This window comes from Thunnus albacares, chromosome 9 (assembly GCF_914725855.1).
Source record: "Thunnus albacares chromosome 9, fThuAlb1.1, whole genome shotgun sequence".
NCBI classification, from domain to species: Eukaryota; Metazoa; Chordata; class Actinopteri; order Scombriformes; family Scombridae; genus Thunnus; species Thunnus albacares.
The window spans coordinates 30,238,765-30,455,347 of record NC_058114.1 but is presented as its reverse complement, the minus strand read 5'-3'; the positions used below and the strand labels follow the sequence as shown (position 1 = coordinate 30,455,347).

The window sequence follows — 216,583 nt, the reverse complement described above, 5'->3', positions numbered from 1 at the left end:
TGCTCATATTTTATTAGTAAATAAGAGTTATAATTAAAATAGGAGATGCTGCAGTACCTCAGAATTCATTCTGTCATGTTGCTTTCCATCTTTTCATTTATTGTGTTTTATTAATAACTCAGTTATAGCATTATCTTTTTCCCTCATATCCAAGTCTTTAAAAGTACACCTGAAGCCCAATGGGAATTATGCACTGCAAGAAAAGGGGGAATTAAATTGACAAACTGAATCTGTGTGACCTGACCGCCGCACACATGGTCTCATCATGAGGACAGACTGTGAAGGACAAAGCGACCTGAATCACTCTGGCTTTGGGCAAACGAAAGATTAAAACTCCTCTCTGGGTGAAATAAATAAATAAAATAAAATCTGTGCAGCAGACAGGACAGTTCAGGCTAGACTTGTGCAAACACACAGCAGGAGTGTGTCTTCAAACTACACTCATGGTTTTTACCACCAAGACTGCACAGGGGCCTGAGATGCTTTTTAGCTGTTGTTCAACTTTTTTTAATTCAGTCATTACACATTTAACATCTCTGTTCATTTAAAATATTACAATATATATAATAAAGAAACTGACATTTAACTCTCTTTCTTGCTGAGAATTAGATGAGAAGATCGATCTCATGTCGCTAAATATGAAGCTAGGGCTGGGAGTTGATTAACCTAGCTTAGCATAAAGACTGTAAACAGAGGGAAATAGTTAGCCTAGCTCTATCCGATGGTAAATAATATACGTACAGCTTACATATGTACAGCTTATGTACAGCTTACTACATATGTACAGCTTACTATGCACCATGTTGTATCTTGTTTGTTTAATCCATATATATGTACAATGTAAAAACAACAAGTTGTGGTTTTCCAGAATGTTTGATAGTGTAACTATTTCTTGGTGAACAGGTAACCAGTGGACACACCAGTAAGTCATAGCACCTGGCCACTGGTCGCCAAGAAAAGTTGGCAACCAGCACGTAACTCCCTGTAAAACCACTACTTGTTGTTTTACATTTTGGTGTGTGGACATTAGCTCTAGACTTAACAGACATACGTGACAGTGGTATCTTCAGATACCACTGTCAAGAGAACAAATAAACATATTTCCCAAAATGTTGAGAAACTCCTGTGGCCAAATTTACAAAGTTGCAATTACAAAATAGGTATGAATTATCACCATAATAATGAGTGTTGAATGCTTGTTTAAAATTAAACAAAAATCCGAATGAAGTTTGGAAAACCCCTCTTCGAATATCATGTAAAATCAACAACATAGTATCTTGCTACAGATTAACATCCAAAAGTAGATGACAGCTGTGACAACAAATCATGAGAGAAATTGTTATGGATCTCACGTGATAAGCCAGGACTCCAGTATACTGACAGCTACTCTACAAATACATGCAAGTCTGCTCAAATGCATTTCTGCTAATCCCCTGGCTATTCTCATAAGGCATTTATACATACATTACTGAATGAAATCCATCTGAATTGTAAAGCCCTCATGCACACCACTTCCCTACCACACAGCAGAGGAAGGTATCCTTTAAATACAGCTTGTCATTGGAGACAGCTGTAGTACCTTCTGGATAAGCAGTGACACAATTTGAAGGTGGTAAAATTCCTCTCTACTGGACATCAGAATATATTTTTACAACAACTCCAACTTGTCACTTCACTGATTGGATGGAGATCAGGATAGGCACCCCTCCTCCTCCTCCTTTATTGAAACTAGTCAAGTCAGTTTTATTTATATAGCACCAAATCACAACAGAAGTTATCTCAGGGCACTTTTGCACAAAGAGCAGGTCTAGACTGTACTCTTTATTTTACAGAGACCCAACATTCCCCCACGAGCAAGAACTGACAGCAGCAAGGAAAAAAAACCCTTTAACAGGAAGAAACCTCAAGCAGGGTTCTAAGTGGGAGGCCATCTGCCTTGACTGGTTGGGTTGAGAGAGAAAGAGGGAAGGGGAGAGGGGAAAGAAAGGAACTGCAGGGATTTAAATTGACAAACTTAGTTGCTGTCAGTTCAGAAAAACAAACAAAGAAGCACTGTTGCCAATTTCCCTCCAAGAGAGACATGGATTAGAAAATAGCTGAAATGGTAGTTAATCCCCTCACATACTGTACAGTTAATATATTGAGGTCTGCAGAGATTGAGAGTTTTTTTCGGCTGGACCGCAACAGTATGGCCAGTCCAAGAAATGCAAATGTCTTTAACTGACTGAGTGATGAGGTTACATCACTGGTCAGCCAAAGGTGGACGAAGCTAAGTATCCCAGAATGCATTTTGTACCAACTGGCAGCGATGGCAGAGATTAAGCTGTTGTAATTTTTGCTGTAGGACTGTTAAAATGCCACTTTGTTAAGTTTGAATATTTTTTCAGGCGAGAAAGTAACTATTTACAAGCCCAATATGTGGTCAATTTATCCAAATAACACCTATTTGGGAAGTTGCTCTGACATTTTCAGAGATGTGAGGAGCCGCTGGTGGGGTGAGACTGGCCAATCATCTCACAGAAGCAGCCTGACTCCTGAGATGATCTGTTGTCATCCCAGTGAGAACATCTGATGAACTGACCTGCAGCTCTTTGGTGATCTAACGCTGGCTCTAATGTCTCTGTGGCATTTTGATATATGATATAATTCCTTTTAGAAGATAAATGTTGGTCTCACAGATGAAATCTAACAATTGTAGCTGCCACATTAGTTTGTCTGAATGTAAAGTGAAGCTTCATGTTTTTACTGGACAGAACAACAGCGCTGCCTCTGCCGATATCACCACATTTACACAAATTGAAATGTATTAAAATCAACAGATCATGCTATATTAAATTTTGTTTTATTTTATCAAGCTACAAAACTGTTTGGATTTTTATTATAGCTACATTACAGACTGAATAACATAATTTACTGCATCTCTCTGTCAATGAGGTTATTTTTTTGTGAGGAAAATAGTGTCAGTGGAGCTTTGAGTTGAGATTATTTTGTCACAGTTCAGTCATGTAGGTGTGTTGAAGCTGAGCTGCTGCTGTCAGCAAGAATGCTGCTGTTCCAAGTGCAGAATGATTGTACTGTGTCCTCCTGTCCTCAAAATTTTGCACTCCCGAATTGAACTTGCCAAGTCCTAACTTGGCATACTTGGTACTGAGAAAGGCCCTATGTCAAATTAGGCAAATTAGGCTCGTTTGAGAAGAACTGCACCTCACCTGGAAAGCAGATGGTATCAGGCAGCAGCAGCAGGAGGAGGTGACAAAAAGCTGCAGTCAAGTCGAACAGTTTCCAGCAGCCTTCAAAGATTATAGGCTACAGGAAGTCACAGAAATATTTACATTCTGTTAGATCTGATTCCCATAATAAAATATTATCAGATCAATCTACTCAAACTTGGCTACTCAATCACTAATATTGTTTTAATGATGTTCTGTATGGTAGAGTACAGCCTATCAAAATTACCTGGTAGTCTGTGATAATCAACACATATAACACACAGATATTCTGCTATCTCCAGTATGAGGCTATTTTAAATTATTTTACATCGAAATTAATCCACTACAGCAAGCAGACCACTACTTGCCAGTACCGACCATAACGAGCTAATCAAACTCATTGACATCTCATTCCTGAAATAAAGAAATTCAAAGAAAATGAAATGTTTATTTCCTTCTATGTAATTTATCTTGTCTTTAGTTTTTGGGAGAGGTCTTTGTATAACCTTTTAGCTTCCTATCTCTCCTGTGCAAAGGTTTATTTACTTTAAATGAATAACTAGCTAAGTATGTACAGGTAAAGGTTTGTTACCTATATGTGAATGTCTTCTTGTACATATCATTTTTTGATATTGTATAAAAATAGTACTTTGTTGTGCACAAATAAATAAATAAATAAATAAATAAAGTAAAACACAGATCAAACCTAAGCTACTCAAAATGCAAGAGGAAAGGAAAAGCAGAAATATTTAGACTGTTGGGGCTTCACATCTGTACAGATGAGAATCTGTACACTGACACTTGTTACAAAAAGTTTTATGTTATTTCAGTTCATAATGCTGAAGAATGAAATAATGATTTAATATATATGTACATACTGTGTCTGTAGTACTAATAAATGAAATCCCAATCTTTATACTTAAACAAATATGAAAAATTTCTATAAAACATCATGTTGTTGATCCAACACCTGAGCCAATCAGCTCTTTGATCAGGTGACAGCCAGGCATTTCCCATCATGCTCTGATCCTGGCAGTCGGTGGAGAGCAGCTGTGGCGCCTGGCTCCAACAACTGTGGCCACCTTGATCTTGTGAAGTTATTGTTGCCCACGTGTGCATATTGTCAGAGCAAGTTGGGAATTAAATTGGACACATGGATGTATTATAGGATCTTATTATACATGATAAATGCTAGGTTGGATAAGCTGGAAGGATGAACTCTCGCATGTACGGTTAGGGTTGAGGTTAGAGTTAGCGCTATGGTAATGTGCACAATAAAAACACAACGTATACAAATCTCGTGAGAGTTTTGCAAATCGTCTGGCCGATCCAATCTAGCACCAATCATTATACATCCATGGTCGGACACAAATCTAACCAGCATGCAATGTGCAGTGATCGCCATCAATTCTGCGCAGGCCTGGCTCATCTCGAATGAGCCTATTGGCTTAAGTCAAAGCCCAGTGCAATTCCTGCAGGCTTGGTCACCACATGTTGCCACTTCCTGTATCTGTTTGTTTCCTCTAGCGTTTCATACACGGTCTAGCCATATACTAGGTTTTGACCTAGTCTTGTTATCTATTTTGTTGAGGTAAGTTATTATTCAACTGATGTTCTCAGTGTTCCTTCTTGTCAGTTCTGTCTAGGTGAACTCTTTGTTCAAGTTTAAATGCAAGTTTCTTTTAGATCTTCTCTCAGATGTCTTTTTGCATTGAGATCATTTGTTAAGGATTGGTGGGTGACCATCCCAATCAGCTGAGGGTACTCATACAGAGATGGGTTAATGGATTTGAGGTGTTTATTATATCAGATGAATGTGGTATGACATTGGGTCCATTCTGTCTTGGATGCAATAAGGTCTGTGATGTTTGGGACATATCTGCAGGCTCTGTACGCCTTTGATTTTACTTCACTATCATTTCAGTTTGCTGCATGATATAAATTGCAAAAGTTTTTTTTTTTTTTCTTTTACCATCAAAAAGGTCTGTATTCCTGGACTAGACTTCTAGACTAGAAGAAGAGTCATGACTGATGGGATATAACATAAGCACCAATTAGATAAAAACTAAATCAGACAATTACAGTTCTATATTTTGGCAGCACCATAATGATGGGTTGTCAGAATCATCTCACAGCTGGGGATCACATTATGGATTGGTGCAGAGACAGCTCACTTTGCTGTCATTTTGTATCATTTTGAAGAAAACTGTATTTTTGTATACTAACTGACAGCGTCAATCTTTTAGCATGATATCATGTATGTATACCATCAAGAACATATTTAAGACCCTTGTACAGGCTTCTCCTTTTATTAATTACTAAAAAGTCAGCTGAGGCAGCATCTTCAACCACTTCATGGAGCTAGCATAGTTAGCCAGCTAGCTACAGCTGATAAAATCAGATAGCCACTGTTGTCAACAGCCAGAAATGAGAAGCCTGCTTTTGTCTACCTCTGTCTGAAATTCATGGTTTCAAGAAGTAAATCTGCCATGGTTATCATTAAAAACTGCACGTGTACTAGAATATGTTCCACATGACCATTAACCCAAGTATTCAGTTATTTTAGGATAAAGTTTATTTTTATTTTCGGAGTCAGGCTGGAGTGTTTTGGCTGTGGTGATTTATAAGCTTCATTTTAAAAAAAAAAAAATTATTTTGATGTCTAGTGATGTTGCTTATTATGGTCTGAAATTAGCAGCTGACGAGGACCATGTTCTTCAAGCTTTGAAGTACAGATGTCTGTGTGTTAGTATAATGTTGGAGGGCCCTCTCTCTCTCTCTCTTTCTCTCTCTTTCTCTCTCTCTTTTTCAGACAGGGCAGAGACGTACAAGAACAGCTCCACGTAGGAGATGGACTAGAGAAACTTCATCATTAAGAGGCACAGAAGGAGATCTAAAGGCATGTTTTGCCCTTGGTCCTGCTCCCTGTCAGACATGTTCACTAGTTTAATATTCATCATTGCAGCCCATGATTTCGACATTGTGTTTGGAATTTTAATAATGAGCAAAGAAGCAAGCCAAGAACCAAAACTCTAAAGATTACCATCTATCTCCAGGAAAGTCAGACAAGGCCAATGTCGATGCATTTAATTTGATTACATTTACATTAATATTGCATTTTTCTTTTATTTTACATATTCAGGAAGGGTTGTATGTAATACAAACTAAATTAGAAAAATAGAGGTCTGTAGAAATCAACTTACATCCTAAGCTTGTAAGAAGAAAACTTTTGCAATGGTGAAGATGACAGGGGGATTGTATGATCATAGATAAATAGAGCAGATGAAAATATTTAGTTGATTATCACCTCTGTATGAAACTAAATTACATACTTGATTTATCTGCTTTTTGAAAAATCAGTCTTGGGACAGACGTTGCTTAGCACAGCTTGTGAGAAGTTAAAAGATTCAGTGGTACTGTAGGTAATACTACGGAGTTTATTCATAATTTAAAATACAGCATTGACATATTACATTACAGATATTACATGAAGTGGATGGGTTTGGAAAGCTAAGGGACACATTTAAATGAAATAGTTTGTCCTTTATCAACACAAAGTTATTTTCATTTAGGGAAAGTTCAGCAGCCAAATCATAGCTGTCATCGTCAGGATTAAAGTTGATGAACTGCAGCGAACTGTCTTTCTTTGGGCTCCAACCAGAACCCAGTGGACTGTACTGCTTCTCTCCTCAGATAATTAATTGCTTTAATTTGACACATCAAGTTTGACAGCCTCTGATTGGATGGCTAGAATGAAAATAGCACTGATCTATCTTTATCAAGTGCATGAACCACTCCAATTTTATATGACTATCATATAATAATGATAATAATAGTATTGATGATGATTGTTATTCTATTTTTATTTAATATGATTATAATAATTAAGTAATTGTATAACTGATGGATAAGGGTGTCAATGTTTATTGTGTTTAATAATAATATTTTAATAACTAAAATTCTTCTTTCAGAGCTTGTCTGTGTGTGTTTTGTGGTGTTGCATCTTTTAGAATCCATATCATGTATGTCTTGTACTACCAATTTGCCACAACTGTTTGCTTGTAATGAGGAGTACTACTCAGCCTGTGACAACAGCTGTACTGTATAATGTCTGTTGTGGCTCTGGAGGAGCTTTGTCAAATTCGAGACAAGCACATGAGGTTTGGGCTTAAAGACTACAGATTTTTAACAGAAATCCAGCTTTACAACCTGGGTATGTGGAATTTACAGGATGTGGATCTTACAGGGCAGGGACAGTCCAAGGAAAGATGCCATTGAGCACTAAATATTAAACCTGCAGTGCAAAACTTTTACATATAAATGAACATCTGCTACATTCAAGCCCTTGTCAAACAACATCACACAATGCTGATTAAGCCTATCACCTCCAGATAAATCTCTCTGTATTTCACAGTATATCAGAGTTTTTAATCTGATGTCAGGGGCGACATTCATTTTCTTCAAAAATTCTACCTCCATTAGAAACACAGGAGTCTCCCAGATGATGTAATGATAGGTTTATATTATGGCCATCGGTCTGAAAATTTTCAACTTTAATGTTTTCTCTATCTGTTTGGCATGCTGGATGGTATTCAATTCTGCAATACTTATGAGCCTCTGTTGGTTTCGCTATGGACAAGAAGTTGGAGGTACAAATTAAAGGTGTAGCAATTTGAAAACTCTTTGTTGATGTAGTTGTAAATGAAACACAGTGCCGTAGTTGCTGGATTTATCCAGAATAGAATAGAATCTTACTCCAGAATCTGAAAGTGAATCGATTTAAGTGCTAAATTGTACAGTTTTCACAACAGTGTAATGTTTAACTTCTGCTCACTATTAGCAGCACACGCAATTTTAAATGGAACATGTTATAAGTCTATATTCAAATGCTCCCTGCAAGTCAAAAGCCCAGGTTTCAGCCTTCTCTGAGTGCTTCACTTGCAAATTTACCTCTACATCTTCTTGGTGATGACGTCTAATTGTTTTCACATTCCCACAAACAGCTTTCACAAACATGGTTGTTCCATGTGTTGTTTGCATTGTCTGCTCTCATATTTCGGATCAGATTCAGGTTTGAATATGTGCAGATGTATTTAAGAGGCTTCGATTTCGAGTAAAGAACGAAAAACAGACAAACAACCAGACGTTTACTGCGATGCAGTATCTGGAAGCTAACCAATCAGATCAGAGTGGGTTCACTGGGAGGGGGGCCTTAAAGAGACAGGAGCTAAAGCAGCTTTTTTCAGACAGAGGCTGAACTGACAGGCTGCATAAAGGGCCAGTACAAGGAAAATGTACATGATACGTACTCCTTAAGCTCTGGGATTGTTGGTGTTACTGAAATGCACCCTGGGCATTGTATTTAACTGGTGTATTTATGGTGAGTGGTGCTAACTTGTATTTTCTCTGTGTTAAATTCTTAAGTGGACCTGAGAAAGAGTAGCAGAAAAGCCAACAAAGATCCAAATAAACAAACAGCGGCAATTTCAAGGCTCAAGTATCCCTGCTTTACATGGAGTAACAATTATTACATATACACAGTCAGATGTCATGTTGATGTATAATGTAGATGATAGTCAAAGTCTCTTAGTGATTGAACCCCTTATAGTATAAAATGTTTGTATTTCAGAAAGCTGTCCATAAAACTGTAGATGTTTTTAGAAACCTCACACAGACCTCCTTCTGTTTTCTATCAGTGTACCAGGTTCAGAAAGCTTGTGAGGTTGCTCCGCTCTGCTAACCTTTGTCAAATTGTTCATGGATCTTTAATCCAGCCTCAGACCTGTTTAATACAGTAGCACTCTAACAGGATTGTTGATGTTAACCCCGAGGGTTACCAGCTGTTCCATCCCCCTGGCGGTGGTGGTGGATCACAGCACACACAGGCCCACTGATGGGTGGAGCAGGGTGGGAGGGGATGCCTGGAAAGTGAGAGGATCTTCCTAGCTTAGTGCAGATTGCTGCAGTGAGTGGACGAGAGGGATGCTGAGCCCAAAGGTGCTATAAAAACACTACGATTGGATATTTCACACAGCATCACATGTGATCCTGGAGTTTTTTTTTCTTTCATTTCTGTGTTTTCATCCTCACACCTGGATTTTAGGCTTTGGGGTTGGGTACATTTATGGGTTACTGATAGGACGAAAGGACAGGTGACTCACAATGGCCGTGGCTTTGGATGCAGTGTGGGTGAGAGTGAAGAATGTCTGCAAACAGAATGGACTCCTCATCATGTCGGTGCTGGCTGTGGTCATTGGGTGTCTTTTGGGATTCTTCCTGAGGACACGGCGCCTCACAGAGCAGGTCAGTCTGTCTCCTCCCCCTTAACCCACTGTGACGTCATGCAAGCAGAAGATGGTGTTTGGGAGAGAATATTTTCCCAAGGACTCTGATAGTCAACATGAAGTTCACTGTGACGCATGACTTCTTTCAAGTTTTAGATTTCTAAAATTAGATTCTCATACCATAATGACCTGCCTGGAAGATAGGAAAAGCACTTCAAAAATAAAAGACACAATGATAGGCATTCCAAAGTGATCAACAATAATGTAAAGTATGGATGAAATAGTCAAAAGATGCAGACACTGACTAAAAACCAGAGAGGTTATGCTGATACAAGGCATACTATCAATGTGAAATCATGGATAAAAATGCGGTAAAGCAAGAGAAGGCATGAGGACATGTGATCTATTTATATAGGTTACTGGTAAGTCATTGTTGCATTGTAAAACGGCAGACTTCCCACATCAACCTGCACTTGCAAGCAGCAGTAACACACCTTTGACTACAATAGAAGCAGAAATGATGTTCATTGTAATGAATTACCTGAATCAAATAAGCTTTGAGTTTCTGCTTGTTGACTTTCATACTGCAGTGACATATGTATATATTAAAAGCAATAGAGCTGCTTGAAAGCTTGGGAAAACACAGAAGTCTAAAACACTACAACAGTAATGGAAGTGTGATTGGTTGTAAATAGGTTAAACCCCTAACAGGCAACAATATGCTGGTGGGCCAGTCATCACAAACCCACACTGTGCCACCAAATATTGTTTAGACATTCATAACTTTATTTTAAATTCTAGTGGGGATCCCAAAGTTTCCAAAGATACCAAATATATGATACTGGCTACTGGGACAATGTATCTAAAGCAATGCATATGACATGTAGAATATTTTCATTTGACCTAATTATGCAACCATGAGAAACATGGATTATTAGGTTTGATTTTTTTTTAAAATTTAGTGTAAACATCATATAGTGTCAAAGAGTTGGAACAAGTGGATACAAAATGTGATAGTGTCAGATAGTGTTAAACAAGACTTTTTTCATACACAAGGGAAATTTTACTCACAGAATTAGCATTACACCCCTGTAACATTGTCAGACAAATGATGAACAATATGGTAAAAAATAAATAAATCAAAATTGAAGCAGCAGAACCATAGATAGCATCTTTTTAATCTATGTATTCTACTTCCTTGTCAAAACCTACACACCTACTTTAACCACAATGCCACTCAACCACTGACAGTTTGGTCAGAGATTCTGGTGTGTTATGCCAGTAGCAGCTAATGTAGCCTCCATCCGCTAGCCTCAAGCACAGATGAGGAGCAGGCTACAGACGACTAGTAACCTCATTTCTTTCTAACTCCACACCCCCTGATTCTTTTCATTTTCAAAATGTGTAGTCTTCACCCCAACTGACATTGCCTCCAGTGACATCACTTGAGGCAATTTATCTGACTTCACACCGCTTCCTGTGGAGACACAAGAGCCTCTATATCATTTTTTTCACATATGTGGTAGTACTCCCCAACACCTGTAAACCAACTTTTTTAATGTTTCTACTGGTGCTGTCTAATAAAGGTTAATAAAGCCCCAACATGTATTTTAAAGAGTTGAAACACTACCAACATTAATATTTCATAAATGTGTTGTTTTTTGCATACTTCAAAGTGTTAATTCCTCCATTTACATGTAAAATGTTTAAAATTTGAGTTATTTGACTTTTATCTGTTATCAGTTTCAAAAGAAAAATTCAAAGGATCAGATATTTCCTCTTGTTGGCTTATAGTAGCTACATTCAGGAGGCACAATTGCAACAGATGAGCAAAGAGGTCCATTCACCCTTGCACTTAACGCTCAGGAGCAGATCTACTGGGGTGGTGTGGGGTGGCACCTGCCACCCCTAAAAAATGCCTTGCCACTCCAGTTTTGGGCAATCTGGTTGTCCTAAACTGTTTTGACATTCAGTTAGTGTACCTCATAGTTGTGTATAGTGGAGTCACATTTTGATATACTGTAGCTGTGGAAGTAGGGAATAGACCCTGAATGTGAATGTCCCATTGTGAATTAACTGATTATTGCACTCAAGTTGGACTTATGATTGACAGCTAATAGGAATAACTCATATTATTTCTACAATTGCCTGACAATTACAAATGATACTTGCTTGTTATTTAACATACCTTTTGCAGCAGTCTTTGCATAGATTTGGTGGCCCCTGCTGGTCTAATAGTGCAAAAGACAGTATTTTGTGGCAAGGCAAGTAAGTAAGTACATTTCGTATACATCATTCAGTGGGTTTCAGCCATGCTTTGGCTTGTTTTGTAGGCTGTAGAGATTAAAGGTGGCCCTAAGTTTCAGTCTCTCAATTTTATTTGTTTTGTCCTTGTCCTTTTATCGATTTTAGTTTTGGAACATCCAAAATCATAAAGACAAATGAAATGATTTTGTGTATATATAGAAATATCTCTATCTATCTATCAATCTATCAATCTATCTATGTATGTACCTATGCTAAGTGATAGGCCTATGTGCAATGAAAAAAGACATGTATTTGGAAAAATGTCTTTAGATTTGGAAATAAAACAATTTATTGATTTCTAATACCACCATTAGATATTTCTATTCAATGCAAATATTGATATATGTGTGTCTCCATGCCACCCTCTTGCCACCCCATGTAAATTTCTCTAGATCCGCCCCTGTTAACACCCTCAACCTACAGAAGTATGCATGGCTTTGAATTGGTGTGACATGTGGTAAGATGTGGGGTGTTAGTGGTTGTTGGTACTTTTGATTGATAGGTAGAAAACATCCATACACAAATCCAGGCTAAAAACAAGCCCACAAGCTTACAGTAAATACACTAACGCAGCTTCAGCACATCACTCTAAATACAACCACCGAGCAGCTTTACGAAGGGGCCCCATAAACAAAATGCAGCCTTTTCTTTTCCATTACCCCTCTGACTAAAGCGCTGTCATATTCTTAAATAGGCCTAAAAATAGCCTGTGGCTCCTTTAGTCTCACAATGGAGGATTACAATCCAATCAAACAAATGCTTTATCTAATTGTACATCAAATAAGAGTGCATGTCAGTGTGACGCCTTACAAGGTACACAGGAGGTACAGACCTTTCAGTTTTCACACAATAGTAAGTAAGTAAATAAGTAAAATTTATTTATATAGCGCCTTTCACATACAATCGTCACAAAGTGCTTTACATGAGCATGATGCCACAAAGAAATACAAAGAAATACAGAATGTGTAATAAAGTACACAGTAAAAAACATAGAAAAAGTGAACAGAAATTGCACAATAAAGACGCAGAGTCCCTGGTGGTTTAGAGTCAAGACCTTGTAGTACAGGCAATCTGTCTGAGTGTGTGTGTGCTGGTGTGTGTAAGTGCATGTACAGCATTAGTAAGGTGAGATAAGATCAGACATGACTCCTCTCTGAGGAGAAATTAGACCACTGCAGTAGCAAAAAGTTAAAGGATTACCCTCTAATAAAAAAAGGAAATGTAATTTAAAATGGAAGTAATTCAAACTTACGTAAACACACAAGAACACACTGAGTAGAAATGTATGGATAAATCTATGACATAAGTCTGGATTATAGTATTAGGAAGATCTGCAGAATCACACCATCAGCAGCAAATTTCACAGTTAAAAGGACAAAGAATGTGACAGATGTGTGAAGTAAGTAAAACAATAACAAGATATCAATTCATGGCCATAATGAATAACTGAACTGTATGATTGAATACTAAGGGCACCTCAGTGGTAGTATTGAGACATGAGCAAGTGCTGATCTTCCTCCAGTCATAAGCTTGCTCCTCTAACCTTTAAGCCCAAAATACAGAAAGAGTCTGATTACAAGAGGAGAACAGTAATTTCTATATACACTACTGGATTTAGTAGACTGTGAGAGAACAAATGACATCAAATTCTTGGTGTAACAATCTGAGAAAAAGTAAAGTACATTAATTACAGCCTACCTGTTTGAGACTGAATGAAATCAGAGAGTAATTTACTGACTGTCACTGGTTTATTGTTCTTTTGTAAAGACAGAAGTGTGTGTGTGTTTGAATAAATGGAAAAAAAGTCTGTCTCCAGCTGCGTCTCTGCTGCATCTCTAGTACTGGGAAAAGCCATCCTTGTTTAAACACTGTATGGGGGTGCAGGGCTTTAGAAATGAAACAGACTGTGGATCGAGTTATTTTCATGTCGGTTGAAGTTTTTTAAAGTGTTGCAGTGTGTGTTGGTCATCCGGTTTCATTTGCTAGTGCTAGAGTTAAGTGCTACACTTTGCTAATGTTAGTCTCTAGTTGATGGAGTTCAAAGTATTGATAAAATACTTCACCTTTGTCTCGCAAAGCTTATTACTAAGCAATTAAATCCAATGTGCCCAGACACTTGCCTTTTGTGAAGATGAACTACAAGATAACTCTAGCGTGTACCTGCTGTGTACGCTATCCACGTGCTGCACTGCCCTTGTGGTTACAATTTTTGCCATTTGTGAATTCATTCAGAGCCACTGAAGATAGGAATTATGACCTCTACTGTGTGATTTGCTTTTTCACCCACTCTTACAATACACAGTAGATAGTGTAAAAAGATTTTTTTCCAGTGTTTCTAAGCAATATTAACATAATTTAACTTGTGAACATAGTAGTATTATTAGCATTTAAACTTCTAATACCTAAAAAAACAAAATGAAACATGAATGATGGTACCAAGAAAGGATTTCTTTACTCCATACAGTACAAAGATAGCTGCTTCTCTTCATAGACACCCTTTAACCTACAACGACAGAGGGATAATAAAAGATTGGGGAGACACTGGTGTTATTATGGCTTTCAGATAATTTAAACTTAAAGTAGCTGTATTTATATATGACACAATGAAAGCCTATTGCAGTCCTGCCATAGATACGTACGGTGTAGGTTTTGATTTACACTTATCATCAGATTTCACCTGTTGATAACGACACCACAACACATTTATCATATGTGATCATCAGTGTTTACATACTTTCATTTACTTTGTGATATAGAGCAACGCACATACTTAGAGAACTGAAGTAACATCCAAGTAATAGGAGACCAGTGCCATTCAGTTGGTGTGTTCGAGTTCTTTCATCCACTGTGACAGAGAGCTGCGATAACTGTGAGCACAAGGTTTACAGTGGAGATGGCTTTCCTAGATGTGTGTTACTAACAGGGAGAGGATAACTGAGCCTTTCTTAAAGTCCCCATCCACTCAAAAATGTTTTTTACTTATTGTTACTTCAGTTGGATGTTTGAGCTTTACTGTGCAGAATGATGTATGTGCAGAGTTTAACCAAGTCTGTTTCCACATTCATCTGCTGAAGAGGAAAGTTTTTCTGTTGTATCTATGTACCTTACATAGAACATTCCCACCATGCACAACAGCAGAGCTAACAAGAGAACAAGAGTGTCTAAATTATGAGATGTGTGATGTTTTCCATTGAAAACTGCATCTATTTTGTCCTTCAGCAACCATAATAGATTTGCTTGTGCTATGTTTGTACTATCATTTGAACTTAGGCTGCATGAGACTGGCAGGCATTAGCAAACCCATTCTACCTCCACTACGGTTTCTCTAAAAGCACTAATGGTGATGGAGATTCTCTGGGCTGAAGTTTTCTAATGGCAATATTTATAGTTGAATACATCTCATACGCATTTCAAAGAGAGCAATGAGGCAAACAAGTTGAATTAACTCAGTATTCTTATAAAATCCTTTGTAATTAATACATTTCTATCTTATCTTAAAGGTATGCTATGCAGGATTTGTCAGTTGGTGTTTGTAAATACAGAATTCAAAGTTGGCCCCTTCTCCCCGGCTCCATTAGACTGAGCTGAGGGCAGAGCAAGAGAGAGAGAGAAAGAAGGAGACAGAGAGAGAGAGAGAGCAGTGGTGGTCGAGCAAGCTCGAGAGTGAATGAAGAGAAAGTGGCACTGGCAAGAACAAAGTGTTGAATCGGATAAATAAAAGTTTTTTTTTAGTTTTATGGCGGTTACGTTAAACACGCTCACACCTCCACACAGCCCAGCAGGAAGGTGCAGCATTGCATTGCATTGTGTGAATGCAGAGCTTCATCCTATCTGCTGTGGCCTCTCTGATCTGCATGTGTGTAGCTTAGCCCCACTCTCAGTCAAGCAGACACACAGACCTGCAGCTCTTTATACATCCAAGACACAGAGACAGAGAGCAGAGCAGAGGAGAGAGATGGAGATAGTGATGTAACCTGGTCACTACGCTACGAGTCCTGACTTCACACACTGAATGCTGTTATTGGCTGGGGTCTACACACTCACTGCCCAAAGGTTGACGCCCAGAAGCATCCTGAACCCAGCAAAATAATAAGAAAATACAGGCAGAGGGCAAAGTCTCTGCACTGCCACACACTTTTAGTGGGTCATAAGTGATGATTGAGAGGGGTTACTTTGGTATGAGTCTATATATTGGGTTTTTTAAAGTAAAATCCTGCATAGTGTACCTTTCAATATAGGATAAATAATTGAAGGCTATGCTTTAATTTTGGCTCATGCTAGCAGTCAAGCTATGTGTAGCTGTGAGGCTTGTTTGCAGAATTTACACCTACACCAAGGGCACTTTGAATCAAAATTCTTATCAGTCTCAAAGGACAAAATCTTATGTGCTCAAGGTCAGAGCACAGTTATCAACAATGTATGAACAGGTGTCAGGTGAGCTTGAACTTTGGTGTTTTTGGTGTACAATGACATCCTGTCACCAACCAGCTGAGCCTTATTTGTCAACCAGGGACCCTGCTGTGTGCTGTGGAAGAACTTTAATGATTTTGACATATCAGTCATTGTAAACTGACTTAAAGGTTTGAGGCCGGAGAGAGAGACAGATCTGCAGTGAATGAATGAATGCTCAGCTAAACATGACCAGTCTACAGGCTGTCCATTGGTTGCATTTCGTATTTTAATGTTGAACTAGTCGCAGCTCTGAGGTGTGTTTAGTGTAAGCAGTGATCACAATTCTTCCCAATACTCATCATCGCCATTTTTCCCTGTCAAACATGGTCTACCTACTGGCTTTTTTCTAAACTTGTAACCATGTCTCAAAGTCTTTATCAGTGGATTGAGTTTGCGCCAAATCCAATGATTTCCTTTTTTTGGCTGCTACTGTATCTATCCCATTCTCCAGCTGGTCTGGTCCAAGAGCGCCAAACAACCTGATCAAGAGGAAGCAGAAACTAGTGAAAATGAGCAAACTGGTGGAAGACATCAACACAGAAAGAGTGGGGTGAGACCACCTGTGACAGACTACAGTTGCTCCTCTAGTGCTACTTACTCTTGGCACTGCTGTTTGCGGATTGAAAAGTCCCCACAAAACAACCAGCAAAGAAACTTAATTTAGGACTGCTACTCCTGGCTGGAATATTCTGTCACTAAAGATGCAATTTTTTGATTTTCAAGTACCATACTTTCAATCATAACCTTGTTTATTAATGTATTTATTTCATATTTCATAGCTCCACCAGTAAATAATTAAGCCCCCAACCAGCTACAGAGAGAAAAAAATCTCTGCAGCTCCAGATCTCTGGTTTGCTCAGTTGTCATGGAGCTAGAGAGCAATATTTTGTCAAATTTCTGGAAAGAAATTGGAAAGGCAAATTACACAATGGAGGACTGCAGTATTGTTGGTAGATGGAGTAGTTGTTTTCTTGTTGAGGTCAGAGGAAACTGATGTCAAACCACTATTGCATTGAAACCAGCTGTATGACGTCCTTCACCACCCTGCCTGCACTCTCTTCTTCACCTCTCTTCTGCACTCCTCGTTACTTTGAACAGTTGACCCTAAGTATTTAAAGGCCCCATGAAACGGAAATTAGAGCATCTTTAGCTTCTGTACTGTGATATATTTCCCAGTGAAACGGAAGATTTGAGCGGTGTACAGTTACAAGAGGGATTTAAATCAAATCCTTCGCGTTTAATTGGACTGCTAAAAAGTGGGCAGGGCTTAGAGTTTAGAGCAAAATGGAGCTGCAGAGAGAAACAGAGCTACAGAGGACTGTTGGCTCCACACGCACCTGTGGACAAGGGAGAGATGAATTAATTAGAAATTAAACCACAGCCACATTGCTATGGCAATGAAAACAAAGTCCACTTATATCCAAACCAAATCTCTTCCTATCTCTCTCCATATTGCTCTGTTAGCAACTATGACCCAAAAATGATGAAGTGTGCTTCTAAATGACGAGTGTGAGTAGCTACTTGCCCAAAGTCACATTTGATTAGATGAACTTTTGAAACTTTTGTTTGTGCAGGATGAGCCACTACAGGAAAAGAAAAGACAGGGATTTTGATGTATAAATACTCTGATACTGATTTTTTGACATAGATTTGGCATATATTTCATATAGATGAAAAAATATCAAAGGGACACAGGATTAAAACTGGGAAAATGTTTTTTTCATTTCATGGGACCTTTAAACTCATCCACCTTCGCCACCTCTACTCCTTGCATCCTCACTATTCCTCTGTCTTCCCTCCCATTCATGCACATGTATTCTGTCTTGCTCCTATTGACTTTCATTCCTCTTCTCTCCAGTGTATACCATCACCTCTCCAGGCACTCCTCAACCTGCTCCCTACTCTCACTACAGATCACAATGTCATCCGTGAACATCATAGTCCCAGAGACTCCTGTCTGATGTCGTCAGTCAACCTATCCATCACTATTGCAAACAAGAAAGGGCTCAGAGCTCATCCTTGATGTAATCCCACCTCCACCTTGAACCCATCCATCAATCCAACTGCATACCTCACTGCTGTCACACTGCCATCATACATGTCCTGCACCAATTTTACATACTTCTGCCACTCCCGAATTCCTAATACAACACCACACCTCCTCTCTCGGCACCCTGTCATGTGCTTTCTCTAAATCCACAAATACACAATGCAACAACCCACTCTATACTTCTGCCATCAACATTGTCAAAGAAAACATTACATCTGAAGTGCTCTTTCCTGGCATGAAACCATGCTGCTGCTCATAATCATCACCTCTCCTCTCAACCTAGCTTCCACTACTTTTTCCCATAATGTCATGCTGTGGTTGATCATCTTTATACCTCTGTAGACTGAATACCTGAAAAAGTCATCTCTGTTTATGGTGCTGCTAGGGATATATCAAGTCTGATGGAGATTTATAGCACAGATTACATAAGCAGCAGCATCAGTATCAGTGGTCTAACTTAAGCCAGCCCACCACTGCCTACAGAAGAGTCAACATCCATGCTAACGGCTCTGTGAGGCTGCACATATGCATAGTGGCTCTATGCCAGCTGAGGTTAGTGGAAATATCATTAATCAACATACATGTTGTGTCGGGCAAAATAAAAATTTCCCATGATGATGACGCTAAATGAAATGTCATGGGATCACCAAAGTAATTCAATTCATTGTGTGGAAACATGAATGTTTGTACCAAATTTCATGTTATCCATTCAGTACTGTAGTTGTTGGCCTTTTACCCTGAACCTGAACCAGTCAGGTGATGACCAAAGTCATGTGGAATTATCCTTTGGGGACCATTCATTTATGTTCAAAATTTTATAGAGCAAAGTGGTGGACAAACTGAATGACCAATATGACCATCCCTAAAGCAACCAAAAGAAATTCTTAAAAGCAAAGACTACGTAACTTTTACTTATTAACTTTAAAAAATCATTCATTCTTCCTTTTACAAATGAAAAGTTGATTTAAAAAGCAATAAAACACATTCTTGCTCAAGTCAAAAGTAGATATAATAAAGTAGCTTATGGTGACTAATGCTAGGTAATGTTAGAAAACCTAAGATACATATTGCTTTGTCACTAACATTACTGAGTCAGGTCACTAACTTGACTCTTTCCTAACTGTGCTGCTGTTACACTGCATTTACCTGTGGCTGTCACTTGTAGCCAAAGTGGTCACTGTTTAGCAAAAGTTACACAGTCTTGTTTTAAAGGGCATGTGTCACATTTTGTAATATGACACACATAACAAAAAGTTCTCTGTATCCATTCTACATAATCAGCTGTAGAAGCCAAACTCATGAGTATACTTAATTTAGAGAAGGTGCATTTTAATGCTTATATTTTTTCATTTGTAAGAGGGAGACTTATTATTTTTCCTTCTAAAGTTACACAGTCTCACTTTAAGTTGTACATGTAGAGTATTAGAGAGCATTAATATTCAGAGTATAAGTTGTATATCTTGTATCATTGATGCTGTTTTGTTATATTGTACTGCTTCATATTGTTTCACACTTGGTTGGTAAAACCTGTCAAACTGCAACTGCCCTGTTGACTGGTCCTTTAGAAACAGCTGCACTTGCCCCATGCACCACAAACACACTCACACATGCAGGCAAATACACACTGAGCCATTCACATGAGTGCAAGATGAGCAGAACAGAGACAAACCTCTAGTTTGCTGGCTGTATGTGAGTGCTGATCCTGCTCTTATACAGCAAACTAAGCTCTCTGCTTAATGCCCAACAGAAAAGCTCTTTAGCTGTCATTATGCACCCTCCTCACCCTGCAGCCCCTCAATACACCATCCTCCCATCTCCTCTGTCATCCCTACCCTCACACTCACTTTCATCATCTCCATACAATACCTAACTTTTATATGTTTGTTAATCATAAGATAGATAGCCTTGGTGCCATAGTGGTCAGCCATGGTGGTTACCTCTTGCTCTTCCCTCTTCAGGAGGAGCTCGATGAATTGATCAAAGAAGACTTGCAACTTGACTCTGACTCTAATACTAATGACTCATGATTTCACTTGGACTTTAGCCTTTTCACTTAGAATGACTTCATATCCTGTCCAAGCCCAAACATTAAAAATTATGTTTTTAAAAAGTGCACAGAGAATCACGCATATTTTAAATCAACCCGATAGCTGCCGATCATGCAAGAGCAGGAAGGAAAGACTTACAGTCTGATAAAAGATAATACCTAGGATTATCACATTCAAATATAAACATTCAACACAGTCAGCTAGGCAATAATGTGAGACATATCAAAGATTTGGTAGCCATAAATGTTGTCTTTTGTCATCAATAAAAAAGTAAGCAATGTCTAAAAATTAAAAAAAATAGCCTAACTGCTGCTGTTCCCAATTCCATGATGACTTAGTCCTCGAAACATAAAGTTTAAGACTTCACTGGGGAATTGTTAGTCTTGGCTCAGACTTCAAAGACTTGAGGCTACATCTACAATAAGCCGGCTAAAGTCTAAAACACCATTTTCGTACGAAGACAACACGCGTCCATGGCAAGCGTTTCAGCTTGTTTCTGCAAATACCTCCATCTACACTAAAACGCCAAAAACGGGCAATTCTTCTCCTACTGTGTATGTCCAGAGAGCAGACAAGCAAGTCAGCCATAGAAAACCTGCGAAGAAGAAACAGTATACTATTTCTATTCTCATGCCTGCTTCCTGACATTTTGTGTACTGCAAGCAGATTGCAACAGTTTCAGCGAGAGAAAGGTAGTAGATAGCTACAGATAGCTACATTTAAATCTAAACAAGCTATCAAAGTAGACAATGTTGTGTTGTGGTTCTTCTTTCTTTTCCAATGAAATGACAATGTAGCAACAATAAAATGCTGCACTACTGCCACCATTGGTTTTGTCACCAATATGACGCATTTCTACAAAGGTCCCTTTTCCCTGTACACACCACAACACCAAGCCAGTATTATCAGATTTATACACTCTGAAGGACATTTTGGAAAAATGTTGTTTTATTCTTAGAAAAAGATACATTTACGAATTTAGCCGGATTATAGTGGAAAAGGTCTTACTTGTGACTTGCAAAACTGTGATTGAATTCAGATGAATTTTCTAGCCCTTTCCCATGTCATGTCATGTCCAGTTCCTTGCATTATTTCATATTCATGTTGATGGAAGAGAAACAACTGTTTCCATAAGTGTGAGCAAGTAATTTGTGCAGGACTTTTTTGAGCCAGCTATATTTGAGGACACTGAAGTCTTCCCCTCTATAGTTCGGAGTATATGAGGGTTGTAGCAACCTGTTACAAAATGTCATGTTCAGTTCTGGTCACATTGAAGTTGTCTGTCAGGATCATGTCAGTGACTAATTTGATGTATTTTTTTAATGTATGATTTGATTCAGCATGTCAGATTGTGTGGCATCAATGGCCTTTTTTGTGGTGTACAGATGCCATGTTTGAAATTGGGTTGTTTTGCCATGTTTTTTCTAATCAAATCAGGCAGAACATATGCACAAAAATGTCAGGATTTGTTAAATCCTGGCTACAGAACTGCAACTTTTGAAACATTTACAGAAATCCATTTGTACAGGTGAAAATGTTCTAGATAATTTCTAAAACTAGTTTAACACTGTATTTTTCTCTTCCTTAACGATGTGGCCTTATATAAAATCCCAATACTTTTGTATTATTAAAAACATAAAGAGAGACACAGATCAAGCTACAGAAGCAGATCTGAGGGGAAAGCAATTCAGGCTGAATCAAATATGATTGCAAAAGTGGTTGAATTAAAATAATCTTTTCTCTGAAATCTACATTTAGAATATCATTTTGTCAAAATGAAGACCTATCAGGAATATCTTAATTTTTTTTAGTGTTTCGAATTTGATATTTTCTTATTATTCGAAACTTCTTCATAATACAGACACATTAGTCATTAAGTTATGAAACTTGATCTGAATCAGATTCTTGCACACGACATTAGGGATTTTAATTTTTTGAGGTCACAAAAACAGAAGAGTACAGCTGAGTGTAAGTGTAGGGAGACACTGAAATCATTAAGGATGATTTAACACAACATTGAAACACATTATTAGCTTGAAAGCTGTTTGTTTGATCTTTGTACTCGTGCTAATGAAAGTACTGAGTAATTCAATGAATAACATGGTTAAAGATGATTAAAAAAAAAAAGGATTTCAACCTTTTGAGCATTCTATAATTTTCAGTTATTGTTGATGAAAATATTAGAACACCCACATCTCCATCCACATCAATAGAGAGCAGAAAGAAATTAACATATTAACAAACAAACAAACATGAGCCCACACACCATATTGCTAATCTATTCACACCTTGGGAGAATAATAAAATGTGTACAAGTGTTTATATGGCACATTCAATCTCTCAATATGTAAATTGTCAAGCCATCTCCAGCTGTCCATGCTCTGTTGGCAAGTGTGTGAAGGACAATTACATTTTAAAGTCATAGATTTTCAAACACTGACTCCTGTTGCAGATCCCTTAAACCACACCGTGACCACAGCGATGACTTGGGAGTAAAGAAGCTTTTTAAAACTCTTGATATGCTGCCAAGTTCATTTTGACAGAGTAGAGATATGAAGTCTGGCTGCAGGAGATAGAGTGGCACAGCTGATAGACAACAGCTGTCCACTGCTGTTTTGGACAGAGACCAACGTTAAGCCCAGTGGACACTGAGACAAAAACACAAAAACCCTGTGAGATCCTCAGACATCTGCCAAACTGTCACCCAAAACTCTTCGGCTTTGGAAACATGTCACCGGTGTATTATCTGTGCAATTTCATATCTTTCCTCCTCTTTTTTTTCAAATTAGATTCAGTCCTCTATAATAAGCTGTTACCCTCTGACTCTCTTTTCTATCTATTTGTACCTTCTTCAACCTTCTTGTGAAGTGGTCATTTGTATCACTTGCCAAGAAACCATTGCCATTGCCAATCTACCAACGCTGGTCTCTGAGACAGCACACAGTCTGTTGAGTAACACAGGCATGTGATTGAAATAAACAAGTCAAATTTTTACAACTGAGACTTGTTTTCTTGCTTTGCGGGTGTATCAGAGTCATTGGAAAGGGATAAGAGAAACATAAAAAAATTCAACTTATCTACTGCCAGTGTTTTTGCAAAATCAAGAATCATTGTTTTTCTCTGACACATCATCTTTGAGATGTTGCTTGGGGAGTTGCACTGGTATGCACAAAAACAAACAAAACAGGATCCATATGTAAAACATGGCTCCATGTTGCTAATAGTGAAATTGTTACAAAATAATGATCTATCACACAATTTGAGTATTTTTCATTCGATGGCATGTGAAACAAGTACATTTGAACATTTTTTGGAAATAGCAATGTCTGTCCATCATCTTTGGTCTGAACTTACATATCTCACCAACTAATGGATGGATATACAGTACAGACATTTGTGGTTTTCAGAGGATTAATCCTAATGACTCTTGTGACTTTTCCTCTAGTGCCACCATCACTGACATTTTTTCTGTCTCAGCAACTATTGGATGGATCGTCATGAAATTTGGTACAAACATTCATTTTCCTCTCAGGATGAATGGTAATTTTTGTGAATTCCCAATACTTAAGATGATCCTCTATGCTCTTCCCTTACCCTATGCCCCACAGTATTCTCTCTATGACCTACTTAAGTGTCTTTCACTTCATGCTGTCTCTCCACTTGGGCTAAAAAATGTTCAACGTATGCATAACTGTGGCTTGTGAGTTTTGAAAGAAATTAGCATAGGTTGTGGGGGGTCATGAGAGATCTACTTGCATTATGGGAAATGTGGGATCCAGTATTTTTGAAGCTTAACCCATATAGACAAAAAACAACGATATCTTGTCCTCTTCTGCATCAAGTGTGACTATTCATTCAGGCAACAGATTGTGGTAGAATTAGCTAAACTGAACTCACTCATTTGATGTATAAATTGAAAGTCCTTTGGAACCTTTAGAATTGTTATATTGCACAAAATTAGAAGGCTCTGAAAGGTCTCACTGGATAAGGTTGTGCAAAATGCTCAACATTATGTTCAGGCATCACCATACAAATTGGGCAACAAGTCCTTCAAATGAAAAAAAATATGTTGTTGGTTCATACTGTCCAGAACAACAAAGCCGTTTCCAAAGAAAAGCTCTGTTAACCAACTGTACACCACCTGTTCAGCAACAAACAGGAGACACACAGTTAGTCACTAGCTGGTGAACATGTAGCATTTAACAGCTAATGTGAGAGACATTTCTCTCAGGAGTCAGTGGAAACCTAAACAGACATTGGACTTATATTTGTCAGGTGGATAGGAACATGATTCCAAATGAATGACGTTAAAAAAAAAAAATCTATTATCGCAGCTTTAAAAATCAAAGCAAATGTGTTTTTTCTTCCAACAGAGAGTGGCAATTTCAACAAGCTAAGGCAGTGGTTCTCAAAGTTGGGTCCAGGGACCCCCGGGGGTCCTTGAGGAGGTTCCAGGGGGTCCCCAGCAAAAAGGGGAATAATTTATTTTCACTATAATTCCATCCATAAGTAACACAATGACAGAGTGTATGACTATTTTGGGTTTCATACACTTTCTGTAATAAAACATCTTAAAGCAAAAATCTTATCAGGTGGGGGACCCTGGGACAAAATCTTATCAAATGGTGGCCCATGATCTAATTTGTGCAGTTTAAAGGTCCTTGATGTGAAAAAGTTTGAGAACCACTGAGCTAGGGGTTTACAGACTTTACTGATCCTTAAGGGGAAATTCATACGTTACAGTAGCACAGAGACAGACAAGAACAGATAAAGAACTCTTTGAATGAATGAAATAAAAAAAGTATATAATAAAAGATTAAAGAAATTAGAGAGGTGGCATCAAAAAGCCATATATATTAGAATACATTAGACTGTACAAATAAATTGTGCAAATATTTGTGCAAATGTAGTCCAGTAGTGCAACTGTTGAAGCCATGATGTGAATTATATATATACAGTATATAGTATAAGTTTATTGGTACAGATATAAATATTTACAATATACAATAATATAATAGTATATAATGTTATACACAGTATAGGTGCAATATATGTAATATACACACAGTATACAATACTATGAAGAGAATACTATGATACAGTATATGATATACAGAAGCACAATAATAATAAGACAATAGTTAAATGGTATTGTTATACAGTGATATAAGTTATATAATGTAACTTTAAGTAAAATAGAGTTATAAGTATGTACTACTTCTACTACTTTAATAGTTATTCAGCCATCTTCATTTTCTTACTAAGTAAGGGATCATTTTCTAATTATAAATTGTTGGTAGAGAAAAAAAACAAAACATTCTTCTCTGTTCATGATGCTGCAGTCAGAGTGCTCCTTTTCAGTGCTCCAGACATCCTAAAAATACCTTTTTCCTTGTTATTATTTTTTAAATAACATAAAGTTTGTTTTCACTAACTCTAATGCTCTCCCTCAAATTACCTGTGACCATCATTTCTTCTTCTTTCTTCATGACAGGAGGTGAAGTACTTCCAGTTTCCTGGAGAGCTGCTAATGAGGATGCTGAAGATGCTGATTCTCCCACTTGTTGTGTCCAGGTACTGATGTCTGTCCTCTGCACTCTTCATTACATGTCATTAACCCTCACAGCGTGAACCTGTTCACCTCTTGGATTAACAAATTAGGAGTTTTCAGTGAGACATATGCTATCTCACACAGGCTCCGCCCTCTACTGGAGTCTATGGGTAATACTGTCACATGCATGCAACCGCCCACTGAAATTTGCATATACGTACCCGGCCAATCAGGACGCACCTAAAGATTCCATGTATTGACACAGTATAAAAATCAGTACCTTGCTGCAATTCCCATCCTTCTCACTTCAGCAATGGTGAAATCAGCTCACTGATCTTACTTCTCTGCGGATGGAGTCACCGCTCCAAGCTTGTCTCTGTCTGTCATGCCAAAGTCTCATCACCGCCACCAACAGGCATCTCTTCTGCTTCAAGTGCCTCAAACAGGACCACGCAGATTGCGGCATGATGCACCACCTTGTTTGCACTGCCTTGTGTGCACTGCCGTGCACTTCCTTCAACTCAACGCTGGCAACAGTAGTTTCCATTTTTGGTTGTGTGACATCTCACACCGCTGCAATGAGAGCGAACTGGAGCTCGAGATTGATCTTTGTGGTGAAGATGAGTTCACTGCTTCATCTGGCCCTCTGCTGCCAACACCACCGCCACTGCCAGCTGTTTCCTCCTGTCATGAGGGCTTTGGCAAAAGGCCTGTCTTTGCCCACCCTTCGTGAAACATTTTCTACAGGGGGTTAGGAGACAATGGCCGGTGATGCATGTCTCCGCCCCCCAGTGGGAACTGCTGTTGCTGCCCGAGGCTGTAGTGAATGATCCAAATGAGCCTCTGGAGTGCTCCTCTCTGAAGATGTTGTCATTCAAGAGAGCTTTGCTGCTTGTGCTGACCTCGGCTAAGTGAGTGAGCTGTGTGCCCTATTGGTTCACCCAAGCTTTTGCTGCTTCATGGTGACCACAGTGATGCTACTCTCAGATCGAACCCCTCCTTTGTTCCTATGAACATAAGGAGTTCATTTAGGTTGAGAACTATTCAGCTAGAGGTGTTTTGTCCTCCACCCCATGGGGATGCCAGACAAAACAGCACCTCTTGTGCCCAGAACGTGTGTTGGCATGTTATGTTGAGAGCGTGGCCCCCTTTCGGCACACTGAACTGTCCGTGTGCTATAGAGAGGGAGTGGCCGGTAAAGCCCTATCCAAGAAGCACCTAGCTAGTTGGCTTTGTGATACATCTCCTTAGCTCACAGGCAGGTGTTAAAGGACCTCCCGACTGTGGTCCAAGCGCATTCCACATGTGGTGTAGCAGCATCTACAGCCTTGTTCAGTGGGGTGAGTCTTGGCCTACACTTTGTCCGTTCATTTGGTCCTATCTCTCGGACATGACCAGCTCCTTTTCAAGGTCCGTGCTCGTAGGTTGGTATGAGTGTCAGCTGTGGTTCACCTGACCCCCCCCCCCCGGGCAATTATATGCCTGCATTTTCCTGTAAATCCCACTGACTTGGGGACTGGGGTGTGCAGGGTGTGCGTTGTATGACCAGTGACAACTGTGAGGTTAGGCCATGGTTTCCCCCAGTTCATGTCCATGTTAACTGGGCTGGGTTAGGCTCCCTAATGCTCAGCTTAAGCGGCTGGGATTATAAAGTAGTGGGAAGGTCACACTGACTAACCGTTAGTTGGTTGGGCTCAGTGAGGCAGTCTGATGACATGTGGCGGTAGGCCAAACATTCATCGGGCTCCGCCTACTGTATCCATAGAGTCCAGCAGAGGGTGGAGCCTGATAGATAGAGATAAAATGGGGGTTACAATATTGTAACCCTAGTCCTATAAGCAGAGGTTGAGTCCTCTACCTATGGACCCTGCCACTCCCACACTGTCTGCTGAAGTGGTTTCGATATGGGAATTGCAGCGGCGAGGCACTGCCTTTTATACTGCGTGGGACACACGGTATCAGTAGGCGCATCCTGATTGGCTGTGTACGTACATGCATATTTCAGTGGGCAATTGCATGTGTGTGATTGGAGTATTACTCATTGAGTCCAGAGTCCAGTAGAGGGCTCCGCCTGTGCTTATAGAACTAGGGTTACAATATTGTAACTTTCAATACTGTCATAGGTGTATATTCATATTCTGTTGGTTCACAGCAGGGTGGAGTGGAAATAGTATGCTTAAGGACATTGAAAAGTATTAAAAGACAGTTTTCACAAGTCTGTCTTAAAACAACAGTCACGTGCCCAAATGAACATTGAAAGAGGTTTTCCTTACTGTAATCATTCCTCCTGTTCATACTAGCTATTAAAATATCCCTTTCAAATGAGCTTTCAATGTAAATGATTGGTGCCAAAATCCACAAGCCTCCTTCTGTGCAAAAATTTATTTAAAAGTTCATCTGAAGCTGATATGAAGCTCCAGCTGTCCAAGTTGGTCAAATTACATAGATATCTTTCAACAATACAGTCTTTTTACTGCCAAAGTCCCTCTTTTTGTTACCGTACTCCCACTGCAGTTCAACAGTCACACAAAGAGGGAATTTGATGCCAAAAAGACTGTAAATGTGGCTCAAACTCAAACTGCTAAAGCCTCATATAAACTTAAGATCATCTTTTAAATGCATTTTTGCACAAAATGACTGTGTGAATACACTGTGGATTTTGGCCCCCATCACTTACAATGAAAGCACATTTGAAGGGGATCTTTTAATACCCAGTATGAACAGGAAGAATGATTACATTGAGTAAAACCTCTTTCAGTGTTCATATAGGCACCTGACTGACAGACTTGTGAAGCTATCCTTTAAGTCAAACATGACAAGCCAGAACATGTAAAGTGCACTATACACATGTAAGTGAATGTTCATTTCCACTCTGTAATCAAATTGGGCCAAACGTATGCAAACAAATGTTAATTTAAATGGTTATATTCTTCACTTTTTGTCACTAAACTAATGTTTATTCAAACACAACCTATGTTACCTATCCTAAAATATGTCATGGCTGTGGTTAGACCAAATTTTGCTCCCTAATCGGACATTGACACCCCACCTTGTTCGCTTCAGTATTGTACTCTGATGTGCAAAATTATGACAGGGATAGATTGACAGTAAATAATGATTGTTTGTATCTTTCTTAACGTAGGTGCATGGCGAAATAATGCGAGCAGCAGAAAAGGAGGGATGCTGCATTAATTAAATTGTTATATGTTTGATAAAATGCAGTATAATGATTTAAATAATATAATCAACTTGTGTTATTGTTTGCCTATTAGCCATGCTAGTTCCTGCAGTTCATACCTACAATCCGCCCATGCTTTTTTACTCTCCCGCCTGCTGTTTGCTTCAGTACACGAAACATTTCATAACATGAAAGCCTGTCAGATTGTGTTCTGTTCATTCACAGCCCTCTGCTGCTTCACTTGAGTAACAAGCTAACATTACTTTAAAGGTGTGTTCAGACAGAAACTGTAACAAATTTTTGCCTTACACCATTCATGCAAATTTGAATGCTGAACCATCTGTGTTTATTCACCCCAAACCAATGTACCAACTGTACAGACGTTAAGTAAGCTAGCTAGCAATGTATGCTAGCAACACTCCCACTTCCCACTCTGTCTGAACCCACAGTAAGGCAGTTGCATTTTACAAAGTTGGCAAGCAGAGTGACAGGCCATGCTGCTATGCACTGAAAATATTGAAATCAAACATCTAATTACAGTTATTTGTCCATGTCCAAACATCAAATAAAAACTGACAACCCTAATGTCATCACACAACCTTCCAGACTTTGATATCTCAGTCTCCAGCAGCTAGATTACAACAGGTTAAAGAAAAATGGTTATACTGTATATAGCCTTACAAACAGCCCTCCTTTTTGTAATTTTTCATAATGTATATATATATATATATAAAATGAAAAACAAGTTACATAATGAGCGAATGAGTGCAATAAGTGGATTCTAATATCTATAATGATTTTAGCACTTTGAGGTAGTGCTGAAAAGCCACTTCATGCTTCACGCTAAAGTCACTGACTCAATTGTTTGAGTGTTTTCAGGAGGACTCTAGATCAGTTCCTCTCAGTATTTCAACAATATCTGACACAAAGTCCAAAAAACTCACTGGGCAATCCTTCATTAAAACTACAGTCAAATGATATGAAAAGAAACTTGTACTTAAAAACATATTTTTTACCATATGAAAACTTTTATGAAGCTGGTTGGAACAATCTCTAGACATTGTCACCAAGGACCATTATCATATTATTGGATTTACGGATTCAAAGGTTTATTTGTCAAATACAAAAGTGATATGTAATGGGATGTGGCACGCTCCTAAGGCTGTGTGAAAAGACTAGTGTGAAAAATAATGATTCTATAAAAAGAAATATAAAGGATAATCCCTGATAGGAAACTTTCCACAGCACCAGAGTAGGAGGTCTTTAAGAGCCCCAGAGAAACTCTTCAGCTATCTGAGGTGGTAAATGTGTTGCCTCGCCATACTCGCCAAAATGCCTGTGTGTGAACAATGTCAGATTCTCAGTGAAGTGGACCACCGATTTTTAGAGGAATAAATGCTTTGACAATTTGCAAAGTTGAAAAGGCGAGGTTTTTCTCAATGTGTGACAAATACTTGCCATTTAAGTAACGTTGCTTTAATAAAAGATTTTGTTAATATCCATGCACCTCTATCAGACTTTTGATTATGGCTTGTGTGAAGGCACTGAATCATTGTAATAAGGTAGGAGCAGTGCCACACCCATCTTCTCATAACGAAATTCAGCGTGTAGTTCCATGTGTGACAACAATGATTGTTTAAGTTGATTGCATGTCACACTGTGTGAGACAGCTCTAATAATATCTGTCAGACTGAACGAAATCAATTTGAGGCATGCCAGAATCTGACACATGTATTTGTAGAAAAAAGTATATGAGCATTATCAAAGTCACAAATTTTTTTTGTTGTGTCTTGATCATTTTGGTTTGTGTGCCATGTATATACTGGAGAAATTGTGTGCACTGTTTCTGATTGACAACCAAAGATTTTGATTGACAGACAATAATTTTACCATGTTTCTGTCACAATTGTCAATTTATGTCTCAGACAGCTCAAATTGCACATCATAAAGTAAAGGGGCCTTTACTAATGCTTATGACACTAAGGAACATGAATAAAAACTCCAAATTATAAAGACAGTAGTTTGTTCATACTCTGGCTGACTCATGAGCGTGTGGCAAAATGGGTCCATTTGTCCCTGTTACACTTTGATACATTTCTTTCCATACTTGTCATTTGTTTGTTTAGCCAGTATGATGTTGCCATTTGTAGCATTGCTCTCACATACTTCAAGAGGTTTGTTTTTTTTTGTTATATTTACATCTGTATTTCTGGTTTAATCAAGACAGACAAGTGTTTAAGTCACACACACACACACACACACACACACACACACACACACACACACACACACACACACACACACACACACACACGCACACACACATACATATACACACACACCCTTCGTATGGGGGATTTATAGAATTTAGTTAAATCTTTGGGTTAGTATTCATGTTATTTGTATTGTTATTTTGGCTTATACACTGGTCTGAATAAATCACTTTTTTTAAGTTATTGACCAAGTTTCTGAGTCTGCCTCCCATCACCTTCCTTGATGCTCTGGCCAAGCTCCCTCACAGAGTGATATAAAAGAGTGTCATGGCAAACTGTCGGGCATTTGTATACACTGAACTCCATTATCAGCACAACTTTTAATTAACTCATATGGTTCTCCGTTTTGTACACTGTAATTATGTATGTTGTGTCAGATACTGTCACTGATATACAGCTGCTTTGAGGATCATTGCAGTATTGTGTGTGTGTGTGTGTGTGTGTGTGTGTGTGTGTGTGTGTGTGTGTGTGTGTTGCCATTCTCTCCCTGAATGAAAGCAGTGGGGGATTAAGAGCATTGATCCTTACATTACAAGAGAAATCTAACAAACATCTCTAACCCTGATGTGATGCCAGCCTGGTTGTGATTAAAATGCTGTCTATATGCCAATAGTTACTGGTGGTTACAAAAATGCTACATGCAGACATGAGTTTAATGTTTCCCAAACATTCTGCTTGATCTCTAACACATTAAAAGGGAATTTAAAATAGATCATATGAATGAATGTACATTCTGTTGCTAAAGTTTCTTACTTTGAGAACAAACACACTGTGAGGTACAGACCAGTGTTAGCTTCAGTGCAAGTCCAGGGCAAGAGGGATAAAAATGTTTGGTGAGTAAAGCATGGAAAACAGTTGTGAGACATGTTTTGATTTTGATAGATTTACTGAAGTACACAGAATGTGACATCCTCTGCCTCCAAAGACCATGTGAAAACAGTCATCCATGGGGCAAAAAAACAGTACCCTGAAGAAGGTTACAGCTCTCTGAAACACACAGTAGCATTTATTGAGCAAATCAGTGGACTGATGAGGCATGCCATGTATAACTGAGGTGTCAAGGTTGTTTTAAAGTTGAATTGACCTCAATTTTCAACAGAAATCTGAATGACAGCAGACAGAGTGGAAATCATCTAGAGAGCTGCACTGAATTAGTTAAATTAATGGACGAAAAATAGATCTTGTGATGGACTTGAACATGTTTTCAGTGATGTTCCTTGAATCATTGGGTGTTTCAGGTCTTTCAACACCATACACCCTCCCACAGGCAACCCAACCATGGTTGATCAGGACATGGCTCATGTTCAAGTGGCATTCTGCCTTCCCCATAGTTCTCCTCTCCTTGGAGACTTTCTCAGCTGCCACTGTGATTTTGTGGATGGCTCTTCTTCTCCAGACTCCAATAATGCTTTGAGTGCTGAGGGTCTTGAAGAGAGATTGTCCTGCAAACCCCCTACAGCCAGCCTTGATAGGCATGCATATAGCTTTCCAGCCCCATCTCTGGCAACTACTGAACTACTGATAAAGGATTGCATACTCCAATATAGGTTAGCAATATTGTCCAAACTCTTAGTCTATTCAAACTCTCATCAAAATGCATTGGGATTTCTCCAAAACATATTGTTAGAAAGATGCAGAAAAGTTGACATGTTGGACAACATTTCATCTGACAGTGGTGGATTGTCAGAGTGGGGAGCATGAGAAAGAATGTAGTACTAAAAGATGGTTACAAAAGTAAGAACTGCTTACCTACAGCTTGCATTAACACATTTGCCATAACATCAAAGCACCACTTATAATTGAGTCTAACATGCATGTTTCCTCTTCCAGTTTGATGTCAGGACTGGCAGCCCTCGATGCCAAGTGCTCCAGCCGGCTCGGTCTGATCACAGTGTCTTATTACCTGTGGACCACCTTTGTGGCGGTGATAGTGGGGATCATCATGGTCTCCATCATTCACCCAGGCGGCGCAGCCCAGAAGGAGGACTCTGAGGACAGTGGCAAGCCTATCATGAGTTCTGCTGATGCTCTGCTTGACCTCATCCGGTAAGACACATATGTAAAGATTACTCACTTGATAACGAATAGTCCTCAGAGCCACATGTGGCTAGACTCACAGGTTAGTCTAAATGCTTTGCTCATAGGGACTGAGGACTGTCCCCTAGGTTTTGTTGTTAAAATTGAGTGGAAACGGTTAGAGCGTTTAAAAAAGTCCTGCATTGCAGAACCTATCTAAAGTCTTTAGGGCAGCCCTTCATATTGGTGACATGAAGTTCACTACAGAGGAGAATGGGGGAGGGGGAGAATCATTTCCGGTAAGATGTGTCCTTGACAAAATTTAAGGGGCGTAGGTTTGTTAGCGGCCATTCTCACCACCATTCAAGCAACTACCGTGCATTTAGAAATCCCCAGACGTTGGTAGGCGGAGATCTCCGACTGTCTGGTATCACAAGACTACATATGGCAGCAGAGAAAGTCTGTAACTGAAGATAGTTAGCAGAGAACAAACAGGGCTTAAGAGGGCTGCAGCAAGCCAAAGTCCTCAGAAAAACTGCACACTGCAGCCAGATTTATGCCTGTGCTGCAGAAGATTGATGTTTTCAAGGTTTATGGAATGTATGATGTATGGAAACTAGGTTGAATTCTGAAGAGAGGGACATACAGGTGGAGATATAAGGAGAGTGATCTATAGTGTGCTGCATAAAAACAGTCCATAACATATAAAAATGAATACATGTACTCTTTTTTTATTTATATCAACAAGGTTAGATTTAATATTATAAATACCTCTCAGTACAACACAAAACATCACAGTAGCACTACAAACTACAGAACAGGTGAGGGCAGTCTATCATACTTGAAGGAGTTTTATGAAGCCATAGGATAAAAAAAAGTCATGATTGAATGAGAAAGAGGTCACAAATGTATTTACATTCAGAGAAACATACTTGTATAACTTTGAGAGTAAGTGGTAATATGATGATCAGTTGTAATAAAAGCCTCTATTGATGTACTATTGCACTTCCGCATAGTTGGGGGACTTGTGAGAGACATATAAGAAAAGACTGGTCAAAATTTAAGCAGCAAGGCTGAGAGAGAGAGAGAGAGAGAGAGAGAGAGATCCTGACTTTAAGTTGCTAGTATGGGTCAAGCTCCAAAAAGGTTCAATCCTACATTTCCCATAACGCAACCCAGTAGCATCTTTAATCAAATCCTCTATGCCTGGTTAACATCATCATCTTTTAAACTGCACACCACTACTTTGTAACAGACTTTCTGTTATAAATTTGTAGTCTTCAATCCCAAGTTGAGATAAACCCGATTACCTCATCATGTGTAAACTGAATCTTGTGTGTAAAATCTGTTAAGACCCATTTAAGGACATTGAACATCTGGATTTGATCACTCCCAATATTTTTGCTTCCACAAATGAAAACAAGATGATGTTTAGTTTTGGATGGGTATGAGATTTGCATTACAATCAGTCCTAATAAACGAAACCAACTGCATGTTTCTGAGTGGCATAACTGGGTCTGAAGCGACAGCTGGATCACAACAGGGACATGGTTTCCTCAATACACAACTTAATGGTGTTGGAAATTGATTGATCACATACAACTTTTTGGTTTTTATATTCTCAAAAAAATCTCCAAATATTCTTACTTTATTCTCATAATATCATGATTTTGTTTTCTATGGGCCTGTCTCAAAAATACAAGCAGTATGTACATGATGGTAGTTCCTTTCTTCAATATTCACAACATATCCAACATGCTATTTCCAATGTATTACACCTGAGCATTTTTAAAAGATCAGTTTCACTGTATGTGGTGGCTAAATATGACAAGAAACAATGATTGGATATAAAACAGCCAGAGTTTGGCTGTCAGTACTGTTGCATTGTCCACCTCATTCTCATGGTCACATATATTCAATTCTTAGTGAGTAATAGTAGCCTTGTAGAGCAGACATCAGACATCCTCTCAGGATAATAGTTCTTCAGACTGTTTGGATTTGCCACAAATCCTCACACAGGATTAAAAACATTGGTCATCTTAAAATATTCAGTTCCCGTATTCCAGGATGACTTCATTGTAGACTAAAAAACATTTAATCTTCTTTAATAGGAGACGTTACCCAGTTTCTCATACCCGTAAACAGGGCTGTTAACAGTCACCTGACATACATTGTATCTGTGTGGTTGTTTAATCTGAGTATTTTATTTCATGCTGTTGCTGGGACTGTGGGAAGAGTCTCAGTCCAGGCCATTAATCACACAGCACAGAGCTATGTAGGCAGGCTGAATGGATCAGCAGGTGACCTTAAGAATGCAGCCAGTTTAAACTGTATGTTCACAAAAGTGTGTTTGCTAAGTGTCATTACAAAGCCATGCACACAAAACATGATATTAGTAGCATTTAATATTTGAATTTTTGGAATCTGTTTTACAATGTTGTGTTAAAATTGAGTCAGAAGGTGACAACTAGTCTGCATTTTAGCACTAACAGAGACTAGTAAACAGTGACTAGTAAAACTGAAACTGATTTAACTAACCCTGGCAATTATTTTTAAATATTCTTCTGGACATTGTAGGAAATGAAGGGAGAGAAATGAGGAATGATATTCAAAAAAGATTACTGGCTGGACTTGATGGTGGATGTTTCTTTTCTTTTCACTGCACATCCTTACAATAGGTTTCTTTGTATTTGTTTTTTTACATGGGAATTTTTAACCGTGACTTATACTGTATAATGTAATTTCAAAGCTTGTGACCAAAGCTTAATTTATTTTCCTTGTTTGCACTGCCACAAGGGTCCACATGATATAAATCTTGTCATCTGCGAATGTCCGGGAAGGTCCAAAATGTATGACTGAGCACATACACACTGACATGTGTACACATGTCAATGTATACAGACGCCCAGTGTAGTATAGCCAGAACAGCACACTGTCCATGTCCATTTTTGGACCATGTTCATGTCTTAATGTATGCATAACTTCTGGATTCATAATAGATTTTTTCGTGATTTGATTTTGTGTTCTTGACACTATAGACCGATGAAATGCAAGATGATCTGCTATTGTTAGCACTGTTTGATCTTCCCCATGTATTTCTTCTTCTGCTACTTTTCCTCCTCCTCCTCCTGGTCTTTTTTATTTACATAAGAAAATATTAATTGGCAGCACATAAAACTGCCATTGGTTTAAAATGAGGCTGTCCAGTAGGTTTTGGTGACTAATGTTAGCAAACCTTAAACAGATGTTGCTGTGTTACTGACATTAATGAGTCAGTTCGCTGACTCCTTTCTTCTTGTTTTACTGTAACACTAAATTTTAGCATTTACCATTAACTTGTTATTGCCACAAGACCTCTTTTGCTGCTATTCAGCAAAACGTACGTCAGAAGTTTAAGAAGAAGTCTGTGTTGGCATAGAGGGTTACATTTTTTCGTTCCTAGTTTAATCCTGCTTCAACAACAGTTTTGCACTTTATGGTTTGGTTGTATTTGACTAAGAAGTTATTTTACTGTATTACTGTTATTTACAGGAGGTTTATGCAGATAAACACCCAAGTTTAAGCTGTTCAGTTATACATGTAGGGTTATCCTGAGTCTGTAAGTGATTCATAATTCATTTTTTAGCTATCACGCCTTTGTGGGCAATTAGGTTTTTAGTTTGTACAGCTGTGCAGTTGTTGGTCACTTTAATAGACAGGGATACAGAGATAAAATGGTCTGTTTTTTATTATTATTGTCAGAACTGATCTGGCCTATCATATTTTACACATCCCTCTCTCCAATCAGCAGGGTGGCTGGTGGGTGGAGTGCAGTTGATGATTTTTAAAATGACATTTTGGAAAGCAACCCTGTAGTTTTGTGGGATAAAAGCTAAAGTTTAGATTGTGCAACTGAAGGTTTTTTGATAGGATTGGAGTGAAGTTTTGGTCATGGTTAAATAAACCAAATTTCACTGAAAATGAAACCTTTCAGCTATTTCATTCTCCCTCTAACCCTGTTTTCTTTAGCTGATTCAGCACTATGTTCATCAGCTAGTTGCTAACTTGTCTGTGTGCTGTTGTTTTGATTGATTTGATTTATTGATTGGGACAGTGTGCAGTTTTAAACATCAAAGATGCACTGCACCGGAGTAAGCTCGAAGCTCATACACAACAGCACATCACATACACCCACAATGTCAAATGTGTTGGGCAGGTAGTGTGCAGTGGATTAATCAGTGCAGGATTGTGGGATTTTACACACAGGGTATCCTGAACTGCAGCAGGCAGCTATAGAATCAATTGTGCCCAGTGATTTGTTTATGCTATCATTATTAGTTTTCTTTGGTTTTGTGTATGACAGAAGTTTTTGGTTTCTTCACGTTGTTTTGGCAGGTATGTTATCTCTCTTTCATCCTGAAAATCTGTTAAAATGTCACTAGGTCAATCAATCAATCAATCAATCAATTTTTATTTATATAGTGCCAAATTACAATAAAAGTAATCTCAGGGCACTTTTCACATAGAGCAGGTCTAGACCATACTCTTTAAGTGTGTGATCTTTCTTTGGTGAAGGTATAGCAAATTGAAAACCTGTCTAATTTGGGCTCATGGATAAATTTACATCTGTTGTGCTTTGTGCAGTGCTGACTCTGAGTCTCCAGAAGACTCTGCTTCTATTTAAAGTCAAGCTAGCTGAACTGTAAGCCCGTATAAATACTACATGTGAAACACAATTAGAATTTCAATCGGCCAAGATGACAGGTTTTCAAGGCCATAGAGCATCTTTAAAACAGCACATTTCAGTATGGAATGGACAGCCATCTTATGTGTTACCTTGTAGTGTGTGAGAGGCAAGGATTTCAAATTTGGAATCTCCCTACTGAGCATCACTGTGATCACACCCTTCACAATTATATCAAACATGTTTGATTTTTATCACTGGAATCTGGATAGATGTGAAAATGATCGCGTTTGCCAGCTCATGAGAGAAACAAAGACTCACACTGTTGCCTCGGTACAAGACCGGTGGAATGCAAGGAGACTGAGCTGTTTGGTTGTCCTGATGTTTTCAGTCATAGTTTCATCTAGAGTCTTTAATAAGGATACATCAGATGATACAAAACAACATGGGTTTGGGGTTTATTTTTCAAATGAGTTCCTATGTCCACAGTGTTGCAGATAAAAGTCAGAGATAGTATATTGGGCTGGAAGTCTTTATAAATAGGTTATATTTTGTTATTTTATTTGTCTACTTTTTAGAAATCTAATGCATTTGGTTTACACATGGATTAAGATCTGATTAAGATAAGAGTTAGTATTTTATGGTCTGGTTGTATTTCAGAGATAGGGTATTTCGTTGTATTTTAGTTTTGTACTGTACAATAAGTTCATGCAGTTAGAGTGGGTCTATGTAATGCTTGTTGCTTGTTGTTGCAGTGGCCACTGTGGCCAAAAGTGACAATTATGGGCTACTGGTAAATGCAAAGATGTAGTATAACAGAGCACCAGAGAGACATAGAAGAGTTATAAAGTCAGCAAACTGACTCACTGCACTTACTGCATTATATGCAGAGTTTGCTGACATTAGCTGTCGTATGCGAACTGGTCATACCAGACCATGTAAGGCTGCAGCAGCAAAACTTATGAGTGTATTCATTTGAGCAAGGGTGTGTTTTATTTCTTATAAATTTAACTTTCTATTTGTACAAGGAAAATTGTGTTATATCATCTTTCAAAATTTACATCCTATCCTTTAAGCACACCTACGTGTGCGATTAGCTTTTTAGCAGCTGTGCAGTTGTCGGTGATTTTAATAGTCAGGAGCCGAGATAAAATTATCTGTCTGGGCCATTATTTTCAGACCTGATCTGGCCTATCATATTTTACACATCCCTCTCTCCAAACAAAAGGGTGGCTGGTGGGTGGAGTGCAATGGATGGATGGATTAAAATGAGGATTTGGAAAGCAACCCCATAGTTGTGTGGGATAAAAGTTTAGATTTAGGTAGGGCAACTGAAGGTATTTGGAGTGAGGTTTTGGTCATGGTTAAATAAACCAAATTTCACTGATAATGAAAACTTTCAGCTATTTGTTTCAGTCAAATGAACCCTGCCACTTGTTTTTCTTGAACTGTAGAACTTCCTAAGAAATAGACAGTATTATTTTCCATAACTATGAAATTGATGTGAGGTCAAGCTGGTGGAATAAGCATTTCCAGCGTCTGTATTACACAACTTCCCCAAATGCAAACAGGCCAGCAAGCAAACTGTTTATTTCAGCATGATTTGGTTTGTTTAGACAGGAGGTACATGTCCCTGGATTGGATCAAATTATGGAGCAGGAGACCTGAAGGCACAATGTAATAATTCCATTTTGTTGTTTGTTTTCATTATGTTTGTTTGTTTGTTTGTTTGTTTGTTTTTACAAAATATGAATAATCATGTCCCCTACCACCACCTCTCCTGGAAATAGATTACAGATTGAGAGCTATATTGATCCTGTTCCAACCTCCTGGTCTGCATTATGTTAGCCAGTGCAAAATACTGGGATGTTATCTTTGGAAGTGGTGACTATGACTCACTGCCTTTTCATTTACACCAAAGCAAGAACCTTTAAAACATCTGAGTTCTCAGTGTTTTGCAATAAAGTAGGATGTGATTTGAGAGAATTCTGAATAAGTCTGAAAAAAACTGAAAAATAAATATGATCTAAAATAAATAAAGAAGTGTATGTATATTGATATGTAAGACAACACCTAGTATCCTAATATTAATACTGATTAATATTGATGGGGTGAGGTCTTTTTACTCCCTAAAAGCATACAGTATCCAATATTTTTCTTGCTTTTCTGAACCATACAGCAGTGTGTTTTAATAATTGTGTATCTCTGCCTTGCAGCAACATGTTCCCAGCTAACTTGGTCCAGGCCACATTTCAACAGGTGAGACCTTTGATATCACATACAGCCTTTTCAAACACAAAGGTTTAGCTTTTAGAACTTAAATGCAAGTCCTTTCTGCTTCTGTTTCTATTCCCTGGCAACAGTATCGAACAAGTAGCGAGTACATTGTGAAACCCAAGCCTACAGTAAGTCAGGCCCAATCAGAGTCCACCACACGGCGAGCGCTCATCTACGGTATCCAGGATGATAATGGAACGGACATCCAAAACTTCGCCCTTGACCTGACTCCACCACCTGATGTGCTCATACGCACTCGGGAAGGAACAAGTGATGGAATGAATGTCCTGGGAATTGTTATCTTTTCAGCCACCATGGGTATTTATCACCTCAATTTGTTGTGTACCTTTTGGCCTCAGATGTAGAATTTATCATTGCTAATTAAAAGAAGTTAGAGAATTTGGCTGGCGACTTTCTATATTTGGTTATTGTCAACAAATTTCATGTGCAGAGCTAAATCAATAATCAACTCATTCTACTTACAAGTACTGTGTGTGTATTTAAAGTCTGATATACCTTATTCTTCTGTGCAGTAGACCTCTGTTGTTGTCCAAAAACTATTAAAAATGTGTCAGTGAGCCACACTGTTGCACTGGGTGACATGTTTCTTCATCCCTGAAGACAGTGGTTACTGTAGCTTGTTTGGAAAATGGTTCCAAAGAGTAAAAACAGTGATGTGGTTCCATTTACAGAGCTTTACAGACTTTGTACTGAAATTCTTTGAGAAATGTATAATGTAGTACAAAGTCAAGAAGTTGTGATATATAACACAACAAGCTAGCGAAACAGTAAATAGAATCGCAGTGGCGTCTGCCATACTAGGTACCTCTCTCCTGAGGGTTACAATCTTATTGCTGTTGTTACTTTTTGGAATCGTTTCTAAACAAATTATGGTAACCACAGTCTTCATGGACGAAGGAACATGTCACCCACTGCAGCAGTGTGGCTTATTGACATGTTTTTAATGGTAATTAGACAACAATGGAGGTCTATGGCACAGAGGAATATGATAGATCAGAATTTGGATACATGCACATTGTTTTTCATCTTTAGGGGTTACAAACTGAGTTACAAATTGGGTCAAAACTGAGCCTTGCGGTCTCACTGTAATTCTTAATCTCTCCTCGAGACTTCAGCTGTCTGTGACGTTTTGGTGAAAGCAGAAACCTGAGAAAGAGTATATCAGCATTGCCATGGTAAACCAAGGCCAGAGAGGACCCTTCTAGACAACAAAGATAGGTGGAGATGTGTAACCAAAATGTGTTGACAATGACCTGAGGCTCAATGCTATATGACTTAAGATGTCATGGGTAAAGTGCAGTCCTTTGTTTAGAAACTAGTGAACCAACAAGACTAATTTTTCATATTGTAGGCTGATCTGCTTGGGTTAAAGACTAAGATTCAGACTTTCAGAAAGAGACAGCATCCGAGTTACAACAACTAGGATGTTCACTGTTTACGATTCTCCCTGATCAAGTATTGTCAATAAACATCTTCAGCCCTCAGACATCAAAGCCTCCTGTGTGCTTCTCTCCACTGAAGTGTTGACCATCGCTCAGAAATAGCCACAATACACAATACTTGTAGGATGAGTTCATTCTTGGTCTGGCTCTGCACATGAGATTTCTTGACAATAAGAAAATAACGAAAATCACCAGCCAAATCCTTTAATGCTTTATTTTAAAGATGTGCTTTATATTTTCACAGGTATTATGTTGGGAAGGATGGGGCCAAACGGCAGCGCCTTGGTGAACTTCTGCCAGAGCCTGAATGAGGCTGTCCTTAGAATCGTTGCCATTGTTATATGGTAATGATTTCTGTAAACATACAGTACATATATATATATATTACTTTTGGAAGCTATGGAAGGGCTTCTCAGTAACAAAGGGAATTTTCACATAGAATGGGGGTAAAAACATTGATTGCCACAATGTCATGATATATGGACATTTTCAGTATTTAAAAACAACAACTTTTTACTCTTTTCCGTTTAGAGGTACATGCCGCACTTATAGACATCAGTCAGCTCTAGTTAGCTGACATGACAGATGTAATTACAGTGAGAAATGGCAGCTAGGGATAATGCTAACCCACACTGCACAAATTTTGTTGTACAACTAGTGAGATGTCACCTGTGTCTGTCCCAGACCCACCATTGGTCAGATTAACAACCTCATTCTAGGTGTTGCATCTGCCGCAGGACGGGTGATGTCTCTTGCTACAGTAGGCTCACATCACATGTGGTTGGGACTCACTGCCCTACATAGGAAGGACAGTTAGGACCTCCTGGGAGCTCCCATAGTACTGGACAGTCTCTTCAGATCCCTCTCCTCTGTCACTCAGCACTTGAAGAGGCTCGAAGAAAAGAAGGTGCAACTGAGACATCATTTGCTACTTGCCTGTTCTTCAAATCAGAGAGGAGATGAGGTGTGATGCCATGGCGAGAAGGAGAGTGCGCAGGCAGGGTAGAGTGCCTACAGCCTCCACTGCTTCAACATCACCTCGACAGAGTCACCACAGCACTGGTCCTCCCATGACCGCGGAGTCGCCTATGCTGCAGTGAGAAGTTCAGACAAATCTCTTGGCCCTTTTGATGCCGGCCCCCATGGGCCAAACTTCCATTAATGGAAGGTTTGGCGGTGGTGAGGGCCAAAGCAGAGTATCACAGCTTCCTGGCTGCCACCCCACAGCTGACCATCTGTCCTCTTCCTCTTACAAGGAATGGCATCTCAGCTGTGTGTTATTGGAGTGGATGGACAAAACACTGAGACTGGGTTATTCTCTCCAGTTCTCACATATTTCTCCGTTCTTGGGCATCAAGGAGATAAATCCATTCTCCCAAGGGGAAATAGAGTTTCTCTCTGAAGAGATCTAGGACCTGTTATCAAAACAGGCTGTCTTTGTCGTTCCCACTCACAACAGACAGAAGGGGTTTTACACCGCGTACTTCCTGGTTCCCAAGAAGATGGGAGGTTTCAGACCCATTTTGGATCTACATTCTGAACCAATGCATCACCAGAAAGACGTTCTGCATGCTGACCATCAGGAGATTGCTGGAACTGATTTAACCAAGCGACTGGTTCACCACCATTAATCTGAAAGGTATATTCTCACATTGAGGCGGCGCCGTAACACAGGAAGTTCCTGTGTTTCGCCTTCCAGGGGATAGCCTACAAGTACAACAGGCTACCATTTGGCTACTCCCTGGCTTCCCACACATTAAACAAGTATGTGGACACGGTGCTGCAACCACTGCGCAACAGTGGCATGAGTGTCTTCTTCCACTTAGATGACCTCATTGTCATGGCCAGGTCCAGAGAATGGGCCATTTTCCAAACTGCCAGACTGGTGCTGCACTTTAGTCAGTTAGGCTTTGCCATAAACTGGAAGGATTCCAACTCTGGTCCTCTCCTTTCTACAATACCTGGTGGATAAGGGGCTGTCTCATGCCACTGCTAAGTATATGCAGCCATTTCCTCCTGTCATGAGGGGTTTGGCGACGGACTTGTCCTCACCCACTCCCTCATGAAGTGTTTCCTGCAAAGGGTCAGGAGACAACGGGTGGTGAGGCGTGTCTCCACCCCCCAGTGGAAAAAGCCAGTGGTGCTCGAGGCTGTATGAGTGATCCCTATGAGCCACTGGAGTGCTCCTCTATAAAGGAGTTGTCAATCAAGACAGCTTTGTGCTTGCGCTGACTTCAACCAAGAGAGTGAGCGAGTTGGGTGCCCTCTTGGTTCAACGCAGCTGTTTGCTGCTTCGTGGTGACCACAGTAGTGCTAGTCTCAGACCAAACCCCTCCTTTGTTCCTAAGAACATAAGGAGCTTGTTTAGGTTGAGAACTATTCAGATAGAGCCATTTTGTCCTCCACCCCACCTCCGAAGTGCCTAGCTAGTTGGCTTTGTGAGTGCATCTCTCAAGCCTACAGGCAGGTGAGTAAGGGCCCCCCACTGTGGTCTGAGTGCATTCCACACATGGCATGGCAGCATCTATGGCCTGTTTGGTGGGGTGAGTGTCGAGGACATATGTACAGTGGTGTCCTGTTCTACGCCTCTCTTGGACATGAGGGGCTCCTTTTCAAGGTCTGTGCTCACAGGTGCAATTATACACCAGCAGTCTCCTGTGATCCAAGATGACTTGGGAAATTGGGTGTGCAGGGTGTTTGGCATACGACCTATGACCCCAGTGAGGTTAGGCCATTTTTTTCAACCAGCTCTTGTCCGTGTTGACTGGACTGGGTTGGGCCCCCAACTGCTCTGCTGATCGGCTGGGTTTATAAAGTAGTAGGCAGGCCGCCTGTGGCTGGCTGGGCTCGGTGAGGCAGTCTGATGATATGACACGGCAGGGCGTACATTCATCGGGCTCCGCCTACTGTACCCATAGAGTCTAGTAGAGGGCGGAGCCTGTGTGAGATAGAACGAAGGTTACAAATTCTATAAGCACAGGCAGAGCCCTCTACTGATGAACCCTGCTGCTCCCACGCCGACTGCTGAAGTGGTTTTGGATGGTAAGTGGCAGTGAGACACTGCTAATATAGGGTTCAGGATGCACATAATCGGTAGGCGTGTCCTGATTGGCCAGCTACGTCCAATTGCGTGTGTGTGATTTGAGTGGAGTATTACCCATAGAGTCCAGTAGAGGGCTCTGTCTGTGCTTATGAAGCTAGGGTTACAACATTGCAACCTTTGTTTTTTCCTCACCAGTGTATGTGCAAAATCCACCACCTTAATAAAATCCAGGGCTCTGACCAGATTACTGGTAATAGCTATTTGTGTACACAGGGCGGTTTCTTAGAATATTGAACATATTTCAACCCCTTTGTGATTCTATATCCTTGCTTGATAGCGGAAACCCGTCCATAGGTCAACTAATCTCTTTTTTGTATAACTTTTATAAGGCTTCATAGCCACTGTTGCTGACTTCAAGCTCTGGCTTTCCTCATCCTGCCAGGTACTTCCCATTTGGCATCGTGTTCCTGGTGGCTGGTAAGATCCTGGAGATGAGCGATCCGTCAGCCATGGGGAAGAAACTGGGTTTCTATGCCGTCACTGTGGTGTTTGGTCTGGTGCTGCATGGCTTGTTCATTCTGCCTGCCATGTACTTCTTCATCACCAAAAAGAGCCCCATTGTTTACATTCGGGGAATCCTGCAAGCCCTGCTCATCGCCCTGGCAACCTCCTCCAGGTAAAGGAAACTAAGTGAAAAGTAAAATTCAATTCAAATTTCATTTGTATAGTAAAGAAATTTACTTTTTTATTTTCTCATTTTAGAATCAAAATTATATACTATACTATACTATACTATACTAGTTTGAAATAAAAACATCCCTGTGTCCTAATACCGCACATTGTTTCCCTCTCTTTCCTTTTACTGGAACACTACTGTGAAAAGCCTCAAAGGGACGTTGGGAGAGCAGAAAACATCTGGTGTGTGTGGGAAGAGATGGGAATGTAAAGGAGCATTCCACATATTTGATTGGTCTGGCAACTAGCCATATGTGTCTGTGTGTGTGCTCAGTAATGCATGTGTGCATGCACATGTGGCTGATAGTTTAGGATATAGCTCCTCTATATAAACTCACTCATGAATTTAAATGACCATGTCAGTGTTATCGCATGTTTTTGCCTGGTTATATTAGCAGACATCATGTTCACTGTGGTAGATTTAAGACAGGTTTCATATTCAGCCCATATGGAAATGTACGAAAACCAGTGGCTGCCTGGAAGGTAGGAAAGCGACAAACCTAAATCGAATCTAAATCACAACTGTGTGCTTAGGAAAATGCTCCTCTACAATGTAAAGTTATGTGATTTGATACACAAAACACTGGTATGGTCCATTAAATTCCAAGTTTTTCCATGTGAAATCAGTCCTTGTTGTTGGGGCAGACTGGAGAAGGCAGTGTGTATTCAGTTTGTGGTATAATGGTGATGGTGATCACAAGACACAAGTGGTGTCTGGGCCAGGCCAGGGTCAGACTGAGTGCCTGCTGCAGTGACCAGTCATCATCATACATGCATGTGCTTCCTGGGTTCTGATCAGCAGAAAGCATCTGCATCTGAATGTCTTGTTAAACCTTATTGCATCTGTTTGTGCTCTTAGCAGTTCCAGCTGTTTCTTTCACCACAACAAACCATAAAAGATACTACTTGTTCACATGCATGCAGGTGAAATTAGGAGGTGGTTATGTAACAATTTTTTGCCTGACCTTTGAATGTTCTGTGCTCCCTCTTTTTTCTGTTTTCCTCAGCTCTGCCACATTGCCTATAACCTTCAAGTGCCTCTTAGAGAACAACCACATTGACCGCCGCATCATCCGTTTTGTGCTGCCTGTGGGCGCCACCATCAATATGGATGGCACCGCTCTCTATGAGGCTGTGGCAGCAATATTCATCGCACAAGTTAATAATTATGAGCTGGACTTTGGCCAGATCATCACCATCAGGTCAGTGGACTGTGCAGTATGCCATCTGTGCTTCTAAGCTCATTAATACAGTAAAGATACTGTATCATTGGGATTTGAAAGCAATGATATCAACCACAATAAATCCTCCACACTGAATAGCAGAAATATATTATGGCATGTTTACATCTCTGGTTTTTAAAGTATCTGCTGTAATTTTCCCTGTTTTCTATGCTTTTCTGATCTGATTAGTTGCAAAACAAATTTACTTCAGTGTTTATGTATTGGACACAGTTATATGACCATTGATAAGTAATTTTTGAGTCTTTCTTACACTATGCTGTTCAAAAAAATGGTTATAACTATAACAAGGATGGCTGTTTGACAAGCATGCCCAGCCTCCAATCAGGTGCTGAAGAGACTCAATCAGTAGCGAGGTCCTTTCATCAAGTAGCAGGCCTTTCATCAAGACCTCCAAGAAATCAAAGAAAACATATTGAGAATCATTAATATGCATCTGAACGCACTGTTTAAAAAGATTCAGAGCCTGGGCCTGAAAAGCTTTTCAGAGAAGAAGGACGGAAACCAAGGATTGAATCTCTTGGAGAAGACAGCTTCTGATCAGGCACAACAGTGAATAAAGGTGCTTGACAAGAAGATGCAGAGAATGGCCGATGATACTGATGATCTCAAAAAAGAGGCAGGATGATTGTCTGCATTTGTAAGGTAGCCAGACTCTCTTTAGATGAAAACATCATTTGGGTGCATCAGAATCCAGGAAATGTCACTTTACAAATGAACACTGCCTGTCACTCTCAATTTGAATGTTTCCCATTACATTGAAGCTTCATGATCAAAATGTCCCCTTAGTATAGTTATCAGTAATTTAAGTGTTGCACATAATACAATTAAGGCTTCAAGTAGAAGTGTGGTGTATTGAGGAAATATCCAGGATAACATTCATGCACAACTTGCTCTTATTTTTTGGCAGATCGTTTTTGTTAACACAGTCCCCACCTGGAACAGTTCAGTGTAGCTCTGTGCTTGATGGAATGGGACAGAACCAGAAAAAAGACATGAAGGGAGAGCCTAGTCATTGCTGTATCTAGTATCCCTTTATGACACTACAGCAGACATGATCAAAATACAAAGCTTGGTTTGCATAGCCTGGTTTTTGTGATAGGTGGAACGGTATGGGGAATGTCAAGTATTTATGTTATCATGAGCAGTAAAGCCCCCTGATAATGATACATTTAGAAAAGAATGGTCTAGTTTGTTTGACTGAAAGAAAATGTATTTGTAGCGGTTCCCAGTGACCACACTAAAATTTGAGACAAAAAGCCTATCATAATAGAGCTGGCCTAGCATGGTGAAACATACAAAGGATGGCAACTGTGCACACTTTTGGACAGTATCTCCTCAAAAGCATTTATAGTGTTGTGCTGGTTGTGTACAAAAAGTGACAGTTGTGGGAAGAATGATAAAAGAGAGATAAATTCAAATCCTGCCTACTTTCTTAAAATCTAGAAATGATCTCTTGCATTTATTCTTTTTAATGTCTAAAGTTGGGGAAGCAGGTATTTCATACTGACATCAGCCAATACCTTATAATGCACTCTAAGGGCATTTTCAAACCTGCATGGTTTAGTCTGGTTTAATCGCTATCCCCCTTGGTATGATTCATTTGAGCAGATCTGAACACAGCATTTGTACTCCGGTGCAGACCAAAACAACTTCACCAAGGCTTGGTCCAGTCGCAAACAGATTCTGGAGCAGTTTGTTTGTGGTGGGAACATGATCCAACCACATCCAACTCATCCACTGATTCAGACCAGAGCAAACCAACAATAATTTAAAAAATGCCCTAAAAGACTACTTCTCTGCTGGTGCTGAAGGCCTGGGAGTGACCTACTGGGAGAGAGAATTAGAAGTAGAGATTACAAAAAACAGATGTGCACAGAAAATAATCTGCAATCAGACAAAAGCATTACAACTTGCAAGCAATACAAGATAAAGTGGACTTACCTCCTGATCGTCTTTCATAATTAAAAGCAGGCTCTGTTGTGCTTTAAGTGTGAGGCAAATGCTTCTTGTGTTTCTTGTGTCCCTATTACAAAAAATATTTCGTAGCTATCCTGTACAGTGTGAATGAATTTTTGAAAGATCAGGGGAATTAATCATGAACTCAGTCCAGTGTATCTTCTCCTATATCTTCCTAGTAGATGTATCACGGATGCACATAAGAAAAACTTATTGATGTTTAAAGACTGAGGAAAAGCACACTACCACAGTGAATTTCCAATGAGGCTTCCGCAATGTCTGGCTGGCATAAATACTAATGGGGAATATTCTGTTCGTGACATGTCTACTGCATTAAAGATCAGATCTTTATTAGAAGATTTAACATATGGAATTCTTTTCTGAAATATTTGAATGTAAACGTGTCTGCTGTATTAAGTAATAAGACCTTCTTTTTATACAATTTTGTTTGACTTGAATGTTGCTGCTAACATGTACTCATATCCTTGTGTTTTTAACCTTTTTGGTAAACTTACAAATTCTAATATTCAATATCTCAAAAAAAATTATGTATTAAGAAAATGGCCCATGATCATCGGGGCAAAGTCATGAAGTCTTCACCGATTAAGACGATCAACCACATCACCATTTTACCCCCCAAAAAGGAGAAGTTTTCATGTTTTGTCCCCTGTATGTTTTCCATATAATTCCATATAGCAACGGTAGATTGAAAGTATCTGCTTATCTCTCACTGAAAAGAGCCACATGACCTTGATAAACCACAATATTCCAGTCACGCCACTGCTGGACCTCTGACCCCAACCCCCCCATCCCCATCTCTCACCATCATGCTGTAGTGGTAGGATCATCATCCTCAACCTCTGGATCTGCATGAGATATCAGATGTCCACTAGCATGTAGTTCACTCTCTACACAGTCTTTAGAATTATGCACCATTGTAACATATAAGAAGATGCTTTTAATCAGTTTGTAGATGGACAGTTGCTATGGAGACATTATTAATTTATTCTCTTAATTACTTAGGTGAACAAATCAATAATGCCAGCCTTATCTTTAGATTCAACCCCATAAACTAATTTGGAGAATAAGATAATTTATTAATTGAATCTAGAGTGTACAACCTTAACTTTTCCTTCAAATTCTTTTGATCAGTAATTGCTGCAAGCATTTGTCAAAACAACCTACCTGCTGTCTGCTGCTGCTCATAGGAGAAGTAGGGTAGCGCAATAAAAGACTGGCTCAGTCTGTAAGAATGCCAAGACTAAAGGAGGGCTAAATTATGTTTGACACAATTGAGAATCCCCAGCAGATAACATACAACACCACAAAAAAACAAGGTCAAACAGCCAAGTGAAGTAAAAGTAAGAAAAACAAATTTTTGAGTGGAGGGGGACTTAAAGGTTTGGGAAACATTGTGGTTACGGTTAACTAAATGACAATTGTTAATTGCAGGTCTGGGATGAGATATGATACTTGGATAAAACTCTCCTGTATAAAAATAAGATGTGCTACATTATAGTCCAACCCTGACCTTTACACCCTTACTTTCTGCCTTGTTACATAAATTGTACATTATGTCAACAGTATGAAGATTCTCAGTCATCAAGGCCATGGTATACCCACAAGAACTGAGTCAAGGGCAACTGCATTGGTTTTTGATTCTTGAAGATGTTTCAACTGTCATCCAAAAGGTATCTTTAGCTTTCAAGAATCTAAAACCAGTCCACTTACAATTGACTCAGCTCCTCTGTCATGGCTTGAGGGGTGGCAGTGTTTGTCTGGTGTTGGTCAGTGCACCAATTTGGTCCAGACTGAAATATCTCAACATCTGCTGAATGGATTGCCATGAAATTTTGTATGGAAATTCGTTGTTCCTAAATAGTGTATCCCACTAAGGTTGGTGATATCCTGACTTTTCCTCTTGCGCCACCATGATGTTAACCTTTGTAGTTTTTAGGGAAATGTCTCAACAACTATTGCAAGGATTGCCATGCAATTTGATACAAGCATTCATGTCTCCCTCAGGACAAATTGCTATAACTTTGGTCATCCCCTGACATTTAGTTTAGCACCATCAGCAGTAGTCTGTGTTTAGTGCTAAGTAGCCAATGTTAGCATGCTAACATGCTGAACTAAGATGATAAGAGTGGTAAACATTATACCTGATAAACATCAACATGTTAGCACTGTTACTGTGAGCATGTTAGCATGCTAATTTTAGCATTTAGCACAAAGCACCCCTGTGCCTGGAGACAGCCTTACAGAGCCACTAGCATGGCTACAGAATCTTAGTCTTGCTTATATGAGCACTGTGGCCAAAGTCAGAAGTTTCAAATTCTACACACTAGTAAAGTATTTGTATATTCATCAGGGCAAATTCCTAGTTAAAAAACTAAATACCAACGTCAACAGTAAATTTCATGTAAAGAAATCAGTTAGTGCCACAAGAGAGAGGATGGACAAAGAATTAGAAAAGAAAAGGGAGTGGAGATAAAGGTATTGAAAATAACAAGGACTAAAAATAGCACATCCTTGTGACCTTTGAACGTGTATTGGCCTCCAATGTCTTGTATGTGTTCATGTCAACAGCAACAGTGACCACAACAGCTTTTCTCTGTAATCACATCATATTTCCAAATCTCCACCAGCATCACAGCCACTGCAGCCAGTATTGGTGCAGCAGGGATACCACAAGCTGGACTGGTAACCATGGTGATAGTGCTAACATCTGTGGGGTTGCCAACCGATGACATCACTCTCATCATTGCAGTAGATTGGGCATTGTAAGTAGTATATGTGCTCACTTCCATCTTTTTTGTGTGACAAATCCAAACTAATCATCCCAGAGCAAAAACACACAAGCCCCATCTTCTTCATCTTATTTTAGGCCAGAATGTCCAGGGATGTTTCATCTTTAAATTCATTCATATCCTCTCTTATATATCTTCTTCCTGTACAGAGACAGATTCCGAACCATGGTGAATGTAATGGGTGATGCTTTGGCCACAGGCATCATGGCGCACATCTGCAGGAAAGACTTCATGAAAGAGGGAGATGGGGTGAGTTTTAACTGTGGCTTTAGCCCTAACACATTTCTTTTCTCTGCAGAAAGCAACAAAACTACATGCAAGACACAATTACACAAAGACCTTATTTTGTCACAGTTCAAAAGCTATCAAGTACTGGTTCTTAATGATCAAGCTGTTACAATCAAATGTTGGTCCCCCAGGGTGCTGCCAATACTACTTCCTGAAGCTGAAAACCCCATGATGTCATTGCCTTTTCTGTTTCTTTAAATGTCAAAGCTTTTGCTCAACACACCAAAACAGCAGATTAGTGAGGCATTTAGGAGGGAAGGATGCATTTGTGTGTAACTGCTGTAATTGGAAAGTCTCTTGACGTAACATCCTTCTTAATTCCTTGTTTCCTTCCTGGCATGATATCCTTCCCTTAATCTTCATTTTGAATCATCATCTTCTTATAATTCCCTTTTCTCCTTCCCTTGCTGTGGCCCTTTTGGCCCCCAGGTGCCTTTGATCTGTGAGACCAAACCCACGATTAACACCCCACCTCTGATGAACTGTCACAACAACAACGGCAACTACCGACCCCCTTCCTCAGGGGCCAAACACAAGCTTGTCCCTCCTGACGTGGCACGACTCATGCAGCTAGAAGAGGGCGTCCGGCCATCATCAGAGAGGAAACAGCCTCCGATCCCTCCGAGGCACCTGAAGAAGAGTAAAGAACAGTGTGCCATTGACATGAATGGCCTTGAGACCAATGTATAGCCTCCTCCTGGAGTTTAATGTCAGGGTTGTCTGCATGGTTGCACTGATGAGGACCTCTGAGCAAAGGACACCTCTACAGGTGGTAGGACAGCATGCCGAAGCTCCTCTGCAAGTCTCAACTTATTTTGGAGTCAAAACGCATGTGATATTGTCGTGAATATAAAGAGGAGGCATTTTAATGTGAAGCTGTTGGTATATGAACTGTAAGAGTGGACAAGAGTCACACTGACAGTGGAATTTATGACACCAAAAGGACAACCATAAGATTTTACTCATAAAACACTTGTCCTTGTTCTGGACCTGCACAGTGAGCTTGCACCTGAACGCCCAGACTCTGAATACAGGTGTGAGAACTTGCACTCACACCTGATTAACTGATTTCTATTTGATATTGACATTTTATATGATTTCTTAAATTTGATTTGTCCGTGTGCAACATGTTAATAAAACAAGTGTTTATTATATTTTATACTACTGCAAGCAGCAAGTGGTTTGTCATAAAAAAAGAAAAGACAGGATTGCAGGACAGTTCAATAATCAGGAGGCAAAGTGAAATGCCCACATTGTTTAATTTTGCCTTAACATTGCTGGTGGTGCTAGGCTAACAGCGATAACAGGGAAGAGAGGACTGAAGAAGAAGATCAGAAACTTCACTTTCCCTTGTGATCATAACTTCAATACATGGGCAAAATAGAGATTTGAATGGTGTCAAGTATTTGAACCGCCTCAGGAGCACTTGTTTTAAACTTTCCTGGCACTTGAACAGCCTGAAAACTACCCATGGTATTTTAACATAAACCAAAAGGTTCTTGTTTGTTGGTTGAGTATTTTTGTTTTGTTTTGTTTTTTGCTACTATATGGAAAATATCAAACAAGAGATCAAAATATTTTAATATCTACAACACATGAGCTTGATTTGGAGCCTTTGGATTTCTGCTGTATCGGTTATTTTTACCATTTATGCATTGATGCAATACAGTTTAAGGACAGGTTTGGCTCTTTTTGGATCTATGTTTAAACAATACTCGTGTGGCAATACGTACAATGAAAGAGTTATTTGCTGTAATCATTCCTCCTTTTCATGATGGCCCAGAAATGATTGTACTAGAATTCTGCATGGGCCTAAAACTGAGGTCCGAAACTGGCCCATACCCGAGTCTTTCCTACCTGACCTGATTGGACCCGTAGAATTTGAGAATAGTTATAATCCAGAACAGAACTTTGTAAGGGCAATTGCAATGATCTTTAAGAGTTGAAGTTTGGAGGTTTTTATCTCTTGTCACAACAAGGTCATAATGTCCCCACAATGCAACAGCTTTCCTCGAATCATTGGGGATTTTACGAAGCTCCCCTTTTGCTTTATTTCATCCATTACTGACCTCCAGCTCACCAAGCTAATGCTAATGCTTTGGTGACACTCTGTTTATCTTTCCACCTCCCAGAGGGCATTGCGTATCTGCTTGTAACACATGACACACATTGATGCAGACGATTGGCAGAAAGTCAATGAGAGAAAGGGCGAGAGATTATTAAATGACAATTGAAAATACTCTAAAATGGATGCAGAACTCTAGATTGCGCCTTAGCATCACTCCAAAGTCACATATGGCAGACATTCTTTGTTACACATAATTACTGTTAGTTTTCTAGTATAGACATTAGCTCTTGCTCACTATCAACACGCTCCAACTCTTGTGAAGTGTGTTTGTGTGTGTCTGTTTGTGAGTCACATCTCAAACTTGGGCTGACATGAAAACTTGTTTGGAACTCCATCTGTTTATCTTATTTTCCTCCAGATGCTCTCTCTTTTGTTTATTTAAAGACAGTCAATTGGGAAACACCATCTTGAATTAGATAACTTGCACAACTGAAGCCTCATACAGTATTAGCTTAGGTTGAACTGAGAGCAGTTTTGGGCAGAATGAGAACTATGAGTTTCGTACCCTCTTTGTTCAGACAGAGCAAAGCAAATTTTCACTTCAGGTCATCCTTGTGAATTTGACTGCTGAACTGTTTATGTTTATTCACCCCAAAACAGCCAATGTACCAACCTTAAAGACGTTAGCTGTAGCTAGCTATCAAGGTACACACCAACCGTGCGCGCATGTGTGTGTGACAGCTCTGGCTTGGACTTATCTCAGAACTAACCAGGCACTTCAGTACTTTCCGTTATTTCCCTTCAGTCTGTCTCCTTTTTCTTTAGTCTCTGTACATTTATGAAACATACTAATTAAAGGAGACATATGATTTTTGATGATTTTCTGTTATTAATATTCTGTTATGACGACAGATGTTAAACATGGTCAAAGTTCCAAAACTTGAGGTGAACTGATGTGAAAATGCTCCCTGCAAGTCAAAAGCCAGGGCTTCAGCCTGCTCTGAACTTCTAGTTTGCAACAGTTTTTTCTACCCTGCGGACGTCGGCCCATAAGGTAAACGGCTGTCCATTCCATAGCCTTTGTTGCTAAGGTTGTTGCTAAGGTTTTTCCATGTGTTGTTTGCATTATGCACTCTCATATTTCGGATTGGATTATGGCTCGAACATGTACGGATGTATTTGAAAAGTTGACATTTGAAGTAAAGAGTGAGAAAAGTTGTGAAATCCAACTGTTAATTTCCTGGTTTGTTGACATAGCCCCCGCAGCCGGCAGATGTCTGCCAAGGGCCATAACATGCGAAATGTGCATAATATGTTCCCTTTGAGCTCTGAGAGAAATATGCTTAAGTCTTGCATGGAATTTATCATGCTGCATCTAAAATATGCCTTCTGTCTGAACACAGTGAAGTTACATTTAAGTTGCATTAAGCAGGGACTGCTTTATGGACATGATTAGGACAAATGATTACAGCCACCGATAACGCTCTCAATTATGTGGCATGTAAGTATTGTTTTAAGATGTCAGATGTGCAAGTCCTTTGCGTTGCATTTAACTTTTTCACTTTTGTTACTATGTCAGATACTATATTTCATGTATTTCATCCTTTCATTAATCACATTTTGTCAGCTCTGTGCACATTAACTGCCAGAGATTTTTTCTTCTCACTGAACAAATAATTTTTTTCTCATGGGTAGATAACAGATTGTATTCTGAGATGTACCTTTTTTTTTTTTACAGTATCTTGCTCATATTTATGATATTGGACAGAATATACGCACTTGCAACATACTGGAGACAAATGAGCTCTGAAATGAGCAGTGGCACTGCCCTGTGTGGAATAATCTGCTGGATTATTCATCAAATGTTCTGGTGAATGTTAGAAAACGCACAGTCTTTTTCAGCCTTTTCAAATAATTTATTGCTGTGTTTGATGACTGTATATGTGACAATACAATACTGCTGTATGTGAAAGTGACACTGTATTCATAGTAATATAGTGAGTGTAATAGGATGAGTATTTTCAATGTCATATAAAAATATTTGCTATCTTTTTTTATAAAACAAGAATGGGCTGAAGTAGCAGCAGCAGCAGGATTGAAGCTCTGAATATGTTGAAATTGCTTTTAAGTTGGAATATTTCATTCACAAGCACATGTCAAAAGAATAACATAAAAATAATGATATCCACATTCATCCACATTGTAGGTAAATCACTGCTTTCAAAGATTATTGCTGTCATTCCAACAACTCACTGGCTGCATGTTCACTCATTTCACTTTTTAATACCTTCTAAAAGATTTGAGAGTGGTGCTGAAACATTCCTTTCAATCAGTCAACTGAAAGAAAAGTAATGCAAGATCTTTTTGATCATCAACTAATCATTTGAATAATTTATCAAATAACATTACTTAACTGGCTTTAGTTACAATCCTTTAAACTTTTAGTCCTGGTTGATATGATCACAGCTGTAGTTAGTTCCATTTAAAATGACAATGTTTTGCTCTGTATAATTTGAGAGTTTGGGATTGTAATTTGAAAAAATCACTTTGGGCTTTTATAACTTTTGAGGGATGTTTGTCATTTTTGACATTTTATATATAATTTATTACTTATATTAGTCATTTTTATTACCTGAAAAAATAAGTGATACATTAATCACTACTGAAAATAATAATTAGTTGCAGCCCATTTGAGACTAAAATTCCAGTTTATTATAACTTGGAGCTTATTTGCATAGGTTTGGCCATCATTTCTATCAGTCATAATAACTTTGTACTCACTGAAGTTATTGTTGAGATGTGGGAACACAACAACATCACTACAACAAAGTTCAACAATGAAAGAAACTCAATCATTCAGGCAATCAGACAGGTTGTAAAAGGCCCAACAGTTTCACCAGGTCATCTAGCACTAATTCAGTCTCAATATGGAGCTACATAATGTACACAAACTTGAGCACACCCAATATGATGGAAATGATCTTTAATTTCACAAGAAAACTGCGTGCACAGCCACCAGAAAGGCCAAAGTTAAATCAGAAAATCTGCCCTAAAACTGAGATGGATGTGTGAGACGTACACATTTCTTGCCTCATCAGTTTGTGTTGTAGAGATGTCGCTGCGTTCCCAGATCTCAGGAATAACTTTGGTGCATGCATTAATATCATAACTGATCTGAACTGATGGCCAGACCTACAAAAAATGCTTTTGTTGGTTTCAGTGGGAGTCAGATTGCTTCTTTTGTTACCCTTGGTGTTACAAACACAAATTCTTTCACAGTATTTCTAGTAAAATCACTTATTTAAGGCAGGTGGACAAGGCAGTGATTAACAAAATGACATAAAGCAGAGAAAGACACACACAGTGTGAACATCTGTCCTTTTTCACTCTGCTTAAATTTTTGGCATTAATTCTGAAACATTTACATGGGAAAATTCACAGTGAGTTTTGTGAATGCATTATATAGAATAAAGCAGAAAAACACCATTTAGATGATGGACATTACATGTCAACAGTCATAAACAAATATTAAAGCTCAGATATAAAGATATGCAATTCTAACCAGCCCACAAAAAGGAAACTAAAGTAACTTCATCTGGTATCCTGCACCAGAAATATGTGACTCTGCCACTGACAGCACAATAATGGACCTGGGAAATGACATTCACAGGTTCATTCCCATTTAAAAGCCCTTGCTGTCCTTGACACAGTGCAGTCCAATGTCAGTTCAACTGAGTGTGTCTTATGTTTCCTGCTCCTCCTCCATCATCTTGTCACCATCCATGTCGTCTCTTTTAAAGGAGAGTTCACTGTTTTCTGTAGCGATGTCCAGGATTTTGGACAGGTATGCCAAAGTACTCTCGTCCACAGAGTCCAAAGACACGCGGTTAAACCTTGAACAGTAAAAAAAAAGACACACAGGTTTGTGAGGTGTATTTTTCTCACTTAACAGTTGATCAAAATAGTCTTTAGATTGCTGAGCTTTCAGAGACTAAAAGCAAAAGCCCCAACGTGCAGAAGAGATGGTTAACAGACAGCAGGTGACATTTACAAACCACATCTGTCAGGAGGAGGATCTGACAGCTTCTCTCTGCTCAGGGATAAGCCTAGTGGGTCCCATCTGTTGAGTTCGTATGTGCACACTGAATTGCACCCACGCTAATGTCTAACGACTCTATTGACTTGATCAAACACACAGTCACAGGTGTTTTACTCGAATCAAAGCACTTCCGAAACACCTGGAATTAACTGCATCTACTCTTATCTATCAATAAAAAATGCTTGCATATTGTTGCCCATAAACTTTAACTAGCCAGCATGTAATACACATGAACATGCAATTAGTAATGAACACACATAAATCCTCCCTTCACTTCCCCCACTGATGCAAGCATTCCAGCAGCTCTAAATTGGCTCAGGCCAAAGGCTCCCAGCTGTAGGGGGAATTTGGTTGAGAAAAAAAAGAAATGTGGCAGCAGCTGACATGAACAACATGAAGAGCATAACAGCTTGGAAGGGGTTAAAGCCCGTAAACACAAGCCATAAAGCAGCTAGGTTGAGGTCAGACTGACAACCAAACAGAACAAAAGCCTTCAAAGCGCTCGTCCGAAACCTCTTCACTCTGCTTTCTGACCGCTGCTTTCAGCTGTGGTGCTTGTGGGTATAAGCCTGCACTATGTGGAATAAAGCAAAGTGGAAAATTTGCTGAATGCACATAAATTAGAGGAGATTGAGAGATTAGATACCACATTGCAGTACTCTGCAAAATGAAGCTCAGTCATAAATTTGGTTGATTAGTAGCAGACCAGGACTTTATAACTTTATCAAAAAGTGAACTTTTATGAGATATTGACCAGTAATGAAACTCAAACTATAGTTTGAAAGGTTGAAAGTAAGTTGAAAGTCTAAACAATGGCGTGACAAGTTAAAAGTATGGTTTGAAAGTTTAAAACTAACATTTGTAATTTTAGGTTTCCCTGTTTCCAACCTTTGAGCTAAGCTAAGGTAAGCAGTTGTTAGCTGTAGCTTCCTATTTACTGTGCAGACAATCTTCTCATCTAACTCTTCACTGTGCTAACATACTCAAGACACTTCTTTTAGAGATTCTGAGTTTTATGAACTGTGAAAGTGATTTTTTTTTTCTCAAACACTTTCACAAGAATAAAAAGGAAAAAAATCTAAATCTTTTCACTGTGCCTAAATTCACTCTGAGCTGATTGTAAAAATATTTTTAAAAAAAGGGGGGAAGAGCACTGGTGTACGAGTGCAGCTGATCCTTGGAGACTAGCAGAGCAGTGTAAACAATACCAACTCACCAGATTTCCACAAAGCCCCAAGGGCTGTGAAGAGTGTCAGGTTAAAGTTTATCTTCTTTAACATGTGTTGTGCAGCTACTTTGAAGAGAAACGGTTAATGCAGACAATCGTGGAGGATGAATTGAGTGTTGATGGTTTTAACACCTGTTCACTTCTTTTTTGGAAAGAAAACCGAGAATCTTACAACTACAGTAGCCTACTAGTAACATGATTGAGACTAATAACTACAATCTTCATTCAAAACTTGTTTGTGAGTGTATGTGTTGCTCACCGGAGGAAGATGCCTTTGATGTTCGGAGTGCCTTCAAACGCTGAAGCAGAGATACTGGAGATGCGGTTACTTTGCAAGTAAAGGTACTCCAGAGACTCAGGCAGGTCAGAGGGGATGTGTGACAGCTGGTTGCCAGACAGGTCTAGCGTCTAAAATTACAAGATGAATAATGAAATAAGTGTGTTTTGTTATGTCTATTGGACTTAGAAGAATTATACCAAAGCCTGGTTTGTGTGTGCAGCTAATAACCCTTTTCCACTGCAGGAACTTAACTAATCAAAAAGGGATCTCACAGGATCTGCTTTTGTTTCTACTGTTATACACTCACTTTGGGGTCAAGTTCCTGGCACTAAATTTTGGTGCTGCTCAGGAAGTGATACAAAATGAAAGTTCCAGGCACCTTCGGGGGCTGTCAGCAGTGAAGTCAATCATGATTGGGTAAGCAGATGTGTTGTCACACCACAATAATGACAACGAATAAGCACATTATCCAGTGTCTGACCAAAATGGAGATACAACAAAAAATTTAAAAGATCAAACAAGTAAAATACAATATCATGATGCACGCAATGGAGCAAACCAAAAAACGACAAAGGAGTTTGATAGGCTGGACATCATTTTGGGCCACCAAGTGGCTTGGGCCAGGGCCAGCAGTTCTCTGGATTCTCTGCCACTTTCATAAATTATGTTCACGTAAATGTGAAAAAACAGTATAAATTCTTCAACAATATCGGCACCACTGCTTTTACTGTTGTCTGTCCCAGAACCACTTCCTTGCACTTGCATAAAAATGATCGGTCTCACCTTTGCCCTTTTAATGGCGTATATCTGAAATGGCTCACTTTGTAAAATATAGTGGAAGAGAATGGAAGAACTTCATACTAAAGCCTCCCATGGTTTTTAAAAGCTACTGGAAGCCCCAGGTTATAGGTTGTTAGGTTCCTGAAGTGGAAAAACGTCTTGCACTAGTATCTGATGCGTGTCCCTCAGCCACTTACAGTGAGCGCACTTAGCTCCATCCAGGCTCCCTGGTAGATTGAGTTTAGTTTCAGATGGTTATCACTTAGGATGAGCTTTTGGAGATTCTCCATGCCTGTCAGTGCCCTGTCTGGTATGGAGGTCAGCTGGTTGTTCTTGATTTCGAGCACCTGTAAGCTGCGAGGAAGACCCAGGGGCATCGAATGAAGGCCGTTCCCTGACAGGTCTAGGGTTTGCAACAAACGCAGCTTCCTGAATGCCTCACGGTGCACTTTGGGGCTGGTCAGCTGGTTGTAGCTGAGGTTGAGCTCTGTCAGTGTGTACAGCAGGTTAAGGTCATTGCGGCCAATTTCAGCAATGGAGTTGTGGAGCAGCATTAGAGTCTTAGCCCGCCGAGGCAGACCCCTGGGAACCCTCTCCAGCAAGTTGTTGTACATGTGGAGAGTGTGTAGTTTCTTCAAGCCCTAGTGAGAATGCAAATTAAAGATTCAATTGGTGATCAATTATTACGCAGCGGGTGAAAATGTTAAATATGTAAGATGCTCACATAAAAGCAGTTGAGCATCACCTCTTCTAGCCTGTTCTTACAATTGAAAATATTAAAATGAATGTATATTTTTACATGGGTCTGGTCTCTTGGGAAAACAATAAAAAGAATATGACATGAAAAAGAAATGTACATGGAAAGCAGCTGGGTGGATGGAACGTGCGCGGAGCTTGTTATTGTGGAGGATCAGGTACTCAAGGTTTCGGACAGAAGTAAGAGCATCTCCAGGGATGCTGCGGATGGAGTTCTTCTCCAGGTGTAGCAGCACTAGATTGCGAGGCAGACCCTTGGGGACAACGCTCAGGTTGTTATTTGACAAGTCCAGACACTCCAGGCTGCTCAGTTGGCTGCCAGGAGACAGAGAGAGAAGTTCATCGAATCAGTTCTGTGCTCTTGTACTGTGTGCTTTCTTGCTGCTGCTGCAACACGAGACATCAGATAGTCTTTGTCAAGTGGATGGTCTCGTCTTGTACTCACTTGAAAACACTTAAATGCATGTATAATTGAAGTTTTACTTTTTTTTTTTTTTTTTTTTACACTCAGCAAAAGCATTAAAATGGCAGAATATGTAAGCGCCTGGGGGTTTTGTGAGTGAGTTGTTCACCTGAAAGTCTCGTTGTCCATGCCCTCATTGCTGAGGAGGTTGCTCTGTAGATACAGCTCTCTGAGGTTTCGCAACTTGTCAAAAGCCCCTGCTGGGATTTTCTCCAGCTTGTTATTCTGTAACAGCAGGAAAAATCCTTATATGTTATCATTACCATATTCATGAATATTCTAAATGCAAATGTATGCAGCAAGGTGCTCTAATGTATTAAAGGGACCTTCAAATGAAGACGGTAAAGGCTGGCAGGCAGGTTCTTGGGTACAACACGCAGGAAGTTGCTGGACATGGTGAGAATCTCCAGGGAGATGGAACCATTGAACATGTCATCAGGAAGCCCCACATCAGTTAGCTTGTTGTTGTGGAGATACACAGACCTGGGGGCCACAAGCAAGGGGCATTGCAGTGTGTAAATGGGCATACTGTATCTCCAGAAACAAAGGGGAAATTTGCACAAAAACACACATTTGTACCTCAGTTTTGGTTTTTGGCCAAATGTGTATGGATAGATCCTTGCAAGCTGATTAGCAGCAAAGTCAGCACTAACCAAAGAGGGTGGTAGGACCTTTGGCGCTGAGGTGAGCTGCAAACACAAGAAAAGAAGCATGACAGAACTTTATTACAAAGATTTGATTTCATTGATGTAGGGAGAATGTGATTTTTGAGACTGTCCTCGCCAGAAATTGGACAGCATTAAAATCAGAAGCAAAGGGATAGCAATTTCAGTCAGTCAGACCGCCACTTTGGTCCAGAGTGAATTATTATGACAAATATTAGATTGTTTGACATTAATTTTGCACAGATATTCATGGTCCCCAGAGGATGAATTATAATAAATTTGGTGATCCCCTGACTTTTCAATAGTGCCACCATGAAGTTGATTTTGATTTTTGGTTTTGTACGAAATATCTAGACAACTGTCAAATGGAGTACCATTCAAATGATGGTGGCCAGAGGATGAAGCCTAATGACATCACTGAACCTTTGATTTTTCATCTAATACCACCAGCAGGTCAAAGTTTTAATAATATTGGTGAGCTCCTAAATTTTCCTGTAATACTGACCACTATTTGACATTAATGGTCCAGAATGAAATGTCTTCACACCTATATGAACTGCCATGAAAGTTGGCACAGATATTTGTGTCCCCCTCAGGATGAACTGAAATAACTTTGATGATCCATTAATTATCTCAAGCGATCATCAGGTCAAAATTCAATTCAATTCAATTCAAAATTCATGCCCAATACTTTGGCTTATGACCAAATACCTGCAAAACTAAAGACATTTCTATCAGCCTCAGTTCTTTGTGTTTAGTGATAACCAGCAAATATTATAATGCTAACATGCTAAGATGGTGACTATGGTAAACATTATACCTGGTAATATCAACATGTTAATATAGTCATTGTGAGCATGTTGCAATGCTAATCTTAGCATTTAGCTCAAAGCACTGCTGCTGCTAACATGACTCATGGGTTTTAGTCTTGTTTTCAACCATGCACGATCACAAACTCTCCCTTATCTTAACCAAGTAGTTTTAGTTGGCCAAATTTAACCAAGCCTTAACCATAGAGGTGGCAGAACAGATTTGCCATTTTGTCATTTAGGCATTAGGACCAAAGAAGCGGGCACAGCCTCATTTGCTACAGAGCAGAAGTGCGTATGTGTACCCCTTCATGTAGAAGCAAGGTTTCCCTCACTTTAGTCACTCCTGCCAGGACTAGCGCTACATTGTACAAAACCGCAGAGAATATAGAGATCCGAGAAGCACTGGTGAGATTAGATGTTCATTTAGAGCTCTCTCCTTTATAACATGGTTTATGGATTAAAGCAGCATGGGTGTCTTTGAGGCTTAGCGAGCACTTAAAAATCCCCTATTCTTCCTGTATCCCGTTTGCCTATTCATCCCTGTGAAGGCACAAACAAATCTGTCCATCCTTTCTCTCTTGCTCTGTGTCCAAAAGGGTCACTAACATTTTAGCTCTGACCAGCTGGCACAGCCGTACTGGAAGTGATTACAAGCATAAGCTCACAAACAGTGTGTAAGAGGAGACTGCCACCTCTCTCTGCCAGCTGGCACTGTGTCAATGTATCTGAGTAGTATAGAATAAAATAAAATAGAATAAAATAATTTAGAGATGAAAATGTAAAAGATAACATTTCTTTTGAATCATGTAAACAGAGTTGAGGTCAGAAGAGAGAACAAACATTTGAGAGTCTGCTGTATGACTCACCTTGTTATTTGCCAAGTATAAATAAGCCAGCTGTTCGAGCATCTCAAAACCTTCATCTTCAAGGCCTGTTAAGTGAAAAACATACTGAATTGCAAGTCAGAATACTAACAACAAAAGCCAAAAACTGCTATATGTAGTTTTTATCAATGTTACACATGAAAATAATCTGGTATTCTGAATCTATGGCTCAAGGTTTCTTTGTTGTAGAACTGCACAGCATATAAAAAAGGTTTTATGAAGCACTGTGTAGCTGTGGAATGGCAACCTACTGGAGTGATATTATCTCAGTTAATCATATTATTTATAGGCTGATGGGCACTTCAATCTTCAATCAACCTATACTCCTTCTGTAAAGGTGAAAATTACGCATCCCTTGGCTAAATTGAATTATCTTCTGTGTAGCTCAATGATTTGTTGTCACCAACTATGTGGTCCATTCATTCCAACTGTTTTCTTCACTTCAGTACAAATCTAGTTTGACGATTCACGATTCGGAACGGAGAAAAAATAAACATTAAAATTTTACATTTTGTACATACAAGTATTTTTTTAAAGGCCACACAAATGTCTCTGAACAGCCCCCATGAACATTTGCCTATATGCAGCCAGTAGAGGCATGTTTCAGCTTTACAGCTAAAGCTTCACTAACCATAGTTCAGACTCAGAGATTCAGGCAAATGTGGGAATCAAAGAGAGCATTTTTCTACCTCTTAAGACATTAGTGAGGAACAAAACATTAACCAGAACTAGAACCATGGCAGGCTCAGAAATCAACCCATATATTGAACAAGATGGGAGAAGGAGGCTGAAAAAAGAGGTTTTAGCTGATGAACAGTCAGCTAGATACACTATCTAACTCTTTTCCCATGGGGATTGTGGCCTTATCTTGGTCTGTTAGAGATTCTATTACATAAAATGCTTGATACACTGTGATTTGGGAAACTGCAGTTAGAGATTTAGCAACAAAAACACAAGCAGTTGTCACAGCTGGCCAAGAGGACAATAATCCACTGAGCTATCCGTTCATCTTGGCAGCACCATTAGCCAGAATGGTAAAGACGAACTGGCATACCACACCACTAACAGAAACAATGAAGGAAACAATAATTGTGTCTGTCTGCACAATTAAAGGCTGTGAATTAAGCAGTGTGCTTCAGTCTCCTTTCTTCTCTGGAAGAAACAATAAAGGCTTAGCCAGTGGGTGCAAAAAGTTGTTCCCAGCAGGTTTGATGTGTGCCATTTGATGTTTATTTTGGATTCTGTTTTGAATGGTAATACATAACCATGACTGTGGCTTAAAACTGATGTCTTTAAACATGCAATATGTAATTTCTGCTACTGGGGGTCTCTCAATCAAAACAATAACAAAAGACAGAGTTTGTGAAGTAGCGTCATGGGAGTTGTTGTCTTCATTGTTAAACAACCAGCTTCTCTTACTTCAGTGTTCATTGTTCAGGATATTTTAAACGGGAGACAAATTATTCGGCAGAGGTCTCCTCTCCTCCAAAACAAACAGACTGGTGATTAAAACAGGTAAAAAACACTGAATAAAGCAGTTTCACCCAAAAAATCAATGTTTCTCCGACGCGGTTTGGCAAGCACAGGACAGCCAGGAGGGGCTGCTGGCTGAGCTGCTGCTAACATTTGCTCAGCTTGTTTCTCTGATAATTTAAGATCCAGACATCCGATGACTAACTAAAACTTGCCCATCCTGTGAAAATTGATTCAGTTGTCCCTGTAGATTGTCCTCCATTCCCTGGACCTAACTACTGACTGAGAGCAAACACTGAGTGCTGGGAAGAGTTAAACTGGAAACTGCATTTCCTCTGCCACATTTGGATGTATTTGAAAAAATGTTGTTTCCATAAATACAAGTAATAAATAACCATAAAACACCCCAGCAGCAGAATAGCCACTGATCCAACTAACATTGCTCCAAACTGACCCAACAGTTCAAGGCTCTGACAGAACCAGTCAACAAAGACCCACAGCTGAGCAAAACAAACAGAATTTCAACAGACCCACACAGAACAACTTTGTATACAACAGGTCTGTAATATGCTCTCCCGCTGTGCGCCAGGTTCCTGCAGGAGATTTCTATTGTGTTGCTGTGTTTACCATCTGTGGTGAGCCAGTTGTTCTGAAGGTTGAGAGTCTCAAGCTGATGCAGATGAGAAATGTGCCCCACTGTTACCTCCTCGATTTTGTTGTTCTGGCATCAGGAGACAAAACACAGACATATATGTATATACATACCTACTATACAGAGTTACAAAATGCAGATGTGTATTACAGTCTCTGTGTGTATGTGTGTGCAAGACCTGCAGAGAGAGCTGGCGGATTTTGTCAGACAGATTATCGGGAAACTCGGTGAGGTCGACCCCGGCACAGTCCACTGCCCCCTCTGTTGTACAGGTGCATTTTGATGGACATTCGATCTGCTCACTTTTTGTCAGCACTGTTGTGATGTCGGCCTCCTTTACTCGCTCTTCCTCCTCCTCTTCCTCTGGTTCAAGAGGGGCCTGGCAACGCACCAACATGCAGGCCAAGAGCAGCACACTCAGAGCCTGCAGGATGGAATGCTTGGGAAAGGCCATGTCCACTGCTGAGCTCTCCTGTTGCACAAGCACATTGACAGTAAAGTTAAAAAGACAGCTCTTGGAGTATTTTGTTCCTGGAAACAGGAACTTGTTAAAGCTGCAATCTGCTACTATTTAAGCAGTTTTGAGCAGGTTTTTGTACTTTGAGATGTTGGATTGTTTGTTGGGTGAGTTAGATGCCCCATGCTCCAAAAATCCCTTTCAAAAATGTTTGTGTTGTGAGTAACATCATGTTGTAAATCATTATGGATAACCAAGGGTTGTGTTAACTGTTTTTTTTATCTTATTAACGTTGGGTGGATATTTGGGTTGTACATAAAATTGAGAATTGAGTTTATGGATGACTAGTTGAGAAAGGGGTAGGAATAAATAAGTGTATACTTCTTCCTACTCCTTTTCAGACATGTAATAATTATTTTTTGTCATTTATGACAATTTGTTTATTGAGTTGTTGTATAGGTTTATTCTTGTTTTGTTTTTATCTGTTTTTTTTTATTTTTACATGATTGAAATAAAATTGACTGATTATTTTGCACTGCTTCATAGCTCCTAAGGTGTGAGGAGGTGTGCCTACTGCCTGTCAAATCACACATGAACAGAAAAATCTAATGGGTCTGATGCTTTGTCTTTAGTTTATCTGCACTCTGTGTTTGCTGGAAGAAAATCATGTGGTCTCTTAAACCCTATTGACACTATACGTCAGAGGTTTCATTTAAATTTGCTGATGATTAAACCTGCAGTAACTTATTTTTTGGTCATTTGGGGACAGCAGAAACAAGCTGCAAACATAAGACTGACATATTATCACCTTATAAGTAGATATGGTTAGCTTGTTAGCAAACAGCAGACAAGGGACAGACATTCACATTTAATGGGCCTCATCCAAGAACATTTTTGTATTTTTATCCTAAAACTCTGATTTTTTCTGTGAAGTTTGCTTGTACAAGTGTTCCAAGTCAGATTCAACAAACTCTCTTAACTGCCTGAACTTGTCATAAATCACTCATTTCAGCCTGATGAATGTCACCTGTTCATGAGTAGGTGCACTTTCATGAGATGTGATCATTGGCATAATTCATGCCCCTAAGGCCCCTACATGTTCCGCTCCATTTGTTGGTGAGTTTTATTCAAAAAAAAAAAGTTCCCAAAAAGTAAAAACACCGAACAGATTCAAGTCCTGCTTTCAGAAATCAGTAGACAGAAACATAACAAATTTAGGAATGTCAATATTAGAGGACCCAAAACAAAAAAAAAATATAAATCCAGCTGCCAGCGACGAATCATCAGATCAGATCAGCGCTGTACTGTCACAGAAATAAAGAGGGAACACTTTGACATGAAGTTAGATACCAAAAAAAGCTCTAAAGCAAAGCGCTCTGTGACTAATATGAGAGGCGGTCACGTGACAGACAGAGATATTGGAGGAGAATCCTATAGTCTACAGGTGATGTTATACTGTCATCTGCAATAGAAGCTGATACTGGACAGAGACCTGCAGAGAGAGATACAGCAGCTGACGGAGTGAGAGAAGTTTCCTAGCAACTACTGAAATGTAGAAGTAGCTGCCTCAAAATATGCCAATAAAAATGATAAAATCTAGAAAACCTTTCAGCAAATTGGCAGCTATGATAACAATAATATGGTAAACATAATATTAATTTTGCATTAAGTTTGTTTCAGTTATATATTTGATTTTTGTTCATTTCTGTATCATATTTAAACTCCAAATTAATTCAGATTAGGACATTATAATTGTAAATGAAACAAGTGTGAACAAAGGCGGAGATGATCTATTACAACACATATGACAGGTCTGAACCACTCGTAAATTTTGTTTGTACCTAAGAGAAAACTGATGAGTGCCACAAATGTTCTTAAATCCCTCATACGTGCATCTTAAGAATGAATCTGTTCGTATGAGTGGTTCTTGCATGAGGCTCATTGTGTGGTGTAATTGGCCACCTGGCAAATGTAATTCCAATATTTACTATTGGAACAATTCCAATATTAGTTGCTACCTTTGTCTGTCTGATGTTGCTGGGCAGGAAGTGTACAGTGGGTTTTTGAAAACAGCTGCCTGCTGCAGCTAAAAACAACACTGAGAGCCGTAAGAGTCAACCAAAACAATGAAGTTGAGGGGCCTAAAACCAAAACAATGAGCTGAAAGAGGCTAAAACACTCCATAGAATTGAGGGGGATTTGCAGAGGCAGGTGATAATTTCCTGTAGGTTTGTTACTACGAGTGATACCTTTTACATACAGGTTCTCATGTAATCCATTGTCAATATACAGATATTAATAATAGCCACTATAAGGTGGTGAAATTCAGTATGTGTGCAGATTTCTAGAGTTCAGATTATTTTATTGATTTCAAAAAGTTCAAATCTTTTACTGTGTATTACCTCATGAAGGCAACACTCATAAATGAGACAAATGTCACTGTGGACTCTTAAACTGTGGCCAGTTACATGGGGTTCAAAACAATATTGGCATGTCCATTAATTACTGGTTTAACTGATGTATGTCATGTGGGATGAATGATTTTTGTTGATATTTTTCTTTGTACAGGGGACTCTGTACCGCCTCCCAGAAGGCAGGAGCTGAAAGTGATGATTCAGGGGATGGCATGACAGGATTTTGTCAGATTTTGTCATTCGTTCAGCTGCTTTGCCTGATATTGCCTTGCCAAGTTTGACTATTCTGGAGAGTTTGGCATTGTTTTTGATGTTGTTCTTCATGCCAGAAAGACTGTTACCAACGAACTGATGAGGTCATTGTATTAAAGGAGACATGTCATGCACATTTCTAGGTCTATATTTATATTCTGGCACTCTACTGGAATATCTTTGCATGATTTACAGTTGAAAAAATTCCTTTAATTTAACTCTACTACTGACTCTTTACGCAGACCCTCACTTCAGCCTCTGTCTGAAACAAGCAGTTTTAGCTCCTTTCTCTTTTAAGGCCCCCCTCTCCTCAAGCTTTGGACCTGTGACCATATTTACCACAGACATCTGAGATCATAACAGTATAAAAATAACAGAAATTCCTAAAAAGCATGATATGTCCCCTCAGGTCCAATGTAGCATGCAGCTGTGTTTACTCCAGCCTGCTAAGTGACTGTCTGGCCGTGACACACAACATAAAACAAACCAAATACAGGACTGGTATAAACTATAAGCTGCTTCCTTATAATATAAACTATATGAAAGCAAATTATTTCTGTCAAGGCTCTAGAGAGTCAGAGATTCATCATGAGTTAAACCAGTTAGTAACTGAAGTTGTGTCGCTGAAGCTCTGCAACTGCCAAGTTTAAAAACATGATGTTGTTATAGCACCCAGTAGTGCCTCCAAACCACAGAATTTCCTCCCAGCTCACTGTTAATATTTTAAAATGGTTCACAGTTGTGGTTCAGAACATGAAAAAAAGGATATTTTGTGAGCAGAAGAAAAGCATTTTTCAGAACCGAGGTGAAAATATTACTCTTTTATTGTATATTCCTTGTGGTCATCACCTGCTGACTTTATGCATAATAGTTACCTCAGCCTTCAGCTAGAAACTGTTTCAGAGCAGACAGCTTGCCATGATGAGAGGCAAGTGTTTCGGCAGAAGACAGACTGGTACTAAATGAAGGACTGGAGGGGAAGAAAACAAATCCTGTTTCAAGGTAAACAGTTGTATTTTACAATGTCACAATTCATGTAGACGCTTTTATCCAAAGTGACAAACATCGTTGATACAATACAAGAGAGGATCTAGTCAGGAGAGAACAACACAACTAAGTGTCATAAAGCTAAGTTCAAGTTCAATAGGATGCCAAAAGGCAGCGCACAGAGGTAATGCATAGAACGCATAGGAGCAGATTTTTTTTCTCTCTTTGTCCATCAAGTCTGGAGTTGTTCGCGAAAGAGCTGGGTCTTTAGTCTTTCCTCAAAGACTGAGAGGGAGTCTGCGTATCAAACAGAGTTTGGTAACTTGTTCCACCACAGGGGAACTACAGAAGAGAAGAGTCTGGCTAGGGCCCTGTTGTGGTGGTTGTACCAGGCGCCTTTCATTGGCAGAGCATGGTGAGCGGGAGGGAGCATTGACCTGAATGAGGGAGTTCAGGTAGGTGGGAACTGTTTGAATTTGATGCAGGGAGCAACTGGGAGCCAGTTGAGGGATATGAACAGTGGGGTGACTGTGCTGTTTTGGGCTGGTTGAAGACCAGCTGTGCCACCACATTCTGGATCATCTGCAGAGCTTTGAACGTACATGTGGGGATGCCTGCCACTAAGGAGTTGCAATAGTTAATGCTTGATATTACAAGAGCCTGTACCAGGAGTCGTGCTGTATGCTCAGACCGGTAGAGTCTGATCTTCTTGATGTTGTACAGGGAAAATCGACATGACCGAGCAACTGAGGCCACGTGAACCTTACAGGTTGGTTGGTCGTCAATCATGACACCCAGGTTTCAGGCAGACTTTGCAGGTATGAGTTGGGTTGATTCAAGCTGGATACTGATCTGTTGTTGTATAGAGTGACTGGCTGGGATGACAAAGAGCTTGGTCTTAGAGAGGTTAAGTTGAGGATGGCGTTCTTTCATCCATGCTGATATATCAGCAAGGCATGACAAGATCCGAGCGGAGATTGTGTGGTCTTCTTGTGGGTACAATAGGAAGAGCTGAGTATTGTCAATATAGCAATGGTATGAGAAACAATGGGAGTGGATGATTTCACCAAGTGAGGTGGTGTATATTGAGAAGAGAGGGGGGCTGAGCACTGACCATTGAGGAACCTCTGTGGATAAGCTGTGCAGTTTGGACACTTCTCCCCTCCAAGATATTCTAAAAAATCTCCCTGAGAGGTAGGACATGAACCAGCGGAGGGCAGATCCTGAGATACCAATCTCAGTCGCTGTGGAGAGGAGGATTTCGTGGTTAACCATGTCAAAGGTAGATGACAGCTCTAGCTGTAATAGAGCTGAGGACTGACCGGCAGTTTTTGCTGAACGCAGTGATTCCTTTACCAACAGGGGTGCAGTCTCAGTAGAATGCCCCCGCTGTGTGTGCAATTTTTGATAAGAAGGGCAGGAGTGAAACTGGTCTGTAGTTTTCAACCTGGGCTGGGTAGAGTGTAGGTCTTTTTTTAGTAGTGGGGTGACCCGAGCTTGCTCAAATGTGGTGGGGAACACACCCACTGTAAGCGAGGAGTTGATGATGTGTGTGACTGCGGGGTTAAGCGTGGGGGAACTGGTCTGTAGAGGGTTGGATGTTATCGGGTCCAGCAGACAGGTAGTGGAACAAGAGTCCTGCAGAAATTTGGAGACTTCCTCTTCGGTCAGACGGGATAATGAAGGGAGTTCAGCCCTGTTAGCTGGCAGCTGTAGACTGAGTTGGTCAAGCTCAGAGAACTGGTTATGGATGGCAGAGACCTTATCAGTAAAGAGGAGTGAGTTAAAAGCAGAGAACATTTTCCGAGCTTCTGTGGCACCACAGATCTTATTCTATTCTTATGCCATTTTCTCTCTGCTGCTCTGAGCTCCGCCCCTTGCTCTCTGACGACTTCGGTGACTTCAGGCTTGGATGTTAGAGGGCAGAGATTGTTAAGAGAGGAAGCTAGTGAGGACCAGAGCATGTCTGTAGCCTCATTGACAGGAAGTGAAAGGAATTCATTATGAGGAGGCATCGTAGCCAAGACATCATTGGAAAGTTGAGTTGGTGTGAGGGACTGGATGTTTTGGCGAAGGGAGACCAACTGCAGAGGAACATGAGGATGTTCCGGTACAGTGATCATAAATTGAATAAAGAAGTGGTCAGATTGATGTAGGGGGGTGACAGTCAGATTTGCTGTGGAAAAGTTCCGAGTCAAAATCAGATCAAGAGTATTGCCCGCTTTGTGTGTGGAGGGGGTGGAGACCTGTTTGAAGTCAAATGAGGACAGAAATGACAGGAAGTCAGCTGCTTGGGTTTTGCCAGTATGGGTATTCATGTCTCCCATGACAATCAGTGGTGTGATCGTCAGGAATGGCTGAGAGTAACATGTCTAGTTCGACTACAAAGTTCCCTAGTTGACACCCCGGTGGGCAGTATATGACAATCACAAACAGCTTAATAGGAGCAGAAACCCTGATTGCATCGTATTTAAAGAAGTTGATGTTAAAGGAGTTGTAGCTTAGTGGAGAAAGCTTAGTGAATTTCCAGTGTTTGGAAATGAGGAGCCCCACACCACCTCTGCGCCCAACAGGGCGGGGTGTGTATGAGAGTGAGGCCGATGTGGCAGTGTTTTCTGGATGGATTCAGGTTTCAGTCAGGGCTAGTACCTGAATGTCTGACAGATTAGCAAGTGCTTGGATAAATTCTGTTTTGTTTACAGCTGAATGGCAATTCCATAGGCCAAGAGAAAAGGAGGAGTGAGTAGAAGAGGCTTTTCTGAGTGAATAGAGGTTCTCAGGGTTGCATTATCTGCGACAGATGTAATTTTTTTGAAAGCCTGGGATGTCACGAAAGTCTTGTATCACATGGTGAGTGAGGCAGGAAACGTGAATAGATAGTAGAAAAGGAATAACCAGTCAGTGTCCTTGCTCGGAGGACTCGCACAGGTAGACTCACAGCTCTTTACTCAATTCCGTCTTCACACAATAAGGGCTGACGCACAAGTTTAACAGAAAAGCTGCCTTATAAACTTCAGACAATGAGTTTGAAAGACATGAGCATTTACTTGGCAAGGAAGATGTAAGGAAAGACACTATTCAGTTGCATTATGGGAATTGAATGCTTCAATTTTGGAGACTGCAGGGAGTAAATGCGCCCGCACAAAAACTGTCTGGAACATAAAACCCTGTAAAACCCCCTGTATAATGTGTTACTTATTGAGATTTAGAGATGCTGGTAGGTGAATTTGTTACCTTTGACTGAGCCAGGCTAGCTGTTTCCCTCATTCTAAATGTTGAACTATTCCTTTAATATAATTTTCTGTTCTTCATGATTTCTTCAATTCATTTCAAATCAATTCAATCCAGTAAATTTGGTCTATTCCTTGAGGCCCATTTGTAACTGCTGTATAAAGAAAAATAGGTGAGCTTTCAGTATCATACATCTATGAATTCATTTCATTGAGGAATAGTTCACACTGTTTACACACCAGGCCATCAACAAAAGACAGCCGTCTCTCTGCCTCCTCTGTCTATTCTGCTTATCCCGTGTCTGAAGCTTAAATCCTCACCAGCTGCAAGGGCTAATTTGGAAGGAAAAAAGCATAAGCACCACCAAGGAAAGCTTTTTTGCTTTTCATAATCATGCACACACATTCAAAAAATCAACAATTTTGAAGGAGTCAAATTTTCAGCTATAGGTGGTATAAAATAATAAGAATCTAGCCTTTTGCAGCTGGCTGACAGGCTCAAGGACAGCAGTGTTTTGGTAAAGCCAGGAATAAGCCCTCTAATCATCTCCAATGTGGGTAGAAATATACCAAATGGGCACTCAAGGCAAACGTCTAAAAGCCATCCATCAGAAGTCCCTTTTCTGCTTGTTGCACCACAACAACTACTAGAGGGACAGTGGCACATACACATACACACACACACAACATACAAAAAGGAAAGCCACACACAAGCATGCATACACCCACAGCAAATGAAAAATAAGAGCCTGTGCACTTGCCTGCAATTATAGCACAATGTTGACCCTGGCTAGAATAAAAACATCACAGCACCCAGGAGTCAGAGAGGAGTTTAAAGCCTTCACTTTAAAGTCAACACTCTCTTGTTACATTATAATTTAGAGGCTTGAAGTGAGAATAATCTTTATTAGCAGCGATCCTGAGCATTTTAAAAGTCATCTTGTTTTCATGCTTTTCTGCTCTTTCTCGGTTGAGTAGAGGTCGTGAAGTGGCTCTACTGCACTGTTAAATAGTCAGGATTGTCTGGGATACACATGCCAGAACTGTCATGCACAGATGAATGACGCTGACACTTTAAGCTAAGTCTAAGGTCCATATAACAAAACAGCCACACATAAAACATGCAGCAGTAAGGTCTGAAAAAAAAACAACAACATTCTGGTCTACTACTTTACCCTTTCCGAACGTTTGCTGAAACGCACTGAAGTCTGACGTCCAGTCCAAACACAGGCTGTCCCATAGCAGGCGAGAAGTCGCACAGCCACACCAGATACCCTCCAGATGTGAGAGAGAGTGGGAGTGGGAGAGGGAAAGTTAAGAAAGGGAAAGGAAGGGAAACAGGCGAGAGTGAAAAGGAAGGGAGTGAGTAAGAGAGACAGCTCTGACCTGAATGAGAGCCAGAAACGCAAATTCTTTCTCTTTTTTCCTCATATTTTTTCCCCTTGCATCAATTTTTTTCCCACAAGGTCGCAGTTTTAGTGTTATAATATAATAAGTTCATCTTGATTTTGTTGAAACTGTAAAATTTTCCTCTGGATTCAACAAAAACTTTCCAATCCCAACTGAGATTATAATCACACAGTTGGGATAAGAACTACTTGGATGCACTCAAAGGCCCGTTCACTTCAAACAGACATCGTGGTTGTATCTTAGATATTCTTTCATTGTGCAATAAAACCAGAGATAGAAACCAAACCCTTTTTGTACGGGAGATTATTGATAAAAGATGTCTAAAAGTGGATTTGTTTCTCTCTAGCTGAAATCTGTGCCTGTATTTGTTTGACAGAAACATGTTCAGAGACAACTTTCATCTGGGGAGGAGACAGATTAGTTGCTCTAAATATCCCAATAATAAATTAAAAAGTGGGAGAGGTGTCTGCCAAAAAGGGGTGGCAGGATATGATCTAATGTCCCACATGTTTCTGGATTAGGCCTCTTTTTCAATAAGCCAACCTCCCGATAGGCACAGTGGGTGAACATCTGCTGCCATTACGACACATTAGCACAGTTCATTGTTATTTCAGATTCACATGTGCACAAGTTTTGAGTTGATTCATCACCAGGTGTAGTCCAAAAATGCTTCACCAAGTAAATTAATTTGTTTTTTCTGTTTTTTAGTGTTACGCCTCATTTCTTACCTTCTGCTTCACATTAGAAACACTTTCAACAATCTGTGCGTGACTCACTATTAAATTCTTAGGTCTCATCTTCACTTGAGTTGATTTAGTTTTTTTTTGTGTGGAAGGTGTTAGAATAAAACAGCTACCAAAATTCAGTGGATGTCCACACTGTTCTTCAAAGCCAAAACATATTAGGTCAAAACTGGGTTAAAGGAATCATTAGATTGGAAATACGCTTATTTGCTTTTTACATGAGAGGACTCTAGGAAGTCTCTGTGTCCGACCAATAGATAGTCTCCAACCACAGTTTGTTATTTTTACACTTTGTTTTTTCGTAGGCCTATGAGTTTCTTTACCCCCTGGCTTCAGATTGGCTGATTCCCCCAGTCTTTGTGCTAAGCTAAGCTAACCAGCTGTTGGCGGTAGCTTTGCCGTACAGACATGACAGTGGTATCAATGTCCTCAGCTAACTTTCACAAGAAAGCAGATAAGCACATTTCTCAAAATGTTGAACCATATTGCTTTTAGACCAAAGTTTTCAGCTGCTGTTTGTATAAAAATTGCTATGCCATTAAAATGTATAATTTCTGTGAAAACAATGTGTAAAATTTGCAGAAATTAGACAGCTAAAAACTGTGATGTATCAAGTTGACTAGCCTCAGGTAAAGGTTTTCGATTAACTGAGATTTTGATAATTCAGATTCCACATCTTTAACTGAGGCAGATGCTAAGTCAAATCATGATAGAGAGAAAAAAAACAGCTAGGCTCCTGCTAAAGCTAACTAGCTCAGTAGAGTAGCAGTAACCACCATCACAGTTTTTCACTGTAGTTGAATTCCTGCAAAATGGTGATGTTATGCTATCTTTATACCACATATTTAAATTCATTTAAATTTTAAATGAGTTTATTATATTGATTTCAACATAAGGTAGATGGGTAGACACCAAGAAAAAAAGAGATATGATACCTTTCAATCTGATAAACTGACAAAAAAGCTGAAAGAACACATTTCTTTGGTGGATACTTGCATTTTCTCCTCACATTCTGTGAAAATCCAAAAGCAAAGTCTAATATCTGCATTTTTAGGTATTATGTAAACTCCATGGATAAAATAATCACCCTCAAAAAGCCTAAAAATGAAAGCATTAAAATCTTTTTATCTTCATCAGCCAGATAAACCTCCATGTATTTTCTGTAAAGTAAAATATCCACATTTGAATTGAGTTAGAAAAATATCTTACAGGTGTCGAATTTTCCCTTTAATTCCCTGGAAACTTTATTAATAATAATCCTAGGCAGCTGCTGGTATTTATTTAAGTGTTAATCTTTATCATGTTTGCAAGAAAGAGGCCACATAAGTATTTTACAAATTTTAAAGTCAGTGGCCAAAGTGTTTGGATGCTGCAGTTGAAAAAAAAACTGTTGCAAAATGATATTATAGAGAGGGAGGGATTCACTAAAATCACTTCAGGGATGTGTACACAATATATGCTCATTCACCAGTTATTCATGCATTTATCTGTCTAGTTTTAGAAGTCTTGAAACTGCACATTTGAACCTAAAAAAAATGTTATGAGTAAGTGCATCTGGACTTGATCAATACTGCACAAATGCAGTGGTCTCTATAATTCTGCCTAGAATATAAATCTCCCTCTTCAAGCTATTTGTGCTGGAACTGCAGCCACCGAGTGCAGACAGGAATGAAGACAGTGATGAATGCTTGGACTTGTGTGAAAGATACTGGGTCCCTGTGGTTAGTGAGTCTGATGGGGGTTTGGGAGTCTCACTTACTGATCACATGCCTGCTGAGCTGCTGCTTTCAAGCTGAGAGAGAGAGACACACACACACAGAGAGAGACCTCAGTTTGTAGCCTTGAATCCTCCCCTGAAATGGGAGAAAACACACTCTTGTCCATGCTCTTGTTCTTACTCATCATATTTTTTGGCAGGCTGTTTTCCCCTAAGAGGGGCTTTGGTCACTGCTACATGTTTTTAATACGTTTCCATCATTTCAGGGGAATGTCTTCAGACGACTTTCTCGAAGCATTAGCCACTCCAACAGATTCATTTTACAACTGTTTTGAACAGGCTGCACGCTCATAGATTTAAAGTCATTCTCCAGGACGCTGCACAGCACAGCAGGGATCATGAGTGCTATTATAAAGATCACTATATAATCTTGTGACCTCTGATCTCTATATTTTTCTATCTTTTCTTTTTGGAGAAAATTGAATCCAAACTTACACTGCTGCCTCTGCTGTGTTGAAGCATGGACACCAACAGTCAAACGGCCCCAGCATGATAATGTTTTGTTTTCACTTTCTATCACTCACAGCTGGGATATTGCCTGCTGTCTTTGCACACAGCTGAAACCCTGCCTGCATTTTTATAAACTAATCCTTTTCATCTTTAACTTTAAGAAAATATTTTCCACTGAGCGCAGCGCTTTAAAGGGCAGCTGCCTCATTGTTTCATGTAAGAGCAGACCAAGAAACAAAGCTTCGACCCACCCAGAGTTTGTTTGCAATGTGAAAAGTGTCTAATAAAGCTTCTCAGCTGCTGCTCTCTTAGTCACCATGCTTAAACGGACCTTGGTAAATCCCCAAAGTGTGACATTTATTAAATTATGTAGCATTTACATTGTGTTGTCGGATATATTGTAATCCGAGAGGTGTTTTTTCCTGTTTTATTGCATTTTTTTCTAAGATTTTTTTATCGCTACTCCGCTGCTTGTTCCAAACAAGCCCTCACATTTCTGGAAACATACAACACAGCTCATCAGAAGGTAATTATTTCCCAGGATGGCAATGACCTGCATGCAAGCTGAATCACTACTGTGTTACATAACTCATAGAAAGCAGACAAACATGTTATTTGGGTCAGGGTTATAGTGACACAGAGCAAGCAGAGACATCATGGAAGATCATTAAAGGCCTTAATGCAAGAGTATCACAGCACATTAAAGCCTACTTTACATCTTAGTGGTCTGAAAGGGGCACTCCACTGATTTATTGCTGATTTATTTCACAAAATGACATGCGAGGAAAACATTAAAAAGAGAAAATTGACACAGATGTGACTGAGACATCCTGGTTTTTAGGCTTTTAGTATGGGTCAAGCTCGGACAACGCTGGATCCTACACGTCCCATACAACGTAATACCGTCGTTTCTTAAACACTTCTTTCCTGTTAATGCCCAAGCTTGTAACTTTTTTTTGTTCTAAATTGTTCTTAAGACATCTTCGTCCAGAGCCACAGAGGAAATTATGAAAGTGTTCTGACTCGCTGAGTAGCACTCCCATATATGAGTAAACTGAACATCATGTGTTAAATCTGTTGAGTGCCCATTTTCGTGGTGGTCACGAAAAAACATCTGTAATTCTAAAATGTATTTCTTTCTTTTATCATCTTTTTTTTTTTTTTTACGTTGGTTTGTTATTCACATGAGGATTAGAACATTTTGACATTATACTGCTCTATTAACCACATTTTAAATAAAGGTCTCTTATTTCTAATTAAAATTTGAATGTCCCATTGCGAAAAAACAGAGGAAAAAAAAATCAAATATTACGCTTGTGAAATCTCACACTAAAAGCAGTCATTGTTGGCCGTTGAAATAACCTGACTATTACTACGGAGCGGGAACCAGAAGGCTACAAGGGTTGAGCCAAAGCTGCAGTGGAATCTGGGTCAGAGCTAGTTAACAGATTTGTTTTAGCCATGCTCTTCCATTTACAAAGGAAAAACTACAGCGTGGCAGTCTGGAACCAGGTCGCTGCAGTGTTGGAAAAGTGGAAGGGTCCTCCAAAAAGGGGGAACATACACAGGCCCAGCCAACATGACAGTGACATCCAAATACTGTCGCGCCTGAACAGTGGGTAATTATTGTGGAAGGTCGCACTAACTGACTCAGAAAACCTCAAACAAGGCCTCCTAAACTGTGCAGGAAGAGTTATTTTGGCAGACAAGAAAGTTAATATCTTGTGGAGCCACAGATGTGGCAAAGAGAGGGTATATCATGTGAATGTGCACACAGCATTGTTCACACTGAATAAACACTGAAGCTAACGTTAGGACATCTAGCCAATATTTCCATTTGCTCAACATTATCCATAAACTCACTATTACCATTTGGTCATAAAAGTCAGGAGGCCTCAATCTTTAAAAAAAAGTAAGAGCGCCAGCATGTTGTTAAGTCTAGTTTAATGTAGCATTCCACAGATAAATTGCTCTGGGCTTTTTGTTTATGTCAGCAAAATTATTAAAAACATAGAGTCAGTGGCAGACATTCAGACAAAGTTCCTAGATAATCGGGTGTGAGTACTATTACTGACGAAGAAAAACAGACCTGAGTCAAGATACGCAATGGACCGATTTATTTATTAGAAATCTTTTTTGAGATTCATACCATAATGACAGCACAGCAGAACATTACAACCCTGTCTGTTAAAGGTGCAGTGTGTAAGATTTAGTGGCATCTAGTGGAATGAACTTGGCAGAAAATGGAATATAATATTCATATGCATGTTTTAATTAGTGTATAATCACCTGAAAATAAGAATCGTTGTGTTTTCGTTACCTTAGAATGAGCCCTTCATATCTACATAGGGAGCGAGTCCTCTTTCACGGAGCCCCAGATGTTGTACCGCCGTGTCTCTACAGTAGCCCAGAATGGACAAACAAAATGCTGGCTCTAGAGAGGGCCTTTCATATTTTTCGCTGCCACTGTAGGTTCTCCTACATGCTTGGAAGGAGACTGTGAGGGGAGGGGTATTCAATTGGTTGCAATCTGCAACCTCACCACTAGATGCCTTTAAATTTTACACACTGGTCCTTTAAAACAGCAGGCAGCCACAGTGAAAAACATTTCTATGTTGTTGGCTAAAAACCTTTGAGCAAACTGCGAATCTGAGACAAGGAGGCACTTAGACTATTGTGTCCATGATTGTGGAAATGGCGTCAATCTGCTCTATCCAAAACTTTTCTAGCCAAAACACAGTCAAAGAATTAGTTCATTGGTATTGGAAAATTACAGAAAAATGGACTTAAAACTGAATTAGTATCACAAAGTAGGGAGAACCTGTTTCTACTCTAATGTACTCAGGGTATTATCATGAGAGGTCCTTTATTAGAGAATTAATTATCTACCCATCTATCTTTTTCTCCAGTTAGCTTGGCAGGGCTGCTGACTAATCCCCCGGCCGGTCAGTAGCAGGAAAAGTAGTTCAGTCCAGTGAGAGAAGGTTTAACAGACCTTCAACACTGATCTGAAATCAGACTTGCTGTTAAATTCGTTGTGGTTTTAATCTGCGATACAGAAACTATTCAGTGTTCAGAGGTGTAGTAGTTACAACTAGCTCCAATGTCTCCTCTACAGCTTGGCTTTGCCAGGCTGCAGCTGCAGGTTTTGAAGCTTCATGGCCAGTCCCATGTTCCCTGTGATCTTCAGCTTACCCTGGAAAAACGCCTGTGAATCAGAAAGAGTGATAAACGTCATCCAGACAGTTGTGAATCTGAAGTGCGGCTGAGTGTGTGTTGTGGACGACTACATGCTGCTATTAAGAGTTACCGTGAGAGATTAACCCAGGGAAAGTGGGGCAACAGCAACAACAGCTTATAAAATGTCATGAAACTGCATGGCACACAGGCACAGAGTGGGTAGAGTTGGAGCAATTAATGTTTGTGGACTGGAGTGCAAAAAGGAGGTTGAAAAGGTAAATCAGATGAGAATTTAATAATTTGACCACTCTGAGGGATCGGAAGTTCTTGGAACATTGACTCATTTCTCAGAAGGAACATAAAAGCTTTTTCATGGGATTGTAAGACACAGAAACGGAAGAAAGAACTGAAATGATCAAGTTTGCCCTTTTATCAATACCATCCAATTACTGGTCCACATTTCCAAATGATTTTGGGGGGTTGGGGGTGGTGGGGGGGGGGGGGGGGGGACTCTTGACCATGTTCTTGCAGCAGTGCCTGGACTACTTTTCTGACTCTGGGTACATGTAATCATTGTAAATGGCTATGGACTGTTGGAAGCGAGGTGATTCATAAAATCACTTTTCCAGTACAAACGACCAGGGTGGTCCTCATGATTCACTTCTTTGCCCGTACTAATTCAGAGTTGGAAAATATTTCTGCAAATAACATGAAAACAAGAGAGAGCTGAAAGGTGAGATGAAATGATTTGATTCATGCCTCCCTGAAAAATTCTGTATGTGAAATTCCAAACTTTAGATGGCAGCGGTGAAAACAAATGGACTGAGATCATAAGTTCATGATTAAAATTGCACTAATAACAGTTTTCTTGGCCCAGTGAAAACACAGCGACAAATCAACACCTTCCTCTTTCATAATTCATCATCATCATGTTTTCAACAAACTGTGGATGTCTATTTATTGACATTTTTGAGTGCAGCCCATCACTACTATTAAAGTTTTTATGTTGACCCTCACCATGAGTATATGGGACCCATCTTGCAGGAAATACATAGTATTATGTAAAATACAAAAACTGACAATACGTTAGTCCATCTCTCAGTACTTTCCTCTCAGTCAAACAATACTAAGAGTCTACAGGCATGTTAGCAGTCATGGGCATATGATTAGTTTTGCAGGTATTTGGTCATGAACCAAAGTACTGGTCAAAGTAAAATTTTGTCCTGAGAATGAGGTGCTATATGAAAAGTCAGGGGATCACCAAAGTTATTACAATTCATCCTGAATGTCTGTAACAAATTTGATGTCACTCCATCCAATAGTTGTCGAGTGAAAGTGAAAAGTCACAAGGGTTCATCCTCTGCATACAATACAACAGTTGTTAACCTATTTCAGCAAAAGCCAAAAGAGCCAACCTGCTGGTGGTGCTAGAGAAAAAGCCAGGGGATCACCAAAGTCAGTAGGCTGTGTCTTCTCGGGACCTTGAATGACTACAGAATTTAATCGCAATCAGAGAGTATTTACAGCAGCAGGATAGCACATGTGATATCAAATCAAAATAAACTTCAGTGTATGTGTTCATGATGAAAGAACACGTCAACCAGTGTGGCTCATTGATGTGTTTTAATAGTTTTAGGACAACAGAGACAATACTTGTTTGTTTGATTGACCCTTTTCATAGGATTTGATGAAAATAAGAAATATATCATCTCATCTTCTGAAGGCCCTGAACATCCACACATCCTGGCTGATTAGCATCTGGACTCTATGCTGGGAATTATGACATATTATGTGATATCACCAAACTCTCTGAACTAAGAATGATCATGAGGTAAGTTTACCCACCTTAACAGGCACAACTAACAGGAGAGTGAGGGAGATGTCAATCAAGGACAGTGAGTGCACACCCACACAGTTGTGAGCTTAATCGGTGAGTGGAAACAGCTGTGTGAGTGCTGTGTAGGCGCTTTAGGCACGGGTGTTTCTACTGACATGTTAGAGAATAGTGTTAGCAAATACTTACAACTGTCAATGTCAATCCCTCAGTATAACCTTTCTGTCGATGTTTATTATTTGGCTTTGACAATTCGACTGCAAGAGGCTGACACATTTGCCTTTTTTTTTCCCTTTTTTGCACACAAACCACATTTTGTGTTTCTTAGTCAGGCATGAAACAAATCTCCATTGTTTAATTCTCAGGTCTCTTTCGTAGGCTGAATGCAGGAAATCTGTATCATACTTTCACCCTACACAGCAACAACTTTCTGGCCTCTGGTCTGAGGGCGGGAAATTGGAACAATCAGCCAATAATGACACAGCACAGACTTTCCTCTTAGTTTCACACAAGCACTATCAAAATATCCTGTTGGTGCCACATCCAACTGGCAAGCAAATCTGTTTGGACAGGATACACAGGCTGAGGTGAAATGGAATGAACTGCAGAAAAATGCCAAGAGGATATGCAACTACATAATTCTGTCAGTGCCTGGACTATTATACTGATGCCATATAACAGAATTACCGTACAGTAGAGTACAACAGTGGGTATGTTAGTACAGACATAGGCCTTAAGTACACAATAAAAAACTTAAACCTCTAAATATTTTAAAGTCACTGTCTAAATATCAGTAAGTGTTGGAAACAATGACTTTCTACTACAATTATGCAATGCATTAAAGCTTTTAAGGCGTAAGGGATACTGTTACTATTAACAGTTAAACCAAACTGTTTTTAAGTGTCTACACAAATATTACACAGGAAAATAAATAATGAAGTCATTTTCAGTGCAAAGTGATTTTTTTTCCAACTCAACTTTATAGTCCAGACTGGATGAAATTTGTCTTCAACTACGATCACATATGGTGAGTACAAAACATAAGAATGTCAAACATTTTTAAAAATCTGTAAAATGTAAAGGTGTCATGACCTTACAAGATATGAACAGCATTCAGGACCATATATAAAAATAAATAATATTCTTTTTATTATTTCAACCAAGTAGGCATACAATTATTATTATCTCATAAGAAAAAAGCTCTTTCTATAATTGTTTTTCTTCCGTCTCCTTAAAATCAGGATTTTTCTGCTCTTTTCTTGTTTTTTTTTGGATGCAACTGTGCATGTAACCTTTTACTAATTAATCAATGCAAAATAACATAAATGAAGCCTCAGATATAAAGTGTAACCCCAGATGTCCACTGGATCCAGCTGCGTTGTGTTCATCATGGTTCTAATGTCCTCTGAAAGGGTTTCAGAAGTGGACTGTCTCTTCTCCGGCCTCCTTTCCAATACAGTTTCAACTTGTTTTTCACAAGCATATAAACATGTTTGCAGTTCATTTAGAAACGATACCAGCTGCCTATCTTGTTAGCAGCAAGTAAACCACTCCCCACCACCGCCAGCACATTGCTCTCCTTTTTTTTTTTTTTTAAAGGGGACCTATTATGCTTTTCCTTATTTTCATTCATATATATAATGTTAAAATGTCGGATGTTCATATTAAAGTGGCCAAAGTGTCAAATAATGAGGTAAACGTACGTAGAGTTAATCCCTGTGAGAAAAAAAAGCTTTCAAGGTTTCAGACTGCTCTGAACGCTCGGTTTCCAACAGTTTTTTCTACTTTTGGCTCGTGACGGATTTCTTTATATGGTCATCTGCTCCACACACTGCGCACGTTGTTCATCGCTCCGCTATGCTACCATTATGGCATTTTTCCATTGTTTTGGCGGTACTCACGCCGAGCCATGACTCATGTCGAGCTGGCACGCTGCGAGTGTTTTTCCACTGCACAGCACGGCAAAGTAAAATAAATAGTTTCCCTTTTGGAGATGTGATGGTCATCTGTCATTAAACATCATCATCACTGTGGCTGTTTCTGCTTGTATTATTCCTGCCTGCATTATTTCTAACTGATCCGCTCAACAAATAGTTTTTAGGGTTTTTAGCCCCACTAATGAAGCTCTGCTAATTCAGTGAGGAACACATTTCATTTCCTGTAAATTCTTCACAATAAAAGTCTTCTGTTATTTAGTCTGACTATCCTGCCATTAAAACTTTAAAAGGCACCCATATTACTCTGGGTCATACAAATACTTAGGAATTTGGCTTAACAGCAGATTATCATTCAAGATTCATATTTAACATTTGACTCAGAAATTTAATAAAAATCAAACTAGGCTTCCTGTATAGAATCAAAGGATGTCTGTCTTCCTCCATCTGCAAAACTATTGTGCAGCCAACCTTCATGTCTGTGGAGATATTCTGTATTGTCATGCTGCCTCATCATCACTTCAGCAGTTAAACCCTGTGTATCATTGTGTGTTACGCTTTATCCCAAATGACAAATTTCATACTCATCATTGTTCTCTGTATCACAAGGTTGGATGGATTTCTTCACAGTCAAGAAGAAATAACCATCTCATGTTATTCATCTATAAAAACTGTTGAAGCTTCCAGACTACCTCACATCTCTTCTCTCGTTTAAATCTAGTAACTACAGCACACGATCCAGTAACTACATAACTTAAGATATCCCTCGTGTTCACACTAATGTTGGCAGAACTGGTTTCACATACTTTGCACCTTTTAAATGCAAACTGCCCTCAAACTTGAGTCTAACATTCCTCTTGGAGATTTTAAAGCTTTATTATATGATGTTTTTATGATTCTTGTAACTGTTTTTTGAGAGACTGAAACTGCCAGACTAAATAAAGATTAAATAAAAAGAATGAAAATGGTGATTTAAAAGGTTTTAATATGAAGCAGTAAAGCAGGAAATGTTGGGTTTTCATCAGTAGTAACTTAGCACGGCAGGCTTCCAGAAAGCTGGCCAATCAGAACAGAGTGGGCTCATTGGGAGGTGGGCCTTAAAGAGACAGGAGCTGAGACTGCCTGTTAGAGACAGAGGCTGAACTGAGGGGCTGCTTAAAGGACCGGTATAAGATAAGCAAGTTTTTTGAACTGTGAATCATCATAAGAATCATAATAGGTCCACTTTAACTTCTATACTTCTCTCTCTGCAAACAAGAAAGTGACTTTTGCTATATATTTGTTTCTTTTCTGTCCTAAAACAACATTCAAAACCCATATGAAGATTGAGACGATTTTTTGGTCGCTGTAATTGTTCTGTCCATCAATCCTTTCTGAACATGATTTCAATGTAAGAGATGGGGGACAAAATCCATAGTCCTCATTCAGTGTAAAATAATACATTCTAAAGTTAAGATGAAGCTTATATGAGGTTTCAGCAGTCTGACTTGAGATAAATCAGGTGGTTATCTTCCACAGCAGTGACCAGGGAAACACAAAGAGGGAATTTCCTACTAAGATGACTGTCACTGTGGAAGATACCCACTCGATTTGTCAAACTCAAACTTCTGAAAACTGTGGAAGGAGCCAGAACACATCACAGTCACATCCAGTAGACATTGGAGTAAGACACATATAATTTAAATAGTCCCATACCAACCAAACACAAGCTGTAAGTGTATCTGCACATATCTTAATCCTTTCTGTTGCTGCTGCGGGCTGGGAGGATCAGCATTTCGTTTTTTGTTTTTTTGTGTGTATGCAAATACACAAGAAAATGACAAACTAAATCTTAAAATCATCATCAATAATAAATGCAAATGAGCTGTGAATAGAATCACGGCACATCATGGCTGAATACTCACAGTCTGTGGGTTCATCTTTCCTGTCATCAAGGCCAAAAGGTCTGTATCTGACATGCAAATGGTGCAATCTGCTTTCTTAGCTAAGGGGCAGAGAAACAGGAGCTAAGCTTAACACAAATATACAGACATACAGCTTAGGGATATTTGTTCAATGGCTTGCAGGCAGTTTTACTGTATCGAGAAGATGTCAACAAAATTTAAAATGTTTAAAGGACCAGTGTGTAAGATTTAGCGGTGAGGTTGCAGATTGCAAACAACTGAATAGCCCTCCTCCCTGTAGGAGAACCTAGAGTCGCCACGAAACTCGTGAAAAAGGTGAAAGGCCCTCTCTAGAGCCAGTGTTTGGTTTGTCCGTTTTGAGCTGCTGTAGAAACATGGTGGTGCAACATGGCAGCCTCCTTGGAAGAGGACCCGCTCCCTATGTAGATATAAAGGGCTCATTCTAAGGTACCAAAAACACAACGATTCTTAGTTTCATGGGATTATACACTAATTAAAACATACTTATGAATATTATATTCAATTTCTGCCAGGTCAGTTCTGATAGATGCCACTAAATTCTACACACTGGACCTTTATGTAATGTAAAATCACAGAAAGATAAGGCAGAAAAACAGCCTGTGTAGGCCTTGAACTTTAACCTGCATGTCACCGTATAGTTAAATATTAATTTTCACTATATTTGAGTTTTCTCACCTGTGTCATTGTGAACGCAGCCCTTGCCGTTCTTCACATCCACCACCCAAGTTGCCTCCTGTCCATTTGGGCCGTCCTTCACTTTGAAGGCAAACACCCCCCCGATCTTTTTCACAAACTGCTCCCCTTCCTGTTCAAAGTACACAGAGAGTTTCCATACTTTAAACCCTTCAAAATCTCTATTACATGTCCATAAAGAGAAGAGAAATCAGAGAATTGGACATTTTGAGCAGTAACTGGAATTTTAAAAATCAACCCTGTGCAGGTTTCTTTCCCTTTATTTACAGGCTGACAGCGTACTCACTACATGTATGACATATTTCAGAATGAAAGCTCAAGCAGATACTGAAAATTTATAGCCTATACTTTTTAACACTACTTTTATAACTTCAACCAGTTTTACCAAAATTAACAACATAAAAACAACTACAGGATCTTAGTAAAAAGAAAAAAAAGTCCCAGTATTTTATCATATTAATATCAGCAGAGCTCAGACAAACACATTCAATATCATTTTATATATTTTTATAGGTCAGTGGAAACATTTTATCGTTCCAGACTTTCTATTTCCACTCTGGTTTTTAAAACAGAGCTTCTAACAAACAGAGAGATCGTTTACGACACTAAACACATGATGATGATTATAGCTGCATTTTAATTGTTTAAATTTATTTCATCCCCGGAGTGAAGCTGACAGTGTGGAAGGTTTTATTCTCTGATTCCATCACTGCAGCTCAGAATAACATGAGACAACTGTGTGATGATAACTGGAAATAAAAACAAAATATTATCTTTTATTAGAAAAATAATCCACACTGTTAATTGGCTCCCATGATTATAAACGCAACATTTGGGTCAGACAGACCTCATCAGTCATTCACTACTATTCCTCTCTTTGCTTCAGTAGCAGAAACAGTTTTTTATGTGACATATTCAGAATCTTTTCTTCATCATCCAACTAAAGAGCAAGAAATACTCTCTCTATACTTCAGTCATATATAATAATACCTACATGTATTTTAATCCTTAGCTTACTTTTAATATGTGGAAATTACTTCTATTGTTTCTACATCTAATTCTCTTGTATGATTACAGACTATTGTTTATATTTCACGTACTCGTACTTGGTATCACCGTTTCATCTCATATCATATGAAGTACTTCATTCATCGTTTTGATGATGTCACTCGTAATTAACAACCCCGCCTCTTTCACATGAACATGTTCATAGCTGGTTGAAACCCCAGAGTTGACTGAGCTAGTTAATAGCCAGCTTTGTAGTACTGGTTATCTGGACAGGCAGGGTTAGATTCAGTGAAGCCAGCTAATAAAAAGATATCCTGGGTATGTTGAACTTGCTTCATAATACAGGCCCCAGGAGAGCAATGATAGTAGTTGTGAGCTCGAGGACAACAGTCAGGCACTCCTTCTGATGCTGTGCAAGCTCAAAGCACGGTTTTCCTTGCAGGCTACAATACTGCCTGTGCAAGCAGAGATATTCTGCAAGCCAGTGCTATGAAAGCGCTCGCAAAAATAATATGGGTGTGCAGCTGTTTGAGTTGCATGTGCAGCACGTGGATCTCATTTGTGCTCAGGGATTGTGGCAGAGATATACCGTCATAATATGTCTCAGCTGGCCATTCCATATATTCTTATTTTCAGGATAAATTTGAATCCTAAACTTAAATACAATTCCAATTGCCTTTATACCCAAAGGTTTTCAACACATGGCAAAATGCTGTATCTGTATATAAATGGAGAACCATGTTGATAACTAAGTACTGTAAAAAAAATTACTAATAGTGTGAAATGATCAACAAAAAGTACATTTTCATGGATTTTGTCACAGTTTTTTTATCCTTCTTTCCTTTTGTGGTGAAAGTATTCTGTTTTGGAATTATAATAATAATTTCATTGCTGAAATGCAATCATCACAGGTAAGCTATTTACATTCTCTGTCAATGCTGTAGTTTATTGTGCATATGGGCACATATCTACAATGAATTAGATGATCGTTTGACCAAAGGATGAATATATATATATATATATTATATGTATATATATATATATATATATATATGTATAATCTTGAAAGGAGTGGGTGTTGCTGCTGCTGTTATGTGAGGTTGTGATTACAGGCTGTTGGTTCTGGTTTTGAAACAACAGCCTGTAAGCCAATTGATTTTTTAGTGCTTGAGTTTTGTTTAAACATTAGGTTAAACTTCAGCGTGCACAGGGTACCATGCCCTCAATCAGGTGTAATGTTTTTTTTAGTTTATATGCAGTTGTGTGTGTAATTTTACTTAATTATCCAAATACCAGTGATTTCACAAATACAGTAATAATTGCAAAGTGTTTCCAAAAGCAGTGTTTTTGGCCCACCTAATGACCTGATGATTTCTGGCTACTTTGAGGAATGTAAAATATGAAACATATTTTGGTTTGTTTAATACTTTTTTGTTTTCTATATAAGTCCATATGTGTTATTTCATAGTTTGGATGTCTTTAGTATTGTTCTACAATGCAGAACATAGTAAAACTAACAAACTAACAAACATTTGAATGAGTAGGTGCCTCCAAACTTTTGACTGGTAGCGTGTAAGAAGCAACTTTTTAATATGATTTCTAATATGATATTTAGCCACAGTTGTCCACCATTAGAGAAACAAGTTGTGCTGATCTGCATAATTTTGGTGTCAGTTGGGTTCTAAGGGTTAATCTGGATTTGTGTATTACAAATTCGATGAACTGGGTACAATTGAGGCCACAAAATGGTAACTGCTTAAAAACACTGAGTTCTGGAGGAAACCATTTGTTTGATTGAGTCAAAATACACTTGAAATTATTTTTATGCTATGAAAATGACAGTTGAAGTGATCCAAACGTCCTACCATGAGGTTAAAGGCCACATGAAGTGGTATGATGCAGACCTAGAAATACCTGTGACTGGACTACTGTACTACTTCTAAAATAAAACCAAAACTAACTAAGTGTCCTTTTAAAAGAGCCACTGGAGTAAGACTCCCAGAGAATAAATGCCAGTAAAAGTGGTAATAAAGTGGCATTTAAGGACGGGTTCGCAATTTTTCAAGTCTGTCTTAAAACAATAGTCAGCTGCACAAATGAACACTGAAACATGTTTTTCTTGCTGTAAACATTTCTCATGTTCATACTGACCATTAGAAGATCCCTTCATAATGCACTTACAATGGAAGTGATGGGGGATAGAATCCACAGTCCTCCATCTGTGCAAAAATGGATTAAAAAGTTTATCTGAAGCTTCAGTCGTCCAAATGAGTCAAAACAAGTAGATATCTTTCAACATTACAGTCTTTTTGGTGCTAAAGTCCCTCTTTTTGTTACTGTACTTCCACTGCAGCTCAACAGGAAACACAAAGAGAGAATATGATGCTAAGAAGACTGTAAATGTGGCAGATATCTACTTGATATGTTTAACTCAGACTGCTGAAGCCTCATATAAGCTTCACATCAACTTTTAATTGCATTTTTGCACAAAATGACTGTGTGGACACACTGTGGATTTTGTCATCCATCACTTACATTGAAAGCACATTTGAAGGAGATCTTTTAATAGCCAGTATGAACAGGAGGAATGATAACAGCGAGGAAAACCTCTTTCACTGTTCATATGGACACCTGACTGTTGTTTTAAGGCAGGACTTGTGAACCTGTCCTTTAACAATAATGTCTAGTGTATAGTGAGAGATGTTATCACCTCCTGAAGCTTCTTGTTGATTTCCTGGAACACAGCATGTGCTTTGAAGCCCTCCAGTCCGTCACTGGCATTGGTGTTAACTGCTTGAATCCTGGACATGGTGAAGGAAAAGACAAGGAAATGAGAAAGTTAGCGATCATAACAAAGAGATAAAAACACACACAGATACAATCTAATTCTTTTATATTGGCCTCAGCAAAGGTGCTCAGTGTGTGTTCACTCTCAGTCAATTTCATAGTATAGCAGGTGGATAGCACCATGCAATCACCAGCATTGAGGTGACATACCACACAAAATCAATTCAATTGTCACTTCCACAAACTGGATGAGGATCCATCAACTAACACCTTCACTGCTTAATTCGCAATCTTTGTACTTAAACATCAACACAGCCTCTTCCAGCTGCCACTATCTTTATATCTGTATACAGCTGCCAATCTTTATCTTTATACAGCTGCCAATCTTTATCTTTATACAGATGCCAATCTTTATCTTTATACAGCTGCTACTATCTTTATATCTTTAAACTGCTGCCTGCTGGCTGAGGAGATGCTGCTGCTGTGCAACACAGTGGCAAACACTCCATGCTGCAGGTGTTGAGGGGGGTCATTTTTCAGGTTTACACAAACGGGGCCAACTATATAATTATGTACTAATTAACCAACGGGGGGTAGCACCCCGTTGTAAAGGCTTGTAAGCTGGTAAATGTACGAATGAGCTGACTTAAACAAGCGTTAACGTTGCAGTTTGACATTTTGTAGCTAACTTGGTGTCATGTTAACAGGGACAACAAGGCTGACCTCGGTGAATTAATCAACATTCAAACCAAAAACAATGCAAACAAACAAAGTTCAGTATTCATACCTTAATGTCAGTACTTCAGGCATTTTTGCAAGAACGTTAGATGAACAAACAGCCTCAAGCTCAACGAAGCCGCTGATGTAGCCTGTACTTGCCTGCTTTTGCTAACTGCACTTCCTTGTTTCTTCCTCCTCTCCCGGATCTTCAGACTCGACGTGTCGATGTCAGATAGCCCCGAGTGTAGCCTATATGTGTTAAAAAATAATCTTGCCACATTATAGTCCACTTTATGCTCTACAACAGTAACATACGTTCTCAGTTTAAATTTTTTTTAAAATAGGAGCCAGACCAGCGGTTTGCATGTTTTAGCACATCCACTACAACGTAGCCCACATCACTACTAACTCTTTTGCAAACTATGCTGCTTTTGAATGTATTGTTTTCTACCTTTTCCGGCAACTATCGACAATCATTCATCTCTGTATGGTCTGAAAATCATCCAGCAGACTCTTGCTTGAGTTGTGTAAGTCACCTCAATGAGGTCAAAGCCTGCTTTAACTTTTGTCAGTGACATTATATGGGGTAATACTGTGCACGCTGTTCAAATCAATGCCCATAGTCGTAATGAAAAAAACATTAAAGTTACTCTCCACTAAAAAACATGTTTTTCTTCTTGTTACTTCAGTTGAATGTTTGAGCTTCACTGTTCAGAATGAAGTATGTGCAGAGTTTGACACGTAAAGGGTGTTTTCACATTCATCTGCTGAAAGTAGAAGGTTTCTCTGTGCTTGTTGAAAATCTAATTTTAAGGGGCGGGCCTATGAGGATGATTTGTGACATCACAACTAGTTTCAAAGCCAGTCCTGGTCCAATATTCAATTTACACAATTGTGATGTGGAAAGTTGACGCCTCCAGTGCACAAACACTGAGAATGGACTTTACAGTAAATCTTGTGTCCAGCAGTTAAACTTCTGAGATGAAATACATTCACATATTCATAGATTCTGTGTTTTTTTTGATGAGGGAGAAGGAGTAGATATCATTTTAAGGAATTTCATGAGGTTATTATTGTTCAAAGCAGAGTATTTTTATATGTCTTAGTACATGTCTGGAGGGGATCTTTAATAGATAAAAATATAGACTTGGATAGTAACATTGATGGATTACACAAGTACTCATTGATTTTTTCTTGCAAACACACTGGTACCTAAAGAGACTTGAGAGGTACCAACTCCATTTTGGATATTGATTTCTGTGCTCATTTCATGGCCAAAAAGATGAACCTCAAGTTAAATTTTTGGGTAAAATGAAGCATAAAATACTTCCCATGCACACTAGTTTATGAACTGTATTATTCTAGCCTAGAGGACAAGTGGAAACTGGGGGGCGGGTTATTGTGTTGTCTGCCTTTCAGAAATGACAAAACATAAGGTTTGCATGGCTATCCTTGCTTCCAAGGTTTTTAAGATATCCTATCACATAAATCTTGCACTACTAGTAAATACCCGATAAGATATACAAGAGAACATTAAATTATTACTATCGCAACCACAGAATCCTCAGTGGTCTTTGTCTGCCTTGGTTGTGGACAGAGGCTTGATGGTGTTTGTACAAGACGATGTTTATTCCTGTTTCTCCATAATCCCGTTCCAAATACACACAGACAGATTGTCAGACTTCAACACTTAAGGCTTCTTGCCAAAGTCTGTGCAATTGCACCTTTGATTTCAACATGATAGGCGCTGAGAAATATGATGGTGTTATAGAGAGATAAGCTCACAGACAACATGTGCATAACATTTTTGCTTGTAGCCGATCAAAAGCCAAGATATAACATTTCTGATGTCAATTTGATACACAAGTCGAAGATATGGTGACAGGTGTGTTGGTGAGAGTACTTTTTTGATGTCATACAATCAGAGAACATTTCAATGTGCAGGATGCAAGTGTCTATATGCTGTAGGCTATTCAAAGAGGGCAGGTCAGCAAATGACACCGCATTTAATGTACACAGCATGAGAGGAGGCAAACATGAGAAAATCTCATCAGTCTAATGGAAGCGGTGAACTGTCACCCTCAATGCTTTTCTAGAGCAGTGAGGGGGGGTTCATCGGATAGTGGCAGGCAGAAGCTGGTGCGTGGGGGGAGGGCTCAAGACCAAGCACCCAAATCGCCCTCTCACTCATCACTATGATAGGCTGAACGCTTGCCAAGCCACGGGAAAGGCATGCTGTCATGCTATATGATTCAGTCTGGGCTTTTTTTTTTTGTAGTCCATGTGTGGAGTTTGAGCTCACCACACAGCTTGGTGAACTTGACAGCCACTAATCAGGAGCACACTGCACTCTGCTGGCCTGAAAGCTAAATAATAACAGGTTGAAAATACTGTAGATAGTTCACAGTGTGCCATCAGCCAAAGTTCACCTTTTTTCTACACAATGCATCACAAAATGTTGGTAAATGTTAAGGTTTGAGCTTGGAAATGTGCTTTTTAAGTGTTATACAGTATGTTTCAGATTTTACATGTGCTATGTTAGCATTGAATGTCCTATTGGATACTGCCTGAACTTGAAGAATTATATAAAACAGCATTTGCAAAGTTATTGTAAAATAACTGGTGCAATAAATAGTCACAAGTAACTAACTTAAACCTGACTTGTTAAACTCGAAACCTGTATGTGAAATAAGGTTCATAAGAGGTGATTTATATGTAGTTCTGTCCCAGTAAGCCTTGCTTGAGGAGGTCGTGATGTAGTAGGCTAAACAATGACAGAAAGGTGAGTTGAATTATAATAATGGGACAATATTTATGGAGAAATTACCTACTCTTTTAGCTCACATCTGTGCAAAGGGAACTGCCTGCCTCTGTGAAATATTTCACACCTAAGGGGTAATCATGGTTATTGTCAAAATGACAATCGGCTTTTGTGGGTTGCATTTTGAATGAAAGTGAGTTATGAGTTAAATCAAGTTGAATTAGGCACCTTTTTACACTGCGATGATACACAAGGCAATGTTTCACATGTGATAAAAGGCATACGTTTCACCCATATAATGATGTTAACACAGATGTCATTTTATTTAGTCTGGGTCATGAATGCTTGAATGTGTGTTGTTTGTACTGTAAAGCCTGACCCATACTGGATTTTTTAGGCTGAATTATTAGATATGTACTGAATGTGACAGTTGTCAGTCAAACTTGTAAGGGCTCTCTGGTGGACAGGCTATGTAATAGTAATACTGTTTATAAACCACCTCAAACATATCTTTGACATTTATGTATTGCAGTATCTTGCTACTTCAACCTACAGTTATGCCGAATCTGATATATCTGGAACAAGCTAATATCTATTTATTTTTCAGGTTCTGGTACTAGCTTCATTTCATTTTCGTTTATTTTACTGTGATGTATGTATTTTTTTTTATTACAATTGTATATTCATTTTATTGTAGTTCTTTTACTACATTGTAATATTGATCCCTTGTGTCTGTGATATTAAAATGCATATTTTACTGTTAAAGTCTATGTTGTAGTAACATGTTTAAAAATTACAATAAAGATGAAAAACTGTTGTTTTGTCTTATCTCTCAAGACATAGTTGAAAGACTGTCTCCTCAGAGCAGTGCTGTATATAAATATATATTTATATAAATATATATATTGTATATGTATATAGGGGAGACCAGGGACAGTTGTAACACTTTTTGTGATTTTCCCAATAAATCAAAAACCACTGATAATGGAACAGTCCATTTGCTATATTATAAACTGCAATGTGTCAACTACTGAAACAATGTATTTAAGTGGTTTATGAAATATGTACAGGTTGCAAAATTGATTTAAATACAGTCACTCCACTGTTACAACTGTCTCTGTACACTGGGGCAGTTGTAACACATGCCAGGGACGATTGTAACATGTCAAAAATATACATAATTAATCAATCATATACTCAAAATGAAAAAGATTATTTATTATTCATGTTACTGTAACTATTCATTTCTTTTTTTAAAAAATTAATGAATACCCTTTTTCACACTACATGACAAAAAGAGGGGAAGCCATCAAATTATAATGCAAGAAAATTATTTAATGGGTAGAACACATCCTCAGAAAGTTTAGTCATGAAATCAAAATGGATTAGTTTGAGGACAACACTCAGTATAGGGTCACATGGCAAATGACGTATGATTTGGCCACTGCCCTGACTGATTTGCCCTGTTTAATGCTATCTGAAGCCGTCTCCAGCAAAGGAAGTGGGACTCCCCTGTCTGTCTTCTTCTTTCTGATATTTAGCATGCTGTAAGCAAACACATGTTTCCACTGACTATTAGCATGCAACTGATTATCATTAACATAGCATGTCATTTTATGACATTTTGCATTTAATTTGCTATCTATCTATCTATCTATCTATCTATCTATCTATCTATCTATCTATCTATCTATCTATCTATCTAGTTCATGTAGACCTTTAGGTTTTTAAAATATTAATGAAATCTGATACTGGGATGGTTGTAACAAGGTGTTACAACCATCCCAGTATCACCAGCCATGTTTTCACCTCATGTGAACTAGCTTGACTGCTACATGTTAGCCATTTCTATTTGTAGCTTACAAAACAGTGATTTTAATAATACTTGTTTGGATTCCTGGACATTTGATCTCAGGACAGTATCCAAACAAATACATCTGATTGAAAAGTTACATTTTTACCTCAAAAAAACATTTTTGGTGGTAACTTTCTCCAGAAGTTTCAAATGTGGCTCCTTTTTTGCAAGCAAGAAGACAATCTAACTGAGCGTGTGCAGAGTGAGTGTAATCACTGTAGCTTGTTTCTGATTGGAGGAATTCAAGGTGTTACAACCGTCTTATGTTACAACTGTCCCTGGTCTCCCCTATATAGATATCCAGTCTGTAGCTGTGGTCTGATGCTGCGTTCACGTCTTATCGTAATTACGAATACTGACTTATAGAAAGCGTTCCTCTCAACATAGAAGTCGTAATTGCGACAAGAAAGCCTCTGAAATTGTCCGAAATGCCCGACTTGTCGCTACATAATACGGAAGTGTTTGGAAATCACGTAAATAGGTACGCCTCACATCGGCAAAAGTCCGTTTTTGAAGGAAATCAAACCCACATTTACTGGATATGTGTTATATTGACCATGCACAGTATTTTTAACCCTCACTCGACCAACTCTGTAATTTCAAAGCCTTCTTGAACTGTGATTTGAACGCTGGCAGTCTGTAAACATCATGGATGTATTATGATGAACACAGGGACCTTCTCCACTTCTCCCATTCATACTATAAAACATGAATGCGGCATGTCACGTGGCCAGTATAGCCGGTTAGACTTCCTGTTGTCAATTCAGTGTATTCAAGTATTTGTTTTTGCTCTAACGGATATCTAACGTAACACTTCATTGTGTTTGCAACAAGTCAGAAGAGGGTTTTCTGTGTGAGTCACCTTTTTATCTCAAGAGAAACGGTTCGGAAACAAACAGGTCAGCTAGAAGGGCAATTTGACACTGACTATTTTTTGCATCACGGTAGCCTTAACTGTCCGGTGTGCTAAACGTCAGTACAGCTCCACCAGGTATCCAGTTTGCTTGCTAGTACCATGTCGAAACTGCTCTCAATGCAACGCGTCGCCTCTCTGAGGAAACCTGGAGCTCTGATTCATTTAAGAGCGACTGCTTTGGGGATCGATAAGCGGAACTACAGCAGCAAAACAGACTCTTCATCCGAGTATTTGCACCGAAGCGTCGTTCCATCGATGCATTACCAGAAGAGTTTACCCAGGTAAGGGGATCATTCTGAATTTTGTCGTGCTCATGTTGTCATGCACATTTTTTCGACATTACTCTAATATGATGTTTGAATTCATAACATTAAAGTGGTCTAATATGAATCTAAATGACATTCGAAGAGTTATATGATGTAGTAAGGTGTTTAATTTGAAGGAAGGTGACCCATCAAGCTTTTAGATGAATCTAGGTGAAAGTGCATTGTTTGTATTAGCTCGATGGCCACTAGGGGGCATCACGTGATTAACGTCATGTACTGGACAGCTGAAATACTTTCTCTCTGATTTTACATTTTGTGAATTGTTTAGGTTACCCGTACCAAAACTGGAGGATACTATCAGGAGGTATTTAGCTGCTCAGAGGCCGCTTTTGGATGATGAGCAGTTCAGGTAGGTTCATGACTAGGACCTTTTGATTTCATTATTTGGTCCTTTGCAACCAGAACTAACAGTTTAAATCTTGCAACAATGTTTTTTTTTTGTGTGCCCTCAGAACAACAGAGAAACTTGCAGAGGATTTCCAGAATGGTGTGGGGAAACAGCTGCATGAGGAACTGGTAGCTCAGGACAAAAACAATAAGCACACAAGCTACATCTCAGGTGAGTGTGCCATTATGTTAAAGTCCCCCTCCAGTCAAAAATGTTATTTTCTTCTTGTTCCTACTGGATCGGATATTTGAGCTTCACTGTACAGAATCATGTATGTGCAGAGTTTGTTTTCACATTCATCTGTTTGAAAGTGGAAAGTTTCTCTGTGCTTGTTAAAAAACCTAGTTTTTAGGGGCGGGTCTTTGAGCATGATTTGTGACATCACCACTAGTTTTGAAGCCAATTATGGTCCAATGTTCAACTTGTATAAGTCTGATGTGGAAACATGAAGCCTTCAGTGCACAAAGACTGAGAATGGACCTTACAATGAAGTAGGAGACATCTTGTGTTCAGCAGTTAAACTTTAGATTAACAATATTTACATATTTATAGATTCTGGATTTTTTTAATGAGGGAGAATGAGTGATGTCATTTTAAGGATTTTACTTGGTAATTATACTTTTTTTTTCTGTGAGAACCACATCATACACACACACGATTGTTTTAATACATGTGAGGAGGGGATCTTTAAATTCTGCATCAACATGAAACTGAGCATCTTTAATGCACACAGACACTAATGAATCTTGTCTTCTTTGCTTTCAGCGCCATGGTTTGATATGTATCTTTCTGCACGTGACTCTGTGGTGCTGAACTTCAACCCCTTCATGTCCTTCAACCCCGACCCTAAGACCGAGTACAATGACCAGCTTGTGCGGGCGACCAACATGGTGTGTTCAGCAGTGCGTTTCATGAAAACTCTGCGAGCTGGAGTGCTGGAGCCAGAGGTTTTCCACCTTAACCCGGCAAAGAGCGACACAGACGGCTTCAAAAATCTCATCCGCTGGGTCCCGTCCTCGCTGTCTTGGTATGGAGCCTACATGGTGAATGCTTACCCCCTGGACATGTCTCAGTACTTTCGCCTCTTCAACTCAACTCGAATTCCCAAGCGCGGGCGAGATGAACTGTTCACCGATGAGAAAGGCCGACATCTCCTGGTTATGAGGAAAGGCAACATGTATGTGTTTGACATAGTGGACAGGGATGGGAATCTGGTGAAGCCTGCAGAGATCCAGTCCCACTTGAAGCACATTTTGTCCGACCCGACGCCAGCGCCTGCCTTCCCTCTCGGGGTGCTGACCAGTGAGAACAGGGATGTGTGGGCCGGGCTGAGGGACAAGCTGTTAGCGGCTGGAAACGCAGAGGATTTACGGATGGTGGACAGTGCACTTTTCTGTCTCTGCCTGGATGATGAGAACATGAAGGACCATATTCACATCTCCCACAACATGCTGCACGGCGACGGCTGCAACCGCTGGTACGACAAGTCCTTCAGCATCATTCTAGCTAAAGACGGACAGGCAGCCATCAATTTTGAGCACTCCTGGGGCGATGGTGTAGCTGTGCTCCGCTTTCAGAATGAGATCTTCAAAGACACAACGGAGCAACCGCTGGTACACCCGGGTTCTGCTCCCGCCGCTGTGGATTCAGCCTCTGCTGTGCGCAGACTGCAGTTCAACCTGGACGGCGAGCTGAAGAATGGCATCACAAAAGCCAAAGAGAACTTTGACTCGGCTATATCAAAACTGACCATTGATGCTATGGAGTTCAAGAAGGGTGGGAAAGAGCAGTTAAAGAAGAACAAGTTGAGTCCAGATGCTATAGTGCAGCTGGCTTTTCAAATGGGCTTCCTGAGGCAGTATGGACAGACAGTAGCCACGTACGAGTCGTGTAGCACTGCAGCGTTCAGGCACGGCCGCACAGAAACCATCCGTCCAGCCACCATACACACTAAACAGTGTTCACACGCCTTCGTCTGCCAGCCAGGGAAACACAGTGTGGAGCAACTGAAGGCCATGCTCCATGAATGCTCGAAATATCACGGGCAGCTCACCAAGGAGGCAGCTATGGGTGGGTATAAGACGTTTCTACATTTGGTTTTTAAAATCCCCTGAAATATTCACAATACTGTCCAACTGAAAGACAATTGGAGCTTGTTTCTGAAAAGGCTCCATAAAGCCATTTTTCCTCTTGCACTCATTACACTGTAACATATTCCTGATGTCATTTTATGTGCAAAGACAAGATGCTTTGGTGATTTATTAACAGGAATGACAGTCCAGGATTAACTATCTAAGTCAGCCATAGCTCCAGCGCCCAAACTAGATTTGTATGGAGTACAAGCTGAACTACTTGAGACATGGAAACCACTAAACATATTACATTTTCATCTTATTATCAATATTTTATAATTTACGATAGTTGTGATTATTTAATATATTTGCACATTTATTCTGCATGTGCAGTGATTCTGGACACAGTTTATTTTTTCTTTTCTTTTTGTTTCTGGGAAACTACTACAGCAAGGGTTTGTTCATAAAGTGCCATATTTAAAGCCACTGAAAATTTGGCTGCAACATTGTTAGTATTACTCTATAATATTAAATGTTCATGACTTAATAAGAAAGTAAGTTTTGGGGTACTGCAACCCTGTCACTCATAATAAACAGCTGATTAGGAAAATAAGTTTTCCATCTTTGATACTTGTACTGACTGCCAGCTGTTGGAAGCTTCACACCAACACTTCCTGGTACCTGCATTAAGCAACCTTTTATTTTTGAAATCTAAGAGGTAAAATTGCACCAGTTAAGACATCAGCTGTGTCCCAAATCCATACTACATACTAACTGTAGACAGTATATCTGTCTTTATAGTGTATTATATTTTAGTTTTAGATTTTGCAGCTAATATACAAGGAATCAATATTCTTTACTGTTTTATACTAACAGCGAATTGTGCAATATATGCACCATATAAAGTGAATCAAACTGTAACTAGAATGACACTAACAATTAACCTTAACGGACAGGAATCAATTTTTTTCCAAAAATGGAGTAGTTTTTTGCTCTGGAGTGTTCCTGGAGCTGTTTCACCACCATCCACTGTTAATTTCAGTCAGAAATCTGCTTAAAATTAGTACGTAGTATGGATTTGGGACACAGCCATGGTCTCAACTCACTCACACACACACCCTTTGATCCGCTGCACTAACCACTTCCTTCATTTCTCTCACCAGGTCAAGGTTTTGACCGTCACCTGTTTGCCATGCGATATCTGGCCAACACAAAGGGTCAGGCTCTGCACAGTCTGTACGCTGACCCCGCTTACTCTGCCATCAACCACAACATCCTCTCCACTAGCACCCTCACCAGTCCAGCTGTGAACCTTGGTGGCTTTGCCCCGGTGGTGCCAGACGGGTTTGGCGTTGGCTACGGTGTTCACGACGACTGGATCGGCTGTAATGTGTCCACCTACCCAGCTCGCAATGTCCACGAATTCCTGCAGTGTGTCCATAAATCTTTAGAGGACATTTTTGCTGTCCTGGAAGGAAAACAACTCAGTTAAAAGACAAGCGTTTGTCATCACTGAAGAGAAAATGATAGTTTTACTATTTCGTGAAGGTGAATGCAGTCATTCACAATTTAATACTTATTGGAAAAAATGCTTAAAGTGAGATAATATATTTTCTACACTAACACCAATAATAGGAAAATTGTCAGTTTTCATCTTAAACTGATTATATCTACGGACTTTCCAGGACACAAGTCTCTGAAGTTTGACTGAACTTAACAGCAAGTTCATCCTGACAGTGTGCAGTGAGCTGTAGCCTAATGTGAAATGTTAGCTGTCTTTTCAATTTCAGAGTAACAGAAGTTATACAGTGACAGCCCAGATTCAAGGTGCTGTTCACATAATTTATGCAGTTTTTTTTTCAGACTTAGAACTTTTCTGCAATAGTACGGAAACGGACGCTGTGCCTTATCAGACTGTTGCACGTCACACAGAGCATTAACTTATCAGTACTGTAATAACCTTGATGCCATCATTCTCTATCATTAACCGCCTTATTCATGTGGTTGAATGTATTTTGAAATAAAACTTGAATTGTATTTGCTACATTTTTCATATGTACCAGAAAATCCTCCCATTAAAATGCATTATTACTAAAACTGATATTCACTATACTACGTACTATACACTAGAACTACATTAGTCACTGAATGTTACTTGTGATGCCCTTCTTATGAATAGCTTAGACAAAGCATTGTGATTTTTTTTTCACCCTTTATTTAAAATAAAAACAGTTCAACCAAAAGCAAATGTACAAATGCGGTAGTACAACAGAAACATCAGCTAAAGCACTTAGAATGACAAAATCCACATGTTAGATTGGCTTGATCTTGAAGTGTAGACCAATGAGACTGAAGACGAGACATTTCAGATCTTGCACCAGGTAGTAGAACACACGAAGACCCTCAGGATCCCTGAAACACAGTGCAGTTTTAAAAGTTATAGTCATTTTGGCCTTTTGTCAGTGATAAATATCTACTATCCCAAATGCTGGAGACAAGTACTCACTTTGACTGGTTGACATCAATCAATGAGCCGATTTTGGAAGTTGTGAATGAAATGTGTTCGTCCCCAATGACAATCTCCAGCTCCTGTGAAACAACAGAAAAAGAAGAGTGGTTCCTAAGGCTTGAGTAATACCTTTTTTGGGCATGTTACAAAGTGTTTAACACAAAACAATAAAAACAAAGATACAGGAATAAAATCAAAATTACAGAAACAGTCAAACTGACTTGTGAACAAGTTAAAATGTCTAATAGGCTATAAATAAATAGTAGTTTTTAAGAAATTATTTAAATGAAGATAATGATTTAGTGTTCTGTGTTTTCCTGGTTTTACACCTGTTAAAAAGACCATAGTAGCAGTGCAGTCATGAGGAAAAAAGGGCAACATGTGCATCTTTAAAATTTAGGTCAGAATAAAAGAAATCCAAAGTTTTCACTACGGGCTTGATGATGTAAGCAATGGTGACAAGATATGGCCTGATTTGTGCATGCAGGATTTCTGCTCCAGTAATAAAGCCCTCTGTTACCTTCACAGCTCAGACTGATAGGAAATGACAGAAAGATTAAATGGGTCAACAGGCTAAATGAATCAGGTCAGTGATGCTGAACGGAGTCGGTGAACAAACCTGTCTTCCAACTCTGTCAGGAGGCGGCCACAGCGCATCATCTTCCTTGGTGATCTCGCTGTCATCGATGATCCTCTTCAGCTCCTCCATCACACTCTTGTGTACATAAGCCTGGGTTGGTGATCAGAAAACAAAAACTCAGTGATCTTTCGATGTATTCAGTGTCACGACACACAGAAAAACCAGATTAGAATAAACTAAACTAAAGAGGACCTATTTTCAGCTCTATAATTTATTCTGGGACTACAGTAGAATAACTCTGAATGATCACAGTTCAATAATCTCCTTATTTATCTTTCGTTGTCCTTTATGCAGCCCATCAGTCCAGCCTCTGTCTGAAATAGGCAGTATTAGCTCCTGTTTCTTTAAGGCCCTCCTCCCAATGAGCCCACTCTGTTCTGATTGCCCAGCTTTATGTATTAGAGTTGTGTAAATGTACCCCTGATGCAAACCCAACATTTCTTGCTTTACTGTTTCAAATTTAAAAAAGCTTTTAAACGTCTAAATAACAGGAGACTTTTATTGTGAAGAATTTACAGGAAGTGAAACATGTTTCTCACTGAATTAGCAGAGCTTTGATAGTGGCGCTAAAAAAAAGGTCAAAACATATGGAGATATTTGAAGCTCTTTGTTCGGCGGATCAGTTTAAAATAATGCAGGGAGGAATAATGGAGAAATGCACAGAAACAGCCACAGTAATGATGATGTTTGATGAAGAGCTGCAGATGACCAGCACACCTCCAACAGGTAAACTACTTATTTTACTTTGCTCTGCTGTGTAATGGAGTCATGGCTCGGTGTGACTACCCCCAAAACAATGGCAAGACATTGTAATGTTAATGGAGCAGAGCAGTGAACTTGCACACTGTGCGTGGAGCAGATGACCTTATAAAGAAATCCGTCACAAATTAACATCAACTTTGGCTGAAAGTAGAAAAACTGTTGCAAACAGAGCGTTCAGAGCAGTCTGAGGCTGGTGCTTTTTGCTAATAGGGATTACTTCTATATACGTTTACCTCATTATTTGACACTTTGACCAGATTTAATATGAGCATCCGACATTGTGACATTATTTATATGTCTGAAAACAAGGAAAAGCATAATTGGTCCCCTTTAGCTTATGCAGCTAACATATTTACTGATATATAGAAATCACTGAGAATAGGTGCCCTCTGTAACAGTGGTTATCATATCATTAAGATATATTCAATGTTTTCTCCTGCTTTAAGTGAAGAAGAGAGCCCTCTACTGGCTTAGTTATCCATCATGATGACGATAATGAATGAGCCAACAGTTATGTTTAAAATATAGTCACATTGTTGATATCTAAACATTAAATCAAAAACATTATTTGCTCATGTGGCATTACAGTGACTTTAAACATTAACGTTTGCCAGAAATATGGACTGCCAATGCTACAAAAGTTTGGGAACACAGATCCTCCAGGAAGTTTCGTGGTTGAAACCATGTATTACCTCTTTTCTGATCATGACGTCGTTCTTGTAGTTGCTGTTGTTTGCATACCTCAGTTTACCTACAAGAAAATAAACCGTATGAAGCAGAAACTTAAAAACAATGCATCTTTAATCAAAGACCCCTGAAGTTAGGAGTCCTGCAGGCCACATGGCGCTTATAATCTAATTTAACTATACGTAAATAAGCACCACATTGAAAGTTAATTAGTTTTACGGACTATATTCAGCTTACATTTAACGTACTATATTTTTCACACAATGTAAACCAGCGAGAGAATTGGGCGGTTATCAACTCACTTTGGTCCGCTGCGGCCTAGTCACAGGCGATGTTAGCTTTCAAACAGGAAAAGCTAAAACATAAATTAACGACAAATTAAACTTACCGTCAGGTCTGAATTCAAATTCCAGGAATTCGTGCCCAAACTTGCCCTTATGCCCGACATAATATCTCAAATAGAAGTCGCTTGTTGACATTTTCAATTTCCAGAGAGTCTTGCCGGGGAAGTCGGCGGACAAAACTCAGCTAAAGAGAGTAGCCTCGCTAAACGTGTACGCATGCGTAGAGGCTCACAAGGCGCAATGAGATTTTGTTGCCCAAATATTTGTCTATCAGGTAGTTCTTACATTGTACTACATTGTAATACCTTTGCGATGAATTTAGATTCATCCAGAATTTTACACCCGAAATTTTCCCTACATGTTCTTTTAGCAAAAATAAATATGATCATTATAGCAACACTGAAATCAACAATTTGATATAAATTAATTTACTTTGGGCAAACATAACAACCTGATTTAGTGTTTTTCCAAATACAACCCTGCTTTGTGTTGAAAAAGCTTTTAAGACATTCTTTAAAAAAACATCGTGGATTGTCAAAGAATTGCTTATGTTTATAATTTTGTGACTTTAGTCTATTGATTTAAATTTTTCAGTCGTAAAATTATTTACATTTTTTGAATTACATTTACTTAATTTATCATTAACTTACTTTTTTAAAATAGTTATAGTTTCTATCTATATTTATTTTTACTGCTTTTTTTCTGTCTGTTTTGTCTGTTTTTGCCAATAATCCCTTTAAGTGTTTATGGTCTTGTAATGTAATTGTTCCTCTGACAAAGATTTAGTTCAGCAAGTTATTGCAAAAAACACCAGAATTCATAGCAGCCATAGAAAATATTCTGCCTGGAAGATGTCGCGCAGGGAAAAATCGACAACATTGTCGCATTTTAATAACGTCATCATCTTCCGCACCGAGGATCGGATCAGAGCTCACCACATGTGTGGTTGTTAGAATCGTTTAATCATGGCAGGCTCGTTTTCACAGGAGCTTGAGGAGTTGTTGAATCCTTTGCCTAAATTCGCTGATCCAGAGGATGATGGTGACGAGGCGACTAAAGCCAGAGTCACAGAGAGATCCCATGAGGACGACGACGACGATGATGATGATGTCGGCCTCAGTGCCCTGCGAAAGCACAACACAGCTCTGCTCACAGAGACAGACAGAAGGTACATGGGGAAGAAAATCTCTCGTAAACAGCTGCTGATGGATGATGAGGAATCTGGTGCAGAAGAAGAAGAAGATGATGATGATGATGATGATGATGAGGTGGAGGAGGAGGGTAGCATAGAAGAAGATGAGGAGGAGGATTCTATAGGGGATGAAGAGGCAGAAGATGATTTTGAAGATGAAGAGGACACTGATAAACTGGCATCTAAGATGAAGAGCGTTGACATCACGTTTCCCCAGGGAGTGGACTTTCACAAACTGACAGAGGGCATGGACGACCTTGGAGTGAGTGAGGAAGACGACGATGACAGTGGTGAGGAGGATGAAGGCAGCGATGAAGATGAAGGCACTGATGATGATGATGATGATGATGATGATGATGATGAGGAGATGGAAGACGGTGAGGATGAGGGAGCTGTCCGCACGTTTTCTAAAGAGAAAGTGGACGAGGAGGTCGAGAAGGGGAAGGCTGTGAAGAACCAGCTGGCTCTGTGGGACCAACTGCTGGAGGGCCGAATCAGAATCCAGAAAGCTCTGATGACCACCAACCAGCTTCCACAGCCGCAGACGTTCCCTGAGTTCAAGAGGCAGGGTGGAGCTGAGATCACGGGGGCACTCAAGAACACCCACAAGGCTTTAAAGGCTCTGCAGAGATCCCTGCTGGAGCTGCACGATGAGCTGCTTTACCAGAACGCAGACACAAAGGCCATCGCCCTGGGGAAGCCCGAAGGAGCCCAGAGTGAAGACGAGGAGATAAACAGCGATGAGAGCGAAGAGGAGTCTGTGCAAGAGCGAGGACCGGCCAAGCGAAAACTGGAGATGGCTGAATACCCAGACTTCATGGCCAAACGCTCAGCTTCCTTCCAGCCTTACTGCAACGCCACGCTGCAGAAGTGGCACGACAAAACCAGACTGACCATGGGCAAGAGCACCAAGGGTTTCGGGGCATTTGATAGGAACATATTAACCCAGGTGGAGCAGGTGCTGATGGACAATGAGAGGCTGGTGCGGCGCACTCAGACCAAACGCACAGAATACAGAGTGCTGGGGAAAAAAGAGGCCTCCGCTCTCACCTCCGAGAGCGTCCCCACAGAGGGCGAGGAGGTCGAGCAGCAGCAGCTGAAGGCAAACGCACATCTGAAAGACCTGGATGAGGACATATTTGACGACGACGATTTCTACCACCAGCTGCTGAGAGAGCTAATCGAGCGCAAGACGAGCGCAGCCGACCCCAATGACCAGGTGGCCATGGGGAAGCAGTGGCTGGCCATCCAGAAACTACGCAGCAAGATCAAGAAGAAGGTCGATACCAAGGCCAGCAAGGGACGCAAAGTCAGATTCCACATCCACAGTAAACTGGTCAATTTCATGGCTCCTGTTGACCACAGCTCAGTGAGCGACGAGGCACGCAGCGAACTGTATCGTGGCCTCTTTGGTCAGAACTCCACAGTCAGGGAGTGACACCAGGGAGGTGTTCATCATGTGGAGCAGATACCGGGATGTAAACTAAGTGCCTTCTTTACATACCTGACTGAGCGGGACAATTATGGTGCTCTGACTTGATGGGAATAAAATGGGTCAGAGGGCAAACACAGTTCTTAATAAATATCTTTTTATACTGAGTAATATTTTCAGTATGTCTTTGCCTACTGACCAATCTGTGGTCAAATGTAATATGTACGTAATTCCACTCAAAACCAAATGTGTACTAAGTGTTCAGTGGACTAGGAGGAAAACAGTTCATGTATTGTACATTTTATACTGTATTGTTTGTCCTCTGTGACTAAGTCTCATGATTCAAGTAAAGTGTTAACGTTTAATTGTGTGGCCTTTTTTTAAACTGTAGTAGAGTGTCCTAACATTGACTTATGACATTACATATCAACCAGTTTTGATCACACACTTGAGAACAATTTAGAATTTTTTTATTTTTCATATACTGTAATGAAGGTCTAATTATTGTTTCCCCACACTGCTTTTATAGTTGGCTGAAAAAAGGTCAAATTTAAATATATACTTTATTGAGTAAATATTGCCATTTTGAAGAGCACAGTTGTTACAGATAACATTAAGTGGTGCCATTCTACTCAAATGTCCCAGTAAGCCACTACAGTGACAGCCATCATTCATTTTATTTATATATATATATATCTATATATATATATATATGCATGCTTTCCACACTGTGACCATGTGCAAGTTTCTTAATTTAGAATATATAAACTCCCTGCAGGTTGCTATCAACCCTCAGTTTCCCAGAAAATATGTGACCTCAGTGTTTTCAAAGGTAGTTCCAGCTCTGGCTGGCACTACATTATTCACAGTATTTAACTTAAGAGACAGACTCAAGTTTTCTAGTCTGTCTTGAAACAACAGTCAGGAGCCCAAATAAACATTGAATCAGGTGTTTCTTGCTGTAATCATTCCTCCTGTTCATACTGACCTTTAGAGGATCTCTTCATAATATCTGAAGCTAATATGAAACTTCAGTGTCCAAATGAGTCAGTTCTAGTAGATATCTTTCAACGTTACAGTCTTTTTAGTGCCAAAGTTCCTCTTTTTGTTACTATACTTCCACCGCAGCTCAACAGGGAAACACTGTCTGAGGAAACACAAAGAGGGAATTAGACTGTAAATGTGGCAGATATCCACTTGATATGACTAACTCAGACTGTAGCCTCATATAAGCTTCAGATAAACTTTTGAATGCATCTTTGCACAAAATGACTGTGTGGACACACTGTGGATTTTGTCCCCCATCACTTTAATAGCCAGTATGAACAGGAGGAATGATTACAGTGAGGAAAACCTCTTTCAGTGTTCGTATGGGCACCTGACTGTTGTTTTAAGACATGCTTGAAAAATTGTGAACCTGTCCTTAAAAAGCATGTGAAATGTTTATCCTCTTCTGGGGAACTAGAATAGGACAAAGCAGCATGTGGCACTTTTCTCTTAATATGAAGATGAACAGAACACTTTCCTTAAAAAAACAGAACAGACTTAAACTAAGATGGAGTGACATGAGATTATGAACACATGTCATGTGTCAACTCAAAGACAGTACCTGAGAACTTTATAAGAAAATGTATACAAGAAGAAAACTGCTTAACACAGTACATTTACAGAAAACATTTACATTGGCTTTCATGTACTCAGTGGCATTTTACAGCTCAATGCATTTAGAAGCAACTGAATTTTCAGCATCTAGGTTTACTGCTTTTGAATCAAACTTGCATATATGTGCATCTGAGGATTCAAGTTTAAGGGAACCAGAATAAAAAAAAAAAACTTTGTGGTAATTCCTTAACAACAGAATTAATTGTTATTTATGTGACCAAGTTGCACATTAGTTACAGTAATGTCAATACTACATTGCAAGAAAAATCATAAAACAACAATTAGGCCGAAGACAGTACAGAACATTTTCTTTGGTGATGATGTACATGATGTACATTAAATGATTTGAGGTGGAAGTCGGTTGTTTAATCTGACTAATAACTAATTCACTTTGTTAGATTTACACAACACAAAGCAAGTGCTGCTTTTGAGCAACATGAAACAAAGTGTACAACGCCAGGAATTTCAACCCATCCATACATCATTTCAAAATTTATTTCCATGAGTCAAAATATGCTTTATATGGAGCTTGAAAAAGATGTCAAGTTGCATTGATAAAGGGAGTTAGTCAGGTCACACAGTGAAGCTTTAAGAGTAGTGAGGCCCTGCCATTAAGCAGCATGTTGCTACACTGCATTTAATCCTTTAAAAGGCTGTCATGTGTTCGGAAATCTTTTTCAAACACAAAACTACATCTTAAGTTTCTCCATTTCAGTGCTGTGGTAAAGGCAAGCAGCAGTTTTAAATGAAATAAGTTCGTCCCTTTGTATTTCTCCTCCTTCAATCTCATACATCACACAAACTAAAAGAAAAAAAACAACAAAAGACTGAATACATCTTCTTTAAACCAGCTCCGCAAAGGAATGGTTTCCCTTCTTCTCATATTTCCTCAGTCCAAACAGAATCATATCAAAGGCTGTTAGCCACATGAAGTGCTCAATCGGCACGTAAAGGCGAACCGTCCCTTTCGTCTCTTCGGGGGAGTGCTGTGCTCAGTGGGGCCGACTGCTGGAATCCATGTTTGCCTGCTTCTTCGTCATTCCATAACTGTTAAACCAGCCGTTCAGCCGTTTGGTCAAACCACCATTTAGAATATCCTGGATGTGCTGAACTATGAGATTTATGGCAACTGTATAGGAAAATAAAGAGATTGTGTGGTCAGGGGAGCCCCAGTTTGTACTTCTACATTTGAGTCACAGAGCTTAGTGTCTGATTTTCGGAAAAATACATTTCCTCAAGTTCTTGGAGGAAAGAACTTGAAATCATCCAAAAACAAAGTGCAAATGAAACCATACTGTAGATGCTCTGAATATGTTGAAGTAGTATACCTGCCCTGACCAAGCCCCAGTTTACACCTCTCATGTATTACTATTATATTCCAGACAAAGAGCTAAATATCAGACTTTGCCAAAAATACTGTATACACCTGGCAACTAGGAAGAACCCAGAACATCCTTTAACAAAACTTGCCACTGTTCTTAAAGGACAGGTTCACAATTTTTCAAGTCTGTCTTAAAAACAACAGTCAGGTGCCCACATGAACAGTGAAAGAGGTTTTCTTCACTGTACTCATTCCTCCTGTTCATACTGGCTATTAAAAGATCCCCTTTACATGTGCTTTCAATGTAAGTGATGGAGGCAAAAATCCAGTGTGTTGAGTCATTTTGTGCAAAAATGCATAAAATGCATGCATAAAAGATGATCTAAAGCTTATATGAGACTTCCGCAGTCTGAGTTAGTCATATCAAGTGGATATCCGCCACATTTACAGTCTTTTTAGCATCAAATTCCCTCTTTGTGTTTCCTCGGACAGTGTTTCCCTGTTGAGTTGGAAGTATAGTAGCAAAAAGAGGAACTTTGGTACAAAAAAAGACGATAACGTTGAAAGATATCTACTTGATTTGACTCATTAGGACGGCTGAAGATTCATATTAGCTTCAGATAAACTTTTAAATATTCAATCACTTACATTTGTCTTTTTGATGTTTTATATTTTCAAACAAAATAACATTCATAATGAACTTGTGTTACAAAAAGGCAAGAACATATGTCATTTTCAGCTAGTTACAGTTGCACTTGAGAAACATGTCAAAAATTAGAAATCATCCAGATGGTTAGAAGAGTCTTTTAGGATTCTGAAAATACCCTCAAAACAACAGCAAGTGTTGTTAAGCAATCTTCTGGGTTCTTCTAGTTGCCAGGTGTGTACAGTAGTTTGGGGAAATTCTGCTCCTTAGCTCTTTGTCTCGAATGTAACAGTAATACATGAGAGGCACAAACCGGGGCTCGGTCAGGGCAGGTATCCAGCTTCAACACATTCAGAGTATCTACAGTATGGTTTCATTTGCAGTTGGTTTTGGATGTTTTCAAGGTCTTTGCTCAAATCAACAGACAAAGCTGTTTTGTCCTCCCAGCAGCAGAGTCTTTTGCTGCTGCTTTGTTTCAAGAGCACAATTCCCAGCTTAGAGGTCAACAATAAACACAGCTGTGTCCTTCATGATAACACTGTTGAGACTAGGGTCTCAAACATTTGGTTTCAATTGAATAACTATGATCCCTAATGTAGTCAACTGGGAGAATCTCCCAGAGTACAAAAACACATATACTCACCGAAGTTATCAGCTCCTCTCGGTATGATCACATCTGCATATTTCTTCGTCTAAATAGCGTCAATAAAAAGGGAAAAAAAAGTTTTGACCATGAGTCCATTTTCAGGGACATAACCATGCAAACTGGGTTGAGTAGTTTTACATGTAGAATATGCACTCACTGGCAGACAGAACTCCTCAAACGCAGGCTTAACAAAAGTAATGTACTGTGCTAGAATGCTTTCCAAGTCTCGACCACGTTCACTCATATCACGCAGCACTGAGGGACAAGGAGACCAGGAAAAAGTTACCTTTCAGAAGTAATAGTTGAGACACTTTGGGCAACATGCATATTAGTTTTCTAGAAATTTAAAGGATTCATTCAGTTGTGCTTGTATGTCTCACCTCTGCGTGATAGCCGCGTGTCTGCGTCAGTGTCCACAAATAGCTTCATTTGGAAAAGGTCTCGGATGTCTTGGGCGTAGAACATCAGGATGCCCTCAAACAGCACCACATCAGCAGGGTAGACTGTCACTGTCTCTTCCTTCCTGACACACAAAGACATTAAATATAAAAAACACTTAAAGCATACCTGTGTAACATATGGTGAACGTCAGCCACTGTCACAAGTGACAATAATGGTCAATCTTCATACACAGAGCCACAAGTAGTAGGTGCTGGTTAGTGAGGGGCGAAAAAATATAAAAGGGCACCTGATACATTCAATGGGCCCCATCAGCAGAGAATAATTCATGTTTGGTAAAAAGTCTACATAGATTTTCAATGAAGATTAAAATTTTATAGGGTGACTGAATATAGGGAAAACAACTGTTAAAAATGATTTACTTTTTTAAACATCTCTGTAATAAGATACAGGGAAAACATTTTAAATGTTTATTTCTCAAACACATCTTTAGGAAAAACATGGAACTATTAACATTTTGAGAATTAGCTGTTTTGAGCATCTTGTCAGTGAAGTGAGAAGCGGGATTGGTGAAATAAAAAGGAGAATTCTTTTGGCCATGAGTTTGTAAATGTTAATGACCTCGTTATGGTCAGTTGGGATGTCACTCTCAATGGACAACAGCAGAAGATCTGAGATCCTTCCTCTCCACATCTGTTTCTAAACTGGGTCTTGATCACTTTTAGTTTAGAGAATGATTGACTTGACTGATGCAGTTGTCACTGGCAATGCAGCATTTATTTTGAGGAGTTTTGTCAGCTTTGGGAAGACTATGTCCTCATCATTTTCTTTAAGGCACGTAAGCATAGGTTGGATATTGCTGGTACGGAGGGCATAGCAAGAGTAAGTTCTGTAACTCAATACTTTCAACCTTAAGTTCAATACTCTCTTCCTCCAGATCATAGAATTGGCAAGGATCCTTGAAAGATGGGGTAGCTGTCATTTGTCATGCCTTTCCAGTTCCTTGGGATGATAAGCCACTGACATACAGTGCTAGAACTGCACTAGCCCTCTTGCTTTTGTCATGTATGTTTTTACCCCTACCGAGAAAGCGATGTTTCCACTCCTCTCCATTTGTTTCTCAGTTAGCAGGGTTACTCAAAAGGTTCTCTTCCAGATTTCATTACAGGATACATTTTCAAACTTTTCTACATGCCAGAGGTTTAAGGGTCGTTAACGCATTTTGAATAAAGAATACTCTAATGATTTCCTTAAAGACACAAGATTGATTTCCAATTTGTACCAAAAATTTAGTATAGAGATGGCTGAGTATGTATCTAGCTAGCTAGCTACTATCCATCTAGCATATTGTTTAGCATTTTATAAAGCTTTGGACAGACCTACATATAAAACCAACTTAGAAAATACAGTCTACATACATCAGTAATGTATCCTTAATAATATTTAATCCAGACACTTGTTTTAATTGCAGAAAAGCCTTGCTATGTGACCTATGTCAGGATCAGGACTGCACTGACCTTAACAATCTGAAGAGGTGTGACTGAGCAAATTAGAGAGTAGCAATGTACCAAAATCAACTGAATTGAATAATGTCATCTAAAACAACTACAACATGTTTTTAAGGGTGCTTTATTTTCCTAATAATCAGCCTACACAAAGGATACATTCATTTCTACCAAAAGTATCTCATGTTCTCCATTGGAAGGGCACTTCACAGGGTTTTTACGCCCCATACAGTGCACCCTGTAGGGCACTTTTTTCTCATTAAAAGGGCACCAAATTTTGCACTTCAGTATGTTAGATTTAGGGGAACCCTGAATTGCTTTTTTTGATTCACTAGAAGGGCATCCTTACAGAACCTCCAACTCACCCTATTATGACGGTAGCTCATAGGGCACTGCATTACATCCTCGTCATTTAAAAAGGCACACCATGTTTTCTCGCTTTTGGGGGTTCTTTACAGGGCACTATCACATTTTCTTCCACTGAAAGGGCACGAGTGAGGGCACTACATTCAAGATTGTAACATATCGGGGCCCTCTATAAGGCATTTCATCCTGATTTACACATAATTAAGACAGTCATTACAGAACTTTGGTATGTTTTCTCCTTTGCACTGGCACTTTAGAAGACACTTTATCATACTGTGAAGGCACTTTAGAAGACACTTTATCATACTGTGAAGGCACCTTAGTGGGCATTTTATCACACTGTGGGGGCACCTTAGTGGGCATTTTATCGCACTGTGAGGGCACCTTAGTGGGCATTTTACCATACTGTGGAGGCACCTAAGAGGGCATTTTATCATACTGTGGGGGCACGTAAGAGGGTATATTATCATACTGTGGGGGCACGTAAGAGGGTATATTATCATACTGTGGGGGCCCCCTAGAGGGAATTTTATCATACTGTGGGGGCACTTTAGAGGGCATTTTTATCATACTGTGGGGGCACTTTAGAGGGCATTTTTATCATACTGCGGGCCAGTGCAAGTAGTAGAGTAATAAACTCAGCGAGCTGACTCAGTAATGTCAATTATTCAAGAATATTTAACCTGATGTTTGCTAACATTACATAACATTGGCTACCATAAGCTTCTGGTAAGACCAATTAAAGCTGTAGCAGCAAAACCCTAGAGTGTATTGAAATGAGTAATGTTGGGTTTCATTGCTTGTGAATTTAACTTTTCCATTGCATAAGGAAGAATGTGTCATTTCCTCTTTAAAAAGTTATATAATCTCAGTTTAAAGCTACAATGAAAGGCTTTAAAAGTTTAATTCTAAGAGAAAAAAGAGTTAAAACAGGATTATACCAGAGCTTTTGCATGTTTTATCCTATTTAATACAATTTACATATATTTTGCATTACTGATGACTATTCTTGATTCATTGTGCTATGAAAATCAATTGGTGTAAAAGGTAGAGTATTTGACAGTGGACATCATGTCTGCTTTTATTGTTAATGTTGGTGCTGCATTATGATGCATTGGAGACATCGATTATAGGACATGGGTTGAAACATGTAAATACACTCCTTAAAAGACTCATTCACCTGGAATGGGTAACAAAGTCATAAACAGGGATGTGCACTGTTTTGCCCTCCTTGATGTCCCATAGAGTCGCAATTATGAGATCGTTGTCAAATGCATCTGTAGGGAAAGAGCACAAAGCAGCAGGATGAAATATTTCTAGACACTGGATGAAACCAAACCTCACACCAAGAACCTGAGTCACATGCAGATTAATTGCTGGAATCATTGTAGGCGACACACAACTATTTCAGGCCAACAGACTTCCATCTTTGATTATCCTGCCACCAGAGGATACATGAATGCAATGAGGTGTGTTGTTGGCAAGATAAATAATACAGAGTGCTGACATACCTGGGTGATCGAAGTTGAACTGGCCCTTGAGGGCTTTAGCCTTCTGTTCTGGGGTGAGGACCCTGTAGAAGCTATCCTGGCTGAGGATGGCCACTTGCCGCTGGTGGTGGTCAATCTCGTTCTGCCCCAGCAGCTCCATGATCTTGCTGCATACCGATGACTGGCCACAAAAGCACAACGAAAACAAGTAGTATGACAAAATACTGGCACTTGTTATCTGATTTTCCACATCCTTCTGTTTTTGGAACTTGCAGTGGTTATCTGTACAAACCAAACCAAAGTGTAAGCCTTCATTAACACTTTATTTACTTTACTTGTGTGTTTGTGGAGATATTATATTAGAAACCAATCTAAAGCTGCAAATGTGGATTCGTGATATCATGGCTACATTAGGATGGTGTCTAAAAAGAAGACTCCAAGTCACTTATATCAGTCAGATCCTAACTGGAGTGCCGACCTCTTTTCTCAGTGTTAATTTTGTCTGAACTCAGTAGACAGAGACGCACTCAAAGATAGATTCATACAGAAAACAAAAGACTGCAGTCGACTCCCCACTAAAGTAACGTGCATGGGAGAACAGGTGGTATCATATCAGGAAGTCAAAGCCACAAACAACTGTCTGCTGAGCCACAACTTATCTTTTGTTGATAATCAAGTTACTGTATTATCACAATTTTGGCTTGTTCGTATTTGTCAAGCCAAGGAATAGGCAGAGTGTTGCTGGATAATTCAACTGCCTTTCAAGTTAACACTGCGTGTCCGAAACGTCACACACTGCAGCGTGGAGGACTGCTGGACTGCAACTCTGTTGCTTTACTACATCTCTGGTATCATTCAAATGACCAAATTCGTCACACATTATGAAGACTAATGCATCTTTTCTGATGCAACAGAATAACAATTATTGCCAACACTTCACAGTCTTTGAAATACTGCACAAGGTTGGATACAGGATGGGGAATTATAATGCAGATTTTTAGTCTCTCATGGCACTGAAGAATCATTGTAATGCCAAATGAGGGGGCCTGCGATGCACAAAATGAAACAGAGGATGCATCAGTATTACAAAAGAAGAAAATTAAGACTTTTCAGGATGAGATCAGCACATCCACCAGAAACAATACAGATGAGGATAGTAAAAATAAACCTTCCTCAGACTATCTTAAACTGGATATGGCCCGCAGACAACATGACACCATGAAATAATAATAATCGGATTGTGCTTAGTTATGCAAAGATTTGGGGTTAATGTGGCTTTCAGGGTCTTTTAATGTTTTTTTTAGTCTCTAATTTCCATGAGCTTACAGGCAGAAGAACCTACACAGCTGATGCTAATTAAGTGAAATCGCACTTTTTATTGTGGCCCTTGCCACCCTTTATATACCTTGAAGTTGAGAAATGTGAAGGAATAATGGCTACATATGAGAGCCCTTAATTTTCATCTATCACACTGCTTTATTAACCATCCCAGCAAAAGGCACATTATAGACAATAGACATGTAGAGTTCTTATCCTAGTTTGACATGCGGCCTACACCCCAGTCAGTACTAATCAGTCTACACAGTCAGTTTAATTGATCTAACAGAAACACAATAAATTGCCCAGGATTTTTTACCCGCAAAAAAAAAAATGTTGCGCGTCATCAATATCCTAAATTATATCAACCCCGCTGTGTCAGCCTGATATAAAAGCCTAATAAATACCGAGAAATAAAAAGTGTGAAATAAACGCCAACCTTGCCGCTGGCTGTCCCTCCAGCCACACCAATGAGAAAAGGCTGCCGATTATTGTGCTCATTTTCGGCTTGGTCACCTGGCTTTGTCTCGCTGTCGCCTGCCATGCTTCATCTGCAGCGCTATGCGGCCCTCTGACACACGGGGGTGTCTGCGCTCCTCCCATTTCATGATGCTGCCGGTGATGATAATGATGAGGCTGACGATAATCGGCACGATGATGATGATGATGATGTGCTGGTTATTAAAATGTTGTGGTGAGTAGCTTGTATAGCCTAGTGATGTTGATGATGATGAAATAAGAGTTGGGCAGTTATATTAAAAATGTTGGTCAATTATTATCATGCACTTTAGGCTATACTTTCATTTATAAGATACTTTAAAATTCTATACCACTGAATATTGAGTCAACGGATTGAAATGAATTACAAAAAATAAAATACATTTTCATCGTAGTTGTAGGGTTTTTTTTTTTAAAAAAAAACAAAAACAAAAAACAATGTGCTTCTTTCTCATATGGAGAGGAACCGCCTTTGTAAAGGTTTTTTTTTTTTTTTTTTTGCCATTGTCGTTACTGCGTCAAAAAAGGTGCTGATTAAACCATGACACCTCATTTATAGGCCTAAATGCTAAAAAAAAAAAAAAAATCAATGTAAAGCGATCAAATACAACACCTTAATATATATATATATATATATATATATATATATATATATATATATATATATATATATATATTAAGGTGTTGTTGTATATATAACACAACTGAGTGGACACCTCTGACTCTGTGTCAACTTTAGTTAAAAATGGGCATTATTTATCACAGAATTGTGTCAAGTGTTTCTCTTCAGTGTAGAAAAGCATGATCAAGTTTTTAAAAGAAACTGATTTAGCTAAAACAATCTAGGGGTTTTCTTATTTGAAAAGATTGAGTAGAGGAAGAACAAAAAGAAGATGTTTCTTTAACTTTATTAACAACACATTAATATTACAATACAATTATTTGTACAGGGAGTATTAGTGATAAAACAAAATAATCACAAAAACACAAGCAGACATAATATTGTACAATGTAAAAAGATACATAATACAGAAATTAAGATAGAAAAATAAATAAATATAACTTTAAAAAGTGAATAAGCAATATTGCAAACCAACTTCAACCATCTAGCAATGTTGTCCACAATGTTTTTCAAGACATGAGATGTCTTTACAGCTTTTTTGTCTTTAGATAATTTACTGAAAGAATCATAGAATTGAAGAAGAAGAAGAAGAAGAAGAAGAAGAAGAAGAAGAAGAAGAAGAAGAAGATGATTGTTTTGATGGTAATTACATCCATGGGTAATTCTTTGTTTGGTAGAAATATTAGAGAAAGGGCATATCTTTATTTCACAATCCAGATCAGTAGGTGGCGGTAATGCATCGGAAAGCTGTTTGCCAACCACCGATGAAACCAAAAGAAGAAGAAGAAAAAAAGCCGCTGAACCGGACGTACTTTTCAAACGTGACCTTTCCGCTAGTGCTGACCCAGCTCTATTAAACTGAAATACACAGATAAGCCTAATGTGCTCAGGGAATATTTTCTAACAAACAAAATACAATATTTGTCTGCGGTCTGATAAACGTGCAGTAAACGGCACACTAGCGCCATGAGTACTATGTTTGCAGACACGATTCTGATCGTTTTCATCTCCGTGTGCACAGCGCTTTTAGCAGAAGGTGAGTGAATCTAGGCAGCTTACTGTCGTCCAAGAAACTCAGGGAAACATGACGTTTTCACATTATTCTGGGTAACACAGATTGACATAAGACTGCCAACGTTATTACTATTGATAAATAGTTATTTTGGGATCTTACAATGTCCTGCTGTTCTGTATTTAGCCAACAAAGCTAATCGCAAGTGCCGTGCGTTAGTGTCGAGGCAGACAGCGCAACAAACATAATTTCCGGATCAACTGTCACAGTAACCGACAAGAGAGTCGAGATGTGAATGATGAAATGACTCCTCTGCTTCCATCCTAATTTATGAGAAAAGAAATAAATTAAGAATATACCTTCAAATTAAAATGTGTACTAAAACAAGCACTTAAGTTGTTCTCATAGGTTGATATGACTCTGATAGTGTGCTTTTATTTTCCTGTTCTCACTGAATACTTCCATAAATTGTTTTTTGTCAAAGTGTTTTTGTAAACGTTTTTTTCAACCTCTTCTTTCTTGGCATGGCAAGTGCTGTTGGAAACTACAACATCTTAAATTCAGCTGTCTAATTGCAAATGTTTATTGCTGAAAAATAAAATGTTCACATTATCCCTTTAATGATATTTATATTCTACTCATTGTTTTGTTGGTTTAATTTAATTTGATTTAAAGTACTCAGATCCTTTACGTAAGTAAAAGTACCAATACAGTATAAAAATACTCCATTACAAGTAAAAGTCCTGCATGAAAAATCCTACCTAGTAAAAGTACATAAGTAAGAGACTGCGTCTTCTTGTTAAGCACTTGTTCAGTGACAGTAGAGTTGAATCTAAAGTATTATCAGCTTGATGTAGTTAAAGTATTGCAGTAAAAGTAGTGGTTTGGTCCCTCTGACTGATATATTATTATATATGACATCATTAGATTATTAATAGTGAAGCATCAGTGTTAGAGCAGCATGTTACTGTTGTAGCTGCTGGAGGTGGAGCTAGTTTCAACTACTTTATATACAGTTAGCTAGTTTAGTCCAGTAGTTCCCAACCTAGGGGTCAGGCCCCTCCAAAGGGTCAGCAGATAAATCTGAGGGGTCGTGAGATGATTAATGGGAGAGGAAAGAAGAAAAAACAAAGTTCTGATACACAAATCTGTTTTCAGTTTGTGGACTTTTTCTCTAATCTTTGATTTTTGGTGAAATATTGGATCATTTGAACATTTATTGAAATGAAAGCATGTGAGAAGTTTAGAGGGAAAAATCGCTATTTGGTGGAGCTGTTAACAACTCATAGACATGTGAAATGTGACCCCGACTACACACTGCTTTCTGTAAGACATCACAAGCCAAAAATGTTGGAAACCACTGGTTTCATCTTTAACAATGTGTTGTATTTTAAAAGCTTGTTATCTTATCCATTATGTCAAATCTTCATCTGAAAAGTAACTAAAGCTGTCAAATAAATGTAGTGGAGTAGAAAGTACAATATTTCCCTCTGAAATGTAGTGGAGTAGAAGTATAAAGTAGCATCAAATGGAAATACTCAAGTGAAGTACAAGTACAGTATTTGAGTGAGTAAATGTTCTTTCCACCACTGTCTGACTCCAACAAATAAATAAAATAAGGCTGCAGAATGTTCTCTGGTTAATAATTGGTGTCAATCAAGTTGATCTGAACTGCTTACTGGCAGGAGTGAAGCCAGACAGGTTATGTACTTTATATAGTGATATCATCATGAAATAGTACATTTTCACTAACAATTCTCTTATCGATTTTCTTCTTAGGAATTACCTGGGTTTTAGTGTATCGCACCGAAAAGTACAAGAGGCTAAAGGCTGAGGTAGAAAAACAAAGCAAAAAGCGTAAGTGAATCATACTTGTCCCTTATGTAACGCTACTATTAGTATTTATATAATATATTGATTTTCTCTGGACTGTTAATATTTATTCACTGTTGTCTGTTTGGTATTAGTTGAGAAGAAAAAGGAAACCATCACAGAATCTGCAGGACGTCAACAGAAGAAGAAAATTGGTAAGAGTCTTTTAAATGATAAGAAATATGTATGTTTTAGCAGAAATTAATAGATTGAACAGGAAAACCTCAACATATGTTTTTTTTTTTTTTATGAATAGCCTCTTTCCTCACAGTGATGGTGTTCTAAATAAGTGATCTATGCTTCTTAATGTATTACAGAAAGACAAGAGGAGAAGCTGAAGAACAACAACAGAGACCTGTCCATGGTGAGAGATAGAGACATACATTGAATATATGCTTTTTAGATGTTGAGCTTGTAGATATATTATAATTTCAGTATTGTCTGTGATTTTGACTTCTGGTATGAGAGAACAGTTGTACATTATGGTTATTAACAATGAATGTGTGTTCTAGTTCAATCCAATCTGCATTCTAAACAACTGTTTGTAATCTTTGTTTGTTTATAGGTGCGCATGAAGTCCATGTTTGCCATCGGCTTCTGCTTCACAGCTTTGATGGGCATGTTCAACTCCATGTAAGTGTTACACATTGTTACACCAGGTTAAACCACCATTTATATTTTGTAAAGATATTTTTTTTTAAAAAGAAAATAAGATAAGTCAAAATGTTGACAACTGTAAGCTACTGCTGCTCACTGAGTGCACAGGAATATTGTGTTCTAATGACAAAAGTAATAAATAAGTAATTATTATGTTCTGTAAACAGCAAACATTCTCTGATTTAAATTCTCTAGACCACCTCTTAAAATGTGCAGTCAAACTCTCACCGCTGTCTGTTCCTGTTTCTTCAGTTTTGATGGAAGAGTAGTGGCCAAATTGCCGTTTGTGCCGCTGTCTTACATCCAGGGACTGTCTCATCGCAACCTGCTGGGCGAGGATTACACTGACTGCTCCTTCATCTTCCTCTACATCCTCTGCACCATGTCCATCAGACAGGTAACTTCTACACTTACAGTGACTGTAGACCCAGGTTGGGGTCGATGTCTTTCACTGTATGTGACTGGGCAAATATGGATTTCATGTTTTGTATCATATTAGAGAAAATCTTACATTTTTGCAGAGAAAACACTACATTCTCTGAGCAGCAATGTTATTATATTCTTTGAGATGTATCATCTAGTTTTCAATGGGAACCTACATACAGCTGATTTGATTCAGGCAGCAACATGTTCTGTCCTCTGGTGCCACCCTCAGGCCAAGTTTTACACTGTTTGTCCCACAAAGGAATTCAGTTTAGCAAAGTTGTCATCATCAGCGAATTTGTTTTCTGGTGTGTAATGAACACTACAGCCTCAGGAGGCTGCTAGTGCAGCTGTAGACTTCAGCTTTGTTGACATTTTGAAGACCAAACAATTAAGCAGCTGTTTGAACAATATTCAATATTTGTTATAATTGCATGAATGCCCCACCAGTGGAAAGCACAGATTAGAAGGTAACTTTTATAAGATCAGCAGTTGAGACATAATGTTATCAAATTCCCATTAATAAAACCAGTACATTACAGCCATTCTCTGCTTTGGGACAGGACTATCATATTTCTAGCATCTTCAATGGGATAAGGCTGGCCTTATTCTATATATTTCTCATTGTCAACAAATCCCATGAAAACCCCCAAACCATCAATGTGTTAGTCTGTCTTCATTGTCTCTTATCTGAGTCAAAATAAACTACAATGTCCATTCATCATAAGAAAGGAACATGTTACCCAGTGCAATAGTGTGGCTCACTGATGTGTTTTTGGACAATAATGCAATGTACTCTGTGCAATACAGCTATTGAGTACTATGTCAGGCTTTGAAACACAGACAGTATTTGTTAGTAGGATTAATTCATTGTTGGTTTTGTCTTTTCATGGGATTTGTAGCCTGGGAACCAGATGAATCTGCCGAGCTCATGTTTTATTTGCGTCTGGCCCCCCCCTTCCACTCAGACTGGTTTCCACCAAGTGGCAAACTCTGGGGCTGAAAAATGAAGCCAATGCAGAAGTGCCAAAAACTGCAGTTCCTTGAATGACCACTTGAGGCTCCAAAAGCGAGTCAATCCTCATAGACCCCCATGTTAAAATGCCCAACTTTACAGCAGAAATAAACATGTTTACAGCCTGGAACAAAAAACGCTTTAGGTCTCTGTAGCTAATTTCCCCTTTCATGACAACTGTATGGGAGGTGAATTTTTTTATAACTCACTGGTTTAAATTTTATTAAGCCTTAAAGTTATGCGTAATGAAGGACATGGCTGCTTTGAGTGACAGGTCTGCCAGCTGCTAGGTGGCTTGTTTCAGCCATTCGACACGCCTCTTTGCCCATTTTTGATTGGCTGGAAGTGAGGCAGAGTCACGCACTGCCAAGATGGAGGCGGCCATATGAATGAAGATTCTGTTACTCCATTGCCTATTTCCCGCCTCTGATGTTTTCATATTTCAGTGTACTGTTTAGCAGTAACATACGAAAGTTTGTGACCAGGCCGCCATTTTTTTCCTTCTTCAAAATGGTCGAAGCGCCACTGAAAATAGCGCCTATTCAGTCAAGTAAGAATTGCTTGGCTGGAACATACACTAACATAAGTTTCCAGCTATTGTGTTTGCTTCCCTGTTGTGCTGCCCACTGAATATGTGCAGTAGTGTTTCCCCGCCGGCCCTGCCCGCGAGTTCATGCTCAGCCCTTAGACATTACATTGTGATGACATCATGGATTTTTAAATCACTTTTCTAGGCTCGGGCTCGGCTCGAGAAAGGTTTTACAAATATAAAATCTCCATGGAATAAAAAATCATAATAGAAAGAGTCATAATTGACCTTGTTTGCAGTTGGAGGTGTCCTGTCAACAGTTTACAGACGTCTCTTTTACAATGGTGGTCTATGGAGAAAACGCTTTTTGGGCTGCAGGGGGATTTTTCGCTGCAATACTGCAAGTGACCACTGGGAAAAATTGGCTGCAAGACTGAGCAGCGGAGCCCTATCCAGATATTATAATACATCCATGAGCACCACCCAACTTGCATGTGTCGCTCAGTGCTAGGTCATATGTTTTGTCACTCTGATTGGTTGTAGGTCTATCCAGTTGTGTCGAGAGGCATTTTGGTCTGCACCCATTCATAACACCCCTTGGAGATCAAAAATTGATTGAGAGGTTCCACACTAATATGCATTTGCGAATTAGTCAGACAATACTATACAATTTGAAAACAGAAAACATTGCTTTGCAGTTACACAGTAATGATGCCCTTGCCTAAGGTTAGGGATGGATGAGTGTTTACACCTCTATTTCGATAGTTTATTGTGCCATATAAACCTTTATCACATGAACCTCAGATAGAAAATCTATTTCCTTGTGTTTTCCTGTTTCTGAATGAAGTTTTTGTGCACTTTGTCTTTTCTCCAGAACATTCAGAAGATGCTGGGTCTTGCGCCTTCCAGAGCTGCAACAAAACAGGCTGGAGGCTTCCTGGGACCTCCCCCCCAAGCAGCTAAGTTTTCCTAATCATCGGACAGGTTCAAGAGTGCTGTTCCATCACTGCGACTGTGTGCAGTCATGGCTTCCTCATCAGACCACAGACACGACTGTTTCAAGCTGTGCCGGAGCAAACATATTCTCTATTGTAGCTACTGTATCACTACCCTCTGTTTGACTTCTAATACACGTGTTGTTTATTTAACTTTCAGATTGTCTTATGTAGAAATTAGAAGAAAAGTTGTTCTTAATTATATTGATTACCAAAGGATACAAATGTCTACCTTGTATTCTGTGCAACCATATGTTGTTTTTGGAATTTTAATTATTAATTGGCACAATAAACATCTGATCCATTTGTCAGTATTATTGTATGTCATTGTCTGTCACTTCTTGCAAATTAATAAAGTTTTATGATCATGTTTAAGTAGTGTTTTTTTTATTTCTGATTTTTTTCTGATGATTTCTCTTTTTTTTTTCTCTGCCGTCTCGTGTCATTATCAGCTAAACTGTTCACACCGTTGTGAGACCTCCATGACATGGACTTATCCCCCATTTCCACCCTCCATTATTCAAGCATCCTGACCAAACAGTTGGAGTCACTAGTGCAGCAACACGGTCGAGAACTTTCACAGGCTTCCCACTTGCAAACACAGAAAAGCCAGAGGTACCTTAAAGGTGCCCTGTGGAGTTTTTCTGTCAACAAAGTTTCTGTTTACATTCAGTGTTACTCACCAAAACACACTGTGTATCCTTGAGCTTTAACAAATGTGTTCAATGTGTGTTCTTCCTCCAAACATTTTCATTTAGCAATTTGTCTTAAAATTTTGAAACCTGCATTATTTACATCCATGGTCACTAGCTAGTAGTACTCTTCCCTGCCTTTCCTGTTGAATTGCTGCGTTTCTTGGTGTGTTACTGCCACCTGTTGATGAATGTAAAAGGGTTGAACCATTGACTGGAAGGACTGCAGGACAAGAAACAAAACCACAAACCAAATCTAAAAACATTGCTCCAGAGTGCTGCTAGTTGTCAAAAACTCTACAGGTCACCTTTTATTGGGTTTCAAACCCTGGGTTTCATTTCACAACAAACACTTGTGATGGTAGGAAAAACACAGGTGTTACTAATAACATTAACAACAGCTCATTCTATTCTAATAGCCCCAATGAGCCAGTGTGACAGTGAGCCAGCATGCACAATACCAGGACCCTGAAACTGAAACAGCTAAATGGAATTCAGTCATCACTCATTTTATTATTTATGGAAAAAAGCTTGCTCTCTCTTTAATTATTGTGCTCTTCACAATTTTTCAAGCGTGTCTTAAAACAGGTGTCCATATGAACAGCATTCTGAGTTAGTCATATCAAGTGGATATCTGCCACATTTACATTGTTTCCCTGTTGAGCTGCGGTGGAAGTATAGTAACAAAAAGAGGGACTTTGGCACTAAAAAGACTGTAACGTTGAAAGATATCTACTTGATTTGACTCATTTGGATGACTGAAGCTTCATATTAGCTTCAGATAAACAGGAATGATTACAGCAAACATATTTCAGTGTTCATATGTCACCTGACTATTGTTTTAAGACAGACTTGAAAAATAGTGTCCTTTAAGGCTAATTTCAGTGTTAAATAGAGCAGTCTAGGCCCTCTTCCAGCAGAAACAACTGTCTATCCCGTATGTTTTGTGTATTTTTACTGGAGCAGCTTTATCACTTTGTTGGAAAAATGTATGACTCTTACAAAACAGATGATTTGACCAATAATAAAATAAAGAAGTGTAAAACTTTAAATGAAAACATGGATTTTATCATGCCAGTCACTAAGGATTTTTCAAGACAATAGACTGTTTTGTGGAGAACATGCTTTTGAGGTGGCTTTAGAGGATTTGATTTAGTACAACAGGATTTTTTTTTAGTGCTATTTCAAATAAATCCTAATAATATAAATAATAAATAAATGAATAGTCTTTTTTTTTTTTTACCACTAAAGCAGAAATGATAGCTAATTTCATGGCAAAATTCAATATCCTTGAATATTTTTTCCTTCCTTCCTTTATTTATATTTATTTTATTTTTCTGTATACTATTAACTTACTTATTATAACTTGTCTATGTTGAGACAACTACACATGGGTCCTCTCAACTAACTTAGTAAAAAGTAACACGTTCTCTATCGGGACAGGACGAGCTGCAACCCAAGGATAAAATAAACAGAAATGAGACGCACCCAGAGGATACAATAAACAGAAATGAGACGCACCCAGGGGACAAGACAAACAGAAATGAGACTACCCAGAGGCAGTACTCCATGTTGGACGATAGAGGCGTGTACTGTCTGCTGAAGGGGATTAATGTTCATATGTGTACCGGTGTCGAGTGAACGTCTAGTCCGTGCACGGAAGCGCTAACGGTGAGTCCACACCACACTTTCTCTGTGTCATTGTCATTAACGTCTAACTCCTGTTAGCTTAAGTGCTTAGCTGAGCTAACAGTTAAAGCATAAAGATATACAGCGTGAATTTGCATGTTGTCCTATATATTCTGCACAATATGTGTATGTAAGTAATTTTGCTGTAACTGTTGCAGGTCCTCTCACAATGGCCCAGTCAATCCTCGACATCATGCCCGGAGCCTCGACAGGGACTGTGCAGGTCACTGAGCCTCTGAACTTCTGGGCTGGAAAACGAGTGAAACCCAGACAGGAGAAAAACGCAGAGCCCGTGTTTGAACCTGCGACTGGTAAATACAGCACAATAAAGTCTGGTTTCTCTTTTAATGCTGCTTTTAATAAGCCGAAGGCTTAATAAAGACATTTGGGGATAAATATATCGTCACTATGAGGACACCCTGTTATATAACTGGGACCGCCCCATTTGAGTAACCAACCTAATTCAAAAGGAAAAACTGAATTATGAAGAAAAACTTTTTCCTGTTGCTTTTGTTAAATTGCTCTTAACATCAATAGATAAATAAATAAATATTTCACTGAATTCTCTCATTCTTATGTTTGTTTTTTGAGCGTTCCCAGACTGTTAATATGCTTGTTTCTGCAGGCCGGGTCTTGTGTCAGATGGTTCCCTGTGGGCAGGAGGAGGTGGACGAGGCCATTAAGAGTGCCCATGCTGCCTACCTGAAATGGAGCAAGATGGCAGGCATGGAGAGAGCTCGGGTGATGCTAGAAGCTGCCCGCATAATCAGGGTGAGACGGTCAAACTGTTGAGTCATTCTCACACGCTGAATGAGAGACTGGCCATTCAGATTTCAGTGTTGCGCAACATAAATTGAGGCTGACTGTTGCCAGCATGCAATAAGACTAGTTATTCATTAAAAACACAAACTTTGCCCCCTCCCTCCCCTACTGGCCTACATTTGTAAAAAATAGACCTTTTGTATGGCTGTGTCACCTCCTTTTTTATGTCATGCTGGTGAGGATTCCAACTCTAATTTGTCATTGCATAATCCTAAAGCTGTACACATGAAATAACACTGCATTTCCACAAGGTGTCATTTCAAATAGTTCAGCCAAAATTTTGCATTTACAAATTTCTTTGTTATTCCAAAAAAAAAATAGGAACGAAGGGAAAAGATTGCAAAGCTGGAAGTGATCAACAATGGCAAGACCATCACTGAAGCACTGGTGGACATTGATATTGCCTGGCAGTGCATTGAGTACTATGCTGGCATGGCTGGTACACTTGCAGGTGGGTGCACCAACGCTCTAGTTTTTGTCAAATGAGCATGATCCATCTTCACCTAAACTTCATCTGTACCATTAGATCCTTTATACTCTGTTATATTTGCTCCAAAATTGAACTTACTGTTGTGTTGTGTTTGTATTTTCTTCAGGCCAGCATGTCCAGCTTCCCGGTGGATCATTTGCTTACACCAGGAGGGAGGCCCTTGGTGTGTGTGTGGGAATCGGTGCCTGGAATTACCCCTTCCAGATAGCATCATGGAAGTCTGCTCCTGCTCTGGCATGTGGTGAGTTTGTAACAGTGTTTCTAACACATTCTTGTAAGGTTTGAGGCCATTTTTTCTGCTTGAGTGTCCAGCATCATGTGTCTCTTGTGTCTAAGAATCCTGCTGTGTGGACCGTAACCTGCAGTGTTTTTTAAATTTGTTTTTTGTTTCTTTAGGTAATGCTATGGTATTCAAGCCTTCTCCAATGACTCCTGTGACTGCTGTCATACTGGCTGAGATCTACAAAGAGGCAGGAGTACCTGACGGGCTCTTCTGTGTGGTGCAAGGTGGAGCAGAGACTGGCACCTTGCTCTGCCATCACCCGATGGTCGCCAAAGTCTCGTTCACCGGCAGCGTGCCGACAGGCAAAAAGGTACACTGACAGAATATAACAAATGTAACATAGTTCTGTGAAATTTAACAGAAAAGAACAAAGCAGTGTGAACATCATGTCTACTTTTATAAGTAGACAAGTGGTATATTGCCAGAATCCCATTATATTGTGTTAGATGCAAGTTAAGCTTGATTGGGAATGTTTGCACTGTAACAACAATATAACGTTGATCACAACTGGAACAGATTTAGTGGTCATTATGATTGATTACTTAAAACTTTCAAGATATTGCAGTATCTTTATACCATGGTGAAATGACCTGGATGCCTACAGTCATGAACAAATCATAGTATGAGGAAAATGTGGATCAGCAGTGTAGATTATATGTGCTTTGTCAGAACTCTGTTAAAAACACTAATACACTGTGTTCTCCCTGTGCTCAGGTCATGGAAATGTCTTCAAAGGGGGTGAAGCAGGTGACTCTGGAGCTTGGAGGGAAATCTCCCCTCATCATCTTCAAAGACTGTGACCTGGAGAACGCAGTGAAGGGAGCACTCATGGCAAACTTTCTCACACAGGGACAAGTGAGTTTACAGGGTTTTTTTTTTTTAACCTGTTGTATCATTTACTTACTCTATTTGATGCACTTCACCCCACAGGTTAAACAAAAATCAATCTGCTTTTGTAAAGGTTTGCTGCAATGGGACCAGAGTGTATGTTCAAAGAGAGATCATGCCGCAGTTCCTGGCAGAGGTGGTCAAGAGGACCCAGGCCATCCCTTTGGGTGACCCCCTGCTGGATGGCACTCGGATGGGGGCACTGATCAGTAAGCCACAGCTGGAGAAGGTGCTGGGATTTGTCAGTCAAGCCAAGAAAGAGGTACGTAAAAATGATGAAAGCATTATTACTTTGATCATTAGATTAGACAAAGTTGTCACAATTCCTACAGATGAATTGAGCAATCATGGAGAAGCCTTTATCAGGGAATTAATCAGCTGTGATAGCACCTCAAGAATACTCACCCAGCTATAAAGCAATTTAAATTGTTTTCAGTTTTTAGTTCTCATGGATATTTTACTAATATGTTTGTTTCTCCAGGGAGCCAAGGTGCTTTGTGGAGGAGAGCCTTTTGTACCCAGTGATCCCAAACTGAAAGGAGGCTATTTCATGGCACCCTGCGTACTTGGTATATCTGTTTGTATATTCTCCAATATATGTCTTTTTTTTTAGTGCCCCCGCCAGCTACTGATGATACAGCTTCAGAGATGATTCCATCTGCATGTGTTGTGTCCTTGTATGTATGTTACACCCAGCTCTCTCTCCCCCGGCACAGACAACTGCAGAGATGACATGACCTGTGTGAAGGAGGAGATTTTTGGCCCAGTCATGTCTGTCTTGCCTTTCGACACAGAGGAGGAAGTTCTCCGGCGGGCTAACAATACCACTTTTGGACTGGCCTCTGGAGTCTTCACCAGGTCAGCTGAGGAAAGCTTGCGCGCGCACGCACGCACACACACACACACACAGGCACATCTTTGTTTGTCATTATTCAGAAGTCTGTTGCAACTGCTGATAAACAATGCTGATGGTTTACACTTGACGATAAGGAGGTTATTTCATTCCATTGGCAGTGACCCTGGGTTTCCACCACATGGCCAATAAAACTTTCACAACTAACGTGGAACTCATTGTGCAACTAGAAAATGCAGTTTCTGTAGAAATTGCGTGTGATTATTGAAAGCGAATTTAGATTGCATAACTGGAAGCTGAACACTATTGAAAAATCTACCAAGATTAAAATCAGCAATGGATGTTTGTAAGACAGACATGCTATGCACTGAGCTAACATGTCACACAGTAATGTCAGGCCAGATTCTGGTGTTTAGCCTGTCACTTGCATGAAATTGACAAAAAAGCAGCTCAGCTCATCAAGCAGATTGACATCACCTGGACTCCTTCATCTCTACTGAGTTCTGCCCTAAACAGGGCTCAAACTCACAACCTTTGGATCTAAAAGGAGTTCAGAAATGACATGAGCTTAAACCACTGGACTACTCAGACATGCCACGTAGCACAGGAGATGTCTTTAACAAGCATATCAGTCCACATTTTAGGTAGTAATGTTAAGGTAAGCTAGAGTGGAATTGAATTATGGTACAGGATAAAGATGTGAGGCAACTTTGCACATGAGAGAAATATTATGAGGAGCACTGCAGTGAGCAGGTACTGAACACACAACCTTGTCATCTAAAGGGTAGCTGATCATGAGAGCAGTGTTCTAAACCACTGAGCCAACAGATATTCCCAGTAATGAGAGAAAAATCTCCATTTTGATGATGAAAATGTATTTGTCTCAAACTAGAGCTTGGAGCCCAGAGATTTGTACATCATTAGTGAAAGCAAGACTAGTTTAACATGAGAATGAATGATATGTGTAAAAAGTGTTTGAAGGAAGAGAGAATCTGTAAGTTTAAGAAACTGGAGTGAGAGGAGACACACATCCTGCAGACTGTATTGCAGTCAATGAGAACATGACAGCGACTCTCTATCAATTAAGGTTCAGATCTCAAAAACTATAAGTCCTATGTGAAATGTCTTTACATTGTGAGAGAGAGGAGGCTTGTGGCAACATACTGAGACAAGATATGTGCTTGAGGAGTTAAAATTGTGGAAGTGATAGCTGTTCAGAAAAAAAATTCTGGTCTAAAAATACCTGTGCTCTCCACTGTGCCTGATCACATGACACACTGGTGAGACCTGACAAAGTCTGAAAAACCTCTGACTTTTGGCTTAAATTGCTGAAAAATTATAAAAGATATCACTAAACAATCTGATAACTTTGAAAGTTCAAAGTTTTGTGAACATTTTAAAGTTTGAATGGCGTCTGTATGATAAGGGACTTCCGAGCAGTTGAGTGTCAAAGTGACCAAGGTTCCAACTTGGTTGGATGGTTCGTCCCATAGACTGCCATTATAAATTTTAATGTTTTAAAAAATTATATAAAATCACTGAAACATGTTACATTTCAGAAAAATACAATCACACATCCGCTGAATGAGTTGCACAGATTGATGTTTGAATGGTTTTTATAGCACAAAGTATGCAGCAGTTGAAACGCAGCAAAAAACGTACAGAAGACGGAATAAGAATAAAGAGCTTTTAGCAATCACACAATAATAGTCTTTGCATCTGGATGGCAGATGAGGCAGCATTTTTACCTGCGTGGTCAAGTTGTATTTAGACGACTGAGTGTTATTTTTGTGCTGAAAATCCCAAAATCTGTCCTTTTTCCCCTGCCTGCAGGGACATTTCACGAGCCCATCGTGTGGCTGAGAACCTGGAGGCAGGAACCTGCTTCATCAACAACTACAACGTTAGCCCTGTGGAAGTGCCATTTGGCGGATACAAGATGTCAGGTAGGATGTTGTAAAGTTAAAATGGTCAGAATTACCACTTCTGTCAATGTAGACGCAAAGTGTCTTCAATGTAGAAGCATGTGATCATAGTATTACATGTTATTGCAGTAGGTGACCTGAATTAATCTCAGTGAATGACAGTAGGGTGAATCATCTATGATGTCTACTGTGCTTTGCCAGGCTTTGGCAGAGAGAACGGCCAGGTGACAATCGAGTACTACTCCCAGCTGAAGACTGTGGTCGTAGAAATGGGCGATGTCGAGAGCCTCTTCTGAAACTCCTCACCAAGTTTACACTGCTTTGACCAGAAATTTAATAAAACTCTTCTCCCTTTAGTCATGATCACTACACCAGACATGAGGACCTATAGCACTCTGCTCTTTTGCACTGTTTGTATTTTACCTGTGTACTTAGAGAAACATGCCTGAAAAAATCACATGTAAGAACTGAATATGTGGACTATTATAGCTTCTTACCTGTTCAGTCTTAATTTTCATTAGCTAACAAGTTAACCTGCTTTAGCATTGAGCAAGTAAATCAGTGCGCTGCTAATCAAATAAAAAAACCTGCCTTAAGTAGAAACTGAGAAGGAAACGGCATTAGAAGAAAGACAGCTGGTGTCAGATACTGTGAATTTCAGTGAACTTCTGTTGGACAGCTACTACCTTTTTGTAACAAAATAAATTCCATTCAGATACAAACTCTTTGTTCCTGGTTACTTGCTGCTTCAGAGGAGAGGAGAGGAAATGACAAGGAGACAAAATAGAACTAAGGATGAATGATATAGATTTTATTTATTTATTTATTTTACAGATATGGAACATCCAATATTCTTCATATTTGCCAGTACAAATACTGACTCAGATATGTGACATCTTAATGTGATACCACATTTACACCCTCAACTACTGTAATACACCTGTTGTATTACAAGTACACTAGTTTGCTCAGCTTATCACTATTGAGCAATTCTTGCTTAATCATTTATGAGACCACATTTGTTTTTAACACCGCTTTGTTTTATTACTTAATAGACCAGTTTACAAGTGTGTGCAGTCACTCAAGCACCAATTGCTTTCTCTAAAGTGTAGAAATTTTTAAATGTGTGTTCTTGAAATGAAAATTCACATTAATATTGAGAAGTGTAACATCTTCAGTGTGGATGTTTAATATAAAATATGCCTGTCATAGGTTCTATATAGTCCCCCTTCACTCAAAAATATGTTTTTCTTGTTCCTACAGTTGGATGTTTGAGCTTCACAGTGTAGAATGCTTAAAGTTGGAAGTTTCACTGTGCTCACTGAAAATCTTATTTCAAGTTCAACTTTTGAAATGAAAAAATATTTGCATATTCAATTTTTAATGAGGAAGAAGGAGTAGATGCCATTTTAAGGAATTTAACATGGTAATTATACTTTTTTGTGGAAAAACCATATCAGAGACACATTATTGTTCCAAGCAGAATATTTTTGCGTGGAGGGGATCTTTAAGTAACAATTACTGTTAAACTGACAGGTATGGGACACTGCAGCATGTTGTAGTTAAAAGACAGTGTGGACAACCAGAGTTCTGTCCAGATGACAATAAACTTTATTTATATAGCATTTTCTCAATAATGTTACAAAGTGCTTTACAAACCCCCCCAAAAAAACAGACAAGGCAGATAAAAAGAAAGTAGAGACAATAAAATGAAAAGGGTAAAATAAATAAAAGCATATATCAAACATGTCAAAAAGCTTTTACAAAGAATATAAAAGAGGGCATCACCACATGAGTGATGTATTAACAATAAGATTAAAGACGTGCACATCCAAATTTTACACAGTAGATATCCAACAAATCTGTATTTCTCCAAATGTTTAGATATTGAAAACAAATGAATTTTTTGAAGTGATGAACCACAATCTTTAATGCATATATTTTACTCTTGCATACATCCAGTTACTTTTTGGACTCAAATGGAAGATTATATATTGTGTAAAACTAATCATAATATTAAAATTGACTGTAAAAATGTCATTACACTTCAAACATGACAAATATAGGGGAGAACAGGGTAAATAGAGCCAGTGGGTAAAATGAGCCACCCCCTTTATCTTGGTAACCATAAACAAAAGTAATCATGTGATCACAAATGAAGAAAGTATAGTTCACATTAATCAATCCATCTCGGACTCAAGCACATGGAGAGAGTGGTCAGCAAAACAGAGCAAAAAAATTTTTTTTATCATGCCAAGTGAATTCATCATGTTATTAAAGTTATCAGTCTTGTATCTTAATTAAAAAAGATAAGTTTTAGACATTATGACATGTTAATTTAAGTCAGTGTAAGCAACAAAACAAAGTCATAAACGTAACATAACTGTGGATCTGAACCACTGTGTGAAACAGTTTTGTCAAAATGGAGGTTGTGGGGTAAAACATGCCAGTGACATTGGGGCAAGTTGAGTCAATGGTTCAATTTACCCCCCAAAATATTTTCTGATATACTAGAGACTAGAGACCCTGTTCATGTTAATGTTTGATCACTGTTACAAGTATTACAATGTTGATGAATAAATACCTAATTGTTGATTGATGTTAAGTTTAAGCCACACACAAACATGCTGTACATACAGACGGGTGGCAAATTAAAGGAAAAGCCAACATAGAGTGTCTTAGTAAGGTGTTGGGCCACCAGAACAGCATCAATACACCTTGGCATTGATTCTACCGTCTCTGAACTCTACTGGAGGAATGAACACCATTCATCCAAAAGATGATGATGGTGGTGGAGAACGCTGTCCAACACATCGATTCAAAATCTCCCATACGTGTTCAAATAGGTTGAGATCTGGTGACTGTGAAGGTCATAGCATATGATTCACATCATTTTCATATTCATCAAACCATTCAGTAACCCCTCGTGCCCTTTGAATGTGGGCATTGTCATTGAAATGGAATGGAATGTCCAGGGAGGAAAGGCAGATAAGGATTTAGCCTTCAAGTCTTAATTCTAAGCAGAGACCAAAAGAAACTCCCTAGAGATACAGTGAATTAATTACAAATAACTGTTAGGGTGATGAATATGGGATGATTGTGATGCATGTGGCTGTATATGCAAGCACCAACACTGAACTTCATTCAATATCTCTTCAGCCTAGCAAACTGGGAGATCTGGACTTGCAAATATGTATTCTGGATATTGCAATAAAACTCTGAAAGACAATTTGCTCTCTGTGAATTCATCTTAAATTTCCACTACAGTCATTCTTGGAAGAAACAACTCCCATCAAGGTAGAAATGTTTCATCATAGGATAAAGGTGATCACTCAGGATAGTGGACCGAAACCATGCCAGCAAAATGCCCCCCAAATCATAACAGAGCCACCAGACCCCCTCACTGTAGGGTCAAGCATTCAGACCTGGACCAGTTTTTCCTTTAATTTGACACCTGTCTGTATACACAAAAACACATTTACACACATATTATTTCTGTGGCTAACACACAAAGCTCACAGTTGAATCTTTACTGAAAGTGTTTAGGTGACATGTTGAACAACAGGACACAAACATATAATTTTACTGAAAAGTATGAGATTTTGCCTTTGTTAAATTGATGACATTAATAAAGTTCAAAATTATCTCAAATTTGTTTGATTTTGTGTAATTTTTATATCAGTATTTAATGGTAACACTATTTACCCATAGAGCACTCAATTTACCCCATCCCCATGCTCATTTTACCCCTACCTTGGGGTAAGTTGTGCCATAGGACAAACTTTTTTTGATGGGTCATTGTTCTAAAACCATAATAATTAGATAACTTGTTTTAATTTCCAGGAGTACACAACAACCTGAGGAATATATAGTTACTATTATTTGAAACAAATACACTTTCACTTTGCAGTAAAATCATCAAATGTAAAAAGTGGCTCATGTTACCCCGTTCTCCCCTAATACACATACATATATTGAATTCATAGTAATTTTATTCATTCTATATGGTAAATTTCAAATACATAAATGCAAAATAACAAAACTTTTCCCCCAAATTCACTTGATTTTTATGTGAATTTAAAGAATATATTAAAACTCTCAAACTTATAAACACTAGAAAACATAATGAAACTGTAAAACTGTGCAGTGAACTCTTTAAAGAAGAATAACGTATGTTTTTTATCATAATCTTTTTATCATAACCTGAAACTCCTTCTTTTTAAATGATCATTATTCTTTATTTAAACTCGTATTCTTGTTTCTTTATTCTGTTGAGCATATCTGCACTGTTTGTGTATTTAAATGTTTTTTAAATAAAGTTCGAAAAAAAATCCAAACACAAGCTTTTATTTTGACAGCGATGAACCGGAAGTGTTTCTGCTCACTGTTTTGAGCATTCCATCGTTGGCTCGTAGCGTCCGTTCAACAATGCAGGTAATGTCATTTTAACTTCAATATACTGCGAAATAATAAACCACATAGTGCTTTATCATAGTATTCGTTGGAGTCTTGTTTGTATTCGGTGCTTGTGGTTTATTTGTTATTAGAACTAGCAGTAGTTAGTTTGCTACATTAGGTAGTTAGCGTTCAGCTAAGTTAGCATATCTAACATCACTGTAGAGTCGCACGGACTGTCGCTATGATGCACTGTGATGTGAGTGTATTTAGATATTAGACTGACTTGTCTTTTTCCTCCTTCAGCAGCGAGAAGAGAAGCAGTTAGAAGCGTCGGTGGAGTCGCTCGCTTCTCGAGTGGCACACGTCAAAAACGCTCTTCACAGTTTCATTTATAAGTTGGAAAATGAATACGAGCGATTAACATGGTAAGTAAAGCGTCTGCTTTACTTATAATGGGGTAACAACAATGACTACCTATTTTACACTTTTAATGTCATCATTATTAGTATAGATGATTATTATATTATAGATGATTAAATAGATGGTTGACCACCAAACACGTAATATCACATTTGTTTGTGTTTTCATGCGAAGCAAAGAATTGGAATATTAATATTACTAAATTCTGTTTACTTAAATGTAGATATTTGAAGTTGTCACCTCATCATTTTCAGCCTTAAATGCCTCAGCATCAGGTGTTGTATGTGTGAAGTTGTATGTGCAACTTAATTGCACAAAAACAATGAAGTGAACAACTTCACACACAACACGCATGTTGAAAGTGTTGAAATATCAGAAAATGGTGAAAAATGTTGATCACTGTTTCCCAAAGCCCAAGGGAACATCCTTGAATATCCTGATTGTCCACAACCCAAAGATATTTAGTAAAATATATAGAAGACTAAATAAACCAGAATATATTCACATTTGAGTCACTGGAATTAGAGATTTTTTTTCTTGAAAAACGACTCAAAACAATGAAACCAAATCAAAATAGTTGCTGATTCATTCAGTAGTTGGCAACTAATCGATTAATTGACTAATCATTGCAACTCTATTTGAAAGTACTTTTTACATATTGCAATTTGACTGACTTTCAACAGTAGAGTCTGTGTCCAAGTAAAAACATAGTCAAAAGTCTCCATAAGCTAGAAATAATTGGGTTGTGTGCATGAAGACTTTGTGTGACTGATGCTTTAGACGTCTTTATTGGAGATGATCGTTCAAAATGAGTTGTATTAGAATGTTTGGTTTCCAAAATGTGACCATACACCAGTCACAGTTTGCAAAGATAATCACGTCAGTCAGTCTCTGTCTCACTCTCTAGCCAAACTCTAAAATCAAGACTGAGTTGTCATTGTGTGATATTAATGAAAAAATATCTTTATCATAATATGTTGTGGATTGTTGTGGAAACCGAAATCTGTAATGTTTTAAAATTAATATGATATCCATCGCTATGATGGAGGGTGTTGAAACTATCCACTTAACATCAGCATTACCTGGTTAGTCAATGACATGTTTTACTGCATAAAAACAATGAGGAACTGTCATCATTTGTCATTAAAATGTACAGATTTTAATTTCTAAGAGGTTTTTGGCAGATAAATTTTCATTCTCAGATGCTGTGGTGTGTGTTTTCGTCACTCAGGCCCCAGGTTTTGGACAACTTTGCTCTTTTATCTGGTCAGCTGAACACTATCAATAAACTTCTCAAGAATGAGAAGACACCATCCTTTCGCAACCAGGTCATCATACCCCTGCTTCTGTCTCCAGACCGGGATGAGGATTTAGCAGTGAGTATCTTTCACTCTTAAAGCCACTTAAGTGTCTGTCTTTCTGACCTGGCCATTCATCACATCTGCTTATTGTCTGTTAGAAACTCACAGAGCAGCGTGTCCCGGTGTTCAGCCACGAGATTGTGCCGGACTACTTGCGAACCAAGCCTGATCCAGAGGTGGAGGAGCAGGAGAAACAGCTGAGTGCAGAGGCCACACGTATAGGCCCGGAGGTGGCGCAGGTACGTTAGTTATCGTACAGACTGACTGGATTGATGCTGTCTTACTCTTGATAGAACATGAAGTAATTTTACTGTTCAAAAACATAGAAATCTCACTTGTGTATTTTGCATTATTAAAATTATCAGGTGACATTTTTTACCAACAGAAACAGATCCAGACGTTGAATAAGTTGTGTACTAGTCTGCTGGAGAAGCTAAACAATCCTCGTGAGGACAGAGATGCAGAAAGTGCAGGTATGTACACGGTTTCACTGACGTCACGTCATTCATCTTAAATTGTAAACTGAACTGTGCATGATTTGGTCTTTTCAGCAATACGCCAGAACAAACCATCTTTTAACCCGGCCGACACAAACGCACTGGTTGGAGCGGTTGCATTTGGAAAGGGGCTTTCCAAATGTAGACCCCCAGGGCAGGTGGCCCCAGGACACCCAGGACAAGGGCCCATGATGAGTGGAGGTCCCACCTTACAGCAAGTCACCATTGGTGGTGGTTCAAGCCAGCAAGCAGGTATGGGAGGACCTGTGGCTCCACAGCAGCAAGGACAGCCAGGTAGGAGGCCTGGAGATCTGGGTTAGTAGTTCACCTGACAACTTTTTTTTTTTTTTTTTTACACTACATTACACATTACATGCACAGTAGCAGCCACAGTTGAGCAACACAGTTCTACACTCAGGTACTGTACTTAAGAACAATTTTGATGTTCTTTACTTGATTATTTCCATTTGATGCTACTTTGGAGGGGCCCGACCCCTAGGTTTGGAACAACTGTACTAAACTAACTTTATATAAATTAGTTGAAACTAGCTCCACCTCCAGCAGCTACAACAGTAACATGCTGCTCTAACACTGATGCTTCAGTATTAATAATCTAATGGTGTCATATATAATAATATATTAGTCAGAGGGACCAAACCACTACTTTTACTGCAATACTTTTACTAAACTTAGCACAAAAAGTAAGGAAATTTGTGTTTGGTAGATTATTTCTTTGTTGTAACAATGCTTCTTGGCAATAAATCTTATACCGTTGGAAAGCCTGTTTATTTCTCTTTTTAAATGGTGCCACATTTTAAAGGAACCTGCATTTGTGGGATGAGCAGCAGAGCTGAATATGTGGGTTGCGCCCTTGAAAAATTTGCCAAATCTTCTCTGCCAGTGCCAAACAGTTTATTCTGCCATTGGCTCTTGTTTGGTGTTTGGTGGATTGGATGATTGAAGTTTGAAGAAACATGACATATTGGCAATTTAACAATTTATTCATTTAACAAACAGGAGCCTCAGTAGCGTGTGGAAGAACCATACACAGCCACAACAGCCTGGCACCTCCTCCTCATGCTCGTCACCAGCCTGGTCACACACTGCTGTGGGATGGCATCCCATTCTTCAACACAAATTTCCTTACATTTTGTGCTATTTTTACATTAAGCTGATAATACTTATGTACTTTTACTTAAGTGGGATTCTTCATGCAGGACTTTTACTTGTAATGGAGTATTTTTACATAGTTGAATTGGTACTTTTACTAAGTAAAGGATCTGAGTACTTCTTCCATTACTGAAGTTCTGAAACATCATCCAGCCTATAGTAGCATCAAAACAATATGACACAGTGTTAAGGGACAAGGACACATAACATGGATGTGATAACTCAACTATATTGATGCAAGAGGAGGAGTTCAGGAGTTTGTGGGCATCTTAACAGTAAAACACATGGAGGGACAAAGTGTTAATGGAAACTGATACAATACTGCTATTCATTTGAGGGAGTTAATTAATTTGATAGTTCAGTAATCAGAGGGCACAACTTTGTAATTGCGTATAATAGCTTCCTAAGTCTCGCACAAGTGCTATTACAATATTTAGATATTAGCCACACCTGTGCAGAATCAGGTGATCACTACACAATGCATGCCAGTCACATGTCTGTCTGTAAAACATGTTTTACAAAAAATGAAGATCTAGATTTTATTAGTCTTCATTTGTACCGTGACAGTTCACTCTGTCTGCAAAATGTTCTGTGGTTGATAATGACTTTTATGAGCCTGAGAAGCTGAGAAGGTTATGTTTGTTTATGTGTATTTACGGTATTTTTTTCTTTCTCTCCCTGTTTTTGTTACTCAGGTAAAATGCCAAGCAGCATCAAAACCAACATCAAGTCTGCGTCTGGTTCAATGCATCCGTACAACCGATGAGCTCCTTTCTTCTTAGTTCTTCACCCAGCATTTGTAACATTTCAGACTCACTAACATACATACATGTCACCTTTGTATGCCATGTTACTTACACGGAGCACATCAACTTCTAAGAAGTTGTTACTCTGTTCTCTCTACTGTATGTTCTGAAAAATGATGTCAAACCTAAAATCTTCATATTTTTTCATCCATTAGTATACATATTTTCATTGTTTATACCACATCTGAGCCTTAGCATTTGAGCCACTAGATGGCAGTATGTCCACATTTATGGGATTATGAACAGCTTGTATTTTGGAACTGTACTCCTTACACTTTTTCAATAAAAGATGTGTTTAATGGACTACTTGGTTGTGTGATAAATGCATATAAATGAGTATTTAGATGACAAACTCTTAAACATTAAAACAATGAACTTCAGGAAAGTAAAAATTCTATAAATATTCAAAGTAATTTTTGACTTAAAATTTTGAAGAAATAAATTGTCTTACAGTCATTTTACAATAGTGTCAGTTTTGTTTTTTTCACATTTAAATGGTGTTTACACAGCTCAGCATTGTCAAATTTGAAGCCTTGTTGTAACCAAACATCATTGGTATCAGTGGATCTGACTGTCTCGACATGGAGACAGTTCCCATCAAAAGACCATCCCAACATTTCAGACATTCACCATGATCCGATGTCTGTTCAGTATTTCTGCTGGTTTCTTCTTCTCTTGCTTCTCTTTGCCCATTTTGCTGCAGTACCAAAGGTGAGAATAATGAGGGTGGACGTCGCTCTGTGTGGCCTGATAATGTCAAAGTGTTTAAGGGGGGAAATGAGGAAGTATCAGTGCTGACGTGTGAGGGGGGCCTCTCTCCACGCTGGCTCCCTCTGTCCACTCCAATCCCTGTCCTGCTGTACAGCACAGTGACCGTGCTGCTGTCACAGCATGCAGGCCCATGGCTGACCTACATACACCCTCTGTCCCCAAACAGGCAGACGTCTCGCTGTGTCAGCCACCATGGTCAGACGCTCTGCTGAGACAGCTCAAAGCTGCACAAGGTCACACTTGCGTCCACAGATGAGGTCTAAATTATAAACAAAGACTTAACAGGCAGCATCCTGCAAACCTCAGAGAAAACGAACAGAACATAAAGGATCTACTGAATTTTCTACCAAACAAAAGTTAGAGGATTGTGACTGTTTTGCCCATTTGCTACAAATCACACATATAGTTTACATCATTGTAGGCCATTTTTCCTAACACAGGAGGTTTCTAGGCACTTGGATTTCTAATGTGTTTTTCCTGATTTACAGGCAGCTGTTGGTTTGCGTTCATTTTATTACACTGAAAATCAATTTTATATGTTGCATTATCTTTATGTGTTTGAAAGGTCTGCACAGCAGTACAAAACAGTAATGTAACTTTGATAGAGGTTAAAGCTGTTATGATATGAACTAACATAGGTAGAAAACTTGTCACGTGTTTTGGGAAATGGTTAGCAGAAATAAAGACAGTAAATAGCCTAAAACATGCAAAAACACCAGTGTTAAATTTCAAGTAAATGGACCTTGTGATTAGATTGGTGCCACTTTCTGGTAAGGTATCCTTTTTGTAGAGGGATATAAGCATTCATCAGTGGTTGATAAACCATTTATATCACTAATAAGCATGATTTTTGCATTGCCAGGTTGTGGCCACCATACCACCATAACATTTGCTTTATTTAATTCTTTGAGAAGACGCCTCCAATGTTCTGTTCAACCACTTACCCTCTGGAAAGCTCTGCGGGGCTTCCAGACCAAAATCCATTTATTAACAATTCATTAACATTTATAACTGCAGACTTATTAGAGATTATTTTCATGAATGGCTTACTAAATATAACTGCAAACCTGATGACTTAGAAAATGTGAAACACTGACCCTTTATAATCAGAAAGTGTGAGACATTTAACCCTTAATTATTGATTAATAATCATTTATAACTGTAGGACTGATGACATCAGAGAGTGTGATAACATTTACAGTTATAATTGGTTATAAATCATTAATAAGTGGTTAGTGTTTCACATTTTATAAGTCATCAGGTGTGCAGTTATATTTAATAAGTGATTAATGTTAATAAATTGATTATAAATGGATTTTGGGCTGGATAACCGGCAGCCCTTTCAAGAAGTTAAGTGGTTGAACATTGGAGGTGTCTTCTTGAAGAATTAGATAAAGCAAATGTTATGGTGGTGTAGAAAGGAGGGATTTTTCACAACCACGCAACCCCCTAAAAAATGCTTATTAATTGCTTATAAATGATTAAAAAGCAGTAGTAAAGGATTTATTAACCATTAATTCAGCCATAAATTAATGCTTTGATTGATTGATCTGATTTGTAAATGTAATGTTAAATCATCAATATCGTTTTACTCTATCCCAGTTATACCCTCAAATATGTGTCATCTTACGCATGATTGAGATTGAAAAAGATGAATGTTCTTCCATGTGCTCTGTAAGTTCTTTTCCTGTTGTGTTGGGTTTCCCACGTCTCATAATATAAATTCATAACGAGTGCAATAAAGAAAAACATTGATTTTGTGAACATCCGATACTTTAAGAACTGTAGGAGCAGCTATAGAGGAGGCAGTGATTTAAATTAAAATCCCTGGGGAGGCACATATAGTAATAGCACACTATCGCTGCCCCGACACTGCTGTCACTGCCATCTGAACCTCATGACAGTTATGTCTCCTCTGTGATATGCAATTAGAATATTAATTTACTCCTCGTCGTAAAACAAGCATGTTGCACTTGGATTTGAGTACAAACCATTCATGCTGCGGCCCTACAAAACCAAAACACAGACCAGAATTGGACTTTTTGACATCTTACATGACAATAGAAATTATTTTACCATAGAATATTTCGTTTTTGGGAAAGAAAAAAAAACATTTCACATGAAGCAGGAAACAAGTAAAACAAAAAAACAAAAAACAAAGAAGTGACCACACTCCAGCTAATTGAGGCTAACTGGTGAGGTAGCCTTAGCTTAAGATGATTAACCCATTTTTTCATTTTTCCTGGAATTGGAAAATCAATTATGCTCCAACATCTTAGTATTTATACCACATAAATAACACAGTAGCTAAATCTGAAATCATAATAAAGATTAACACCAGAGAAACTACTCCTGCTAAAAGCTAACTTGCTTAGCAGAGTAGCAGTAAGCTAAATGCCGACTCACAAACTCACAATTTCAGTTGGTTAAGCAACCTTTAAATCACATATATAAATGCATTTAACTAAAGATCCATTTATTAAACTAGCTCAATAGTTAAAATGGACAAAAGCTGAAGAAGAAACAAAGACATTGTGATTGTGGATACTGTGCTTTCCCTGTGCTCCTTATTGTCCAAAAATTGAGTGCTGAATCTACATGGTTTTTTTTAGGTTTTATGTGTAAGGTCTGTGACAATGATTAATAATCAGCATAAAAAGGCACAAGATAGGGTTTTACAACTTATACATTACACTTTGGCAAAGAGCCTTAGAACATTAAACCCTTTAACTCAACTTGTTTCTGCGGTTTCTGCTCTCTGCCTTTGTAAAGCATCAAGTAAATGCCTCAAGTCATAGACCATGAGGGGTCAGTAGGGTTTCACTGTTGAGAGGCGCATGACCTGCCACAGGCACATTCTATAAAAACACAAATTCAAACTGCCTTCTGTTTGGACCGTTAATTTGAATATTGATTTTAATTCATGAATCAATGTCGAGTGTATGTGTGAAACAGAAAGAGATGGAGGGTGTAGTCACATCCAGTGCATTCAGACTGACTCTGAGCCACGCTGTTACATAGTGGATAATGGCAAAACTCAATATGACAGCTGCCTCCTAAATTACAATATACAGTATATAGCAGGGTACACAGAGCAGGGGTAACTGGGGAGTTTTTTTTACTAGACATAAATCCATCGTGACAGCATAATCAGCATTGCTATCTTGTGAAAAGACAGGATTTCCCTCCAAAGAAACACACTACAGTGACCAAACATGTCAAATAACTTTATGTCCAGAAGTGCAGGGAAAACACTTAAAAAAAGATGAAAACACAGACACAAACCCAAACAAATTAACTGACAGTTACATGAGAATCGACTTGAACGATCCAACTTTTGTTCTTGGATGTGAGTGCGACAATTATTGCAATGGCACTGTATCTGAATGTCCTTGATCATCAGTGCAAAATATTTTTTTCTTTCATTTTTGATTCATGTTTTGGAGAGATAACTTCCTCATTTCTTTAATAAGAGCATCTCCTGGCACAGATTTAAAGGTCCCCCCCCCCAATAATTGAAGAACATGATAAGGTCCATATCTTGCTCATTATGGAAGCTTTAGGCAAATATAAAGAAACCCTTTATAGCCTTAAACTCCCACACCCCAAACGCTCAAATATACTGCAGATTCTAATTCAAATGTTCCACGGTTGAAATAACTTGAAAGGCTATGATGACGCATACTGATCTGTGAAATCTTTTCCAAATGTCTTCTTTATGAAAGTTGGGATCAGAGGAATTCATTAAAGATCTGTGGGTGGCATAGGCAATTCAAGACTGAGGCTTTCCAGCGGCAAGTCACTGCCAAACTGAACTGTTTCCAAATCTGAAATCTGCACCACTGACTGGAACACACCCACAGTCACTAATTACTTGACCCTATTCCTGCAGAACCTTTTTTGGTTTTTGGAGTTATTTTGTGAGCAACGTGATTCATTTGAGATCTATCATTGGAGAAGAAGACTTGTTCCATCATATTAATGCAGAGGGTTTCCTTGAGACAAAGCCTCTCTCCATTATATTGTGCCCTCAGACCTCAGACCTTGCATCTGTCTGCTTCAGTAGCCCTTCCCTCAGGCACATGTGTATGGCTTTGGTGTGTGTGTGTATCACGCTGGCAGGCATCGATGTAACTGATGCACATTATGCATTGTGAATAAGGCCAGTGTTTTTATGAGCCTCGTTATTGTCATTGATATAATGCGAGCCCTGAGCTCTATACTGTGTGTGCCACATGCACTGAGATCTGGTTGAGGATGATTGATATGAAACCCCAATGATGAGAAGGCTCCGATGTATGAAACCACTGAGGATAAGTTCACAGTAGACATTTGTGCTTTTGTCTTACATGTTACTGCTATGTTTTTATCCCCCCCCCCCTCACATCAGAGTGAGGAAGGTTTTAGCAGTAGAGTACAGAGATGTGAATTAGACTTCAAAGACCTGTGTGTGACTACTTTTGCATTTTTTTCCAGAACAGTTATTTTATTTCCTTTTGGGAATCAAACATTTTACAAATCTAAAATTAAAAAATCTATTTTTTGTGTGTAGCCAGTTTGATATTTTTTTAATTTGGAAGCACCAATATGAAGGAAGAGCAGAAATGATAATAATATTTTTTCTCATGGTTTAACAAGTCAGAAAAGGTTATTTTTCTGTTCCATAAGAAAATATGTGCTGCCATTTGGAGCTGTACCAAATTGTTCACCTACCACAGGGCTGGATTAATCCACTATGGGGCCCCTGGGCAAAAATAGCTGGAGGCCCCGCATTTCCCTTCCTCCGCATCTCCCCGTCAAGTTAGTTTGTGGTTATTTCAGTTACACACAAATGTGTTTAACATTGCATTAGCTGATTTTTTGGCCAGTTGGCAGTTATGGAAACAACACAACACTGACATATTTATGAAGTTGATTTGGTGATCGTTTTAGCAAATAGTTGCCTATTTACGTGTCTAGCAGACACTTACAGCAACATTAGCATTCTTTTGGCATCATGTCTGTTCAACCAATGAATCTAAGTCGTTTCCACCAAATCCACCAACTTCAATGAGCTGAAAGATGTTAAAACTTCCTGAGAGCTTAAGAGAAGCACAGTTGGGTGATGATTCTTTATGGCTTCATCACTATATCCAGTCATTTGATCCATTGTTAATATGAAAATATTGATTATAGCAGCTTTAAGACTATAAACTGTATATGTAAGCATAATACAACTGATATATTAAAGGTATTGTGCTTTTATGAAACAGCAGGGAAAAAGACAGAGAGGAACATTAACAAGACAAGAATTATGTACAGGAGTCCATATTTTCCAAGCCACTAATCTCCCACATGACCAGCAGTATTACAGAGGACATGACTGCAGTGTCCTCAGTGGTAGCTATTGCCCTGATTGACATTAGGCCTTTTTCACAGCAGAAATTTAGACTTGTCATATATGAAAAGCACAGGTGTTACTAATAACATTAACAATGGCTCTGTTCTATTCAAGTGTCCCAGTAAGTAATTACAGTGTGACAGTGATCCAGCATCCAGCGACCCTGAAACTGAAGCAGCTAAATGGAATTCAACCATCATCATTATATTATTTACACCTGTGCTTTTTTGACTGTGACATATCAAAATGTCTCCAAAATGTCGCACATGTACACCTAGGTGATGGCTTATGACTATGTTGAAACATGGTCATAGAAATGCTTTAAATCACAACAGCTTTATTAAAGCTAGACGTCTAAGAAACTTTTCATCCGTCTTTTGCAAATCAGTTCTTTCTGGGAAAGGCCTTCACTTTTAAATAAAAAATATTAACACCTGGGAACTGATTCAATGAATACAAGTCAGTATTTAGAATTTTAGATTTAACGAGTTATAACAAAATATCAGGAAAGACAGGAAAGATTCTGCTTTCCTTGGGATACATTTTATTTATTATTCTTTCTTTCTGCCAAGGTATTTGTTAATGGATGAGAGACCTCACTAAGTCCTGATTCTGCTCCTGATTGGATTAGCATTTTTTTCACCATGTAAAATGGATAATGATCAGTGTTCTCCTCTTAAAAACCAACATTGCATTTGTCACGGTGTAGCATGTTATCTAGCCTATTTGTTTAGGAATCAGAAATTCAAAGGAATGTACACTGATTTTACTCAGAATGGGATTTACACCTTTTCACCATGTAATGACTAAATCAGCCTCACAATGCCTTTTAGTTTGTGGGAGCATATGAATAAATTATGCACGTCCAGCACTTCTTGCCTTTCATTCCTCAAACAGTGGCTAAAAGAAACCCTTTGATAGAAACAAGGAGGCTCCTCCATGTAATTACACTTGATCATGTTTGCATATGTCACTCCCACAGTCTCTGTCACGCTCTCTGATTTTGGATGCTCCTGGGAACCTCTTGCTAATCCACAAGTTAATGTTTCAACCACGTCCCTCCTCTTTTCAAATTTTTTTTCCAAGGACGTATGAATTGGAGGAGCAGAATCAGACATCCTGTCTGGTTTATCTGGAGGAGAGAGATAAGTGTGGATTCCGCCTCTTTCAGGGAATGCACATTAACCATGCCTCGGAGGGAGCGCTGGGTGTGGGGAAGGGTGTGCAGAGGGGAGGAGGCGGCTGTCTGCCGGGAGCACACAGCCTTCACTCACTTCGAAAACTGTGAAAATGTCCCCTTCACACCCTCAGCAGCTCGGCCGAGCTCCGGCGCTATGTTAGTGGTGATAAAATGCCTGCGTGCCGCAGCATAGTTGGAAGTGAGACGTGCAATGTTATCCAGAGGTGTTGGACTGACAAGTTTACAACGTGTAAACTTGTGTCCTACAGTGACTCCTGACCCTGACCCTGTTACAAAAGTCTAGAGGAGAAACCGCAAACAAGTTTGTGCTGAAATTCAGCAATAAATTTGAAATTTGAAAAATGTACAAACAGCACATGAAAAACGACAAAACTGCAATTTATGCAACAAAAGAAACTATTTATTTGGGATACGCATTGCCAGTACAAATTAAGAGACCATAAAACCTACACCTTTCAGCTATTTTTCTCCACAGAAAACAGGTTTTGAATTGTAATTAAAAAGACAATAGTTTTCCATTTGATACCTTTTTACATACGCAGAGATCTTAAAAGTTAAAACCTGTCAAGAAAAAGGCTCCACGATTTCACTCTGAAATCCTTATAAAAAAGAAGTTAACATTCAAAACACTGCAGTACGTTATTTTATTGAAGAACAAAAAGACATGCAACAAATAAAACATTTTATGTTTTACAAATTGTTCATTTTCTTTTCATGTCTCTTTTCCTTTTATATTCAAAAACTAAAAGCATCATTACATGAAGCTTCGATAATATTTGACAGGCAATGTGAAAAGTAGAGTTAAGCCTTTCTTTTTGAGGGGTGCAAAAACAATCCTTGTGTTTGCCTTGCATGGCCGGTGCTGTCAATTCACTCCAATGACTTCAGAAGACACGACTGAGGCAGGTTCTGTGTATCACTTCAATGGCGCTCGGCCCCTCGACTGCAATACTGAGCAGGTGAGACGAGGAGGAGCCGTTCTGAATGATCCAGATGAGTTTGTCTGGTGTAATCACACCGGGGTTGACCTCCACATTGTGGCTCCAAACATCCATAATTCCATACATGTGTGATAAATACAAACACACTGACAACTGTTCAAAAACACCAGTGGTTTCCAGGCTGTGATGAACTATTTTGTTATTTGTTGGGATCTCGGGGTTTGGATTCTGTTCTCTTGTTTTTTTAAGGGTTAAGTTAAGCTAAAGACAATGCCAGAGGGCAATGTTAACACTAACTTTTCACGTCACCTTCACTTGGACAGTAGCCATCTTGGAGGCAGGCTTGTGTCGGTTGGTAATAGTATAAAATATGAAGGATTTCACCATAAATCCATTTTGAACTCCATCAGGCTGCGTTAAAATGGCTACTGGCCAAATTGAAAGATGCAAAAGAAGTAAAGGTGCATATCTACATACTGTATATAGAGCATTCTTGGGCTAATTCACATATAATGGTAGCATAAAAAAAAAGAAACATAGTCCTGTAGCGAAGCAAAATAATATTGAATGAAAACAAAAAAAGATGAATTATTCACAAAATGGAGGCATAAAAATATATCCAAACATCATCTGGATTTGTGTGCCATCAGGGTATTTGTTTCCATTTTGATTCATATAAACACGACTGTATTCCAACTGCATTTTTTTTGGCTTTGAATACAGAGTACTAGAGCTCTGTGAGATGCTCACTAGTACCGTAGATAATAAAATCCTACGAAAAGAGAAAAAACAAAAAGGTTGATAAAGCTGATCCCAATGTAGAGGATAAAAATTCTGCCATTTTTTTGGTATCAAAGTATGTAAATGCTGATATCTCGTGAGGACTATTGTAATCATGTATACATGTTAGACCACATAATATACTGTACATACAACAAAGGTCACAAATCTAGTTTCACATTTTGGATTGGTTTGTAGTAGATGTATGTTGTGTTCGCGGTGTCATTTTAAAACAAAATAAAAAGTGAAGGGACCCTTGGATACTGAAAATATGAACACTGTCGATGTTTTTCAAACATCCTCACTCATGTTATCAGAGAACAGGGGTTACGGGATAAGTAACCTCATGTTTTTTCAGCATTGAATGCATATGGAGTTATATAAGTGCCTCAATTCTGAGCAGGTGATGGGACAATTTAAGACGCACCTGCATAAATTATATATTGTTGTGAAATTATTACCGCACAAAGAATAATTAAATCTGAGCAAACAAAAATCTGTTCTAAGCTCACAATGTCTCATCTCTCAGGATTGTGACACGAATATAATTCCATACAAGAGAAGTGAATGTGAATTCAGAGAAAAGACATGCAATGTGTTAAATCCCAACAAAGTGGTGCCTTGAAATCAGGATTGCAATTTTTTTGTTTTGGATTTGGTTACCAGCAGTATTTGGCTATATTGATCTCACTGATACACGCTGACGACGACTGACAATGTACTGTATGTACACTCTTTCTTCCATATATGACTACTATAGTTAAATCTTACATTTCCTCTGTATGGTTTTCTCTTCGACATTTACAAATGTTACCCTTTGACTTCAATCATTAGGTGTTATTGTGCTTTAATACATATCGACGTGCCATAATTGCCGCTAATGTTGTCATTGATTTAGTGTTTCAGGTCAATTTTTCAGCCTTCTTTGAATATTGTGGATGCAACCAACATTACCTTGAGAAGAGAAAAATGATCTAACCTCATCCCTTTGTATGTTACACTCAATTTGTCAATTGCTCACTTAAAAAATGGTAAATTCTCTGCATTATTCTACTGCATATGAGCAGAAAACATACTACTCTGGCAATAAAATATAAAATGCCTTATATGTCACTGTCTGTTGTAGAAGTTCTGAGTACAAACTATATAAATTGAGGCTGGATACTGGATATTAACTGATTAACAAGACTGGACTAACATAATAATACCTCACGAAGTATGGCATGAAAAATGTAAGGACACGACATAAAAATGTTATCAAAATTCACCTCCAGGGCTGAACTTTGGCACTATAGATAAACAAAAAGAAAAATCTGTGAGCACAGTAATAAAGACAGGCATACTGTAAATGACAGGGGTGGTGTACAGTAAAATTCATATAATTATAAAAATTTGTAAAACCGAAGCATTTGAAATGTTGTTTGCTCTGTTGTTATTTCGAATAGAGGTAGTGTGAAAGCTTTTCAATTTACAAGACGTGGGGCAATATGCTGCTAACTGTGTGCCTACTGTGGTATATATGATGTAAGAGAAATACAAAGAGGCAACATGGACATCAAGTGGAAACTGTACAAACTGTGAAGTGTGAATATGAGTCCCCTACGTAGGCTGCTAACGGTGCCGCGGTGGTCCAGAGTGAAATATTTTTTGTCTGTAATGGTGATGACGTCATCCCAGACCCCAACTGTGTGTCCCCCAGTGTGACTCCATACTGTACAGTACGTCACATCAAGTCCTGATGGGGTCAAAAGGGTTAAGTTTTTGGAGATATGAGGGTGCAGCGTTGGAGGAAGTTGGAGAGCAGAGAGGACAGAGGGGGGTAGGGGAGGATCAGTTGGATGTGTCAGAGTGAACGCTTCCGGGTCCTTCTGTGGGTGAAGTCACTGATGAGGGGGTCGGAGCATCCTGCCAGCCACCGTTTGCCTGAGAGAATATAAAACAGACAGAAACAGGAGGGGGAGTTAGTTACTTACAACGCAGCTGGGTAAAACAAATAACGAATGGAAGTCCTGAGGGCAAGGTAGTGTATGAATGCAGCAGGGAATGCTGGGATACTTTCACTTACACAGCCTTAAGCTAAATTGCCTCATGGATTGGGGTAAAATCAACCTGGCCCAAATTACAGCTAACATTTCACAATAGGACTGACATAAAAATATATATAATCATGTTTTCAACCAAGCAGAAATAGAGTGAATTATAGTCTCTAGCCCTCATACACTGCATACTCAAATTCATATAAAGAAAATGCAGAAGAAAAATCAAGATTTTGCCTTGTAATAAATGCCTGTCACTGTCATTTAAATAATATGAATAATATGTAGATTGTATGAAAAGGCCTCTGTAACAAAACAAGTACAATCAATGTCATGTGCACTAATTATGACGCTGACAGCTAGAATTAACATACAATAAGAGCTATGGAGGTCTTTTCCAGTGGCAGAGACAGGCCTGTTAAAGAGCATTTAGGATATTAATAGTAAATTTAAAGCCATCAGAAAAACTGGAAATGGTCCTCGACAGCCTTTCATTTCAAAGCCTGTTATTTAAGGCGGCAGAGGGTAGTGTGTAATCAAAAGTGGAGGGGCCAGATTGTAGAATGTCTGACTTTGGTGACGCTCTGCCTGTTTCAGAATTGTAATTACAGCTGTAATCATTCACAGCATGCATTATGTATCTCCTCAGTCATTATTCAGTCTGTTTTTTTTTAAGATGGAATGTTTCCTTTAACTCTCTCATCATTTGTTCCACTCTTCATTCATAACATCTGTCTTCAGATGTCTGTAAAACTGTTGTTCTGGATACAGGGGTGTTAATATATTGAATTAACAAATATGTAGCACAGAATTTCTGCCTTTTGGTTTTGAAACCTTGTATGGAGTTGCATTTTATTTTGGTATGTTTTTCATTTAAAAAATAATTTATGTCCATTTGTGCTCAAAATTTTGGAACCTAAAATGGGAAGACATGCCAGAAAAGTTTGAGAGACCCTGATGTAATATATTCTACACTGGTGAAAAATATATAAGATCAACAGCTTTGACAATAAATATGGCTACTTGCAAAAATATTACAGAAAACAAAACTACAGAGTACATTATATAAAAAAGGGGCCAAACTCACTAACTTACTAGCCTTAGCTACATAAATCACAGGAAAACAGCTTGGCAGACAGATATCCCGCTCTTACATTATGCATTGCAGGGCTTCTTTACAGGGTATAAAAGTGAATAACACAGCATATTGTGGCAGTGTAAGATGTGGTAGAGCAAGCAGGCGTCCAAGGAGAACCGTATCTGTGAGGTCAAAGGACTGAGAAAGAACAGGGCCTGCATACGTTAGCGGCCTCTCAGGGTTAGCACAGCTGGCTTTGGGATGCGCTCGGAGCAGCCAGGAAGCCTATTTGAATACACATACATGTTTTTATACGGGGGACCTTTCATCTGATTATCATATGGCCACTGAGGCACGACGACGACAGCGGAGGAACCCAGCCGCGGCTGTGACTGTCCTCGTCCTCTCAGCGCGGCTCGCTGTCAAGGCCATTAGTGTGGCAGGAACATGATCTGAGCAATGCGCTTGGATTGCTGTCCCAAGTCCACACTCTGCTCTCCTTGTGTCTGTCTTATCGATTTTCCCCTTTACGACACGGCTTGTCGCTGTGAATTTCCCTACTGTTCGCAGCCGCCAGCTAGCAAACCCCCAACCCCCCCTCCACAGCCCCCACATCTATACCCGAACTCTGCTGCAAAATAAGACAAACATGAGGGGAACGCACCCCTACGGCACATGAGCAGTTGTTTCCAGCGGCGTGAGGTATTATTTTTAGTGGGACAGCAGCACTGTCTCCTGGGAGGCTTTAACGGGAGCTTCTGGCCCCAGGGCTGCTAATCGCAGGTCAGGTGGTCAGAGGGATTTGAAGTCCAGTGCAGGAGGTGTCACCTCACCTGTTTGTGCAGTTCGCTCACGGCTGACCATGTGTGGCTGCAGGTGCTACGCTGGACCTGATGGAACATGACAGGCTCAGACGGCGGCTCTGCATGTGTGTGGCCAGCCCCATGCCTGCGTACACCGGGCAGCGCGCTGCCCATGGCGCGAGCAATACAGAAGCAATCAACTAGGTGACCATGGAGCGGAGACAAGTCCTACTAAGTGGCATTCTGAGCCCTATGGCTTTAAAATAATTGGTAGGGGAAGAAAGTAAAAAAAAAAGAATGCTTACATTGATGCCCTGCGGACTGTACATCTGGTTGGCTGTGAGTCCTTCACTGTACCCGCCTGTCTGACTGATAACATGGCGAAGGGTATCCACCTGAAACATTCAGAAACAAACAAAGCAAGGTCAGAGTCAACACAAGAGAAGCACAAGAGAAAAGAGAAAGGGATGACAGTACAACAAGGGAGACAAGAGTACACTGCTACAAGTATATCCTTGGAGACAACAAGGTCCAATCAAAAAAAAAAAAAAAAGGAAATTTGGGATAAAAACTTTTGCTTTCCGCTAGTAGAACTAAAACTACTTTCATGGTAAACACATCATGACAAATACTCTGTCCTTGAGAATCTGTGAGAGCCAACAATAAAGAAGCTCGGTATTGGTCCAGTACAAGTCTGAATAAACATTGTTCACAGCACACATTCTGACTTGCCACAGCAGGAAAAGCACAGATGTGACTAATAACATTAATGATGACTGTTATATGTAGGTTAACCCCCCCCCCCCCCCCCCCTCCCCCCCCCCCCACACACACACACACATCCCACATACATGGACATAGAAAAGACAAAGACTCAACTGAAACATATGTATTGGAATTAAAGTTGAATGAATCGGTTTCATGTGGGAAAAACAAACAATCAAAAGTGCTTTCACAGCAAGAATTACCTTGGCAAGATAAAAAGCAAAATGAAATGTACAATGGACACATTGACAGGATAGAAAAGAAAAACAGTCATATTCATCTGGCAAAAACATCATGTCAAAGCTGAAATCAAGAAAATATGACTAATGCTACATTCATGTAACACTGGAAAGACGGAAAAACAGGGAAACTTCCTGTTTTGACTTGGGAGCATTCATGCATTAAATGGTTATCCCAAATGCTAGCCTTGCTAGTCCCAGAAAATAGCCTGAATTAGCTAAATTAGTGCGATACATTTATGGCGGTTTGTTAGAAGTGAAGCCAGAACCCTTGTTTAGCTCCTTTTTAATTAGCTGAATCAACTTAATTAGAGTAAATATCAGATTTAATTTTGATGTAACTGATAGTCTGCCAAATGACAAAATGTAAACGTAACTGTCAGTGACTGTCAGTGACGGTGGTGACATGATCAGTCAGCTCACTCAGCTGCTCGTAATTACGGTCTGACGTGAGCGTGAATGCTGCATTAGTCTAATTAATGTTATTAGCTACACCTGTGTATGACAAGTCAAATGTCTGCAATGGAGAAGGTCTATAGGCGTTTTCACAGCATTTTGTTTTATCGTAGTAGGAAGAACTCAGGTGTTACTAATGACATTAATGATAGCTCCGTTCAATTCAAGTGTCCCCGACGGTCATGACAGTGTGACAGTAATGCAAAATACCATGACCCTGAAACTGAAGCAGCTATATGGAATTCAGCCATCATTAATTTTCTTATATACACCTGTGCTTGTCCTACTGTGACCTGTCAAAATATCTGCCACAGGAATGGCCTATTGGTAAGTGAGGTGGGTCTGCCACTGTATAATCTCTTCTGCACTGCCTGGGGCCCTACCTGTGACTGCACGTTGGCTCCCACCTGAGCCCCCTGGTACGAGTCCCCATTGAGAGACTGCACGCTCATGAACAAGTCCCCGGAGTTTGACATGTTAAAAGAGCCACCAGAACCTGAAAGGAGAGAGGGAGCAGTCGAATCACAGAGAGACAGAGAGCAAGCAGGGCAAGCAAGTCGGCCCATCCAGGGAGCAGCCTGGAGGAGCTCCATGCAGAGGTTAGCTGGCAGCCAGACAGGCTCTGTTAGATTAGAGGAGCGGAGCCAAGAGGAAACTAGCTGACAAGTGATGATAGAAGAACTACAGCTGTAACCTGACATAAGAGGTATATGTGTCAAGTATAAGTTTTTACCACCAAATATATAAAGAGGCAAGTTATTTGCTAGTTTCAACATTAGTGCTCTAAAGAGATTATTTGTGGCTAAAGCTAAAAGCAGAAAAAATGATTGAAAAAGCAGTCCAACATCATGAAAAATTCACTTGTTTGTAATCTTTTCCAGAGTCAAATTATCAGTATAATTTAATCTAAGAATTGACCACACTTGGGCTCAAGATGTGTTTAGTCTAGTTCATTACTGGCACTGGAAGCAGGGGAAACTGCTAGCCTAGCCTGGGTCAAATGAGAAAAAATACATTTTCCAACAAAACTTTCAAACTGTCTTTACTTTGTGACTACTTGGTTAAAAAAGTATACAAGAAGCATTTAAGATAGCTTTGGGTGGTTGAAGGGTATGTTTTTTCACTTTTTATAGATCTAAGCTTGTTTGCATCTGCTTCCCATACTTGTTCTATGCTAGGCTAAAAGTGTTTCATGATCTGACTCCTGGTAAGACTGCAAATACATGAATTTCTCAAAATATTGGACAGTTGCTTTAAAAGATAAGGCTGGCATTATTCTATGTTTATTTTCATTGTTAACAAATCTCATAAAAAGACCAAAATATACAACATGTCAGTCTGTCTTTTAGTACTTAATCCCCTCTCTGCCTTGTTAGTAGCCCTGATACTAAAGATGGAAATCTTGGGTCGTAAATATGTTTTCATTTTTAAAAAGGTTAAGTAATTTCAGTAATACAGTTGGGCACTGTAGTAGTTCACCCAGAGAGAGGAAAGTAGTGCATATTTGGGTGACTATTAGTACAGACTTGATGAGCTAATGAGTAGCCTATTTATGTAGGACTGACTTGATGATGTGTTCTTGATAGTTATTGGACAACAATGGAGCTCTTTGGCACAGAGGATATATCCGGCTCTGGCTGGGCAGTCAATATTTATTAGATAAATTCATGTTGGTTTCGTTTTTTATGTGATTTGTTGACAATAAGAAAAATACAGAATATCACCAGATTTTTCCTTTGAATGTCAGTGCAGCACAACATGATGAATACAGAGTAAATAAACATACATGAAGAATATGATTAATTGAGAAGAAGACAAAGGGACAGTAAGCATAGGGAGACTTGGCATGGGGCTCAGGTTGGCTAATCTCTGACACAGCTTTGCTCTAAAGGGGTTGTTATACTTGTTAAGGAGAAGAAGTGTGAACCTGCTCAATATAATAATGGTGCATTACCAGGTGATTGGCATGTTCCTTATAGAAGAGCTGCCTTTTTAAAAAATCCTACTTCTTTTATTCCTTACAAATCACAAGCACCAGCATTGAAATAGCCTCAATTTGATATAGCGCAATAGTTGCTGAATTGTAGTAATGCACAGAGAGGAGTTACATGTCTAATAGCTGAGCAGAGCCAGGGACTTCCTGTCTCACCTGCAGAGTTTGGAGTTGAGGGTGAATTTGCTTGGCTTCCATGTGAGGATGCATTAGCCGCATTCACGGCAGTTCTCGCAGCGTACATGTTGGCTTCTTCTTGGAACTTACCAATGTTTTTCTTGTATCTGATTCTTTTATTCCCAAACCAGTTGGAAACCTATGCAGACAAGCAAGAGAATGTAGTTTATTTCTCATGAAATCTCAACACACTGAACAGAGCCTCTCCACATTTAAGGGCAAGCATTCAGAGGAAACAGGGTAGTGTTTAGCTTGCATGGCTTTAATGGCATGTGTAACACTGCAGAGAGCCTCTGTCAGAGGTAGGGGCTACTTAGACTGCTGCTGTGAATCCACATTAGTGCCAGAATGGAATGATTGCCAATAACAGTCTCATTATGTCACCATGACTGCAGCTATCATCAGAACTCACGCACGCACCAATCAGTCAACATCCGCTAACACCCATTACTGCTAATGGACTCCCAGATGAAGCCAGGGGGGTAATCCCAGCGCTAATGATAAACAACATTAAAATGAAAACCAAATCAATCCTGCAAAGTTTCAAATACACAGAGTAGGTAAACATTCTCCTTTGTTATGACCAAGAAACGGAAACTCTACAAATCATTTAGTCGCTGAGCAGCTTCCACAATCAGGCCCAGATGCATCCTCAAATCATTTGGTATAAATTAATGAAACCAATTGAGAAAACAATCCATTCCCAAATGATGGATTCAACACACAAACTGCTGTTTACCTTGGCGTTGTCATTGCTTTCCTTATTATCAATTCTCACAGGATTGAAACAACTTGAGCGCTAGAATGCAAAGATGGAAAAAAACAAGGTGCCTAAATGTTTTACTGTTTTTGCTTGTCAGCAGCACTGGCACAAACATCTCTATGTTCAGATGTTTAATTAGTTACTGTAAGATTTATAATAAATCATCACTGCAACTGCCAGCAGTGCTAATCTTCTGGAGCTGATGGTCCTGCTATTTACTGGCTGATAGGAATGAAACTAAATATTATTTTCACAAGTGATTAACCTCTACCTTTTTTTTTTGTCAATAGTCAATGGTGTCAAAAATAATGACAAACGGAAATCACTTTTCTACAGCTCAAAGTTTGAGCTAATGATTTTCAACTTTGTATGATGACTATCCAAAAAACTTTATAATGATATAGAACAAAGAAAAGGAAAAAATGCTATTCAAATATCAATTATTAAGTATAGCCTGACGGATACAGGATTATTGGGACTGATACTGATCTTGATATTTGAAAGTTTAAAAAAATCTGATAATGATATGTATCTGCCAATATTAATTTTCTTTACAGAACCCATAAAACGGTTGCCTCCAATTTGTGTTTTTAACAACTGCAACCAAGAAATGTACTGGGAAGGATGATTTATTGGCTGACATATAACAGTACACTGATACTGATATGGATGCAATGTGCTAATATTGGCCTGGCTGAACAATTGGTCTAATCTAAAGTACAGCTGTTTAAAATTCCATCCATTGTGTACATTTTTGTGTTACAGTTCATAAAAGTAATTGTACCAGAAGAATATGTGATTCACTATATGATGACATGAGACATATGACAGCAGTGTTGACTTTAACTTGTGTTTCTTCAGTAGAAACAAAGAGTCATTGGTCAAAAATATCTTTGTCTGGTTTAATTTACAAGATTTCAAACTTATGACATGGCATATTTAGACTTTGAGTTCTTTGTTGTCTCAGTGAAAGGTACTGCAAAAAGATTAGAAGAGCTGTCTGTACTCATGACAGTCACAAAACGTATTATTAGGTTACTTGCCAAGACGCTCACAGCAGCTGCTTCACGTGTTCAGATTTAAAACGTGTTCTGCTTACGGTTCTGTGCACAGTAGTTTTCCTACAGGTGGTGTGGAGTGGCAGTGATCTGTGGTGTACCTGGGCAACTGTGATGGCACACTTCTTTGCCAGCTCTTCTTTAGCTTCCTCACTCGGGTAAGGGTTACTGAGGTGTGAGTAGAAATACTCGTTCAGGATCTCTGTTGCCTGCTTATTGAAGTTTCGCCTTTTCCGTCTGCGAAAAAAAATCAGAAGTTAAAACAGAAATAGAATCCAGTTCTTGTCAATCATTAAAACACGCATCTCTATCCACCACCGTGTCTCACCAAAGTCAGACATTTTCAAATCCTGCTGATAGGTGCTTTAATCCTGCTCATAGGTGCTTTAAGAGAAAGAAAAAAGAATTCTCTTCCACTAAACTAGAAGTGATTAAAAAGATCTTTGCAGGATCGAGTGGGGCTTGTTTTTACTCTGTCTACAGCTGAACCTGTACAAGTCACCAAATCCAGAATAAATTCGACCATCCCAGTTCCCACTGATAATCATTTTCATCACTGTTTTAGATGGTATGTTTTATGCAGTTTTGCATTAATAGCATAGAGTAGAATATATACAATTTTATTGTCCATGAGTGGAAAAACTCACCAAAACATTAAAGTAGCACAAGGACATGTAACATATAGAATATGGTAACAAAAACATCATAGACGGTAATAAAAGATACAGATCCAGATACTTAAAACAAAGCACAAATCATTAAAACATAAAATATAATAATGTAAAGCAATATTTGAGACTCAGTCTTTGAATTTAAAATGCTGATTGCACTTAAATAAAATACTTCTTAAAGTAATTTTAGTTGCCAAGGCACCCTATAGTGCCTTCCAGGATCTCAAACTGAGGAAATAAAGGATGAGAATTATGTGTCAGGATGCTACTTGACAGTATCTGAGTCACTAAGCTTTATTGGAGAATTCCAAATGATTTTGCTGGCACATGTCAACTATTTTAGCATAACAGTGTCAGATCAAATGTTGAGCTGAAACTTTTGTTTCTGTTTGGCCCGGCTAACATTTCAGCCTCTTGTGTTGTTGAAGAAGTGGTTTGGAAAAATGCTGCTGTCGTTAAAGCTGCAATTTTCTAATCATCCAACCCGACTGGAGCCTAGCATTCAAGATGTTAGCTTGATATACTGGTCTTCAGATGATGTGGTCTCTTTAGCTTTCCCTGGTCTTGGTTTGGATAGGAATGCCTTCCTTAGTGAAAACCTCTGCCCTCACCAGAAGCTTTCAATTTAACTGCAGTTTTGTCAGGACTCAGGAGAACAGTTTGGCCCAGAGCTGCTTCACTACAGTCTCTGCTTATGAGCAACTGCAAAAAAGCATTAGCAGGACCAATAATAGCACATAGAGGGCAAAAATAATTCAGTCAATATCTGCTGTTAGTTGTTGAAATAAAACAATTCATAATCTGTGTCAACATTTGAAAAAAGGTTTATTAGCTATTTGGAAAAACCTTAACTGTAAAAATGACTGTAAAATGTGAAGTATGAACTGAATGAATTGGATTTTGAATTTTGAAACCTCTATTGAGCCTCAATAAGTGTTTGGTTATGACAGAAATGTGTCCACAGCATCGGGTAAAGAAAACTGTCAGGTACTGAATATCTGGTCAAATTCTTGATCTTGTTAACTGATTCTTCAAATTATAATTTAAGAGTGCAAAGTCTAGGCAAAGTTCTTGTGCAACTGCCTAATTTTAGAAAGAGAAGTTTGGCTTCTTTTTAAATAGAGAAACAAGTTTATATACCTTATAGTAAGGTAATGAAAACAACATTATTTTGCTGTCAGTACCAAAACTTAAACAATACCCATCCCTACGCTTGTAGAAAAGGTTTTTGACCCCAGTGTCCCATTAAAGTAAACCATATTATTAATATTTACAAATACAAAAGACATAAACATAAACAGATACAGAATATCTGTATTTAATAGTAAACACACAGATAATACATGCAAAATCTCAATATCCCAGCGTGCCATGCATAACAGCACAAAAAACAAGGCCGGATTGATCCAACATGAAATAGTAATATAAATCTTTTCAAGGTTTGCATATGAAAAAATGAAATATGAACCCCCTCCAACACACACACACACACACACACACACACACACACACACACACACACACACAAAGCAGATATCATGTGCCGATGCCCATGAGTTGACTGACCCTCCATCTCCTGCACCTATCAGGTCATGTCTGCATGTGCCACATCTAAAGAGGGCTTTGCATAAGCTGGAGGGGAACCCTGTAAAATCTCTTTGCGTGTATCCACCGGTGAGGAGATTTGTGCTAAAATCTCTGTCCCGCACTCCAAAAGCCTGCTTGAGAATATGTAAATGTGCACAGCATGGGCTCCAGCAGCCAGTAGATTAATCAGCGGAGCTGAGCATGGCAGTGCCTCTCAACCAGTGAAAGCTTTCCTCTTCCTTTCCCTTCCCCTTCCCCTCGCTGCACCGCCACAATCATTTGCAAGAGAATAGATAGGGAGCTTTGTAAGGGAGTGCATGCCTCATTTAAATGTTATGCCTCCAACTCAGAGTTTGAGTGAGATTTATCCTTGGAGAAATGTATGCAAATCCGAAGCACGCATCAAAAGGAACAAGCGATTACATTAAAAAAGGGAAACAGTTAGCGTTATGGAGCAAGCGGGGAACTCTTATTGGCCGGTGTGGCTGGGTATGCAGGTCCAAATGGCATCCATAGATGCAAACCAGCCCAGCGTGTGTGGTAAATAGCAAAACAGCATGTGTTACAGCATGTTTATAGTATGATAGGCCTCCTACATCAGCCATTCATATGGATATGAGGCCGAGAAGAAAGCACATGATGAGGTATTTGCAGTGTTGTTAAATTGGGATGTTATTTGCAGCACGGAGCATGGTGTGCACGGTTTGAAAAGACGACCCGCACACACACGGTGTACACAAGGACACACACCTGGCATCGAGGAAGCGTGAGCGCAGGATCATGACGGCCTCGCAGGTGCTCTGCTTGAGCTGCATCTGGATGGAGCTGAACTTGCGGTGGATGATGCTCACCATGCGCTCAATCTCTTTGGGCGAAATCGGCCGTGTGCGTGACTGCTCTCGCAACAGGTTCATCACATGGGTGGTGAACTCGTTACACGCCTGTAGGGAGAAAGCAAACACACACACACACACACATGCACGCACACACACACACACAAGAATCAAAGAGTGCACCAAAACACTTGCCTTGAGGTTAAATAACTGTGAATAAGACCTTAATTCATCAGTGTGACCCATTACAGTAACACACATCTGCACACACACAATAACATTCACTGTTTAGAATTCACAGACGAGGGAAATCAAAAAAAAAAAAAAAAAAAAAAAAAAAAAAAGAGAGAGAGAGAATCCAGCTCTTTTCTTAATGTAGTTCTGGGGCAAGCTTTCTCACAGAGCCAAGGGGGAATATAAGCGCTGATATATTTCATATTTAATAGAAGTGGTGATGGCAGTGTGTTGAGAGGAACCAATGACAGCTGTTCCCTTCTCAGACACGCACTTTCACAGCATAGCCACCCTGAGAGACGAACACGCCGCGACGTTTCATTCATCCCCCCATGTGACACCAGGCGTGAATCTGCCACGATATTACACTCCGACTCTCTGTCTCTTACTGTCTCCTCTTCTTTATTTCTTCTCTTCCCTGTCGATCTCTCTCTGGATTTGGCCGTGTCAGGCTTTGTCTGTGTCTGTCTATCTGCATGTTCATCTGTCTCACTCACATGTATCTGAAAGGGATGCTATTGTCATGAATGCACCGGTTATCAAGGCAATGAGAGGAAATCATCCCCCCCCCCCCCCCCCCTCAACAGCTTTAAAGACTATACTTGGCATACACACACAGACACACACAACATGCTGCATATGCTGGACTATTCTGGGGTGAAACACACAATCGAAAGCTTTGTAGGGAAGTCTAACTGACAGCAACATATTTTGAGGAAACATAACAAGTCTACAAGGGTTGCAACCAAATCTTAAGACTGATCCTGCTTCACTGACGACTTAAAACTGGATGAAAAAGTTCAAGTGTAGAGCGGAAAAGTCAGATAATGAATAATTAAATTGGTCAAACATTTGACAATATTTAATATTTACCTGAGGCTGTCAGTCTTACCTGCACTGACACTGTGGCTTCTAATAGATGTAAATCAGTACTAGCAGTATATGTTTTCTATCAATGAATAATTTAGTCTAAAAACTGTCAGAAAAATGAGGAAAAATGAGCATTACAATTCCCAAAAGCCTTGGGTGCATCTTCAAATATCTTGTTTTGTCTGAACAACAATCCAACAAACAAAAGCTGCAAATCCTCATAAATGAGCTGCTGGAACTAAGCAACGTTTGGTATTTTTTCCTGAAAAATGACATTGTTGATTTAGCTTTCTCGACTGACTGACTGTTAACAGATTTGTTTCAGCTCTAACATACCCGACTTTCATTACAAACAGTAAGCATCCAAACCGGATGACCACAAAGCCAAGAAACATAAAACGATGTTAAAGTGAAATCCACTAAATTAAAGGGGAAGTCCAAAGATTTTGCGCATCAAGATCTGTTACTATTTACTTTATTATTCTAATGTTTCTAAAGTAGTCAGCCCCCCACTAGTGCTGAAACAACTGGTTGATTAATCAATCAGTTGATTGACAGAAAGTTATTCACCAACAACTCTACAACAAGACAACCTTGAATTCTGGTAAATTGTGATGGACATCTTTTGCTATTCTCTGACATCTTATAGACTTAATGATTATGAATGATTAATCAAAAAATAGATAAACCAATTAATATAAATAATCATTAGTTGCAGTCCTTGCCCCTAGTGATGTCATCAGGGTTATCTCAGCTCACGCTTGGAGATGATGCATTAAACTAGGAGTGTGGAGTTTGAAAGCCTTGAGCGTTAACTAGGTGGGGAGCGGCAAAGAAAGTATGCACGCTTGCATTATGGGAAATGTAGGCACCGATATTGTAGGGCCTTGACCCAGACCAGCTTTAAGGAAGTGCAATACTAAATCTGTGGAGTAAGCTCTTAATATTGTTACTGGTGAGAGGGACATTTTTTGTCTGTGTGCTTTAATTGTAGAGAATTTTCAGAAACAATATGGTGAGACAAACATCAGTAAACTGCCTCACGGTACTTTGAAATTAGCTGAAGTCCATAAATGAAAATTAACCTAAATGAAATTTACTCACAAGTAGAGTTTAGTTGCATTCATCTGAGGAATATTGTCATTCATGAATGACTGATTTTCATTTTCTGTTATTTCTGCAATCTGTGTTTGTGCTTTTAATGTCTCTCTGAAGGCTTGTAACCTTGGAAAGCACTATTTAAATATTATCATTATTACTATTAGTATTATTGTTATTGTAATAGTAAGATGTGAGTTAGTCATAGACTGATTGGGAGATCTTTTACAGTCTGTCAGGATAAGTCAATGGCTCAATAAAAACGAGCCGTCTAGTGTTCATATGTGTAGACCCGTCTGCTGTCCTCACCTGTTCGTACTTCTCGAGCTCCGTGTGGTAGATCTGTCTGATCTGGGTCAGCTTGGCCCTGTAGTCGGAGTGCTCTGCAGAGTTGTCCGCCCCCGCTCCTCCCGAGGCCGCCGCTGCAGCCGCCGCCGCCGCCGAACCTCCGCCTTTCTCTGGACCGGATACGCCCTCTGCCAGCAGCATGTTATCCAACCGCATGAGCTGGGGATCCGGGGGCTCCTCCTCCTGGGCGCCGCGGATACTCAGCACTGCAAATGACAGGAACAAGTCAGAGGTCAGTCATAAAGGTCACACCTACAATGGCGTGATGCGCCGTAACAAGCTGTCAGCTGCAGAGCCTGACTGCGTGGCTGACACCGCCGAACTGCATCCACACATCCACCAGCTCAGAGTGAGTGATGCAGGATGTTGTAGAAAGAGGCAGACACTTAAGCAACACTCCAGAAACTAAAACTGATTTATTTTCTTTCATTAGTACATGAAAGTGTCTTTGGGTTTTGGTGTACAAGAATTATTAAAACAATTCCAGATCTGTACATAGAGAGGAAGTTTGCTGTGTCTCTGAGTATTTTTTGAAATTCAAATCCCCTAAAACTCATCTTTTCAGATGCTTAAAGATTTATAGTTTAGTTGGAAAAAGTGTTTCCGTTTCCACAGGAGCTGGGTCTGTGTTGTATGATGGTGGGAAAATGTTTTAATCATTCATTTCAAACTTACACATCACATATATTGGATTAAAGTTGAACTGAAAATTAAGTCAGATATTGATTTTGTTTAGAATGGATGCAAAGCCTCATTGTTACAAATGTTTTGTTGCTGGGCTCAATAATCAACTTTTGTCCACTCGTTGCACTCTCTATCCTTTCACCAAAAGACACAAAACTCTCCATAAAGATGCTCCGGCTTCCTCCGCTGTAAAATCCAGACAGTTGATTGTCTTGAATTGGAAATCCAGCCATGCACCCTCCCATATAAACTGGATGCCTGATTTAATGAGCTACCTTTGTTTTGAGAAGATAAGGTACTGGAGAGATTATAAAGCTGATTTTTTTTTATATTAGGAACCACTATCTCTCTCCCATCCTCTCTTACTGCTGCTGGGATCACTCCTTTAACCCCAGTTTCCATTTTGATGTAAATCAATACTCTAGACACCTTGTGTCTTCTACTATTTTCCCTCACTTCCATCTCTTTCACTATTAGCATTGTTTTTTTTTTTTTATCATTTTAAAAAATACATGATTTTAGTTATTAGTTTGGGTGACGTATGATGTGATTGTTGTGTTCTTGAGCATGTTTTGAAGTGGTTTGAAAAAAAAAAATCCTGTAAAAAGAGTCTGATTTATTTTCATTAGTGGAAAAGTCCAACTACAGTATACTTCTTAATTTGTTTTTCAAATATACATGTAGATTTGATTGGTTGGCATACAGCAGACTGGAGGGAAAAATAGACAAGGAAAGAGAGAATAACACGTGATAAAGATTTCACACCTGGATTCACACCTTTTAAGTGACCTGATGTGATCTGATGCAACAATGTTCATTCAGTTATAAAGAATTCTAACTGACATCTTCGCAATGTCAAGTGTTACATGGTACAATAAATGCTAATCTTGAGATCAACAACAATAACCTGGATGGATGGATACCTCTGCCTTCCACTAGAGGTCTCCCTTGCCATTCTTTAGGAGCGTCAAATCCCACCTTCCATTTTCTGAGGTGAAAACACTCACAAGCTCTGACTCGTTCTCCTCCATCTGAGAAGCATCCATTTCAATATAAAACACCTCCTTCTGGGTGGAGTGTGCTGCTGCTAGGATCTAAATTGATCCCAGAGTGGTCATCGAAAGTGCATCGACGGCAGCCGGCGTCATCGTTACAGGGCCTCGGCCATTGAGCTAACATGAGATGCGACTTGGTGACTTTATGCCCCTGTGTGTGTCGATAGCCATTTAAAACGTTACCACTTGTCATTTGTCTCGTTGCCAGTGAATGAGAAGGGACAGGCAGGGAGCACTTCATTAATTCAGAGACAATGGGAGTGCTTGGTGCATTAACCCCAGACTGCTGTCCGGGTTGGTAGGCCTGGGCAGGGGGTCACTGGGATGAGAATGAGGCCTGCTGCACTAGCAGAGGAAGAGGAGGGGGCTCCCTCCGTCACCCCCCCGGTCTTTAAGTGGACTGGAAATGCAAATATGGCAACTGTTGGCGAGTGGAAGGGGTCAGAGGTTCAGGCCACGGGCTCAGCAGGAGGTAGATTGAGTGTGGGAGGAGTGCTGGAGGAGGAGGAGGAGGAGGAGGGTGCCTCTTGGGATGGTAGGACTGTACAAACATCCTGTCTCATTACCCAGACTCCTTCATCACTCTGGTAATGTATGGACAGGCTTGGAGGGGAAATCTCGCATGGCTTCACACCCTGCTTACCTCTGCGCCGCCGCAACTGCAACCCCGTTATGACCCAATCAAACCTGCTCCATCAGAAACTCTAAACCCGCCTGTCCGCTTTAGTTAACGTACATCAGCAGAGGCCCCCGCCGCTCCCCGGCTCCTGAGCGCTCACCAGTATAGAGAGGCAGTTCTTTTCTATAGTTACCACCTCATAAATACCAGACTGAAGTGGGTGTTAAAATGTGAGCACACCACAATATCCCATGGAGGGAAATGAGCTGCACTTTCTGGAAGTAATTTTTAGTTGGAAAACAACTCATGGCAGCGCAGACTTTGAAGACGAAGAAAAAAACTGACAATTCTGACAAAAGATGCACAATAAGAAGCCACATTAGGTACTTCAGTGTGGACTGTTACAAGGCTCGGAATATTCAGAGAGTGTTGATTTCTAAATTCGGCCTATTGTTTTTAGACATCTCACCTGACCCTGTCCATTGAAAACAGAGGAAGGGGAAAAATGTCACTAAATAATGAGCAACAGCACAATCCAGAGAACACCAGCACAAAAATATGTAAGGGAGGAAGCTCTTCTCAGATGTTTCTACCGAAAAACCGAGGCCGGATTTCTTCCCAAACTCATAAAACGTCTAGACTGTCAAATGAAAATGGAACATAAAAATTCCCAGTGTCCACAAAACCATTCGATTCGTGTCTGCCAAGTTCCAGCTTAACATTCATGAAGTGTTTATTTAACTTGGCTTAAAGCACCTCCAACATCAGTCTTACAAGAGCGGCTGTTGCAGAGAAGGTCATTTCTTAGGAGATCTCTTGGAAGGGGAAGAGAAGGGCCGCCTTTTTTAAAAGGATGGAATAACAAAGGTCATGCGCAAATGAAAAGCAAACGACTACATTCAACACCGCTGTGAATTCTATACAGAGGTTTTTGCTCAAAATAAATAGGTAAACATGCTGAAAGTGTGCCTTAAACTGACAATTAACACAAACTCCGACGTTATCCCCAGGCCTTGCTTGTTGACATGAGTCTACCCTCGCTAATCAGGCGCATATCACATCCTCTCTTCGTGCACAGCCCAGATCCCAGCTCCATCCTTGCTGCTGATCCAGCTGTCTTGGAGAGCATCTGTCAGGAGGGACCCAGGAAGGAACAATGCATTACGCCATGTTGGCTGTGTACTGTCATCCCTCATTGACAGCACATTGTCACACTTACACAGTGTCCTCTGAGCTGGGAACAGGCTAAGTAGCTGTTGCCTATAATATCAGCTTTTCCTGCCTCCTCTTACCATACAATCTGATGGGAACCTACTCCGAGTGGGGTTAATGTGGATTCTGTGAGGAGTATGTGACGGTGCTCATTTTGAATTTAAGTGACTAATCAGTGCAATCCGTATAACGATGACAGACGTGATGGTTACAACCTCTTGTCTTGCGATGGGTCGTTTTCCCCACGTGGAGAAAAACTGCAGACCTGCAGTGTTCGGAAGAGAATGTCTGATGGAAGCAAATGATGATTTATTTATTCCACCCTGAACCTAAAGCACATAATTAAAACCATGGAGGGATTATCTCAAACAAATAAAATTAATAAAGAAAAGAAAGGGATAATGTGCTTCCATAAAATTGGCTTTGCTGTGGGTCATAATTACACGACTCAGTGAGGGCCACTTTATTGGCTAATGGGAGCCTAATTGATTCATCCTAATGTTTTTCGAGCCTTGGGTCTGCTGGGCACTCCCTGTCCAATAGTGCTGGTGAACTTACTTAGCCACCCGCAGACAAACACTGAAGGTTCTCCCAGGGATAAACAATTATCTGTGTGTGTGCGTGTGTGTGTGTGTGTGATTTGGACCACCCTCCCCCCCTCAGTGAACACACATTTTCTGTATGTCTCTAATGGATGCCATTTCCCTCTTGGAGGCGTTTCAAAGATGGCTTGTTGTCAGACGATGCCTTATTCCTTCCTCCTGTTGTTGACAAGCAATTCTCAGAAGGAGGTTTGCGCCAGGCTTTATCGCTTTGCTTTATTTTGTGTGTTAATATGAAGAAAAACACGGGATTCTTGCATCGATTACTTTTCTAATAACACACAGAATGCAGGATTGTGGTGTAACGTTGGAGGGAAATCTCAACATATGTAAATCCATTGGGTCAGGATGCACTGGTCGCTGGTGGTTTTACTGCTTTGTCTACACACGGCAAGACAAAATGTCACAGACCGAGAACACAAGAAAAGTAAACTGCAATGGGAGAAACATGACATTTATTTAACCTTGCAACATCTGGCCTTTTACAAATCAAATCGATATTTAATAAAATCCCCAGGCAATTGGCTTTTGGAGAGGTGGATGTTTAACTGTCTGGTCGTTTATCTGGGAATATTTATTTCATTTCCGCACAGCTGAGGGAAAAAGCTTTTGCTCTTTGAGGATAAGCTTGGAATATCATGCTCGCAGATGATTTACGTCCCTATTTGGGGGAGAGCAGCTTGCCTAAACCCCCGTCTTCTCCCCCCTCGTTGCTTGTTTTCAGCAAGCACATGTGTAACGTTCCCCATATATTAGTCATTCGAGAAGATTGGCTCGTGGCCTCATATGAAGACGGGTGTGGGTATTAAAATATTAATTGAACTACTTGCAACAGAGATACATCATTTCAAAGCAGCTCAGAGTTTGGGGTGAGTCTTAATTGAACAAAGACCAGAGAATAAACTCTTTCTCCTCTCTGAAGGGGAATGAACCGTGGCAAAACAAAAGTGGGTTGGCAGCCTGGGGCTAGCATCATAACTAGCTTCTTTGGAGAAATGTTATCAGTGGGGAAGGACACAAGTCCGGTATAGATTGTCATATCATCCCGCCATACATGACAGGAGTTCATAAATGTGAAAAATATTAAAATTGACAGCAAATATAAACAAGAGCCAGTTCTAAAAATACACTTTTGAGTCAGTGACAATATTTGGGATTGTATCAAAAGCTTGTCAGGGGATTAAGATTTCTTCCAGGACACTGCTTGCATCTTCAAAATGATTCAGTTTTTTATGGCATAACAATATCAGACTCAAAGAGTTACAGCACACCATGCTCTGCAGTCCAGATATCTTATCCTATCAGATTAACGGAGGCAAATGGCAGGCTGTCAAAAACCATTACCATATGTAATACCCTTCTAGATTTCGAAGGCATGTCGACAGGGACTGTTGGCATGGCAGCCTGTCATGGCGAGCGGGTGATTGGGGGAAAGCCTGATGTTTAATTAATGATGTTGGGCCGTTCTGTCACAGTTAGCGAGATGGACGGTCAAACATAAAGGCCTCTGACAGAGATTTGGTGCCTCAGTTCAAACTGGCGGACACCTTTGGAGGCTCTCCTTTCTGCACCCAGATGCTGAAATGTGATCCGCAGTGTTACGTCACGGATAGCAGCACAGGGAGAGTCGGCCAAAAGTGACACGCGATGCCGGTCAGGTGACAGCATGTCCAGGCAGATCAACAACTGCCTGGCTTGACATTTCTAAGAGCACTTTGATTAGAAAGGTGAAGGGCACAAGACTTTAAAGTGACAACCCGTGATGTTTTCATATTAGTTTTTCTGTTCTGTCGTCGAACAATATGACCCGATAGTAATTCAGCTTAAACATAGTTAATTAAAAACTTTTGCTGTGTCAGGTAGGTCTTTCCTGAGAAAAAAAAATCATCTGGTACACAGGAAGTAATGCTTCCTCTGTTTGTAGCAGCAGAAATAGTGGTTTGTTTATGGGGAAAAAGAGAAGAAATTATCATTGCTAAAAACAAAAAAATGTAGCTACTATGGTATTTTCAAAAAATGTGTTTAAACGTGGGGAAAGAAACAAATGTTCGATTTACTGTATAATGTTCTTTTTTAACTCAAAATTCACAGTGTACAGGCTGGGCTATTGTTGCTCCCTTTGTTAACATAAAATGAAAACTAGTGAACCACGCTGAGCAAATGACCATAACACCAAAAGATCTGAGAGGTAATATGAGGAAACATTTTGGATTTGACACCGTAAATGGAAAAAAAGTGGATAAAGGTACGGCTGTTTGCTGACTTTGTAAAATGAAGCAGCCTGCAGGTAATGTTAGCTTGTCACTCAGTAAGCTAGCTGAATGAATACGTGAACGAATGGAACAACGTAAATTCTACAATGCCATTTAAGATGTGGCTTGCGTTCAAATTAATACAAACAAATTAGATGTGATTTTTTGAAAAAGTGACAGCCCTAGTATCCATCAAGACTCAATCTTCATTCAATCTGATTCTGATGTAAAATATTGTATCAGCAAATTTTAATATAACTTTGATGGCTTCCTGTAGTATTGAAAAATGGCATAAGGTATCTAAATCATTGCTGAGGAAATACAATAAGCACATTAAAAAAAAAAAAAAAGTCTCTTAAATATTTATAATGTTATCTCATGTGTAGCTCTTATATCTTTTACCAAATAGAGGCATGATGTAATCCTGTCTCAGATAATCATTCCATCCTTAAAAAAAGACTAGTGTGTCTGGTGAAAGCGAAATGCTTTTGCATAATTAACCCTTTTTGGTCAGGCTGTGGTCGACCTGTCTGCTTGAATTTACAGTACAGTGACAGCTCTGGCCCTATTTGTTTGCATTGGTGCTTCAGTGGGCACACTTCATTGTGGCTTCAGCAGTTAATAAATCACAGTAGAAGCCCCCTCTCTCGACGCCAGCCTGTGCTACGGTGGTCCTGTCACAAGGCAGGCACCAGAGCCGAAGCGACAGCTACATGCTAATTCTACATCGGCATAATTCATTATACAGTCGCAAGTGTACTGGAATGGAAAGAGAACCAACATACACCAGGAGGAAGACGACAGGCATCAAACTGTTAAATTCAGCTCCCTTTAAGTCCCCTCTGTTTGCCTTTGCAAAGATTCAAGTCTTTAAACTCCTGCAAACAATATAAAATTATACTTCACTTATTACATATTCACAAAAAGCACTTTGGGATGTGCAAAGAATAAAATAATTTTACTGCATTTGCTTTCAAAGCGTAGCCACAAAGTCATGTAATTCATTTCAGGGGAAAAAGGTTAACAGACAATATCAAAGAGGTTAATGGACAATGAAGACAATTAAGAAGCAACTGAGCTCCTTAACAGTGTTGTTAAAGAAATCTGCCTTTTTATGAAATATGGTAATCTATACCGCCACTTCCTGTAAGTCAATGCAAAAGCCAATGTAAAATGACATATCAAAAGGTATAACGGCAGCTATTGCACTAAAGGGGAAATTAACAAAAAGATAAAGAGTCAATTAAACCGATAAGGCCTTGTGCTCTTCAGAAGGTGAAAACCAAGGGGAGTGGAGCTGACAGCCTTCACATTAAAGCGCTTTGCTGCCTTCTCATCCTTTCTGTGGCCCCTTCGCTTTGTAACCACCACTTCAGAACTGAAAGAAGCAGCACTCTCTGTTAAGAAAGCCTGATCACACACACGCTCCTTCTCTGCAGATACCACTAATGAAGGTAATTAGAATTAGGTCCACCAAGGCCTCAGGGCCACGAATAATGATGTAGCCTTTCATACAGTGGACGTACACTTCCTACTGGAATTTACATGAAAAATGATTTCCATTACTCAGTATTCACTTCTGTCTGACACTTTTTTTATGAAAAACTTTTCTGTGTGAGAATGGTACATTTGACCTAATCTCAGTGCATTCAGGAGGAAGTTTAGAAACTAGCAGCCTCAGGCTTGCTTCTATGCCTTATTCTATCTACATGGTGAGTGCACACAAATTTTTCAAAAAAGTTTCAATATTTTTTATTGCATAACAGTTTCCTACTTTTTTTTGGCTTATGACCCTTTAAAAGGGATGCAAAGCCTTCTTGCAAACCCTTGTCACAGGTTGCATATGTCTGTGAGCTGTGGGCTGTTTGAGTGATTTTCCTTTCTCAGATGGTTTCATTTTCATATTTTTTACCTGAAAAGGTCAAACTGTCCAGTATCTCACAAGAAATAAAACGAAGATACTAAAAAATGTACATGTCGACATGTAATTTTGGTTTGGTAAAAATGTCTTTTTCTCAAATGTGAAAGTTCACTCTTGGTCTTGTAAATAGCTTGACAGAGTCATCTTAAGAGAAAGTACATTTACAAGCTTCGTCTGAACCTTTCAACCACATCTCATGGTTTTCATCAGGCTTTGTCCACTGGTGAAGCTGGTAAGATGTAGAAAAAAACTAGTAAGTGGAGCTTGAGTTACGATTCCACAGTCAAATGTTTCTTTTTTCTACTGTTAATCATTTGGGGACCGCTCCAATCTATCTTGACCCCAAAGTTGGGCACTACTGAACTAAAGGACAACCCTACCATCAATGTGTTTGAAAATCCTGTTTCAATGAGCAAGTTTTTTTCTTTACTGGAAAATAATGAGGCTTAAACTTGAATAAATGTCTTACAGTCAGACAGAGATTTGGAATCCAGCAAAGTTTGGGACAACTTTGTGTTGTTGCTGGACCCAGTAGCATCTGTCAGTGTCAAAATTTCTCTCTCAATCGTTTCCCATTTTATTGGCGATCAAAATCTGTTGCTGGATGATACGATACAAGCTGAAAATTTTGGACTTGTCTTAACTTTTTCTGGTACACTGCTCTGCTATGTGACAGGCCCTCTGCTCTGGCTATGGACAGGACACAATAGTATACAGAGGAGAAGGTCTGTTGTTTTTTCACATGGCTAGTGCCAACCTGAGAGTCACTCCTGCTTTGTGGTTGGCTTTTTCAAACATGCGATTTTGGGAATCTCATACCATTCATTCCCCACTCTTTGATTCCTACTTCCTGAGCCCTGTATTCTAAACTTGCAATTTCAAAAACTGCCAAGATTAAGAAAAAAAGTCATCGTTCACCCAAGTTTATTCAAAATCAGACAAAAGGTCTCTATAATACTGCCTGTGATTAAATGCAGTATAATGCAGGAAGTCAGGTTGGGTTCATTTCACTATGTGACTTCTCAGCCCACATAAAGGATGGGTAGCAGTTAAAGAGCATCCAGACAAGTGTCCTGCGTGTCCCACATGAGATAGCGAGCGTCCAGCAGCGTGCACCAGACTGGGGCCATCCATGGCCTCAGGCAGTGTGTTGACTGGGCCTGCCATGTCATTAACAGTTGCCTTGATCTGCTCTACCTTATTAAAGCCATTCCTTCAGGAGAGCAGACGAGCATGTCACAGTGTGAAACCAGGCCAAGGAGGGAAGGTGACCACACTGCCACCCTCAGCTTGTGCAAGGGGTGAGGTGGGGGGGGGGGGGGGGGGCACGAACACAGTGCAGCGGCTTTGTTGTCAGCCTCATCCCGGACCCCCTGATGTCCCTGTGATTCCCTTGTCAGTCTGTGTTAATGGAACTCACAGTGGTTATGCTCCTTCACATTCTTATCTCCTGTAGCAGGATAGTCGCACAGCCCAGCAGTGTCTGTTTAGCCTCGGCTGACCAGGAGCGGTTTGGAGACAACTGCTGTGTTGAATATTGACAATGTGTCTCCTCTTAGCAACAACGTGTCCAGGATGACTCCTATTTAGGAATACAGAGACTCAACCAATCTACATAAACATTCAGTACAAACTGGCTTTGTACTATTTGACCAGTATTAACTGATGCAGAGAATTATTAGAGGTTAACTTCCTTTGACTGGTGTGCTCATGAGTAAGAAAGCTACAGCATAAACCCACAGGAGCATCCGACTGGGAAGCCCGGCGCCTTCCAGCTCTGTCCCATTCCATCTATCTGACTACACACACTTGTGTGGTATTTTCCACAGAGCGCAGCTCTCCTACTGCCAACCAGTTTATGTAAAAGTGATTAACAGTAATTAATCCTTAATCACCATGATTAGCCAAGTCGCAGTAAATTAAGCCACATCTGGAGCAGCTGAGGGCTTGTGAGTGGCAGCAGGCATGCTGAGTGTGAATGCCACTGTTTACCGAGGTCTACCTGAACCATCTGAAAGCAAACAGCAGAACACTCATCTCAACTGCTTTGTGCTGTTCAGCGGTGTGTACATTCAGATAGTGCCCCTCCAAGAACAAATCCTTTTATAGCTGTGTTATGAACACACAGAAAATAAACTAAATTCATACAATCATAAAGATTTGTGCAATTATTCCTGATAATTATCAATATAACTACAATGTAGACCTGTTGTATAACACAAAAAGATATGCTGATACTGACATAGCAGTGAAAAGCCACTATCGGCCCAATATGTCAGCCCCATTGATTTATTGGTTTACTCTGAAATTCTGCAGCCTGAAAATATTTGTGAACCTACAATTAAAGCTTTGAAAATACAGTACAAGTGGACCTTGTGTTCTTTGTATGAAGAAATTTAGATTTTCTTTTGAGGATTTTTTTATACGATGGCCCACACTAGCCTTTTATCCTATTTATAATCTTTTGTCACGGCAAAACGGCATATTTTATACTAGATTTTCAACATTTCCTTGCTGTGAAATTCTTTTTGGTATCTGTTATGATACCAAAGTGATAGTTGTTAAGCAGAAAGCATTTAAGTCATGGTACTGTAGTAACTGAAAGTAAAAGTTCTTTTTTAAAAAATATCCTTAATTTTTGCCATGCTGTTTCCTATTTCATAAATTGCTCATGTGTAATAATTTTACAACAGATAAGTACTATAGAACAATTAGGTGCTTGACTATATATGATAATATAATGTGTTAAAGTGTTCTATGAGTACATTAATGATCTCTGAACACTTACATTTCATTTGAAAATTTTAGGGGAATCTGCGTTGACTAAAAAAGCCTTCCAAGAAACACAGAAACTGACCTTCAACATCTACAGTAAACAGACACCAGAGCAGATTCCCCACATTCACAAGGACACACACACACACACACACACACACAGCCTCAGTGCCTTGTGTGCACCCGCGCTGCATCGTTGATTGGCTGAGTTGCCTGAAGATGTCTCGGTGCGGCGGCGCCTCTCTGTAGCTTTTTTCTGCCAGATAAATGATGCAGGAGGACTGGTTGTGTGCCGGGGAACTGGTTCCATCACAGCGGGTGTGCTGTGTCTCTTAGCCCAATGTTTCTCTTGTGCCCCCCCTGGAGAGTTTCCTCCCTGCGCCCCAGTCTCTCCCTGTTACACAGCTCCAGATTAATTACACACTTTAATGAGCTGAATTATTAATGGGGCTCTTACTTGGCAGTTTAAGGAAATGCAGAGGAGAAGACAGCGTTGAGCATCGGGATTCGGGGCTCTCATTAAAACATCACACGACGCCTTTGGGACCGGTGTTATTTAGCTGGAGAAATAATAGGATTTGGTATTTTACATATCAGGAACAGTGAAGCTGCTTTGACTATGAATCCACAGCGAGAGATAGAGAGAAGAGCCCTGCAGAGGCTCGTGCACAACATTATGTCATTATGATTGCAGGCCCAAGGAAAATAAAAGGCTATCTAATGCAGCCACTAGAAAAGGTTTCCTCTCTGATTGTTCAGCACAGATGGGAGCAATATTATCTGAAATGAGGTGGACTAAAGCAGGAAGTGAAATGAATGAAAAGAAAGGCAATTTCTTGGTGAATATGTCTCATTCCCTCCTTCTTCAAAAGGGACGTTCTTTTTATCTCGCACAACTGTAACACTTACGGCGGCGAGAATGTTCTTCAAAATCGGAAATATGGAACATTGTCATTGTGAAAGCTGCAAAAAAAGCTGCTGAGAAAATGAGATTATTCACATATCACACTTGCTGATAAGAGAAAATCCAACAGTGAAGAGACAGGAAATGAAACCAGGAAACAAGTTCCAGAGTTGTTCCTGCAAGTCTAAATTTATATTTCTGCTGGAGCAAAATTCAATCTGCTCAATGCGTCTATGCATAACACGTATATGCATGTGTCTGTTCAATAAGAGTGTTACGATGTGTGAACAGGTCTGACACTGTGAAGCATTCTTAAAGCTCACATATGTGATCTGACAGTGTTGTGAAAAGAACAGAAAGAAGGCGACTTGTTCTCTAAACACACTTTAATGTGTCTGTCTCTTCTCTATTTTTGACAAAGCATCTTTATCAAGAAGCTGCTCATATTTCCGGTGTGATGATTGTGTTTATCGGACAGGTTCACTGTGATGGCTGCTGCACTAACACGAGCTACATGTCTTGAGAGCATCGTGCGTCTTTCACGCTGGAATCCACAGTGGGATCCCAAGGGATCACTCTCTCTCTATTTGTGTACAAGCTGCTGCCAGCGCCGACTGTTCCTGGTGTTTGGGAGGAAACAATACCAGACTCATTGCACAGTCAGATTATATTACAGCCCGATGCTCTGCATGACTAGGACTCTGAATGGATTTTGGGTTTATTGCCATATTTGGGAGGACACTTGAGGAAAACTGATGACATAGCGCCTGACGAATAAGATTGAAATCTGACTGATGACTTCGCCTCTGCATCTCAGTGATATGGTATTAGCACAAGTCCCTGATTAGTAATCACCATGAAGTGCAATCAGATGACCTAGAATGGCCTGTGTGACCACGCAGCCAGCCCCTGCAGCTCCAGACACAAAGCCCTGGGGACACCACTAACACCACAGCACGGCAAACACCCCCCTGTACCACACAAGTTCCTGCTTGGGCAGAAAAATAAATAAAAAATAGCCGAACGGCTCATTACATGGGTCCTATTTGGGTCAGGGAGCAGATGCAAATGTAGGTCAGAAGGAACCCCTGTTGTCAATCAAGAAAGAGAAAAAGGGTGGAGTAATGGAGGAGGATAAAGATCGCGCCTGCTGCTCTTCACAGCCCATCCCCAAGGACGAAGGGTATCAAATTATACGCAGCGAGGAGGAGTGGCGCTAAGCTTCAATGAGGAAACTTAATTAGACTCATGCTTGTGAGGTTAATTTGAGCTAACTGGCGCGAGTGAAAAAGCATTAAAATGTGTCTGTAGCAGGACTGATCCAACACTCCACATCAAGCTCTGTTTTCAGTCTCGTGTCACTGGGCCATATATCACCACCGCACCAGTAAAGCTGTTTTCCATCTACTGTAGCCTATCCTGTATGGTGTGCAGTTGGATGATGAGGCCAGTCTGACCTACATGCTGCAGACCTCCAGAGAGTCCAGGATCATCCAGCAGCCCAAGAGGGAGTAAACTGTACACTTTAAGTCACCTTGGAGCAGGATCCGCTGTCACATTTCCATGCTTTTTCCTTTTTAAGCGCGGAGTGCATCATCTTTTCTTACTCTTGCACTTTTGGCCAATTCCTGCTCCTCTCTGAAAATCTCACAGCAGCAGCTCCTCCAACTCTGTAGCACTTCATTTCACCTCACACTGAGCTTAGATGCAGCGCTAACTGCCTCGAGGTTGACACTTGTCTGAATAATGTTATGCTAATGCTCCAGTCTACCTGTATTTACCCCTAAGTGCAGCAAGCAATCTGTTGATTGCGAGAAAGCAATTTTCCTGAAAGAGAGGGAGAGCGGGCGGCGAGAAAGACTGAATGAGAGGATAACAAGAGATCTTCTTTAAGCTGTGGCAAAGCAATTTACAGAGGACGACAATTTTCTCCAGCTCTGAAAGGAGCGCTCTCTCTAATTGTGCCTACGCAGAGCCATCAAGATGGGGATACAGAAAATAGCAGAGCAAGCTCACACATATCCCAGAGCAACTTAGAGGTACAAGCAGGAAAACAGCTATAAAAACCTTCCTTTTATTTAGTCAGGAATATGTTTTTAAATAAATTGAGATGCCCATTCCTTCTGTAGAATGTGAAAAAAAAGAATAGCTCACATGAACACCATAGCAGCATGTATGTATTATGTTTTCCAGCTCATTACTTTTAGGTTCTACATTATATGTAACAAAGAGTGACCAAATATGATGACATGCATAAGAGAGAATGCCCTCCATCTTCCTGCTCTTGTTTCTTTTCTCATGCACAGGCATTCTGAAACTCCAAATGCTACAATGATGAATGGGGACATTGTCCTTTTAATTTGTTTGTTGGTCCTTGTGTTGCCCAAGAAGGCAGATGTAGAAATTAATTGCTCGTTCTGACAAGGAGTGGGGCTGGTGTTGTGTGGTGTGTGTGTGTGTGTGTGTGTGTGTGTTTGGGGAGGGGAGGGTGACAAGGCTTCTAAAAATAAAGCAGCAGAACCATGTGTGTGTGGTGCCAGATTGGGCTCAGTGCTGTGCTCGTCTCGCTCTGGCTCGACTTCTATCTGCCCGTGTGATAAAGCTGCTAACAGGCCTTTATCGGGGAGCAAGGGGAAATATGTTCCTGCCAGATTAGGCCCCAGACTCTGCCAAGGTTATAAACAGCCTGTTATCTGTGTCCCAAACAGAGTAATCCACGCTCTATCAGCACCCAAACATATGGGCCACACAGAGCAGAGATAGCCTCTGATGGACACTTGGTTTTAATTGCAATGAGAGCCAGCGGAGCATCGCTGGGAGAGAAAGAGGACATAAAAAAGGTCTGTTATTGTGGACATCTCCCAGCCCCGGTATAACTGGCCGACATTCACAAAGACCAACCTCGACCTTTCTGCAATCCTCAGGAAATAGAGCCACTGGCAGGCTTTCTTGACCATGGTGTCTGTGAGTAGTGACCAGGAGAGGTCCTCGGTGATGTGCACATCGAGGAACTTGAAGCTGCTGACCCTTTCAACCTCAGCATCACCAATGTGGAGAGGAGGTGTCCACCCCCTGCTGTCTCCTCTAGTCCACGATCATCTCTTTAGTTTTACTGACGTTGAGAGAGAATGTTGTTGTCATGGTACCAGCTGGTTAGTCTCTTCACCTCCTCTCTGTAGGCTGTCTCATTGTTGTATGTGATGACGCCAAGGATGGTTGTGTCGTCAGCAGACTTAATGATGACATTGGAGCTGTGCTTGGCAGCACAGTTGTAAGTGAACAGGGAGTACAGGAAGGGGCTGAGCACATAGCCCTGTGGTATGCCTGTGTTGAGTATCAGTGAGGAGGTGTGGCTGCCAATTCTCACCACGTGGGGCCTACCCACTGACCCATCAGGAAGTTGAATATCCAGCTGTATATGGAGGTCTCCAGTCCAAAATCAACAAACTTAGAGACATCTTTTGAGAGAATGATGGTATTGAATGCTGAGTTGTAATCAATGAAGAGCATTCTCACATATGTGTTCCAGGTGGATAAGCGCAGTGTGTGTCGCCAACGTGATGGTGTCATCCGTGCCCCTGTTTCGTCTTCATGCAAACTGACAAGGGTCCAAGGTGTAAGAAAGGGAGGAGCAGATGTGGATTTTGACTAGTTGCTCAAACCACTTTATGATGACTGATGTCAGTGCGACAGGGTGGTAGTTGTTTAAACAGTAGGCCACTGGTTTCTTAGGGACAGGAATGATAGTGGATGCCTTGGAAGGGGTGGGGACCATGGACTGACTCAGGGAGAGGTTGTTGGTGAACACCTCTGCCAGTTGATCAGCACATGCCCTGAGAGCCTGGCCTGGGATACCGTCCAGCCCCAGAACTTTGTGAGGGTTGACCCTTCTGAAGGACCGTCTCACTTGGCTGTTTCTAGGGTCAATGTGGCAGCCTCCCTGCCCAACTGAGCATGAAAGATGTTGAGCTTGTCCAGTGGTGATGTGCTGGGCTGAACAATGTCCTTGTTTTTCCTTTTGTAGTCTGTGATGCAGCATAATCCACTCCACATATGTCTGGGATCAGAGCTGTACTAGTTGGACTCCACTTTGTCCCTGTAGGCCCTCTTGGCATCCCTGATGGACTTCCAGAAATCATAACTGGCTGCTTTGTAGGCATCAGGGTCCCCTGTGTTGAAGGTGGTGGTCTGTGCTTCGAGTTTATCGCAGATCTCTCAGCTGACCCAGGGTTTCTAGTTGGGGTAGGTGCAGATGATGGCTTTTGGAACATCGTTGATGCACTTACTTAAATAGTCTATGACAGAGTCTGTGTATTCACTGATGTTGCCATCAGCTGTGTCCTCAAACATCCACCAGTCAGTTGTCTCAAAGCAGTCCTGTAAGAACCCCTCAGCCTCTTTTTTCCATTTGTAAATTACTCTCGAAACCGGTTTTACCTGTTTCAATTTCTGCCTATATGCAGGCAACAGTTGGATGGAGCAGTGGTCTGCCTTTCCAAAAGCAGGGCAGGGGAGGGGTTTATAGCAGTGTCTGAATGGGGTGTAAGGCCGTATTCAGACCAAATCAGGCGTTGCGGCGCACTGCTGCAAGGTTGAGTGGAGGTGTGTGGGGGTGTGGGCATGTTTGTGCTCTAGAATGTAACAGCTGTGAAACAATCAGAAAATAACGTTTTCTTCTCTCTGTCTCTCTCTCGCTAGTGCTCTCAGCTCTCTCTCACTCTCTTTTTATCTCATCTTTTTAAAAAAAGCTTGACTTTAACATTATCAAATGAAGAGAAATGTCCTCCCCTCCTCCTAGTAACGTCTTTGTCCTCCCTCATGGCAGGGTTGTACAGCTCTGATCTTCGCAGGCTGTGCTTGGCCACTGCAGCCTTCAGCTGCAGTGACGTTGGGTTGCATTTCTCCAAAAATTGACTCTCAATCAACTTTCACGCCGCAGGCTGGTGTGGTGCCATTACAGCAAAAACCCCTGCGGCCTAAACGCACTATCCCCATTCAAATGAATGCGAGGACTGGCGTTTTTCGCTGCACTGCCGGCTTTGGTCTGAATACAGCCTAACAGTGATCCACCGTCTGCTCTCCCCTGGTGGGAAAAGTGATATGTTAATAGTATTTCAGGAGAACCATGTTGGCTCTGTTAAAGTCTCCCAAAACAATGAACGCACACTCTGGGTGTGAGTTCTTGAGTCCATTTACAATCCTATTCAGCTCATTCAGGGCTAAAGATTTATCTGCCTGTGGGGGGATGTAAACTGCTGTGAGGAGGACTGAGCTGAACTCTCTGAGGAGGTAGAAAGATCTAACTTTGATGGTCAGCGGCTCCAGAACCGGGGAGAAGTGCATTGTTAAAAAATAGACATGTGTGGCCCACAAAGAGTTAACCATAAAGCACACACCCCCTCCCTTCAACTTGCCTGAGTCTCTCTTTCTGTTTCAGCACAACTCAGTAAAAGTCTAAGTGAAGTGAGGACAGCAGACACAGAGATAGTCTTTCAGCCCCACAGGAACTGTGTAGTGTGTGTGTTGACAGATAGGTATGAATACAATAGAATATATTGATATTTCAGTATTACAGCTTCTGCCAAGGAATACTTCATCTTTTTGTTCAAAGTAGCTTTGCCTTCAATAACTTTAAACCTGCATAAAATGATTTTTTTGGCCAATTGGGGGAAGCGCAACAAGCTGTAAATGCAACATTGATGTGTTATCATCTTATAAAGTAGATAATGACAAATGTGTTAGCAAATAGTTGCCTCTTTACAATTCCAGCAGACATGCAGCATCATTATTATTCATTTGTCGTGTTCATGACCACCTGACAAATATAAGTCCAACATTCACTCTCCTTTTAGCTTTGTTTTGGTCTCCATCAACTCCTAAAAAAACCCCATTTTGCTCTTAAGGTGCTGAATGGTGCACTATGTTCGCCAGCTAATTGCTAACTTTGTCTGTTGTTTTATGCTGGGCCAGTAGCATACAGAGGGTTTATTAGAGCTGGTTTGCTGCAAACAGCTGCCCAGTGGGGCTGGAAAAGATGCTAATGAGAGCAACAAGAGCTAACCAAACAGTAAAATAAACCAAAACAATGAGCTAAAAGACACTGAAACGCTCCATAGAGCTCCATAGATCTAAGTTGGCTGATAATTCTTTGTGGGCCTGTCACTATGAGTGAACCCTTTCACATTACACATGGTCATTTGATCAATTGTTCATATAAAAATATTGATTAGCACTACTTTAAGCATAAAAGCTTTGGCAAAATAGGAAGTGATGATGCCCTTTGCCAAATTTATAGACAAAGAAGTGTTCTAACTAGGAGTTTCAACCAATTTCAACCAACTTTAAGTGCTGGCTAAATTGTTCACTTATTTACAACCTGATCATCTGACAGCTCTTGTTTCTTAAGGCCCCAAAATGCTTCAATCGAAGTAGGCAAGGTGTGCCGATGTGTGAAAGAAGGCAGGATTTTAACAGGTAGGCAGTCCAAAAGTGTGCATCATTATCCCCATATTTTAATGATTACTGCGTCTCACCCCTCTCTGTGACAGCAGGCTTTTTGCACCACCTTTGAGTGTGGCCTTCAGACAGGGTTAGATTTCATTTTGAGCATACCAGCCTTTGGTGAATACAATGTTATTATAAAATATGATCCAAGTTGCAATAAGTTATCCTTAAAATCATGCTTGATCATGACATCTAACCAATGCAAAAATAATGCAAAATATACTGAATGGTAACTATGACACGATGCTTGTATTCCCACATTGATGCTCATTTTTGGCAACACAGTGCGAGAAAACTAAACATTCACAACTTTCACCCTCTTCCGCTGTGAGGCACGACACAAAACATGCAGCAGCTCCTGCGTTAATGAGGACTGAGGTAAATCTGGGAGAGATTTAGACCCTCTACTACTCTCTGTCTCCTCATATAAGCAGCAGGCTGCTCTTTCTGTCGGCAGAGCTGTGATCTGAATACCTCTGCCTTCATAAAAGATTCAGGCCTTATTGACTTCCTACTTTGGTTTCCCTGCAGAGCCTACCTCCTCGGCTCCTTTTAAATTCTGCTCTCGTGGCTGAGGATGCGCACCTGCCTCGGGAAAAAAGTTGCTGGCTTAACATGGGGCTTTTATAGCCTTCCCTTAACCGTGTCTAGCACATATCATTCTCTGTGCAGGAAATGTACGTCTCAGCTCGGTGCATCATTAGAGGATGACCCTGAAAATAAAAATAAAATCCTGTATATCAGATAAACTGAAACTAAAATAAACAGCTCTGAAACATTGTATGGTTAGATTTACTAATCACTGAGCTAGGTCAGGGTCAGTCGGGGATTATTGGCATTATAAAATGCCACATCACATCTGTTATGCTAAATATTGATATATCATGTTCCTTTTATTTCAGCATCTGTTACCTGCTCTTTACTGCACATCATTACTGACTGACTGCAGCATTAAAACCACACAGGCTGAGCTCATCTGTCTCTCTATACGATATTTCAAACACAACCTACACAAAAGGGCACAAAGTCTAATAAATTCCTCATTTTATATACTGCCCCCAGATTTCAAAGTCCTGTCCAATAAAGTTTTAAATGTCATGAAGGACCTATAATAAAGATAGCATAAACTAGAGCCAAGAAAACCATACAGTGCTCTGTCCCATATCTTTTTATCCAATAAAGTTTTATATCTTTGAATCAACTATAAAATGGTTTGGAAACTGTCAACAAGGGGATAATTGGTAGACTTTATTGTTATGGTGATATGTCCCAACAGACTCATTTCTCTTTTCTGACAGCAAATGAGAAAATTGTATACTATACTAACTTAGTCTTTCAATAAGCCTGTGCAGTCTGAATTATCTATCTAATTTATATATTTAGTTTGAGATGATAATGATATAATGATGATATATAATAAGGATATACTCTCATGTTATATATTGTGTAAGAAAAGTAAATAATATCCAAAAGAAATGTGTTCTTGACCTCTAAAAGCAGCACTAACCTTCTGTCCAGGATTTCCGAGTTGCGACAAACTGGTCGAACAAACAAAAGCAGACCAGCATCTCCAAGGCGCAGCATTTCACACTTGGGTAGAGGCAGAGGACGGGCCTTTAATGACACACAGTCCCCCCAGTCACCTAGAATGAACACGCAGCGCTGGAAATAGACCGGAAACTCTGCCTCCACGCGGGCCAGAAACCTGGTGATGCCTGCCTGCCTGCCTGCCAAACAAATCCTACCACTGAAGAGAGACACAAACCCCCATCTACGTCTCAATCATACAAGCGAAACATTATCGAAGCATGTTATTCACTGAGTTATAATGCTGACACCATCACTGAGCGAAGTGCTCACATACTGCAGCACACTTCAGTCAGCTGATGTGCTGTCCAGTGATGTGTGATAACACTGTAGATGGCAGAATGCCCATCCTTTTTTTTCTGTCCATGTTGTGTGCAGATAACAACAAAACACTACACTCACTGTGCAACAAAATCCCCATCAGAAGCAAAAGTATATATTTCTGTTGTTGGTGAATTTGCTCCCTGACGAAATAATGAATATGATGGGACGATTATGGTTACAGCAAATATAATAACAGAAATTGGAATTGAAATTTTGCGACAATTGTGTCGAGTGAGTGTGAGTTTCAGTCTACACCAATAATTTTTTCTATACCTTAACATTTATAAACATGTTTTTCTATAAAACCATGAATACCGTGAATATGATTTGACATTACCAGACAGCTGATATATGAGCCAGCGATTGTGCAGCATGAATAAAACAGCTGATGCCAATCAGCTACTACGAGTGTAACATCAGTGCTCTTCCTGAACTTACACTATGCCTCTAAAGCCAAACTTCCAAAATGTTAAATGTTGTCTAATCACAAGCAGTTGTACATGGACTTCGCTGTACATAAAAGTATGAATCACACCAAACATTTAAGGCCATTTTTCAGTACTTGTTGCTATGGACACATGTTTGTCATTACTAAAAAAGTATTCAGGTTCAGTACCCAACCCTTGTACTGTAAACACTTGCATTTGGGATTTAGATTTGAATCACTGCTGGTTTTGTTTTTTCCACATTTAACATGACATATAGATGACTTATATAGTATTAATACTGAGTGCTTTCCTATTGATTGTGCTTCCTTGCCGGTGGGAACGACATGGCTGGTTTGCTGCATGGAGACAGGCCATTTTGTACATAAACTAACTCACCTGTGCCTCTGTGCAAAGACCCCCAAGTATTGAATTCCACCTCCCAAAATGAATTCTCCCCCTCCAGCCCTAAATTCCCTGGCTTCCACCAGTCTGATATGACAAAGGGAGTAAAGGCAAACAGCACTGGGGTTAAGGCTCCAGTCTCCTAATGAGCTTCTCTGTTCCAGTATGTTGCATAAACCCATTACCTCCCAGCACATTACCTTATTCATTTCTTATATGTGGATAGCTTCCCTCTCCCAAGAGCATGGCATTTCAGACACAGATCGTCTACTATATTGCACACACACATGTGTAAAGTCTTAAAGTAAGAGTCTATAATGTTTCTATTTCACATAGCCATTGAGTTGACCCTGAGATACCAGGCAAACACTGAGGGAGGGAAAAAAGAAGCTCTACTGGCAGGAGATCTATTATTCAGAGAAAAGACAAAGAGAGAAAAACAGAAAGAGAGAAGGAAAGAAAATGTCTCCCCTCGCAGTAGTATTATCTCAGTATGTGGTAACTATTGCAGTGTAGGATGAAAGACGCAGGTGGTAGTGAGCTCCACTGTGCCTCAAGCTAAACTGCAGATGCAATCCAGGATGATGGTGTTTCCAGATTCTCTCTCAATTTGCCTGATGGTCGTATACAGTCAGTTCTCGAATAATGACAGGGATTCATGCAATGACCAAGTCTCAAGTATCACCAGTGAGCATAAACAAATAAAGGCTATATGCTAATAAGGGCTGGGTAAAAAACAGCTGAGGTTTGGAAGTGGAATTACCACAATACAATTGGCTGTCACTATATGGTGGCATGGTACCTTTCATCAGTACAACCTACTATACGTCATACTTATTCTTTCATTATCTTATCTTTTCAACAGAAATACTATTTCATTTACCACATATTTAGAAATTTCTTCTACTTTGCTGTTTTTTTGGTTGCTGTAAAATTATTGTCGGTGAACCTCAAAACAAGCAGATCTTTCACATTGAAGGGAAATGCTAAGAGGGGGAAAGACCTAATATGAAACATGTGAGCAGGAAGTGTTTCATTGATTGTGGCTGAATACTAATTGAAAAAACAGCAAAATATAAGTGGCTAGAATTTCTCGTTTCAACAGAAATACTATTTTCACTCACTAATTATTTCTAATTTGTTCTACTTTGCCATTATTTCAATTGTTTTGACTGTTAAACTATTGTCAGTGAAACACTTCCTGTGTTTCCTTTTTAACATTAAAATCCTAGCAGGAAAGCTTTTAATATGAAGCATCTGAGCAGGAAGTGTTGCATTTCACTGATGGCAACTTAACAGTGATGAAAAAACAGCAAAGTAGAAGTGACTGGAATTTGTCTTTCCAACAGATTTTCATTCACTACTCATTTTCTATTGCTTCTACTGCAGTTTTTTCAATCACTGTTCAACTATTGTCCATGAAACTCAACACTTTCTGCACTTCCTGTTTTACATTAAATTCCTAGCAGGAAAGGATGGGATTATGCTCTTAAAGCCACTAAAAGTGTTGAACTTCACTGACTATAGCTTTACACCGATCAAAAAAAACTGCAAAGTAGAGGAATTAGGAGTAGTGGAATTAAGTAGTGTATGAAAACTGTATTTACACACTCAAATTCTTAAAATATTTGATCATAACTTTATATTGGGGAAGAAGGCCTGTCTGTAATGTAAGTGGTTTTCTAATAAAGACCTGGTTCTCCATTTGAGAATTTAGAATGCTTCGATAAAGGCATAAAATGACCAATGTAAAAAAACATATTTACATTTGAGCAGACTACAAGTGATGGCAACACAACTGAATGCACAGATAGAAACCTCCAAAATTCCATTTGCAAGAATGTAGAACATGTTTAGGACCACGCGCGTGCAAATCAAACAATCAAAAACATGACTGGCTTTCATGTAACAACTCTATAGAGTGTTATGTTGATGGATTGCGGAAGCTGAATAAATCTTGTCAATTATCAATTAGGCCGTACTAATCCTCTGTCTTTTCCCAACGAGAGAATATTTATGCCTGTGGAAGACAATATTAAATTACTGCTTCACGTATGCCGCAAACCAAGGACATATGTGTTACCTTGCACCGGCAGAAGGATTTATTCAAATTCACCAACACCTTAGTTGGAAATTGGTTGGGCCTTAATTTCAGCTCGGTGTCAGAACACTTTATTTTGTCACCATAAATCAACAGTGAGCCCAGAAACAATGGGCCTATTTCTCAAGCGAGCAGCAGCTCATTCCACGCTGCGGAGGGAGACTGTGACTCTGAATGAAGTACTCAATATGGCACGAGTGTTTACATAGATATCAATATTTAATCAGAGTTCACAGAGACAATGAATGGAGTTTATATGAGTGCCATTGCCATCAGCCAAACAATGTGTGGAGTTTGCATGACTTCCTTGGCACTTAAATTAAAAAAAAAAAATAAACAATGACATCAAATCAAAGCCAAGTGGGATTTTGTACCCAGAGTCTGTGTGCAATAACTAAATCTTCTTACATTACAAGTGATAATGAGAATAACGTGAGATCCTGTCTCATGTTTAGTTGATTCATCACTCATTTCTCCCACTTCTATGGCAACCAGCGCCGAGGACACTGATGTCTGTTGTTGATGTTATTGTTTGTCAGGCTGAGTCAATAAGTAATGTTTCAATCCGAGCCATTTGGACTTCGTTAGAGCTCCGACCACAGCCCTCACACATCAATCAAAGGAAACATTGTGAGCAAATGTGTCCCCTGTTATAATTGGATGCAGCCCCTTTTTCTATCACACAGTGACAGTGTACGCAGTGCTGGAAAACTGTAATGCAACCCGCGGTAAATTATTCTGTTTGAAGAGGGAATGTCTGCGATATGAAATCCATATGAATGTTTCAAAACCTCCTCCAAGTTTCCATTTAAAAAAAGAGAAAAACTTGTAATAAATTGCCATAGAAAATTGTCACCATCTTTCTCTTCCTTCAGGGGAGGGATGTGAGGCTTGGCGAGGCTACTGTCTTCTGCATGTGGCTCCCTTCTCTTCTTTTCTTTTCTCTTCTCTTCTTTTCTCTTCTCTTCTCTTCTCTTCTCTTCTCTTCTCCTCTCTTCTCTTCTCTTCTCTTCCAAGGCTAAGTTAAAACAGAGCATCAAAATCCCAGCTTTAATAATTGAGGGAGAGACTGCAGGGTACTCTGCTCAGGCCTTCTTGATGTGAGGAGTCCTTAAAAGATGCATGGATGCCTCCCCAGAGGGAAATGGAAGGGCTTCATGGAGCCGAGGCTCTGTACACTTAAAGATTATGTGTGCATCCGCTAAAGCAAGATGACCAGAAAAATGCTCAGAGGACCATTATTCTCCACAGAGTGGTTTGAGGGATGGGCACCAACCTGATAAGATGCTATCAATATTCATGCCTCTAAATCAATTATATCCCCATGTACTTCAAATGCAAATCATTTGGCGAGCGAGACATTTTCAGAGTGACTCTGCAGACTGCAATAATTGAATGCAGGATATACAAAGATAGGTAAACAAGCACTTAGACCCAGACTTAGCTTTAGAGGAAGAGCAATAAGGATTCCAGTAAACATAAAAGTGTCAGCTGTTTACAGCAAACACATTCAGGGGTTTCTAGTTAACTCGGCTAGCCCGACTGGAGTGGAGCTCTGGCTGTGCCTTTAAAATGTAATCTCTGACTCAGATGTATCGCTTTCTCCTCACCCCGCCATTAAGGCTAGGGCCTAAATTATTGATCCCCTGCCTTCATCAGCATAGCAGTCACGTCCGAGCGCCGGGGATCTAACTCCGGCTGTGTCCCCACGCTCCAGCCACTGAAATAATTAGGAGGAGTTCTCATTAAGGGAGAATGAAAGGTTGAGAAAGAGAGGAGAGGAGAGCAGCCTGAGGGGCATTCTGGGTGTTTAATGTCTTCCCCTGGGCCTCCAGATCATTCTGATCAAATCCTGAGGCTGTGTCTAAAGACGACAGGAATCTCTGCACGCTGCGTGGACACACAAATAATACATCAAGACATCAAGAGAGAGGAACGATGCATAAATAAAGATGCTGCACTATGCAGCCAAATTAATAATAAATTGTTAGGATTAGGATCAATAGCGTCAGCACATAACCTCAGCTGCATGAATAAGGCAAAAAAGACTAGTATGCATGCAGTATATTTAGAAAATGCAGCAATGTGAATGAAGTGGAGCAATCCCTGCTCAGCTTGTTTTATTTTAGCTGCTGAGGGAATCCACAGGGCTTTGGTGCCCCAAGGTAGTTTCCTCCTTAACGCTCAGTGAATCATAAAGCCAAAAATTCTACAGTGTGCCTGAATGTGTGCACGTCTGTGTGTGTGTGTGTGTGTGTTTTGCTGTACATGGAATGCAAAATGTTGACTCTGAACAGAAGACATTTCAAAATATAGCTGCCAGAAATAACAATATTGCTATATGTGCCAACACTACACAAGAAGCGACAAAAACACGTTTGATTTTAGTCAGTCCAAGATATGGAGATTCCTTCATTTATTGTTCAAGATAAGAGTGCACAACTACGAAATTGCATTGTCATGTCTGTACACCGAGAGGTGCTTCTAAACTGAGTTTGCAAAGGAACCAACTGAGGAATTTGCATGCTACAGTTACATTTGTGCCAAAATGGGTTTTGCAACGACTAGTGAAGTCCATGAATCTTTTTGTCACATTGTGCTTTCACTGTCAGCTTGCCTCATGCTGCGACTCCTAAGCTTTCTAAGTAGCTCAGTGTTGAGGCCACACCCCTCGTTAGTGGGGAGGGTTCATTATGCAAATGATCCTGCTGGAGCGGTATCAACGAGGCGCACGCTCCGTTATCATTTTCTGCCGCCGGGGCTCTTCTTCTCCCCGATCGCTCATACGGAATCATGGCCTAATAGCATCCCATTAACATAATTGCCAGCACAACTAGTGTTCCGTGTCTCAGAGCCACTCTGCTGCTCTGCCAGCCGAAAAAGAGAGAAGAGGATGGGTGAGGGTGAGGATGAGGGGAGGGGGGGGGTTAGTGTAGAAAAAAATTTAATTAAGCCAACGCATTGGCCACTCCCTCCCACAGTAAATGTCTGTTTTCTTTCTTCTTTTTTTTTCAAAAAGAAGAGGGCAGAGCTTTTGTTTTCAAGAGACCTTGAGAGTCTCCCTGTGCTCCTGAGAAGCAGGAGAAGTGCTCAATATTCCACTGATGAGCTCACAGCAGACGCCAGAATCATGTCCAAACCCAGTCTGCCAGGCAAAATAAAATCCCCATTATTTTTTAATTAATCCTTAATTAAAATATATTACAGCGCTGATTCCGCAAATCTCCCCTAATGCGAAGATGTGGCCCATTCAAGCATATTTACACATCTTTAATTAACGCAGCACATTCTTTCCGTCTAACAAGCATGGTCCAAAACAGGGCTGTGACTGTGAAGCTGCTAAGAAGGAGGCCCTTCACACACTCCCACAAGACAACAATTTGCCATTGTGGTCCTCTGAGGACGCTCCGCAGGACTCTTTGTAGCCGTGCACCGATGGGTGTACAGTCAATCAGTCCATTAAGGCACTGCAGCATCAGCTACAGCGGTGAGGGGAAATAGTTGCAGCAGGGAGCCATAATCATGTGCTGCGCTCCTCCTGCACGCTGCCATTACCACGCCCCCAGCTCTCCTCTCTACACAGCCACCCGTGTTGCTCTGATGAATTGATTGACACCATTTTCCATCTTCCGGTGCTGTCAGAGAAAGAGAGAGAGCCACACAGGGAGGCCTGCTCCTCTGACACTCCAGTAGCAGCAGCACTGTGGTCATTTCTGAAAGGTCTCCACTGGGAAATGGACATATACTGTAAAACATAGCACTGGCCTCACTTAACCCCTATATGCAGCCTGTAGAAAAAAGTAGAACAAAAAGATTGCTATTTTAACAAAAGTACGTAATGTAAAAATGATCAGACTCTAAACAATAACAGTGTTATTCACACGGTATATTTCCCAGAATCATAAACACTCAACATAAAGGCTCCATCATAGAGAATATGCTAGGGATGAATGTAAGAAATCTGCTTTCCCACTGCAGCCTCACAGCTCAATAACATGTCTAGCCTCGTTACGCTTATCACAATGACATCTAAATAAGCACAATTAACAGTCACCCAGGCATCCGCACTGCTGCTGATTTCATTCCCCAAATCATCCCAGAGATCCCAAATGTTGAAAGCAACTATTCTTCATCAAGTAACACATGATAATCACACAAAGGAGGTTAAAGCAGCAAATCAACATCACAAGCAGCTCTTGTATTTACAGGATCGCTCGCATCAAACTCATTGCTACAGCAGAGAGGTGCTTCTGTTTGGTGTTGACTAATTATTTAATTGAAAGATAAAAAGTTCATTTTGTTCATTTGTTCTCAATGGTCAGGAAATCCACACTGTCACAATCCTAACCACTTCAAACAAATCGCTTCCCTAAACACAATAAATAATGCAATGAGAGGGACATACAAGCAATGAGACAAACATACACACGTACTGTACATACTAGAACAGTTTCTTCTCTCTTTTCCCAGGCTGTTTTAATTTGACACCTTGAGCTGGGGTAACTAGGTGGGGAGTGAGGAGCCGCAGAGGAATTCATTAGGCGCGCCACTGCAGGGTCCTGGCTCGCAGCGTTAATGACATTGGAGGATAGGGAAACGAGACAGCCCAGACGCAAAATGAAATAAACATGAGGACTGTCAGTTCTGACAGCACCAGCAAAGGGGACAGAGTCATTTGGGCCGGAGACCTTAAGCCCGTAAGACCAGACCAGACGGCTTATGGACCAAAACAATATTAGTGTGGGAGCACAATCATCCTCACCAGGCCCTACGATTCACATTGACAGACACTGAGCGTGTGTGTGTGCTGGCATTGATCTTTCTGGGCTTCACTCTTCATATCATTAAAAATATCCATCACTTGGCGCTCCTGCAGCATTCAGATACACGACAGCAATTAAATTATTAATGTCACAGCAACCCCCCCCCCACAAACAACACTCTTAATGTGGCTGCTGAAAGACATTAAATATACAGCAATCTTTGTCCGGCTTCACCGTGGATCAATTTAGATCACTACAAAAATAACACACAGAGAGAAAATAGGAATGCTAGCCACAGTATGAAGACAGGAATGAAAGACAGAAAGAGAGAAAAGGGGACATTAGTCATTTGGCTTTCATGTCAATTCTTTGAATAAAAATGTCATGTACTGGCAGGTAGAACAGCAGCGAAATATGGACAAATTGCTTCTAAAATCATGGGACTTTAGCATCTCTCTGTGTCTCTCCATATACAGAACATGTTGTAAAGTGAAGCTGTTAAAAAAGAAAAAAAAGAGCATTTCAGACTTGAGCTTTACTTGAAAAATCCAAAAGCTATTTTTACAAGTGTTGTTCAATGCCCCGAGTCTCAAACACCAACTCTTGCTGCGACAGGATTGCAGGATTACATACATTGCATTGGCTCGACTCATGTGAGGTTGTGCTAGCGACTAGAGAAAAAGCACTATTTTTAAATGCTTTGCCACATGTAGTAACGCATCTCTAAGTACTTTTGCTACTTGTAACTAGATCTCTGTGGTTGGAGTTTTGTTCCACACCTGCATGTCTATACTTATCTATCTATGTAACAGATATGAGCCGTATTGATGCTTCCATATAGATGTATTTGCTGTGAAGTTACTGCTAATGGAAACCGAATGTTACCTGCTACTGCTGCTTCACATTTAAAGCAAAACTATGTAACTTTTGAAAGAAGAAATAACATACTCTTTCTCTTATAAATGAAAACTGAAATAATCAACAAAAACACACCATTGCTTAATTCAATATACTGAGAGTTTTTACTGCAATGGCCTCACTGGTATGACCAGTAGCTTATGGCTGCTAATGTTAGCAAACATTAGACAGACATTGCGATGTAACTGATATTGCGGAGCCTTTATGACTCCTCTCTTTTTGTGCTATTGTTACACTATGATTTAGTATTTACCATATCCCGTAATTGTCACTTGAGGCCAAAGGCTCGCTTTAAAGCTTTCCACAAGCTAACAACTAGCTTCTATTGTGAAGCAGCTATAGGAAATGCAATGTATTTGTAACTAAAATTAGCTGTAATAGCAATAGTGGTGCTATTGTTTCATAAAAATTGGTTTGCGCAACAAGATAGAGATGTATGTGGTATTTCGTAAGCCAAACCGTTTTAAATATTATTAAGAATGAATAAAAAAAAGATGATGAAAGAAGAAACTGCCAGCATGGTTTAATGGTCACAGTTGCTCATATAGCTTGGCTTGTATCCAAAAAGTCAATGGTAGTAGCAACTGTATAGACTGCATCTACTGTATCCTGAATAAAAGCTAAACGATTTTCAGAGGAATTCTTTATGAAAAGAAGCTAACAAGCTAACAAGAGTTCCTCAATTCCTGCGTCTTTGGAGCTGAAGCTTTGTAGCCAGAGTATGACGAGTCAGATTCCTTAATGGCTGCTTTTGTACAATTAGAAAAGTGTTGTCAGCTAAAAGACGTGGACTCTATACAAAGAAACAACAATGCATACAAAGGAACAAGCAATTCTTCCCGAGCATGACTGAGTATGGTCTGTGTTTGTAAGGCCTCTTCATGAGAGCCTTTCATCCCCGTTCCTCAAAGGACACAATAAAGCTGTCAGTCAGCGTGTCAGTCAGTCAGGATGCAGCTCCAGTCTGTAATGCTCTTGGACTGGGACAGTCTCCTCTGGTGGATGCTCCATATCTGACACAGGCGCTCTCACACGCTGATAGAGCTTCGGTCTCTTGCGATAAGGCAACTGTGAATGGGTGGCAGAGATGACCCTTCTTTCCGAGTTGCTCAGCTTCAAATATGTGGCTCCGTCGCAGCAGGCATCTGCCTGGACGAGTGAGAAGAGGGGGGGGGCGTGGGTTGCTGACACCTGTCTCTCCTAGGACGAGCCCGCCTTTGTGACATGGGAGCCCGGGTTGGCTGTCGGGACAGGGCCGAGACAGATATGACAGGGCCGCTGACAAGGGCCAGGCTGCATGCTGGGAGCAACACTGCAGTCCAACACAAACAAGACTTCTGCTCTCTTCACTGGGCCTGCAGTGAGACCCACAGCTGGCAGCTGAGAAGCCTCAGTCAGTGAAAGCAACGCTGTGAGCCACTGGCTTCACAACAATGCTAATCACTGTTGCATGGATGGACCTCCAAAACACAAACACAGAAAATCAAATGCAGCTTTAACTGTATGTTAGTGGCAAAAGGCTGCATGCTTCTCTGAGACTTCAAACTCGGCAGACACAAGAGCTGCTCTCCTCTGTGCTGCATCTGTTCATTATGTCAACCTCGCTTGGCACGCTCATATTTCTGAGCCCCATTCCAAAGCAGACGCCTCCTAATTGTTATCGGGTCTGTGTTGAGACAGTCTAAGCAGAGAGACGACGATAAAAACTCCCCCGGAGCTGATGAGACATCTCACAAATAGCTGCAGAACCCAACACGTTATGGATGTCTAGGTACAGTGGAGGGTGTGAAGGCATCAGCTTTGCTCTCTGACCACAGTTAGAACAATTTGACAAATTGGCCTAGTTTTCCTTTTAATTAATCATTGCCTTGCTGACAGCTACCTGTGCCACACATCATCATTAGTCAAGAGGAGAGGAAGCCCCAGCCACATATGATAAGACAGGAGGATACACCTCATTAACTAGTTTTCCTCCATTTATTTTTTACAGCAACACAGCAATCACAGAAAGAATATTCTACACCTGTATTTTTGTAATTATAAGGGAGCTGATTTGCTTTGATTTACAGAACTGTCAACAGGTAGAAGTTGGATGATGTGACAATACATACTGTGAGTCAGAGGATTTTCCATACCATTTGTACTATGGTAGGAATATCTTTAATATATCTGGGTGTAAAGTATAACACTAGCACAACTCTGTAAAACTCTGCAGATCAATGAGTGGGACTGCTTTATGGCAATATTAGATTTTTGTATCAGTGTGATAAAGTACCCTGATTTGTTATTTGTAGAACTTCTTAGGATAGCAAAGAGACATTTCTGTCTTGTTATTTCATACACAGACAGCTTCTCAATTGATTTTCTAGAAAATTTACTGTGCCAGGATACAGTATATATTGTATATAAAGTATATCAATATCACAATATAGAATCATACACCATGACAGAGGATTTTATCCATATGGCCCACTCCTATCTCGGCATGTTTTAAAGTGTGTTACAATTGTGAAAGAAAATATGTGAAAAATGCGAGTACAATTATTTTTATTTTATTCTTCGTAGGTCTAAAACCCTAAAGGTTCATTCTCATTTACTACAACTTATTTTCAAAGTTCTGGTAATCATTCTGGTGAACACTGCACTCACCAATATTCCTGCTGAGATCTGGACGATATGTTTGTTATGTTTTGAACAAACCTCCAGGTTAGCCAAGCTCACTTGGAAGAAACACCAAAGTTGAACAATAAATTTCTTACCATAGCTGTCTGTTGTAAACATCCAACCTGCTGTTTACAGACCGACATTTTGATTTAATGTTTACCTACTGTGCTTGCCTTTTTATTTCCAAATAAAGTTTAAAAAAAGTAGAAATTCTTGGTAAATTGTTGGCTTGTTTGCAACCTGTCTTACTGTCTGACTGCTGTCCCACTGGACATTAGCGATGTTGGCATGTTTCCAGATCTCAGCTGTTACTTTGGTTAGTACAATGTCAAAACTGAAATAAATGATGATCAAAACTCAAAAAACCCAAGCTGTAATAAATTGCAATTATTCTTTAAAAAAATGCCCCCAAGTCACAAGATCTAAATGACCTGACTCTGCATTGCTATATTCAGTCATCATCTGTGTTCCTCCCCCTATGTGCTTCATTCAGACTGAAAGGATGAATTTAATTAAAGGGTAACACACTGTCTACAGAATGGCCCACAGAAATGCACATGTGTGACAACAGAAGTCATTGTTCCAGTCCCTCAGTGAGAACTGACGCTGCCTCACAGGACTTGGGAAGCCTGTAGATGACTGACAGCTCCATCTTTATAGGGGCCATCCAGCAAAATGGCAGAAAGAGAGGGGCCATCCCCACCCACTGAGCTGAATGAGCTTGGAGACCAGATTTTTTTTTTATCTCACACTGGTGAGATAAAAAAAATGAATTAATTAATAAGAGAAGCGTGATGCCTCTCGCAGTTTCCCCTTTATGTCTGGGAACACTAATACTAGGCAGCTTCTAATTGGACTTATTGTTTATAACAGGCATTTCAGGTTATACCTTCCCTGCAGACATTTTAACAACTAACCATATGCTGTTTAATGCAATGTGTTTGGTCTTATCCTGCCCATAAAGGAATAATTACTACCTTTATAAGGCAATAAACACCTTGTTACAAACCAGATCTTGTGTAGCCAGGGTAGAAAATAGTTAGAGCCCATGTTCAGGCGGTAGGTACAACAGTGGAATATTCTATCGCTGCCATTAGCGAGGGAAAGATATTTGAGGTGAAACAGACTAGCCTACGTGTGGAAAGAGGGTTGATGGATATCATCTAAAACATGAAAAAAAGCTGGTAGAGTAATAGCCTTCCTGAACTCACACAAATAAATGTTCCACCGCCTGTGCTGACATAGTTAAAAATGAAGAGAAATGTAGCAATGTAAAATTCTCTACAAGCTGTTAATATTTCATGAGTAGCCGTTCTGACACTGTCAGTATTTAATTTGTATGGCATGCAAGGAGAGGGGAAGGGAAGAACTGGGGAAGGGAAGAAAAAGGAGGGAAGAGAGGGTGGGTAGAAGTGGAAAAAATAGTGGAAGATATAAGATAAAGGTGGATAAGTGTCTCCAAAAAGACTTCAGCATGTGATGAGCTAGCTGACAGTGAATTTTTTGGAAGTCAGCACGGTACAAAGAACATTTGAAATGGCCATTTAACAGCACTGTACTCCACTCCCAGCCGATGCCACCATTTGCATACTTCATATCAGATGAAGATGGATGGTGAAAATCAATGTCACTGAGATGAGCATTTTATCAAGGTTACGCTATCCTCCAAACTCCTAAAACCTCTTTATCTCATCTCTGTTGTCAGAATATTAACTTATCAACACAATCTTTTTACAGCAGAGGCAGAGGCAATGTGAATTCATCAGCTGGAATAGCAATGACAGGCTGGCCAGCTGGCTTCCAGAGCTGCAAACAATGATTATTTTCAGTAGTGATTCATCTCCTGATTATTTTGTGATTAATCAACCAAGTGTTAAGGCTGTAAATTTTCAAAATGCCAATCACAATTTGTCCAGCCAATAGTTCAAAATCTAAAGATATTCAATTTAAAATTATATAAAACAGAGGAAAGTAGAATACTAACATATAAGGAGCTGGAAACAGCAAGTGGCATTTTTGCCTGATAAATTACTAAACAATAGAGCAATTATGAGAATTGATGTTGATCAATTTTCTGTCCATCAATAAACTGCTTTGTCACTTAAGCATTTCAGCAGTACTGTTATTCAAACAGGGTTTGATCACATAAGAGGTCCTGTCACTACAACCTAAATAAAGGGTAAAATCAGTGCTGTTAGCTGGCTTCTCATTTTTACATTTCATCAACATTTATTTTGTGAGTTATCCTAACTTTAGAATTAAAATCTTGACTGTTACTTAGTAAACATGCATTGCATGGGTTTGTTAGAGAGAAACCTTTGATACTTAAAAGGTTAGCAGGGATTGTTTGTTGTTCAAAAGACAAAGTGACAAGGCCAAAAAAGGATTTTAACGTTAGCTTGTCGTGCGTCATTTTCCAGCTCTGTATTGTATGTTGTAGCTAGATAACAGTTAAGTACTGACCAACAGCTAACACTAGTGGAAGGTAAATAATAGTCAGAGTTCCCCTGGACATTCAAAGCTAAACAGAAGCTATGTCTGTGAAATTATAACATTGGCTAATGTTAGCTAAGCAGCTAACATTCATATTTCTCATTTGTTTAGTGTAATCGAAAACTGAATTAGTTTTATGTGTAAGGTAATATGGCTAGCATCCAGTATCATATTTTAATATGATTTTTTCAGCACTCAACGGGTGTACAGTTTTAACAATGTTGTTTGTTGCTCCACTTGGATTGGATAATGAACCCATAGAAAAGTAGGAAAACACTGAAACACTGTTAAAATCACAACCTATTGAGCTCTGCTGTCCATGTTTAGTAAAACATCATTATATGTGCTCACCTCTCTCACTGCCAAGATACAGACCCCTTTCCTTTGTCTGCATGATTAGCTACTGGTCCCTCATTATGGAGGTGAAGACTGAACTTCCATTTCAAGCCTTTGTGACTACCACCTTTACTTCAGTCCACTACTCATATAAATGTCATGGCAGCTATAGAGCACACAGGCCACAGTAAGATCTAACAGGAATCACACACTCAGGGCCAAACCCAACAGGGCTGATACGTCCAGTGGTTACAGTTTGGAGGTCGGTAAGGAATCTCCGCATATGACTTTCCACATGCTCACCCCTTCCAGCCTCCTGACATCAGCCTGAAAGTGACTTTAACCAAGTGCACATCCTCCGTTTACTCTCTCCTGGTGTACTGTTGCACCACAGAAAGAAAATGACAGACCATTTATAAAACAGGAAGAGGAGCTAACTACAGTAAGCATAAGCTATTTCTGGAGGAGGATGTCTGCAAATAACAAAGAGCTGTCAAAATGTAACAGGTCCACAGTGGAATGAAATCACTTTAAAAATAAATAAAAATGACACTTTAGGCTATGTAGAGAAACTCCAAGTTTTACATCTGTGATCCCACCTGCTGTGACCCCTGCTGATGGTGCAGACGATCACACTCCATGTTTTAAGTTCCCCACCATGTCGCTGGTGTCGGCGCTGGGAAGGATTCCAAAACCACAATACACTTCTGCTATGGAACATTTGTTTCCTTTCAGGGGGGCGCAGGGCCCCAACATGCTCCTTCTACATTTTTCTGTCCTGCCACATTGCATGACAGTTTATTTTGGGAAGCGCAGGTTGGCACCTGAGACACAGAGCTGACAAAGCACTCAGTGTCACTTCAATGAGGCCAGTTGGTGCCATGACAATGCCTCTGGCCAAGCAATCCTACAAGATGGACAACACTGCGCTGAATATCTTGGCAAAGTAGGAAAAGAGGCATCAGCTGTTTGCACAATTTCATCTTCAGAGAGGAACAAAGCAAAACTCAAAATCTTAGACAGTTGCAGGAGGGATTTCACCTCAGATTATTGGACAGTAATAAAATCTGAACTGCGGTGATGGATTGTTTGCCAGTTCAGGGTGTTTCCCTGGCTTCTGCCCAGTGCATGCTGGGACTAATTCCAGCACATCCAGCTCCCTAAATAAGAGCAAGTGAGTGACTAAGTCAATGGCTGAAAGAATGAAAATCTGAATGTAAAAAAAAATAATTAAAAAAAAATTGTAGAAATCAGGGATAGATATCAGATTAAAGGGATGCAACTTCCCCCCCCAAAAAAATTGAACAAATGAAAACAAAAAGTAATTAATTAATTAATTAGTGTAGTTCATTCACGTGTAGTGTGTCAGTGTCAGTTTACATTTATTTTACGTCAGCAAACAGCCTTACATTTTACAAATAATTTTTAAAAATATTCAAGAAGCTCCTGAGTCAAATCTCATTTTGTCAACCAACTTTCTGCTATTTTTTTTTTTTAGCAAGCTAGCGACATTGTACACAGAACAACGCATGATACAGTCTCAAAACAAAAAATTACCTGACTGCATAACTGTAATGGAATTAGAGAAGGGTGATGGAAACAGAAACTTCTGTTTGCTGCTTCAGTACTCTCTGCTCCAATGCTAACTGTTAGCAAAGTTGGCTAAAACTACTTAGAGATATCATTAGCTACTACTAAAATATGTATTTTTATAATATTTTTCATAAATTACGTTATATGACGAACTTCTGTTGTAAAAAATGACATACAGCAGTCATAATAATGATAAGAATGAAAACATATTATATATTCTGTTTACATAATCACAGTGGATATGACTCAGTAATGCATTCCTTCTTTTTTTCTCTACAAGAATGATGTAAACTACGTTCACATCTACAGCAAAGATATAGACACTGTTTAGTTTCAGGCTTGTTTCTTAATAATTATCTCTCTGAACGTGTTTTTATCGGAGCTGGTGGAATGATAAAGAGATGAGTAGCAGCAGTGGAATTGCGGCCTGCATTAGCTCGGCCAATTATGAGCCTTCATGGAATGCTTAATGTTTCTCTGTGAGGAGGGTGGCTGATTAGCTGAGAGAGGAGTCAGTGGATCTTTGGATGCCATTACTGCCAGTCATTGAAAAAAAAAAAGTTACGATATACAGTGTTGATTTAAATTGAAATTGAACATTGCATGCTTTTAGGATAAACCCTATAGTTGTTTAGAAAATGTGATAACTTTTTCTACAGCAGGACTTTAGAGTTCACTTTCCCAGTAGTGGTTGATCTAACACTCAGAACCAAACAGCAAATGCATATCCTCTTTCTGATAATGCAGTGGCGACTGAGTGAAGATAAAATTACTGACTGGAGCGACTGCTTCAAAAACATACACGGACAAAAGCCTGTGTTCACACACTCATACATACCCACACACATACACACTTGTACTGTAAAGTGACAGAGCAACTGCTTTGCTGTGTTAAATATCAGATGCAAATGAAAAGAGAAAATCTATCATGACTCTAATGTGGCCTGATAGGAGGGGGCGCACTCTCTTCTGAGGAGCCGAGCGGTGTGAGGAGGGTGATGTATGGAGGAGCTGGATGAGAGGTGAAAAGCGTAGCGAGACGGACGAAGGGAGGGGTGGATTGCTGGGAGGGAAGAGAGGAGGAGGGGGGGGGGGGGGGGGCATGCAGTCCTGCCAGACTCCTGAGAGCCCAGGGCAAAAGTGGAATAAATGTTGATTAGTGTTGATTTTGTCCAACGAGCACCCGGCAACTGACAGTGGGACTAAGCTGCAGCGAAAGGGAACCATTAATCTTGGTCTGGTTTAAGTAGTGTATATTAATTTGTGTCATTTCCACTACGTGGAGAGAGGCCTCTCTCTCCCTCTCTCTTTTCTTTCTCCCTCCCTCCAGTGTTTGAAAGCTGTGGAAGCCAAGCCTCTTTCATAGCGAACATACAGTGGAAGCCTGGAGGTGGCGTCTGCAAGTAGCAGCAGGGGAGAGTGGAGGAAATGAGATTCCAAACACTACATTATGGAAAATGAACTCCTGGGGGGTTGGTATGACAACCACATTCAAATGTGCCATTGCATGTTCAATTTAACGTGCATAACAAATTTGCAGACTTGATTAAATTCGTAACATATTAAGGAGGCCGGTATAAAAAAAAGGCAGACCAAACCTGCAGGGACTGAGATTGCAAAGAGAGCCTTGAACGAGGTAAATGGCGGAACAGTGATATTTAAGCAATCGTTTCTCAGCATTGAGCACAGGAGTCGACATTCAGGTAAAAGATTGAGGCCCGCGCTCTTTTACAAGTCTACTTGGATCTTGCCTTCATTCTGTAATCTCCACACTGGCAGGGCTGCTCGGAGCTAAATGTAATTTTTCTGCAAACAGCATTTCAGTGGCCTTCAGCAAAGAAGGAAAAAAACATTAATCAGTTCAGAAACTTCGGAAAAATATATCAGTTAAAAACATAAAAATGATATACTGCTCATAGTCATTGCTTTTCACAAGGATGAGAGGAGACTATCATGGTAGAGAAACTTCTGGAAAAAAAAATAGATCACTTTCCTGGTACATGTGATGTCAGTGTTAATTAACAAACGCAGCACAGTAAGATTCCTATAATTAAGCTCCTTAATATGATTAACATGTATCAATTAGGTGACTGACAATTTGCATAATGTATAATGTAACCACATTGTTCTATACTGTAATGGTATTAACTCACCATTTACAATGCTGTCACTCACTCATGATTCTGTGATTAGGATTCTGCATCAAATACAGTAAAAAAAAAAAACTCAGTACAAGCCTTATGCTGGTTAATCAAAACACATTTTTCCCCACTTGTCTACATCCTCTGAGCAGAATTAGACTTTAGCTCTTCCTCTTTCTCGGTGGATGATTAAGCAGAGAGATTGGGGAAACAGCTGTGGTGGCGAGCTTGGCATTTCTCTCCCCCTCAATGCTGCTGTATCAGCAATGAAGAGGAAGGATAAGAGGGAGACAAAAGCAGCACGTATTAAAGAGTCGTCTCTCTGTCCGCCGAGAGAGGCACAGCCCCGTGACACAACGCTCGCTATCAGAGCAGACATCTACTGTACATCGAAGGTAACATTTACTGTCACTGCCTGCTGGTTTACACTTACACTGACTATGAACAAGCCCTACAAATTAGTTATTATGGATACTCCTTAAGATGCCTTTTTAATAATGATTAGCACCAATTAGCTATCCTGAACATGTGGAAAAAATTTCTTTTTGTTCTGTATTATGCAGGTATTTTTCCAATCTTTATTGAAGAGTTTGGTCTTTCAATTTGAGGGCATGAGCTATTGATTTCACATTCAGATTTTGTAATGCTTTCCCTCAAACTCCAATAGTCCCTGCTCGCGCTTAGATTTGTTCTGCTTCTGCTCAAACTGTATGCTTGCACTCACATATATTGTTGCTTGCACAGATTTCCTGCTCCAGCTTCAGCCCTTCTCTTCGCATTCAGGCTGCTTCTGTGCGCTTGTGTCCTTGATTCCAAAAGTCGTACAAGAAAGCAAGGGAAGTACATTTAATAAAGCCCTGGAGGGTGGGAGTGGATGAATGCGATTAAAGAGTAACCACCCATACAGGACGCTCTAAGAAGTAAGGGACGTAGGGGATCATTTCATCGGTCAACACTACACCTGACATTCTATTGGTTGAGAAATTTTGTCAGTTATTGCACAAAAAATCAGAAAGCAGAGGAGAAATCTGAGAGCAGACGTTTCACCAGCACACAGAAGCAGCCTGAGTGTGAGGAAAAGGGCTGAAGCTGGAGCAGGAAATCTGTGCAAGCAACAATATCCTTGTGTGCAAGCATACAGTTTGAGCAGAAGCAAAGCAAATCTAAGCGCAAGCAGGGACTATTTCAGTGCGAGGGCAGGGTTTGAGGGTTAAAAAAAATTACAAAATCTAAATGTGAAATCAATAAATCATGCTCTCAAATTGAAAGACCATGCTTGAATAAAGATAGGAAAGAAGTCCCATACTTGTATCACCAGATAAGTGCTGCAACTAATAATTAGAGCTGAAACAATTAGTTGATGAATGGATTAGTCAATCAACGGAAAATTAATCATTCTGATAATTAATAAATTGTTTCAGTCATTTTCCAACCATAATTACCAAACATTTCCTCGTTCCAGCTTCTAAATTGTGAGGTTTTGATGCTTTCCTTCTCTTATGTAATAGTAAATTTGATGTCTTTGGGTTTTAGACCTATGGTTGGCAAGCCGTATGAAAACGTCAAGAGTGAAAAAATCTTTCACTACTTTCCTAACCCTAACCCAAAAAATTATTCAGTAAATTGAGAAAAGAATCGTCAGATTCATTGATATTCAACTATTTTTCAATATATTTAACAAGATGGTACTGAATATAGCCACTTTGTTTTGCGCACCTCACTGACCTCACAAATCTTTGCTTATTTTACTTTCTTTGCATTATTTTCACCTCTAGAGTAGCTAGCTACTTTCTCCACTGGGACCCCCTGCTCACTCGAAAAGCTGAGGACCCAAAGACCACAGCAGTGTTACCATGAACGTGTCAGAGGCATGGCTGAAGGCAAGAAGAGCCGAGATGCCAGTGAGGCTGAGGTGTCGTGCCAGCCGACTCCCACTTCCCAGCATTCTGCTAGCCAACGAACAATCCCTGGATAACAAGCTCTGCACTTGAGAGCAAGGATCCCCTTCCAGCAGGAAACAAGGGATTGTAACATCATCTGCCGTACAGAGACTTGGTTGTCGGAAGAGATACCAGACTACGGCATCGTACCCTCGCAGTTCTCTGTGTTTCGTGTGGACCGGTCGAGAGAACTCTCTGGGAAAGGCAAGGGAGGGGGTGTATGTTTCGTCGTCAACAATGCTTGGTGTGACCCTTGGAACATTCATTCCCTCAACATTCATTCCCTCAAGCTGTTCTGCTCCCCAGACCTAGAATATCTCACGCTCCTGTTTTGGCCATTCTGGCTGCTTAGGGAGTTCCCAGCTATTGTTGGGACAGCTGTGTACATCTCGCCACAAACCAACATGGACCAGGAACTCAAGAAAATGTATGGGAAAAGCAGCAACATGGAAAACATGCACCTAGAGGCCACTTTCATTGTGGTTGGGGACTTCAACCAAGAGTCTCTGAGGAAAGTATTACCAAAATAATTTCACCACATTGATGTAAACACACGGGGAGATAGTTTACTAAATCACTGCTACTCTCCATTCTGCAATGTCTTCAAACCTCTCCTCCGTTTGGCAAATCGGATCATTCCTCCATCCTGCTCATGCCAGCCTGTAGGCAGAAGCTGAAGCAAACAGCACCCATTGTGAAGATGATCTACCGCTGGTCTGACCAATTAGATGCTGTATTACAGGACTGTTTTGATCACGTGGACTGGGAGATGTTCCGTGATTCATTAGATGACTATATCAAGTACGCAGAATTAGTCAAAGGAAGTGTGTTGTCCCCACAAAAACAGTCCAGGTGTATCCTAACCAGAAACCATGGATAAAAAGTACTGTACGAGCTGCATGTGACACTGCCTTCGCCTCCGAAGAGATAGCGGAGGGAAAAAAGCCAGTTACAACCTCAACAGTGATCATAGTGGCCAAATGGGTTAAGTGGTCATGACTAACGTAGTATGAGACAGGGACTACACACAATATTGGACTTTAAAGGGAGACCCAGCTGTGCAGCTAACGTCGCTGCCTCTCTCCTGGACAAAGCTGAATAGTTTTTACGCCCGTTTGGAGGTTGTTAACACCAACCTCCCGGAGAAAACCCCCACCACCGCCAACACGACCAACGCTCTGGTCATGGCATGCACAAGTTGTTCAAGCGCATCAGTGTTCACAAAGTGGCCTGGCCAGATGGCATCCCAGTTTGGGGGATGAGAGCGTGCACAGCGTAACTAGCTGGTGTGTTCATGGACATATTCAACCTCTCCCTTTCCATGCGTGTGGTCCCTTCCAGCTTCAAGTTATCCACCATTGTTCTGGTACCGAAAAAAGCAAGGTAACATGCTTAAATGACTGGCATCCTGTTGCCCTCACTCCCATAGGGAGGAAATGCTTTGAGAAGCATGTTAAAGACTTAATCTGTAGCACACCCTGGACCCTCACCGATTTGCTTACCGACAAAACAGATCCACAGATGATACTATAGCCACAACTCTCCACACCATCCTCACCCACCTGGAGAAGAGGAATTCTTATGTGAGGATGCTGTTCGTACAGTTCAGCATTCAACACCATGGTCCCCTCCCGACTCGACACCAAGCTTAGGGACCTAGAACTCAACCCCAGCCTGTGCAGCTGGATCCTGGACTTCCTGTCGGGTCAACACCAGGTGGTGAGGATGGGCTCCAGCACCTTTGCACCTCAACACAGGAGCCCCTCAGGGCTGTGTCCTGAGCCCCCTCCTCTATTTTCTGTACACCTATGACTGCATGGCCACGCACAGTTCCAACTTAGTAATTAAGTTTGCCAATGACATGACAGCAACAACACGGCCTACTGGACAGAGGTCAACAACCTGACACAATGGTGCCAGGAGAACAACCTCTCGCTCAACGTCGATGAGACCAAGGAGCTGATTGTGGACGACAGGAGGAGAGGAGAGAGGCTGGACTCCCTCGCCATCAACGGGTCTAGAGAGCCAGCAGCTTTAAGCTCCTCGGCATTCACATCACCAAGGACCTCACCTGGGACGAGCACACTGGCCATGTGGTGAAAAAGGCACAGCAATGCCTCTTTCAAGTTTGGCATGGGCCCAACATCCTACGGGTCTTGGGCTCCATGCCAAACCCAAACCAAGAGCATCCTGACTAGATGCATCACTGCCTGGTATAGGAACTGCACTGCCCTCAACCACAAAGCACTGCAGAGGGTCGTGCAGACAGCCCAAAGCACCAGTGGATGTGAGCTTCCCTCCATCCAGGACATTCACAATGGACGGTGTGTCAGTAAAGCCCACAGGATTATCAAAGACCCCAGCTACCACAACCACGGACTGTTTCAGCTGCTGCCGTTTGGCAAGTGGTACCACAGCCTCAAGGCCCGGACCAGCAGGCTTTTTTCCACCAAGCAGTTTTTTCCACCAAGCAACCAGGTTTATGAATAATGGACACTAACGGCCTGTTGCCTGTCTGTCTGTGACACACACACACACACATACACACACACACACACACACACACACACACGCACACACAGACGTAGCTGTGCATACAGAAACATACAAAAACATGCAACTAAATATATATATATATATATATATATATATGTATATATATATATACATATATATATATATGCACATTTATTAAGGCAGGACCAACACACACACAGCATTTCACACACACTATACATTATTTATATTATTTATATTTATATTTTATTGTCTTTTTTAGTACTACTTTCCTAGTACTATTTTATTACACACACACACACACACACACACACACACACCATTTTACACACATTATACATTATTTATATTATTTATATCTTAATTTTATTGTATTTTTTAGTACTACTTTTCTAGTACTATTTTTTGTACACACACTCAGCATTTTACACACACTATACATTATTCATATTATTTATATTTTTATTGTATTGTATTTTTTACTACTGCAATGGAAAGGAGACGAAACCCAAGAATTTTAATCTTGTACTGTACTTGTATAATGGGATGTAACAATTAAGGAATCTTGAATCTTGATACTGATAATGGATGGCTGCACCCTACTTGATTGTTTTCAATCTTGATTAATCTGTCAATGATTTTTTCCATTAACACATTAATTGCCTACTCTTAATCTATATACGTGGGGCTGAAACTAACAATTATTGTCTTTATTGATTAGTCTGCCTATCGTTTTCTCTATTAATTGTTTGTTCTATAAAATATCAGAAAATAGTGAAAAGTACCCATCACGGTTTCCAAAAGCCCTGGGTGATGTCTTCAAATGTCTTGTTTTGTCTGAGCTGGAAGAAGTGAATGTTTGGCAATTTTGCTAAAAAAAAAAAAAATCAAATTAATAGCAGATTAATTTTCTGTTGACTGACTAATTGACTAATTGTTTCAGCTCTATATAAATGTGAATGGCAATCAAAAGTTCCCAGAGCCCAAGGGGTCATCTTCAAATGTCTTGTTTTGTCTGTCCAACAGACCAAAGCCCCAACTACTAGACTGTATTAAAGTTAAAGTTGAAATCAAACCAGTCTGCTTCAAAGTGTTTATTCAGTGACGTGCAGGACTGAGCTCAGTTCAGCCTCTGTAATACAAAAAGGCAGATGCCAAACATCTGAATGGACTGACAAGTCAATTTAGTGTAGGCTTCTATGCACCTTCCATAATCAGACCTCTGGCTCATTTCATCCTGTCAAACACTACTCGGCTGCCCTCTGTAAAACACCCTATTTTCACCCTTCAAAAAATAACATTACATCACTCGGCTAGTCATTTTTATAAATGGAGGATCCCCTAGGCTTGAAACCTTACACTATACAAACACAGGCCACAAGAAAGCTGGCCTTTTGTTGAGGTTGAGAGGAAAAAAATTAAACAGCAAGTCAGAGTAGTACATTTACTGAGCAGCTCAGTCAAGGATTGGTTTTGTTTGACACTGCTAGAGATTTATGATGTTGGTGAAGTGTTTACAGAGGTCAAGGCAGCTCATTTTCCAAATCAGTTTGTCAAGCATTTGCTTATCTAAAGAGGCCTTTTCATCAATCATAAAAAACTGATGGTGAAAACTCAAAGAAAACAGTCCACCTTAAAAATATCAGTTCTTATAGATAAACGGATGGGTAGAGAGTGAGAATATTTAGATGAAGCTGCGTCATATTATTTGATATCATGGCCTAATAGCAGCAGAGTCAAATTGTTTGGATATACTTTTGGAAAGTCTCTGTGAGAACCTCTCCTAATAGATTACACCAGCGTTGCTAGGCTGTACGGTAACACAGACAAACCAAAACTACAGCTGTTTTTACCTTTGCTCCACATTTTGGACACATAAAGTAATATAATTAATATGATTCAATATATTTTTATGCTTCATCTCTTCTTGGGAATGCACTATGCCACACACACACTCACACACACACACAGAGTTGTGCGCAGCGTCTGAAAAACAGAATTCCTTTGATGTAAAAAAGACAACCAAAATATGCCTGGAATGAAACTGTGTGAAAACTAAGCCAATCTGTCAAAAAAAAAGAAAAAAAGAAGAAAAAAAAAATCGAGGCATTGGTTTAAATTAAGTGTTCCTTCCTTCTCCTTTCCTCCCGGGTGTCGCTGCACCATTGTGCTTGTTTATACTGCACAATATTTCTGTTGGCCATCCCTCACTTCATCCCAGTAAAAATACACAGAGTAGGTCAGAAGTTCAGGCCCTAGATCAACACTGGCATTGTGTCCTGCAGGTGCTGTCAGCTGCTCCAGGGACAGCCAGGGATGGAAAATATACACATGCAAGCAGCAGCTCTGTGGATACACACTGTCTCTACACTGAGATGGTACTTGGGACAAAGTTACAGTGGCACAACTACAGCTTCGAGGAGTTACTAAAGCTGTTATAGCACAAAATGAAAATGAGACATTTTGTGAAACAGCAAAGTCAATAACAGCTAAAGTTGTATGTAAAAATAATAATTGGGTGTAAGTCACTCAAACTAATTCTCCCAAGTCATGATTTTATTCATTTTCAGCTTTCCATCAAGGCCAATAGGTCTTGTATACAGAAATAAAACCTTCTTTCATTAATACACTGCCAACTGTAATACATTAGAAAAGTAAAATAACATTTACTCGGCTTTACCCAGGCTATCACAACTAAAGTATAATTTCATTACGAAAACTTAAACCAATACTGAATTTGAAATACAATACAATACGATTAAAAATGAAAGAAGTGTCAAACATTTAATAACCCTCGTCAGCTAGATGAAGTATGTTTTAACTCAATTTCTAAAGGAGACAAAGCCACCAGAGGGAGCAACAAGCGGCGACTTCTAAAAATTTTAAGTCATTTAATATTGATGTTCAGTACAGAACTGGCATCTTTATTTGAGATGTAATCAAAAAAATACTAGTTCATAATATCACCAGTTAAGTCGAGGTGTGTACCAACTAGCCAGTGGCAGTAAACTTCACAACATCTTGAGCTCTGAGGAGGAGGAAAATATTTTTTAAAAAATATTGAAAACAATTGATAATCAAGTCCATGTGCAACTCCAGTCATACAGTATGTTCTCTATTTGATGAGTGAACCTCAAGAAGCAGGAAGTGAAAACAGGACACTGCATTATGTGTTTTCTTTCGTGCAGGTAAAAGAAACACTTTTCTGACAGGTTTGCTATGTCGACATGGATCTTTTTAACACTCCATCTTTTATTTACTCTAAACCTGACAGTACTGCCGAGGTGTTGAGATTGGTAAAGATGAAACAGTGTTTGAGGCACAATTACTGTGTAGTGATCGTGATGATTTTTATGCCATGACAGCAAGTGCACAAAAGCAAAGAGAGGACTTATAGTATGAAGAGTATAAAAATATGTTTAGTTAAACATCCAAATAAACTGAATTAGAGAAGCACTATAAATTGCAGTAAATGTCAAAGGTTTCTCACTTAACCTTACAACAAAGCTAACTGGATAAAAATTGAAGTCTACAACAAGACAAGCACCATATCTCTTGTGTAAAGCTCCATAAGCTGCACCTTGTATTAGGTTGCCAGCTGAAAGAGAGAAGAATGGGTGTGCAGGCAGGAAGAGGTCCAAGTTACTTTGTACTCTCAGCAGAGCCGAACTTTGGATGAACTCCGAGAAGCGCCAGGGAGTAAAACACTATGCATAACTGTGTCACTCCCCCTCCAAAAACCTACCAAGACAACAAAAAAGAAGAGCGAGCCAGCAGGCTTCAAAAGGCCCCCTGCTCTCTCCTGAGGCAGTGGCCAATTCAAGATAAACTGCCGGGCTTGGGGGTAGGCAGCGAGGTGAACTTCAATGAAAACCTCAATGAAAACATCGATGAAAGCACCAGGCGAGGGTCGGGATCGCACACACAAGAAACAATATAAACAGCGCCAGTCATCACCGCCACAAAGGTCAAGTATGAGCAAGAGCAACTTTGGAGACAATGAAAACAATATCTTCTTCATCCTCCATCCATTCCATTTGATTTCATGCACTAATAAGTGTGAAACATACAGAAAGAACTGCCTCTCGCGGTAAACTGCCATGCCTTGGCAACTCAATATCTCAGCTGTGTAAGTTTTGAAGAGTCCTATAGCACATCTGTGTGAAGACAGGAAAATAAAAGATGAGATGCACGCTATCAGTCTGAAGTGCACTGAATTCTATCTGTGCCAATTTCAAAAATGTCACCAGGAAAATGATTTGGAAACATGACTTACGCCTCCTATGTTACGTTATTTCTCTCCTAGCAATTATTCTGCTGACACGCTCTCTCACAACTGCTTTAATAGACACACAATACAGAATAGAAAGAGACGTGCTCACCAGACTTGACAGTTAACTCACAAGGGGAGACATGAACATGCTTGTGACAATTTTGCTCAATACTCTCTATTATTCCACAATAGCATAAAAAAACCCCTCTTTCATATTTTGACACAATAATTGATAAGGACTGCTTGAGGTAATTGTCCACTGTTCCTAAAAATAGTTAAAACACGCAGACTTTATGGCTACAGGAGGAAACACATGTCTTACATGTCAGTGAAATTTATATGGTGAATTGTGTTGTGACTGATCAGGTTGTCCAATGTGAATTTTAGCCTGAATAGCAATTTACCCTCTGATGATAAAATAGCCCACACAGAGCTGCTGCTGTGCCTCTCTGGAATTTTTTTTTATGTTCTTTTAGTGAAAAATACTGTGTGTACGATTGTATCTATCCTACCTGTTTAAAGAGACTTACGGTATGTCTTGCAAGCATGAAGACAACAGCGGTGCAGTGTTTGTTGTTGTGGTATAGGTCGTCTTATTAGAGCACAGAATAAATAGGAACTTACCCGTTTTTTCTTTGATTTCACACAAGACATTGAAAAGAGCTGGCTTCATTCTGTGACAGTTCAGAGCGTGTTTCCTGAAACAGAAAAGTGGCTTCATGAGCAAACCACTAAAAATGTTTTCAAGCTCTGAAATTACTGGACAACAAGGTTACCTTATATTGTTTGAATTTATATTTGTTTGACTACATGTTGCAGTTCAATTACAGGCACAAATATTACAGCTACTTAATAAACACCTGTATATATACACGTGCTGCAGCTTCTTTGTTGTAACCTATATCCATTATACCTGTGTGCATAGTTACTGATGAAGACATTTATTTATTATTTATGTACTCTCCTGTTATCATATTATATAATAGATATAAAATGCTTTTTTGACCAACTACATTAAAAAACTTAACATTTAAATGTTTAATTTTTGACATGTTAATGTGGATAACGCAATATGGATGAAATCTTGAATTATGTATCATAAGTAAGAAAGTTAGACTGCATTTGTTCATACAGTGTGGACTGTTACTCAGTAATTACATTTCATATGTAGAGAATAAAATCGCAAATATATTTGCGTTGACCAATAAATAGAGCGTGACTGTATTAAGGTGTTAAGATGAAAGTGAGCGACACGTTGGCATGTAACTGTAATAAACGCCATATTCAAACACTTTTATCTTCTCTTTAAGGAGCTCGGATGTTGAGTTATTTGAATGTGAAGTAAACTATGATTTGCAGGCATGCCAACGTTGTTCTCCACAGTTTAGTACAAGGCTGCACAAGGCGCGTAACATTTATAGTTTCATCTACACTGCACTGCATTGTAAATTTAATTTTTAAATATATTTTTTAAATTTTTCTTTTTGCTTTCTTTTTTAATTGGTCCTAGTTTGCCGCCTCCTCCTCCTCCTCCTGACAGCGGAAGATGAGGCTGAATCGGCGCACAGCTTTTACCTGGCTTGGGCTTCGTCCAGACTTTGATCTGTGATGGTCATAATTTGCTGTAAAATGTCTCCAATGTCCTGTTTTCTTCCGTCGCCGTCCGTTCCTCCGGTGCCTTCCTGCATATGCTGCGGCAGGCCGGGGTGCCCTGCCATGCCTACCCCCGTGTGAGAGTGCATCAACCTCGGCTGCTCGTCCATCTCTTCTTCCCTCTATCTAATTCTCTGTGGCGCTCTCGCTGCTGAAATCCTGCAAAAATACATAAAAGAAAAAAAAAGGAGGGGAAAAAATCCCGGCGGTGCTTTAATATTTGCGCCGCGCACCCGGTTCTTCCTCGCAGGGGCTTTTTTTTTTTTTTTTTTTTTTTTTTTTACTGGCGCTGCTGGCCAAACAGAGAGGGGGAATCGGAGGTGGGAAAGCGGAGAAACGGACCTCCTGCTCTCTGGCTCTCTCTCTCTCAGCTGGTCGGAGCTGAATGTGAAATCTGATCTGAACTGCTGCTGCCTTCACTGGAGTAGGGTGTGCGTAAAAAAAAAGAGAGATAGGCTGCTGGTTTCTACTACTAACATGAACTAGGACACGATTTCATGTAATGTGGCGCAGTGATCCAAAAACCCCTCTTCCTGCCAAATTACAAAAAAGTGGCTGTGAGATATAAGAAGTGTGGATTTATTTCACTCACTCCATCCTCCTGCTTTTGTCATGTACAGTACAGGCTGGGCAGGCAGCGGCGTAGCAAGGAGCATGAGAGTCAGACTCCGCCTACGCGACATGATTGGGAATATAAGACCATTTAGCCCCACCTTGAGGTGCCTCTCATGAAACGTCGATCATTGGACTGTAAAGGTGGGATGCAGAGGAGAAGCTGGGAGATGTGGCTGCTGCCTTACAAGCAGGGAAACGGTACAGAGTGACAACACAGTGATGGATAGAGCCTGAACTCCAAATAAATAATAGTGGCTGACACAAGAGGTCTGCTTTAGTCTCCCCTTCTGACCTCAGCAAGAGCCCCCACTGGCTCCACAGGAGACCATTTCATTTCCATGCTGTGCCAAGATATAAGGTACACTAATCAAAACTATTGGCCAGCCCTTTCATTTGTTAAAATTAGTGCTTAGATAATGTGCTTAAAGATTTGTGGCAACAAAAATCCATCCAGTGATAGATATCTTGCTAAAAACACCTTTGTGATGTCATAAATATTTCATGTTGATATTACATGATATGATAAACAGAATCCGACAGTAAAACACGCTTGTTTTGTTGCAGCAGGCAGTGGAGCATCGACTTTGTTCATTCATTTTCAGGTATGTTGCAGGGCTCCGCTTGGCTGACTTTGGCAGGGTCCTCCTAATGTAAGGCGGTGACCCATGTTGCGCAGCCAAGCAGCAAGGCCCGAGTGTGTCTGGCCAGGCTGAAAAGTGCCCTTCAGGCCCAGCGCTGCCTCACTGCCGCTGCTCTCCTCCGCCACTGAGAGCCATTCAGAGGGAAGAGAGGAGGAGGAAGAGGAGGAGGGGCAAAAAAAAAAGCTTCAGTGTGCAACTAAAGTATGAACAGTGCTGTGCAAATCACCAGCCTGGATGTATACGTGTGTGACACACAAAATAAGGAACGTAGTGTTTGTAAATACCTCAGAGTGCCGCAGTGTTGTGTTGCGAGCAGCTTAAAATCAAACAAGAGTAAAATGAGATGTTGATGACTGCTAGCTGACACTGGCTCTTTGTAACCAATGCATTGTTCACAAAAATACAGTTGTTATAGTGAAATGGCTTGTTAACACATAATTGAATATATATTATTGCTACATATTGAATAGATTTAAAGCCTGTGAAAGCCTGGTTTCAAATTTTAAGTATCACTTTATAACACTAATGGTGCCCTGTGGAGTTTTCCTGTAAACAAAGTTTACAAGTGTTACTCACCAAAACACATTGTGTCCTTAAGCTCTAATAAAAACAAAAAACATGTTGAATGCATTTCCTCTCTCATAAAACCTTTACAAAGCTGATCTTTTTGGATCATCTTGAAGCCTGCATTGTTTACGTCTATGTTTACTTGTTACCAATCTTCTTCTTCCCTTTGGTTGATTGCTACGTTTCTTGGCCAGAGTATATCAGTAGAATAATGTGAAATCATTGGCAGGAATGTGTATCGTGTCACCGATGTGCTAGTGTGAATGCATGTGTGTCCAATCAAAAACTCCACACGGTATCTTTAAGTATTTATGACTAAATAAACAGAAATCAAAGTTTGGCAAAAAAAAACATTGTCAGATATTATTTATTAAGAGAACACTCAAAAATTCGGGCTATTGTCTCAACTCTCGTCTCATGGGTTTGTTTTAAATGTTGCTTAATCATGATTGTTGCACAGAAGTATGTGACATCACCTCATTTCAAAACAGTGAGAAGAGCACAAACAAAAACACAAACACATCTGAAATAACCAACACTGTTCCAACTTTGGCAGAGAGTTGTATAGGACCCACTCACAGTGACAGTCTGACTGAGAATATAGGTTTTCAGGGCCTTTATATGTTCAAAGACTAATTTGAGATTGAAAAGCTACCAGATTGTTCATGCTTCAATTCTGAAACTTGAAACTCCTGATAAGTGACAGGCTCCATATGCAAACACTCCCGAATACAATAAAAACACTATTGTACCATCTTATTAAGTCTAATTCATAATAAAAACATTTCTTGATTGATATTAAACTGCAGATTTTTCTTCCTTACAATTTAAACTATACAACAGGGATGCACCCATTGGAATTCCTCTGTACAACTATTAGCATATATGAGTTTGAGGTGTAGCAGCAGTGACATCTCAGACTGTCTTCTGAGCCTCAGGTGGAGCTGCAGCGCAATCCTGGGGCTAGGTACTCTCCCTGTAGGAGCTCCTGTGAAGCACCGGCTATGTAAATTGGGAGCAGAATATGTATGATGGATAATGGTAAGTGTGGTAAGT

At 39.7% G+C, this 216,583-nt stretch overlaps 11 protein-coding genes and 1 long non-coding RNA gene across 21 annotated transcripts; 7 read left to right on the top strand and 5 right to left on the bottom strand.

The window, feature by feature from the left end:
* The first annotated feature begins 9,358 nt into the window (after window positions 1-9,358).
* Window positions 9,359-54,129, top strand: slc1a7b (solute carrier family 1 member 7b). 2 transcript variants are annotated; one of them, XM_044362773.1, is made up of 11 exons: window positions 9,359-9,512; window positions 25,845-25,924; window positions 33,183-33,398; window positions 40,248-40,290; window positions 40,395-40,626; window positions 42,016-42,115; window positions 45,257-45,490; window positions 46,557-46,751; window positions 51,398-51,532; window positions 51,709-51,808; window positions 52,277-54,129. In XM_044362773.1, the coding sequence occupies exons 1-11, from the start codon at window positions 9,372-9,374 to the stop codon at window positions 52,535-52,537; spliced, it is 1,737 nt and encodes a 578-aa protein (XP_044218708.1). In that variant the 5' UTR covers window positions 9,359-9,371; the 3' UTR covers window positions 52,538-54,129. The 2 variants fall into 2 exon arrangements, with proteins under 2 accessions (XP_044218708.1, XP_044218709.1); XM_044362774.1 differs by having other exon boundaries at window positions 51,709-51,813; window positions 52,276-54,129.
* Window positions 54,130-55,981: 1,852 nt separating this feature from the next.
* On the bottom strand, window positions 55,982-74,674 carry podn (podocan). 2 transcript variants are annotated; one of them, XM_044362168.1, is made up of 11 exons: window positions 74,523-74,674; window positions 66,186-66,479; window positions 65,983-66,076; window positions 63,865-63,929; window positions 62,101-62,210; window positions 61,848-62,004; window positions 61,631-61,746; window positions 61,160-61,373; window positions 60,500-60,943; window positions 59,502-59,650; window positions 55,982-57,808 (listed from the first exon to the last, which is right to left on the bottom strand). In XM_044362168.1, the coding sequence occupies exons 2-11, from the start codon at window positions 66,459-66,461 to the stop codon at window positions 57,658-57,660; spliced, it is 1,776 nt and encodes a 591-aa protein (XP_044218103.1). In that variant the 5' UTR covers window positions 66,462-66,479; window positions 74,523-74,674; the 3' UTR covers window positions 55,982-57,657. The 2 variants fall into 2 exon arrangements, with proteins under 2 accessions (XP_044218103.1, XP_044218104.1); XM_044362169.1 differs by having other exon boundaries at window positions 74,550-74,674.
* Window positions 74,675-79,827: 5,153 nt separating this feature from the next.
* Window positions 79,828-92,300, bottom strand: scp2b (sterol carrier protein 2b). 2 transcript variants are annotated; one of them, XM_044362460.1, is made up of 6 exons: window positions 92,260-92,300; window positions 91,968-92,057; window positions 91,012-91,102; window positions 87,276-87,405; window positions 86,580-86,659; window positions 79,828-80,935 (listed from the first exon to the last, which is right to left on the bottom strand). In XM_044362460.1, exons 1-6 carry the CDS (start codon window positions 92,283-92,285, stop codon window positions 80,840-80,842), a joined length of 513 nt encoding a protein of 170 aa, XP_044218395.1. In that variant the 5' UTR covers window positions 92,286-92,300; the 3' UTR covers window positions 79,828-80,839. The 2 variants fall into 2 exon arrangements, with proteins under 2 accessions (XP_044218395.1, XP_044218396.1); XM_044362461.1 differs by lacking the exon at window positions 92,260-92,300 and having other exon boundaries at window positions 91,876-92,020.
* Window positions 92,301-97,131: 4,831 nt separating this feature from the next.
* On the top strand, window positions 97,132-102,160 carry cpt2 (carnitine palmitoyltransferase 2). Its single transcript, XM_044361849.1, has 5 exons — window positions 97,132-97,621; window positions 97,935-98,015; window positions 98,119-98,225; window positions 98,820-100,124; window positions 101,290-102,160. The coding sequence occupies exons 1-5, from the start codon at window positions 97,440-97,442 to the stop codon at window positions 101,616-101,618; spliced, it is 2,004 nt and encodes a 667-aa protein (XP_044217784.1). The 5' UTR covers window positions 97,132-97,439; the 3' UTR covers window positions 101,619-102,160.
* magoh (mago homolog, exon junction complex subunit) lies at window positions 101,996-105,306 on the bottom strand. The gene is made up of 5 exons (XM_044361850.1): window positions 105,113-105,306; window positions 104,730-104,788; window positions 103,255-103,365; window positions 102,633-102,715; window positions 101,996-102,538 (listed from the first exon to the last, which is right to left on the bottom strand). The coding sequence occupies exons 1-5, from the start codon at window positions 105,201-105,203 to the stop codon at window positions 102,439-102,441; spliced, it is 444 nt and encodes a 147-aa protein (XP_044217785.1). The 5' UTR covers window positions 105,204-105,306; the 3' UTR covers window positions 101,996-102,438.
* A 642-nt stretch (window positions 105,307-105,948) lies between these two features.
* On the top strand, window positions 105,949-108,057 carry aatf (apoptosis antagonizing transcription factor). The gene has a single exon (XM_044362544.1). It carries the CDS (start codon window positions 106,034-106,036, stop codon window positions 107,696-107,698), a length of 1,665 nt encoding a protein of 554 aa, XP_044218479.1. The 5' UTR covers window positions 105,949-106,033; the 3' UTR covers window positions 107,699-108,057.
* Window positions 108,058-109,279: 1,222 nt separating this feature from the next.
* On the bottom strand, window positions 109,280-117,662 carry uck2a (uridine-cytidine kinase 2a). 2 transcript variants are annotated; one of them, XM_044361970.1, is made up of 7 exons: window positions 117,561-117,662; window positions 115,749-115,908; window positions 115,418-115,514; window positions 112,348-112,490; window positions 112,125-112,222; window positions 111,965-112,013; window positions 109,280-110,483 (listed from the first exon to the last, which is right to left on the bottom strand). In XM_044361970.1, exons 1-7 carry the CDS (start codon window positions 117,645-117,647, stop codon window positions 110,347-110,349), a joined length of 771 nt encoding a protein of 256 aa, XP_044217905.1. In that variant the 5' UTR covers window positions 117,648-117,662; the 3' UTR covers window positions 109,280-110,346. The 2 variants fall into 2 exon arrangements, with proteins under 2 accessions (XP_044217905.1, XP_044217904.1); XM_044361969.1 differs by having other exon boundaries at window positions 117,484-117,646.
* Window positions 117,663-118,950: 1,288 nt separating this feature from the next.
* tmco1 (transmembrane and coiled-coil domains 1) lies at window positions 118,951-125,042 on the top strand. Its single transcript, XM_044361971.1, has 7 exons — window positions 118,951-119,200; window positions 120,956-121,033; window positions 121,144-121,203; window positions 121,366-121,412; window positions 121,614-121,681; window positions 121,958-122,102; window positions 124,547-125,042. The coding sequence occupies exons 1-7, from the start codon at window positions 119,131-119,133 to the stop codon at window positions 124,643-124,645; spliced, it is 567 nt and encodes a 188-aa protein (XP_044217906.1). The 5' UTR covers window positions 118,951-119,130; the 3' UTR covers window positions 124,646-125,042.
* Window positions 125,043-126,889: 1,847 nt separating this feature from the next.
* On the top strand, window positions 126,890-133,031 carry aldh9a1a.1 (aldehyde dehydrogenase 9 family, member A1a, tandem duplicate 1). Its single transcript, XM_044362312.1, has 12 exons — window positions 126,890-127,030; window positions 127,207-127,359; window positions 127,674-127,819; window positions 128,192-128,321; window positions 128,467-128,601; window positions 128,757-128,953; window positions 129,358-129,498; window positions 129,605-129,793; window positions 130,013-130,100; window positions 130,248-130,389; window positions 132,218-132,330; window positions 132,511-133,031. Exons 2-12 carry the CDS (start codon window positions 127,218-127,220, stop codon window positions 132,603-132,605), a joined length of 1,518 nt encoding a protein of 505 aa, XP_044218247.1. The 5' UTR covers window positions 126,890-127,030; window positions 127,207-127,217; the 3' UTR covers window positions 132,606-133,031.
* A 1,522-nt stretch (window positions 133,032-134,553) lies between these two features.
* LOC122989439 lies at window positions 134,554-135,526 on the top strand. Its single transcript, XR_006405069.1, has 2 exons — window positions 134,554-134,588; window positions 135,089-135,526. It is a non-coding gene; the product is annotated as an uncharacterized LOC122989439 (long non-coding RNA).
* Window positions 135,527-136,635: 1,109 nt separating this feature from the next.
* Window positions 136,636-141,264, top strand: med8 (mediator complex subunit 8). Of its 2 annotated transcripts, none has more exons than XM_044362655.1 (7): window positions 136,636-136,743; window positions 137,011-137,132; window positions 138,359-138,503; window positions 138,587-138,727; window positions 138,874-138,961; window positions 139,040-139,279; window positions 140,851-141,264. In XM_044362655.1, exons 1-7 carry the CDS (start codon window positions 136,738-136,740, stop codon window positions 140,919-140,921), a joined length of 813 nt encoding a protein of 270 aa, XP_044218590.1. In that variant the 5' UTR covers window positions 136,636-136,737; the 3' UTR covers window positions 140,922-141,264. The 2 variants fall into 2 exon arrangements, with proteins under 2 accessions (XP_044218590.1, XP_044218589.1); XM_044362654.1 differs by having other exon boundaries at window positions 139,040-139,300.
* Window positions 141,265-148,790: 7,526 nt separating this feature from the next.
* On the bottom strand, window positions 148,791-214,656 carry LOC122988706 (pre-B-cell leukemia transcription factor 1). 5 transcript variants are annotated; one of them, XM_044361222.1, is made up of 9 exons: window positions 213,627-214,656; window positions 212,676-212,749; window positions 165,005-165,249; window positions 162,411-162,601; window positions 159,504-159,639; window positions 157,672-157,720; window positions 155,795-155,907; window positions 154,257-154,346; window positions 148,791-151,957 (listed from the first exon to the last, which is right to left on the bottom strand). In XM_044361222.1, exons 1-9 carry the CDS (start codon window positions 213,812-213,814, stop codon window positions 151,865-151,867), a joined length of 1,179 nt encoding a protein of 392 aa, XP_044217157.1. In that variant the 5' UTR covers window positions 213,815-214,656; the 3' UTR covers window positions 148,791-151,864. The 5 variants fall into 5 exon arrangements, with proteins under 5 accessions (XP_044217157.1, XP_044217156.1, XP_044217159.1 ...); XM_044361221.1 differs by having other exon boundaries at window positions 157,561-157,720; window positions 213,627-214,654; XM_044361224.1 differs by lacking the exon at window positions 155,795-155,907 and having other exon boundaries at window positions 157,561-157,720.
* Between the last annotated feature and the right edge of the window lie 1,927 nt (window positions 214,657-216,583).

What these genes read in the sequence shown, in the direction of transcription:
- slc1a7b (XM_044362774.1), top strand. Translation starts at nt 9,372, where the DNA reads ATGGCCGTGGCTTTGGATGCAGTGTGGGTGAGAGTGAAGAATGTCTGC. An exon ending in ATCGTTGCCATTGTTATATG is followed by an intron (nt 42,116 to 45,256) that starts GTAATGATTTCT and finishes TCATCCTGCCAG; the next exon opens with GTACTTCCCATTTGGCATCG. An exon ending in GGCCAGATCATCACCATCAG is followed by an intron (nt 46,752 to 51,397) that starts GTCAGTGGACTG and finishes AATCTCCACCAG; the next exon opens with CATCACAGCCACTGCAGCCA.
- podn (XM_044362168.1), bottom strand. Translation starts at nt 66,461, where the DNA reads ATGGCCTTTCCCAAGCATTCCATCCTGCAGGCTCTGAGTGTGCTGCTC. An exon ending in TTTACCGTCTTCATTTGAAG is followed by an intron (nt 61,747 to 61,847) that starts GTCCCTTTAATA and finishes CTGCTGTTACAG; the next exon opens with AATAACAAGCTGGAGAAAAT. An exon ending in TGGAGCTAAGTGCGCTCACT is followed by an intron (nt 59,651 to 60,499) that starts GTAAGTGGCTGA and finishes TTGTAATTTTAG; the next exon opens with ACGCTAGACCTGTCTGGCAA.
- scp2b (XM_044362460.1), bottom strand. Translation starts at nt 92,285, where the DNA reads ATGATTGTCGATAGTTGCCGGAAAAG. An exon ending in AGTGCAGTTAGCAAAAGCAG is followed by an intron (nt 91,103 to 91,967) that starts GCAAGTACAGGC and finishes CACCATGTCCAG; the next exon opens with GATTCAAGCAGTTAACACCA. An exon ending in CTGCGTTCACAATGACACAG is followed by an intron (nt 86,660 to 87,275) that starts GTGAGAAAACTC and finishes TCTGCCCCTTAG; the next exon opens with CTAAGAAAGCAGATTGCACC.
- cpt2 (XM_044361849.1), top strand. Translation starts at nt 97,440, where the DNA reads ATGTCGAAACTGCTCTCAATGCAACGCGTCGCCTCTCTGAGGAAACCT. An exon ending in TTGGATGATGAGCAGTTCAG is followed by an intron (nt 98,016 to 98,118) that starts GTAGGTTCATGA and finishes GTGTGCCCTCAG; the next exon opens with AACAACAGAGAAACTTGCAG. An exon ending in CACCAAGGAGGCAGCTATGG is followed by an intron (nt 100,125 to 101,289) that starts GTGGGTATAAGA and finishes TTCTCTCACCAG; the next exon opens with GTCAAGGTTTTGACCGTCAC.
- magoh (XM_044361850.1), bottom strand. Translation starts at nt 105,203, where the DNA reads ATGTCAACAAGCGACTTCTATTTGAGATATTATGTCGGGCATAAGGGC. An exon ending in ATTTGAATTCAGACCTGACG is followed by an intron (nt 104,789 to 105,112) that starts GTAAGTTTAATT and finishes ATTTTCTTGTAG; the next exon opens with GTAAACTGAGGTATGCAAAC. An exon ending in CTGACAGAGTTGGAAGACAG is followed by an intron (nt 102,716 to 103,254) that starts GTTTGTTCACCG and finishes GTTGTTTCACAG; the next exon opens with GAGCTGGAGATTGTCATTGG.
- aatf (XM_044362544.1), top strand. Translation starts at nt 106,034, where the DNA reads ATGGCAGGCTCGTTTTCACAGGAGCTTGAGGAGTTGTTGAATCCTTTG.
- uck2a (XM_044361969.1), bottom strand. Translation starts at nt 117,588, where the DNA reads ATGGCAGGCGACAGCGAGACAAAGCCAGGTGACCAAGCCGAAAATGAG. An exon ending in GACTTTGTTACCCATTCCAG is followed by an intron (nt 112,491 to 115,417) that starts GTGAATGAGTCT and finishes TTTGTGTGTCAG; the next exon opens with GAAGGAAGAGACAGTGACAG. An exon ending in GAGAGGAGCTGATAACTTCG is followed by an intron (nt 110,484 to 111,964) that starts GTGAGTATATGT and finishes TTTCCTATACAG; the next exon opens with TTGCCATAAATCTCATAGTT.
- tmco1 (XM_044361971.1), top strand. Translation starts at nt 119,131, where the DNA reads ATGAGTACTATGTTTGCAGACACGATTCTGATCGTTTTCATCTCCGTG. An exon ending in AGAAAAACAAAGCAAAAAGC is followed by an intron (nt 121,034 to 121,143) that starts GTAAGTGAATCA and finishes GTTTGGTATTAG; the next exon opens with TTGAGAAGAAAAAGGAAACC. An exon ending in ACAACAGAGACCTGTCCATG is followed by an intron (nt 121,413 to 121,613) that starts GTGAGAGATAGA and finishes GTTTGTTTATAG; the next exon opens with GTGCGCATGAAGTCCATGTT.
- aldh9a1a.1 (XM_044362312.1), top strand. Translation starts at nt 127,218, where the DNA reads ATGGCCCAGTCAATCCTCGACATCATGCCCGGAGCCTCGACAGGGACT. An exon ending in CATGGCTGGTACACTTGCAG is followed by an intron (nt 128,322 to 128,466) that starts GTGGGTGCACCA and finishes TATTTTCTTCAG; the next exon opens with GCCAGCATGTCCAGCTTCCC. An exon ending in CATGGCACCCTGCGTACTTG is followed by an intron (nt 130,101 to 130,247) that starts GTATATCTGTTT and finishes CCCCCGGCACAG; the next exon opens with ACAACTGCAGAGATGACATG.
- med8 (XM_044362654.1), top strand. An exon ending in ACCGGGATGAGGATTTAGCA is followed by an intron (nt 138,504 to 138,586) that starts GTGAGTATCTTT and finishes ATTGTCTGTTAG; the next exon opens with AAACTCACAGAGCAGCGTGT. An exon ending in TAGGAGGCCTGGAGATCTGG is followed by an intron (nt 139,301 to 140,850) that starts GTTAGTAGTTCA and finishes TTTGTTACTCAG; the next exon opens with GTAAAATGCCAAGCAGCATC.
- LOC122988706 (XM_044361221.1), bottom strand. Translation starts at nt 213,814, where the DNA reads ATGGACGAGCAGCCGAGGTTGATGCACTCTCACACGGGGGTAGGCATG. An exon ending in CTGGACGAAGCCCAAGCCAG is followed by an intron (nt 212,750 to 213,626) that starts GTAAAAGCTGTG and finishes TTTCTGTTTCAG; the next exon opens with GAAACACGCTCTGAACTGTC. An exon ending in GTGCCATCACAGTTGCCCAG is followed by an intron (nt 157,721 to 159,503) that starts GTACACCACAGA and finishes TTGTCTGCATAG; the next exon opens with GTTTCCAACTGGTTTGGGAA.